Raw genomic sequence first — 288,358 nt, forward strand, 5'->3', positions numbered from 1 at the left:
TTTTTTTGTGTTGTTGTTTTTTTAAGTGATACAATTACCTTAACATTTTCGTTGACTATGAAGAGATTTCTATTCCCCTTTAGATGCTTTATTAGAATAAAAATGCTTTACTAACCCCTTTTGTTGCTATTGAAGTGATCATATGCTTTTTCCCACGTGTTAACTTACTAGCAACTTATTGTATACATTGAATTTCATGAGTAATGCAATACTTTCACTCCTGCAACAAATTGTAATTCTGGAACATTATTCTTTCCTTGACTAGCCGAATTCTAGGTAGGAAGACCCTTAACACTCGTTTCACCTGTGAATATGCAAGATTGGCTACTGTGAGTACTGTCATCAGGCTGCTGAGCAAACTCAAATCGGCCTCCAGCCCTTGGGAGTCCCCTACCAAGGGCTTTCCTTTCAATGTCCTTTATTTCCCAACGTGGCAACCCATCTCCTCCATCTCCAAGCCCCACGCAGCCCTGTTCCCAGGTAAGCCCGGCTCCTGGGGAGGTTCGTGTCCAACCTCCCCCAGGCCAGGCCCTCCGTAGGCGGCAGCCGGGTTCCCGAAGTGGTGGGGCGCGGAGGCACGCTCGGACCGAGCTGGGGTCCCCCGAGGCGAGGACGCGCCGGCCCACCACAGGGATGGCCCCTCCCGCGCCCCCGTCATTCGCGCCACCCCCAATCCAGCTCACCGTGCGCTGCGGAAAGGCCTGGCCACAGAACTCATGGGCTTTGGGGCATAAGGCAGGCAGGCCGGGACCCCCGCGGCTAGCGGCTAGCAGATAGCGGCGCCAGAACAATGACCGGACAGGAAGTGCCTCGGTGGACTTCCGGCTCCCTAAGTCGGATTGCCGGCCTCTCTAGGAATCTGGGAGGTGCTTTCCTCTCGATGGGTATCCTATTTTGCTGTGGATCTGGGATGGGAGCAAAAGCGCTTAGAAGTGGGGTGCAGGTAGACTGTGGCCCTGGGCTTCAGAGAGAGTGGGCATCCCCAGACTGGGCAGGGGCAATTAAACGAGGCGAGCACCCAGGAGCCCGAAACTACAAAGATTTAATCTGTAGAAAGCCCTGATAATTTTGCTCCAAATGTTTTATTTTGAAACTATCAAATGGGTACAGAAAAGTTGAAAGGTACAATACCTGTAGCTTCCATCTGGACTTAACAATCAACCTTTGCTACGTTTGCTTTGTACCATACATACTGAAAAACATTTTTTTGAAAGTGGTAAACATCAAAACACTTCATTCCAAATACTTCAATATTCATCCTTTCATAATAATAATATTCTCCAAACACCATCATTACAGGTAAGAAAACTAATAATTTCCTAATATCAACTAATATAGTTACATTCAAATTTTCCCAACTGTCCTAAAATACATATTTCATAATTTTGTTTTTCCAAATCAGTTTCTCACACTGCATCACACTCCTTAGTCTTTGTTTTTACTTTTTATTTTTAATTTAAAGATTCATAGGAAGTTGCAAAGATACTACTACCCTTCACCTAGTTTCCCCAAATAGGTATATCTTACATAATTATATAAAAATCAGAAATTCAACACTGGTACAATGTGTGTGTCTACTTCTGTCATTTTATCACGATATAGATTTGTATAATCAACACAATCAAGATACAACTGTTCCAACACTACGAAGATTTCCCTCCCTCTCCCTGCTCCCTCCCACCATTCCCAACTTCTGGCAACCACTAATCTGTTTTTCACTTACGAAGTTTTGTCGTTTTAGAAAATTATGTAAATGAATTATACTTTTTCACCTTTTGAGATTGGATTTTTGACTCAGCATAATTCACTTGAAATTCACTTGTCATTGCAGGTATCAATAGATGACTCAATTTTATTGCAGAGTAATAATTATTCCATCGTACAGGTGTAATAGTTTAACCACCTACTGAAGGACATTTGGGGTTACTTACAAATTTTGATTATGAAAAAAAATCTATGAACAGTCATGTACAAGTTTTCACCTGAACATTAGATTTCACTTCAGTGGGATAAATGCTCAGGAGAGCAAATACTGGGAAGAAACTGCCAAACTCTCTTCCAAAGTGGCTGTGCCATTTAACTTTCCTGGCATATATGAGATCCATTTTCTCCACATCCTTGCCAACATCTGATGTTAAGCCATTTGTCTGTTTCCAAAGCTATTCTGTGCAGTTATTTTTTTAAATATATATTTTATTGGTTTTTTACAGAGAGGAAGGGAGAGGGATAGAGTTAGAAACATCGATGAGAGAGAAACATTGATCATCTGCCTCCTTCACATCCTCCACTGGGGATGTGCCCACAACCAAGGTACATGCCCCTGACCGGAATCGAACCCGGGACCCTTCAGTCCACAGGCCGACGCTCCATCCACTGAGCCAAACCGGTTAGGGCTCTGTGCAGTTATTTTTAACTTGCATTTCCCTAATGATTAATGATGTCAAACAACTTTTCATTTGCTTATCTGCCATCTATACTTTGGTGAAATGTGTGACTTTTGCTCATTTTTAAATTACATCTATTTATTGAGTTTGGAGAATTCTGTATATAGTGTAAATATAAATCCTGTATGGATGTATGATTTGTAAACATTTCATCTTCTTAGGAGTCTTTTACTATTTTTTTTACTTTTAAACTGATTTCAGAGAGGGAGAGGGAGAGGGTGAGACAGAAATATCAATGATGAATCATTGATCTGCTGCCTCCTGTACACCCCTGGGCCATATGCCCTAACCCAGAATCAAACCATGACCTTCTGGTTCATAGGCAGATGCTCAACCACTGAGCCATGCTGGCCCCGGCCTATCAAGAGTCTTTTAAAGAGCAAGTAATCTTTTCCTCTTATAGAGCATGTTTTTTATAAAAATCTAAGAATTCTTTGCTTAGTTCCCAAATATTTATTTATTTAGCCTATGGACATCCAATTGTTCCAGCAGCATTTGCTAAAAAGTCCCTCCTCTGCTGAATTCCTTTCGTATCTTTGTCAAAAATCAATTTGGCATTTGTGTGAGTCTATATTCCTGCTTTAGCATCTTATTGATCTTTAGTATCTTTTAAAAATATATATTATTTTATTGATTTTAGAGAGAGGGAAATAGAAACATCAATGATGAGAATAATTGATCATCTGCCTCTTGCATACCCCCACAGTGGGGATCAAACCTACAACCCAGGCATGTGCCCTGACTAGGAATCGAACTGTGACCTCCTGCTTCATAGGTTGATGCTCAACCACTGAGCCATGCTTGCTGGATGATCTTTACTATCTTTTTTTTTTTTTAATATATTTTTATTGATTTTTTACAGAGAGGAAGGAAGAGTGATAGTCAGAAACATCGATGAGAGAGAAACATCGATCAGCTGCCTCCTGCACATCCCCTACTGAGGATGTGCCCACAACCAAGTTACATGCCCTTGACCGGAATCGAACCTGGGACCTTTCAGTCCGCAGGCCGACGCTCTATCCACTGAGCCAAACCGTTTTAGCGATCTTTACTATCTTTTAAACACAGCTTCCTAATTCACTTTTTATACCTTTTACTGTGTTAAATTTCATACATATCCTATTTAATAAAAGAGTAATATGCAAGTTAACCATCACTCCGCAACACCCACAAGCCACGCCCACCAGCCAATCAGGAGCGAGTATGCAAATTAACCCCAACCAAGATGGCTGTAGCTACTGAGGGAGGAGGAGGCTTGGGTTTTCCCAGCAATGGAAGAAGCCAAGCTTTCCACACACCCTGGTGGGCCCAGGCCTCCACTCAACGCTACAAAGTTTCAATTATAGAAGATAAATAAATCCCAACAAAAATGGCTGTGGCCATGAATCAAGCAGGAGGCTTGGCTCCGCTCCAGGCTACAAAGTTTCAATTATAGAAGATAAATTAATCCCAGATACCAGGGCCTCCACTTGGGTTGCTGGGGGGTGTGGCTGGCCTGCAAACCACAACAGGCCCCTTGCCCAGGCCGCCCCATGCCCCAAGGGAACCCCCACCCTGATCCGGGACACCCTTTAGGGCAAACCAGATGGCCCCCACCCGTGCACCAGGCTTCTAGCCTATCTAATAAAAGAGTAATATGTAAATTGACTGTCACTCCAACACACAAGATGACTGCCCCTATGTGGTCAAAGATCCTGCCCCCATGTGGATACAAGATGGCCACCACAAGATGGCCAGCAGGGGAGGGCAGTTGGGAGGGACCAGGCCTGCAAGGGAGGGCAGTTGGGGGCGATCAGGACAGCAGGGGAGGGCAGTTGGGAGGGACCAGGCCTGCAAGGGAGGGCAGTTGGGGGCAATCAAGCATGCAGGGGAGGGCAGTTAGGGGTGACCAGGCCGGCAGAGGAGGGAAGTTGGGGGTGACCGGGCCTCCAAGGAAGGGCAAGTTGGGGGAGAAGACCCAGGCCTGCAGGGGAGAGCAGTTGGGGGGGGGGGGACCAGGCCTGCAGGGGAGGGCAGTTAGGGGCCAACAGGCTGGCAGGGGAGCAGTTAGGCATCAATCAGGCTGGCAAGGGAGTGGTTAGGGAGTGATCAGGCTGGCAGGCAGAAGTGGTTAGGGGCTATCAGCAAGGCAGGCAGGCGAGCAATTGGGAGCCAGCAGTCCTAGATTGTGAGCCTAAATGGGCAGTCGGACATCCCTTGAGGGGTCCCAGATTGGAGAGGGTGCAGGCTGGGCTGAGGGACACACCCCCCCCATGCACTAATTTCGTGCACTGGGCCTCTAGTTGTATATAAAAGCAGAGAACAGTACAATGAACACTTAATACTCATCCAGCTTCAAAGATTATCACCTCTCCCCTTTTCATCATTGTCATTTTAAAGAATACAGTGCAGTGTTTTTGTACAATATCCCGCATCTGAATTTGTTTCTCCTGGTGTCATTTATCTTGTTCTTCTGCTTCCTGTAAACTGGCAATCTGGTCTAAGAAGCTTGATGAATTCAGGTTATACTTTTGGCTTATTGTATCCCATGAAGAGGCACATTATATGAGTTGTTTCAGCCTTAGTAATGTTGCATTTTAATTGGTTAAGAGGTAAATGCTAGTTTTCTCCATTCTTAAAGAACATTTACCTTTGTAATTATTACATAATCTGGGGTGATTCTTCTGCAGTATGGATATAATGCAACTTCATATTCATTACCTTGTAATAACTTCATGAGGTAGATATTCTTCCTCCTGCTTAACAGATGAGGAAATCACAGTTCCAAGAAATGAAGGCATTTGTCCAAGAAAACTTGCAGAATCTAACTCATAACCAGGTCTTAAGACTTTTAACCTTGGCCCATTCCAGTATTCACTTTTGGGTACCTTCATTCTAATGAGGAACCAGCCCTCAAGGAACTTTGGACTTTAATTAATAATTATTATAATCAACATACCACTTCACTACTACTAGTAATAAGGAAACACAATCCTGATAGTAATAGCCCAACTACAGAATTGGAGTTTGAGAATGACAGCATAAAATTATGAACTCAAGAATAGAATATAGGTTCAATTAAATTTACAAATGTACAAAAGGGAAAACTGAATGAATCGTTGCTTTACAGGGAATAATGGGCCTGACGGTCCAGAAATGGATCCTGAATTTGTTTAATTAGAGGTTGAAGGGCTTGGCTCTGTGTGAAAAATTTGTGTAGTTGAGTGCTGGGACAGAATGTTATTTCTTGAGTAAAAAGCTATCTCATGTCAACAATGATAAAGAAATTGAGGACAAAAAAAAAAAAAAAAAAAGAAATTGAGGACAACAGCAGGGATAATCAACTCATGGGTTGGGGTTAAGGACTTTTCCCTATGAATAAGGTAAGCAACATAGGACTGCCCTTCCATTCTGATGCCCTACATACATCAGGTTTCAAATTCGAAGGTTGAAAAGAAATTGTTTGCGTTGGTATCAATGTTAACGAGTGGCATATTATTTTTCCACAATAAGCCAGTATTATGTAAAAACAAACTAGGGTCTATTAACTCCCTTAAATATTTAAAAAAATAATTTTCCAGTTGTTCAACCAAACAACCTAAAATTCATTTTTTTACATTGATTTTAGAGCGAGACGGGAGGGAGGGAGGAAGAGAAACATCAATTGGTTGCCTCCCATATGCACCCCGACTGAGGATCAATCCTGCAATCTAGGTATGTGCACTGACCAGGAATTGAACAGGCAATCTTTTGGTGTATGGGATGCCACTTCAACTAACTGAGCCACCAGCCAGGGTTCCCTTAAACATTTTTGGGGGAGGAGTTAATCCTAACCTGAGGATATTTTTCCATTGATGTTTTTTAGGGAGAGTGGAAGAGAGAGAGAAAGACAGAAACATTGATATGAAAGAAACACATAGATCGGTTGCCTCCTGCATGAGCCTTGACCAGGGCCCAGGCGGGGAAGGAACCTGCAACTGTGCCCTTGACAGGAATCGAACCTGGGACCTTTTGGTCTGCAGGCCAATGCTCTATACACTGAGCCAAACCGGCTAGGGCCCTTTAAACATTTTTAAAGCTGTATTTTTTTAAGTCTTCTTAGACAGATAAATTCCAGTTACTTATCCACCACATTTTCATCTTATTATAAAAATGAATGCCTTTTGAGGTTTATAGAGTCTGAATATTAACTAATGAACAAACATTATATTATGCTGTGTTCTAGACTGTGACTATACCTCTTTTATCCAACTTTACTGGCAACTAAATTATTTCACAAAGTACTTTCACAAAGATTCTTTCACCTAATACTCTTAATAATCCTGTGAGGTAGGAATTACATTAATATTTGACTGACAGAGAAACTTGTGGCTTACATGCTGACGTAGTAACAACACATTGCTAGTAAGAGAAAGGGCCAGGACCTAAACCTAGGTCTTCTGATTCCAAATCCAGTGCTCTTCTTATATTATTCTCAAACAGCAGGCGCTTGCTCACCCAACTCCATGTCTGACATGTCTCAATCCTATTGTCCATATAGACTTTCTGCAGCAGTAATTCTATCTTTAAAATGTATAATATATACATTTTCAGAAACAACTTCCACTTTTTAATACAAAGATATTTTTGCTACCGCTTATAACATCATTACATCCCATAAATCCAATTTCTTCAGAGTCCTCAATTGCTCCAAGGTCTCTTTCTGGGTCACAATGAATTGTCTGGAACAGAGTATACTTCAACTAGAATTTGGTTTGTTTTTATATTCTTGAAAATCTGCAATAACCTTCTTTCACATGGAAATCACTTGAATATAATAGAGGCAATCATGAATTCTTTTCTTCTAAGAACCATATACTGCCATTTCTCCAACAGTTACTTAAATAAGCAGGCATTCTATTCCATTTTACATATGACACTCTATTTTCTGAATCTCTAACTTGGACTCAGCTCATTGGCATTTTGAAGCCAACAGAATTCTTCCATGGTATGGAATTTTTGTTGAAGATGAAGGTTTGAAGTTTGAGAGAATTCTTTTTCAGACTCATCACATTCATAGAGATTTTCAACTGTATGAACTTTCTGATGCACAGTAAGGTTTTTCCTTTGCCTAAAAACTTTGTTACAATCATTACACCCATATGGTTTCTCACCTGTGTGGATTCTCTGGTGGCCAACTAAATTCCTCTTAGAAGTAAAAGATTTTCTACACTTCTCACACTCATATGGTTTTTCCCCAGTGTGCATTCTCTGATGTACAACAAGGTTTTTATTCTGACTGAAGTCTTTTCCACACTCATTACATTTATAAGGTTTCTCTCCAGTGTGGATTCTCTGATGTACCATAAGATTTCTACTAGAGGTGAGGACTTTTCTACATATATGACATTCGTAGGTTTTTTCCCCACTGTGAATTCTTTGATGTTCAATAAGGTTTCTGTTGTAAGTAAAGCCTTTCCCACACTCATTACATGCATAGGGCTTCTCACCAGTGTGGATCCTCTGATGGGCTATAAGGTTTGAACGGTAACTGAAGACTTTCCCACAGTCACTGCATTTATAAGATTTTTCCCTTGTGTGAATCCTCTGATGTCCAATGAGGCTTTTCTTCAGAATGAAGCATTTGCCACACTCATTACACTCATAGGGTTTCTCACCACTATGGATTCTCTTATGTTCAATGAGATTTCTGTTAGAACTGAAAGCTCGTCCACATTCATGGCATTCAAAGGGTTTTTCCCCAGTGTGGATTCTCCGATGTACCAACAGGCTTGAATTGTAACTGAAAGCCTTCCCACAATCCTCACATTTGTAGGCTTTTTCCTGTGTATGAAGTTTCTGATGGACCATGAAACTCTTGCTCATAATGAAGGTTTTCCCACACTCTCGACATTCATAGGGTTTCTCCCCATTGTGGAGTCTCTCGTGGTCAATCAGGTTTCTGTTAGAACCAAAGACCTTGCCACAATCTTTACATTCATAGAGATTCTCTCCAGTATGGAACCTCTGATGCAAAATGAGGCTTTTCTTTAGAATGAAAACTTTCCCACATTCATTACATTCATAGGGCTTCTCCCCATTGTGTAGTCTCTGGTGGTCAAAAAGGTAAGCACTCTGAGTGAAGGCTTTCCCACATTCAGTACATTTATAAGGCTTCTCTCTGCTATGCATCCTCTTATGGTCAATGAGGTTTGACCTAGAATTGAAAATCTTCCCACATTTTTTACAACCAAAGGTCTTCTTTTCTGTGTGTACTCTCTGGTGTAAAAGGAGGCTTTTACTTCGAATGAAAACTTTTCCACATTCTTTACATTTGTATGGGTTCTCTGCACTGTGCAGTCGCTGGTGGTCAACAAGGTAAGTGGTCTGAGCAAATGTTTTTCCACATTCATCACATTTGTAGGGTTTTTCCCCAGAGTGGATTCTCTGGTGCAGAATAAGGCTCTTCTTCAGGATGAAAGCTTTCTGACACTTGTTACATTTATAAGGTTCTTCCCCTTTGTGGAGCCTCTGGTGGTCAATGAGGTAAGCATTCTGAGAGAAAACTTTTCCACATTCATTACATTTATAAGGTCTCTCCCCAGAGTGGCGCCTCAGATGTATAATAAGACCCGAGTGCCTATAGAAGCCCTTCCCACACTCCTTACATTTATAAGGTTTCTCCCCAGTGTGGATTCTCTGATGGTTTAGAAGGTAAGCACTTTGAGAGAAGGCTTTCCCGCATTCGTTACACTTATAAGGTTTCTCCCCAGAATGGTTCCGTAAATGCATTAGGAGGCTTGAACGCTGAATAAAGCCTTTTCCACACTCCTTACATTTATGAGGTTTCTCACCAGTGTGGATTCTCCGGTGGTTTATAAAATGGGAGATTTTACTAAAATGTTTACAACATATATCACATTTATAAAACTTCTTTCCTTCAGTACCCATTAAACTTTCAGAAAGAGCTGAACCTAGAGTCAAGCTTTCTCCAAATTCCTTCCACTTCTGGCCTCGTTTTTCTGGCGGAGTCCTTTTCTTCTTGTCTCTTTCATAGAGGGAACATTTCTTTGGTATATCTCTTTCACTTGTTTCATTTCCCCACTGACTTGCCGAAACTTGCCATGCACACTCTTTCTCAAAATCAAGGACCTGGGGAATACCTCCTTGAAGTCTTCTTAATGTTCCTTTCTGAGAATCTGCTCTATGAGATATGCTTGACTTTGCTGATACCTCCTCATTCTCAGTCATGGTCTCCCATTCTGGTAAAAAAAAATTAAAAATGCAAATGTTACCAAGTCTCTGTGTTAGTGAGAACAAATCTTCAAACAACTTTAACAAGCTAGAAGGATACACGTTTATATGCATACAAAAAGGAGAAACTTTTCATTAAACACAGGTTTAAAGCAGAATGCTATATTGACAGAATGTTATAAATGGATTAACAGAACTCACTCTCAGATGCACCTAATGCTTTGTCTTCAGGGAGCAGCTAAAAAAATATATTGATGTTGAAAACATAGATGCAAGGAAGAATGAGAGAGAATATGCGATTTTATATAGGTGGTTCAGACTTGAGGAACAGGAAGTTGGATGGAAAAAGAATCATTTGGCTTATAAAAAACTTTTTTTATTTTCTTCTTGGGAAGATGGGAACTCTAAAATATACATACATACATATATACATATATACACATATATATACATACATATATATATATATATATATATATATATATATATATATATATACACACACACACCTACCTAAGGATTCTGAAAGGCAATCTTAAATTTTGAAGAGTCAACTCCATAAACACTTTTTAATTACTTGAAAGTAATTAACCTGAGGGAAAAAAGTCCATTAATAAGCAACTAAAGCCCTGACCAGTGGATAGAGTGTCAGATTGCGGATTGAAGGGTCCCTGGTTCGATTCCAGTCAAGGGCATGTACCTTGGTTTTGGACACATCCCCAATAGGGGGTATGCAGAAGGCAGCTGATTGATGTTTCTCCCTCATTGATGTTTCTAACACTCTATTCCTCTCCATTCCTCTCTATAAAAAAAAAACAAAAAAAAAAACAAAAAAAAAAACAATAAAAAAATATATTTTTAAAAAGCGACTTAATGCTGCCAAGCTGGTGTGGCTCAGTTGGTTGAGCAGCATCCCATACACCAGGAAGTTAGAGTTCGATTCCGGGTCTGGGCATATGCCCAATTCAGGTTCAATCCCTAGTAGGGGGTGTGCAGGAGGCAGCCAATCAATGGTTCTCTCTCATCGATGTTTCTATATCTCTCTCCCTCTCCCTTCCTCTCTCTGAAATCAATAAAAAACTATTTTTAAAAAAATAACTTAATGTTCAGAATTCATCTATTAACTCCCACAATTCCTTTAAAATTAAGATGGAAAATTTAAAATATATTTCACAACATCAGGTCTGGGTTAGATTCCCTCAGACATAAAAGATAAGAGAATACAAAGTAAAAAAAAAAAAGGTATTTAAAAATATGAAAACATTGTTCTAGCTGGCATTGCTCAGTGGTTAGGGCCTCAGCCCATGCACCAAAGGGTCACAACCCTCCCAGATTGGGGTGCATGCAGGAGGTAACCAATTGATGCATCTCTCTTACACTGCTGTCTCTCTTTTTCTCTCTCTTTTTCCCTTTGATAGTAAAGAAACCTGGGACACAGTAGATGGATACTTTTTTTAAAAAAAGAAAAAGACAAGAAATACAAGAAATACAGAAAGAAGAGAAGAGGAGAGAAGAGGAGAGAAGAGGAGAGAAGAGGAGAGAAGAGGAGAGAAGAGAAGAGAGAAGAGAGAAGAGAGAAGAGAGAAGAGAGAAGAGAAGAGAAGAGAAGAGAAGAGAAGAGAAGAGAAGAGAAGAGAAGAGAAGAGAAGAGAAGAGAAGGAAGAAAGGAAGTTGCTTTTCAACTCTTTTATACACTACTACTAGGGGCCCAGTGCACGAATTCATGCACCTTAAAGGAACTGTGGGACAGGAGGCTGCAGTGAGCACAGGGGTGGGTCTCAGCCCATCCTCCACGCCCCCGCCTGGCCCCTCCCACCATGGCCCCCGGTCCCCGCTCTGCCGGCAGCCCAGCTCCTGCCGCCGCCACTCCCACGCACTGACAGCGCCAGCACCGCTGGCACCTACTAATGGCACAGAGCAATTGGGGCTGGCGCCAGCAGCAGCATTGGGTGTGAGCAGGCGGCTCCGGCGTCGGCAGCGGGTGCAAGAGGTGGCTCTGGCGCTGACAGCGGGTGCGAGCGGAGGCTCCAGCACCGGCAGTGGGTGCGAGTGAGGTCGGCGCTGGCAGCAGGTGTGAGCACTGGGTGGGACCATGGCATGCAGGAGCAAAGAATTTTCAGTAACCACCAGAGGCTCTACCTGATGACAGTGACCGGTAGGTGCCCTGCCTTGGTATGGCACCCCGGCTCACCTACTCCACTATCCTGCCGCAGCCTAAGCCCGCCATGTTCCACACACCCCCCTGGTGGTCAGCACACATCATAGTGACTGGTTGTTCGGTTGTTCCGCCGTACTATTTGCATATTAGGGTTTTATATATCTAGGTACCTAATAAGGTGGTTAAACTATCTGCACTTTTTCTATAGAAATCAGACTACACAGGGGACTATTAAGCATTAGGAAACATTGTAGAAAAATGTCAAAATGATAGCAGAAACTGGTTACTTTCTGAAGCCTGCGTGAAACAGATAGGTTTTCCTATCTCCTCTTCTAATCTATGTCTACTTCACTGCCAATTATCTTTCCAAAAGGTAAATTTGACCATGTCATTTACCTGCTCAAAATAAAGGACTGTTCATTGCCCACAGGATAAAGTTCAATAACCAGCAAAGCCCAAGAGAAACCTTCACCCACTGTTTAACTATTTTTCTGGTTTCACTTCTTTTCAGTATCCTTTATGCCCCTAGACCAGGGGTGGGCAAACTTTTTGACTCGAGGGCCACAATGGGTTCTTAAACTGGACCGGAGGGCCGGAACAAAAGCATGGATGGAGTGTTTGTGTGAACTAATATAAATTCAAAGTAAAGGAGCGGAGGGGAGAGCAAGAGAACCCTCCGCTCTTTTGGCTCCACGGGCTGGATAGGACAGCTGAACGGGCCAGATCCGGCCCGCGGGCCATAGTTTGCCCACAGCTGCCCTAGACTCTAGCCACAGAGAACTACATGCAGATGCCCAAATATATGTCATGTTTTTGTTTCCTTTCTATCACTGCCCATGCCCTTTTCTTTTCCTGCTCTTCCTCTTCCCAACTCACTACATGCCCTATACTTACACCCTTAAAATCTAAGGACAAAAGTCACCCCCTCTGGACATTAGCACTGACCATACAGAAATAAAAAGGACTATAAGGGAATACTATGAATGATTCCATGCCAATAAATTGGATAATTTAACACAATAAAAAGAGAAAATTTCCTAGAAAGACACAAATTACTAAAACTGGCTCAACAAGAAATAGAAGATCTGAATAGTTCTATATAAAGTAAAGAAACTAAATAATTGATTTAAAAAAACTATCCACAAGGAAAAATGCAGGCCCCGATTGCTTCATTGCTGAGTCTACCCAACATTAAACAAATACCAATTCCTCACAAACTCTTCCAATAAATAGAAGAGGTGGAAACATTTCCAAAATTATTTTATGAGGTCAGTATTATACTAATACCAAACCAGACATAGATATATTTTAAAAAAAGAGAAAACTATAAATATATCTTATGAATATATACATAAAAATCCTCAATAAAATACTAGCTAACTAAATCCAGCAAAACAGTATGGAGTTTCCTCAAAAAAACTGAAAATGGAACTCCCATTTGACCCAGTAATCCCACTCCTAGGAATATATCCTAAGAAACTAGAAACACCAATCAGAAAGGGTATATGCACCCCTATGTTCATAGCAGCACAATTTACAAGAGCTAAGATTTGGAAACAGCCTAGGTGCCCGTCAGCAGATGACTGGATCAGAAAACTATGGTACATCTACACAATGGAATACTATGCTGCCATAAAAAAGAATGAATTATTACCATTTGTAGGCACCTGGATGGAATTAGAGAACATTATGCTAAGTGAAATAAGCCAGTCAATGAAAGAAAAATACCACATGATCTCACTCATTTGGGTATAATGAAAAACATTATAAAGTGATGAACAAAAAGATAGATACAGAGGCAGTAAAGCATCAAACAGACTGTCAAATTACAGCGGGAAGGTTAGGGAGAGGTGGGGGACATAAGAGATCAACTGAAGGACTTATATGCATGCATATAAGAGTAACCAACGGATGCAAACATTGGGGGGTGAGGACATGTATGGGAGTGGGGTTGGGGGGTAATGGTAAGATATGTACACATATAATACCTTAATAAAAATAAATAAATAAATAAACATAAAGTTATTATTGATAAAAAAAATAAAAAATAAAAAAAAATCCAGCAAAACACACACACACACACACACACACACACACACACACACACACAAAATCATACATCATGACCATGTGGGATTTATAATGTAAATGTTAATATAACATCAGACAATTAATGTAATACACCATATCAATAGTATGAGGGATGAAAATCACATAATTACCTCAATAGAAGCAGAAAAAGCATTTGGCAAAGTATAACACCCTTCACAATAAAAATACTCAATAAAGCTGAAATAGAAGGGAACTTCCCCAATCTAATAAAAGACACCTACAAAAATTCCAAAGCTAGTATCATACTTACTGGTGAATGACTGAATGTTTTCCCTCTAAGATCAAGTAATGGATGTCTGGAGAGAAACCAAGATGGCGGCATAGGTGAACACCTAAACTGCTGCCTCGCAAAACAATTTCAAAACTACAGCTAAAAGACAGAATGGACATCATCCAGAACCACAGGAAAGCTGGCTGAGTGGAAGTTCTACAACTAGAAGGAAAGAGAGGGGCACACGGAGACTCAGAGGAGCTGCAAAAGGCTGAGGTATGGAGACATGCGCGCGGAGAGGATGGGCAGCTGAGTGCCTGGCTAGCTTTCTCTAGTGGGAGAGAGATGGAAGCTCCCGACTGCACTGAACCCCAGTTCTGGGCGAGACCCTGGGGTCCCAGACTTATACAGGGGGAGTCGGGACTGTCGGGAAAAGAGAGGAGCGCACGGAAACTCAGGGGAGCTGCGAAAGGCAGAGATCTGGAGGCGCACGCGCAAGTGCGCGCAGAGAGGACTGACTGCTGAGTGTGCCACTGGCTTTCTCTAGCGGGAGGAAGGTGGAAGCTCCCGACTGCGCTGAACTCCAGTTCCGGGCGAGAATCTGGGAATCCAGATTCATTGGGGGAGAAACTGGACTGTCTGGCAGTGGGCGAAACTCGAGGGTGGCTTTCTCTCAGAGGTGCTTGCAGCGATTACCGAGGGACACTGAGACCCAGGGGCCTCATAGGGTAGGGCTGACGGGAAGCCAAGGCTGTCTGCTCAGCCCTGAGACTCCGCCCCATCCAAGCTGAGCACAGAGGCTATTGCAATTTTGCAAGTCTTGTCTCATAAGAGTGTCTCCAGCACAGAAGTTCTCCCGGCGTAGACACAGCTGATCCTCACAGCCAATTGGCCTGGAGGTCAATTCCTCCCAGTAATACCAACAACAATCAAGACTTAACTACAACAAGGCTGTACACACAGTCCACAAAGGGGTGCACCAAGAGTATCCACCTCAGGTAACTGGGGAGGCTGAGCCACTGGGCCATATAGGACACCTAGCACACAAAGCTACTCTACCAACTCAGGGAAGCAGCGAAAATGCAGAGACAAAGAAAAAGATCACAAATGAAAGAAAGGGAGAAAAGCAAATGACTGGATATAGAGTTCAAAACCATGGTTATAAGGCTTTTCAAGAATTTCCTAGAAAAGGCCGATAAATTTAGCAAGACCCTTGAGGATATGAAAAAGGACCAACTAGAAATTAAGCATACACTGACTGAAATAAAAAATATTATACAGAGACCTAATAGCAGATTAGAAGAACACAAGAATCAAGTCAAAGATTTGAAATACAAAGAAGCAAAAAACACTCAACTGGAAAAGCAAAAAGAAAAAAGAATCCCAAAATTTGAAGATAGTGTAAGGAGCCTCTGGGACAACTTCAAGCATACCAACATCAGAATTATGGGGGTGCCAGAAGAAGAGAGAGAGCAAGATACTGAAAACCTATTTGAAGAAATAATGACCGAAAACTTCCTCCACCTGATGAAAGAAATAGACTTACAAGTCCAGGAAGCACACAGAACCCCAAACAAAACGAATCCAAAGAGGACCACACCAAAACATATCATAATTAAAATGCCAAGAGCAAAAGACAAAGAGAGAATATTAAGAGCAACAAGAGAAAAACAGTTAATTACCTACAAGGGAGCACCCATACGACTCTCAACTGATTTCTCAACAGAAACTATGCAGGCCAGACGGGAGTGGCAAGAAATATTCAAAGTGATGAATAGCAAGAACTTACAACCAAGATTATTCTACCCAGCAAAGCTATCATTCAGAATTGAAGGGCAGATAAAGAGCTTCACAGATAAGAAAAAGCTAAAGGAGTTCATCACCACGAAACCAGTATTATATGAAATGCTGAAAGGTATTCTTCAAGAAGAGGAAGAAGAAGAAAAAGGTAAAGACAAAAATTATGAACAACAAATACATGTCTATCAACAAGTGAATCTAAAAATCAAGTGAATAAAAAATCTGATGAACAGAATAAACTGGTGAATATAATAGAATCAGGGGCATAGAAAGGGAGTGGACTGACAATTCTCAGGGAGAAAGGGGTGTGGGAGGTGCGGGAAGAGATTGGACAAAAAGTGTACACCTATGGCTGAGGACAGTGTGGGGGAGGTAAGGGCAGAGGGTGGGTTGGGAACCGGGGGGAGGGGAGCTATGGGGGGAAAAAAGAGGAAGAACTGTAATAATCTGAACAATAAAGATTTATTAAATTTAAAAAAAAAAGAAATGGATGTCTGTTCTTGTCAATTCTAAGCAACAAGTACTGGAGGCCCTAGCCAGGACAATTAGGCAAGAGAAATAAATAAATCGTAACCAGATTAAAAAGGAAGTAAGACTCTATTTGCAGATGACAAGCTCTCATACGAAGAAATCCTAATAATCCATTAAAAAAATATTGGAATTGCCTGGCTGGCGTAGCTCACTGGTTGAGTGTCGACCTATGAACCAGAAGATCATGGTTCAATTCCCGGTCAGGGCACATGCCTGGGTTGCGGGCTCTACGAGCTTGATCTCCTGGGTGGGGCATGCAGGAGGCAGCAGATCAATGATTCTCTCTCATCATTGATGTTTCTATCGCATTCTTCCTCTCACTTCCTCTCTCAAATCAATAAAAATACATTTTTTAAAAATTAGGATTGAGTTCAGGTTGCAAGATACAAGGCAGATATACAAATATCAGTGATATTTCTATACACTACTACCAAAGAACCCCAAAAAAAGGCAATTAAGAAATAATAGCATCTCAGGAAGGCAGGGGAGGTTGGGGGGGCAGCAAGAGATCAACCGAAGGACTTGTACGCATGCATATAAGCATAACCAATGGATACAAGACACTGGGGGGGGGCAGGTAAAGGCATGTACTGGGGGGAAGGGGAGGCCGGGGGGAGGTCAATGGGGAAAAAAAAAGGAGACATATGTACTACTATTTGTAATACTTCAAACAATTAAAAAAAAAGAAATAATAGCATCAAAATAATAAAAGACTTAGGAATAAATATTTTAAATGTAAAACCTTTCCTCTGAAAACTACAAACATCACTGAAAGAAACTGAAGACTAAGAAAATAAAAAGAATCCCACAGAATGGGATAGATTCACAAATTGGAAGACTTATTGTTAAAATGGCAATACTCCTCACATTGATCTATAAGCTCAATGCAATCCCTACCAAAATCCCAGCTATGTCCTTCACAGAAATTGTCAAGCTGATCCGAAAATTCAAAGGGAAACTCGAGAAGCCTAGAATAGCTAAAACAATCTTGAAAAAGAACATGGAGGACTCACACTTCCTCATTTCAAAATATGCTTTGAAGCAACAGTAACAAGACAGGGTGCCACTGACATAAGGATAAACATATACTGAAAGGAACAGAACGGAGGCCTATATAATCAAAGGAATAGAATGAAAAGCCCAGAAATAAAACTTCATATTTATGGTTAACTTATTTTTGAAAGGGTGTCAAATCAATTCAATAGGGAAAGAATGGTGCTGAAATAACTGAAGAGCCACATGGATAAGAATGAAGTTGGACCCTTACCTTACACCATATACATATATAAATATTAACTTAAGATGGATCAAAGACCTCAATGTAAAAGCTAAAACTATAAAACTCTTAGAAGAAACAGACATAAATCATCATGACCTTGGATTAGGCAATGGTTTATTAGATGACACATGGAGCAAAAGAAAAAGTAAATTGGAATTCACCAAAATTAATCATTTTTGTGCTTCAAAGACTATCACCAAGAAAGTGAAAAGGCAACTGTCAGAATAGAGAAAATACGTGAAAGTCATATATTTTATAAGGTACCAGTATATAGAATATATAAAGAATATGAATAGACATTTCTTCAAAGACATACAAATAGCCAATAAGCACATGAAAAGTTGCTTAACATTATTAGCCATCAGGAAATCCAAATCATTTCAGACGGACTAGGATGACTGTAATCAGAAAGACAGATAATAACAAGTATTGTTGAAGATTTGGAGAAATTGAAACATATACAGTTGGTGAGAGCGTAAAATGGTGCAACAACTTTGGAAAAAGTTTGTCAGTTCTTCAAATGATTAAGAGTTGCCATATGACCCAGCAATTCCACTCCTAAGTATATATCCAAGAGAAATGAAAACATATGTATACACAAAAACTTGTACACAAATGTTCATAGCAGTGTTATTCATAATAGCCCAAAGGTGGAAGCAACCTAACGGTCCATCATCTGATGGATCAATAAAATGTTATATATCCATACAAACAATATTATATGCCCATAAAAAGGAATAAAGTATTAATATGCTGCAATGTGGAGGAACCTTGAAAACATTACACTGGGTAAAAGAATTCAGTCACAACAGACCACATATTGTATGATTCCATTTTATGAAACGTCCAGAATGGAACTGGTTGCAGTTGTCTCCATGTCAATCTCAAGAAGCTTATACCATTCTCATACCAATTATTCTACTTTGCCTTATTATTCATTCTGTGTTCATCTCCCAAACCATGGTAAGCTACTTAATGACAGAATCACATCATTTCCACAGTTGCCACCACACGATAGATATATAATGTGAAAGTACAAATACCTAATAAGTTTTTTAAAATACTCTTACTTTATTACTAATAAAAGAACTCCAGTTGGGAATATATAGATACTATAACTTTTAAAAATTATGTAAGCACCACAGCCAGTTGATTAGCGTGTCATCCCCATACGACAAGATTGTGGGTTTGATCTCCATTCAGGGAACATATAAGAATTAACCAATGAATGCATAAATAAGTGAAACAACAAATCTGCTCTTTCTCTCTCTGTCTTTCTTCCTCCCTCCTTCACTCCCTCCCTCCCTCTTTCCCAACCTCTCTATCTTTAAAATCAATCAATAGCCAAAACCGGTTTGGCTCAGTGGATAGAGCGTCGGCCTGCGGACTGGGAGGTCCCGGGTTCGATTCCGGTCAAGGGCATGTGACTTGGTTGCGGGCACATCCCCAGTAGGGGGTGTGCAGGAGGCAGCTGATCGATGTTTCTCTCTCATCGATGTTTCTGACTATCTATCCCTCTTCCTTCCTCTCTGTAAAAAAATCAATAAAATAGCCGAAACCGGTTTGGCTCAGTGGATAGAGCGTCGGCCTGCGGACTGAAGGGTCCCAGGTTCGATTCCGGTCAAGGGCACGTACCTTGGTTGCGGGCACATCCCCAGTAGGGGGTGTGCAGGAGGCAGCTGATCGATGTTTCTCTCTCATCGATGTTTCTAGCTCTCTCTCCCTCTCCTCTCTCTTCCTCTCTGTAAAAAATTAATAAAATATATATAAAAAAAAAATCAATAAAATATATAAAAAAAAAAAAATAAAAAAAAAATAAAATCAATCAATAATTTTTTTTAAATTGTATTTGCAACAATTTAAAAGAATGGGATTACTCAGCACCAGTGAAAGCGGAACAAAAGGAGCATTCTTCGGTACTGACAGTAAGAGTGGGATGACAGTGATCACTATGGAAAGCAATTTGGCAAGCAAGAGCCTTAAAACAACTCACACACTTAGTCCAAGTAATTCTACTTCCAAAAAATAATCCTATATAATAAAAGCCTAATATGCTAAGTGTCCAACTGTTCGACCAGTTGCTCTGACGCGCACTGAGCACCAGGGGGCAGACGCTCCGACCAGTAGGTTAGCTTGCTGCTGGGGTCCGGCTGATCAGGATTGGGTGAGACGGGCTGGACACACCCTGGAGCCCTCCCCGGCTGGCCAACCTGCCATGGTCTCTTCCCAGCCAGCCAGCCCAACCAGCCCTGATTGGCCCTGATCGGGACTGAGCAAGACGGGCCAGAAATGCCCTGGAGCCCTTCCATGGTCTCTCCCTGACCCCAATCCCCGCAAGCCAGGCCAAGAGACCCCACCAGTACACGAATCTGTGCACCAGGCCTCTAGTGAGTAAGAAAGGTCTTAAACATAGATGATTAATATAGTAATTATCTAAAATAAGAAAATGGCTAACTGAATTATGGCACAAATTATGTAACCAGTATAGATAATATTTGCAAACAATTTTTAATAATATGAGAATGCAAAAAAGGCAAGCTTTAAAACTGTACACACACAACACACACACACACACACATACACACACACATTCACACACTGATAACAATGTAAAAAAAACCTCAAATAGCCCTAGCTGGTTTGGCTCAGTGGATAGGGAGCTGGCCTGAGGACTGAAGGGTCCCGGGTTCGGTTCCAGCTCGGGGCACGTGCCTGGGTTGCAGGCTTGATCCCCAGTGGGGGATGTGCTGGAGGCAACCAATCAATGATTCTCATCATTGATGTTTCTCTCTCTCTCTCCTTCTCCCTTCCTCTCTGAAACCAATGAAGAAATATATTAAATAAAAAGAAAAAAAACCTCAAATACACAGAAAAAAGCAGAAATATATTAAAATTTTGGTAACTATCTAGAAGTAGTGGGTTTAAGGAAGATTTTTTCTTTTCTAACATTTTGTTTTCCAAAATAAGTATACACTATTTCCATAATCAGAAAATAAGCAAAAGCGATGATGAAGGTAAGAATCATGGGATGAAATGTCCTTACCTAGGGAGGTCACATTTCCATAATTCTCCAGCATCACATCCCAGTACAAGGCCCTCTGAATTGGGCCCAGGCATGCCCATTCCTCTGCAGTGAAGCATACTGATACCTCCTCAAACATCACCAACTCCTGAAATAACAGGTATGTGTGTGGTTATCCACGCCCAGGAGCTCCCCTACTGAAAGGTTCCTTTCACATTGTGAGGTCATGAGGTGGGCAAGGGATATCAGCGATATAGAAAGACCCCACATAAAGTCTGCCTTCTAATAGCATGGACCTTGATTTAGAGATGGGAACTGGATACTAAGCACTTGATGGTACAGTTAGGTGGTTCAGATAGATCCTTAGGAAGGAAAAAGTATGCAAACCTCACCTGGGGCTGGGCTGTTAGGAGCATGAGTGCCATCAATTGATTTCTTGGGTTCTCTTCCTGGGAAAGGGCAGAAGCTTCAGGGGCAGGAGAATCTGAGGAAGAAGGAAAAGCAGCATTGAGATTTCTGCTATCCCTGCCGACTACTCAAGTCCAGTATCTATACAGGTGAGGGGGCAGCACCAGGCCAAGTCGGGGTGCCAGGCGGGGCTTCCGGGGCTGCAGGGCTGCGAGGCTGGGGGCACGAGCTGGGGCCCGATCTCCACAGCCACCCCAAGGGACCCCACCGGTGCACAAATTCGTGCACCGGGCCTCTAGTCTATATATATATAAAAGCCTAAGAGACCAGCAGAACAGTAGCTATGACATGCACTGACCACCAGGGGGCAGATGCTCAACGCAGGAGCTGCCAAGCTATAGTGACTTGGCAGCTGCGGTTCCCAGGTGATGAGCCCAATTCTGGGGGGCATCACCCAAGAACTGCCCTCTCGCAATCCAGGACCTCTCAGGGGATGTTGGAGAGCCAGTTTTGGCCTGATCTCCGCAGGCCAGGCTGAGGGACCCACGCCGGGTCTCTAGTCTTCTACAAACAAGGAATTCAGAAAGACCCAGAACTCTCATGCCTAGGCAATGATAGCTATAAAGTGACCTACAAACCTTCCTTGTACAGGGCTGGAATAACACAAAGAGCATTAATAGGGATGGATGAAAGGTCAGAGATCCAGAAAAGGACATGAGGGAGAACAGAAAGAGCTTGTCACCATAAAGAATTCATACAAAGGATAGGAGAGGAAGCAACCACCTGGGAGTAGAGAGATAAGCCACAGTAAAAGTCCAAGAAAAGAAAGGAAATCCAAAGCCAGGGCTACTAAATTAGTACCATGGTGAGGATCCTGGAGATTGAACACAGCTGGATCAGTAAGAGGATTTGGGCAAATGTCAGCTGATACGTGGCTCCCTGGAGGTGCCTGAGGATGTGCTGTTCCTGGCATGCTCATGGCCTCCTGGTCCTGGACAAGGACTGGAACCTGGGAACAAACAAAACGAAATAAGCTGGCTCTTCTTGTACCTCCAGAAAACCAACTCACCTAACCACTGTGGACCTCTTTCTGCCCATAATCTAGAACTGTGAGACCAGAGACCCACCTCAAGTATGGAGCATCAGAACAGCAGAAAAACTTTGCCTTGAGAACAATGGAGCTGCCCTCTAGCCCCACTCATGGCACTGGTGACCTCTCCCAGAGGAGACTGAACAGAACAGTGGAAACAGAAGCCAGACCTGCGTGAGGGTTAGGGAGGGAATGGGAAGTAACAAGCAATAATTAAGAGCATGTGTTTTAGCTTCAGCCCTAGTTTTAGACACTCTTCTACTTATTTACCCCTTTACTTATCCCTTCCTGCTCCAATAGAAGGACCACCAGAGTAGGAGTCTAAACATGTGGTTTTGCTGCCAGCTGGATGTCTGGCCTAAGGCAATCCAGTGAACCCTTTTCTGCCTGTTTTCTTATCTCTCAAATGAGGAGGATGGATTAGTGATGTTTAATGAAATATATGGCTCCAAAATTCTTCATTTTTATGATTAAACAAGCCCATCTTTGGTGCCACTGCCAAGTTGAAATTCTGTTTCAGACTTCTAATAGAAATACTTCTAGCGGGCTACAGATTGACAGAGATCTCACATACACACACACTGGGAACTCTGTAAGATCCCAACTTAATAGTCAAGGATATAAAATCTTATCAGAAGCAAATATCTCAACCCAATCCTCTAGCTCACAGAAACCCAAGTAGGGGTACACATGGCAAAGTCTCGCCAGATCTAGAAAGCTTCATTCTTATTCTCTCACTGCCTTTTAACTTCAGGTTCACATCATCACTGCAAACAAAGAATACATAGGCTTCTGTTCAGGAGAACACTTAGCAACCTTATGTTCTTCAGGCTCTTGAACCAAACTCAGCATTAGCAAGCATCACCCAGGAGGACAGAGTGCAGTCAATGACTTTGTGCTGATTCTGAACTGGGCCCAAACACCCCGCTCATAAATTTATTTAACTGCAAAGATATCCTATGGTCTGAATAGCTCATGAACCTGTTTTGATTACCATTAGGGTTGCTAATATGCTATTGTTAATGAAAAAAATCACAGGCTTGCCCTCCAGTCCTGCCTCAATTTTCTCCTTCCTTCCATCCCAAACTCTTCCCCCTCACCCTTTCTCACTTTTAGCACTGGTCCATCGAGGTCTTTCTGCAGCTCTTCTACCAGGGCCACGGCCTCCTCACCACTTCCAGGGCGATGGATCTGCACCCAGGTCCGAATCTCCCCAGGCAAGATGCTCAGGAACTGTTCCAGCACCAGCAGCTCCAAGATCTGGGCCTTGGTGCGCGCTTCTGGCCTCAGCCAACGGCGACAGAGCTCCCGGAGCCGGCTCAGCGCCTCCTGGGGTCCAGCCGTCTCATGGTACCGTAACTGTCTAAAGTGCAGATGGGAGGTCTCCCAAACAGAGGAGCTGCTCCCTTGGAAGCTGGTTCCCCATTTCCAGGTATCATCCTTCCCTTTAACAAGACCCTCTTGTCTCAGAGCATTGTGGGCCCAACTTTCTCTTGTCATTGTCTTTAGTTAAGAAAGCCTCTTCTCCAGGCCCCCTCAATCCTTGCTTGACTTCTTCCTTTAGAGCTTGGAGAACATCATCTACAAAACTTCAAAAATATCATTGTTAAAGTTAGTGCAGTGAAACCACCAAGTTTTCCAGCCCTGTCAGCTCCCAGTGGTGAAGAGAAAATCCCTCAATGCAAGGTTCTAGGCTCGCAGCAGTGCCTCCTTTGACAAAGCCCCCTGCTCAAGGCGCTGGGGACCGACACAGGCAACCAGACCACTGCTGAAACCACAGACATGAAACTCCTTTGGTTTTGACTCACAGCCCGCCTTCCTTTATCCAGTGCTCCAACAATGGGAATCCTGGCTAGCCCTATGTGATTTTACTTTATTTTTTTTAATATATTTTTATTGATTTCAGAGAGGAAGGGAGAGGGAGAGAGAGACAGAAACATCAATGATGAGAGAGAATCACTGACTGGCTGCCTCCTGCATGCCCCACACGGGGATCAAGCCTGCAAATCGGGCATGTGCCCTTGTCCGGAATCGAACCCGGAACCCTTCAGTCCGCAGGCCAATGCTCTATCCACTGAGCCAAACTGGCCAGGGCGCCCTGTGTGATTTTAAACAAGTTACCTCACTTCTGAGTCTGTCTTTTAACCTGAAAAATAGGGGTAATAACAGTTCCTATTTTATACGCTTGTTGTAAGAATTTGATGTCTAAATACACTTTGTTTTTGAACAGTGCCTGGTATATAGATTCAAATGTTAGTTAACCTTCTGTAACTTGCATTCTTTCCTATGTTCTGTGGAGTCAACAAGTAACTATGGTCTTAATCCTGATACAATTTTCTTATTACAAAACAGAAAACTTGTAAAACCAGAAAACACACACGAAACTAGGAATAATCCCTGCTGTGTTCAGGACAGTGTTGTTCCAGTCCTTGCTCTCTGTACCAGTTTGGAGCACGAGACTGGACCCAACTGTACTGCTCTGGAACTGACTTCCCACACGTATTGTTGTGAACGTAATATTAAGTAGTCATCATTATTTTTAAGAGCACATGAGTCCATTCATACTTAAAGGGTCCCCTGTTATATTATACACTTAAATTGTTTATCATAATGACTATCCTTGCTAATAAATTTTTGGTTACAAATATGTTTCTCTCTTCAGGAAAAATTCCTAGAAAAAAAACTGTTGGGCCAAAAAAGGTATAGTTTAAATACCTTTTCAGCCCTAGCTGGTTTGGCTCAGTGGATAGAGCGTCGGCCTGCGGACTGAAAGGTCCCAGGTTTGATTCCGGTTAAGGGCATGTACCTTGGTTGTGGGCACATCCCCAGTAGGAGGTGTGCAGGAGGCAGCTGATCGATGTTTCTAACTCTCTATCCCTCTCCCTTCTTCTCTGTAAAAAATCAATAAAATATATATATTTTAAAATAAAATAAATACCTTTTCATATATCACTGATACATATGCATGTGTTATATCTGTATCAGTGATATAGGACAGCACCTTCATTAATTTTATTTAGCATGCTTATATGAGCAATGGAGGCAGAAATATAAATACAATTTCAATATAATGTGTAAGTATAATTAATAGGAGGGCAAACAAGCACAGAAAGAATTCATGGAAGTAATCTTGGAATGGGCTTTAAAGGAAAAATTTTAAAAAAACACTGGAATATTAGGAAAGCCATTCCAGGAAGAAACATAATTTCAAAATCAAGGGAGGGACATACAGCTCTGTTAGAAATATGCTTTTCAAGCCAAAAAAGGGAAGTAAGCTCTAGAGGTAAGGTTGCAGGAGCAGAGCAGAGAAATAAACAGAAGTCAAATTCTAAGGACTGTTGAGAGGCAGAACAAGGTGATCATGTACTGCACGTGGCAAACACCAGTAAAAAGGTTTTACATTTTTCTTTTTGTAATTCTCTTTTCTCACAAATGATAGAACACCATGAATCACGTTCTGCATCTTCTTTCCTCAATTAACAATGTATCTTATCGGATCTTCCTTGTTGGTACATAGCTCCTCCCACTTTTTTAATTTCTTTATTGATTAAGGTATTACATATGTGTCCTCCTCCCACTTTTTATGAATGCATTTACCCAACTCCAACACTGATCCAAAAATAAACAACTCATAAGCTGGATTTCATTAAAACAAAAAACTTCTGACCTGCAAAAGGCAATGTCAAGAGAATAACAGTCCTTTGTATGAAAGTCTTTAACTGGGAAAAAATATTTGCAAAAGACACTCATATCTGACAAAGGACTGTTATCCTTTGTATATTTCATACAAAAAACTCTTAAAACGCAACAATAAAACAACTCAATTAAAAAACGGCCCTAAGATTTTAACAAACATCTCATGAAAGAAGATATATAGATTCCAAATAAGTGCATGAGAAAATATGCTCCACATCATATGTCATCAGGGAAATGCAAATGAAAACAACAACGAGATGCCACTACACACCTACTAGAATGGCCAAAATCCAGAACACTTACAGCATTAAATGCTGGTGAGCATGTGGAGCAACAAGAACTCTCATTCATTGCTGGTGGGAATGCAGAATAGAATACGTGTTTTGGAAGACAATTTGGCAGTTTCTTACAAAACTAAACATACTCTTACCATATTACCTAGCACTTGTACCCCTTGATATTGGAAGGAGTTGAAAATATATATTCACACAAAAACCTGCACAGAGATGTTTACAGTAGTTTTATTCATAATTGCCAACACCTAGAAGCGACGCAGATGTCCTTCCGTAGGTGAATAAACTGTGGCACATCCAGACAATGGAATACTATTCAATACTAAAAACAAACAAAACAAGCTATTAATCCATGAAAAGACGCAGAGGAAACTTAAATGCATAATACTAAATGAAAACAGCTAATCTGAAAAGAAGACTATATACTGCACAATGCCAACTATATGGTATTTTTGAAAGGCAAAACTATGGAGACCATAAGAAGATCAGTGGTTGCCAGGGGAAGGGGGAAAGAGGAAAGACTAGGCAGAGCATAGAGGATTTTTAGAGCAGTGAATCTACTCTGTATGATACTATAGGGTGGGGCAAAAATAGGCTTACAGTTGTTCATATGGAAAATAAAACAATCTATAATAATGAAAACGTAATATGCGAATTAGACGGGACAACCTTCTGGACGAAGCCAGGACTACGAGGGAAGCCCGGGTCCCGGGTGCCAGAGGGAAGCTGGTGCTGGCAGCTGGGGAAAGGAAAACCTACTCTTGCACCAATTTCATGCATTGGTCCTCTAGTAATCCCATATAATAAAAGGCTAATATGTAAATCGACCAAACGGTGGAACAACTGGTCGCTATGACATGCACTGACCACCAGGGGGCAGACACTCAACTCAGGAGCTGCCCCCTGATGGTCAGTACGCTCCCACAGGGGGAGCACTGCTTAGCCAGAAGCCCAGCTGATGGCTGGTGAGCGCAGCAGTGGTGGTGGGAGCCTTTCCTGCTTCCGCAGCAGCACTAAGGATGTCCGACCACCGTTAGTCGGACATCCCCCGAGGGCTCCCGGACTGCAAGAGGGCGCAGGCTGGGCTGAGGGATCCCCCCACCCCTACCCCCAGTGCATGAATCTCATGCACCAGGCCTCTAGTTAAATAATAATACAAGAGAAAACTCTGTGTTTTTTTTTTGTTTTTTTTTTAATATATTTTATTGATTTTTTTACAGAGAGGAAGGGAGAGGGATAGAGAGTTAGAAACATCGATCAGCTGCCTCCTGCACACCCCCTCTACTGGGGACGTGCCCGCAACCAAGGTACATGCCCTTGACCGGAATCGAACCTGGGACCTTTCAGTCCGCAGGCTGACGCTCTATCCATTGAGCCAAACCGGTTTCAGCGAAAACTCTGTTTTTTTGTACTCACAACTGTAAACCTACTTTTGCTCCACCCTGTATAATGGTGGATACATGTCAATATACATTTATCAAAACCCTTAGAATGCTCTAGCTTGTTTGGGTCAGTGGATAGAGCATCGGCCTGTGGACCAAAAGGTCCCGGGTTTGATTCTGGTCAAGGACACATGCCCAGGTTGCGGGCTCAATCCCGAGTAGGGGGCGTGCAGGAGGCAGCTGATCAATGATTCTCTCTCATCATTGATGTTTCTATCTCTCCCTCTCCCTTCCTCTCTGAAATCAACAAAAATATATTAAACAAACAAACAAAAAGCCCCATAGAATATACAACACAAAGAGTGAACCCTAATGCAGTCTAAGGATTTTATATAATGCATAAGTTCTAACAAATGTACCACTTTGGTAGGGGATGTTAATATGGAAAAGGCTATGAATGAGTGGGGCCAGGGAGTACAGAGGAACTCTCTCTGTACCTTCTATTCAATTTTCCTGTGAACCTAAAGCTGCTCTAAAAAATAAAGCCTATTAAATACACACATACATTTAGTCTGAAAAAATGGGTTTCTAAATGATGTTCTACAGTAAATTACCAGAACTCTTATTTACTCTTACTTTGCAGATGCAAGTAACAAATATTTAAACATACATTCTGTTTGCTTCTAACAAAAGGTTTGTGAGCCATGGTTAAGAAGAACAAAAAAGGCTCAGCGTAGCTGATTCACTGAACAAGTTAAGCTGCATGAGTAAGTTCTGAATTCAGGGGCTCTAATTCCAAAAGTCCAAAATAATGCCAACTGAGACAAGACTTCTGAAACCCAAACTATTAGGAAGCAATGGTTTTCAAATGACCTTTCATTATTAAGTTTTAATTGGGCAAGCTGTAAAACGATAACAAAACCATAATGATATACACATAGTCACTGACATGTTAGCAACGACCTTTCTTGCAAAGGGCAACACTTATTTTGAGTTTTAGGGTTTCAGTAGTGTTAAATATAGGGTGTCCTAAAAAAATGTATACACACTTCATCAGCGCATAACGCACTTATTTCCACTCCTTTTCAGGTTTAACTGACTTGAAATCAGTTAAGCCAGACTAAGCTTTAAACAAAATTTATCCTCAAGTGCCACTAGATAGTTGTTGTTTTTTTTTTTTTATGGGGATACATAAGAGATAAAGTTTAAGGCACAAAACCAACAACCGTGGACGGACTGAGGGCGCACAAATACTGAACGAAATGATTCTTGATTCCATTGCTTCCTGTTATCAGCAGTGCCTGGGCCAGAATGGTTATGTTTGAAAACAGGCATTGGCAAAAAAAAGAATTCATTTCTGTAGCAGGGGTCCTCAAACTTTTTAAACAGGGGGCCAGTTCACTGTCCCTCAGACCGTTGGAGGGCCGGACTATAGTTCAAAAAAAAAACTATGAACAAATTCCTATGCGCACTGCGGCCCGGGACCAGTCGGCTGCTAAGCAGGACAGGCAGCGGCACCTGGCGGGCGGGATAAATGTCCTCGGCGGGCCGCATGTGGCCCGCGGGCCGTAGTTTGAGGACCCCTGCAAGGTGTTCTAAATTTTGAAAATGAACTGTATGTTAATAAACATTGACTTTATAATCACTCAAAGTGTGTATACTTTTGGGGGGCGGGAGGAGACACCCTGTATATTTTCTGAAGTAATGGTGGCACAGGTAGTCTAAGTTTGCTTTTTAAATACCATTATATTACAAAATTAAAGGATGGGACTTGGTCCATCCCTCAAGGAAGAGAAAAAAGTCCCCAGAAGTCCGGGAGCCTCTGCTCCAGGCACGTCTCCAGGTGTGTCTGGGCATCAGATTGGGGAAGAGCAGCCCGGCCTCGGCTGGGGACCCCGGCTGCCGGGCTGCGTCCTCCCAGGGGCAATACGTGCTATGGGGCTCGGGCACGGGGCCACACACAGGCTCCTCGGTGCTGTCCTCAAAACCTCCCAAGCCCGCAGCTGCCCAAGTCGAGGCCGCAGCGCCCACCTCCACTCCGAGCCGAGGAGGGACAGCACGGCGGTCAGCGGCGGCGAGGAGCGCGGGCGAGGACAGCGCCGCCCGGCGAGCTCCGACGCGCACCCGGGACGCCCTCCGCGCATGCCCACCCGCTCCCAGCCCACCCGCTCACCCGGGCATCCGCGGCGGCTCCGGCTTTGGGCGCCGTCGCCTGGGCGCCGGGACGCTGGGAGGTGACCTGAGAACTAGACGCGCCGGCAGCGGAGGCCCGGAATAATAGGGGGGGGGGGGGGGAGTCCCCGCGGGGCCCTCGACTTCCGGCTGCTCGCCACGCCCACCCCCCAACTGTCTAGGTCTAGGAAGCCACGTCTCTATGACTCCTCGCTTTCTCCAGAGGAGGCTCGAGTGGCTGAGCTTGGGGGCTCTTGGGTCTTGGTTCCTCCCAGCGAAGGAGTGGGAGGGCTGCTACGTTTCAGACATGAAGGATGCGGGAAGAAGCACGCGGCCCCTGCCCTCAGGACGCCTGTGGCCTCCAGAAGGAGTTGGACCTGTTTTAATTTGCATGTAAATGGAGGTTGTTTGGGAGTAATTTCTCATATTGACCTCCTGGGCACCTTTTCCTCTCTATTCTTGAACCTATGCATTTTTAAAAAAATATATTTTATTGATTTTTTACAGAAAAGAAGGGAGAGGGAGAAAGAGTTAGAAACATCGATGAGAGAGAAACATCAATCAGCCACCTCCTGCACACCTGCTACTGAGGATGTTGAAACCAAGGTACATGCCCTTGACCGGAATCGAACTTGGGACCCTTCAGTCTGCAGGCCAACACTCTATCCACTGAGCCAAACCGGCCAGGGCAAACCTATGCATTTCTTACCGTAAGTAATAACATGGCTAAAAATGACCCCCTCGTGAATTCATTTACTTGTAGGTGTATCTCTTGCCCAAGTGATGAGATAATGCACCACTTTACTTCTGAGAAGTAAGATCTACACAACTCCCATGTTTGTGGTTCTCCTGTCCTACTCTGTCTTAATTTGGCAGGAGGGCACAGGTATCTTCCTTTTTGGGGAGGTAAGAATTATACCAGATCCTTTGTCATAGATCAGTCACATACCAATTTGCATTAAAAGCAACCCTGGTAGAATGCAGTTTGTTTGTTTTGGTAATCCTCACCAGTAGATATTTTCCGTTTGAGTTTTAGAGAGGGAGGGAGGGAGGTGGGATGGGGGTGTGGTGGGGGTAGAACACATCGATTGGTTGCCTCCCCCACACACCCCTACCACAAGGCAGGATCGAACCTGCAATCAAGGTAGAGGTACCCTTGACCAGGAATTGAACCCGCAACCCTTAGGTGTCAGGCTGACCCTCTAACCACGGAGAAACACCAGCCCCATGAGTGGAGTTTTATAGAAAGTTGAGAAACACATTAACATTCAGACTGGGATTTCCATATTAGTTGATCAAGGTTCTGAGATCTTAGCCCCACCTTGAACTGTCTGCACTCTGCCTGCAGCCTCTTCTCAACTATCCTGATGATGTTTGTGCCCTTACACCAGCTAAACATAACTTTGTTTCCTCAGATAAGGTCCTATGGAAAATATCCGCAACAAAGAACAAATCTCAGTCACCTCCAAAGGGCATTTATTGGGTTGACATACTTATCAGGGGTTTTCAAAGAAACAGAACCAATAGGAGGAGATGGATGTAATGAATTGGCTCACACGATTATGGAGGCTGAGAAGTCCCAAGATCTTCAGTCCACAAGTTTGAGACCCAGGAGAGCCGAAGGTATAGTTTGAGTCCAAGTCTAAAGGCCTCAGAACAGGAAAGCTGATGGTGAAAATCCCAGACTGAGTCCAAAAGCAAGAGAAGACCAATGTCCCAGCTCAAAAACAGGCAGAAAGAGAACAAATCCTTCCACTACATTTTTGTTCTATTCAGGCTTCCAACAGATTGGATGAGGCCTAACCATATTAGGGAGGGCAATCAGCTTTACTCAGCCTACTAATTCAAATGCTAACCTCATCCAGAGACACCCTCATAGACACATCCAGAATAATTTTATATATATATATATATATATATATATATATATATATATATTTTATTGATATTTTACAGAGAGGAAGGGAGAGGGATAGAGAGTTAGAAACATCGATGAGAGAGAAACATCGATCAGCTGCCTCCTGCACACCTCCTACTGGGGATGTGCCCGCAACCAAGGTACATGCCCTTGACCGGAATCGAACCTGGGACCCTTCAGTCCGCAGGCTGACGCTCTATCCACTAAGCCAAACCGGTTTCGGCTCCAGAATAATTTTTAACCAAATATCTGGGCATTCTATAGTCAAGCTGGCCCATAAAATTAACCATCACACCTAGATTCCTCCAACTATAGTTTAGAGTATTAGTTACAGAATAGTTTATCTAGGCCCTGAAGGGCACCCATGGTGGATAGATTCTAGTCAGTGTCACTTAGAAGAACTCAGATTTGGATGTCTATCTTGGAGATAACCCCCACCCACATCCACACCACCACCCACCTTTACATCCTCAGGGATGAGTCTTGTAGGAATGAGGGAACTCATAATAAAGGGAAAGTTGAAAAAGGGGACAGGCCACCTGAGAAAAGCCAAACCATTTCTATTCTAATTGCATTATGATCACTGTAGAGGACATCAGTGCACTGTCTGGATTCCTCTAACTCAGTGGTCGGCAAACCACGGCTCGCGAGCCACATGCAGCTCTTTGGCCCCTTGAGTGTTCTAACGCCACTTCTTCAAAATAGACTCGCCCAGGCGGAAAACCAACTTCTGCGCATGGGCGATGAAGTTTCCATCACACTGTACGTGCGCGCCCGCACGTGGTATTTTGTGCAAGAGCCACACTCAAGGGACCAAAGAGCTGCATGTGGCTCGCAAGCCGCGGTTTGCCGACCACTGCTCTACCTGGTCCCTTTCTCTCCAACTCAGTGGAGGTGCAGGCAGAAAACTCTCAATTGCCTGCCCTCTCCAGGAACTACCTTAGTTCCAAACACAGTCAGCTGAAGAAGTCTACCTCACTCAAGATCATGCTTCCCCCTTCCTGGTAATGTGGTAGAGCTTGTATTCAATGACTTGTCAATGAAGGGATATAAAGGCCCAGGCTTCTCACCTCAAGTTTGGGCAATTTTGAAAGGTTTTCCCAGTCTAACTGAGGCTGAAGCCAACATAGGCACACGAGTAATTCTGTGACTGCAACACAGCTAACTTCTCCCACTACTAATCCCACTTTCTTCCTTCCCTACAGGTGTCAAGCCCAGTTACACTCTCCAGTAAATTTGCTGCATGTTATCCTGTCTTGAGTTTACCCCCGAGAAAGCTCAACAATTTGATAACTCAAATTTTTAAATCGTTACTTTTTAAAATAACTGTCCCATGTATACTTAGAAATGTACATGCCTAATTTCATGTTATTTTCACTGGGGTGTAGCCCTGTAAACATCTGGGCAGCTTCTAGAGATCTCAGTTCCAATTCTCCACCTCTTCAAAGCCCCAAAACTCAAATTCTGCCCTTGCAGCTGAGAAAATCTCAGTCCCTTGGACCAAGATCACCAAACTGCCTCATATCACGCAGGCATCATCACCCATTTCCTTTCTGGCCTCCACTTCATTTTATTTTATTTTTATATATTTTATTGATATTTTACAGAGAGGAAGGGAGAGGGATAGAGAGTTAGAAACATCAATGAGAGAGAAACATCGATCAGCTGCGCACACCTCCTACTAGGGATGTGCCCGCAACCAACGTACGTGCCCTTGACCGGAATCGAACCTGGGACCTTTCAGTCCGCAGGCTGACGCTCTATCCACTGAGCCAAACTGGTTTCAGCTCCACTTCATTTTAGTCTCTGAGGATTTATGTCACTTTCTTAAAAGTCCTTTTAAAGGATGTTTACGTTTTATCTAGTATTTCAGGTTGTTTTGTAGCCAACAGGCATTATGATTATCTGGCTTGCAATATTGTTATATTATATCTTTTAAAAACATGAATCTTGCCCAGCCAGTGTGACTCAGTGATTGAGCATCAACCTATGAACCAGGAGGTCATGGTTTGATTCCCAGTCAGGGCATGAAGGAGGCAGCCAATCAATGATTCTCTCTCATCATTGATGTTTCTGTCTCTCTCCCTCTCCCTCTCTCTGAAATAAAAAAAAAAAAAAAGTATTTTTTTTAAAAACCACCAGGAATCTCTGCTAAATTCTGTGGGTAAGCCAACACTGCAAATGTGACAGCATTTTCTTTCACACTCTGTAAACTGGTTGCAAATTTGTCATGATTATACAAACTTTGGTATATGTCTCAATAATTTTGTGATCCACAGGCTCTTCTGAGGAAAAATGAATAATTATTACAAAAACAGTCATGTGAGGAGAGAACGCTCCTAATGAAGTTTTTTCTTCAATCCCCATTGAGGAAGTTTTGTTTTATACAGATTTCTAGGCCCTGCTCCAGATGTGCTGATTTGGTGGGCACGGGAAATGTGTTTGAATGTGTGAAATTACCTCCTGTGATTTCCAGATTTGGGGTCCACTGGCCTTAGTTTCAAAGACTGCTTACAGCTTTTGCATGTCTGCAATCCACACAAACTGTGCCACGTGGACTTGAAATGGTCACTGGGAGGCGTGAGAACCAGTCAGGTCCTGTATCTACGTGTCAGAAAGGAGTCTGCCACCTCCTTTTTTGCCCCTCACAAACCTACCTTCTGACGTGAAAATGGACTCTGGGAACAAGGCAGGTTTCATACAGCCAAGGGAGGTCCACGTAATAGTACAGGTTTGAAACTCAGATGAGGCCAGAGAGGAGGTGGGATAAGTGGCTGTACAAGTCTTCAGAGAAACTAACAGAGGACACTATATAATGGCTCCTGAGCTTTCATTTACATATTACAAGTATGAAAACAAGCCTGCATTTGAATCAGAAACAAGCCAGAATCACTTCTTCATTCCAAAGATATCTGCTTAAAGAAAAGCAAATGGACCTGTATGCTTCCTATTCTGAACAAAGGAAGGAAGCGAAAAGAAAAAGAAAAATCGGTGATATTTATAACAAGTAAATAACAACAGATATTTATTGGCAAAATTATAACTACTTCCTGCAAAAACAATTTCATGACTCCAGTTTTATAACTTCAGAGGAGATTAAAAACAGTCTAGTTTCTAAAAACAATCTAATAATATGAGGATACTATTTTGTCTATATTCGATTGAAAAAAACACAATGAAGTCTGTGGCTGAGGATACAGAGTTAAAATTTAGTCTTCTGGGATTTAGATTCAACAGAATTACTCAGCTATTTAATGCTCCTTTCGGTTTCAGTTTTCTTCGCAGTTCCCAGTAAGACCTGACACAGTACACGCCATCAATGAACAGTACCTCTAAGCCTAGGGAGACACTCCCCTCTCTATGCAAGAATCTTTCTTTCATATTTCCCTTTAATCGAGGCTATATAAAATGAGACTTTCACACTTCTTCTCACAACTAAAAAGAAATATATGTGCCTGGCCAGTGTGGCACAGTCGTTGAGCACTGACCCATGAACCAGGAGGTTACAAGTTCGATTCCAGGTCAGGGCACATGCTTGGGTTGCTGGCTTAATCCCCGGTCAGAGGGGCGTGCAGGAAGCAGCCAATCAATGTTTCTCTCTCACTGATGTTTCTATCTCTATCCCTCTCCCTTCCTCTCTCTCTAAAAAAGAAACATATGTGTTTCTATTCTACACAAGAACAATTCTACACAACCAAGATGTCTGTGGCTAAAAATAATGCCTCTTCATATTCCCAAGGATTCTGTCCAATCCCCTGAATGCAGCAATCTGTTCCAGACCCTCTAAACCTTACTTTGAATAATTATGCAAGGAGGGACTATTATATAATAAAATTATGTGTAAGACACTATCTTATGAAAATATAACAAAGCCACCCCTAGCCGGTTTGGCTCAGTGGATAGAGCGTCGGCCTGCAGACCAAAAGGTCCTAGGTTCAATTCCGGTCAAAGGCACGTACTGGGCCCTGGTCAGGGCTTGTGTAAGAGGCAACCAATCGATGTGTCTCTCTCACATGGATGCTTCTCTCTGTCTTTCCCTCTCTCTTCCACTCTCTAAAAATCAACAGAAAAAATATCCTCAGGTGATGATTAAAAAAAAGAAAATAGGACAAAGCTAAATAAGTCCCCTTTTACACAAATATACCCTTCATACTTTCCATTTCCTCCTTTCCAGTAACAGCAAAGAATATATATATGTATATATATTCCCTAAAACTAAATTATAATCCACAAATCTAACTCAGAAAAGACCAATGGCATCTTCCTTATAAAACCATGATGAAATAATCACCTTTCACAGAAGTGGCTACTCAGAAGAATCCCAACTGGTCTCCCACTCACATATAAAACCACCAGGGTGGGCTGAGGCACTTTGGTATAAGGAAGAAAGCACGGACTTGAAAGTCAGATCTGAGTTCAAATCCTGACTCCAACCATTAATTAGCCCATCACCTAACCTCACTGAGACTCAATTTTCTTGTACAAAAGTTAAAAGGGTTAAACAAGAGAACACCTCCTCAAAAGTTTCTGAAACAATACATTACTATGTGCATAAGACAAATGGCATTAGACTTAGGGATTCACTACCTGCAAAGAAAGAGAAACGAATGGCCGAGTTAAGTACAGGGAGATTCTAAGTGTTCCCGGATGGATTTTGAGCTACGGACTTAAAAGTTTAAAATGCTGGTTGAAAATGGTCTAAGGCCTTCTCAGAGGGCTGGACATAAAGGCAGAGGAAGCTCGTGAGCACCTGCAGAAGTGACTGCTCAGCATCCCTTCCTCCTCCTGGGAAAGGCTTTCCTCACTGACAAAAGGAGAAAGGAACCAGATGAGAAAGTCTCAGCCCCTTTCCTCACGTCTTGAGTTTGAAGGAGTTGTGGGAAGAGCATGAAGCTGTGGCCATCATCCTGCAACCATGGGGCTGCAAAAAAAAAAAAGAAAAGAAAAAAAAAGAAAGCCACCGTGCTGAAAATTACGCAGTTAAGATGGAAGTTTGATAAACTGCTGAGTTGCCAAACAAAATTTGGAACTGTTTACCTCTAGACTTTCCCTTAAGTAAACAATGTTCTTAAGGTTTCGGTACTTGGCATCGTGTTCATTACACCTGAAAATATCCTAAATGCCACCTTAGGGAAAACTGTTCTGTAATGACTCTTGCTAAGTGTTTAGAAACACTGCTCCAACATCCTATACTTAAGCAATTATTATTTACCACATGCCAAGCTTGTCACACATGACATGCATTATGATCTCATTTAATACGACAACCCTATGAGGTAGGTAGTCAGTCCCTTTTTACAAATACATCTTAGCTAGGAGGAAACTGACAAGCTAGTGTGTCAATTTGGGAATAGAACACGTGTGTCTCTGACCCCAAAGTCTACACTGTTAGCTACTAAACTCTACGTAACATGTGGACGCATCTTCTCCTGCTTTTAGGTTATGCTATCTCTTGAAAGGTTATGGACCTGCAATTGTTTCAGTTTCATAAGGACACATCTTGCTGGTTTTGTAGACATATTGAGCAGATGGAGCCTTGGTGGATCTCTATTATCTGCGGATCCATCTACAACTGTGGGAGAGGAGGATATAGTAAATGTTTGCTGTATTCTAATAACCTAACAGTGTGTAAATGGACATACATTTTATTGACAACTATAAAGTCAGCTTGTCTTAAAGCTGAAAAAAGGCCAAGGACTGGTGTTTATGCTTTTACTAAACAGGAAACAGGCTCTAAAAGGAAGTGACTTGCTCATGGTTGCACTGCTACCACATGGCAGTGTGTGGATTTTAGAGTCTATGTTCCATGCACCTTGCCTAACACTGTTTAGTGAAAATGAGCATGTATTCATTGCATTTTTAAAATACCATACTTTCCCCTAAATATAAAACTAGTACATTCTCATTGTAGAAAATCTAAAAAATACAGGAAAGTATAAAGAAGAAAATAGAAATCATTTATAAGCCTATCACCCAGAGATAATCACTGTTAAGATTTTAGTTTGGCATTAATTTCCACTTTTTCCCTATGCATAGGTGTGTTTTGTTTTGTTTATAATTTAAATCATATTTCATTGTTTTTTCTTTTATCTTCCACTTTATCCAAATCATTTCCCCCATGGCATTAACTATTCTTTACAAATCTTTACAATGGCTGCAAAACCATTCTATGGATAGACTGTCATTCATTTAAACCCTGTACCATTAAAAACCTAGTGTTCTTCCTTCACTTATATACCTTGCTGGTATGAATTTCTCTTCTGCTAATCCATGTCTATTTCTGACTACTTTCCCTTTATGGATTTTCAGAAATAGAGTTAAGGTTGATGATACTGAAAAACTGCTTTTCTGAGAGGTAGCAATTAGTCCTCCTACCAACAATATATGTTACTTATGAGATTTCTGTCTCCTCAGTATGTTTTCTCTGGTGTTGAATAAGTTGTGAGCTATAACGATAGGCTTTCCCACACTCACTGCATTTATAAGGTTTCTCCTTAGTGTGGGTTCTCAAATGTAGAATAACTTGAGAAGTCTGCCTGAAGGTTTTTCCACATTCATTACATTTATAGGGTTTCTCTCCAGTGTGAACTCTCCGATGATCAATAAGGTTTCGATTAGAAGTAAAAGCTTTCCCACACTCATTACACTTGTAAGGTTTGTCTCTTCGATGAAGTCTCTGATGTTCATGAAGGGTCTTCCTTAAGATGAAAGCTTTTCCACACTCATCACATTCATAAGACTTCTCCCCTGTGTGAATTCTCTGATGGTCCATAATCTTTGTATTAGACACACATGTTTTCCCACACTCCTTGCATTTGTAGACTTTTTTCCCTTTGTGCATTCTCTCATGTTGAGTAAGGTTTGAGCTACGGCTAAAGGCTTTCCCGCACTGGATACACGTGTAGGGCTTCTCCCCAGTGTGAACTCTGTGATGTGAAATGAGACCTGAACTCCGACTAAAAGCTTTCCCACACTCCTTACATTCATAAGTCTTTTCCCCGCTGTGGGTTCCCTGGTGGCGAATGAGGTGTGACTTACCACTGAAAGATTTTCCACATTCACCGCACGTGTAGGGCTTCAGTCCAGTGTGGATTCGCCGATGGACAACAAGGTTGGAGCTGTGACTGAAGGCTTTTCCACATTCCTTACACTTATAGGGTTTCTCTCCTGTGTGGATTCGCTCATGCACTGTAAGGTTTGCACTCTGACTAAAGGCTCTCCCACACTCAGTACATACATACTGTCTCTTTTCAGCCTGAATTCTGTTGGTTGTTGCAGGCTCAGAGCACTGACTACCATCTTTTTCAGATTCTTGGTCACTCACTTCTGGAAGTGTCTTATTGTCTTTAACTGTCTTGTGTTTGAAGCTTCTCATCTTTCTCCTCATTTTCTCTTGCTTAGAGCATCCCAGTGGCCTTCTGAGTCTTCTCTTTCTGTTCAGTGGAGCTTTCTAGATTTTGACTTCCTTGGCAATATCTCTGTGGAGTTCTCTTGAATGTATGAAATTCTAATTTTTTCAGCAATGACACTTTGGAATCAATACCTCCTCAGTCCCAGTTTCACCATCTGACAAAAAGAAACAGAAATCCGACATGTCACCTGTTCTCCATACTAGTGGAAGGAGAACTGTCCAAGGATAACAAGATGTGGTAGACCATAGGATCTCGCATGGAAGAGTTAGTGTTCAAAGGTAAGGGGAACTGATTAAAAAAAAAAAAAAAAAAAAAAAAAGATGAGAAAATGAGGTTAGATATAGAGGCCTAGGTAAAGGCTTATGGACCAATAGGCCCAGCATCAGAATGAGCAATGAGTAGTATAAAATCCAACCTGGCTTCTTCCTAACTCCTAATCTAGTCCCAAGAGAAAACGAACTGAAATATTCTTAGTTCAAACAACTAATCTTCAGATCACTTTGGCTTTTAGTTAGTTCTTGTTGACCTATGCCCCTAGTACCAGTGATACAGTGGCTGGCACAAAATAATTAGTTTCTCAAGGATTCTGTCTTAGGGTGTGCCAAAGATTTCATTTTTGCTCTAGTCCTGATACTAGGCACCTGTCTATCTTGGGTTCTGTCTTGATAAGGAGTAACATAATTCTTGCAATATTGGAACCAAGTCACATCATGGCCTACTCTGCAGGCCTGGTCCATAACTGGATCCAGCTGTATGTGCTAATTCAGTCTGTCTACTTTGCTCCAAGCTATCACTCTGACAGACTGAGTCTTACTGGGTGAACCTGAGAGGCTAAACAGGATTAGTTAAAGCATAGCAGGGGGAAATCTCATAGGGCCTCCTTGCATGGCATTATGATAAAGTTTAGATGGCAAAAGGGTGAAAGTAGGGGATAGTACAATCAAGAGGGGCTGCTCATGAAACCAGGAATGATCAGGAATTTCCCTACATATTTTTGTTTTTCATTTTTATTGAATTTATTGGGGTGACATTGGTTAATAAAGTTATATAGGTTTCAGGTGTACAATTCTATAATACATCATCTGTATATTGTATTGTGTGTTCACCACCCCAAGTCAAGTCTCCTTCCATTACCATTTATCCCCCTTTGCCCTCTTCTACCTCCCTACAGGTTTGATGTGAAACTCTAAACATATATGTAACCCTAGCAGACCTCAAAGCTAGCGGAGGTTGGGTCATAAAAGAAAACTGAAAAATGACCTCATGATACTAACATGACTAATTTTCCTTTTACTGTGTTCCTTTCCAGACTTGTCTATATTCATATTTATATAGTTATAAGTATAGAGTAAATATAATTTTGCAACTTACTTCTTCCACTTAACTTTTTAAAGTATTTTTCCACATTGCTATTTAATCATCCCAGGTGTCTTGTTGATCCCAAGCTCCCCACTTAGCTAGTACAGAAACTATTCTATCCTTAAAGGCTGCTATGGAAAAGGTCAGTCTCCAGCCTTCTGGAGAGGGGCAGCCAGGGAAAATGTTAATAGCCAGATATTTACACAGTTCTGTCACAAAGCAATAAATACCATTATTGAATGCCCCCCCCCCAAAAGACTGTTAATCACTGAATGTGTTCCCCCAAATTCATATGTTGAAGCCCTAATCATAAGGTGATTATATTTGGAGAAGTGACCTCTAAGAAGGTAATTCAGGTTAAATGAGGTCATAAGGGTGGGACCCTAATCTGATAGGATTAGTGTATCTTTATAGGAAGACATATGAGCGCAATTTCACTTGCACTTCTACCCATCCCCGCAAATGCACAAAATGAGGAAAAGCATGTGAGCACACAGCAAGAAGTAGCCATCTGCAAGCCAGGAAGTCCCTACCAGAAACCAAATCAGCTGGTCACCTTGATCTTGGACCTCCAGCCTCCAATACTGTGAGAAAATAAATGTCTAGTGTTTAAGCCACCCAGGCTGTGGTATTTTGTTATGGCAGCCCGAGCAGAATAAAAAAATTATGAAATATATCTGTATTTAAGGAGCTTACAATGGAGTAAATGACAAAACAATAAGAGAGCAAATTATAAATCTACAAAGTCCCCAATCAGGAGACAAAGGGGGCCAGAGGAAGGAGTGATTACTGGGATGCTTAAAATGCATGGGAAAAGGTGCTTTTTCCCAAGGCTAAAAACTTTGGCTCTAGCAGGTTTGGCTCAGTGGATAGAGCAGCCGTGGGCAAACTACGGCCCGCGGGCCGGATCCGGCCCGTTCGGCTGTTCTATCCAGCCCGCGGAGCCGAAAGAGCGGAGGGTTCTCTTGCTCACCCCTCCACTCCTTTACTTTGAATTTATATTAGTTCACACAAACACTCCATCCATGCTTTTGTTCCGGCCCTCCGGTCCAGTTTAAGAACCCATTGTGGCCCTCGAGTCAAAAAGTTTGCCCACCCCTGGGATAGAGCATTGGCCTTCGGACTGAAGAGTCCCAGGTTCGATTCTGGTCGAGGGCATGTACCTTGGTTGCAGGCTCCTTCCCGGCTTGGGCCCTGGTCAGGGTGCATGCAGGAGAAACCAATCGATGTGTTTCTTTCACATCCAATATTTCTCAGTCTTTCCCTCTCTCTAAAAATCAATGGAAAAATATCCTTGGTTGAGGATTTAAAAAAATAAATAAATAAATAAAGGCTAAACTTTGGCTGAGCCCCAGAGGACAAGGAATTGTTTTCTTGAAAACAGGGACAGTGTAGTCAGAAATAAATGGGAGATTATACTATTACATGAAGCTTCATGAAGGCACGATTTCTGTTCATTTTGTTCACCAATGTATTCTTAGCACCTAGCAAGCACTGAAAATTTTTTGTTGTTGTTGAATGAATAAGTGAAAGAATCAAGTTGCCTGAAATGATACCAGCCAGAACACTGAAATTATGAGGGGAAAATTATGGCTATGATTTGATGGTCAATAGGAAACATATTCTGAACAGAGGAATGAAATCTACCTTTAATTTTCTTTCCCCACTCCACAAAAGTATCCCAGTTTGTACGATAAATTTTCTATCGTCCTACCCAAAAATGAAATTAGAAAAAGAATACTCTAGGAAGATTAGCCCAGATGGATTAAAGGTGAAAAAAAAGAAGGAAAGAGGAAAGGAAATGAGTTGGGAGGCAACCTTAGAATGCACTATGGGGGACCATTAGAGGCCTGCCACTTTCTGGGTGCCCAGTAAATGTTTGTTGAAAAAATGAACACACAAATGAGATAGTGAGGTCCTAGGCTAGGAAAATGACAGGATGAGAGAACAATGAAGTCCAGCCGTTACAGGAAAGCATATACACACATCAGAATCTAGAGGATGACTGAAGGAAAGAGTTCAAGGTCATCAGATCTAGGTCTGAATGGTAGTATCACTAAGAGAAACAGGGATGTGGGAAAACCTTTTTTATAAGAGGAGGAATATGTCAGGAATGCAAATTTGAGAATGATCAGACAAAAGCAGTCAAAAAAATGTATAAGCTTGCTAAGATGGAGGTCTTAGTTAGAAGGGCAGGTAGAAAGAAAGAGAAAATGCAACGTGCTATACTGAAGCCCATGGTGGTTCTGAGGGACCTAAGGAGGAAGCAAGACTTGTCAGGAGATGAGGGAGGACTATTCTGAGGAAGTTTCATCAAAAGGAAACCTATCTGCCCTCAACCCACTGCATGGGAAATGCCCTTAGGAACCCTGGAATTCCCAGGGACTAGGGAGGTGGGGTCTTAGCTGGAGAAGTAGAAGGAGGGGCAGATGAGGCCAGAGGGCCAGCAGGACATTAGGGGTATCCAGGCAGCTGTGCACACAAGCACAGTCTCAAGATAACCAGCAAATGGATTAGGACCAATGAGTCCCCACAAATCTCTGACCCACAACTCCCTGAGACTGAGGGGTGAGAGTTCTGATCTCAGGACCACCATTCATTTCAGGCTATAAGGAACCCACAATGGGCAGAATCCCAGCTCTGTGGATAGAGCGTTGTATTCTTTTACCTAGGGAGGTTGTATTCCTTCAATTCGTCAGGATAATCTTCCCGTTCAGGTCTCTCTGAGCAGTGGTCCTTGGTTATTGATTCACTGCAATAGAGTGAAGAATAAGAGGCAACACTTGAAAATAAATTCCAGAGAACCAGGTGAGTAAAATGTAAAAGTTAAAAGGAAGAAAGAAAAAAAGAAAAAGAAAACAAGTAACAGGGACTATTCACTCTTAGGGAAAGGCCTAAGCCTTAAGCATAAAACAAAGGCTGATGGCATAACAGCAAACGGATAGATCTGACCATATAAAAAATTCTGTACTTCAGAAAACACAACAAAACTAATATAAACTAGAGTTGCCTAATACTATCACTACTTGTGTGTACGTCTGTGTCCCTCCTGACATTCCTATGTGGCTCCCACCCAGAGCCTGGCATAAGGAGGGCTCTGTAAATGCTGTGTGATTTGAAATGTTCAGTTAAACAAGTTCAGGATCCTATCGAATTCTATCTAAGGTAGGAATGGTGAGATGTGCATCCTCCACATATGACCATCACCACCCCTTGTCTGCCTGGTTCATGCCTCTGGTGCTCCATACTGTTTGAACACCATGGCAGTGTATTTGCATTCTTGGCACTTCTGTCTCAACAGGGCCATCGAAGGGCCTAAATTCCCTAAGAGATTGACCTAGTCCAACTACTCAGAGATTCTCAGAATGTCAGAGCTGGAAGGAGCCTCCCAGGCCACCTAGTCTTATCTCAAAATGTAGATATGGGGAAACTGGAACTTAGAGTGGAGCTGGGACTCAAGTCCAAGTCTCCCGACAAATTGAGTTCTATTACATCACCCTTATTCCCATCCCCAAACTCTACTACTCAAGGTCCAGAGGGCCCTCCCTCCCCCATACAAGCACACTTCTCTCTCTCTCTCTCCTAGATAGACATCCAGATACGCTCCCTTTCAGCTCTGGTCCCCATATTTTCTAGCAGGCAAGATTCCTGTCCCCAGATGAACTAATTTCACAGTATAGGTCTCACTTGCCCAAGAGAGAAAGGCATCACTCATTCTCTCCTGTGCACAGTGGCCTCACTCCAGCGGATGTACCCAGCACAGATATTGCCTGATCTCTTCCTTAGGTTGGTGAGGAAGTTCCTATTGGGGTCCTGAATCACTGTAAACAGATAGAAATGAGTGAGTTCTCTGAGTGCTGTACTCCAAGTGGACACTCAGGGCAGTGTCCCCTCCCTGGGTACTCCCCTTCCTAGGAAGCAATGAGCAGTAAGGATGATCATTCCTATCCTACATAAAAGGCTAATATGCAAATGACCGAATGGTGGAATGACCCGTCACTATGATGTGCGCTGACCACCAGGGGGCAGACACTCAATGCAGGAGCTGCCCCCTGGTGGTCAGTGTGCTCCCACAGGGGGAGCGCAGCTCCGCCAGAAGCCAGGCTCACAGCTGGCGAGCACAGCGACAGTGGTGGGGTGGCAATGCTAAGGATGTCCAACCAACGGCTTAGGCCCACTAAGCCGTCAGGCGGACATCCTCCCAGGGCTCCCAGACTGTGAGAGGGCGCAGGCCAGGCTGAGGCCCCCCCTCTCCCTGCCAAGTGCATGAATTTCATGCACTGGGTCTTTAGTTTTAAAGATGCAGAAATGAAGCTCCCAGAGGTTGAATGATTTGTCCATGGTCACATGACTAGTGAGAGACAAGCCTTCTGTGTCCATCACACCATGGTCACTCCCTTTCAGCTGCTCCTTTTACATCCAAAAGTCTCCTCTAAGTGCAAAGTGCCTTCCACTGAGAAGTTCTCTGCACTTCAGCCTTCCAAGAAAAGTTTGCAGAAGGGAGAAGAGAGAGGATCTTTGCTGAGTCAATTGCCTTTAGAAACAGGAGCAATAATATGGCTTTAAAAGGATGCTAGAAGGAGATTTTTAAAATAACTACCCATCTCTTAGGATCACCAGGCCTCAACATGTGTTTTGTTTCCCGCTCCAGATTCCCAGACTCTGCTTCTAACTCCTCAAGCTTGTTCCATTTCTTCCCTACCAGAATGTAGCTCTCTCTGCCTTGTACACAATTGAAACCCAGGAGCTAGCATTCTTGGGTAGGTGCTAAGTATTTGTTAAATGGATGAATGAGTAGTAACCCTGGGCAAGACTCTGCCTTCCCCTCTGGGTCCGTTTCCTCACAGGAACACAGGGGGACGGACGGGTGACCTAAGTCAAACACTCAAGGTTCTGGCTCCTTTGGGAGCCTGGGCTGGTTAGACCGCTATTACCAAGGCGGCCCACTGGCCATGGGCGGGGATGACACAGTTCTGTCAGTACCTGCAGCCCGGTCCGAGCGGGCAACCTCGCCTAGCTGGGGACGAAACCCAAAACAAAGGGAAAGTGCCGAACGAGGGGAGAAGGAGGCTCACGACGACCCTTGAGCTGCCTCATCCCAGTCTCCGCAGCGGGCAGCGGTGGAGGAGGGGCTCCCGACCGGTGTCCCCCCCACAGTCCCAGAACCCCGCCCGGACCCCCACGCCAGGCTGCCACATACCCCTCGCCGAAAGCTCACATCATGGAACAAAGCGCAGAAAGAATTACGTCATCGACACCCCATTAACTTGCATCCCAACCCTCTGGCTTTTCTAGGCACCGGGAGGTCCCGCCTCTCAGTGCGGAGGAGGCTGGAGTCCTTTCGCCCCTTCGCCAGCTAGTCCGTACGCCTGCGCTCTGGCCCCGCCTCCCACCCGAGTTTTGCCCTACTATTGGCTGGGAGGACGAAGAACTTGGAGGGCTCAGCCAATAGAAGGAGGACCCTGGAAGGGGTGGAGCCTGAGAAAGAGATTTGGGTAGGGAGCGGAGGGGAGCCAAGCTCCTGGGCGGCCAGGTGGCGCGCCTGGAACTGAGGCTCCCTGAAGCCCCCGCCAGCTCTGCTCTGGCTGCTGAGCGGAAAAGTCATCTTTCTTTCTACAGATCCTGCGCCTTCCAGTCTCAAAGCTAGGAGACTGTTTGTCAGCAGCATATAAAAATTACTTTTGGGCCGAAGCCGGTTTGGCTCAGTGGCTAGAGCGTTGGCCTGCTGGCCTGCGGGCTGAAGGGTCCCAGGTTCGATTCCGGTCAAGGGCATGTACCTTGGTTGTGGGCACATCCCCAGTAGGGAGTGTGCAGGAGGCAGCTGATTGATGTTTCTCTCTCTCTCCCTTCTTCTCTGTAAAATATCAATAAAATATATTAAAAAAAATACTTTTGGGGGCCTACTATGTCAGTGTTCCAGGTTCTGTGGATACAGTACAGCAGGGAAGGAAATAAACTCGCTGCTCCACGGAGCTTACCTTCAAGTCAGGGGAGACAATAACCAATAAAGAAGTAGAACTTGGTAGCAAGTAAGGGGAGGAAGAGGGAGATGGCGGTGGAGCTATTACACATGAGCGGAAGTGAGCAATTGAGGCCTTTAGGTATCTGGGTCCAAGAGTGTTCCTGAAAGAAGGAACATCAAGAAGCAAAGGCCTTAAATCAGGAGGGGAGGGCACACATTTCAAACCATATGGGCTTTTGGATGTAACACACTTCTCTTGGGGAATTCATAATCTGTTTGAGGCTATATCTCTCAAGGTATAAGAAACGATGAGAAGATACTTCAAAAGTGTAAAAGTCCCTTAGCAGGTTTGACTCAGTGGATAGTGTGGGCTTGGGGACCTGGGTTCGCTTCCAATCAAGGAAGCGTACCTTGGTTACAGGCTCCTGCAGAAGGCAACCAATTGTTTCTCTCACATCGATGTTTCTCTGTCTTTCCCTCTCTCTTCTACTCTCCCTAAAAAATCAATGGGCTGAAACCTGTTTGGCTCAGTGGATAGAGCGTTGGCCTGCGGACTGAGGGGTCCCGGGTTCGATTCCGGTCTGGGGCATGTGCCTTGGTTGCGGGCACGTCCCCGGTGGAGGGTGTGCGGGAGGCAGCTGATCGGTGTTTCTCTCTCATCGATGTTTCTAGCTCTCTATCCCTCTCCCTTCCTCTCTGTAAAATATTAATAAAATATATTTTAAAAAAACATCAATGGGAAGAAATCCTTCGGTGAGGATTAAAAAAAAAAAAGTGTAAAAGTACATGGGACATACTACTACAATGTATATCGCTTTACAATTTATAGAATACTAGGTGAAATTTTATGCCATCATTTGACAGCCTGGTAAAATGACTTCCAGATATATATAACCAAAATTAACAAAGAGGTAGAAATCTAAACAGCGCAACCACTTAAGAAATCAAAATGTTGCTAAAGATTTGTCCCTCCCAATTCACTCCTCCCCAAGAATGGATCAGACCATTATTTTTACCCTTTAGAGTAATTCCCACATTATGCAAACTCTTCCAAAATACTTTGCAAAAGCCAACGAAATATTAATTTAATCTAGTTCTGTACTTTAAAAAATCACCACAAACAAATGGGTTTTATACCAAAAGTGCAAAGAAATTTCATTTATTTGGAAACTTGTCAAAAGTATTACAAAAATAAATGATATGACCCATAAAATTACACCAATAGATTTCTTTTAAAACGTGATAGAACTTAGCAGCCACTCTAATAAAAACAAAATACAGTAATTACTATAATGTGTACTATGTGCCAAGCACTGTTAAGTGCCTTACACTTATGAACTAATTTTATCCTAACATCACTATGAGGTCGCTTCCTTTTATACATGGAAGAACTGAGATACAAGGAAACCAACTGACTTGCTCAGGATCACACACCAAAGAAAGTGATGGATTCATGATTGAACCTAGAGTTCAAGGCACAAAATCTGAGTCCTTAACTACAATTCTACATTGCTTCTTCTAAAGACAGAAATAGAAGGAAACTTCATATACACTATAGAATATATATCAGAAACTAACAATGGAGTAACAGTAAGATTTCCAGGGGTACATGTAGAAGATATGAGGTCTTTGTATGTGATATTCTATGATGAGATGCCACTTCCATCTTGAAAAGCTTCTAGTCTGGTGGTGGAGAGGGGTAGGTAGATTGTGTCCAATTTAAAGATGGTTCAATTGGAGAGTAAGTTTTTAAAATATTATTTGTTAACTAGTGTATGAAAATTATTTTCTATATGCTAAAAGAAATATTTGCCATACCCAACCTCAAAGAACCTACAATAAACTGGCATGAATGTATACACATAAGGATTAAGTTGAGAATAATTTACAAGGCAATTTAACAACAGTTGCACATTAAAGCAGCAACTAATTTAAAGTACTGAGGTCAAATGAGTAAGAGGAATGAAGAAGCGTCTGAAGAAGTCTTTCACAGATGAGTTGGATCTGAAAGGATCTAGAAATGAGATTGATCTGGAAGATTATAAGGAACATAGATTAGCAAATGAGAAAAAGAAAAGGTTTTCTGAGTAGGGAATACTAGTGATGGGGTCTAGACTGGAGAAGTTTCAAAAGTAAACAAACAAAAAAAGTAAGGCCCTGGCCAGTTTGGCTCAGTGAATAGAGCACCAGCCCACGGACTGAAGGGTCCCATGTTAGACTCCGATCGAGGGCACATATCTCGGTTTCAGGCTTGATCCCCGGCCCTGGTCCAGGCACATGTAGGAACCAACCAATCACCGTGTCTCTCTCACATTAATGCTTACCTCTGTGTGTCTCCCCACCTCCCTTCCACTCTCTAAAAGTCAACAGAGCCCTAGCCGGTTTGGCTCAGTGAATAGAGCGTCGGCCTGCAGACTGAAGGGTCCCATCCCAGGTTCGATTCCAGTCAAGGGCACATGCCTGAGTTGTGGGCTCGATCCCCAGTGGGGGGTGTGCAGAAGGCAGCCGATCCATGATTCTCTCTCATCACTGATGTTTCTCTCTCTCCTGCTCCCTTCCTCTCTTAAATAAGTCAACAGAAAAATTTCCTCTGATGAGGATTAACAGAACAAAAAAAGTAGGTAAGGAGGTATACAGCCAAGACAAAGTAAAGAATGATCAGTCTTGGAGAATAACTTTATAAAATAGGAGAGGTAGAATAGAATAAGAAATATATAATCTCTGTTCTTGAAAAGCATAGTATGATCATGGTATGATCATACTGAAGAAATGAGATACATTTCTAAACAGTTGAAAGAAAAGAGAAAAAGAGAGAAGAGAGGGAGGAAGGAAAAAAGATAGGAGAGAGGGAAACAAGGAAGGAAGGAGGAAAGGAAAGGAGGGAGGGGAAAACCCAACAAGTACAAGAAACGTGTAGTCACACTTTCCCAATAGTGGAGAAGGACTGCATTGTTCCTCCCACCTCCACCTTCATGACCCAACAGACAGCGTTTAGGGAATGGCCCACTTTGATTAATGGTCCCAAGAGGGGATCAGGGTAAACATCCTTCTTATACAGAAAGCTTAATTCAAAGTTCCTTGCTCTGTGTCTTAGAAACTTACACCTAAGAACCTGATGAAGCCAGACCTCAGAGCTTCTCTCGAGTGTGAGTTCGATAGTGGTGATTAAGAGTAGAAAGCTGACTGAAGGCTTTTCCACACTCAATACATTCATAGGGTTTCTCCCCAGTGTGAATTCTCTGATGTGCAATGAGGTGTGACTTTCGACCGAAGGATCTGCCACACTCATTGCATTTATAGGGCTTTTCACCTGTGTGAAGTCTCTGATGTCGAATAAGATTACTATTCTGACGAAAGGCCTTGCCACAGTCATTGCACTCAAAAGGCTTTTCTCCAGTGTGAATTCTCTGATGGTCAATAAGATCTCTTTTAGAAGATAAACCTTTCCCACACTCGTTGCACTTGTAGGGTTTCTTACCAGTGTGAAGTGCTTGATGTCGGAGAAGATATGTATTCCGAGAAAAGGCTGCTCCACACTTAATGCATTCGTAAGGCTTCTCCCCAGTATGGGTTCTTAGGTGGTCATAGAGTTTGTAACTCACACTGTAAGCTTTTCCACATTCATTACATTTATACGGTTTCTCTCCATTATGGAATCTCTGGTGTTGAATGAGATTGGACATGTGCCGATAGGTCTTTTCACATTTGCTGCATTCATAGGGCTTTTCCCCTGTGTGGGTTCTAAGATGAGCCATGAGCTGAGACGTCTGCCTGAAGGCCTTGCCACACTCATTACATACAAATGGTTTCTCTCCAGTGTGGATTCTCTGATGGTTAGTGAGGTGTGTACTCCTATTGAAAGCTCTGCCACATTCATCACATTGATAGAATTTCTGTGCCTTCAAAACTTGATATTCTGTAGGACTACAGGACAGATTCTTACGTTCCCCAACATCCTTATACTCATCACATCCATCTTTTGTAGATTTATTTTTATCCTCACATGTTCTTTCCAAGAAATCACTTTCTAGTCTGCTCCCTTCCTCCTCTGAGGGTTGTGCTTCTAGCTTTATTAAAGCATCTTCACAGGCATTTCCAGCTTCTGGTCCCCCAGGAACCACCCCATACAGGCCTCCTGATGTCCCATCAGATGACTCTGTTCCTTTGGAAATTTCCTGCCTTGGAGGCAACTCTGAATTTTCCATCCGAGTCTCACCTGATCCCAAAAGAAAGAAGAAAAAAGCATTTCTTATCCTATTGAGGAAACAGAATCATCAGGAGTCTATTTACCTGAAAAAGCCTTCACATAAGGAATGAGGTAACAAATTGAGAACAAGAGAAAAAAATCAGAAATAGCTCAAATTTTTCTTCAAGGACAAAAGACAAAGAGGGGAAAGGTCAGTGGAGGAAGATGGATGAAGATCTATCAGGACAGAGAGATGCTAAGCTAGCACAGTCAAGTGAGGAGGAAAACTGAAAGGTCAGAGACCAAAGCTGAAATGATGCATGGAGAGAAGCCAAGCCATTAGGGGCCACAGCAACCAGAAAGCAATTGGGAACAAGGTCTAATTGAGAGGAGCCATGGGGGGAGAAAAGATTCAGAGTGAAAACAATGGGTAGCGGTGGGAGGAGATATGTAGGGAGCCAGCTGTGTTGTGTCCCTAATTCAACATAGTGTAAAACTCATTTCCTTTTGTTGCTGAGGCTCCCAGGCTCCTCAGTCTCAATGAGGCCCTGCTTTCCGAAGTCTGGTCTAGCTGGTCAGTTTGTACAGATTTCCTATCCCTTTAGCCTTATTGTAAGTAACATAACTCATCACTTACAATAACTTGAGTGCTCTCTAATCCTTATAAATACAAACTCTAACTAAACCACCCTAGCTCAATCCATTATGAGGTAAAGAGAATTTTGAAAACTGATAATGCTGGGTGATGGGCGCAGAGAGGTTCATTGTATTGTTCTGTTTTGTCTATGTTGTAATTTTTCGTAATAAAAGTTTAAAAAGAAAAAATGGAGTAAAGAAAATGTGAAGGATGCAGATGCTAAGTTACTGTGGCACAGAATCATTACCCAGTGAGGCCATGCTGCAGTTCGTTTCCAGCATGATGTTCTGGTACAGGGCTCTCTGACTCAGTGACGGATCTTCCAACTTCTGTTCAGTGTAGTCCACAGACAGGAACTTGTACATTGCAGACCCCTGCAATGACAAGCTTCTATTGCTCAACAGATATTCCCACCCTGAAGGTCGGAGTCATCAGAGATACCAAGAGCACAGGGTAAGGGCCCTGGTGGGCAAAGAGGTGGAGGAGGAAGAAGCTGGGATGACACATCTAAAAGGACAAGTACAGGGCCAGAGAGAGTCCATGAACTCAGTAGGTGGCACCAAGCTCCAAGGGAAGCAAGAAGGTTGGAAGCCAGAGGAGCAGTTTCAGAATGATCCAGTGCCCCTGAGATTAAGCTCTAGCTCAGTGGTTCCCAACCGTTTTTTGGCCAAGACCCACCTAAGCATCTCTAAAATCCTAATGCCCATCCTGTGACATATAATTCTTATTTTTTAAAAAATTAACTCTTATTCACGTGGAGAAAGCCTAAAAGGCCATTAACTTGGTCTAAACAAGCTTCCAAAGAACATGGCATCCATGAAAGAGAAAAATAAAATAAAAGAACAGCTGAAGTACTGAAGAAGAAATCACTAAGAAATTGTAAAAATAGTAATAATATGAAGAGATATGAAAAAAATAGCAATTAGCCAGTTTGGCTCAGTGGATAGAGCGGACTGTAGGGTCCTGGGTTCAATTCTGGTCAAGGACACGTGCCTCGGTTGCAGGTGCCTCCCTAACCTGGGCCCTAGTTGGAGTTCATGCAGGTGGCAACCAATCAATGTGTTTCTCTCACATTGTTATTTCTCTGTCCCTCTCTCTTCCAATCTCTCTAAAATCAATGGAAAATATCCTCAGGTGAGGATTTTTTAAAAAAAAGCAAATAAAGTTTTATAAAACATATATGAAAGAACTTCAATGCATAAATGTCACAACATATACTTATATACTGTATATAAAGTCCGTAGGACCGTAAGAAATGCAAAAAAATTCACTGTTAATAACTCATTCTCAAATTGTCCCCCCCTTAAAAATCAAATTGCCCCCTTGTGTCCCATGTTGGGAACCACTGCTCTAGCTACCAGTATTCTGTTCCAGACTCAGGAACTCACAAAAGATAGACAGAACCAAGCTCACCTGGGGCCTGACCATCTGAAGCACAGTTTCTGCTGCTTGGTCTCCTATGTTCCTCACTTGGGGAAGGGAAGACACTGGGGAAGCACAATGAGCTGAAGGAGGAAAGAAATCTATGAGTGGACAAGCCCTGCCCTTGGCTTTAATGAGGTCAGTATCCCACTGAGTGGATTCAAGAGGACCCAGGCAACTCCACAGTTTCTCATCCCTTGTCCATACAGGCGTTATCCTAAGTGTGCTGTGAATTTTCCAAGGAAAGTGAAGTAGCAGGACCCTGGTCAAATTGAAAACTGGTCTGCCAGTCCTCACTCTGTTCAACCTCTCATAAGGAAGCTATACTTCTGACGACTTCCTCTCCACATGGCTTCCCTAGCACCAGCCTCACCTGATTTCCCCCTTAGATCTCTGGCCCCGCCCCCCTCTTCCTTGTCTGCCCTCTCATTTGGACACTCCAGGAGCTCAGACAGTAGTGCTTTCCTTTCTCTCTGTCAGAGATCTCACCAACTCTCACTGTTCTAATTATGCTCTTAAGTTCTCAGTTCTTTCCTAGACCCCTTTTACAAGCTTCCAGTTGCTTGGACATTTCATTTGCTGCCCCAGAATTCTGAAGTTCAGTATCTCAAATGTGTGTTCTTAACATCTTCCTTTCCTAAGTTCTGTCAATGATTCCAGACATTGTCCAAAACCCTAATTCCTCCTCTTCTCCTATACCCCATGGATTTTTCCTTCACAATGCCTGTTGCATCTATCACTTTCCACTCCATTCAACCTCGTTCAGGCAATAATCACCTCACAGCTATTCTCCTACACTAGCCTCCTACTAAAGCTTCCAACCACTGGTCTACCCTTTGGATTAGTAATGCTCACATGTGCCAGAGTAACTGTCCTGAACTTCTTACTCTTAACTCTAAGGCCTTGTACAAACAGACCCTAGGCTCTCAAATGCAGTCCTCCTTGACCCTACCTCAACAGGGTCCAAGGATTTAACCACTTAAGTCTTTGTTTATATTCTCTACTAGGTGTCCTCCACCCTTAAAGTTTCTCCTTGAGCCCTAGCCAGTTTTGCTCAGTGGGTAGAGCATCGGCCTGTGCACTGAAGGGTCCAGGGTTCGATTCTGGCCAAGGGCACGTGCCCGGGTTGTGGGCTCAATCCCCAGTGTGGGGCATGCAGAAGGCAGCCAAGCAATGATTCTCTCTCATCATTGATGTTTTTATCTCTCTCTCCCTCGCCCTTCCTCTCTGAAATCAATAAAAATATATTAAAGAAAAAGTTTCTCCTTGATTTTTCACTATCCAACACCATGAAGTATCCATCCCTACCCACCCCAGCTCACCATTAACAAGGACCACATGATCTTGCTTACAATTAACAATGTCCACATTGCTCATTCGTGATGGCATCAAATGCCTGAGAATAGGTATCACTCATGTCTCTTATGAGATTGGCTCTTACACTATGACCGACTCTCTGCCTAGTAGGTAACTAAATGGCTCTTTGAAAGCACAGTGATGGTATACTATATACTGTTTCTGCTGCCAACAGTGCCTTTGCCACGACAAAAACTTGCTAAATACATTAATGATTAAAGAATAAGCAAAAGGGAACAGAAAAAGTCTCTACGGAAGGAAGACAGAGGGCAGGGCAATGAGGGATTCCAATAAGGTGGAGAAGTGGAGATGAAGGAAAAGTGATTCCAGAAGAGAGAAGAGAGGTGTGAGTAGACACCAGAGCCGGAGAGGCAAGTACCGGAGTGCCCATTGGGGAGGCAGTATGCCCCTGGGTCATGAGGAGGCTCCAGGTGGGCTCCACGGGCTGAACCGTTACTGAGGAGTGAGGTAGAAAGAGATTCCTCTGTTGCACTCAAGGCTGTCATCTCCTCCAAATGCATTTCCTGTTTCTGTGCTGGAGCTGAAACCTAGAGACAAGGAAATACAATTGGGTTCAAGAGACAATCCTTGAAGGTACAAAATCCAAAACCTCTAAGAAGCATCCCAGGCAAGAAAGCCAGGGAAAGGAAGAGCCAGAGTATCTTTCCAGCCCCACCAGTACAGCCTACTAGGGGAAGGAACTGTCTAAGTAGTATCTGCAGCTTGTAATCCTCATCCTTCTGTAGACCTTCCTGTTAGAAGCTTGAAGATCAGATTATATAACCTCTTTCCCTCTGTGTCAGTTCCTCAGACACAAATTGCTTTAAGAATCATCTAGAAAAAGGAGGCAGGAGAGCAATTCAGTACACTCCCTAGGACCTAAGCCTATAGAAGAGACCAAACAGAAGTACCAAAAAATTAAAGAATGATAGCTGTGTATATCTGTATGTGCACAAATAACGCTGAGGCTGAAGCAATATCCCAAAAACAGTGGCTGACAAACCTCAAAAGAGCTTCTCCAATTTCTCTCAGCAAAAGTGTCTCCTCTTCAGAGAAACCATCCCTGACCACACTGACAAAGCAAAGACAGTCACTCTTTCCAATTACCTGATTATATTTTCTACTGCATGTATTAATCTCTGTATTATCTTATTTACACCTTTATTGTATATGTCTCCCCAATGAAATATAAGCTTTTTCTCTTGACCACTAGCTCCTAGAACAATGCTGGGCCCAACATTGGTGCTCAATTAATAATAATATTTGCTGTCTGATTTCCTCTTGATATTTTGCTACAGGTTTTTAGGATTATCTGCAAACTCAGTTTTCAATAGGAACTACATCTCCTCAATAGTTTATAGTAGCCCTGACCGGTTTGGCTCAGTGGATAGAGCGTCGGCCTGCGGACTGAAGGGTCCCAGGTTCGATTCCAGTCGGGGGCATGTACCTTGGTTGCGGGCACATCCCCAGTGGGGGGTGTGCAGGGGGCAGCTGATCGATGTTTCTCTCTCGTCGATGTTTCTAACTCTCTATCATCCCTCTCCCTTCCTCTCTGTAAAAAATCAATAAAATATATTTTTTAAAAAAAAATAGTTTATAGTAAGAAGTCAAATAGAATCAGATAACATCAATTTTTAGAGACTTTGAGAATATCTCAAAGCACAGACCTTTTCTTTCTAACCGTTGCTGCTGCCATCAAACCAGCTCCTCACAATCTCATGATTACTATTTTTACCAGCATTTGGAACAGAAAATCTAAAATATCTAAATAAATCACATTTATAAGCTCATTCACTCTGCATATACATAGTACATCAGAAGGAGAAAATAACTGCTCCTTTGATAAACCATACTGGACTTGCCCAATTGGGTTACATCTGCTGATGGGAGGGAACTTGCTTCTTTACTGTATATGTCTCCAGTGTAGTGGTGGAACCAGGAGGCTCCCTGGGGTCTGTGGTGACCAGGTTCTGCACTGGGCAGATCTTATAAATGGGAGTTACAGTTCTCTTTTAAAAAACATGTTTTTATTGATTTTAGAGAGTGAGGAAGAGAGAGAAACATCGATGGGAGAGAATCAACAACGATTGGCTGCCTCCTGCATTCCCCCTACTGGGGATCGAGCCTGCAACCCAGCACATGCCCTTACCGGGAATCGAACTGGTGATCTCTTGGTACATGGGTCAAAGCTCAACCACTGAGCACAATAGCTGAGCGGGAGTTACAGTTCTTAAATAAAGCAGCTCTGGGAACTGGCAGAGGATGGACCTTAATTGCACTGTGACAACAAAACCTTGTAATTCACCAGCAATTAAACCCTGGCACACTTCCTGTTCATTATCTAGTACCCATAAATTTCCTTTCCTCACAGGCACGCAATCCCCATTCCAATTTTCATTCTACGATGGCATTCCACAGCAAGACACTAGGGGAAAGCTAGAGGCTTAGAACCTAGGGAGCTGGAAAAGTCTAGTTCCCACACTTGGTGGTAATCAGCAATAATCACATGTTGGCTAAGTCTCAGGGTCAAAGGGAACACCTACTAGCTCTTTCATCTTAGATGAGTCAATTAACCTCTCTGTGCTTATATCACTTGTCAAATGGAGGTAACGATTACTATTTTCATATTTTGTAAGCCTGCTAGAAGCTAAAATAGAAGGATATAGAAGCATTTTTCAAGTTGCATGATTCTGCAGCCCTTCAAGGATACCTTTTCAACCCTTTCCAGCCCCAATGTGCACACACGCACATGCTCCCTCCGGCTAAGCAGACTGACTCTGATCTGCCCTGACATTCCTTAACTGCCCCATGCCAAACTGCCATGAGAAAGCTTATTTATTCATTTAGCCATAAATACATATTATGAGCCTGTGCTAGGAGAGACAGCCCTGCTCTCATGTCCTTTTTTTTTTTTTTTTTGGTTAATCCTCATCTAAGGATTTTTAGATACAGTGAAAGAGAGGGAAAGGGAGACACATTGACCAGCTGCTTCCTACACACACCCCTATGGGGGTCAGGGATTGAACCTACAACCTAGGTACGTGCCCTTGCCTGGGAATCATTCCAAGACCCGTCAGTGTGTGGGCTGACACTCCAACCACTGAGCACACCACCCAGGGCGCTGCTCTCTTGTCTTTACATCAGAAAACTGACAATAGTGGCAGAGTAAAAAATGGAATCCAAAGACCCCACTCCTGGGTTCAGCTGCCCTATCAATGTTAGTCACTCTCTTGGGTTTGTGACTCGTCACTTTTTAAAAATACATATTTTTATTGATTTCAGAAAGGGAGAGGGAGACAGATAGAAGCATCAATAATGAGAATCATTGATCTGCTGCCTCCTGCACACCCCACACTGGGGATCAAGCCCGCAACCCAGGCATGTGCCCTGACCCGGAATCAAACCGTGAACTCCTGGTTCATTGGTCGACGCTCAACCACTGAGCCATGGCGGCTGGGCTGCAGTCTCTTTTTTCTGAGGCTCCCTCGGTAAAAAAGACTGAATTTTAATAGAGGGAGCATTTCCTTCTGCTTAAAGCAAAAGAAGTGAGGGAACAGGAAAATTTTCCTTCCACCCTCCTCACAAATGGCACTCTAAACAGTTCTTTAAGCCATTTGTCTTTGCCCATGGTTGGGCCTACTTGCTCTCTAGACCCCAATGATGGTTGATTTATTTCTGTGTGTTTGTTTACACAAGGAAATACTGTTGACAATGGATTTGATGATACCAAATGGGCATTGGCTAATACTCTTGGAAAAGATTTAGCCCTAGGACTCCCAATCAACTGGAAATGATTCCCTAGGCATAGATATGTAATCATTTTTTTAAAAGCACTGAGTAAAAAGTATGTGATGGTATTTGGGAAATTTTATTTATTAGTTTTTCCTGCTAAACTGCAAAGGAGTAAACATAGAGGAGACCCTAATTCACCCTGTTCAGTTACAAGGGAGCAATCTGAGACTCATCTGAAGGAACTGACTTATTCATGGTGTGATGGTTTTTTGATGTGTCAATTTAGCATTAACCTAGCTGTTGCTGTGAAGGTATTCTGTACATGAGATTAAAGTCCATAATCGGTTTACTTTAGTATCCTAGATAATTTGGATGGGCCTGACTTAATCAGCTGGAAGACCTAAAATTCAGAACTGATGGTTCCATTGTAGAAATTCTGCCTGGGACAGCAGCTTCCGCCTGTGCCTGAGAGTTTCAGCCAGCCCTTCCAGTTGGCCTGCCCTACAGATTTCAGACTTGCCTTGCTAGCTCCCATAATCACAAAAGCCACTTTCTGTCAATAATATAAATATGTATATAAATACATAAAATAATTTTCTACTGGTTTTACTTCTTTGGCTGAACCCTGGCTGATATAAATGGTCATTGAGAGAGTTAGCTCTGTGGTCCTAGAAGCCAGATTTCTCCCTGTTATCACAGTTTTGACTCTCCAGCTTTTCCTCTAATCTTAATTACCTTGGCTTTAAATTTGAGAGGTCCGAGGAAAAATTGAAATTAGAGGTAAAGAGGCAAAAAGACCCTAAGTGGTTTAGAAAGCTAAAAAAGGGAAAAATGTTTATGAAGCCCCAAATGTCACCTCTCATAAGGAACCTAAAGGGCAGGAAGAGAGAGAATTGACTCTGAGAAGACCGAAGAAGGGAGTAATGAGAACTTCTCAAATGAGGACCCATGTTATCAGCATACCTGAGGTTTATCTCTGCTCACTATGTTTCCACATTCTAACCAATGTGCAGATCCTCTACTGCCCGGAGTGCTGTGTGGATCTCCAGGCTGGAGCTGGGCTCACAAAACACTATTTCACAAAGTGATTCACAGCTTGGCTGCAATCTGCATTTCCGTTTATGGCTTGGAGCGTAAACAGAAGTGTATGACTGGCTCAGGAATCCTAAGAGCAAACCAGTCTAGGGCCTAAGGAAGGGAGAATGCCTATTCCCAAGCTAACCTAAGCATTAGAGAATGGTTCTAGATGCCAACTACTCACCTTTCCTGATCCACCACTGAGGTGTCTCTGGAAATCCTCCACCACGGCCACGGCTTCCTCGCCACTCTGGGGGTGATGCAGCTGCACCCAGGTCCGGAGCTGGCTAGGCAGGATGCTCAGGAACTGCTCCAGCACCAGCAGCTCCAGGATCTGCTCCTTGGTGTGCACCTCTGGCATCAGCCACCAGCGGCAGAGCTCCCGAAGCCGGCTCAGCGCCTCCTGGGGCCCAGACATCTCATGGTAATACAACTGCCTGAAGTGTAGCCGGAAAATTTCACAAACAGGAGGGTGGTTCTTTTGGAGACTGCAGCCTTGCCCCCAGGTCTGGCTCCCTGGCTCCTGCTTCTGGAGCACAGCACTCCCCGGGATGAGACCTAAAGTTTCCCTGCCTGGGGTGGCCATTGTGACCCCAAAGAGAAGCCTGTTCCAGCAGCAGTTTGTCTGATTTAAATGATGGTCTATAATTCAGGTCCCAGGAGCTGTTTTTCAAAGTTGGGATGTAGGGTGAGGGGAGTGGCACCTACAGAAACATAAGAGAGAAATCAAAGTCCTTGAAGTGTTCAGGCTGATAACAGACCCTCCACAAAGCTCCAGAAAAAAAGAGAGCAAGCGCACAACCAGGGCAGTCTAAGCATCTTTCCAAGTGACTTACCTTCTTAAACTTTCAGTGGCTCCCTAGAAGATAAAACCTAAATATCGATACCTAGCACTCTCGGCCCTTCACAACAGTCTTAGACCTCTGTCCTAGCCACACTCTCTCCCACTCTCCCCAGGTACCCAGCATAGAAAGATAACAATGATCTTCAATTGTGGGAAATGCAAGATGATTCAAAGGGCACATAAGAAAACACTAAGTTATTATTTAACTCATATTTAGTGCATGTTTTATAATATGCATTAAATTTGTAAAATAGCACATATCTTTAACTTACAAATAAACCTATGCTGGAAGTGTATGCTCAACACTCTTCTACTCTTTTATATTCAGCTAGAGATGCACAATAAAGTTGAGACTAAAGCTCTAGAGACACAGCTAAAATACTCTTTCCCTGTTTGGATTTTTCTTCCTTCTTTAGAGCTTTTAAAAAAAAATACGTTTTTATTGATTTCAGAGAGGAAGGGGAAGGGATAGAGAAAAACATCAATGAGAGAGAATCATCAACTGGCTGCCTCCTGCATGGCCTCTACTGGGGATCAAGGCCACAATCTGGACATGTGCCGTGACCGAGAATCGTAAGGTGAGCTCCTGACTCATGGGTTGCCACTCAGTTACTGGGCCACACTGGCTGGGCTTCCTTTCAACTTCTGACAAACTCCTATTCATTTGTCAAGACCCAAATGCCATTTTCTCTTGAAGGCTTTCCTGACTGCCTCATACAGGAAGAGGGCTGGCAGCCTCCTTCTCTGACCCTCTCACTAGAACACTGTACTTTATTTTTTTTTTAAATATATTTTAATTGATTTCAGAGAGGAAGGGAGAGGGAAAGAGAGAGAAACATCAATGATGAGACTCATGGATCGGCTGCCTTCCACACGCCCCCCCACCGGGGACAAGCCTGAAACCTGTGCCCTTGACTGGAATTGAACCTGGGACCCTTAAGTCCACAGGCTGACGCTCTATCCACTGAGCCAAATCAGCCAGGGCAACACTGTACTCTAACTAGTTTATATACAACTTGACACTCACACCCTGCAAACTGCTGGATGGCCACCAAAGGAAAAGAACCTGATGGAGTCAGACAATGTCAGACCTTTTCTGTCCTGGCGGGTGTGGCTCAGTTGGTTGGGCACTGTCCCGTGGACTGAGAGGTCGTGGGTATGATTCCTAGTCAGGCACATGACCGGGTTGTGGGATTCAAGTCCCGGAGGTGGTCATTCCATATGGCTGGTATGGGAGGCAACTGATTGATGTTTCTCTCTCACGTTGATGTTTCTTTCTCTAAAATCAATGAAAGAATATCATCTGGTGAGGATTGAAAAAAAAACACCGAAAAACATGCCCTAGGTGGTTTTGCTCAGTGGATAGAGCATCAGCCTGTGGACTGAAGGGTTTCGGGTTCAATTCCCAGTGGGGGCCGTGCAGGAGGCAGATCAATGATTCTCTCTCATCATTGATGTTTCTATCTCTCTCTCCCTTCCTCTCGGAAATCAATAAAAAATATATATATTGGAGAAACCAAGATGGCGGCATAGGTAAGCACCTAAACTGCTGCCTCGCACAATTTCAAAACTACAACTAAAAGACAGAACGGACACCATCCAGAACCACAGGAAAGCTGGCCGAGTGAAAATTCTACAACTAGAAGGAAAGAGAAAAGCTCACAGAGAATTGGAGGTACAGCAAAGGGTCTTTGTGTGCACAGAGAGGAAGGGCGGCTGAGAGCCTGGCTGACTTTCTCTGGCGGAAGGGGAAAGGAAGCCCCCGACCACAATGAACCCCAGTTCTGACTGCACGGAACCCCAGTACCGGGTGAAACCCTGTGGACCCAGGCTCATACAGGGGGAGTCTGGACTGTCAGGTAGCGAGAAAGGCACCCGGAGACTCGGAGACCCGGGGGAGATCCGGGGGAGCCCCGGCAGGCAGGGTTCTGGAGTCACGCGCGCCAGTGTGCACAAAGGCTGCGGAGGTTGCAACAGGCTTTCCCTAGCAGAAGGGAGTCCGAAGCTCCTGACTGCACTGAACCACAATTCTGACTGCACTGAACCCCACTTCCAAGCGAGCCCCTGGGGACCCACGCTCTTACGGGGGGGAATCTGGACTCTCGGGCAGAGACCCGGGAGCCGGGGAAGGCAGAGGTCTGCAGGCGCGTGCAAGCCAGTGCGCACAAAGGCTGCGGAGGTTGCCACAGGCTTTCCCTAGTGGAAGGGAGTCAGAAGCTCCTGACTGCACTGAGCCCCAGTTCTGACTGCAGTGAACCCCAGTTCCAGGCGAGCCCCTGGGGACCCACGCTCTTGTGGGGGGAATCTGGACTCTAGCGGAGACTCGGGAGCCGGGGAAGGCAGAGGTCTACAGGTGCGCACGTGCGCAAGGGCAAGGCTAACTGGAAGCCAAGACTGTCTGCTCCGCCCTGAGACTCCACCCCATCCAAGCTGAGCACAGAGGCTATTGCAATTTGGCAAGTCTAATCCTATAAGGCTGTCTCCAGCACCGAACTTCTCCCAGCATAGACACAGCTGATCCTTACAGCCAACTGGCCTGGAGGTCAATTCCTCCCAGTGATACCAACAACAATCAAGACTTAACTACAACAAGGCTGTACACACAGTCCACAAAGGGGTGCACCAAGAGTGTCCACCTCAGGTTAACTGGGGAGGCCAACCCACTGGGCCATATAGGAAACCTAGCACACAAATCTACCCTACCAACTCAGGGAAGCAGTGAAAATGCGGCGTCAAAGAAACAGATCACAAACGAAAGAAATGGAGGAAAACAAACGACTGGATATAGAATTCAAAACCACGGTTATAAGGCTTTTCAAGAATAGCCTAGAAAAGGCCGATAAATATAATGAGACCCTCGAAGATATGAAAAAGGACCAACTAGAAATTAAACATACACTGACTGAAATAAAAAATATTATACAGAGACCCAACAACAGACTAGAGGAACACAAGAATCAAGTCAAAGAATTGAAATACAAAGCAAAAAACACTCAACCGAAAAAGCAAAAAGAAAAAAAAATCCAAAAAGTTGAAGATAGTGTAAGAAGACTCTGGGACAACTTCAAGCGTACCAACATCAGAATTATGGGGGTGCCAGAAGAAGAGAGAGAGCAAGATACTGAAAACCTATTTGAAGAAATAATGACCGAAAACTTTCCCCACCTGGTGAAAGAAATAGACTTACAAGTCCAGGAAGCGCACAGAACCCCAAACAAAAGGAATCCAAAGAGGACCACACCAAGACACATCATAATTAAAATGCCAAGGGCAAAAGACAAAGGGAGAATATTAAAAGCAGCTAGAGAAAAACAGTTAATTACCTACAAGGGAGCACCCATACGACTGTCAACTGATTTCTCAACAGAAACTATGCAGGCCAGAAGGGAGTGGCAAGAAATATTCAAAGTGATGAATAGCAAGAACCTACAACCAAGATTACTCTACCCAGCAAAGCTATCATTCAGAATTGAAGGGCAGATAAAGAGCTTCACAGATAAGAAAAAGCTAAAGGAGTTCATCACCACCAAACCAGTATTATATGAAATGCTGAAAGGTATTCTTAAAGAAGAGGAAGAAGAAAAAAGTAAAGATAAAAATTATGAACAACAAATACATATCTTTCAACAAGTGAACCTAAAAATCAAGTGAATTAAAAACCTGAGGAACAGAATAATCTGGTGAATATAATAGAATCAGGGGCATAGAAAGGGAGTGGACTGATAATTCTCAGGGGGAAAGGGGTATGGGGGGGTTCAGGAAGAGACTGGACAAAAATCATACACCCATGGATGAGGACAGTGGGGGGGAGGTAAGGGCAGAAGGTGGGGTGGGAGCTGGGTGGAGGGGAGCTATGGGGGGAAAAAGGAGAAACAATTGTAATAATCTGAATAAAGATTTATTTTAAAATATATATATATATATATTAAAAACACACACACACAAAAAAAAACCCAGACCTTTTTCTCCTTAATCTACCTTCCCTAGAAAACCTTCCTGATCTTGATCTGCCCAGGCTTAAGTGTGGTTATTGCCTCAGTGAGGCCACAGTACCTTTTTCATTCAAACTTCTCCTAGAGCAGTACTGGTATTTTGGGGTTTACATGACTGTCTCCCCCACTTTCTGGGTGGACTCAGAGGGCAGGGCTGGTTTCTAGTCATCTTTGCATATGTGTGTACATGGCACACAGAAACACATTTGGTAAACAAATGAATGTGGTTCATTTAGCTAATACTGAAATAGGAGGAAAACTTTCATTCAGTTTATATTAGGGTAAAACTTTGAAAATCAGCACTTTAGTGGTAACTAGGGCATCTGTGCTCTGCTTCCAATTCCAATTCTGCAACTGGGTACCCTGGGTAAGCTACTTCTCTCTAGGTCTCAATTTCTTTATAAACGACGAAAATAACCTGTTAACTCCTGGAGCCCATACATAAAGCATGGCCATTTCCCACTTCCTTTACTGTTCCGAATGCTCAGCAGCTTATCTCATCTGGATTTTTGCGTGTCCAAGTCACACTCCACGTTTGAAATCCCCGCAGCGTCTGACCCACTTTTGAAGCTTCGCCTTGTGTCCCAGGGTAAAGCTGGCAAAACACCTATCTGCACTTTGCGCTCGACCAGGCGTCTGCGACGCCGCTCACCTGTCCACGTCTGCCTTGTTCATCGCTGCACCCGCAGGGGCCCGGCTCCGGGTCGGGCAGAGCTGGTCAGAGGAATGCGACCAAGAGAAGGCTGCTTCTGAGCGCCAGAGGGATGGTACCGCCGCCCGCTGGAGCGAAGCATGGGCCTGGCCAGCGTGGCCGACTTGGGCTGTGGGCGGCCGCGGCTCCAGTCTAACGACCCCGGGCCCGGCCGCCCCTCGTTCCCCTCCCCAGGTAGCCCCTCGTTCCCCTCCCCAGGTAGCCCCTCGTTCCCCTCCCCACGCAGCACCTCGTTCCCCGCCCCGCGTCCACTCACTAGGAGTACCGCTGCGGCGCCGCCTCGGCGCACAACACGGTGGTTGCCTGCAGAAGCAAAAAACAATGGCCGAGCCGGAAGCGAGAGAGGACTCACTTCCGGTCGCCCCAGGAACCCGGAAGTACCGGCATTGAAGGTGGGCTCGCGCGCGTCGCTGCAGCCGGGAGGGTGGTGGCTGCTCGGCTGCCGGGACTACTGGCTTCCAGGCCGTGCCAGCCTCCGCGAGGGGAGCGGAGCGGGGCCTCAGGCTGCATTTGCGGTACTCAGACCATTCAAGGTCATGGGGACCAGACGCACCCTAGCTCTGCCCCTTCCCCTCTGGGTGACCTTGGGAAAGATACCCAACCTGTGAGTCTTGATACCCAACAATCTAGAAAATGCAGAGCACAGTGTGCGCCACATGGGTCTATGAGCACTGAAACGGGTAACAACAGACACCACACGGCAAACGGCCTGGCACATCCGGAGCCTTCAGCCAGTTATTATTATACTGTAGGTCAGCAGTTTTCATCCGATGTGCCTCAAGAATTTTTAAAACATGCAATACTTGACTATTTAGTCAGGGACACTACCTCTTTTCCCTAAGATTGTCAAATAGTGAAATAACAACAGCTAACACAATGATAGCCAACAGCCGTCCAGTGTGAATGAATCATAATTATATCTATTTTTGTCGGATTGCAAAAAATATTTTTTTTGGTTGTGTGCCGCATACTTTTAGTAATAAAATGAAAAAGGTTGAAAATCACTGCTATATGTCATGATCAGGGCATTTTCACCTACTCTAAGTCTCAATGAAGTGAACAACAGGCATCTCCACCTTACTAATGAGGAAACAGGCTCCAAGACTGAGGTATCTTGGCCCATAGATGTGGTTAATCTTTCCTAAACAGCACCCAAATTCTGGTGGCCAAGGAACAGATAAGAGGTGGGACGGTATGGGGGCAACATAATCTAGATGCAGTTGTCTAGTCTAGTATCTAGGAGGCAGAAGCAGGATATAAACAGTTTCCTACTGCTAATATGACAGCAGTTCCCAGGGGCACCATTTCTGGGTGTATTGGCCATGGGTGAAGGGTAAAAGATAAGACGAGCCATTTTCCAATGGAGTTAACTATGTATTTTACGTATCTCATCGTAGCTCAGCAAGTAGGTCCTTACTGGGTCTGAAATATCAGTTTCCTGGGATGTTTGGGGATGAACAATACCCCAAGTGTTCTGGGCCACCTGACATGTGTCCCTCATGTGTCTGCACAAGTCAAGACAGAAACAACAGCATCAGAAGACCTGCTGCAGAGTTCTCAGAAAGTTAGAGCAGATTTCTTTCTTTTTTTTTTTTTTTTAATAAATCTTTATTGTTCAGATTATTACAGGTGTTCCTCTTTTTTCTTCCCCCATAGCTCCCCTCCACCTGATTCCCCACCCCACCCCATGCCCTTACCCCCCGCCACTGTCTTCAACCATAAGATTTTTGTCCAATCTCTTCCCACACCTCTCACACCCCCTTCCCCCTGAGAATTGTCAGTCCACTCCCTTTCTATGTCCCTGATTCTATTATATTCACCAGTCCATTCTGTTCTTCAAATTTCTTATTCACTTGATTTTTAGATTCACTTGTTGGTAGGTATGTATTTGATGTCATTTTGTTGTTCATAATTTTTATCTTTACCTTTTTCTTCTTCTTCCTCTTCTTAAAGAATACCCTTCAGCATTTCATGTAATCCAGGTTTGGTGGTGATGAACTCCTTTAGCTTTTTCTTGTCTGTGAAGCTCTTTATCTGACCTTCAACTCTGAATGATAGCTTTGCTGGGTAGAGTAATCTTGGTTGTCGGTTCTTGCTGTTCATCACTTTGAATATTTCTTGCCACTCCCTTCTGGCCTGCATAGTTTCTGTTGAGAAATCAGCTGACAGTCGTATGGGTACTCCCTTGTAGGTAACTAACCGTTTTTCTCTTGATGCTTTCAAGATTCTCTCTTTGTCTTTTGCCCTTGGCATTTTAATTATGATGTGTCTTGGTATGGTCCTCTTTGGATTCCTCTTGTATGGGGTTCTGTGCACTTCCTGAACTTGTAAGTCTATTTCTTTCACCAGGTAGGGAAAGTTTTCTGTCATTATTTCTTCTAATAGGTTTTCAATATTTTGCTCTCTCTCTTCTTCTGGCACCCCAAAAATTCGGATGTTGGTACACTTAAAGTTGTCCCAGAGGCTCCTTACACTATCTTCATATTTTTGGAATCTTTTTTCTTTTTGTTTTTTTGGTTGGGTGTTTTTTGTTTCCTCATATTTCAGATCTTTGGTTTGATTCTTGGGGTACGTTGATCTACAGTTGAGTTTCTGTATATTCTTTATTTTAGACAGTGTATGCTTAATTTCTCACTTGTCCTTTTCCATTTTTTTTTTTTTTGCATTCTCATTAAGCTCCTTAAAGGTCTCACTAAGTTTCTCAGAGGTTTTTAGAAGATTCTTGAGTAACCTTATAAATGTGGTTCTGAACTCTATGTCGTCCAGTAGTTTGCTTTCCTCCATTTCTTTCATTCATGACATGTTTCTTTGTCTCCGCATTTTGGCTGCTTCCCTGTATTGATGGAGGGGCTTTGTGTGGTAGGTGACCTATAGGGGCCAGTAGCTCAGCCTCCCCAATCACCTGAGGTGGACGCTCTTGGTACACCCCTTTGTGGGCTGAGTACAAAGTCTTGGTGTAGTTAAGCCTTGATTGCTGTTGGTACACTGGGAGGAATTGACCTCCAGGCCAATTGGCTGTGAGGACCTGCTGTGTCTATAATGGAAGAACTGCTGCACTGGAGACACGCTTATGGTGCAGGACTTGTTTCAGTGGGGCTTTGGTGCTCACTGAGTCTGCCTCTTAAATGTGTCACTTATGGATGTGAGGAGTTGAAATCTGGTGTCTCACACTGACCATTAGGTACACTGGCTTTTGGATCTCCAATGGGGTGCAGGTCAGCTACTGTCTGAGGCCACCCAGCAGGCGCTACAGCGAGAACTACAGTTTTCTCCTCTTTGCTTGGGGTTTGGAGGTTTTGGAGCTGTCTGACCCGGGCTGCAAGTTTGCTAGGTTAAGCTGTGATAGGGCATTCATATGCCAAAGCTGCTGCTTGGAGCTTGGGTGGGTTTGTAGGTTGTGCAGGGCGGGGTCTCAGGGCGTCACTAGGCTAGGGCGTGGCAAACAGCGATGGCTGCCAGTTAGCCGGTTCTGCGTCTCCGACCCCATCCCCGCGTCCCATGCCCCAGCGCAGTAAACAATTATTCCTGCTCGCAGCTCTGCAAGCAAGCCATCCTCACTTTCCAACCCGATGGCAGACAGTCCAGCTTCTCCCCGTAGGAGTTTGGGTGCCCTGTGTCTCCCTAGAAACTGGATTTCAGAGTAATCGGGGACTTGTCTCCCTTTGGGTTGAAAAAAGCAATGCCTGCCGCCAGCCCGGATCGCGCACCTCCGTACCTCAGCTTTTCAGCGCTTGTGCACGTCTCAATGCTCTTTTCTCTTTCTTTCTAGTTGTAGAACTTCCATTCAGCCAGCTTTCCTGTGGTTCTGGGTGATAGACGTTTTGTCTTTTAGTTGTAGTTTTGAAATTGTTGTGCGAGGCAGCAGTTTAGGTGTTTACCTACGCTGCCATCTTGGATCTTCATCTAGAGCAGGTTTCTTAGACTAGTCTTTGCCCACTTAGTCTAATAAGTGACCTTCTGATTTCAAGGTCACCCTCTACTTGGAAACCTCACAGGGAGATCTTAACTATCTGGTCCTAACTTCTGCCTGACATTGCCATTGGACGTGGCATGTTAATCCATTAAGGCCTCAGTGACTTAGGGTTCTTGAGCAGGAAATCTCTTGAGGCCACACACATAGAACCTGCTCAAGCTCTTCTGTGATGGGAAATTTTGTTTAAAATCCGATAAAACCCTGCCCGGCCATTGATGCTCAGTGGTTAAGCATTAATCCATGAACCAGCAAGTCACAATTTGATTCCCAGTGTAACTTGTCCACCCTGCGCTGCAGATAGCCAATTGCGGTGACACCAGGGTGTAGTGAAAGAAAGTGGCTTTTATTGTACAGCTCTACACAATGGAGAAAGGGACAGCTTATATTGGAAAAACCCAAACTCTCCAATCCAGGGTTTGGGCAGGTTATAAGGCTTTAGAGGACAGGTATGCAGAAACACTGGCGGGGCAAGATTTAATTGCAGGACTTTGGAGCTTGGACATATATAGCAAGATGTCAGCACCGGATCTTTCTTGACAACAGACTCCTCACTTCTGAAAGGGTTCTGATATTTAAGTTCCAGTGATGTCCCTGGAAAGGAACTTGGGGTTCAGATGTGTGGAGCAGAGCCTGAGAGATCAATCAGCAACATGCTGGCGCTGGCCACTAGGAAATATATCCGAGGGTCACAAAAGCAGCTACCTGGCCCTTCCACAGCAGCTTGTAGCACGCCTCTGCAATGGCAACACATGCTTTATGGCATTGGCTGCACTCCCTCCAGGGTCTCTGGTGCTGTTGGTAAAAGACATTTGCTCTGGCTTTAACCCGTTTGGCCCAGTGGATAGAATGTTGGCCTGCGGACTGAAGGGTCCCGAGTTTGATTCCAATCAAGGGCATGTACCTTAGCTGCGGGCACATCCCCAGTAGGGGTTGTGTAGGAGGCAGCTGATTGATGTTTTTCTCTCATTGATGTTTCTAACTATCCCCCTCCCTTCCTCTCTGTAAAAAAAATCAATAAATATATTAAAAAAAAAAAAAAAAAAAAGACATTTGCTCTGTCAGAGGCTGGGCAGCCCCCTGATGTTGCTTCAGCTCTTTTTCAAGCGGCCTATCCACCCACCAGCCTACTGCAGGATTCCACATACTGGCCAATAGCATCATGTTCACAACTACATGAGCCTGGTTAGAACTCACGCAACAGAGAAAACACTGGAGGCGTGGGAAGGTAAGTTTGTGTGTCTGTGGCTGGGAATAAGAAAGTACTTTCAGCCCCGGTTGTGGTGGTGATGGAGGAAGAAGAGGCTAGTCCTGGAAACTAGCATCTGGTTCCCCTCATTGAAGGGGGCCCCAGGGAGTAATGAGTGAGCTGTTAACAACTCCTTCCTGCCAGGACCCGTCAGCGGTCAGTTAAATTTAACTGGTCCATAGCTACTTTGACCCCTAGCTCTGGATTATATTCTTAGCTGGGGAGGGGGGGGGGTAAGGGGTGGGCGGGGAGGGAGGCCCCAAGGGCAGGGAGGAAGGCCCCTAGCTCTGGATTCTATTCTTAGCTGGGGGGGTAGGGGGTGGGTGGAGAGGGAGGCCCCAAGGGCAGCCCTGCACATACATTGGGAGGGGAGTGGGAACACAGGCCAAGGCTGATAGAGCTGTGGGGCCCGAATGGGCACAGGAGAGTGGAGGGCAGGCGTGTTGTGGGGGAGGTGGGGTGAGTTGGAGATGAGCCCTTAGAAACAGTGGCAGCCCAGCACTGCACTGGAACCGGGGAGAAGCCGAGACGTTGGCCCTCCCAGGTTCCTAGAGAGGCCACTGAGGGCTGGACGGTGACGCGTGCGTGATTTGATCCCGCAGCGAATCCCGCGCGCAGCGAGGGGTGGGGGCGCGCGGCGAGTGGCCAGGTGGGGGCGTCGGAAGCTGCTGTGCCGCGGGGTTGCGGGAGAGCGGCGAGAGCGCTTGCCTGACCTGCGGGGGTCGGCGGCGGCTGAGGCCGGGCCTGGAGGCTGCGCCCGGGGCCGGTTGACTGGTCCCGGATCCCGTGCCCGCATCGCTGAGGGCGGATCTGGGAGCGCTTCGCCGCCCGGGGCGCCCGGAGGAGACAATCTGGAGTCAATGGTTTCCGTGCTTTCTCTCCTCTCCTAATTGTGCAAACAAAGCGTGCTCATTACCGACGGCTAGGTGACGCGGGTGAGTGACAGAAAAGTAAAAGTAACTGCAATCTGGCAATGTTCTCGTCTGGAGGCTTCCTGGTATTTAAAATTTAACGCATTATTACACAAACTCATATACATATATTACAAAATGAGATCATACTATTGCTTTTAAAAACGGATTCTGTAAAACAATGCTGTGATGAAATATACATAGCATTTACCAAATGATACATAAATATTTACTATTTTAACCATTTTAAAGGTGTATAGTTCAGTGTCATTATGTACATTCTTACTGTTGCTTATAGGAAAGTTATAATATCTCCCATTTGTGGAATGCGTTTGTTCATATGCTGGTTAATTTTGGTGCTAGCATTATGATACTACTAAAACGTGTTTCCAAGAATAATAAAGAAAACATTTTGTTTGCTATTTATTTTCCCATAGTACACAGTGCATGAGGCTTAAATGCTGTATTTAGTGCCTGATATATAGTACTTGCTCATTAAATTTTGTTAAATTAATGAAAGAATGAATCCCAATCAGAATAAGAATGGTCAGAATTTAATGTCTTTGATTGCTGAGTTAATCCTAAATTCAGGGTGAGGCAAAAGTAGATTTACAGTTGTATGAGAAACAGTTTCTTCTTCTTTTTTTTTTTTTTTACCATACAACAAAACTTTTATGAACATTTTGAACAGATTCAGTCATTACGGAACTGTAATTTTTAAACTTAAGTTGGGGAAACAGTTTATTCTTGTATTATTTTTAATTATTACATTATTTTACATACAAGTATAAACCTACTTTTGTCCCACCCTGTGTTTAAGTTATAAATCAGAAAAAAACAGTAACAACTCAAACTTCTTCAGTTTGAAACCTTTAAATTTTGAGTAATTGGAGACCTACAGAAGGTTCCAGAACTATACAGAGTTCCCTTATCTTCTTTACCCAGTTTGCCTTCAGTTAATACCCTGCATAACCATACTACAACCAACAAAATTAAGAAATTCACAGTGGTGCAGTATGATTAATGAAACTGATTGCTTTAGTAGGTTCTGACTATTGACCCTTTGTGTTCCAGGATGCAGTCTAGAATCCCTCATGTAGTTGTCATGTCTACTTCTCCTTCAAACTGGCCGGTCCTCAGAAGTCTCCCAGTCATACCTTCTTGTTTTTTTCTGACATCAATATTTTGAAGTATTTTGTATTTGTACTTGAAAAATATATATATATTTTTATTGATTTCAGAGAGGAAGGAAGAAGGAGAGAGAGATAGAAACATCCATGATGAGAGAGAATCATGGATCAGTTGCCTCCTGAAAGTCCCCCACTGGGGATCGAGTCCACAAGGGAATGTGCCCTTGACCGGAATCGAACCGGGGACCTTTCAGTTCTCAGGCCCACACTCTATCCACTGAGCCAAACCAGCTAGGGCTTATATTTGTACTTTTAGAATGACATCAATTTGCTTTTGTTACATGTTTTCTTCTGTTTTGAGAATGATGTTGATGTGTCTTATTACTGGTGATATTAATCTAACCCTGTGGTATCTGCCAGGTTTTATGACTGTAAAGATAGTATCTTTCCCTTTGTAATTAGTATTTTGAGAAATATATACATACACATACACACACACACACACACACACACACACACACACACACACAACGAGGTCCGATGCACAAAAATTTGTGCAAGAGTAGGCCTTCCTTCCCCTGGCTGCCAGCACCGGCTTCCCTCCAGCACCTGGGATCCGGGCTGCTTTCCTCCAGCCACCTGCAGGCACCCAGGACCTGGGCTGGCTTCCCTCTGGCCCTGGCTTTGTCAGGAAGGATGTCCAGAGTGACATCCAGAATGACATTCAGTCTAATTAGCATATTACCCTTTTATTTTATATATGTGTATATATATATATATATATATATATATATATATATATATATATTTTTTTTTTTTGTTGTTGTTGTTAATTCTCAACCAAAGATATTTTTTCCCATTGATTTTTAGAGAAAGTGGAAGGAAGGGAGGTGGGGGGTGGGGGTGGGGGGAGAGAGAAACATTGATGTGAGAGAGACACATCAACTGGCCCCCTCCCTCACCTGCCTCATTGGCCCAGGATGGGGATCAGACCTGCAACCCAGGTGCGACCCTTGTGCACAGGCTGTTGCTCTAACCACTGAGCACACTGGCCAAGCCTAGGTGAAGATACTTTGAGACTTTGCATAGAAATATCCTCTTTGTCCCTGCCTTTCACCAGTCAATTAGCATTCTTTGGTGGATCTTGCCTGCAGTGATGATTTCTGTAATGGTTTAATGGTGACTTTGATTTCTGTTATTCCTTCTATATTTATTAACTGGAATTCTTTGTGAGGAAGGGTTGTGCCTTCATCCCCTTTTGTTTATTTGTTCAGTGAAGTTATATCATTGTGTGACATTAGATGTGTAATTTTTTCTTTGGCTTATAATGCAGCGCTGTTGTTCATTTTGTTTTTTAATCTGTTCCCGCTTTGGCCATTGAGAGCTCTTTCAAGTTGCCTTGTTTCTCCCCTGAGGTGTCCCCGTCCTTTTCTATGTCTGCCTGATTTTCTGGCATCACAAACTACTCAATTTGTATCTTCTCTACTGTGGCCTGGAATCAACCACTTACCCCCAAGGACTCTGGTTCTGTTTATTAGAGAAAGAATGCTCAAGTTTGGGGAAGTAGGTTTGAGCTTCTTTCTTCCTTTCTTTTTTTATTTTAAAATGTTTTTATTGGTTTTAGAGAATGAGGAGGTGAGATGGAGAGAGAGCAATAGAAACATCAATGATGAGAGAGAATCATTGATCGGCTGCTTCCTGCACACTTCCCACTAGGGATTGAGCCCACAACCCGGGCCTGTGCCCTGACCGGGAATCGAACCCTGACCTCTTGGTTCATAGGTCAACACTCTACCACTGAGCCACACTGGCCAGGCTTACTTAATTTTTATATACGTGCAGTATTAGTTCTTACCAGTCCAGTGCTCCTGGGTCTACAGGATTCCCGCTCCTAGAGCGTTGCTCTCCCCTTCGGACCTTTGCCCCGGCATTTCTGAACCCATGGCTTTTCAAAATCTTGTCGTTATCCTGTCATACCAGAATCGCTTCTTTTTGATACTTTTTTTCTAATCATACCCTCATAATGTAAATCTCCCTTCAACTCTCATGTTTGCCCGCACTATTTCTCATATTTGATTGGATGTATTTGCCCTCACTCTCTCTCCCCAACATCTTTGCTGAGAGTCATGGAATCATATAATGTCATGTTTGGAAAAGATCTTTAGACTTTATTTCCCATGGATACATAGCATCTGAGTGACCTCTGGAAGATCATACTTGCTTTACATCTGATCTCTTACCTTTTAATTGCTCTGCTCACTTAACTGTGCTGACTCAACATCTCTCTGCCCTGATGGCTTTTCATCTACCCTCCTCCACTGAACTTCTCCTTCTTTGTCTTTCTTTTCATGAAGAAAAATTTGAGGTATTTCTGATTTTCTCTCTTGTTCTCAATGTGTCACCTCATTCCTTGACCATATGTGAAGGCTTTTTCAGGTACATAGACTCCTGATGATTCTGTTTCCTCAATGGGATGAGAAATGAGTAAAAGCTTTCTTCTTCTTTTTTTTGGGATCAGGTGAGACTCGGATGGAAAATTCAGAGTTGCCTCCAAGGCAGGAAATTTCCAAAGGAACAGAGTCATCTGATGGGACATCAGGAGGCCTGTATGGGGTGGTTCCTGGGGGACCAGAAGCTGGAAATGCCTGTGAAGATGCTTTAATGAAGCTAGAAGCACAACCCTCAAAGGAGGAAGGGAGCAGACTAGAAAGTGATTTCTTGGAAAGAACATGTGAGGATAAAAACGAATCTACAAAAGATGGATGTGATGAGTATAAGGATCTTGGGGAACATAAGAATCTGTCCTGTAGTCCTACAGAACATCACGTTCTGAAGGCACAGAAATTATATCAATGTGATGAATGTGGCAAAGCTTTCAATTGGAGCTCACACCTCATTGGCCATCAGAGAATACACACTGGAGAGAAACCATTTGTATGTAATGAGTGTGGCAAGGCCTTCAGGCAGACGTCTCAGCTCATGGTTCATCTCAGAACGCACACAGGGGAAAAGCCCTATGAATGCAGCAAGTGTGGAAAGACTTATCGACACAGCTCCCATCTCATTCAACACCAGAGACTCCATGATGGAGAGAAACCATATAAATGTAATGAATGTGGAAAAGCTTTCAATGAGAGTTACAAACTCTATGACCACCAGAGAACCCATACTGGGGAGAAGCCTTATGAATGCAATGAATGTGGAGCAACCTTTACTCGGAATAAAAATCTTCTCCGACATCAGGTACTTCACACTGGTAAGAAACCCTTCAAGTGTAACGAGTGTGGGAAAGCTTTCTGTTCTAATAGAGATCTTATTGACCATCAGAGAATTCACACTGGCGAGAAGCCTTATGAGTGCAATGAGTGTGACAAGGCCTTCACTCGGAATAAAAGTCTGATTCGACATCAGCGGCTCCACACTGGAGAAAAACCATACAAATGCAGGGAGTGTGGGAAAGGCTTCAATCAGAACTCTCACCTTGCTGACCATGAGCGAATTCATACTGGAGAAAAACCTTTTGCATGTAATGAGTGTGGTAAGGCATTCAGCCTGAGTAAATGTCTTATTCGACATCAGAGACTTCACACAGGTGAAAAGCCCTATAAATGCAACGAGTGTGGAAAATCTTTCAATCAAAATTCATACCTCATTATACATCAGAGAATTCACACTGGGGAGAAACCTTATGAATGTAATAAATGTGGGAAGATCTTCAGTCATAATTCTAGCCTTATGGTACATCAAAGAACCCATACCGGGGAGAAACCCTATAAATGCGATGATTGTGGAAAAGCCTTTAGTGACAGCTCACAGCTCACTGTGCACCAGAGAGTTCACACTGGGGAGAAACCCTATGAATGTATTGAGTGTGGAAAAGCCTTCAGTCAGCGTTCCACTTTTAATCACCACCAGCGAACTCATACTAGAAAGAAGCTCTCAGGTCTGGCTCAGTTTCATAAGGTGTAAGTTTCCAAGATAGCAAGGAACATTGAATTAAGCTTTCTGTATAAGAAGGATGATTATCCTCATCTTTTCTTGAAACCACTAATCAAAGTGAACCATTCCCTAAATGCTGTCTGCTAGGTCATGAAGGTGGCGAGTGTGAGGAACAGTGCAGTCCTTCCCCACTATTGGGGAAGTACAGACTACATATTTACTGTACTTGCAGGGTTTTTATTTTATTTTATTTTATTTTATTTTATTTTATTTTATTTTCTGCTTAAAAATGGATGTCATTTTTTTTGACATGCATCCCGTAATCAGGTTGTGTACTTCTCAGGGACTGAGGTTAAATCTTCCTTATTCTATTCTACTTTCATTTCCCAATTTACATAAAGTCATTCTCCAAGACTGATTCACTCCTTTCTCTATTTCTAATTTTTGTAAGAGTTTATTTGAACCTGACATGATTGAAGTAAGATGCAAATGCCCCCCCCTTTTTTTTCCTCTTTGCTGTAGCCCTTTTAAAATTCATCACTTGTTAAAAAATAATTTTTAAAATCTCAACTCTGTAATTGCACCATTTTTAAAGTGGGTTTTCCTCCCAGCACTGGACCAAAATTTTATAGGATATCACACACAAAAAGCTCCTTTATGTGTTCTACATGTGCCCCTCTGTTTTTCAATTTCGTAAAAGTTCATTTGAGCTGGAATTTTGAGTACATGGTTGGAACTCCTGAGAGTGTTACTACTATTATCTCAGCCTCAAAGAGCTAATGGGTTTCTGCTTGAGTGTGCCGTGTGTGTGTGTGTGTGTGTGTGTGTGTGTGTGTGTGTGTGTATCTAGGTTTTGGAGTCTACCCATGTGTACTTTTTCCTGCACACTGACTCCAGTTCTGACCTACCTGGCTCCACCTGATGCCTAAATAAACAAGTTAAGAACTGCTTCAAAACTTACTGCAGGAAGACCTAACTTTCCAGGCTTTGGCAAAGATGATTCTAAATCCCAATTAGAAGCATTCTTGAAAGCTTGTAATTCATAGTGATCTAGTTTGTTGCAGATAATAGAGTTAAACGAATCTGATTTCCTCATCAACTAGTTCCATCTTTTGCAGCTGCCATCTAATTACAAGCTGAGAAGTGTTTCCTTAATTACTGTTATCTTCTGGACCATCTTTCATTCCCGAGGGCAAAAGAAACAGGAAATCTTTTCAGAGGATATTCTCTCCTTCTGTAGTCATATATAAGACATAACCTTGAGCAACTTTTTTCTTTCTGAGGGCAGGGCCCCAGTACTGGGGGACCTTTGCATTGGGTGTTCACCCCCTTCCTCTTAGCAGGAAAATAGGATTGACAGTGTGACAAAGGAGGAGAAGGAAGTTAGAGGTACAATGTTAGGTATGTAGCCTAGAGGGAAAAGGTTTTTGTGAGCTCTGATTTATGTCTCAGAGACAATGGAGAAGAAAGGGAAGAGAGTTGAGGCTCAAGAAAATAAGAATTAAATGTGATTCTGGGGGAGGTATCTCAGATAAGGTTAGAAAGAATATTTATTGGGGGCTTTAAAAAAAGAGAAATGTGAAACTAGCTTATTTGGCATGTTAAATTACATGGGAAGCATTGTCTAAAAAATGATAATAAGTCTTAAGTTATATGTCTATGGATAAATTACTAATATAGGTAATCTTTTAATTGAAGTTCATATAAATTTGTCAATATTGTCATTGTCTCGTTGTTAAATTATTGTATGCCACAAAATAAATGAAATTTTCGTATAAATGAACTCAGTTTTAAACATGTCCATTTTCTTTTCTTTTTTTTTGATTTTTTTAAAATATATTTTATTAATTTTTTACAGAGAGGAAGAGAGAGAGAGCTAGAAACATCGATCAGCTGCCTCCTGCACACCCCCCACTGGGGACGTGCCCGCAACCAAGGTACGTGCCCCTGACCGGAATCGAACCCGGGACCCTTCAGTCCGCAGGCTGACGCCCTATCCACTGAGCCAAACCGGTTTCGGCTAACCATGTCCATTTTCGAAAGTCTTATAGTCATTTACAATCAATTACTGTTTACTCTGGTTCTTTTGCAAAAGTGCTTAATCTTCAGAGAGATTAATGAAAAGGCCTCTGATAGTCTAGAATACAGGTTTCTGATTACTTTCAGGTCACATTAACTAAACTGGGTAAGAATTTCCAGAACTCTAATGGAAAAATCAGATTCAAGCAGAGTAAGAATAAAGAACATAAGATTAAATGAACTGATAAGAATGTTACTCTCTCACATCAATGTTTCTTTTTTAAAAAAAACATATTGATTTTTACAGAGAGGAAGGGAGAGGGATAGAGAGTTAGAAACATTGATGAGAGAGAAACATTGATCAACTGCATCCTGCACACCCCCCACTGGGGATGTGCCTGCAACCAAGGTACATGCCCTTGACCTGAATCAAACCTGGGACCCTTCAGTCCACAGGCCAACGCTCTATCCACTGAGCCAAACCGGTTAGGGTACATCAACGTTTCTTTCTCTCCCTCTCTATTCCTCTCTCTCTTAAATCAATTTAAAAACATTAAAAAAAATTTATGTTGCCCGGCTGGTGTATCTTAGTGGTTGAGCGTCGACCTATGAACCAGGAGGTCATGATTTGATTTCCTGTCGGGGCACATGCCCAGGTTGTAGGCTCGACTCCCAGTATGGGGCATGCAGGAAGCAGATGATCAATGATTCTCATCATTGATGTTTCTCTCACTCTTCCTCTTCCTTTATAAAAAATAATAAAACCTTCCAGTTTAATGAGTTTCACAATGAGATAAGAATAGCTTAAACGTTATGGTAACTAAGAGTGATACTAATACCGAGTTTTTGGTCACTCTCTGATGTATGAGAAGATAACATAAAGGGGAGAATTGTTAAAGTAATAACAGAGGTCATTAGACTGAGGTGGTGCTAATACTTTGGTGTCTTACCTAAGCAAATTGAAAGCTAAGCTAACGTCAATTCCTGTGAATGCCTCCAGGTTAATAAAATCAATCAGAACAGCCAACTGGGCTTTCCCAAATAATGTAACCATGCTCAGGCGACATGGCTCAGTGGATAAGCGTCCACTTATGAACCAGGAGGTCACAGTTTGATTCCCGGCCAGGGCACATGCGGGGTTGCTAACTCCACCCCCAGTAGGGGGCGTGCAGGAGGCAGTCGATCAATGATTCTCATCATCGATGTTTCTCTCCGTCTCCTTTCCTCTCTGAAATCAATAAAAAATAATGCAACCTACTTAACCTATAGCCAATCAAATAATTTGCCTTGCTTCCTCACCTCTATAAAAACCTTGTCCCTAGCTTCTGTTGATGGAGTGCTCCTAACCAATTCCTGTTTGGCACCACCTGACTTTGCTCAATTAAACGTATAAACTCGAAAAATTAAATGTGCCTCAATTGTTCTTTTAACAACACATAGTGTTGGTGATACATGGAAGCCATCATGTACTACTAGTAGAAATACACTTTGTATTTTAGCGAGAAATCTGGTACTTGGAGAATGGCATGAATACTCAATTTGGACATGTAAAGGTAAAAACCAGAATTGGTCCCTTCAGTCCAGGATCTCTCAAGTCATCAAAGCACATAAGGTCTATAAAAACATGCCTGGTACAGGATGATCATAAGAAGTGTCACATGTTCTCATATTCTCTGGGACTATGGTAGGTAAAGGGATAGCAAGTAAATGACCTTTTTGCTACTATTCTCTTACTTTCTGAAATTGCTGTCCTCAGAATCAAGGCTCATACCAAGTGGATTGAAACTGAGCATCAGGAAAATGCCTTGGCTGATTTTCATACACAGGCAGCAGCAGCAGAAACTATAAGGGTTGTGGCATATGTAAATGAAGTTCTTTCTGCTTTTGAAAAAATGACCCCTTTTTGTCCAACTTTGCCTTTTGTCACCCTGAGGTCCTTGCAACACAGCAACAGGCATCTCCTGAATCAGAGAAATCAACAGGCAAACTGGTTGTAAATTAGTCAGGGCTATGGGAAATTAAATATGGCCGCTTGGTTTTTCCAAGCTTTCCGGCAAACCCCGTTTACTGGTTTCTCCATTCATTAACTAACCCACAATGGTGCAGCTAAGATGTCTCAAGTAATAAATAAATATTCGTGTGTAGACTTCTATAAAATTGTGAAAAACGATGGCCCCCTTTCATATTCATAATCCAGAGCCTCAAACCTCCTCCCAGTGGACCATATGAGTACCTGCAACTGGACATCATTCCATCTGCCTCCCAGTATGGGTCACCAGTATATTCTTTATTTTTTCTGGATCTGTTGAAGCCTCCTTCTCTTGCCTCAAGGCTGACCCCCCACAGTGGCAAAGAAACTGTTGGAAAATGTGTTTCCACTTGGGGTTTACCGTCCACAATATCTAGTGACGGAAGCACCCACTTCACTGGGAGAATCATATGAGCTTTCACTAAAACCTTACAAAGTTCTTGTAATCATCCCTGCTCCTTATCACCCTCAATCATCAGGCAAGAACAAAGGGAATTCTTAAACTCAAAATCTCTAAACTCACTGAAACCACTGAACCTCCTTGGCCTAAGGTATTGTCTCTGGCCTTTCTGACTGTTAGAGAGCAAGATCTAAATTTTAGCCCGGCTGGCATGCGTCGGTGGTTGAGCGTCTACCTGTGAATCAGGAGGTTGCTGGTTGGATTCCTGGTCAGGGCACATGCCTGGGTTGCAGGATCGATCCCCAGTAGGGGGCATGTGGAAGCAGCCAATCAATGATTCTCTCTCATCATTGATGTTTCTGATATCAATAAAGTATATTTAAAACAACAATATTTAAATTTAAAAATTTGTGATTTATAAATTGGACAGCTTCCAGTCTAGCAGATAGGAGCTCTGAAACGTATGAGGCAAAGGATTCTATAGGCAGAAGGGAGCAGAACCAAGGAAGTTACTGTGGGGGCAGGAAGGGACTAGACCTCGGGGTCTAGAGTCAGAGTAAAAAAAAATTTAAAACAACCACTTGTTTTGACAAAGGTCACCCCCCCCCCCCCGCAGGCACTATAGAACTCCCCGTTCCATAAATAAAAGAAATAGTTTCTGCCTGACCACCACTCCCCTACCTGCCAGAGGCATTACAGAGCTGTCTCTGTAACAAACAACCCATATAGGGAAAGGTCCGGTGTAGAACTTCCTCACTGCGCGAGCGAACCATATTAGGAAAAGTCCAGGACAAAGGGGTCCCACATTCGCGGGTCATTCAAAGGGGCCAATCAGGGAATGCCAGGCCATCGGTTATAGAGGGAAGGGGTATAAAGGAAGGGACTGCCCCTTTCAATGGCGCTCTCGCCACGGCACTTGCCTGCTGCTGCTGCGTCAGCTACGGCGGGGCCCAGATTCGAATCTGCAATAAACTTTTTCCCTGTTTGATCCAATTGGTCTCGGTGGTCTATCTCCGGAGGACGCGCTCCGTTAGTTACACTAGGCAGAAAGGTGGAGTGATTAATGCGAGCTTCCTTTCCCATATCAGATGGATGGCAGCTATTTATCGGGCTGATTACCTAACTAATGCTGACCAGGGAATTCCTGATTGATTTACGATTTCCTTTTGGGGAGACCCAGAACTGTAAGTTAAGTTGAAAGACCCCCCTCTGTCTTCCTCGAGCGGTTAATGGAGGCGTTCAGGAGATATACCCCGTTTGACCCTGCATCGGAAGGACAGAGGGCTTCAGTGGCTATGGCTTTTATAGGTCAGTCCGTTCTAGACATAAAAAAGAAACTTCAGCGGATTGAAGGGTTACAGGATTACACCCTCCAGGACCTAGTTAAGGAGGCAGAAAAGGTTTATCATAAGAGGGAAACAGAAGAAGAGAAGGAACAGAGGAAAGAAAGAGAAAGGGAAGAGAGAGAGGATAAAAGGGAAAAGAGACAGGAGAAGAACTTAACACGTATCCTGGCCGCAGTGGTAGGAGAAAGCAGACCACTGACGAGAGAAAAGAGGAGGCAGTCAGGAAACCTGGGCAACAGACCGCCGTTGGATAAGGATCAGTGCGCCTACTGCAAAGAGAAGGGGCACTGGAAGCGGGAATGCCCTAAGAAACCAGATAAGGCAGCAAAGCAAGTACTGGCACTTCATGAGGACAGTGACTGAAGGGGACGGGGCTCGGAACCCCTCCCTGAGCCCAGGGTAACTATTCGAGTGGAGGGGAAACCAGTAGACTTCCTGGTAGATACTGGAGCTCAATATTCAGTTTTAAAGGGGCCGCTGGGGCCGATTTCTAAGAAGACATCCTGGGTAATCGGGGCCACCGGTAATAAGCAGTACCCTTGGACTACTACCCGGACTATAGACTTGGGGTCAGGGAAGGTCACCCACTCTTTCCTCGTGATACCTGAATGCCCTGCCCCCCTGTTGGGAAGAGACTTATTGACCAAAATGGGGGCCCAAATCACCTTCACTCCCCGAGGCCCTGTTGTAACCCAGGGCGAGACAGAAGCTGCCACCCTCTTGACTCTCCGCCTAGAGGACGAACACCGGCTCTTTGAAACAGGGTTACAAACAGGAGGGGTGGCAACTGAATGGCTTCATCAGTATCCAGGAGCATGGGCGGAGACAGCTGGAATGGGCCTAGCTGATAGACAGCCCCCAGTGGTAGTAGAGCTCAAGTCCTCCGCTACCCCGATAGCAGTAAAGCAATACCCCATGGCAAGGACAGCCTGGGAAGGGATTAAGCCCCATATCCAGCGCCTCCTAGAGTTGGGAGTCCTGGTCAAGTGCCGTTCACCATGGAACACCCCACTCCTCCCAGTGAAGAAACCAGGTACTAACGATTATCGACCAGTTCAGGATCTGAGGGAGGTCAATAAGAGGGTACTGGACATTCACCCTACAGTCCCCAACCCCTACAACCTCCTGAGTTCAATACCACCGTCCCATACCTGGTACACAGTCCTGGATTTGAAAGACGCTTTCTTCTGCCTCCTGTTACACCCTGCTAGCCAGGGTATCTTCGCATTCGAGTGGAGGGACCCAGGCACGGGGACCACAGGACAATTAACTTGGACTCGCCTCCCACAGGGGTTCAAAAATTCTCCCACCATTTTTGATGAGGCTCTTCACCAGGACTTGGCGCCCTTCCGTGCCAAGCACCCTCAGATCACCCTCCTCCAGTACGTGGATGACCTCCTCCTGGCCGGAGCCACGGAAGAAGACTGTCAAACAGGTACCGGGGCCCTACTCTCAGAACTCTCTCGCTTGGGATACCGGGCATCGGCAAAGAAAGCTCAGATCTGTCAGCGGAGGGTGACTTATCTAGGGTATGCCCTAGAAGGAGGACAGAGGTGGCTCACAGAGGCACGCAAGAGTACGGTCACCCAGATCCCAAGGCCTCAGACCCCCCGGCAAGTGCGCGAGTTCCTAGGGACCGCTGGGTTTTGCCGCCTCTGGATTCCTGGTTTCGCAACAATGGCCGAACCACTCCACCCCCTAACCAAACAGGGGAGTCCCTTTGAATGGGGAGAGGCCCAACAGAAGGCCTTTGACAGTATTAAAAGAGCCCTCCTCTCAGCCCCGGCCCTGGCCCTGCCGGACGTTTCCAAACCCTTCACCCTCTACATAGACGAGAGGAAAGGGATTGCCCGGGGGGTCCTGACTCAGGCTTTAGGGCCATGGAAGAGACTGGTAGCTTACTTATCAAAAAGACTAGACGCGGTGGCGAGGGGATGGCCAGTCTGCCTGAGGGCCATAGCGGCCACAGCTCTACTAGTGAAGGATGCAGACAAGCTCACCTTGGGGCAGAAGCTGACTATAGTGGCGCCTCACACCCTGGAGAGCATTATCCGACAACCACCAGACCGGTGGATGTCCAACGCAAGGATGGCCCACTACCAGAGCCTCCTCCTGAATGAAGATCGGGTCCTCTTTGGGGCACCAGTGACTCTAAATCCAGCGACTCTACTGCCTGAGATGAGCCCTGACGGGGAGGAAGTGCTCCACTCGTGTCACGAGATACTGGCAGAGGAAACTGGGCCCCGGAGGGACCTCCGGGATTCACCTTTACCCAGTGCCCAGCTCACCTGGTTCACGGACGGCAGCAGCTACATCCTCGAAGGTAAAAGGGTGGCGGGAGCAGCTGTGGTCAGTAAAGATCAGATAGTATGGGCTAGTAGCTTACCAGAACGGACCTCGGCCCAAAAGGCTGAATTGATAGCTCTAACTCAGGCCCTCAGACTGGCAGAAGGAAAAAGAATCAACATTTACACTGACAGCGGGTATGCTTTTGCCACTGCCCATATTCATGGGGCCATCTACCACCAGAGAGGCCTCCTTACCTCAGCAGGCAAGGAAATTAAGAATAAGCAAGAAATCCTTGCCCTTCTGGAGGCCATACACGCCCCCCAGGAAGTAGCTATTATCCACTGCCCTGGCCACCAAAGAGGGACCTCAGATGTAGCAGAAGGAAACCGGAGGGCGGATACAGAGGCTAAACGAGCGGCTCTAGGACTGAATATTCTAGCTCTAGCTGAGGCCCCAATGAGCCTGCCGGAACTTCCCAAATATTCCCAGGAAGAGGAGGAAGAACTGGTCAAAAGGCCAGAGAAATATATAAGGGACGAGCAAGGAATTTGGAGGACGGTAGAAGGGAAGATAGTAATACCTGAGGAAGCCGCCAGAGCCTATCTTAAGCAGCTACACCGGCTCACACATCTGGGAGCAAAGCACCTCCGCACTACCTGTCAGGCCTCCGGGTACTTCATCAGAGGACTCACTCGTCTCGCGGAAAGGGTGGTCAGCCGGTGCAAAGCGTGCCAACTGGTGAACTCACACCCTTCCCGACTCCCACCTGGGCAGAGACTCAGGGGCGACAGCCCAGGAAGCTACTGGGAAGTGGACTTCACAGAGGTAAAGGTGGCCCGATATGGCTATAAATACCTCCTAGTCTTTGTAGATACCTTTTCAGGCTGGGTAGAGGCCTTCCCCACTAAGAAGGAGACCGCAACCGTGGTGGCCAAGAAGATCTTAGAGGACATCTTCCCCCAGTTTGGAGTACCAAAGGTAATCGGGTCAGACAACGGACCAGCCTTCGTTGCCCAGGTAAGTCAGGGAATGGCCAGGATACTGGGGGCGGATTGGAAATTACATTGTTCGTACAGGCCCCAGAGCTCAGGTCAGGTAGAAAGGATGAATAGAACATTAAAAGAGGCCATGACAAAATTATCCATGGAGACTGGCATGGCAGACTGGACAGTCCTCCTTCCCTTTGCCCTTTTTCGCGTGCGAAACACTCCTGGCCCCCTAGGAATAACTCCGTTCGAGATCTTGTTTGGGGCCCCTCCGCCCCTGGCTGCAGACCCCTGGTCGGTTAAAACTGGTACTCATACCCCCCAATCCCTACTTGCCAGGTTGAAGGCGCTAGAGACTGTCCAGAAGGAAGTGTGGACCCCCTTGGCTGCCCTCTATCAACCAGGGGAGCTTCAGGTGCCACACCAGTTCCAGGTTGGGGACTTTGTCTACGTCCGACGCCACCGCGCTGCCAATCTCGAGCCAAGGTGGAAGGGACCCTACCTAGTACTGCTGACGACTCCAACAGCTGTTAAAGTAGACGGCATCGCCACCTGGATCCACGCTTCGCACGCTAAACGAGCGCCCCCGCAGAACCATGAGTGGACAGTGGAAAGGACTGACAACCCCCTCAAGATCCGTGTTTGCCGTCGTTCTCCTTCTCCTGCTGGGCCTGCCGATAAGTGGTAGTAGCAACCCCCATGCCCCGAAGAGACTAAACTGGCGAGTTATATCCTCCCAAACGCATCAAATAGTTTGGGAGACGACCAAGATAGCACCTCTCTGGACCTGGTGGCCGCAGCTAACCCCTGACATCTGTGCTCTGGCCGCCGGAGTCTGGGAATGGGATCTTCCCGACACCTCAGTAGAAGCCTCTAAAACGGGGTTAGAAATTAGAGAAAACATAAGTAGAAAGAAGGCTGGAGGTTCGGTACATTGCAGTTATTGGGAGGCGCGAGAAATGCTAAGAGGGACTCCTTTCTATGTTTGCCCTAAAGATAGGAGGGGACATAAAGGAAATTGTGGAAGTAGACGGGAATATTTCTGTGCTGAATGGGGATGCGAAACTACTGGAACCGGGAAATGGTTGGGTAATGGCCCCCCCCCGTATGGGACTACATCCAGGTACAAAGAAATGCCACTCAGCAGTCAGGTCACTGGGGATGGACCAACCCATTGAACATCTCTTTCACGCAAGCCGGGAGAAGGTACAAAGGTTGGCGAGCGGGACAAGAGTGGGGGCTCCGGTTGTACAAGGAGCAACATGATGATGGCCTTATTTTTAAATTAAGGTTAGACGTAGAGGAAATAGAGCGCCCAGCCCCCTAGGGCCTAATTCTGTCCTATCCGAACAGCGTGCTCCCGGGGTGAACTCTCCCCCGCAGAAGCACGAGCGCACCACCCCAAAGCCGTCAGAGGTGGGGTCGACGCGCCCCACACCCCCAACACTGAGTACTAGCCAAAGGCTCCTGGGGTTAGTACAAGGGGCCTTCAGTATCCTAAACTCCTCCAGTCCCAATTTAACTGACTCTTGTTGGCTATGCCTGGCCTTGGGACCCCCTTACTATGAGGGAATTGCTTTCTCAGGTGTCACCAACAACACTACCTCCCATACTACTTGCAGCTGGGGGACCCGTGGCAAACTGACCCTGACGGAAGTCTCCGGGCAGGGTACATGCCTGGGAAAGGTCCCGGAAGACCGAAAGCAGCTCTGCAACCAGACCCTAGAGAGTCCTCAGACCACTACTAACTTCTTCTTAACTCCCCCTCCAGGGGGATGGTGGGCCTGTAACACAGGGCTGACTCCCTGTATATCTACTTTGGTCTTCAACAGCTCTCAGGATTATTGTATACTAGTCCAACTGATTCCCAGAGTCTTGTACCACCAGGCTACCTCCTTCGAAGATGAGTTTGACTTACAGCCTCGCCGGTATAGAAGAGAACCGATCTCACTTACTCTGGCAGTATTGTTAGGTTTAGGGGTAGCAGCGGGGGTCGGGACAGGGGCAACAGCCCTCGTCCAAGCTCCTCGCTACACTGAGGAACTACGTATGGCCATAGATGAGGATCTCAAGGCTATAGAACAGTCCATCACCAAACTCGAAGAATCCCTGACTTCTCTATCTGAGGTAGTTTTACAAAATAGGAGGGGACTAGACCTCCTGTTCCTTAAGGACGGGGGACTCTGTGCCGCCTTGAGGGAACAGTGTTGTTTCTATGCAGACCATTCTGGGATTATAAAAGACTCTATGTCCAAACTTAGAGAGAGACTTGAGACCCGGCGGCGAGAACGGGAGGCTAGCCAGGGATGGTTTGAAGGCTGGTATAATCGTTCCCCCTGGCTCACCACCCTGATTTCCACCCTAATGGGGCCCCTAGTAATTCTTTTGATACTCCTGACTTTTGGCCCCTACATCCTTAACAGATTGGTAGCTTTTATCCGGGATAGAATAAGTGCAGCCCAGGTAATGGTACTCCAACAGAGATACCAACCGCTTTCCCAAAGTGAGGGTCTGTAGTCCCAGGATTGGAACTCCCCGAAAAGAAAAGGGGGGAATGAAAGAATGCACTCTCAGAGCAGGCGCCCCGGAGGCTGTTCTGGGAGGCTGTTCTGGGAGGCAGGAATAGTTAAGATAAAGCAGTCACAGCTCTGTTCCCAGAGAAGAGCATGCTGACCTCCCCCTCAGCGCTTATCAGTAAACGTCCTAGCTTCTGGTTTCTGTTAAAGTTCCTGTTTTCACAAAGTTTTCTGTTGAGATAAAACATACCATTCCCGTGAGAAAAAGTCATCATTCTATCTTGCCCCCGACCTGCGTGTGGTTTTTTTGCCTTTAAAAGCCTGTAACCAACCCTGGTTCAGGGCTCCAGTCAGCAGCCTCTTGTTATAAAGAAACTTTCTTTATTCGCCGCGCTTGAATAAAGAAACCTCTTGCTTTTGCATCGAGACTCGAGTTTGGCGTTTGATTTGGGGTCGTAGCTCTGCCAGAGGACCCACCGGGGGTCTTCACGGCCTTACACTTCCTGATTAGCATTAATTAGGTAATTAACCTCTGCTATCCCCTATAAGATTTAAAAAATTTACTCAGTTGAGTTTTGTTCTTTAACGGGAGAAAACAGCCGGAGGCGTGGGAAGGTAAGTTTTGCGTGCCTGTGGCTGGGAATAAGAAAGTACCCGCGCCCCCCGCCCCCCCGCTCCCCCCTACATTGTGGTGGTGATGGGGGAAGAAGAGACTAGTCCTGGAAACTAGTAGCAGGTTCCCCTCATTGAAGGGGGCCCCAGGGAGTAATGAGTGACCTCTTAACTCCTTCCTGTCAGCGGTCAGCTAGATCTCTCTGGTCCCTATTTTGACCCCTAGCTTTGGATCCTATTATTCCCGGGGGCGGGGTGGGGTGGGGTGGAGAGTAAGTCCCCAAGGGCAACCCTGCACACACATTGGGAGAGGAGTGGGAACACAGGCCAAGGCTGATAGAGCTGTGGGGCCCGAATGTGCATGGGAGAGTGGAGGGCACGCGTAGGGTGGGGGTAGTGGCGTGTGTTGGGGTTGAGCCCCCCATGACTTAGAGTCGACAGTGGCGGGCCAGCACTGTGCTGGAACCGAGGAGAAGCCGAGACGTTGGCCCTCCCAGGTTTCCTAGAGAGGCCGCCGAGGCCCAAGGCTGTGACGCGCTTGCGCGACCAGGTGGGTTGTGAGATCAGAACAGGGTGTGCGATGCGGCCGTAGGGCTGACTTTGCGGGCCGCGGGAGACGGTGAGTGACCGGGCGGGGCGCGTCGGGGGCTGCTGTGCCACGGGGTTGCGGGAGGACTGGCGGGGGCGCTTGCCTGACCTGCGGGGGTCGGCGGCGGCTGAGGCCGGGCCTGGAGGCTGCGCCCGGGGCCGGTTGGCTGGTCCCGGATCCCGTGCCCGCATCGCTGAGGGCGGATCTGGGAGCGCTTCGCCGCCCGGGGCGCCCGGAGGAGACAATCTGGAGTCAATGGTTTCCGTGCTTTCTCTCCTCTCCTAATTGTGCAAACAAAGCGTGCTCATTACCGACGACGAGGTGACGCGGGTGAGTGACAGAAAAGTAAAAGTAACTGCAATCTGGCAATGTTCTCGTCTGGAGGCTTCCTGGTATTTAAAATTTTACGCATTATTACACAAACTCATATACATATATTACAAAATGAGATCATACTATTGCTTTTAAAAACTGCGATCAAACAATGCTGTGATGAAATATACATAGCATTTACCAAATGATACATAAACATTTACTATTTTCACCATTTAAAAGTGTATAATCGGTGCCATTAAGTACATTCATACTATTGCTTATTGGAAAAATTGTATCTTCCATTGGGGTAATGCAGTTCATATACTGTTAATTTTGGTGCTAGCATTATGGTACCACTAAAACATGTTTCCAAGTATAATTAAAAGAAAACATTTTGTTTGTTTGTTTTTTCCCCCCATAGTACACAGTGCAGGAGGCTGTAAATAGAAACATTTTATTAGAATTGTTCTCAGAATGAAAGAGTTGTATGTAAAATGCCGTTTGTTAAGCAAGGGGTGCATCTCTAACCTAAGGCGGGGGTTCTGTCCTGACTTGCATAGGCCTAGGAAGTCAAGGTCTCCTTTCCTTCTAAGTTGAAAGGGGTGGCCAGGAAAGAACATCCTATTTCAAACTGTTTGTGATTCAAAAGTGAAGACTCAATATCAGTCGGTTACTTTTCAAGGAGTGTTTTTAGCTGCTTTTGATTAAGGATTTCAGGGAATTTCCATCTGTTAATACGCACAAGTACATCTGTGAGGGACTGACCATGAAGCTGCTCTCTCTTACATGTTATGTTGATGCTAAAGATAACAGACAAATTTTGGTTAAAAAAGTAATTCTTGCCTCTGCCAGGTGGCTGGTGCACCAAACTGGTTGTGGGTTCAGTTCCGGGCCAGGGTACAATCCTAGGTTAGGGGTTCTATCCCCAGTCAGGGGGCTGGTATGGGAGGCAGTTTATTGATGATTCTCTCTCAGGTCATGTCTCTCTCTCTCCTTTACTCTCTCTCTTCCTTCCTCTCTAGAGTGAATAATCATATCCTTGGGTGAGGATATTTTAAAAAAGTAATCCTTCCTGTAAGCTGAAAAGATGGGCATGTTTTGGAGATAAACTTTTATATGTACTTAAAAGGGAACTGGCAAAAGCGTAAGAAATACTAACTGTTCCACCTTTAAGTTTTCTGTGGCTCCTAATATCCAGGAGGTATTAGTGTATAAGCATTCTGTGATGTCAGAGAGTTGCTTGAGAGTAAAAATGCATAAAGTATAGAAACATAACCTACCGTATTTTGCACCCTCCAGTATTTTTATATCAGAAACGATCTGAAAGAGCTTCCTCTTTTTTATTATACAACACTAGAGGCCCGGTGCATGAAATTCATGCACGGGGGAGGGGGGTGTCCCTCAGCCCAGCCTGCACCCTCTCCAATCTGGGACCCCTCCAGGGATGTCCGACTGCCCGTTTAGGCCCGATCCCAACCGGGATCGGGCTTAAACGGGCAGTCGGACATCCCTCTCACAATCCAGGACTGCTGGCTCCCAACTGCTCGCCTGCCTGCCTTCCTGATTGCCCCTAACCGCTTCTGCCTGCCAGCCTGATCACCCCTAACCACTCCCCTGCCAGCCTGTTTACCCTTAACTGCCCTCCCCTGCAGGCCAGGGTCCCCCCCAACTGCCCTCCCCTGCAGGCCTGGTCACCCCTAACTGCCCTCCCCTGCAGGCCTGGTCCCCCTCAACTGCTCTCCCCTGCAGGCCTGGGTCCCTCCCAACTGCCTTTCCCTGCAGGCCTGGTTGCCCCCAACTTCCCTCTGCCCGCTTGGTCACCCCTAACTGCCCTCCCCTGCAGGCTTGATCGCCCCCAACTGCCCTCCCTTGCAGGCCTGGTCCCTCCCAACTGCCCTCCCCTGCTGGCCATCTTGTGGTGGCCATCTTTTGTCCACATGGGGGCAGGATCTTTGGCCACATGGGGGCAGCCATCTTGTGTGTTGGAGTGATAGTCAATCTGCATATTACTTTTATTAGATAGAATAGAGGCCTGGTGCATGGGTGGGGGCCAGCTGGTTTGCCCTGAAGGGTGTCCCAGATCAGGGTGGGGGTTCCCTTGGGGCGTGGGGTGGCCTGGGCGAGGGGCCTGTGGTGGTTTGCAGGCTGGCCACGCCCCCTAGCGACCCAAGTGGAGGCCCTGGTATCTGGGATTTATTTATCTTCTATAATTGAAACTTTGTAGCCTTAAACGGAGGCCTGGGTGGGCCAGGGTGTGGGAAAGCTTGGCTTCCTCCATCGCCACGGGCAACCCTAGCCTCCTGCTCTTTCCAGCGCCATGGCTGCCGCCATTTCTGTTTGGGTTTATGTATCTTCTATCATTGAAACTTTGTAGCCTTGAGTGGAGGCCTAGGCCGGCAAGGGCAGGTGGAAAGCTTGGCTTCCTCCATTGCCAGGGAAACCCATGCCTCCCTCCTGCTCTCTGTGGCCGTAGCCATCTTTGTTGGGTTTATTTGCATATTTTCTCCTGATTGGCTGGTGGGAGTGGCTTGTGGGTGTGGCTTGTGGGTGTAGCGAGTGATGGTTAATTTGGATATTACTCTTTTATTAGATAGGATAGGATAGCACCTGTCGCTGTCTAAGATACCATGTGCTTTATTAATTTCATTGTCTGTCTTCCCATAAGGTCCTCAGAGCAGTGCTTTTTGTCTGCTGTATTCACTGCTGTGACCTTAGTGCTTAATACATAGTAGTTGCTCATTAAATATTTGTTAAATTGAACAAATCCCTGTTGGAGATAAAAAATCACTGTATATTATGTCCCTTGATTGTTAAATTAACCCTAAATATCTAAGATAGAAATAAATCAGAAAAAAATGGTAACAACTCAGACATCTTCAATTTAAAACCTTTTAATTTTGAGTAATTGTAGACTTATAGAGGCTTACAGAACTGTACAGGAGTTCCCTTACTCTCTTTACCCAGGTTGCTTTAAGCTAATATTCTGCATAACCGTAGGACAATCATCAAACTTAAGAAATTTACAGTGGACAATCTGATTCATGAAACTGATGACTTTAATCAGAGTTCATCAGGTTCTGACTATTAACCCTTTGTTTCCCGGGATTTAGTCTAGAATCCCTCATTTATTTAGTAACCATGGCTCCTTATTCTTTTTAAATTTGTGGCAGTTTCTCAGTCTTTCCTTGCTTTTTATGATGTTGACACTTTTGAATATTTCGAAATTGTATTTTAAGAATGACCATCAGTATCGTTTTGTTCCACGTTTTCTCCTGTTTTGAGAATGATATTGATGTGTCTTATTACTGGTGATATTAATCTGATCCTTCTACATTTCTTAACTGAAATTTTTTGTGAGGAAGGTTTGTGCCTTCACCTCCTTTTGTTTATTTGTTCAATTAGTTATATCATTGTGTGATGTCGGAAGTGGAATTTCTTCTTTGGCTTGTAATGCAGTGTTGCTGTTCATTTTGTTGCTTAAGCTGTTCCCACTTTGGCCATGGAGAGCTCTCTCAGGTTGCGTGTTTCCCTTTGAGGTGCCCTGTCCTTTTCTGTGTCTTTGCCTGACTTTCTAGCATTACACCTAGCATCTTGTATCTCCTCTCCTCCAGCCTGGAATCAACCACTTCCCCAAGGACCCAGGTTCTGTTTATTAGAGAACGAACGGTATTTAGATGTCAAATTTTGGGCACTAGGTTTGAGGTTATTTCTTTTCTCTTTTTTAAAAAATATATTTTTATTGATTTCAGAGAGGAAGGGAGAGGGAGATAGAAACATCAATGATGAGAGAGAATCTCCGAGCCCACAACCTGGGCATGTGCCCTTGACTGGAATCGAACCTGGGACCCTTCCGTTCGCAGGCCAACGCTCTATCCATTGAGCCAAACCAGCCAGGGCGAGGTTATTTCTTTTTTAATCCTTGCCCGAAGATATGCTTTCATTTTTTTCCCCTCATTTTTTATAGAGAGAGAGATCCATTGGTTGCCTCCTGCACACACCCCAATCTGGAATGGAACAATGCTCCAACAGAGCCACTTAGCCAGGGCAAGCTTATTTCTTAATTGAGATATTTGTAAGAATATTTTAACATTTTAAATACGTTCCGGGAGGGAAAGCTTTCTTTAGTGGCGATTATTGAGAAACTTGTTTGCTTATTGTCCGAGTAGAGTGTATGGGGTGTTATCCAAGGCGTCCCTTGAGATAAATGTAACCGTGCAGGTGTTCAAACATTAAGTCGTTGCTAGCAAAGAGACTACTCGAAGCAAGCATGACCGAGGGTAGGCATCATCATCTGACCTTATATTAATACAATCCAGACTGCCGGAGGAATTACGCCACACAAATATATGCAGTTGCAAATCACACAGCACCTTATTACTCACACAAATTCCTGGTGCCGTGGGTACAGGCCTAAGGGGATCCCGGAGTGTGGCTTCCTCTGAAGGCAGCTGCGGCGCCGTCTGGTAGCTGGCAGTGTCGGGTCAGGAGACAGAGTTCACGGCTGTACCGCCCGAGATCTCGCGAAGTTTGGTCACGGCTAGATCCGGGGTAGCAGTCGTCTTCTGCCGTCTGGCACGGAGCAGGGGAGCTTCGGATCAAGTCGATCGATGTCCGAGGTTTGGGACCCGTTATTATAGCCAGATTGTTTACCTCACGGCAATCCAGGTACTTATAAATCAGGCACAGGGATTCAAGGTGTTAATCAATTACGTCAATGGTACAGGTGCATATCAGTCAGGGCAAGTGTTAATCAATCAGGGTACAAAACATTTTTCCAAATTACACTTTAAACCAAAGCAAGTTCCGGACTTTCTAGGGTGAGTCATGCTCGTATGTCATGTCTCTCCGACCAGTCCTTATCTATGGAGTGCACTCCTGCTCATGTGCTTTCCACCGCAAATCTTTATCTATAGGGTGCACGGCTGTCTAATTACTTTCCAAACATCATATTAAGTTTCACACAAGTATTTTTCTACATTTCCTATAACACTCTTTAATTATTTTCTATTGCTATAACATTGTAACACTCTCTACTTATTTCCCATCGTTATCACTATTACTATGACACTTATTGTCCATGTATAGAATAAACATATGTACTCTCATATGGGTAAGAAAAACTTGAGAGTAAGAGACTACTTAATCAGGATTTTTAAAGGAAAACAAACAAAATTACATTGCATACGAGTTGAAGGAGCAAAATGACAAAAAGAAGAAAATGTCCCTGAAAAATGGCCCGATGATTGCTTGGGGTTTTCCCTGTACTTTTCAAAGCCATTTATTTTCATTGTGGGAATGGTGTGGGTGAAGGTATAACTCTTGCCGAGAAGGGGCCTGATCCAGCTCAGCTTGCTTCCTAGGCCCTGGGGGCTCACATCTGTGGTAGAATTTTAACAAGTTGGTGAATGGAGCTTTTCTGCTGTCCTCAAAGGCTAGTTGGGACATGAGTCATCCTGTGGCATTAGGATACCTGAATGTCTGTGCTGGTTCAGTTCACTGGCCCCATAGCTTCCTGTGCTCTGGGTCTTTCATTCAGAGTTTGAAAGGCCCACTCCTGGGCCTTTTATCTTTAGTTTTATCCAAGTTCATGGTTGTGGAAGCTGCTTCCCCCTGCCCACCTCCCTCCCGCCCCCGCCCCACTCCCCTTTCTTTGAAGACCTGGAATCCTTTGCCATATTATCAAGCAGTCACCCTCACTTCCCTGTTTGTCAGTTTTCCCACCAGCTCTTTACAAATACTTCACTATCTCTTCGGACATTTCTGCACAGCTCCTTTAGAATATGCCAGCTTGGAGGCTTATTTTTGGTGCTAATTTCACTGTGGGTCTCAATTCCCTGAGTTAGGTCATTACCATGTATATTTCCTACTGGTTGCATTTCTTCAAAATATTTGTCTGGCCTCAAGTTCATTGTCTTTAGCCTCACTGCCAGGGTTCTCTTCACCCTCAGCCTCACTCTTGGTGTTTTCATTCTTCAGTTTTCTTGCTCTCTCCAGTCTGTTCTGCTAGTTTGGCTGGGAAAGCCACTCTCCTCCTCCTTTCTCTGACCTCCAGCATCCTCTGAGCAGTGTTTCTGCTTCCTGTTTGTGCTGCTGGAGCTCAGCAAGGCTGGAGCCTGCCCCCCTGGCTCCTGACGCGCCCTTTCCTCCCTGCCTTCCTTTGCTGTGGCGTCTTCAGGTCTCCTTTTCTTTTTCTTTTTCTTTTCTTTTTTATTTAATAAATCTTTATTGTTCAGATTACTACAATTGTTCCTCTTTTTTCCCCCAATAGCTCCCCTCCACCCGGTTCCCATCCCACCCTCTGCCCTCACCTCCCCCGAACTGTCCTCATCCATAGGTGTCCGCTTTTTGTCTTCAGGTCTCCTTTTCTAGGCCTTCAGTTATTAATGTTTTTCTCTTGTTTTCTCCAAATACTTCTTACCCTGTCCCATCCCTCTTTTTCCAAAGCAAGGCTTCATTTTATCTCCGCTGAAACTTTAGCAGCCTCTACAGCACGCATGACCCTTGACGTAGTTCTTTACCTGAATCCTGCCCTGGAGCAGGGCTGGAATTTCTTCTAGTAGCTGGATGATGGCATGCTTTCTGGGTGAGTGTTTTTCCTGTCTCAGTTACAGTAATTTCTTGTGGATCTAGCAGTGTTACAGTGGAAATTTGGTCAGCTGGGAAGAGACAAACGGCACACACTTGGAGGATCAGAAAAGTCTGCTGTATTCCATGTCAGTGCTGGCCCAGTGGAGTCACCTCCAGAGGCTGAGCACTGCCTTCAGGTTCTGCCCGTTTTTTATACATACTCAGCTCCCGGGTAATTTGGGGACTTCCCATACCTGTTGCGGATTGGGCGGTTGGCTGGTTCAAGAAGCAAGCTAGATCACAGAAGCCAAGGCATGGTTATGGTGGTGCAAGCAGGAAGAGGGTTTATCTGCTAGATTTGCCTTCTCAGCAGCACTTGCTGAGTCCAGGAGATGGTGAACAGGTATCTATAATAATAAAGGATAATATGCTAATTAGACCGGGCGTCTTCTGGACGTCATTCCAGACATCCTTCCTGATGAAGCCAGGGCCGGAGGGAAGCCAGCCCGGGTCCTGGGTGCCTGCGGGTGGCCCAAGGGAAGACAGCCAGGGTCCCAGGTGCTTGCGGGTGGCCAGAGGAGGGAAGCAGCCTGGATCCCGGGTGCCCAAAGGCGGCCAGAGGAGGGAAGCAGCCCAGGTCCTGGGTGCTGGAGGGACCCAGGCTGCCGGAGGGAAGCTGGTGCTGGCAGCCGGGGGAAAGAAGGCCTACTCTTGCACGAATTTTCGTGCATCAGGCCTCTTAGTTATTTTATAATGAATGTAGGAGAGGAAGGCTTTTGTTTTAGTATCATGGGTGAAAGTAGTGGTTTCTTTCTTTCTGTTAGGGAAAAAATGGGGGGGGGGGCACGGAAAACAACAGTAATTTTCATAATTCACAGAAGTTAGCCTGGAAGAGAAGGCTGCGTCCTTGCCACGGGCTGCTGTGGGTAGTGGTTTCTTTAAATTTGCTAACTGTGGTAAGGGATGGAGGGTGCCACAGTTTCAGGGGAGACGACCATCACCTGAGACTTGGTGCACCTTGCTCCTGGTGCCAAGGCCTGCTGCCCACCACTAACTTCTTTGTAGATTTTTGTTTTAACTCCTTTCTTAACAAATTTCATGTGTATTGAGGTAGCATTGGTTTATAACACTGTTTCAGGTGTGCAGCATTATAAAATGACAGCTGTATGTAGTGCATCATGCTCACCACCGAAATCTAGTTTCTGTCTGTCACCAAGGATTGACGGGCCTTTCTTGTTCCCCCTCCTCCTCTCTGGTGACCGCCAGTCTGTTATCTGCCTAAGCTTGTTGGTTCTTTTGCTTGTTGGGTTTGGGGGCAGCATGTTGCTTTTTTTTTTCTCTGCCTCACTTCCTGGTTTTTGTCTTACATTGTTCTCTTTGTTCAGCCAGCCTTCTCTGATATGGTTGCTGACTGAGTGGCTAAAACAGAGCTAAGGTCACCTGGATTTTTTTCTCTTTTTCCAATCGCCTGAGCACAGCCACTGTTTGCACACAAGTTCCCTTCAAGAACGCGCTACCCCTTTTCCCCGGGGCCTTCTCTTCAGTCCGGGAAGGTATTACTTGGTTGCTTTGTTTTTCAAGCAGAATTATTATTGATTATAATTATCGATCACTACTCATTATAAGAGTAATGCCTAACAACTCAGGAGAAAAACGAACAGGAGGGAAGAGCCCTCTCATCCCACCTGCCTGAGGAGATAATGGCTGAGGACTCTTTGGTTCGGAGGCTTAGGAACTTCTTTGCAAACTGCTTTAGTTTTATTCATCTCGTGACTAAATGAGATCATAACTATAATTTCTAAAACTTGACTTTTAACTTAATTTGTATTTTAGGAAATTGGGAAATGACAAAACTCTAAAGAAAATGATGATATCTATAATAATAAAAGTGTAATATGCTAATTAGACCAGATGTCCTTCCAGACGACCTTCCGGATGAAGCTGGGGCTGTGAGGGAAGCCCAGGGGTGCCAGAGAGAAGCTGGTGCTGGCAGCCGGGTCGGGGCCTGGGGGCGGGATGGGGGGAAGGAAGGCTAACTTTTGCGCGGATTTCATGCATCGGGCCTCTAGTAAAAATACAAAATACAAAGAAAAGTAACACACAGGGGTAACTACGTCTAACATTTTGGTGTATTTGCACTTATCATTTTCTTTGTGTATTTCAACAAAAAAAAAGTAACAAGAGATCTAGTACATAAATTTCGTGTTAAAAAAATCAAATTACTACAAATAAAGTAAAATTTCCTTTAACTACTATTCCCAATCTCCACCCCACAATCAGGGTTTTTGTGAATCCTTCCAGGCCATTTTAAATTCCTTTGAGAACTAATGCATACTTTTACACATATACACACTTATATGTGATTTTCGTTTTTTTTTCTGCCATTATATCTAGGATGTTCTTTTTAACTTAGCATATGTTTTTGTTACTGTTGGGAGGGGCAGTCAGGTGCAGCTTCTCTCTTTTTCTATTTTATTTTTTTAAAAATATATTTTATTGATTTTCTACAGATAGGAAGGGAGAGGCATAGAGAGCTAGAAACATCCATGAGACAGAAACATCGATCAGCCACCTCTTGCACACCCCCCACTGGGGTACATGCCCTTGACTGGAATCGAACCTGGGACCCCCCAGTCCGCAGGCCAACGCTCTATCTACTGAGCCAAACTGACCAGGGCATCTTTTTCTTTTTTTAAATATATTTTTATTGGTGTCATAGAGGGAGAGGGATAGAGAGATAGAAACATCAATGATGAGAATCATCGATCGGCTGCCTCCTGCACTCTCCCCACTGGGGATCGAGCCCACAACCCAGGCATGTACCCTTGGCCGGAATTGAACCTGGGGCCCTTCAGTCCGCATGCCAACGCTCTATCCACTAAACCAAACCGGCTAGGGCTGCAGCTTCCCTCCTGGCCCAATTCAGTTTGGCTCAGTGGATAGAGCTTCGACCTGTGGTCCAAACGGTTCCAGGTTCGATTCTAGTCAAGGGCACGTACCTTGGTTGCAGGCTCCTCTCCAGCCCAGGGCCCTGATCTGGGCATGTGCAGGAGGCAACCAATCAATGTGTTTCTCTCACATTGATGTTTCTGTCTTTCCCTCTTCCACTCTCTCTAAAAGATCAATAGAAAAATATCCTCTGGTGAGGATTAACTAATTAAAATAAAATAAACAATAGAATAAAATAAATAAAATAAAATAAATAGTAATAAAAATATATCACTTCTTTAAAAAAAAAAAAAAAAAGAGTGAGTGACCTGGAGCAGGGAACATTTCCTTGCAAAGAGATGAAGAGCCCCACGGCCTTGCTGGGCTCATGCCTTGTGAGGACTGTCTTTCCCTGTTCAGTGCTTCCGGTAACCCCTGTGTCACTGGCCCTGAGGCCCACCCCTGCTTTCCGTGTTTCAGACCCCAGCTGCAAGTGTGCTGCTGGTGTCCACACGGCCCGCACACATTGGCTGTGAAGGGGATCCACTCACAGGGGATCATATGCGACCAGTGGACTTAAGTCTCGTGTGTGCTCGCTCTCTTTCTTGCTGTAAGTAAACACTTACCCCTCGTGCCTGGTGTTTGTTTTCTGTTCTCAACCACTTAGTATCATTGTCTGGTCTCCTATGGGTGACACTTGCCTGCTTTTTAACCTTGGACGCACAGCCTGACCATCTAGGAAAGAGAAAACAATTATGTTGATGTTTAAGGGTCTTGTAGGATCTTTTTAACTGTTGTAGAATGAATTGGGTGAAGAATTGATATTGTTTTTCTTTAAATATTTGGTAGACTTCAGCAGTGATGCCTTCTGGGCCTTGGCTTTTCTGTGTGGGGAGTTTTTGACTACCAGTTCAGTCTCTTCACTTCTTATAGATCTAGTCAAAATTTCTGTTTCTTTTTGAGTCAATTTTATAAGTTTGTGTTTTATACTAGTTTGTCAATTTCATCTAAAATATTTGTTTGCAAAAATACCATTTTAAAGTCTTTTTATTTTTGTTAAGTCAGTAATATGTTTCCTCTTTCATTTCTGATTTAAGTAATTTGAGTCTTCTCTTTTTATTTGTCACGCTAGCTTATGCTTTATCAATTTTGTTGATCTTTTCAATGAACCAACTTTTTTTTTTTTTAAATATATATTTTATTGATTTTTTACAGAGAGGAAGGGAGAGGGACAGAGAGTTAGAAACATCGATGAGAGAGAAACATCAATGAGAGAGAAACATCGATCAGCTGCCTCTTGCACACCCCCCACTGGGGATGTGCCCGCAACCAAAGGTACATGCCCTTGACTGGAATCGAACCTGGGACCCTTCAGTCCACAGGCAGACGCTCTATCCACTGAGCCAAACCAGTCAGGGCCCAACTTTTTTTTTAAAATATATTTTATTGATTTTTTACAGAAAGGAAGGGAGAGGGACAGAGAGTTAGAAACATTGATGAGAGAGAAACATCAATCAGCTGCCTCCCACACACCCCCCACTGGGGATGCGCCCGCAACCAGGGTACATGCCCTTGACTGGAATCGAGCCCAGGACCCTTCAGTCCGCAGGCCGATGCTCTATCCACTGAGCCAAACCGGCCAGGGCTCAATGAACCAACTTTTAATTTGATTGATTTTTCTCTTTTCCTAATCTTTGTTTTATTAATTTCCGCTCTATTCTTGGATTATTTCGTTTCTTCTGCTTGCTTTAGGTTTAGTTTGTTCTTTTTCCAGTGTCTTAAGGTGGAAAATTAGGTTATTGAGTTGAGATCTTTCTTAATGTGTGTATCCTATCTAATAAAAGAGCAATATGCAAATGAACCAACACTTCGCTACACCCACAAGCCACGCCCACTAGCCAATCAGGAGCAAATATGCAAATAAACCCAACCAATATGGCTATAGCCGCAGAGAGCAGGAGGGAGGCTTGGGTTTCCCTGGCAATGGAGGAAGCCAAGCTTTCCACCTGCCCTTGCCTGCCTAGGCCTCCACTCAAGGCTACAAAGTTTCAATGATAGAAGATACATAAATCCAAACAGAAATGGCGGCAGCCACGGAGCTAGAAAGAGCAGGAGGCTAGGGTTGCCCCCGGAGATGGAAGAAGCTAAGCTTTCCACACACCCTGGCCGGCTCAGGCCTCGCTTAAGGCTACAAAGTTTCAATTATAGAAGATACATAAATCCAAAAAAAAATGGCTGCCGCCACGGAGCAAGCAGAAGGCTTGACTCTGCTCCAGGCTACAAAGTTTCAATTGTAGAAGATAAATAAACCCCAGATACCAGGGCCTCTGCTCGGGTGGCCAGGGGCGTGGCTGGCCTGCAAACCACCACAGGCCCCTCGCCCAGGCCGCCTCATGCCCCAAGGGAACCCCCACCCTGATCCGGGACACCCTTCAGGGGCAAACCAGCTGGCCTCCACCCATGCACCAGGCCTCTCTCCTATCTAATAAAAGAGTAATATGCAGACTGACCATCACTCCAACACACAAGATGGCTGCCCCCATGTGGTCAAAGATCCTGCCCCCATGTGGACACAAGATGGCCACCACAAGATGGCCAGCAGGGGAGGGCAGTTGGGAGGGACCAGGCCTGCAAGGGAGGGCAGTTGTGGGCGATCAGGCCAGCAGGGGAGGGAAGTTGGGGGCGACCAGGCCTGCAGGGAAAGGCAGTTGGGAGGGACCCAGGTCTGCAGGGGAGGGAAGCTAGGGGTGACCAAGCAGGCAGAGGAGAGAAGTTGGGGGGGACCCAGGCCTGCAGGGGAGAGCAGTTGGGGTGACCAGGCCTGCAGGGGAGGGCTGTTAGGGGCAAACAGGCTGGCAGGGGAGCAGTTAGGCATCAATCAGGCTGGCAGGGGAGTGGTTAGGGGTGATCAGGCTGGCAGGCAGAAGCAGTTAGAGACAATCAGGAAGGCAGGCAGGCGAGCAGTTGGGAGCCAGTAGTCCTGGATTGTGAGAGGGATCCCAGATTGGAGAGGGTGCAGGCTGGGCTGAGGGACACCCCCCTCCCCCGTGCATGAATTTCGTGCACCGGGCCTCTAGTATATGATAAGGCCCTGTACATATTTTACCGTATTCTGGGATATTTTCTCAATTTACCCCAAAGTGTGACAATCTAGCTGTACTTGACACTTGCAGGCACCACTGCGCAGATGCTCACATGCCCTCTTCTCACATCCAAGATGATCCGAACAAACAGGATCAAGCTCCGCCATCCTTCTCACATTCCTCCTGGACACTAATACTAGTTATTTCAGTCTCTTGCCAGTGACGTCTGATGTCCCAGCAAATGGCATTGTCTACTACGGTGCTGAAAAGATACTCCCAACGTCCCAGCAGCAGCACGGCTAACATAGGCTTGGTTTGCACTCTGCTGTGGACACCTAAGCAGGAGTGATGCCTCCAGGCAGGTGGTATGCTGTCCATCCAGCACAGGCCCAGGCTTCAAGGGAGCGAGAACGCCTTCAGCTGGTGAAGAAGGAAGAAGAGGATGAAGGCTACACTGCAGTGCAGGCTCCTAGGCCCCAGACACTCAACCTTCCCGGCCAGGAGCTGTTCCGCCAGCTCTTCAGACAGCTTCGCTACCACGAGTCTTCTGGGCCCCTTGAGACTCTGAGCCGGCTCCGGGAGCTCTGCCGCTGGTGGCTGAGGCCCGATGTTCTCTCCAAGGCCCAGATCCTGGAGCTGCTGGTGCTGGAGCAGTTCCTGAGCATCCTGCCCAGTGAGCTCCGGACCTGGGTGCAGCTGCACCACCCTGAGAGTGGCGGGAAGGCTGCGGCCCTGCTGGAAGAGCTGCAGAGAGACCTCAATGGGGCGCCATGGACGGTGAGTTGAGCAAGTGTGCAGTGCCCAGTGAACTCTGCCTGCCAGTGAGCCAGCTTGTTTGGGGGTAGGGCTGGCCTCTGAACCTTCAGCCTTGAGGAATGCAGGGGAAGTCTTCCCTTCTCATTTCCGTGGCACGTGAGCAGCTGAGAACTATACCCTAAGCCAGTGGTCGGCAAACTCATTAGTCAACAGAGCCCAATATCAACAGTACGACGATTGAAATTTCTTTTGAGAGCCAAATTTTTTATACTTAAACTTCTTCTAACGCCACTTCTTCAAAATAGACTCACTCAGGCTGTGGTATTTTGTGGAAGAGCCACACTCAAGGGGCCAAAGAGTTGCATGTGGCTCGCGAGCCGCAGTTTGCCAACCACGGCCCTAAGCCAAGGACCTTATAGCAGGCAGCCCTTCCCGCCTTCCCAGAGGACGATCAGCTGCAGGAAGAGTATCCATAAAACAGTAACTTATTTTTGGACACAGTGACTTAGTATACAGAGTCCATCTCCACCTACTGTCTAACTGGTCTTGATGCTGACCTGTTAAGTGGGGGTGATGTCTCTTGCTTGTAAGGAAAGGAGTAGAGTCTGGACTTGTGGCCTCTGAGAACATGTTAAGACTAGAAGAGCAGCCTGCATGTGCCATGCTGTTCTTTGCGCAATAAGCCTTTGAGGGTTGGTTCTGTGCAGGGAGGAGGCATCCCACAACCTCAGTGTTCTTGCCCACATTGTTGTTCCTTTCAGAGCTCCAGTTTATTGAAAAGGAAATGCAAAACTGATCTAACAGTGAGAAATTGCTCGGTATGTATTTTTTAAAAAATATATTTTATTGATTTTTACAGAGAGGAAGGGAGAGGGAAAGAGAGTTAGAAACATCGATGAGAGGGAAACATCGATCAGCTGCCTCTTGCACTCCCCCTACTGGGGATGTGCCTGCAACCAAGGTACATGCCCTTGACCGGAATCAAACCTGGGACCATTCAGTCTGCAGGCCGATGCTCTGTCCACTGAGCCAAACCGGTTAGGGCCCCTTTTTATATCTTTATTGTTGAGAGTACTGCAGCTATCCCCCCCCCTTAATTCCCCCCAACCTGCTGCTTTCTGGCTCCACCTTCACCCCCTGGCCCACATAGAGCCCAGGGAGGCTGAGGGGTGAGGGGCCCTCCCTGGGCTTCTCCTCCTCTCCCTCGGCCTGTAGGTAGTAAGGGCCCAGCTCACCCTTCTCTGGCCTCTGAGATTGGCCGAGTGGCTTCCTCTCTGAGTGGCTTTCTAATTCCCACGGGGATCCTCTCCCCTTTTCTTCTTGCCAGGACCCAGCCCCTGCGCAGAGCCCAGATGTACAATGGATGGGTACAGGAGCCCTGCGAGCTGCACAGAAATGGCCCTCGGCTTCACCTCCCAGGAGCGGCTCTGCTCTGGGGGACCACCTGGAGGCTCCCTATGAAATAGGCGTGTGTGACTTCCTGGCTGGGCAATCCGGTACTCACTGCCTGGCACTAAGACCCCACCTAGCCTGAAGCCACACTTCCCACATTTCCTGTAGTGTCGTCTTTTCACCATCTGTCCTCTCATGACATTCCCTTTCGGTCCTGGCCCTTAGCTCTGTGTCTTTTCTCTTTTTCTCTCTTTTTTCTTCTTTGTTTTATTGTTGTTGTTTTGTTTGTTTCTTATTCATTAGCTCTGTGTCTTTTCTACCTCTCCTGTGATCCCTGTTAGCCCGGCTCCTCCTCCCATTGTATGCCCTGCCCTCACTTCTCATTCCCTGGCCTCCTGCAAACACTGGGGAAGGTGAAATGGGTTACAACAGTCCATGCCTGCTCGTGGGGGGAAGGGCGGGCTGCCCTGTCTCATGGCTCTTTCTCCTTCAGATCCTCCTGCTGCCCAGGTGCCTGCCCTTCCCCAGGAAGAGGGCTGTCCAGGAGATCAGGCGACAGCCCAGCCTCAGGTGAGCCACAGGACCGGCTGTCCTTCGTGACGTCCCAGTGTTGATGCCTGACAGAGTAGCTGCGGCTCCCCCTTGTCCTGCGTCTCTGTCCAGTGACTGCACATCCAGAGACCCACGTCCCAGAGACCAGACTCTCCCCCTCGAGCCCAGGGCTCTTCTGCTGGGTGATGGTCTTCTCTTTCACCCTGACCAGTCCATCCTGTTCTCACTCAGCGCCAGCCCGTCCCCCTGCCTCGCCCTCAAAGCCGGGCTCTGCGGCCTGGCTCTGAGGTACAATTTTGTTTCTTAGGAGGCTCTGACTTTCAAGGACGTGGAGGTGACCTTCTCCCAGGATGAGTGGGGATGGCTGAGCCCTGCTCAGAGGAACCTCTACAGGGATGTGATGCTGGAGAACTATGGGAACTTGGCTTCTCTGGGTAAGGCATTGCTGTCCCCATGCTCGGCCCACCTTTACTGCTGCCTTCTTCATTTTCATTATGGTGCATTCGAAGGGGCCTGACCTGGGTGTACATTCCAGCTCTGTAACTGCTAACCAAGTCACTGAATCTGTCATCCAGTCTTTCCTCTGGAAAAACAGGATAAGAATGCCTGGTATGCTGGGTTATTGTAAAGATTAAAGATATGTGACAAGTTCCTAATCCATGTAGGCATCTGAAATATGTTAGCTGATTTAACTGATCGAATTGACCTGTGGTTCCCACCTCCAGAGAATCCTAGTGATCCTTTTGGCTGTGATTTCTCTCAGCCTCTCTTGTCTCTGCTCAGGGCTGCTAGAGATGGCTGTCTGGGTCTCCTACCTTAGCTTCCTCCACCTGCCTCTCTGGCCTCTCCCTCCTCCCTCCCACAACACCAGGCCTGCGAGGGTCCTTGAGACCAGTTCTGTGTGACTCATCTACCTTCCATCTCGTCTCCTCCCCTTCTCCTCTGCAGTGGGGCCACTCACCAAACCTGCTCTGATCTCTTGGTTGGAGGCAAGGGAGCCGTGGGGCCTGAATGTCCAGAGAGCCCAGCCTAAGGCGAAGCCAGGTGCTGCCCCGGCAGGTGAGTTCCAGAGAACCTACCAGATCCTGCTTCTCCAGCATCTGTCCTCTTTCTTAGGATCTTTCACACCAGTCAGTCATGGGGAACTTACTCCATTGTTTGCTAGAAGGAAAATCCTTGGTACTGTTGCTAAGGGGTGCCGGGCCCTGGGCTTCTTCCCTCCAGACTGGCCTATTAGACATTCATTTCTGGCCGTGCCCCTTTCCCAGAAGCCCTTTCAGTATCCAGTACCCAGGGCTCTTCTGCTGGGTGATGGTCTTCTCTTTCGCCCTGACCAGAGGGTTATTGCCCACCGGAGGGTTTCACCATTCCCTCTCGTTTCCGTTCATTGACGCTGCACTCCCGTTGAATCCCAGTGCCTGCCCCTTCCTGCTCTGAGGAGCCCTCGTTCCACTCCTGCTCCTCCTCTCTGCTCCGTCCTCCCCTGTGGTAGGCTTGCTCTCCAGACCTTTTAGCCGGCTCTCCTCTGAGCCCCACCCTCGGCTCTGTCCTGTGCTGCGGGTCCTCTCCTCTCTCTTGCCATTAGCACCTGCCTCTCAACCCTTCCCTTTTTAACTGGATGTGAGTTCTGCACATGTCTAGCTCCTGTGCGCATCTTGCTTCTCCTCCCTTCCCTGCCATCGGGGATGCCCTTCCACTTGGCCTTGCTGTGACTGTTTTGTAGACGTATTGGCAGTCAGGCACCAGCCACACCACCCGAGTCTGTGGCACCTTTTTGTCGCTTTGTGCTTTTCCAAGTATGGGAGAAGAGTGCATTCTCTTGTGCTTTATTTTGTGTCAGGAGGGGAGCTCCAGATTAAATCAAGCAAGCTCATCTTAAATTCCAAACCTTTGGAAGAAGCTCAGGCCCTAGCTGTGTCATCAGGATGTCGTGTGATGAGTGTTTCTGAGGAAACAGGGCCCAGAGAACCTGTGGAACAGAAGAGCCCGTTACAGGAGGGAAGTGGAAATCCCACACCAGTGAGTGCTAAGAAAAGAGAGGCCGGTCTCAGTCGCAGGACAGGGAAGGAATCAGAAGACTCAGGAGGCGGCAATAGTGTCGGTCTCAGACATGTTGTTTATTTCCGAGTTCCCCGAAGGAAAAAGAAGCATGGCTGTGGCCGACACTTCAGAGGGAGCTCATACCACTATGACTACAAGGAGTACGGGAAAGGCCTCAGGCTCATGATCAGCGGGTTTAACCTACATCAGAGAATTCACGCTGGACTGAAAGCCCCCTCGAAGGATGCGCACGGGAAAGACTTCAGCCTCAGCTCGCATCACCAGCGGAATCTTCACATGGTGGGGACTTTCTATAAGTGCGCTGAGTGTGGGAGGAACTTCAGTCGTAGCTCCTACCTCGAATACCATCAGAGACTTCACACTCAGGAGAGGCCGTTTAAATGCCGAGTGTGTGGGAGAGCCTTCAGGTGGAGCTCAAACCGTGCACGACACGAGAGAATTCACACTGGACTGAAACCTTATAAATGCAATTTATGTGGCAAAGCTTTCCAACGCCTGTATGCCTACCACCTGCACCAGGAGTCCCATGCCAATAAGCTATATCGAAAAATTAAGCGGTGTCAGGAAGCGCTCGCCTGTGGACCCTGGTTGGATCATCATTTGCAAGACCGAAGCGGGGAGAAGCTCTTTGACTGCAGCCAGTGCAGGAAATCCTTCCACTGTAAATCGTATATCCTCCAACATCAAAGGATCCACACCCAGGAGAAGCCCTATAAATGTACCAAATGCAGGAAAACCTTTCGGTGGAGGTCCAACTTCTCTCGGCACCAAAGAATGCACCAGGAAGAAAAGTTCTATGACGCAGACAGGTGTAGCGAAGACTCGAGGGAGGCCCCCGGCTGCAGTCAGCCCCAGAGTGACCCCCCCGCGGAGGAAGCTTTCCTGTGCCAGCAGTGTGGGAAGACTTTCTCCGGGAAGAAAGCTCTCCTGAACCATCAGAGAACCCACACAGGCGAGGAACTGTACGGATGCGGTGAAGGTGTGAAGGAGTTCACGCACAGGTCGAAATTGATGGTGCGTAGGAAGCAGCGTGCCCTGAACAGAAGCCCTGAGGACCCGCCCTCTCGCAGCCAGGACAGAGTGCTCCAGGTTCCTCAGAGCAGCCAGGCCACCGAGAAGCCCTTTACATGCAGCCAGTGTGGGAAAGGCTTCCAGAACCACTCCTTCCTCCTCATCCATCAGCGGGTTCACACCAGAGAGAAGCCGTATCAGTGCAGGGATTGTGGGAAAGCTTTCCGGTGGAGTTCCAACCTCTCGCGACACCAGAGGAGCCACTCGTTGGGAAAACAGTTCATGTACCACGAGAGTGGGGACATTTCAGATGCGCAGTCCCAAATCCTCGAGGGCGAGAAGAAAGCTTTCTGGTGCCAAGAATGTGGGAAGAGCTTTACGCGTAAAAGAAGCCTTTTAGATCATAAGGGGATCCACAGTGGAGAGAAGCGCTACAAATGTAACCAGTGTGAGAAGTCTTATGATCGAAAGTACCGCCTTGTGAATCACCAGAGAACCCACACGAAAGAGAAGCCTTTCAAATGTCAGTGGTGTGGGAAAGACTTCATCGCAAAGCACACCCTCTGCATCCATCAGAGAAAACACACCCGCGTGGCGCTGTCGGAAAGCGGCCTGGCCGGGTCGTCTTCCTCTCAGGACAGAGGGGTGAGTGTGCAGGAATTAAAACGGAGTGGGGAGAAGCCCATGGAGGGCGGTGAGCAGGGCTCCAGGCCCAGCGGACCTCAGGACTTACCCGTGGCGAAAAAGTGTCACAAATGTAGCATCTGTGGCAAAGCGTTCAGCAAGACCTCGCAGCTCATCAGCCACAGGAGATTCCACACTCGCGAGAGGCCCTTCAAGTGCACGAAGTGTGGGAAGACCTTCCGGTGGGCTTCCAATTTGGCTCGGCATATGAAAGGGCACCTTGGTGATTAGCGTGGGGCCTGACGGAGGGAAGAGATGGTTCCTGGAGGACCTTAAAGGGAGGTGCTGCGGGACAGTGTTCCCAGAAGGCCCAGCCCTTTTTATTTTGGAAGCTGGTCGCAGAGAATCCCGAGGATTAAGAAACTCAGATGCCCTTCGTTTTACCTGCTGGGAAATGAGATGCTCTTCGGGGACCTTCCGGAGACTCAGGCCCTCAGGAGTGGCCTTTGTGCCATGGAGCTCCCCAGCCATGTTTTTTTCCCATAACTAAAGGGAGACGCAGGCCAGTGCCCTTCTGGTTTGGCGAGGTGGGCTGTGGCTGCTGGGAAGGGGCCCGCTGAATCTGAGGTTTTCCTCCGAGTTTGATCTGTTCTGGTCCCTATTCTGTTTGACCTTTTAAGCAACAGCAGCTGCAGGAACTCCTCCGAGTTGCCCCATATGCCTCCTGGGGAGCTCTGGCTGCGGCTTCAGCCTTCACAGCTGGCTTGGATCTCTGCTGTGGGCGCCAAGTGGAGGAGAGCAGGTGCCGGGTCCCTCATTGGAGCATGGAGCACTCCCGTGCCGTGGCTGTCCCCGTCCCATCTCCACCCCCATCCCCATCCCCATCCCCATCCCCATCCCCATCCCCATCCCCATCCCCATCCCCATCCCCATCCCCAGGTATGCAGCTCCATCTGTTAAACAAATGTGCTGAGCTCCTCCCACATGCCAGACACTGTTGGGTATGCCAGAAACAGCAGTGATCCAAACAGTGCCGTCTTGGATCTTTACAGATAAACATACCAGATCCATAAACACCTGGGTTGGTGTGTGTGTGGTGGGCAACATGCATCGGAGAAGAGTCAGAAGGCATGCCGGGTTGGGAGGTGGGTTGTGGTTTTAAACAGGCTGGTCATGAAGGGCCTCAGCTGAGAAGGTGAAATTTGAGCAAAGACCTAAAGGAGTCAGGAGTGGGCCCTATCGGTCTCTAGAGCCACGCACAGGAGGTGGGCTCTTGTGTCTCAGGGAGTGACAGGAGTGGAGTGAGCCAGAGGAAGAGGTGGTGGGCAAGCTGCATCAGGGGCCTCACGGCCTGGACGATTTAAAAACAAACATATATATAGATTGATTTTAGAGAGAGAAGAAGGGAGAGGGAGAGAGAGAAACATCGATGAGAGAAAAACATCATCGGCTGCCTCCTGCATGCCCCCCACCGGGGATCAAGCTGCAACCTAGGCGTGTGCCCTGACAGGGAATCAGTGACCTCTTGGTGCATGGGACAGCGCTCAACCGCTGAGCCACACCTGCTGAGTGCTTTTGGATGATTTGAGTTTAGAAGTGATGTGGTCTGAATGTGAATTACATTTTACAAGAGTTAACCACAGACCCAAGGCCTCAGTAAAATGTGGGAGCTGAAAATGTTATCCTTGCTGCCTGTTTCTGTGAGTGGACACCCCCCTCCCTACCTGCCCCCATTCTATAAGACCAGCAGCTCTCAGCCCGTGTAAGCCCGTGCTTGCAGCTCTGACCTCTGCACGCTGCCGTGTGTTGTCTCTCTTCACCTTCAGCGCCACACCCGTCCATGCTGGCTCAGGACCTCACCCTTCCAGGCCCAGCTTTCCCTGACCCTCGTCCCTTGAAGCCCTCTCCCCTGCCCCGCCTCTCCTGGTCTCTATATCGTGCTGTGTTAGGTGTTGTCTGGATTTTCAGAAGTTAGGCCCACCACCACAGCCAGTCTGAGGCCAGGGCTGAGTGCTGATCTGTTTGCCAAGCAGAGATTTTGCACAAAGTTGCCTCTGTTGAGGAAGATAGAGCTGAATTTAGTTTAGCTGAGTCATGATTGGAGTTTTGGAAAGGGTCCTTGAGTGAAACGTTGACTGGAGGCCACCCACAAGTGCACTCGTGTAATTAGGAGCCCGGCTCTGCGTGGTTCCGAGCCACAGGCACCAGTGAGCAGTTTCCGACCACCCCAGCCACAGTACCCATTTTGCACCCCACTCTGGCCTGGAGGACACACCCCTTTTCCAACCCTGCTCCGCCTTCTCTCACTCCCCAAGAACTGACGTTGGGGCTGAAGAGAGCCAGGTGGGCATCAGAAGGTCTTTCTGTCAGCTGTTTGGTGTCAGCCCAGCCTTGCTGACTGAGACCGTCAGCCCCCAGAGTCACATACAGAGAAGAAAGCACAGGAAATGTGAATGAATACGGACCATCTCACACTTACCAAGTTGGCAAATTTTTAATGTGGGTGTGTGAGCCCCTGGGCACTCACTGCTGTGGGTGTGGAAACTGATGACTGTTGTGAGAAGCAGTTTGCAAAAGCTTGTAAAGTTGTGTGTACTCGGTCACCTAGTAAATCTGCTCCTGGCCCTAACTGGTTTGGCTCAGTGGATAGAGCGTCAGCCTGCGGACTCAAGGGTCCCAGGTTCGATTCCGGTCAAGGGCATGTACCTTGGTTGCGGGCACATCCCCAGTAGGAGGTGTGCAGGAGGCAGCTGATTGATGTTTCTCTCTCATCGATGTTTCTGACTCTCTATCCCTCTCCCTTCCTCTCTGTAAAAAAATCAGTAAAATATATTAAAAAAAAAATCTGCTCCTGGATAAATCACAGAACGACTCCTTGTGACAAAGGAGATGCGTGTAAGACTGCATTGCAGTAGTGTTCGTTGCAGTATTGTTGAGATAACAAGATTGGGAAAGGCCTACGTTCCCATCAGCAGAAGAATAGAAATAAGGGGTTGTTTTGGTACTTGGGGAAGTGAATATGAAAGAGCTGGAGTTGCATCTTTCACAGATAAATAAAACATGACACTGAGAAACTGGTCAAAGTACAGACAAGTACCGTTTCTGTAAAGTTCAACACTGTATCTGTGGGTCCGTTACTTAAACGTCTTTGTGTTTCACTTTTTCTGTAAAATGAAATATTTGTGCCAACCTCACAGGGTGACGGGTTGGGGGTGACTAATGAAATGATGTAAGTAAAGTGATTAGAACAGCGGCTGGTGTGTGAGCATTGCTGGCATATAGTAAACCGTGTTGTTACTGTTTTGCACAATGTATTTCCTGTGGATGCAAATTATATGAAACCAGAGTATAAAATCATGGATTTGGAACGGGGTGTGAAAGTCCTGCTCTGCCCTCCCAGGGCAGGAGTTGCTGATGAAGTTGGTACCTGGAGGCTTCACTTGCGTTTTCTTTCTTTTTAAAACCGATGTCGATGTGGTCAGCATGTGGATTTAATAGCATAGTGCTGTGGGTTCTTTTTTAACTGTCTGCTTAAAATCCTTAAAAATAAAAAGTTTTTAAGCATGGGCTCTGACGTTTTCTGATTTACAGAAATCCCGGCTCTGCCCTTAATGGGGTAGTACTTAGAATGCATCACTTAATCGCTCCGGGTTTCAGGTTCCTCACCTGCAAAATCGAGAGCAACACAGACGGCCCTAGGAAAGGAGTGGTTAACAGCTCTGCTCCTCGGGATGGAACGCCCAGCAACAGCTACAGGTGAGGCTGTTCTCCACGTGTTGACGCGTGATCTCCAAGACGTGCGGTTTACAGGAAATTATAGGCTCCATTTCCTTTAGCTCCTCCTTGCCCAGTAAGAACAAGTCAAGTCAGAAGCTGTAGACTCAAGTTTAAAGATGAAATGGGATCTGTGGACGGAGGTGCTTAGTCATTCATCCCACTTTTTAGGTAGGTGAGGACGGTCATAAGCGCTCACATACCAGCCACCACAGCTTTTTAAGTTCATGCTGACCCTGCCAAGAGGAAAGGTTTTGGCATCAGCCAGGTTCTAGTCAGGGGCCAGAAACGATGCCAATTGTTTTAACAAGAACTTTATAAAGAATTGTTCACTAGCCCTGGCCGGTTTGGCTCAGTGGATAGAACGTCAGCCTGCTGACTGAAGGGTCCTGGGTTCATTTCTGGTCAAGGGCCTGAACCTCGGTTACAGGTTCCTCCCTGGCCCAGGCCCTGGTCAGGGCGCCTGCAGGAGGCAACCAGTTGAGGTGTTTCTTTCACATCGATGTTTCTGTCTTTCCTGCTGTCTTCCACTCTCTCTAAAAATAAATGGAAAAATAGCCTCAGGTGAGGATTTAAAATAAATTTATATTATTAAAGAAAATTGTACACTAGGTATATCTAAGTAAAAAGGCAGAAAGAAAATGGGGAGGTATCATGGAGGTGGTAAGTGAGGAGCAGCTAACTCCCCACCTCACCACACCCCTTGCAGGACTGCGTGAGCTGTAATAAGAGGCTGACCCCCTTTTAGACGTTTGATCACTGATAACCTGAACTTTCAAATCTGAGCAGGCAGATCTGAAAGCCCAAACACTCCTCAGCTCCAGAGAGGAAACAGGCATTTTTCATTGCACTGGAACCCTCACCCCTATCTATATATAGAAAAGCTTAAGCGACCGTTCGACCGGTAGCTGTAATGCGCACTGACACCAGGGGGCAGATGCTCAACGCACAGGCATGGAAACGTGGGACAGACTGATGAATCTCAGAGGGAAGGGGGGGAGGGCGGGAAGAGATTAACCAAAGATCTTATATGCATACTAGAGGCCCATGCACGGATTTGTGCACCTGTGGGGTCCGTCAGCCTGGCCTGTGGGGATCGGGCTGAAACCGGCAGTCTGATGTTTCCCAAGGGGTCCTGGATTGTGAGAGGGTGCAGACCAGGCCGAGGGACCCCACCGGTGCATGAATCCATGCACCTGGCCTCTAGTCCACAATAAAAACAGAGTGGCTCACCCCTCCTTTCTATCAAGGCAAACCTGCTGGCATAAGTGTCTGTCCTCTCCTCAGGGAGCCTCATTACGTGAGGAATACACTTTTCTGTAACCTGTTGATGTGTGTGATGTCATTAGTCTGGACATCTGAGCCAGTTTGGGTGGTGATACAGTAGCAGTCCCACCTCTACAGTGCAAGCTACAAAGCAGGAACAAAGAGGAGTGGTTAGAACTGTTCAAAGGTGAGACATTGGAAGAGAACCCCTGCAATTTAAATGTTAATCTCATCCAAAAGCACCCTCACAGAAAAACCCAGAATGACGTTAGATCAAATAACTGGGCACCCCATGCGTTAGGACACGCAGAGCCAGGGAAAGGCCCTGAGACTGGAAATCTGTCTGTAAGTAGCGGGTGGGGAGAGACCAAAGCAAGGGGCAAGGCCCTCCAGGGTAACAACCGGTAAAGGTTTATTATTATGGGAAACGGATTTGAAGCATTTCTCGGGCAGTTGCAAGATGGAACGAGTTCCCGCACTGCTCAGTTGGCACCAGGGAACTATATGGAGCAAAAATAAGCGGGGAGGGGGGGGGGGCAGGGGGTGCAGCAGGGAATAGTCACATGAACGGATATGTGACTGTTTCCAGGTGCAGGAAATTGCCTTACATGCTTGACCAGGTCAGGACAACTGGAATGTTTTCTAGACACAGCACATTCCAGGAGGCAGGGGAGGGGTGCTGGTTAATGTCAAGCAGACATCAGGCAGACTCTGGGGGCGGGGAGGGGGCTGGGATGCAAACAAACCTCTTGATGGCCAGGGTCCAGCAGCTCTCAGTCTCTCTCTACACCCTGGCCAGGCAAGTTGACACACGAAATTGATCAGTCCACTGCTCCAGCACTGCCGCCTCCTTCTTAACCTCTCTGATGGCCAGGGAACCAGCTGGCAAAGCAGAGGTGTGGATCAGAGAGTTCCACCCCTGGGCATCTGTAGAAGGATGGATGTGAAACAGATCAGTTAATAAACTGGCACCACTTTCCTGAATCATTTTATTTAAAAAATTCCTAGGATGTTTGACTTAAAACTTTGAGACCAATAATATATATTCAGGGAATCGTGTGTTAAATTATGGACAACTGGTCACGTAAAGGTGTAAGTTCTGTCAGAAGCAGTTGATTTTACCCATTGACCTGGTAATGCATAGCTGTGGAATGTGACCTTATTTTGCTGCAATGAACTTAGACTTAAAAGCCCCAAGAAGAGTCTGAGAATTACCTAAGACTCTAGGTAGCCACTTGGGAAAATATTCTGGCAGTCCTCCAAATGTTAAACAGAGTTACCATATGAGCCAACAAATCTCATGTAAATGTCGCATGGCCCTTTAAAACTTACAGAACGTAAATATCGGAAACACAATGGAATTTTGGAAAACCCGGTTCACCCTGGACGCGTTGAGCCGAGGGCATTTCCCACACTCTGGCATGTTACGTGGCTAACCCCCATGTTTAGAGCTGGCGCTACTTCTTCTACAGTGGGCAGAATCTAGGCTGGGATAGGCTGGGAAGCGCTTGACACAATAATGATCAGGTTGCTAGGAGCCCCCAGTCTTCTAAGGCTCCCCCTCCTCTCTGAAGCTCCCTCCAATGAATCCTCCACTCCAGACCTTTCAGACAGGTGAGCTTCAAACTCCTCATATCTTTCCAGTCCCCCAAGTCCTGGTCATCTGTTGAGCCCACTGTGCCCTTCCTATCAGCCACCGGATTCCGGGCATCCCGGAAGGATATGCTGACCTGCCCATGGCCTTGGGGACCATCAGGGGAGAGTGGGCAGACCCTCTCTGCCTGGGGCAAATCGGAGCTTCTCGTGGGATGCAGGTGTCAGGACCTTGAAGACTGGTGGTCCTAGTCGATCGTCTAGGTCCGTGGTCGGCAAACTGCGGCTCACGAGCCACATGCGGCTCTTTGGCCCCTTGAGTGTGGCTCTTACACAAAATACCACAGCCGGGGTGAGTCTGTTTTGAAGAAGTGGCGTTAGAAGAAGTTTAAGTTTAAAAAATTTGGCTCTCCAAAGAAATTTCAATCGTTGTACTGTTGATACTAGGCTCTGTTGACTAATGAGTTTGCCGACCACTGGTCTAGGTAGTGTGCCTTGACATTTCTCAGGGGGGACAGTCACTGTCTGTTCTAAAGAAGGTGAAGTACCAAGCATGACAGAGAGTAGGACGAGTCCCCCAGACCTACCATTCGGCCCACACAAAGGTGGGCTTCCCCTGAGCTCAGGAAGCTGCAGCCTTGCAGCCCTGTCTGGCACTGGTCCTGGGAAAGTGTCCCTGTGCTGGGTGAGTTTCCTGTTGCTGCTGTGACTCAGGACCACAAATGCAGCTGCTTGGAACAAGAGCCACTTACCTCCCAGAGTTGTAGGTCCTGAGTCTCTCGAGCGAGGTGTGGGACTCTGCTTAGGGTCTCACACGTCAAGCTAGCATTTTGTCCGCCCTGAGCTCTTATCCGGAGGCTCTGGGGGAAAACCCAGTCCCAGCCAGGCTCATTGGTTTTGTTGACAGAATTTTCCTTCTCATGGCTTACACTTGGCCTCTGCCATCACCGAGCCAGCAATAGCAGGCGAGGCCTCCTCACCCTTAGAATCCTCTCAGTCCTTGGGCTGTGTCTCTCGGACCCCAGCCAGAGAAAGCTCTGTTTCCCAGGGCTCAAGTGGTTAGATTGGGGCACCTGGATAATACAGAGTAATGTCCCTCGTGTAAGATCTGTGGTTTTAATTATATCTGCAAAGTCCCTTTGTCATGTAATGAAACACGTTTACAGGTTCCAAGGATTAGGGCACGGCCACTTTTGGGGAACCATTCTGCAGACCACACATGATTATGTTTTTGTAAAATTTACGCGTGATTTTTTTTTTTTTGTAAGATGATCCAGCATTCTCCATTCTCCTCTTAATCTAAGAAAGGTTTTCTGTTTTGTTTTTTTCCCCAGCTATAGTTCATTAATCATTGTCGCTTCCTTTACAAAATGAGTTTAAGGAGTGGCGACCAGCTTTTTCTTAAGGGATACACAGTCGAATTGCATTGCATGGAAAATCGCATAGAGAATGTTGCACATAATCATTTATGTTCCATGAAATTGCTAGTGCACACGCACGCACATGCATCTGAACTAGGTCCAGATGTACAGTGTACGTCTTAAGTATACTTGGTTGATTTAAAAAGACATTAAGATCCTAGAATTCATCTAGAGCCTCCAGTTAGGCGTGCTCCTGGATGGTCCTGGGAAATTTCTGGAGCCCCTGGGAGGGTCTCCCTGACAGGCCGAGCACAGGGTGTTCACAGAAGCCCAGGGGGAGGCTCCCTGCCCTGAGTTGTGTGGGTGGAGCCCTCCCGCACTGTGGACCACTGAAGGCGCACCTGTGTTGTCCCGCTCTCCCCTGTAGCTATGTCTACGAGTCACTTTGAACAGAGGAAGAAACCTCTCGATACGTTTTTCTGGGTAAACGAGATAACCGGAGAAGTCACCTACCCCCCACTGAAGACGGATGTGCCTGCAGCTCCTCTTGAGAAGTCCCAGGAGACCCCCGAGTGCCAGCGAGGGAGCGCGCAGGGGGCTCCTCCCGGTGCCCAGGGCCGGGCCAGCTCGCCTGCGTGGAAGGCGGACTCTCCATCCCCTCCTATGGCTTCACTCAGATACAGAGGCTCTAGATACACCCTGCCATCTACACTGACCCACCAACTGGTAAAAGCTGGAGCCAGGAGCCCCTCGAGGTTCTCAGCGACTCCCCTCTTACCACCAGGAGGCGCTCCGCCACTATTCCACCTTGGGCCAGCCCCTCCTCCACCAGCCTCTACCTTTCCTTCCTGCCCTTCTGTCCTCTGGGCCTACACCTGCAAGCTGAAAAATGTCCTTACTGGCAATAACCGATTTTCCTTTTGAACTTGTTGTTTGCCTGGCCACGCCCCTTAAGCACCTTACTGAGCCGTCCGTGGCCAGAGTAGCCTGCCACCTACCTACACACCTGCAAGCACTGGGAGGACCCCTGGCCTCCCCTAGAGGCAGGCACACAGGACTCACCAAATTCTTATGCGAATGTGCCAAATACTTTCAAACTCCATATAAATTGAACTGCGATTTTGACACACAACGTTTTCTAGACTTCCTTTACCTCCCAAGCCAATTTGGTGTTTTACTCTGAACTCTTTGGGGTTCAACAATTTGGTTCTGATTTGGTGTCACAGCAATATGTTTAGTTCCCAGCTGGAGCCGGAAGGAGGCCTCCTTGGCTGAGATTGGAACAGGCCCAAAGCCCAGGCTGTTCCCTGTGCTTCTGACCCCCCCCCCCCCCCCCGCCCCAAACAGGTCAGAGGTTCCCAGGCCGCCTCCTTGGGTTCGATTCATTTGCTAGAACGGCTCACAGAACTCAGAAATCTTTCGCTTAGATCACTGGTTTGTATAAAAGGATGTGACTCTGGCAGGAGCAACCAGGTGAACAGGTGCTCAGGGGCAGGTAAGGGGGAAGAAAGAAAGAGCTCGGGCTTCCGTGTGAGCACTCCACTGGCACCACCCCATTCACCAACCCGGAGGCTCTGTTTTGGGTTCCTATGGGAGTTCATGAGATCATTGACCATTGGCGATTATTTCAACCTCCATCCAGCCCCTCTCTGGTCCCCTGGGGTCTGGGATGGGAGTTCCAACTCTCTAATCCAGCCGTGGGCAAACTACGGCCCGCGGGCCGGATCCAGCCCATTCGGCTGTTCTATCCGGCCCGTGGAGCCGAAAGAGCGGAGGGTTCTCTTGCTCTCCCCTCCGCTCCTTTACTTTGAATTTATATTAGTTCACACAAACACTCCATCCATGCTTTTGTTCCGGCCCTCTGGTCCAGTTTAAGAACCCTTGAGTCAAAAAGTTTGCCCACCCCTGCTAATCACATGGTTGGGTCCTCGGTCAACCAGCCCCCATTCTTAGGAGGGGGTCCCAAAAGTCACCTCACTAACATGACAGAAGATACCGTCTAAGGCTCCCATTACCTAGGAAATTCCAAGGATTTTAGGTCAGTCACTATAAGATGTAATAAAACTACATGGCACTCTAGGGCTGGGGGGAAGCCCCCAAGGAAGAAAAGGCTTGGAAGGGGGTCCCCTCTCCAGTCCTCATTGGAAAAAGTGTGGCTGTGGCCCCTGGATGGCAGTGAAGTTGGTTGGATTGTGGGCCCTGGATCTCCAGTCACTGGGTAAGCAGGAAGCAACCCTCTGGGGCACCAGCCGGGTACAGGCAGCTGATGGACAAGCAGAGGTCAAGGTGTCAATGTGAACAGAAGGCCCAAGCTCGCAGCGGGTCGAGGGCATGCATTCTGAGCCCACAGCTGGGGCAGGTTTCCACCGAGGCTACCTATCACCCCATGCTTCTGACCAACAGAGCAGCTCCCCTCTAGCGCCCTCTACTGAGAAAGCGTACCATCTCGCTCACTCTAGGAATCGGTTCATGGGTCAGAGCCCTCTGAAGGGTGGGGTGGAGCTCAGGTCTCCCCGGATCCTCTTTCTGACCTGAGGCTTTGCAGTGAGAGCGTCTGATTCTGTGCCAGTCCTCAGAGCTGGGACAGAATTTTCTCTTCATTACACTGGGAGGAAATCAAACAGGCATGCACAGGCCATCAATTTCTTCTACTTTCCTATTATGGTGAAGTAGTTATACAACTATTAATAACTGAATAAAAAAAGAAAACAATGGTCTGGTTAATATATATTTATTATGTAACAATTTCAAGACAAAGTCCAATTCAAAACATATTACTGATTTTACAAAAGGTATAATCCAAACCCATTTTTCCAATAAATTTCCTTATGTAACCTCCCATCATTTGGCTCTGGAAACATTTGTTACATTAGAAAAAAATGTCAGTACAGCTCTTAGGCACAGGTTAAAAGGGATGACACACACACACCATGGAATAATTACAAAACAGTATTTCTTTTGAATACACATTTGAGTTTTAAGTTTAAATAACCAGTGTTTTAGATTAATTTAAATCATACTTCAAGAATGGTTTTAAACACCTTTTCCTTGTAATGCACTGTGGGAAAAAAATTCCTCTCATTTCTTCTGCAGTAAGAGTCACAAAAATGGTGTCCCAAATAGGGTTCACTTTGTCCTCTTGAGAAACAATGAAGAGGTTTTGGAACTGGTTAAAAATATCCTAAGAGAAGTAGCTGCAGAGAGAGAAGCCCTGTGTCTAGAGTGGCCACACCATGCCCCTTGGGGCGGGGCTGGTTGTAACCACGGGGACGTCCACACAGCCGTGGACCAGGGGTGGCTCCGAACACTGGTGGGAACAGCAAGGGGTAACAGAATCCTGCCTGACTGGGACCATGTTACCCTTGACCCTACCTGCTGGGAATCTTTGGGAAACAAGTATTTTTCTGGGTAGTGTTTTCCACGGCCACGAATGAGTCACCTCATTAAATGATTCAGAAAAATTCAGTCTGTTGTTGGCTTCATGCTACAATTACACTATTTCAATGGGAAGGAAAACTTACAGGTTTAAAACTAAATTCTCTCTCACTGAAGATGTTCAATACCATATATTCATTCAATGGCTTTCCCCCTTCCATTCTTTCTGTTTGGCAAAGTTTCATTATATAGCTTTTGCTACCCATCAATCTTGTGTTTTGGACATCAACTGTCCACACTGGTTGCAAAATACATGTGTGTACTGATACATGGGATGTGACTGTGAAGATGCATGTTGAATTGGGTTACGTATTTACCCACATTCACTCATATAAAAATATGTATCTTTAACACTTACATACCACAAATATGTTCTTTCATCCCAACAGCTTTTTACCTAGTCTTGCCAATCAGATAAGAAACACCATAAAATGGGGAGTGAAAACCTTTTTACATACAAGTTTCCCAGCAGAAATTAATTTTTAAAAATAAGTCTACGTTCAAAGCAGCATTCAGAAACTTTGTTCTTGTAGTAGGTAAATAATACTGTTATAGCAAATTGTGGACTTAAATAAGTTTAATTTAACAGCTTCCTTCTTAGTTCTTTAAAAAATAATACAGATTGTGTCACTTAATGGCGTCTCCATTTTTCCAATTCCAAGGAATACAGAGGTCTCCGTCTTGCATAACGGAGTAAAAATGTGAAACGCAGAGGTGCATCCCTTGTAGGTAAGGCAGCGACTGCCCCAGAAGTCTCTTACAGCAATCCACCATCTGCTTACTAGAAACGCTGGGCTCCTTATAGAACTTTTCCAGGGAAAATTTCTTTGTTGAAGCCCGTATCAATTCATCTTCAATAACCTTTAACCTGTTACATAAAATATAAGAATATTGCCACAAGCAAATAAAAGAACATAAAATATAAATACATTTTCAGATACGGGGCTATACCTTTCTACTCAAAACGCTGAAAATGGTGTCCGCCAAAGCCAAATTACATGCTTAGAATATACACGTGTCTGTCAGGCAATACCTGTTATTTCCACACGTATCTCTAAAAGTATCTGTTAACCTTTGTAGCAGGAATGGGGAAAAAGTAATACATACCTTAGAAAGCTCTTATCCTGCCTCACCCAGAACTAGTAGCAACTGAAGAAAGCAGAAAGCTGAGCGTGTAGACACCTTGGGTTTGACCCTTGGGTGGTAAGCAATGATTTCTAAAGATTCCCAAATAAAAAGCAGACTCAGGGCGGTGAGGGGTAAAGGGGGAATAAAGGGGATGTATGTGATAGTTTCAACAATGAATTTTTTTTAAAAAAGCAAGCTCACAACAATGGCAGGCACCTGAGCCATGCCCTCTCCCCTCTCACTCTTCTAGGCCAGCACCCCCTCCCCTTTGCCTGAGGCCACAATGTGTCTTACTTCAAGGGCTTGAGTTAAGATCTAGAAAGTAAACAGCTCAAGGCAGAAAGAGCTCAATGTCTTCGGTCCTTCCTCCCACAGGTGGCAAGGGTTTATGGACCAGATGTATAAGAGATTCAATCCCCAAAAGGTCACGGCTTCCCGGGTGAGCATCACTTGGGAAGCCCACGGGAGAAGATGAGGAGAGCCACACGGCTGTGGTCAGGGCTCCGGAACTCGTCTAAGTAAAGTACCGTGCTAGTTCCAAACACTAAATATCCTCTTCTACCCAAGCTTCAACCGCACAAAGGGAAGCGCAAGTAGGTAAAGCACCCATAAACTAGGAGAGTCTTGGAAACGAAAGTGGCTGCTGTAGTAGGTCTGCAGTTAGTTGGTGGTCTGTCCTGACTGAATCCCTTTCTGCAACAACATCCAGGGTCCCTTCCCACGTGCTGTTTGTTTTCTCTGTGAGGTTCCTCCTCCTAGACCAGGCTGCTTAGAGAGGCAAGAAGTGGGCAGGTTAGGGTTGAGGATTCCTACTCTGCGCAGGACTGGAAGGAGGAACTCTCAGGTACCATCGATAGCAGGGGATGACAAACTTCTTCTGTAAAGGGCTTTTCTCACTTGCTCTAAAAAAGACATTTGAACAGTCTGGCTTGGAAGTGAAAAGCCGTGCAGTATGGCCGAGGTGCTGTTTCAACAACACCCCTGCACACATTTAGGCAGGCCCTGCATTCCCACTGCTCCCACCCCAGGTCGCCCTGATCCTGGGGCCACACCTTGGTGATGAGGAGGGCCCATCAGTCTCGAGGGTACAGTCTTGGAGGGGCATCAAGCCTGAGGGCAGCCCTTGCTGAGGTTTCTCTAGGGCTGTGCTGGTGGCTCTACTGTCTGTAGCAAATTAACTCCAAATTATTTAAAAAAATTGTTTTTTGCCCCCCCCCCCCCCGTAATTTCTTTGCTTGGTTATACTCACACCTAAAGAAAAAAGGAGGAAAAAGGGAGGCACAGTACCAACAGGGAAGCCCCGTGACATGGTGTGTGTGGCTGGTGGGGTGTTCTCTCTCTTCTAACACTAAGAAATGGGCTCAACATTTCCCAGGGCAATGACCCTTCTCTCTGACAAAAATTGTGTCTATTTTTTTTTTTTTTTAACACAAGGTTTAACCTTTCTGCCTCTGACATCTGAATGTGATGCCACAGGTGTATCTGTCTATTTTCTCCGTACCCTGCTAGGGACTTTAACAGTGCCCGCCGGGCACCAAGGTCCTCAACAATGTTAGTTGAATAAATGAACATTCTTTTAAATGGTTGTTTCTACTGTATGCAAGTACAGAGATTACTTAACTATTCTTTTATTGTTGTACATTTATATCGTGATGGTAACGTAATCTAGGTTATTAGAAAACAGCCACAGCCAATCCCTGGCAGAACAAGACAGGAAGAAATAAATACGGAACATCCTCCAATCAGTCAACTCCTAAGTTAAGCACAGGCTGAATGTCCCTCGCTTGTGCGTTCTGAATACCTGAATTTTCAGGTTAGACTGAGCGATAAGACCTTGCAGGGGCTGACAGTACTCACTCGTCTTTCCTCTTCATGTTCTCTCTCGCCTGCTGGGCTCTGGTGAGAATGAACCACTGCAGGTTGGCTGGGTCGCAGAGCGTGGGGATGTTAAAATGCCCGAGTTCATGCAAACTTGGAGCGTATCTGTCACTGTAATGACACACATGAAAGCAAAAACATCGATCCCCTCCATCCCCCACTCCACCCCGAAGAAAACATTTTATGAGTCTGATTAACAGAAAAGGAATTCATCAAGGAAATCCACCCTGAAAGTATATCCCACTTGACTTCAAGTTCTGCTGTGTCCCAAGAGGCTCACTATCAGGATGACCACACACTTCCTGGCCCTGGGACCTTCCCCATCTGTAAAATGGGGATAGTAACCATTTCATGGTGAAAAGCTAATGCCTTTAAGCTCCAAGCACAGTGCATGGAAAACAGTATATGTAGTATATGCACAAGAAATGTTGGCTACTGACTTAACATTAGTTTAATCCTGCAAGTTTTCCGTAGGACTGATTGCACCGTCAGTGGCACTGGTTACAGAGCGTGTAGAGGTTCAACCCTTCAGTTCTCTCACACTGGCTTTTTCAGGTGTAAAGAGTGTTGCTAGCAGATGCAGAACCACACACTGAGATACAAAACAATCTGTGCGAATAAAAAAGGGTCGTTCTTGTTTTAGGTGTTTACCTGTTGAGGATCATCTGTAAGCCACGCAGACTTTGCGGGTGGAAAGGAACTCTTTTTTTCAACAGCCTCTTATAGAACACGTCGAGAAGAGAGTAATACTCGTCCAGCGTCAGCACTGGCTGGAGCTCTTCAATATAAACCACCTGGATGTCCCCCAGAAGGTGGCTTATTTGGTCTTCTAGGAGCATTAGCCTCCTCTGAAGGTCAAAGTAACTTGGTAACCTTTCAAAAAGCTACAGGATTTTTAAAAAGGGAAAGAAATAGTCCTAAGTACTAATAGTGAGATATTTAGGTAAGAATCTTGACTTAGTTTAGAATGATTAAATGGTAAAGAAGGGTTTTAGAAATAAAGTATGTGTACATATTCCAAGTCTAACAGAATTTACTTTAATTCATCTACATTAAACTAAATGCAATAAACACTTCCCTCCCATGTACTTAAGCACTACACTGGGCCCCTGGAGTGAACGGATTACAAGAATTTGTCCCTCTTGGCCACGGCCCACAGTCAGGGTGCAGGAGCAGAGGCTGAAGAGATGGGCGGGGCCAGGTCAGGTGTGCTACATTAAGGAGGTAGGTAATTGTGACTCATAGATCATTCACCCAGTTTCCAATGGTAACATCCTGGAGAGCCAGAGTGTACTGTCACAACCAGGATACTGAGATTCACCCAATCCACAACCTGATGAGATTTCATCAGTTTTACTCGCGCTCACTGTGTGTATTTAACTGTGTGCGATTTGGTCACATGTGTAGATTCATGTGACACAACCACAGCCAAGAGTCCTGCAAAAGGACCCGCTGCTCCCCTCCTCAAACTTGGTGACCACTAACCTGTTCTTTCTGTAACCTTATTACTTTAGGGATGTTACAGAAGTGAGTCATACAGTATGCAATCTTCTGAGGTGGACTTCTCTCACTCAGCACAACGCCCTTGAGACCCACCACGCTGCTGCAGGCATGGGCAGCTCATTCCCCCTCCTTGCAGAGTGGTGCTCTGTGGCACGGATGAGCCACCCTTTGTTTAACCACTCAGACACTGAAGGGCATTAGGGTTTTTCTAGTTTTGGGCTATTATGAACATTTGTGTATAGATTTCTATGGGAACATACTTTTTCATTTCTCTAGCATAAATGGCCAGGAGTGCCACTGCTGGATCACATGCTGAATGCTATAAGGAACTTCCCTACTCTTTTCCAGGCCTGCACCATTTTACAGCAAAGAATGAGAGATCAGTTTTCTGCATCTTCGCCAGTACTTGATGGTGCCACTATTTTTCACATCGAGAAGAGAGTAATACTCGTCCAGCGTCAGCACTGGCTTGAGTTCTTTGACATAAACAACCTGGATATCCATTATGATAGTTATGTAGTGATATCTCATTGTAGTTTTAATTTGAGTTTTGCTAGGGCTAATCACGTGGAACATCTTTGTGGTTATTTGTCATCTGTATATGTGCTTGTGACATGTCTGTTCATGTCTTTTGCCCATCATCTAGTTGGATTATTTGTATTTTTTACTGATAGGTTTGAGAGTTCTTTATATATTTAGATATAAAGACTGTTAGATATGTGGTTTGCACCCTGACCGGTTTGGCTCAGTGGATAGAGCGTCGGCCTACAGACTGAAGGGTCCCAGGTTCGATTCCGGTCAAGGGCATGTACCTTGGTTGCAGGCACATCCCCAGTATGTGTAGGAGGCAGCTGATCGATGTTTCTCTTTCATTGATGTTTCTAACTCTCTATCCCTCTCCCTTCCTCTCTGTAAAAAAATCAATAAAAATATATTAAAAAAATATATATGTGGTTTGCAAATATTTTCTACCAAATATTGACTTGAACCAATACGTCACCAATGAAGATATGTGGATGGCAAATAAACACATGAAAAAGATGCGAAATGCAAATTAAACCTACTACAAGCTATACTGCACACTTATTAGAAAACCACAGCAAGTCTTAAAAAAATAAATGCCCTAACATATTCAGCTATCCACTTTTAGGTATTTTACTCAAGAGAAAAGGAAATATGTGTCCATAAAAACATTTGTAGATAATGTTTATAGAAGCTTCATTTCTAATAGCCAAAAATTGATAACACAATGTCTGTCAATAGGTGAGTGGATAAAAGAGCTGTGGTATACCCATAGGATGAAATAGTACACGGCAACAAAAAGGAATAATTTCCTTGATACATACAACAGCATGGATGAATCTCAAAATAGTTAAGTGAAAGAAATCAGATACCCCTCCCACGCCCAAAAGTATGTACTCTGTGATTCCAATTTATAAAACTCTAGAAATATAAACTAATCTATAACAGTAACTGGCTGGGAGGGGGTGCTGGGATGGAGGAGAGGGTTGACAAAGGGACATACTTTTGTGGGTGACAACTATGTTCTCTATCTTGAATGTGGTAATGGATTCACGGGTATTCAAATATATCAATTCTCAGCAGATTATACACACTAAATATACAGTTTGTTTTATGTCAATTATGCCAGTAAATCTGTTAAAGTTAAAACAAAACAGAATATAAGCCTTTAGGCAATACTTCAGAAAAGACTAAAATTTCCAAATAAAATCTGAATTAAAAATCAGTTTTCTAAATATTTTAAACTACATGACGTTAAACATCTGATCTGAAAAGAGCTGTAACTACAATTAAATTTTTTAAAGTTTATTGACATAATAGCATAGTTTGAAACAAAATTATGTTGATGACAAATCAGAGATTTTTTTTGCACTTCAGCTTTTTCTTACCTTCGTCCAGTGATGATGGACATCCATTGTTCCCAGCATCACGTGGCCCACTGCACTGATCCCGGAACGGTCTGTAAATATTACTGTACATCCTGATGACAAAACAAACCCTCTGGTCACTGTACAGAGATGCTTCATCCTTTCAGCACTGTGCAAATAATTACTTAAATTTAGTGTATAAATTCAGGATTAAATGCAGAAGTGTAAAGGCTAATTTTATGTCTCTGATTTACTCAAAAGAACAGATTTGAAAATTCAGCTATGATAAAATCACATCTGCAAAGAGTTTTAACACTTTTCTTCTACACTTTACAGATATGGATAGCAGTAAGTAATATTTTAAAAGAACATGGAAATTATTTACCTTTTGCATTTTTAAGTGTTTCCAAGTTCTGCTGTGCTAAGCGGCCTAAACTATGCAGCTGGCTACAGCGATGGGCGAGGCCCCAGCTCCGCTGCCACCTGGTCCAACAGAGAGCACAGGCACATTAACACCGGCATCCCCGGAGGAGGAGACATGCACCCAACATGTTTCTAAACTAGCTCATTTTTCAAGAAGCAACCAAAGGGAAAATAAATTGTTGACCAGAGGGTAAAAACATTACTACTAATGTTCAGGTATCCAAAGATTTAAAACTAGCAAAAACACTGTTATTTCTATTTTAAAATTAGAGGATGAAATAACCCACCTTTGAATTCTAATTCTGGGATTTACTACCTCTGTGACCTTGAACAAGCTGCTTCTGGCCTTTCTAAGGTTTCTCTTTCACACATGCAGAGTGCGGGCCTTTCCTACTGCCTGGCAGTCTAAATCAAAGGAGAATATATGAAAAGCTATGGGAAACCTTAGGTTCTTCCTTCATCTATCTGAACACTGATTCTGATGAATGCCATTTCTGATAAAATGAAATTGGCTTAAAAATTGTTCCCTTTAATCCACAATTGAAAAACTGAGATACAATTTTAAAGAATTAACTGTGATCAAGCTACTAAATGCTGTTCTTTATGAATAAACTAAAGGCCCGGTGCATGAAAATTCGTGCACTCGGGGGGCGGGGGGTTCCCTCAGCCTGGCCTGCACCCTCTCGCAGTCCAGGACCCCTCGGGGGATGTCCACCTTCCGGCTTAGGCCCGCTCCCTGGGGGACCAGGCCTAAGCTGTTAGTCAGACATCCCTCTGGCAGCCTGTGAGCCCTCCCGCCACTGCCGTTGTGCTCGCAGCCATCAGCCTGGCTTCTGGCTGAGTGGAGCTCCCCCTGTGGGAGCGCTGCATTGAGTGTCTGCCCCCTAGTGGTCAGTGTGCATCATAGCGACAGGTCATTCCCAGTCATTTGGCCGTTAGGGTCAATTTGCATATTTCCCTTTTATTATATAGGATAGTCTTTTATAGGCTGTTTAGAATCAGTCACAATGTTTCCACTTGTTGAAAGCAGTCATGTCCATGCCCCCTGAACCCTGTTGCACTCTCAAACACTGAGAGCCCCAGAGAGCCTTTGTTCATATGGGTTACACCTATTGACATTTACAATAGTAAGAATTAAAGCTGAGGGATTTCTCCACAATACTGTAAAATCAAGCTTATTTCCTTTTTTACTAATGCCATTCTGCTTTGACAGATCTTTTAAAGCTTATACTAGAAAAGGTTATCTTCATGTACATAGAACCAAGACATCCATTTTCTCTTTTCCTCTTTTTAAATTCGAATACCAACCTTATATGAAGGAATGATTATTTTTTATATATTATGTGTATATGAAAAGGATATTTTTCTTATAAACTCACTATGTAAAAAAGTTCAACTAGCTACAGATAGATCACTATGTAAACCTTATTTCACTATGTATGAATGATTTAGAGAGAGTAACATCAATCGTTTGCCTCCTGCAACCTCAGTATGTGCCCTGACCCGGTTCGATTCCTGCCACCATTTGGTGTACAGGATGATGCTCCAAATAACTGAGCTACTTGGTTAGGACCTTATTCCATTATTTTAAACAAGAAATTATAGTTTTCTTAAGCAAATGAACATTTGATTACTTTCATAAAAAGATAATTGAAGAATAATTAAAGTAAAAGATGCAAATATTTAACTGCTGGAAAACTTTACCAATTGGTAATCCATATTTATTCTAATCTCCAGATTAGGTTCTCTTTTATTACCTGATATCTGAGAGCTGCAACTGATGAGACAGTTCATCTTTTAAACGATCTAGTTCTTTTCTAAGTGGCAAACTATTCTCCAGCTTTTTAATAGCACGTTTTCCATTATTATCTAACCAGGATCTAGAAAGAAAAAGACATACACATTCTAACTACTACACAAACATGCCTACTATTAAAACACATATACATTGCTTTATAGTAATGCCAATGTTAAAAATTCCAATTAAACCTTGACCAAATTATAAAAAATAAAGGTGGGGAGGTGAGTGTAGACTGAAGTAGTTGAGATGAGACTTCAACAGGGCACTTGGTTGGCGGGAAGCATGGGACTGGAAAGGAGCACCGGAACATTAAACATGACACAGCATGTCCAAAAATGTAGATCGGAATCTAATTACTAGATATAATGGGAAGATAGATTAAATGGAGCTTTATGACGCAATAGCTCTTCTATTTTGTGTTTGATAAAACCCAACTGATTTTCATTTTTTTGTGTGTTTTATTTCACAATAGTAAGAAACTATTTCAGCCTGTACTTCTCAATAAAAACAAAATTATTTTCAAAATTAAAAGCCTACCTAAATAATACTGTTGTTATATTTTCTCTTGTTATGCCCTGAAATAATAGAAATAACTTAACATGCTTTTCAAGAATAAATTCTGATCAGGTGAATGAAATTTATTTTAAAAATTATTATTATTATTATTTTTAATCCTCACCCAAGGATATTTTTCCATTGATTTTTAGAGCTTGGAAGAGAGGGCAAGACAGAGAGAAACATTGGTGTGATAGAAACACATCAAGTGGTTGCCCCCTGCACGAGCCCTGACCAGGGCCCAGGCTGGGGAGGAGCCTGCAACCAAGGTACTTGCCCTTGACCAGAATCGAACCCGGGACCCTTCGATTTGAAGGCCGACACTCTATCCACTGAGCAAACCCAGCCAGGGCTTAAAAAATATTTTTATTGATTTCAGAGAGGAAGGAAGAGGGAGGGAGGGAGGAGGGAAAGGGGAAGAGGGAGAGGGAACGGGAGAAGGAGAGAGAGAGAGAGAGAGAGAGAGAGAGAGAGAGAGAGAGAGAGAGAGAGAGAGATTAATGATGAGAGAGATTCTTTGTGTGGCTGCCTCCTGCATGCCCCCTACTGGGGACTGAGCCTGCAATCCAGGCATGTGCCCTGACCGAGAATCAAACTGTGACCTCCTGATTCACAGGTTGATATTCAACCACTGAGCCACACTAGCCAGCCCTCATGACATTTTTAAACATTGTCTCCATGTATTCTTATTATGTATGGGTCACTACATTAAAGGACTTACTACTGACCTCTCCAGAGAAACTGAAAATGCAGAACACATGATGCATATTTAAAAAAAAAAATAGATTTAGATATATCCTTTCTTCAGATACCAGGGGTAACTTGAAGAGAATTTTAAAAACTTAAATAATTTCCTGTATGTGTCTGGGATGAAAAGGTAAAAAATTTAATACAGTTGGAAGTATTCTGGCAACTAAGAAACATGAAATATCTTTTTCATAATGGTTATTGAGTTAACTGTACTGATAGGATTTCTTTTCCTAGAAAATTAGATTTTAATTTTAAAGGCAAACTACAATAAAGTTTAGTTAAATAGAAACTTTTACGTACGTTAGGGTTGTTTCCATTTTCGAGACATGCTCGAGGTCTTCATCTGGGTCTCTGAATCCAGTAAAGGAGTAGTAAGACTTGTCCCATTTGATGGGCCTGTCAGACATCCTCTTTGCCTCTTTGGGAGGCTGGGGACGCACATTGCTATTCAAGCTTTGGACATGTTCAACTGATAAACTGCAGGAGTTGAGAATATATAATACTGTGCTTAGCAGATCTCTGGTGTGCAAAGTAAATTTGACTGCTCGAAATCCTAGAGAATATAATCCCCCCAAACAATAAAGACAGGTGATTATTTGCTTCATTTAAAATTTTGTCATACAGAATTTATAAAATAAAAATCTTTTAAAAGAGCCCATTACTGATTAAAATTCACCCTATTGGCAAATCATCTCTCAATAGCACACCACTATCTTTCTCCAAATCTATACCAATACTGTCTACCGTCAAGAATTCCTCTAATTGTCAGTTCCTTTTCTAGTTTGGCACCAGTGACCAAACCCACCCAGCCCAAGAAGGGGACTCAGAATATATATATATATATATATTTTTTTTTTGTTAATCCTCACCAGAGATATTTTCTCACTGATTTTTAGAGAGCGTGGAAGGGAGGAGGAGAGACACAGAGAGAGAAACATCCATGTGAGAGAGACACATGGATTGGTTGCCTCCCACATGGGCCCTGACCAGGGCCAGGAATTGAGCCTACAATTGAGGTATCAAACCCGGGACTCTTCAGTCAGCAGACCAACCCTCTATCCACTGAGCCAAACTGGCTAGGGCTCAGAATATTTTCAATGCTGCCCATAAATTCGGTCTCTACAGTCTAAGAGATGGTAAAGCTTTCCTATGAGCAAGTGTCCACCAAAGGTGGTTTCAAAGATGAAGGGGGAAATATGAGGGGGGCTGCCCTGTGACAGTGGTTCAGAAGAGGAGCCAGACAATCTAGTCTCAGTGGTGACAGAAACTCATCTAGAATTTTCTCTGTGATTGAAAGAGACTGTCCTGTCCTCATAGTTGCCCAAACTAGCTAGTAACTCAGTATTTTCAGAACTGATTTAAAATTTCTAATTGCTTAATTATGCTTGACAATCTCATTTTGATACTGGGTAGTCATTGGGCTAAGGTTTGTAATCTAACTTGTTAAGTCATCAATAAAAAAATCCACTGTTTGTTTTTTTTAGCTCCTTTACTGGGTGGTTCTTAGTTAAATTACATAACTTTCCAACCAACACTCCCACCAAATGTGCCATTATTATCTCTCCTTTCAAATAGGAACAAAGACTCAATCCAAAGGTATTCTGGCAATGCCAGACTGAATGAACCTATTTAACATGAAGGTTGCAAAAAGACCAACTAGAAATAAGAAAACGTACCTAAAGTACTAAAGGGTTCCTGGCCATCAGAGGAATTCTGGTCTGTTTCTCTTACATAAAAGGTGAGCTGAGTTGGTTTCAAAGACTTGGAGCCTGGTTTCTGAAGGTTTTCTAAATAGACACTTAATCTCTGAAGAGAGTTTTCATTGACTTCCTGGAAAAAATATTAAGTGGCATTTACACACAAATTAGAAAAAGGGAGTAACAGAAATTATATCCTCACCTTTTTAACACATTTGAGAGTATTAAATACTGCATTATTAAAAAATGTTGGCATTTCATAACATTGGTAGAGGAGGGAAAACATTTATCTACTATTAGGCTTAATTTTCCATACATGTTAGATTTTAAAACTTTAAATTAGTAAATATTTAATTACATCCCAATAATCAATAGGTCTTTTCAAAGTAAAATTTTTCTGTTGATTCAATTTACTAATTACAAAAAAAATCCCACAAAGAACAACACACAAAAAAAGGGTACATAAAACACCATTACTAATACTCTGAAGAGTCTACATGCTAGCTTTATTGCCTGCATAAAAAATGTCAGATTTCATAAAAAACAACATATTTTCCAATTGCAGTATCTATATTTCAAATTAGTTCAAAGCATTGATTATATCACAATGACAGAACAATATGAATGTAGAGAACTCTGTATTATCCTGTAACTACGGCAAATAAACTAAACAGGAACATAGACTAAGATTTAAAAAATAATAAACATTTACCCTTTCTCTGGGGTGCTGTCCAAAGAAATCTGGATGCACCGCAAAATAGAACGGCCTCAAGGCATTGACTGCTTCAGCCCCTGAGAATGCTCTTGAGCAGAAAAACCAGCGTGGAGACACCTTCTCCAGACATAACCTTTTAACAAGATGTGAATTTATTATTTGTTGAGGCCGATGTCCACACAAATCCCCAGTGTATAAAGTGATGGCAACATTGAAATTACTATGTATGAAAAAAATATGTATGGAAAATGCCATAGGACAAGAAAGAAACCAAAATACAAAATTTTGTGGTTTTCAGAAATCTAGCAAGTTTTAACAAGCAGTGAGTATCATACAGTTTATAAAACCACATGATGTAAGTTCTGATACAATATGAAAAATAATATTAAATACTAATGATACAACTTCCCCTCAAAAAACCCACTTGGAAATGTTAACTGGCTTCACTGCAAATGATGATGATTTTTTGTATCAAATGTCATCTTTTTATACTGAAAAATATTCTGAGAATTATAATGCTTAAAAAGAAGATTCAGACATCTCCGTTCATTTCCTCATTGATGGCGTGCTAATATTATTTTGAGAGTGTTTCTTTTCTTTTTTTTTTTTTTTAAATATATTTTATTGATTTTTTACAGAGAGGAAGGGAGAGGGATAGAGAGCTAGAAACATCGATGAGAGAGAGACATCGATCAGCTGCCTCCTGCACACCTCCCACTGGAGATGTGCCTGCAACCAAGGTACATGCCCCCGACCGGAATCGAACCCGGGACCCCTCAGTCCGCAGGCCGACGCTCTATCCACTGAGCCAAACCGGTTTCGGCGAGAGTGTTTCTTTAATGTACAGTTTTAAATCTAAATGAAATTTGCAATTTTGGGGAAGTACCTCTCTGACAACTATTTTTGTATGTTGTAATTTACCTTTTCCATTTATATAAAGAAGTCTCTAAATATTGGGCATATTTTTGTCTCATACATTTTGTATACTGAGTCTTTTGAGAAGTTTTCTAGTTTTAAAATGGTAGGACTATACAGTCATTTCTGCAGATTATTTTTAACAATCTGGAGACCACCAACATATTTTCAGATTACCTTTTGTGTTTTTTGCATGTATTCTAACCTTTTATAAATTCAATATACAGGCTGCGTATTAGGGATATAACGGGAGTTGGAACAATGAAGGAAATAGTGAGGTAGGTGTGAAGTCCTCAATACGAGGCAGCGTAAGGAAATGTGACAACTCCATTTTTTCCCCATCTGAATGTTGGCTCTTATTTCCAAATGTCTGACAGACTCTTAGCTCTCCTGCCAGCCACTCAAATTTTACAAGTCTAAAAAAAGGAGTAGAGGTCATTATTGTCCTTCTAAACTCAGCCTGGAAACAGAAGGTAAGGCAGCAGTTAGTTCAATCCAGGATTATTTCTCAGTGCTGCCAAACCACAAAAACTCAGATTCACTTCTGCCCAAACTAGCTTACCATACCACCCCGTTTTAAGTTAGTCTTGTTTCTTCTCACTTTTATAATACCCCTTGAAATCATCCATTCTTCCGTTTTCCTGCTACCAATTATCACCACAAAATTGTATTGCAGAGCCTCATAATCAGTCTACTTTTCCCTAACCATACTGTATATAGGTTAATTTTCCTAAAGTCCCACTATCACTGTATTCCCTAGTAAAACACCTCTCATGGTCTTTCAACTCCTGCAGAATAAAATCCACTCCTTAGTCTAATATATAAATTTCTCTATAATAATTTCCAACCTATCTTTCAAACTTGATCTCCAGCCACTCCTTTCAGAGACCCTCAGACCCAGCGTCCATTGATCATCCTCTTCTCCACGAACTCTAAACTCTAAAACATCCTCCCTGTCTCTCACTTCCATCTATTTAATTGTACTCACTAAACAATTACCTACTATGTGCATACCTACTATATTCCAGGAGGCACTGTACCATTTCCCCCAGAACCTTCCCTTTTGAATCCTCATTATAAACAGTCATTCCCTTTTGTAAATTCAAAACAAACAAACAAACAAACAAACACCCCAACTATTTGGAACATAATACCATAATGTGTAAATGACATATTTTCATTTGTTCTTCTTTCCTTCCACCTACCCACCCTCAACTATCACTGTATTCTTGAAGGCAGTAACTATGTTTTATGTATATGTTGTTTGCTGTTAGTTTGGGTCTGCTGAAAGCAGAGGTCAAGACAGGATTATATGTGCAAGAGAATTACTGGGAAAGGAAGGAGAAGATAGGGAGAGCTTTCAGACCATGATTCAGGTCTGACACCTGCAGGAGGAGGAGGAGGAGGAGGAGGAAAGGAGTGTTGAGTAGGAAGTCTGGGGCTGCAGCACAGCTCCAAGAAGGGCTCAGTCATGCCAAGGGGGAGTCCTTGAGCCAAAGTCACCCAGTGGAGGAATCCTGTGTCTTGGTGGAATGATTCCACTCAGGATTTATAGTATACACACATAAACAGCAAATATAGCAGTCACATGACCGTAGTACACAATTTTAATGCAAAGAGTGGTTTTCTATAAGACAATAGTAGAATTGAGGGCAACATGATAAAATGTGTGCTAAGGACAAACTTTGTATTTTTTCCTCTTAAGCTTTTCACACTGAACTATTCTGAAAGATGGTATTTTTTTTTTTAAATATATTTTATTGATTTTTTACAGAGAGGAAGGAAGAGGGATAGAGAGTTAGAAACATCGATCAGCTGCCTCCTGCACACCTCCCACTGGGGATGTGCCCACAACCAAGTTACGTGCCCTTGACCGGAATCGAACCTGGGACCCTTCAGTCCGCAGGCTGACGCTCTATCCACCGAGCCAAACTGGTTTTGGCAAAGATGGTATTCTTTTTACCTCCTGCTCTGAATGGGCTCTTGCAGGACCTGGCTGTTCATATGAATTTTCATTTTCTTTTTTTTTGGTTCTTGCCCTCCACCATAATATAAAATAACATTAGAGTTTGAAAAATAACAGCCCCCTCATACTAATTATAGATTGGACCATGAAGCTTACCTCCTCACAGGTCTCAGGAAGCAAAACATTTCTGTGCTTGATCTTAGCCAAAAGGCCGAGAAGCGATATAACATTTCTGAATATATATGTATGTCAACTTCCAGGCATCCATTAACTGCTAAAAAGTGACAAAGGATATTAAACACAAGCATAGACTAGCAAAACTTCAGTTCTCATGATTAAGATGGCTTTTAAAAAAAATCAAGTACCTGATTAATAACATAATATATAACCATTTCAATAATTTATAGAACTTTTGTTTCCTGGGCAAAAACAGCAAAGACTTTTTCCTTTTAACAACTAGAAAAGGACTCAACAAATTCTGCATTAGCTTACATTAGATTCACTTATCTAATTAAATTTATTTACTTAGTTAAATTTATTAATCAGGAGAGCTCATGCTGGGCCTTCCATTTTGTGAAGACCAACAGAATTCATCAGCTTTATGCTGATACCAAAATGAGGTTTTTATTCTCTTAACTTTTTTTTTTTTTGTCCTAGGGTATGATCAACAAACAATACTAATTGGATTTCTGCTATCTTGTCTCCCTGAGTAGACTGATATAAGGTATTTACCTTCTGGCTAGGGAGGAAAACTGCAAATCATTTACTCCTAAGTGTCCTTGGTTAGGGAAGATAGGATTTACAGATGGCTCCAAACTGCTGTTTAACTCTCTGTTTCCCAATTCCACTAGTGCTGGCTTACTGGCCTGTGTCATTTTATAGAATTTCCTTTCAACATTTTTCTTAAAATACCTAGATACTTAATAATTTTTACTACTTAACCCAGTAGAACTCTAAAGTTTAAGTTACCAAAGACTTTACTATTTTTAAAAATATATTTTTTATTGATTTCAGAGAGGAAGGGAGAGGGAGAGATAGAAACATGGACGATGAGAGAGAATCATTGATCGGCTGCCTCCTGCACGCCCACAACTGGGGATTGAGCCCGCAGACCGGGCATTATGCCCTGACCGGGAGGCGAACGGAGACCTCCTGTTTCACAGGTTGACACTCAACTACTGAGCCAGGCTGGCTGGGCACTATTTTTTTTCTACAAAGCGGGACTGGCACCTGCCTGAGGCCTCTTCTGCAGCTCCGGCCCTCCTAGGAGAAAATCTGGGGCGGGGAGGGGGGTTTATAAGGTTTATTTCTCATATTTTTCTTTCTGAGGAGACTGTGTAACAAGAAATCTTGCATATAAGAAGAGATCTTAAAAACGGAAACAAAAAACAAGTCCCAAAGTAAATAAATGAGTACTCTCGGAAACCAAGATGGCGGCATAGGTAAACACCTAAACTGCTGCCTCGCACAACAATTTCAAAACTACAACTAAAAGACAGAACGGACACCATCCAGAACCACAGGAAAGCTGACTGAGTGAAAATTCTACAACTAGAAGGAAAGAGAAAACCTCACAGAGAATTGGAGGTACGGCAAAGGGGCTTTGTGCGCGCAGAGAGGAAGGGCGGCTGAGAGCCTGGCTGACTTTCTCTGGCGGAAGGGGGAAGAAAGCCTCCGACCGCACTGAACCCCAGTTCTGACTGCAGTGAACCCCAGTTCCGGGCGAACCCCTGGGGACCCACGCTCTTGTGGGGGGAGTCTGGACTCTCGGGTGGAGACTCGAGCTGGGAAAGGCAGAAGTCTGAAGGCGCACGCGGGCCAGTGCGCACAAAGGCTGCGGAGGTTGCCACAGGCTTTCCCTAGTGGAAGGGAGTCAGAGGATCCTGACTGCACTGAGCCCCAGTTCTGACTGCAGTGAACCTCAGTTCCAGGCGAGCCCCTGGGGACCCAAGCTCTTGTGGGGGGAGTCTGGACTCTCGGGCGGAGACTCGGGAGCCGGGGAAGGCGGAGGACTGAAAGGGCGCACGCGCGCGCGTGCCAGTGCGCACAAAGGCTGCGGAGGTTGCCACAGGCTTTCCCTAGTGGAAGGGAGTCAGAGGCTCCTGACTGCACTGAGCCCCAGTTCTGACTGCAGTGAACCCCAGTTCCAGGCGAGCCCCTGGGGACCCACGCTCTTGTGGGGGGAGTCTGGACTCTCAGGCGGAGACTCGAGCTGGGGAAGGCGGAGGACTGAAAGCGCACATGCGCGCAAGGGCAAGGCTGACAGGAAGCCAAGACTGAGGCTCCACCCCATCCAAGCTGAGCACAGAGGCTATTGCAATTTGGCAAGTCTAATCCTATAAGGCTGTCTCCAGCACCGAACTTCTCCCAGCATAGACACAGCTGATCCTTACAGCCAACTGGCCCGGAGGTCAATTCTTCCCAGTGATACCAACAACAATAAAGACTTAATTACAACAAGGCTGTACACACAGTCCACAAAGGGGTGCACCAAGAGTGTCCACCTCAGGTTAACTGGGGAAGCAGACCCACTGGGCCATATTGGAAACCTATCACAAATATCTACCTTACCAACTCAGGGAATCAGTGAAAATGCGGGGTCAAAGAATCAGATCACAAACGAAAGAAATGGAGGAAAACAAACGACTGGATATAGAATTCAAAACCACGGTTATAAGACTTTTTAAGAATATCCTAGAAAAGGCCGATAAATATAACGAGACCCTCGAAGATATGAAAAAGGACCAACTAGAAATTAAACATACACTGACTGAAATAAAAAATATTATACAGAGACCCAGAAACAGAATAGAGGAACACAAGAATCAAGTCAAAGAATTGAAATACAAAGAAGCAAAAAACACTCAACCGAAAAAGCAAAAAGCAAAAAAAAAAAATCCAAAAAGTTGAAGATAATGTAAGAAGACTCTGGGACAACTTCAAGCGTACCAACATCAGAATTATGGGGGTGCCAGAAGAAGAGAGAGAGCAAGATACTGAAAACCTATTTGAAGAAATAATGACCGAAAACTTCCCCCACCTGGTGAAAGAAATAGACTTACAAGTCCAGGAAGCCCACAGAACCCCAAACAAAAGGAATCCAAAGAGGACCACACCAAGACACATCATAATTAAAATGCCAAGAGCAAAAGACAAAGAGAGAATATTAAAAGCAGCAAGAGAAAAACAGTTAATTACCTACAAGGGAGCACCCATACGACTGTCAGCTGACTTCTCAACAGAAACTATGCAGGCCAGACGGGAGTGGCAAGAAATTTTCAATGTGATGAATAGCAAGAACCTACAACCAAGAGTACTCTACCCAGCAAAGCTATCATTCAGAATTGAAGGGCAGATAAAGAGCTTCACAGATAAGAAAAAGCTGAAGGAGTTCATCACCACCAAACCAGTATTATATGAAATGCTGAAAGGTATTCTTAAAGAAGAGGAAGAATAAAAAGGTAAAGAGAAAAATTATGAACAACAAATACATATCTATCAACAAGCGAACCTAAAAATCAAGTGAATTAAAAACCTGAGGAACAGAATAATCTGGTGAATATAATAGAATCAGGGGCATAGAAAGGGAGTGGACTGATAATTCTCAGGGGGAAAGGTGTATGGGGGGTTCATGAAGAGAATGGACAAAAATCATACACCTATGGATGAGGACAGTGGGGGGGAGGTAAGGGCAGAAGGTGGGGTGGGAAATGGGTGGAGGGGAGCTATGGGGGGAAAAAGGAGAAATAATTGTAATAATCTGAATAAAGATTTATTTAAAAAAAAATAAAAAAAAAATAAAAAAAAGTTTTATTTTCAAAAAAAAAAAAAAAAAATGAGTACTCTCAAAAGGATGGACTGGGACATTAGCCTTAGAATCTTATCTCACACTAACCCAGCAGAGCAAAGGACCTTCAGATCTGAGTGGTGCGAAGCCCGAACAGCAGAGACAGAGAATTCCCTGTGTTTATAAAAGGGCAAGAGTAAAAGAAGTCCCCAGAAGATAAGAAAGCAAGCAAAGAACATCAATAACCAAAGTTATATTACAGACAGACAAGAACTCTCACTAGCTAAGCATTTTGGGTGGCAGATGTCTTGAGAGGGAGAGCTGGGAGGGTCCCCAAGATTAAGAAATCTTGTTAGCTGCTGGAAAGTCCCTGAAATCCCTGCCATGGGTTCAGCCTGCCACAAACAGCTGGGGGCCCCCAGCAAAGTGGGATATGCCCCAACTTTAAACAAATTAAATCAAACAACAAAGAGACACAAAACAATAATCAACAGACTCTTATATACAATATTTACAGGCCCACAAAACCCAGACAAGAGCTTCACACCCTGCTTTCCCAAACACTAACCTCTCACCCCCAATTAAAAGATTATTTAAGAGTGCCTCCATATTGGCCCAGTTGGGGTTATGAGTGGTGAATATGGAAATAATCAAATCTGTGATCTTAGCAGGTTCATCCCGGGTAGGAGGGAATGTTTTCAATTTAGCAAATCCAAGGTGGAGAACCAAGTATGGGCCCAATAATATCCTGCTGGGTGCCCATTCTCAGTGGCTCCCACTGGTATATGGCAGACAGGGAATTGCCCCCATAGGGAAGTAGCTCTATTCCTCCAAATTCAGTTCCCTGCCTCATTCTAATGTAGAGGGAATGGGGGTGACGGTCTCAAGCTCATCTTCAGCGCCCAGCAGTCCAGATTAAGGAGTGAGCTCCCAGCTCCTGGAGCACTTGGTAGACGTCTCCTAACTACAGACCCCCAAGGCAGCCTCTCCTCCCTCTTCTCCTGTTCTTCACCTTTTTGCATTACAGGTACCACATCTTTTCTCTGAACCATTAATTTATCCCTTTCCTGATTTTCTTTTGAGTCAGAATTATGCAAAAACATAAAGCCTCGAACATTTCCCCAACCTCTGATAAAACAATTCTAACTGTAATACAGTATAATAGTTTAGAGATCATTTAATGGCCACCTTTCCCCAAAATCTAGAGCATACATAGGCCAAGCAGTATTGCAGTAAAACACCCTTTTCCTTTTATTCACTGGTGGGTAAGTGTAAGTAGCCCAACCCCCCAAGATCCATCCCAATGGAGTAACTTTGGGAATAGAGCCACCAGCACCCATCCTTGAACAATTTAAGCAAGATTACAGACAAAGTTACACCAGGTAAAACCAGCCCAATATACAGAGAACTGTGTGTATTGACCAGGCAAGGACCTTAAGGCAACCAGGAGCTGGCCAGGCTCACTCCAGAGAGAGAGAGAGAGAGAGAGAGAGAGAGAGAGAGAGAGAGAGAGAGAGAGAGAGAGAGAGTGTGTGTGTGTGTGTGTGTGTGTGTGTGTGTGTGTGTGTGAATAAGAGTCCAGGTTTCAGCCCTGGGAACCCCCAGTCCGGGCTGCAAGCAAGATCCCCGGTACTCACCCAAGAGGACTCTCCTGCTTGTGTCCTAGCAGAGTTGCCAGAATATGTAACCTGACAAGCAAGAGCTGGACTGCCTGTCACTACTTGAGCCAGTTAAGCAGAGACAGAGTTGAATCACGTACGAGCGTTTATTCCAATACTGCTGGCAGTACGGGAGGACAGCAGGTCACCCATGAAAATCTCTGCAGCCCCGTAAACCAGCTGCGTATATAGGATAGGACAAAGATTACATAGGGAAGTAGAGATTACAGGCCTGGGGAAGTGGGGAAGTAGGCAAGGTGGGCTGGGGGTGGGACTCCATTGTTTGGGCAACAGGGTTGTTAATCTTTCCAAGGTTGTTAATAGGCAGTTCTTGAATGAGAATGGACCTGATCCCCAGGTCCAAGGTTGACTGTCAGGTCCTGGGGGCAGAGTGGGGGTGGGAGGGCGCGCATACAACTCCCAGCCAGGTTACAATGTCCTTTCTTTAGTCAGAACAAGGCAAACACGGTTAACAAAGCATGATTAATATTTCTTATAACTATAGCTAGTCCCCAATATTCAATTTTGCCCCTAATACCAGTAATAAACAAGTTACAAACATTACCATTTGCATTAGCACTCACCAAAATGAAATACTTAGCTATAAAGCTAACAAAATATGTACAAGATGTATATAAGGAAAATAAAACTCCGATGAAAGAAGTAAAAAAAGAACCAGGTGCTTTTCCTCCAGGGAGCAGGCACGTGTCTCAGGTGTGTCACCTTTACCTTTCTCACTTCCATGAGGAAGGGCCCTTTCTTTGCCTCTATAACTTGTTTCCTAAGCCCATTTCTTCTACAAATTATTTCTTCTACCTCTGTGATTTTCCAAATAAATGTTCTCATAAAACAAAACAAAACACTAAATGGAAAGATTCCTTGTTCATGGATAGGAAAAGTCAATATTGTCAAGATGTCAGTTCTTCCCAACTTGATCTATAGATTCAATGCAATTCCAATAAGAATCCCAGCAACTTATTTTAAGGGTATTGACGAACTCATACTAAAGTTTATATGGAAAGGCAAACAACACAGAATAGCCAACTCAATACTAAAGAAGAACAAAGTTGGGGGACTGACATTACCCAACATCAAGACTTACTATAAAGCTACAGGAATCAAGACAGCATGATACTGGTGAAAGAACTGATAAACTGAACTTCATTAAAACTAAAAACGTGTGCTCTCTGAACGACAATGTAGAGAGGATGAGGAAAAAAGCCACAGATTGGGAGAAAATACTTGTAAAAGACATACATATCTGAAAAAGGACCGTTACCCAAAATATACAAAAAAATCTTCAAAAAAGCAAATCCAGACTAACTTAAGACAGCCCAAAGCTTGCAAAGAAGAGGATATACATATGCAATCTACAGCTAGCTGTCTCTAGTTAGCTAGTGGTAGGATATTAAGTGCTTTAATTTTTCTTATTTCCTAGTTTATTAACAAAGAACATGTGACATGTCCTTAAGTTAAAAAAAATGCTTTAGCATATAAATTAAAGAAAATGAATATAGCAAAAATGAGCATTATTCATTTAGTATTTAAGACCGGCCTCTAGGCCCTGGCTGGTGTGGCTCAGTTGGTTGGATATCGTCCCTGCACTGAAAGGTTGCAGGCTCTGTTGCCGATCAGGGCACATGCCCAGGTTGAGGGCTTGATTCACATAAATGTTTCTCTCCATCTCTCCTTTCCTGTCCGCCTGTCTTTTCATGTGGCACAGATCTTGGGTCAGTCCTCAACTTTGCAAGACCAAGAAGCCAATTTTATCACTTCCACCAGAAATAAACAGGTCCTGGGAAAATAAAACCATAAGGGACCTATCTGATAATTACAATGACAACTTTTAAATTTACTATGAGAAATAGAATTGCTAAGAAGACTAGAAGATTCAGATTTGTGATTTTTTTTTTCCCCCTTAAAGGTTTAGCCACACAGAAAATAAAATTCTGTTGGCAGACTGAATATACACTGCTTCAGAGTAAAGCTGGGTGCTCTCATTTGCTAGTGAGAAATAGTCTGAAAGCCTAGGGCACCCAGGGTTCTTGTCTTCAGACAAATGATTACATGGATGGTTTCTGTATGTATTCCATGGGGCCCACTCTCCTCCCACTGGGAAAAGCCTCAAGCATGCTACAAAATAACTGAGGTTACACTATCTTATCAGACTTGGAAGGTGCTCTGGGTACCTTAATTCGCCCAATTCATCTACAGGCATTTACCAAACCCTTAGGTGCCAGGTTCTGTGCAAACTATTGGGAATAGAAAAACATTAAGACAATGCCACCTCTCCGAAGAGGGAGGGTGTGGAAACAGACACAAGCAGATGATTATAAAGCAATGCAGTAAATGAAAGAATAACAGCCATGCACAGAGTATTATGGGAAACTCTCAAGTGCTACATGTGGAATGGGGGCTATGGAAGGTCTTTTCCAAGGAGATGGTACCCTCTCTGGATGGAGGGTGGATGGTGGGGAAGGACAAAAGTCATTTAGAAAACAATGTACATGTCTGCTATAATTCACTTAATACTAATATTAGCTTCTAGTTCATAAAATGAACACTTCTGATTTTAACCTAAATTCTTGCTGTGAAGTGAGGCAAATATTTTGTTCAGTTTGAAATCAAATTTGATAGAGATACCTAAGTTTGTGGAAAGGTTTAATTTGGGTAGTTTTTTTTTAAAAAAAACAACTGTTTCATTTTGCTTAAATTACTTTTAATCCTCACTGGAGGGTATGTTTTTATTGATTTGGGGGAGGAAGGGAGAGGGAAAGGGAGAGAAAGAGAGAAACATAATGCGCTTGCCAAATTGAGATCCTAAGATTGTTCTTTGTCCATTTGGCAAAATTTTTATTTGACAGTAAGTTATTTTTCCTCAGGCTGCTTTCGGTTAAACTGTGACTTCCTTTGGCAATTACCTTGTGCGGTTTTTAAAAGCAGTTTGTTCCATCAAGGAGGGATAAAAGCGGGCAATTTTTCATTGCTTTTCAGTTGAACGTTTCTCAGGGAAGGGGAAAAAAAAAGCAAAGTAAAAGCAGTAAGTCCTACTAGATAAATGAATCAATTGTAGCAAGGGCAAAGTATCTAGACTCTAGATTCTAGAGTCTTTAGCTTCCTTTTCTAAATCTTTTGCTATGAGCTTTGAATCATCACAATTTCCTATAAGTCAAAGACTGGAGAAATAGTATAGTCGAAAATAATGAAGTCTTAAATAAATCGTCTTTGGTTTCTCATTGCAAAAACAAGGTAAAACAGATGCGATGCGGACACTCAGTTCAAAAGTTGGCACGTCGAGCTAAGGTGACTGCGCGCTGCCCACCGCGACCCCCCTTTTCTGCCCCGAGCAGCCAAAAGGCACACTCGGAGCCCCTCCCCTCCTCCTCCTTACAGTTCCGGCAAGTGTCAGCCCCGAGGGCTCTCTCCAACCTGTTCCATCTTCGACCTGTTTCACCTCCCACCTCGCACCAGTGGGCAGTGCGGGGGCGCGCGCGCGGCTGGGCCCGGGCGCATGCGCACCGGGGCTCCGGCCCGGTCCACGAGCGCGCGCCGCAGGGCCCGGTGCTCCCGCGTGCCCTCGCCCCACTAGACCACAGCTCTGACAGGCTCCTACCCGCAGTACTCTCCGAGCCCCCGCCCCTAAAATCTCAGCGGGGAGCGCTCTGCTCGCTTCGGCCATCGGGCGCCTGCCGCGGCGGGCCCCAGGAGGTGAGACGCCGCGAGGGACGGGCCGCAGACCGCGCTCTCATTGGCTGAGGCGTGCCAGGCCTTCTTCCCTGGAGCGCGTGCGCGCAGCCCGGGCCGAAGGTTGAAACCTCGGCGGTACCCAGCCCCGCGCTGACGTCAGCGCCCAGGTGACCACCCCGCCTCCTCCGCCGCTTTGAACCCCCCGCCCATCCTCCTTCCTACCGTGCGGCCCGCGGGAGCTCCGCGCGCTCCTCCAAAAGCTTTAGGACGCTCCAGCGAGCACTCCGAAATCTGAAGGACGGGGCCGGAGGGAGTCGGAACTGATTGGGCGGCAGGTGGCGGGGCCTGCCCCGAGGGTAGGGGGAGCGACTGAGCACGCGCTGGAGGGCGGGAGGGAGCGAGCGCTAGAGGGCGCGCGCATGCGCCCCCCCAGGCCCCAACCTCCCCAACCGCCAACCTCCGACGCCCTAAGAAGGGCCGAGGCTGCCTCCGCAGGGCTTTCGGAGCTGAGGCTAATTTTTAAAAATTTCTCTTCTCCGGTTTGCATTTTCCTTTGGACTTTGGCCCTTCAGGATCTTTCAAACCTTAAGCACTCTCCACCATCAACTTGGGTTTTTGCTATTAGCTATACGTCGCCCCTAGGACTTTGATTAGCCCTAGAAATGGCCACAGATGAAATGAGCCGTCTTTCCCCCTTTCTATCTTTTGGCATTGTTGACTGAGGCCAAAAAAATAAAAATGCCTCCTCATTAGAAACAATCTGGTCACTTGTGATCCATTCCAACCAATCTCATTTTCCCAAAGAGCTTCAGTTATCAACTCTCGCGTCTTCATCTTTTCAAACGATTCTTTGCTGTCAGCACCTAATCAGTCTCCTGTTTCTCTAATTCCTTTCTTTGGGTTTCAGTTCTCTCCTATAGAAAAGACCGGTTTATAACTGCCCGTTTACCATTCTTCATTGTCCTCAAATGTACCTCAAACTGATGGTAGTTATATCCAAACCTCTTTCCTAGGGGCTGCATTTAAATAATGACAGTTACAGTCATGCAGTTTATGCTTGCTAGAGAACTGGCCATCCTTGTGACGTCTCCCATCTCACTTCCCATATCTCATCCATAATAGTATTCATGGCACACTTATCATGGCAAGTCAAAGTGCTAGGATTTACCTTTTTTAGTCTTGTGAGGTTACAGACTTATTCCAAGGATGCTGCTATTACCATATTTTGGGAGCTCCTTTAAGAAATACTTTCAGCCCCTGTAGTCACGACTTTTTTTTTTATTATTCACCTTATTCAGACTTTTTCTCCAAATGATTATGGTTTAAAGTAGCAAATCTAAAGTATTAAATTAAGGACTGAAGATGACCACCTTAGAGAATGACTGGTAAATCCTGAAGATTACTTCAGAAAAGGAGTTTTAACTTCCTAAGGTGGTTTGTATGGGATAATCCTTGCTTGGATATTTAAGTGCTGGTATATTTGTCTAAAATAACTTTTCTTCAGAGGGAAGGATACTGGAACAGACTGACAGCTGTGAGAGGGAAGGGAGGAGGGCCGGATGAAAGAAGGTGAAGGGATTAGCCAAAGAACATACATGCATGACACATAGACACAGACAAGTGTGGGGAAGGCCAGAAAGAAGGGGGGTGGAGTGGAGGCTGGTTGGAGGTGGGCAAAGGGTGGGGGAAAATGGGGACATCTTCAAGAGTGTCAACAAAAGTTTTTTTAGTCATACCTAATGTATTTTTAAAATACATATTGAAAGATCAGAGGCCGAAAACCAGGATTACAGGCTTTATTAGAGGAGAAGGACCTGCCGGGCTGTCTCGCAAGGGGAGAACAGCAACACGTGCAGAGGTGAACGCGCCTTTTGAGGGGAGGAATGGGAAGGAATGGGGGCTTAGTGTACTCGGCAAGCGCTGATTGGTGGCTTAATGTATGGTCCATATAAGGTACATAGTCACTCAGGTACTTAGGGACAAGGGCTTAGGGTATTTGGCAGGTGCTGATTGGTGGTTCAATGTATAGTCCATATAAGGTGCCTGGTTAGGTGCTCAGGTATGTCCAGGCCACAGGTGCAGGTTATGTCATACTCCGCCCACCAGTTGGGGGAAGGGAGGATCTATCACATAAAGCATTCTAAAATACACTAAAGGAAAACTATTCACAGGGTAACTTGAAAAAGTTTGGTATAACTCAAAAGTTATTCTGGAATTTGTGTTTGAGTCACTTTTCAACATTACTTGACTATTCTATATTACAGATGTGGAATAGGCTTTAGGAACTGGACTGAGTATACACTCAACCTATTTCACACCCCTAAAGGTTTTTCTGAATACTTGGTTACCGGCCTGCTTGCACATTTCTCCTTTTATGTCTTCCTCTCATTAAATGCTGCACAATATTCATTCAGTTTGTGATTTTTCAATGTTTGAATTTCCAAAATAAATAGGTATTTTCTTAGGTTTACCTAACTTAAAAAGAAGTAAAGTAATTTGAAAATTCACTTCAGTGGGGGGTAAAACTATTATAAATTGCTTACATCAATCACAACTTTTAGTGTTTGAAGTCTACTAACTTACTGTAAATCAATAAAGGGCAAAAGCTGAATATAGTGAGAACTGTATTTTTATTGCCTTTTATTTTCAACAATGATTACTTGAACTTAAAAAATAAAGTATTAACTAATGGTTATTGAAAAGCCAAACCTTTCCAGCCCACTTCATGTTATCTTTCAACCATTTCAGGGCAGAACAATGTTCCAAACTATAAACCTGCTCCTTATTAACATTGACCGTCATGTGCTTAATGAAAAGCTTTGGGTCTGATAAACGAGCAGCCATCATTAATCTTTCCACTGCAGCTTGATAATCATCCTTGCTCCGAGACTTGTTTTCTTCACATCTATAAAGCAAAGACCTCACAGAGTCAGAAACTTGAAAGGAAGCTAGATAGTTTCTTCAAGATATTTACATTTATTATTACTAGTTATGGCAGACTTTTTACTACATTCTTCTACTAGTGGCTTTCAAAGTTTTTTGACCAGACGATGACATAATAAGAAAGATGTTTTGTGTTGGGACCCAGTAGACATTCTTATACATAAAAATGGAAAAGTTTCAGCAAACAAGAAGCATCCTTATGACAATGTGCTCTATTTTCTATTGTCTCAATTTTAATTATGTGGTTGCAACCCTCTAAACTGATTGCACCACACAAATGGGCTACTACCGTGGTCTGAAAAACACTGATCTAGAACACTGCTAATAACCTCAATCTTCAAAGTTAAAAATTGCATAATTTTCATTATAATTCATAGAATAATATTGAATTTAATCAGGTTTGGAGTTACTGACATGTTTTACCTTGACACTGCCTATTTTTGACTATAAACATACTATGTAGCTAACATTTGGTAACAGAAATTATAGTGTTCCTTTATTAAAATTCTGGTTATTTTTCTTCAGCCCTGATTTAAGGTACTTCACAAAATGCTAAAATTTACTTTTCTAAAAACTTTTCTACTAGTCTCCACATTTCATAAAATTCGTATCCAATGGCTTTTTCCCCTATGGGATGGGGAGTGGGAAGTATTTAAAATAGAGATGTGGTTGTTATATTAAAGCATCACTTTTTCTTTGTGTATGCTGCATCCTGCTCTTGGCATCTATAGGGTCCAGCAGCAAGGCTCAAGAATGAGCCTACCTGCATTAACAGCACAGTGTGGTCCACAGAGTGGTGGGAGTGAGGAACAGGAACCCCAAGGGTCACAGAGAGGAAAGATTGGTCAAGAGCTTTCTAGTACCTTCTGGCTTAGGAATTAGTGCCTAGAACCTGGTAGACTGGGCATGTGCCAACTGTGTGCAGTTTTTGAAACACTTAAGGATGAATAAAATTCTTTCTCATAGAGGTTTGTAACAAGATGGGGCTCAGTATGATAATAAGAGAATATTGGCTTGGACAAAATCAAAGATGGGTCACAAATACCCCTAAAATCCAACAATGAGTACAGAGGCTGCATATATGTGGAGAATGAGAAGCTATGAGAAAACTATATCCTCCTTAGGATGATGGGGAGCCCAATGCCTCAGCCACTGCAGTGCACAGGGTAAATAAGGAAGCCCTCAGAAAAGAACAGAGCTAAAACGAAGAAAAAAAAAGCCAATTTTAGTTGGTTTAAAAAAGAAGATGGCCCTAGCCCTAATCAACTGTTGAACAAAACAGAAACAGAGGTATGGGTACATGGAACAGAATGGCAGCTGTCAGAGGGGAGAGGGGCACTGGATGAAAGAAGGTGAAGGGATTAGCCACAACATACATGCATGACACACAGACACAATGACAGTGTGGTGATGGCCATAGGGGAAGGGGCGTGGGGCTGAGTGGAGGTGGGCTAAGGCGGGGAGGGGGATGGGAACATCTGTTAATAGTGCCAACAACAAAAAAAATGGCCCTAAAATTATTTCCTAATTTGTTTTACGTATGGGCGAGATGAAATGCCTGATTTACCACAAATGGAATAAAGCAGACATGACATTGTACAACTCTGGACATAGGTTGTTAAATAACAATTCTCCACGGGTCCCTTGCATTTCCGGAAGTTTTGAGAGCAGAAACACTGACTCCCCTTCTTCTAGATTTCAATGATGGTTATATAATGAACAAGCTTGGAAAAAAAAGTTTCTCCTTCTGGAGCAAAGGGCAGGTTTGTTACAGCCTTTCAAGATGGAGACAGTGTTTCCCTGCAGAGCAGAGAAGCGGCATGCTTATTACCCATGATTTGGGTTTTCTAAGTTCAGGATTCCTCTGCTGTAATAAAACCTACTGCATGTGCAGGTAGCCTCTGGGCCCATCTGTGGGACTGGGGGACAAGAGAAAGAGATACAAATATGCAGATAATCATGCTGCTTGCTGTACTAGAAGTAATAAAAGTCCTGTGTTTCCAACCCAGGAGTCTGGTGTCATGCTAGAGTCCATGAAGCAGCTTGTAGCCTGCAAATAGGGTAAAATCTCAGAGCCTTCAGAGTTCTTGACATAGATCATAGAAAACACAGCTTCTTCCTTGCTTTTTCTCTCCTGGATTGCTCACTCTGAGAGCAGTTAGCTGTTATGTCATGAAGACACTCAAGGGACTTACGGAAGGGCCTATGTGGCAAGGAACTGAGGCTTCCTGCCAACAGCCTCATGAGTGAGCCATCTAGGGAACGGATGCTCTAGCCCCAGTCAAGCCATCAGGTAGGTGATTGCAGCTCCTGACCACATCCTGACTCCGTGACAGACCCAGAGCCAGAACCATCCTGCTTAAGCTACTCCAAAATTCTTGACCCATAGAAACTAAAATAATATTTGCTGTTTTAGCCACTAAGTTTTGGGATAATTTATATACAGTAGTAGATAGCTGAAAGAATATTCAATCTGAGGATCTGGTTTGTAACACCAATAAACTGAAGCAAAATTCTTGTCAGCTCTAAAAGAGGAGTCCCGTGAGATACTTATATTACAAGTATCCTGGGTAAGACCGACAAGAAATGGTATAAGCCTAAATTCTGGGACTTTGAACAAAATTATTTGAAGGAATACTAGTCTGGTTCAACAGTTACACTATACTATTTATGCATTTATAACAATATTTTAAAATACAGAAACTAGGCTAATTGAACCTAATAAACTATCACATATTTCCCTTTTAGATCTTTGTGTTGACCAAAAAGATAAATAACTTTCAGATATCCATCTAAAAACTACAAGTACATGAAAAAGGTTGATACCTAAAGAGGTCTCATCTCTTGAACCATTTACAGCATCTCTGCAGTTGTTGAAGTTTTTATTGAATGCTTTGGTTTTAAGTCTCAAATAGGTCACATTCTTAATTTAAATGTTACCAAAGTTTGTAAATATACACTACACAATTATATAAATATATAAATCGTCTACATCCTAGGAAATGTGTAGGGAGTCATGATCTGCTTTCAGGATGCAACTATAAGTTATATCAACCAACCTTTTCAAGACTATCTGCAGCGTCTGGGTAGGAGTACCAGGACTCTGAATACTACTAGCATTGGATACCAGGAAGATTTCAATAGTTAAAAGCATTTCAACCTCAGATAAATAAGAAGGAATCCGTAGAAGTTTTCGGTATAAATTTCCCTCTAATGGTGGATAGCAACTCAATGAAAGAGCACCTGAAAATCAAATAATAGATCAAACTTTACTATAGGTAAAGTAATTATAAGTGATAATTACTTACAGTATAGAATAACTTCACATTAGAAGCAGATTTATCTCACAAATTATATGGTAGTGATCTTATCCTGGTACATTTAAAATTATTCTTTGTACAGTGTTTTCAAACATTAAATATGAAGTGAGAAATGTTTAAAAAACTCTGAAAAATGACTTTTGAGGCTCATCATGACAACCATATATTTGAAGCTATAGTCAACACAACATAATTTCAGAATAACTAAAAAACCAGAATAGCTACTTGGACCACTGTCTTTGAATGTGTATCAACTGCTATTTGTACATATTTGAATGTCTGGTAGTAAATATTGTATAAGGATTCAAGGTTAGAAAATCAAAATCAAAACCAATATATCAAAAAATTGTTTAAAAATGCAACTTACTTTTGTAGTGGGTTCTGGCTTTGAGCCATAAACAACTCCTTCCTAAAGAAGTAATTAATCTTCTAAGAGAGGAAAAATCAATAGGAATGCTCTTTGAAATCATGAATTCTGCTACGGAGGATGAAATACCAAGACTATTGCTTTCTACACAGGCATCTAGAAGTTTATTAAAAAGAAGGCTATATTCCGAGACCTCCACAACTTCTGAAAAGAAAAAAAAAAGATAGAATGAAATTGGTCTATTTTAGCCTCTCAAACTTCTCTCTCTCACTACTTTCCTTTTCCCTTTGCTCCTCTTGGCATTTTAGGAGCCACAGTCACTCAAAGCAATCATCTTACACATTCTCTAAGTAACAAAAAAGCATTCAACCAAAGCAAACTGTTCATTCCTTTTCCATTGAAGACTATGAAAGGAAGCGTGACAATGATTTCAGAAGCTGCCTGAACACCTCTATGACCCCCACCTGTGACCGCATCAGCAGTGTCTCGGATGGATGACTACATGGTTTGCATTCTCTCTACAGTTTAGATCTCAGACATATATTTATCATGAGTAAAAATAAATCATCCCCTCAGAAATACTCACTTTCAAATAAAAGAAAATCCTTTGTTGGATAATTCTATTCCTTTTTATTCTTCACTTAGAAGAAAGTAAAGTCACTTTGGAGATTTCCAAGTCTTTTATTCCCTATATTCAGTTAGTTCAATCTATAACCTAGATTCTAGGTCTTCAATCACTTTAGGATCTTTTAGTGTCCAGGCCTCACCAGAAAATTAATATCGTTACCTTTAGTCTCTTCCTAAACATTACCACCAGAGGAGCTTTCCTAAAACACCAACTTTGATTGATGAAGCACTAAGGGGAGGCCCTCAGGTTAACGTTTCATTAAATGCTAACCGTCACTCTGAACCCACCACTCAAAGCCTTTGCTCGTTTCCCTCATGGACTCCCTCTTCCCGTGCATGCATGATCTGAGCTTTAGAATTCAAGAGCACCACCTGCCACTGCCCACATTAGTACTCTCTTTCTTTGAACTTGTCATCTGTTTAATTTCTCTACTTATTCCATGTTTACCTATGTTATAAGGTAATGGAAATCAAGTTCTATATTTGTTGAGTAATAAAAGGTAATCATTATTCCAATGCAATGAATTATTTTAAGATAAAAAGCTTGCTGGGGACACTTGACATTGTTTGCTGATGACTTGACAGAGGTAGGGAAAGGGGAATGATGAACTGCTAACAACTCAGAGATAAGCATTTCTGCTATTCTTTTTAAAAAATATATTTTATTGATTTTTTTTTAACAGAGAGGGAGGGAGAGGGATAGAAAGTTAGTAACATCGATGAGAGAGAAACATCGATCAGCTGCCTCCTGTACACCTCATACTGGGGATGTGCCCGCAACTGAGGTACATGCCCTTGACTGGAATCGAACCTGGGACCCTTCAGTCCGCAGGCTGATGCTCTAGCTACTGAGCCAAACTCGTTAGAGCTGCTTTTCTTTTTTAAAACCATCAGGAAAGCATATTCAATTTGCAGAAAACAGATTTTACACAAAACAACTTCATTAAAAATATATGCTGGAATATAAAACTTAACGAAGACAGGTGGAGAACTATTATTAACAGTTAAATATCAGATGGGCAAGAGATAATTAAGCTAGACTTTTAAAAAACATACCTTGAGAATTTTGAAAACCTGGTAGATTTCGCAAAACTTCAAATGTCTGTCTGTAAAGGCTCTTGGCTAAGATTTCATGTGCAATTGTACAGAGCAGATTGTGTCGATTGAGTACATCCAGTCTATCACAAGGCCATTGTGGTGTATCGATTATCCAGTCTGACTCTTTAAAAAAGAAAAAAGTACTAACACTTTATTTACACTATGAAAACTACACTAAGTATAATTACAACTAATGTTTTTACCTTTTGGGAAGTGACAAAACTAAAATATGTGTACTCAAAAAAGATAACCGTGACTCAAATTTATTAGAAACACGTATACAGTGATGATCATAATACCTTATGTTTTAATTCTTTATTTTCTTAATATACTAATCAGTTACTGATTCAGAAGTTAATGCTTATTTTTTATAGGACAAAAATGTTCACATTATAACATACTTGTAATAATGTAAAATAATATTTGTGTGAACAACTTCAACAATTTTATAATAAAGAATACATAATTAGTTTTGCTATTCTTGGGAAACAGCTTTTCCTCCTAATTTTAAAGATATTTTTTATCATAAAATATTTGATATGTATAGAAGAATGTCTAACATATGTAAGTTAAATAAATTGAACTCTTATGTGCCCATCACACAGCTTAAAAAAAGAGATTATCACCTATAATGCTGAAGTTCCTTATTTTTTCTTAGATCTGATGGATAGATGACACAAAAAATATACTGTGGTCTTTTTTTTCATAAAAATTGCATTGTTCCTTTATTTAGTACTCATTGTTTATTGTTAAGGTAGAATAATGCATTTTTGAAAGACTAATATATTTTAGGAGATTCATTTTGAAATCTTACCAAATTGTGTAGCTATATAAAAAAATCTGAATCAGTTGATTATTTTATAGCAAAGTTAAATGAAACCAATAGTTGGACAGTCATTTGGAAATTAATAAGCTTAATTCAATCAGTTCACAACTTTATCAACATAAATACTTTTATGCGAATCTTATAAGAACACTTACAACAATACATTCTCAAGAATAAAAGCTCGTTTATGGTGTACTTAATACTAGTTTTATGGTGATGGAAGTTCTTACTGCATTAATCCTCATGATTTCCTCTGTTCCATAGTTGGGAAATATTTCCTTTTGTCTAAAAATCTGAGTCAAAAGGCAATCCAATTTTCTATAATAGATACTCTTGATCCACTTACCTTCCAACATATGCATATTCAGTCAATACCATGAAGATTTTGAATGTAGGCACTGAGAATGAAAGACTAAAGACAGTCTGCATTGAATGAATTTCCAGGTTAGTCCGTGAGACAAGCAAATAACTATCCTTTACTATGGTGAATACTGTGATTGGGGGATGGGAGGGGAGAGATATCCAAACATATCCATTCTTGCCCTAGCTGGTTTGGCTCAGTGAATAGAGCGTCAGCCTGCAGACTGAAGAGTTTGATTCTATCAAGGGCACATGCCTAGGCTGTGGGCTTGATCCCCAGTAGGGGGCATGCAGGAGGCAGCCGATCAATGATTCTCTCTCATCATTGATGTTTCTATCTCTCCTTCTCCTTTCCTCTCTGAAATTAATAAAAATATAAAAAAACACCCCAAAACAATAAAACATATCTATTCTCCTCTAAATTTAATATAATCCTGACCAAATTTTCAACAGAACTGACTCAATACATCCCAAAGGATAAACAGTTGAGAATAGTAAAAAATAGTATGGAAAAGATAAATATTATCACCTACTAGAGGCCTGGTGCATGAAATTCGTGCACTTGGGGGGGTGGGGGGAGCGAGGGGTTCCTCAGCCCAGCCTGCCCTCTCTCACAGTCCGGGAGCCCTCAGGGGATATCTGACTGATGGCTTAGGCCCGCTCCCCGCCACTGCCACTGCGCTTGCCAGCCATGAGCCTGGCTTCTGGCTGAGCAGCGCTCCCCCTGTGGGAGCTCACTGACCACCAGGGGGCAGCTCCTGTGCTGAGCACCTGCCTCCTGGTGGTCAGTGCATATCAAAGCAACTGGTCGTTTCACAGTTCGACTTGCATATTAGCCTTTTATTATATAGGATTCTAAAGCTATATTAACTAAAAAGAATATGGTGCTAGCACAGAAAACGAGATCTCTGGGAGAGAAGTATAGAAACTGACCCAAGCAGATATAAGATTCTAATCTATAATAATCAAAGCATAATATGCTAATTAGACTGGGCAGCCGAACGACTGGTTGATCGGTGGCTATGATACATTCTGATTATTAGGGGGCAGACACTCAATGCAGGACCTGCTCCCTGGTGGTCAGTGTGCTCCCACAGCCAACCTCCCATGGCCTCTCCCCGCAGCCAACCTCCCGTGGCCCGGATTAGCCCCTATCGCTGGCCAGGCCAAGGGACCCCACCAGTGCATGAATTTGTGCACCAGGCTTCTAGTATATGATAAAAGTGGCATTTCAAATAAGTGAGTAAAGAATGAGTTGGAACATTTGGAGAAAAGAGATAAAGTTAGGTTCCCACCTCATATCAAAATTTAAAAGTAACAATTAATAAAAAAAAATTGAAAACCATATGGGTGAATATATAATTTTGAGATAGCCAAGAACTGCCTAAAGCATGATATAAAAATTATTAAAGATTTAAAAAGCAGTTTATGTTAAATAGAAAATGTCAGTTGGGCAAAAGAAAACAAAAATGCAAAAAAAATCATAACTTTTCCTAAGTGTGATATATACATCATTGATGGCACCTGAACTAATTTTAGATGTTACACTGTAAGTTTAATAATTTATTTGTGTATTATACAAATTCTAAAAATAAAAGGATCACATTCAATATAAAAATCAAATTAAACCTGTGATTTCATATATATTATTACTTATGATGAGAACATGTTGGCTGATTTACTTTTAAAATAATGTTTACTTTAAAATATAAACTATCCCTATATGCATTTTCAATTTTGACGGATACTTTGCCAGAAAGCTCCTTAACAATGCATGTGAATGCCCGTTTCTTATATGCACTCACAAAAAGCAAATCATCAAACTCTGCTCTTTGCTAGACTGACAGGTGTTCTGCTATTTTAATGTATACTTCTAAGTCTCACTACAAGTGAGATTCAGCCATTTGTATTTCTTGAGAATGGCCTGTTCCCTGCAGAACCCTTTCAAGACAAAAAAATTCTGGGGAGAACTTAGCATACTTCTAGGGGCCCTTCTTTTGAAGCAAGAATATTCTACATATGAAAATGACTTGCAATTAAAATGCTCATTGCAAAAGAAAATCTTGTACTTAAACTTATAAAAAATTTAAAGATAATCTCAAAATTGAAACATCAAAGTAAAAATTTTAAATCTCCTCAGACCACTCCACATCTCTACCACAAACTTCCCCTCATTCTCTAGTTTGAGAAAAACTAGTTGTGCCAGAAACTTTCAGGCAGAAATTTCCTTTCATGGAATGACCCAAACCCATTTTTATCAACTATTTTAATCTTTCCATTTCTTGCCACATTTCTAACAGAGTTTGTAAGCTCTTGCATTTCTCTAATTTCTATTTTTATAACTTACTCTTCCCCACTTAGCAAACCTCATTGGCTAGGTTTGTTAAGCTGAAGAAAACCTTTCCAACAAGCTCTTGATCATGAAGTCTACTCATGATGTCTGTATTCCATGATGTCTGTATTCCACTCTCGGCACTGAACAACCACCAATATGAATATGTATATGTGCCAGTATGTGTTTGTGGGTTAGTGTAAAGGTTATCTATTTGCTTTACTTGTGCATATATTCATCTTCCCACCTGAATTCTCAAGGTCTCTTCATTATTATTATTATTTTTTTTACATTTTTAAATACTCAACCAAGGATATTTTCCCATTGATTTTAGAGTGGAAGAGAAAGAGAGAGAAACATGTGAGAGAAGCATATCGATTAGTTGCCTCTTGCCTGTGCCCTGACCAGGGCCCAGGCCGGGAAGGAGCCTGCAACCAAGGTACATGCCCTTGACTGGAATCGAACCCGGGTCCCTTTAGTCCGCAGGCTGATGCTCTATCCACTGAGCCAAACCAGCTAGGCCATCCTTATCCCATTTTATCAAAATCTACTGGATGGTCAGGCGTCCTCAAACTACGGCCTGCGGGCCACATGAGGTCCGCCGAGGACATTTATCCCGCCCGCCGGGTGCCACTGCCTGTCCTGCTTAGCAGCCGACTCGTCCCGGGCCCGCAGTACGCATAGGAATTTGTTCATAGATTTTTTTTTAAAACTATAGTCCGGCCCTCCAACAGTCTGAGGGACAGTGAACTGGCCCCCTGTTTAAAAAGTTTGAGGACCCCTGGGCCAGAGTTACCATTAGAAACCATGCTGTGCTACTACTACCAAACAAACCTTAGTTGCTTTTGTTGGCTGAATTTTACTTTCTGCTGGGTGGATTAATTTACCAGGGAAAGTAAGCTCTGCTTATCTTCATTGGAAGTAATGTTTGCTTGTACATGCAAATATAGAATTTATGCAGATTGCAGGCTCTAAACCTGGATTGTCTGGGTTTGAATCTGGCCTCTACTCTTTACTTATGTCATTTGGGATAAATTGCTTCATGTCTCTGACAACATTTTTTTAAAAAATATCTTTATTGATTTCAGAGAGGAAGGGAGAGAGAGAAACAATGATGAGAGAGAATCACTGATCATCTGCCTCCGCACGTCCCCTACTGGGGATCAAGCCCGCAACCCAGGTATGTTCCCTTGGCCAGAATCGAACCTGGGATCCTTCAGTCCACAGGCTGACGCTCTATCCACTGAGCTAAACCAGCTAGGGCTCTGACAACCTTTTTTTATTCCATTAAATGGTAATTGTAATAATCCCAAACTCATAGGGCTTCTGTGAAGATTAACTGAGATAATCAAGGTAAAGAATTTAGTATGGTGCCTACAAGAATGTAAGAACTAGCTTTTCAACTAAGTTTCATACAATTTCTTCTTTAAAGCTAGGTTAACTTTCTCCTTTCATCTTATACAACTACCTTTCCTACCCACATGACCACTAGGGTTTAGACCAAATTATCACCCACAATTCAATACCAACTAAAGGCAGTGATTTTCAATCGGTGTGCCTCAAAAATTTTAAAAACATGCAATACCTGACTATTTAGTCAGGGGTACTGACCTTTTCCCCCTTACATTGTCAAATAAAAAATGACAACAGCCAACACAACAATAGCCATCTGGTGTGAATGAATTAAAATTATACCTATTTTTTGTAAGATCAGCAAAAAATATATTTTTTGGTGTGCTACAAAATTTTAGTAATTAGTTTGTGTGCCATGAGATGAAAAAGGTTGAAAATCGCTGACTTAAGGTAATTCATTACGTAGACAAGAATTTATATAACACAAATTATTTAATGTTTGCATATATCAGAACTTACCTCTTAATACCCACATGGCACCATCTATGCTTCCACTTTTTAGAAAAATTTCTACTGCAATATTTACAATTTGACATCTTGGTGCTAACTTCTCAGGCCCTGTAAGTCCTTTTAAACTTGTAAAATGTATTTTCAATTCATATAGCATATCTAAGACCTTCCTTCCCTAGAGTGAAAATAAAGAGCACCGAGTATCAATCATTTAGCGTCTTACAGAAATACAAAGCCACACTAATTATAGAGAAACCCATTATCCAATTTGAATCATCATTCTAGACCAGCTGTGGGCTAACTACGGCCCGTGGGCTGGATCCGGCTGTTCTATCCGGTTCTCTTGCTCTCCCCTCCGCTCCTTTACTTTGAATTTATATTAGTTCACACAAACACTCCATCCATGCTTTTGTTCTGGCCCTCCGGTCCAGTTTAAGAACCCATTGTGGCCCTCGAGTCAAAAAGTTTGCCCATCCCTGTGACGGACAGTTCTCAAACTGCTCCAAGACTCTACTTAAGTCCCTTCCTGCTCAGCCACAATGGTGGAAGGGGAAGGGAAGCAAGCAGGTCTTCGTCCTGTTACCCCTCACCCACCCTGGGGCCCCTTTCTGCAGTTCTCCCTTCATGTGTCTTATACATGGTGCTTCCCCTAAAGATTTTATTCGGCACAAGGATTTCATGCCTTGCTGTGGAAAATTACAATTATAAATTTTTGCACTTTTTTCTGTTGATCATCCTGAGGTCCAGGAGGGAGGCAAAGAGAAAATGAAGACAATTTATTATCCAATTCAGATAAAGAAAGATAGTGAAAAAAAGGCTAAGATTATTGGCTGAAAACTGTTTCTTTGACTGAACAGATTACTTCACGTAGACGACATAAAGATTATCTCTAGTCTGCACATCAGAAATTGGACATATATTATTTTATATTAGGGGTCAGCAAACTTTTTCTACAGTCAGATAGTAAATAATTTAGGCTTTGCAGGTCACATCTGATCAGCTGTGCATTTTCTTTGGTTATTGTTTTTAATGTCTAACTCTTTAAAAATTTAAAAAACACTCTTAGCTCTCAAGATGTACAAAAACAGGCTGTGGGCCAGACTTGGCCCTTAGTTTGCAGACCCTTGTTTTATGTTACACTGTTTTGAGTCAGATGCATATTATAATGTTAAGGTATTTTCAATTTGACAATATAAATAGTGCACTTTTAAGAGCTGCTTCAGTTTAATTTCAATGATTTTACTTTTATGTTCAAAAAGCTAGGTTTCATTAAAAAAACTAAGCTAGAATATCTGTTCTAAATAAGATAGTGAAAAATTTTAATTAAAATAGAAACTCACCAGCCTCTTAAGAATAATAGCCTATTAAAATTAAAATCTGAGCAAAATCAATCTGTGTTTTTAAAAACTGTCTTTTTGTTAGGTAGTCCTTAATTTCTTAAGCATTAAATGCCCAAGTTATTAATGCTAAGATCAAGCTTAAACTAGGTTGTGAGGCCTGGGACAAGGTACATTCTGCCCATCCCAGGCCTACTATACAAAGAGTACTAAGCCTCCTTTTTAATTATTTTTAATATGGAATGCTTCACAAATTTGCATGTCATCCTTGCATAGGGGCCGTGCTAATCTTCTCTGTATCGTTCCAATTTTAGTATATGTGCTGCAGAAGTAAGCACAGTACTAAACTTCTTGGATACTTCAGAGGCTGAGGACCTTCAACAATGATTCTGCTGTTGTTTTTAATTTTAAAAAGTTCATGACTTTTGTATGTGTATAAGTGACCATGTACTTAAATGTCATTGAACTCATTCAACTTTGAAATAACCATTTTACAAGAAGAAAGTAACAAAAAATACATATTAATAGTTGATGCAATAGTGAGCATACTCTCAACTGTCCCACTCTCTATATGTTACTCCATCCCTCAGCACTTACTCCCAATTTTGGATTTTCTTATCTTCTACTTAAGTTTACTAAATCTATAATCCTACCCACCATTTCTCAGGGAAATCTAAAGAATGGTAGTATAACATGGTCTGGAATCACTGGACCACTTTTATGGTGAGCTAAACCTCAAAGGCAGACATCAAGATATACAGTATATAGTATTCCAGAGCATTCTAGGAGGTGATTTTTAAGGAGTTCTATTAATTGCGAGTATCCTGGGTTTATCTTTAAAAAGATGTCTTGAACTCTTGCAAAATTACAATGTTACTCAGGAGCTGAGAAAATAAATTCTGAATTGAAAGTTGCTTCAAATAAATATATTTAGCACAGCTTCCTAAGTGTTTCCTACATTGAAATTCTTCCTAGTAGTCAGTCTGATGCCATCTCCTTTCCACATCTGCCTAATATAGCACCTAATAATTCACTTACTGGTCTGGGAGTCATTTAGTCACTTGTGATGATTATTAGCAAATTCCTAACTTAACTTATATTCTGTTCAAAAATTTGAAACTAACACTTTTAATACCAAGCCAAAATAAAAATTTAAGAAGTACCTTGGACCACTGCAACAGCTTGTGATAGAAGTATATAGCACTGATTCCGATTCTTCCCAGCAAAGTTTTATCTACTTCACTATTTTGCGGATCTTTGCTAACTGAAACACAAAGTAGGCATATGGAAGAAAGTGAAATAGTCACTTAAAAAATGGAAAAGGCAAGTTAATATGAAATTAATGAAATGAACACAAACACCAGGTGTTGGCAAACTATAGCCACAGGCCAAATCTGGCCTGTGGCCTGTTTTCAGATATAGCCTGTGAACCAAAAATTCTTTAATTTTTAAAAGGTTTTTATGAAAAGAAAAAAAAGTGACATAGATCATATGTGATGTGTGCAAAGCCTGAAATATTTACTATCTGGTTCTTTACAGAAAAAGTTTGCCGGCCCCTGATAAAGAATATAGCAGTGAAGAGTTCATGTAAAAATAAAATTTCAGCCGAAACCGGTTTGGCTCAGTGGATAGAGCGTTGGCCTGTGGACTGAAGGGTCCCGGGTTCGATTCCGGTCAGGGGCATGTGCCTTGGTTGTGGGCACAGCCCCAGTGGGAGGTGTGCAGGAGGCAGCTGATCGATGTTTCTCTCTCATCGATGTTTCTGGCTCTCTATCCCTCTCCCTTCCTCTCTGTAAAATATCAATAAAATATATTTAAAAAAAATAAAAAAATTTTCAAAAATATATGAATTTTGGTGACTTGTAATAGTGAAGACTGTTAACAATTTTATGATTCAAAAATTCAGGTGCTCCAATATAATTTGCAAACAACAGTTTTACCAATCTGAATAAAAAGAAAAATAAGAACATGAAACATCTAATATTAAGACACCAATTTTTAACCTTATATCATTAACCTAGCTTAACAATACATAGATGGAAAAATTTATAAACAGGAAAAGTATCTGAAATCTGCAATATTAACTTATCCTCAACATGGAAAATATTAAGAGTTTTACAATCCTATTAAGAATATTACATTACCCTAACACAAAAGACTCATACCAAAACAGTGACATTTTACCTGTTTGAGCAAATTCACAAAATGGAACATTTGGTCTCTCTTCTTTATAGCCTTTTGTTAGTGTTTCAGCAACACAAGTACAAAATCTCTGGAAATCTATAAATTTTTCACAGTCCATTTTTACCTTAAGGTACAAATTTCCCAATTTGGTCCAGTCACCTTTTTCCTTACAATACTATTAGAATTATTAAAAACACAACAGAAAAAGAAAGCTGTTATTTATGCAAACATATTATGCAGTAGGCATATACAGGCATTAAATGTACAGAAATTAGTAAGACTTAACCTCTGCAAATCTTAGAAACTTACTGACAAGTGTTACAGTATCAATAACATGCTATTGTATAGCTTTCCTGACTATTGCAGAGCCTTTATAAATTCTAGATGGAAATGTAAATTTGTTTTAATTATCTAGTTCCTAATGTATTTAATGGTATCACCCTTAAAATTGAACTAGACAGCCCTGACCGGTTTGGCTCAGTGGATAGAGCGTCAGCCTGTGGACTGAAGGGTCCCAGGTTCAATTCCGGTCAAGGGCATGTACCTTGGTTGTGGGCACATCCCCAATGGGGGGTGTGCAAGAGGCAGCTGATCGATGTTTCTCTCTCATTGATGTTTCTAACACTTTGTCCCTCTCCCTTCCTCTCTGTAAAAAATCAATAAAATGTATTTAAAAAAAAATTGAACTAGACAGTGGTGATAGATTTTATGGAATTTCTTCTACAAAAGCGGGCTCCAAAGTAAATTTTAGTAAACTTACTATCTTACTATTATTTTCTATTAAAAACTAAAATAGTTTTCCACACCAACAAAAAATTATTTCAAGTATATAAATACTAATTAAGACTAGACTAATAAGTACTAGATGAGTACAAAAATTATCTTAAAAAGGAAAATCAGCCGAAACCGGTTTGGCTCAGTGGATAGAGCGTCAGCCTGTGGACTGCAAGGTCCCAGGTTCGATTCCAGTCAAGGGCATGTACCTTGGTTGTGGGCACATCCCCAGTAGGAGGTGTGCAGGAGGCAGCTGATCGATGTTTCTCTCTCATCGATGTTTCTAACTCTCTCTCTCTCTCCCTTCCTCTCTGTAAAAAAATCAATTAAAAAAAAAAAAAAGTAAAACCATCCTGAAAGCCCTCTATTTCTTATACTCTAAACTAGCAGCTCGGTGCAGGGAGTGGGCCTAAGCCGTCAGTTGAACATCCTTAGTGCTGCTGTGGAGGCACGCTCGCCAGCTGTGACCTTGGCTTCTGGCTGAGCTGCGCTCTCCCTGTGGGAGCGCTCTGACCACCAGGGGGCAGCTCCTGCATTGATCATATGCCCTCTGGTGGTCAGTGTGCATCATAGGGACCAGTCATTCCACTGTTCGGTAGATTTACATATTAGCCTTTTATGCCGAAACTGGCTCTTTGACATCCCCAGAGGGGTCCTGGATTGTGAGAAGGTGTAGGCTAGGCCAAGGGATCCCACTGGTGCACGATTGGGGCCAGGGAGGGACATGGGAGGTTGGCCAGCCACGGAGGGGCTGTGGAAGGGGTATAGGGCATGTCCAGCCCATCTTGCTCAGGCCTGATTGGCCGGACCCCAGCAGCAAGCTAACCTACTGGTTGGAGCATCTGCTCCCTGGTGGTCAGTGCATGTCATAGTGACTGGTCAACCGGTCGACTGTCTGCCCCTGGTGGTCAGTGCACATCATAGCGAGTGGTTGAATGGTCTTAGCATATCATTAGCATATTATGCCTTGATTGTTTGAGCGGATGACCGGACAACTGGACACTTAGCATATTAGGCTTTTATTATATAGGATGCTAGGTGAGCGCATGCTGATCTGGGCTTTCCTGTCATTTCACATACTGTAGCCATCCATGGATCATGACAAGTAAGCCAACTTGCTTGTGCATTGAATGAGTCTGCCAGTGATAAGAATTAAAGGCTAAGCATTAAGCCCTGGTCAGGTAGCTCAGTTGGTTAGAGAATCGTCCTGATAAACCATGGTTGCAGGTTCGATCTCCAGTCAGGGCACATATAAAAATCAACCAACAAATGCTGGAAGATAGCTCAGTTGGTTAGAGCAGTGGTCGGCAAACTCATTAGTCAACAGAGCAGCAAACCGTGGCTCGCGAGCTGCAGTTTGCTGACCACTGGGTTAGAGCATTGTCCCATATATCAAAAGGTGGGGTTAGATTCCTGTCAGGGCACATACCTTGGTTGGGGGCTCAGTCCCCGGTCGGGGTGTGTATGGGAGGCAACCAATCAATATTTCTCCTTCACATCAATGTTTCTCTCTCTCTCTCTCCCCACCCCTCTCTTTTCCCATCCCCCTCTCTCTAAAAGTCAGTAAATCTTATCTTTGAGTGAGGATTAAAAAAAAAAAGAACCAATGAATGCATAAATAAGTGAAACAACAAGCCAATGTTTTTTCTTTCCTCTTTCTCTATAAATAAAAAAATAAAAAATAAATAAAATAAAGGCTAAACTCTAGATTATTACACCTTAACATGAGTTAATTTTGAAACTAATTATTTCCAGAATTCCTTTTTGGATAGTCTACAATTCTAGAAATTATGTTTGCCTTTCAAAGTCTTAAAAAAAATTAAACTTTCTTCCCCTTGATCATTTTTCTCTGTATAACAGCCACATTTCTAAAACATTTTCTAAAATGTGTTTACTATTCACAGTTTCTGAGCAATGATCCCAGCAATTTATTTAGAAAATAAGTGTCATACCTTTATTTCATTCAAGGCTAAATCTAAATCACAGGTCCAGTTCTTTTTAAATTGCCTCATTTGTAACCTTGAACAATAGAGGAAAGTCTTAATTAAAGTGTCATTTGTCCCCCAAAAGTCACTATTGCTCCTAATTCATTTATTTTACAGTTTATACCTAAGAGGCTGAAGGGAAAAGAATGCATTAATATACTCTAAAAATTCTTTAGAGCTAAAAAAATGTCTACTGCATAAACATCTACATCACACTATTTCCTCCTCAAACCATGGGCAACAATAAGGACAAAGGAAATCCCACATAAAACCATACCTTAAGCCTAACTTGGAAGTCAGAATGCCAAAGCTTCAAAATAATTGTGAATTAAAAAAAAAATTAAATCAGCCGAAACTGGTTTGGCTCAGTGGATGGAGCGTCAGCCTGTGGACTGGGGGGTCCCAGGTTCGATTCCGGTCAGGGGCATGTACCTTGGTTGCGGGCACGTCCCTGGTGGGGGGTGTGCAGGAGGCAGCTGATCGATGTTTCTCTCTCATCGATGTTTCTAGCTCTCTATCCCTCTCCCTTCTTCTCTGTAAAGAATCAATAAAATATATTAAAAAAAAATTAAATCACAGCACTTGATGCCCTTGATCTCCACTTTTCACTGCTCCACAAGCAAAGTCAGACCAAAACAAAAACAATGCAAAAAAACCCAAAATCAAAACCAAAACCAACAACAAACCTGTGGGGAGAATAAAAAATGGAAATACCAGAGGGATCTAACATTGATTTGAAAAAAAAAAATACCACTACAGCCCGGCTGGTATGGCTCAGTGGTTTAGTGTCCACCCCTGAGCCAAAAGGTCACTGGTTCGATCCCCAGTCAGGGCACTGCCCCAATTGTGGGCTCAGTCACCAGTGGGGGGCATGTGTGAGGCAGACAATCAATGTTTCTCTCTCATTGATGCTTCTATCTCTCTATCGCTCTTCCCTTCCTATCTCTCTAAAAGTCAATTAACAATATTAAAAAAACAAACCACTACAAAGACTAAGTCCACACTAAGTTTAAAAATGTTGAAAAAAAAAAAGTGTATGGGTAAGTAGAACACAGACCACACAGAAGGAACTTAAAAAGTTTATATGATTTAAAGAAGGCAATTTGAAATGCATAGCTTTTGGGGAAGGACAAAAAGCCAAAAATGAAAAGGAGAAGCACCCTTTGGCAACTGCAAAGAGGAAAAGAAGAAAAAAGGGAAAGAAAAAGGTACCATTAAACTAAGTGTTGCAATAGACCTATAAAAAATGCTCAATGTCACTAAACATCAGAGAGAATGGCTACCATCAATAAATCAACATGTGCTATTTTTATTGCAACAAATTGGAGAGAACTGAAATACCCATTACTTATCATACATCCACACAATTGAGTACTTAGCATTTATAAACAGTGATGAATTTCTCTATGAATTGATTGATTGATTTCCAAGATACACTGTTTGAGTGAAAAAAGCAAAGTTGTAAAGAATACTTTTTGTATGCTATATTTTATGTGAGAAAGAAGTGAATATAAAAAAATATATACATACTTGCTCAGAATAAGAAGGATTAACCAGAAACGAAAAGACTGGTTACTTCCAACGTGTAGGTAAAAAAAGAAGTAGAAGGAAGGAGGGAATGGAAATGGGAAGTAGGGATAAGGAGGAGCAACTCTTCTCACTGAATACTTTTTAGCACAGCTTTGACTCTTACAAGAAACAGTAATGTTTTATATATACCTTACTAAATAAAACCAACTAGGATGTAGAAGAAGTCCAAAACATAGTACAAACAATAACAAATAAACCTAAATATTACACAATAACCATACTGAATGAGAGTGGGGAAAAAAAGAACTACCTTAAGTTAAGGAATAGTATTTTGGCTGAATACTGTAAGGCAAAAGAAAAAAATAGCTTTTACTAATACTGAACTCCAGATAGTAATTCCCCTCCCCAGGGGTATAAGTTAGCAGTTCTGAGATTACTTTATGTGGACAGATAGTAGGATTGAATAAATGAATAAACATATTGTAGATAATGAGAATCAGATTTCTCACTGTCAGAAAAAAAATCTATACTAATAAAAGGGTAATATGCAAATTGGTCAGGACACCCTCACAGTAATGACCGAACAGCAGGCTGCGTGGGGCGACCAGGCCAGCAGGGGGGTGAGGGACGACCAAATGACTGAACAGCAGGCTGTGTGGGGTGACCAGGTTGGCAGGGGGACAGTGAGGGGCGACCAGGCCGGCAGGGGGGGCAGTTGGGGGTGACCAGGCCAGCAGGGGGGGCAGTTAAGGGCTACCAGGCTGGCGGGGGGTGGGGGCTATTGGGGCAACCAGGCTGGCAGGGGGGGCAGTTAGGGGCGATCAGGCCGGCAGGCAGAGGCAGTTAGGGGTGGTCAGGCTGACAGGGGGGTAGTTAGGGGCGATCAGGCAGGCAGGCAGGTGAGCAGTTAGGAGCCAGCGGTCCCGGATTGTGAGAGGGATGTGTGACTGCCGGTTTAGGCCCGATCCCTGGGATCGGGCCTAAACCAGCAGTCGGACATCTCCTAAGGGGTCCTGGATTGGAGACGGTGCAGACTGGGCTGAGGGAACCCCCCCACCCCCGTGCACGAATTTTGTGCACCGGGCCTCTAGTTTACAAATAAGAAAAGTCAAGGCTAAAATAAATCCATGGTGTTGGATTAGAATCAAGCTATCAGTATGAACTGTTTTTTAATATGCATAAAAATAGAGAAATATTTTATTATGTGTTTTATATACACATATTTCCTATACATATATTTACATATTTTCATATGCATATATAATACATATATTTCCTAGCCCTGTCCACTGACAAGACCTGGCTGCAATGACACTCCAACAGCAATGAGCCTCTAGCTCAGGGGTAGAATAACATAATTGGGAGGCTATTCTCTATGTATGTACAGTTTAATAATTTTTTTTAAAAAAAACTAATGGCCTTTCTTTTACTCAATACAGATATATTATGGTACAACTCTTATAATTATCATTATAAGTTTTTTTAAAGGGCTTTGGAAGGCCATAAGTTGAACAGAAAAAGCAGGCAGTGAGAAAAAGAATGGAAGAGAGGCATTAAAATATTTTACTTAGCTTACATGACAAGAGTGAAAGAGAAAAAAGAATTAAGGTAATTTATATACATATATGAGAGCGCAATAAGTGGAATGAAGTTGTGAACCAGAGGATAAGAGAGATTCCTTTTACACTTAATGTAGCAGGCACTGAGATGAAATCAGGTACTGAGAACGATCTGGTGAGGTTGGCCAGGAGAGTTGGCTAGAGGCAGCTTGACTAATGACAATGTAACGAAGACATGAACAAGAGATGGGAGAAAGGCTTAAGGCGTACACTGGGCAACTAGATGTTTGCACATGTAAACAGTGATAAGTGCTTTGCCTTCATCCTTTATAAGTCCCCACCAACACACACACACACACACACACACACACACACACACACACACACACGCCTTAATTATAATGATTTTTCTTACCTAGATTTCATTTCTAGAACTGCAGTTATTTCTTGTTTGGGAGCTTGTACTTGGTGTAAGAGTTTAACAATATAGCTAAAGTGTTCTGGGTCAAGCAACATCCCAGCTTCAACAAGCTGAAGAAGAGAGGAAAAAAAAATATTTTTATCTTTACCATAGTCATTTTATAAAAAAATGAAAGCGTTGAAAATCAAAAGTGTGTGAAACAACTAGGAGAGTGATGGGAAAAGTGAAACACAGACAAGTAGGATTAACACTCCTTAAAAAATTTAAACCATACTTTCTTCAAATACTTGGGAACCATAATAAGACACCCGACTTCAAGAATTTAAAGCAAAAAGAAAACTGACTTGAACTTTAAATTTGAATATTCTCTTGTTCTCCAAGTTATCTCAACTATTTTGTCACTTTACCCCTTATTTGGTGCGCATTCCACCTGCAGTAAAGCACTGATGTACACCTTATCCCTGATTGTAAACTTCCTGAGAAGTATCATACTGAGGTTTTCTACAACTCCTAGAGGTGATTAGTAATTTCTGATTAAAACATTTTCCAGGCAAGTAATTCTGTCAAGTTTTGTAATGTGGAACTAGAGGTATTCATTGAAATATTTGTTCATCTGCTAGAGTAGTTCCAATGCTTCCCAAAGAAAATGAGGGGTTTTCTGGCTATTAGGCCTATTCAGAAATGGATGGCAGGGCAGTACCAAATACAAGGAAGTATTCAACAAAAGTAAAAATTTTAATATATTTTTAGAGAGCCATAATTTTTTTGTTTATGCCAAATATAAAATTAATTCCTAGCCACCATTTTCTATTTACTTTCTTTGTTTTGGTCATGATTTTCTATTTGTATATTTACTTATACATTTATTTTTATTAGAAATGACCTCAAAGTTTTTGTAAGAGGAAATTTTTTTATAATCATCCTTAAGGTGTAGATATGAGGATAGTTTATGAGTCAGAAAGAAGTCACCTGAAGTGCTGGGAACTACTTATTTAAAGGGAAGGCCTGTCAGTCACTGGAGTCTGTTTATAAACCCTATTTTGGGAGAAAAGAAACATTTCTAAAAACAGAATTGTTCGGTATTAAAAATGTGAATAAAAGGCAGTTTAAGAGTGTAAGTAGAAATCATTATTTTTTTTTAAAAAAATCATTGTTTCTTTCTAAATCATTTTCTTTTAATTGATTAATCACTATCAGAGAATAAAAGAGACAATAAAATCATACCTTGCAAAAGATACCAATTAAAGCAGGTACAGCACTCCTTAATTTCATAGTTGCCACATACTCAAATATTTCTAATAATATTTTCAGAGCAGGCTGGATAAAACAAAAAAAATTACATTCATGTTCATGTCTTCTTTCAGTACATTTAAAGTGTCTCAATTTATGCTGAGAAACACAAGTGTTTTCTAGGAAGTATTCAACAAACGTGGAAATTATAACTGTTAAATTATATAAACAAGAATTATAATAGAGAAATTAAGTTATTAAAAATTAAATATTTTCAGGTTACTTACCAGCATGTTAACCATTATGCTGAGGTTCAATACCTGAAATACTTCTTTCAATAAGCAATGCTTGAGTAAAGAATTCAGGAGGTCATTTAGCACTTGTAAATCAAAGTGTATACCAGGAGGAAACTTTCTGTAGTACTCCGTAAACATGTTTACTGAAAATGAAAAAATATATTAAAGTCATTTGCTACTTTTAAGATATTCAGCTTTCCTAAATTGGACAATTTTTATATTTTTAAAAATTGAGTAGTAGAAATTCATTTTCTTAAAAGGTACATTTCCAGTATCAGAAATATTTGATGAAAATACAGTCAAACCTCGATTCTTCAATGTCCCCCATCTCAAACAGTTCGCTTCTCAACCTGACATCCCTTTCATGCTGATGCCTGAAGGATTAGTCATGCATCTCTCAGGGGACAAACAAAGGAGAGAATGGGTGAGTATGGGTCAGTTTACCACTATTAAAATCTCAGAATATTGTGCTGTGAATATTTTCGTGTTTTTTTGGCTTTTGTTGCCGTTTCATTTTTAACATTTCCTTTCTTTTTGTTAAAATTTCATTTATATTTCATGTCCTTTTTGTTTTTAAAGTGTTTATTTATAGATTAAACAGTACACTACACATGTACTGTATATACGAAAGGATAAAACAGGGAACCATTTGGGAGTTTGGAATGGATTAATTCAATTTACATTATTTCTAATGGGAAAAATAAGTCAGTTTTCCAATAGCTTTCTGGAATGAATTAAGTTAAAAAAATGAGGTTCCACTGTAATTTAAAGCAAAAGTTAATGGCAATGACATTTAAAGTCAACCAGGTATGTCAGGAACTAGACGGAAAACTAACTCATGTGCTATCCACAAAAATAGGTCCAAACTGTCTCATACATCATGGTTTCAATATGAACTCCTAGGAAGTCTCACTCCTAGGGAGTCTTTAGGCAATGGCCTGGTCATGTATGAGAAACTATATAATTTGGGGATGGATGCAGACTATATTTTGACATATACCCCTTCTTGTTGTTTTAACCCCACCAACATGTTGACCCTGAGGATATTTTTTATTTCAGCTTATGATTATGAACATTGTACTAAAATGTACTAATACATTGTACTAATACATTATGATAATACTAGAGGCCCGTTGCACGAAGATTCGTGCAGTAGGTCTTCCTTCCCCTGGCTGCCGGCACCAGTTTTTCTCCGGCACCCAGGACCCTGGCCTTTGCTCTGGCCGCAGCGGAGAAGCCAAGCCTCTTCAGTCTTCAGTTGTCTTCAGTCTTTGCTTGGGCCGGAGCCTTGTCTTCGCTCCACACCTGCATATGCAAATTAACCCACCATCTTTGTTGGGTTAATTTGCATACCCACTCCTGATTGGCTGGTGGGCATTGTGGAGGTACGGTCAATTTGCATATTTCTCTTTTATTAGTGTAGATTCAGCTTTATTCCAAAGTTTCTTTACATACTACAATTTTTTTCCTGGCACATATAGAAAAATTCTGGCTATTCACTTTGCAGTATCTGTATAGTTGCCTATATAAGAAGCAGATTACAGATAATATGGGAAATTCAATGTCTGCTACTGTAACTTAATAAAACTGAACCTGCAGATATTTAAAAAGGAAGGTATACTAGTAGTTGCAAAGAATTTGTTAGCTAGTGTTGTAGTCCACTAATTGACATGCATCCCTCCTTTTTTGACATTACTTTAAAATTTAAATTATTAAAATGTTAATATAGTTTCTCCTTTTATTTTTAAACTAGAGGCCTGGTGCATGAAATTAGTGCATGGTGCAGCCCCTTGGCCTGGCTGGTGATCTAAGTGTGAGTGTCTGGTGTGAAAGGGCAGGTCCTAGCTGACCTCTGGGCCCTGGGCAGCCATGGGCCCCTGGGTCCCCACGCCCCTTTCCACCTGAGTCATGGCACCTGAGTCCCCACATGGAGATGCAGTAAGTGCGGCTGGACGCCACGGTCTGGAGCACAGCATGGGCCTCTGGCTTCCCAATGGCACTGCACAGAAGCCGGGTGGGCAGCACACTCTCTCCCAGCTGGCCTCTCAGACTGGCTTCTGCTCGAACCCAGGGGGAGCCTGACTGGCCCCTGTGGTCCTGGTGGCTGCAGCCCAGCTCACCTGGAAGACACTGCTTGGGTGCAGGGTGGGCTCCTCATGGGTGCCCAGCACCTGAGCGCAGGGACTTCCCCAGTGTGCGAGCCCTGGCGTCCTGGTGGAGGGTAGCAGGGGGAAGTGAGAGTGAGCTCGGTGGATACCCCCCACATTCTCACTGCATCTCCATCCCCGTCACCCCTGCCCCCAGGTAGCCGGTGAGAGGTCATAGCGTGTTGCCGACACCCGCCATGTTCCACTTCGTCCCCTGGTGGTCAGCGCACGTCATAGTGAGCAGTCAAACTCCCAGTCTCCTGGTCGAACTCCCGGTCAAACGACCACCAGAGGGGACAATTTGCATATTAGGCTTTTATTACTAGTATATAGGAAAGATAGGATTCTCACTCAAGGATATATTTTTAGAGAAGAAGGGCGAGACAGAGAGAAACATCTATATGAGAGAGAAACATCGATTGGTTGCTTCCCTTGTACATGCCCCGACTGGGGATCAAAACCACAACCTAGATATGTGCCCTGACTGGGAATCGAACCTGCAACCTTTTGGTGTACAGGATAATGCTCCAACAACTGAACCACCCAGCCAGGGCACTTATTTTTAATTCTTTCTAAGACCAACAGAACTATTCTAAGGCATTTGGTTTTCATACTTAAAAGTACTAAACTACTTTCAAACTATAAGATACAACAGCACATTGTTTGAAATACATTAATGCATTTACAGTAATCATTCTATTGTCTCATACCTGCACGTTGTAGCAAACACAGCTCATTGATGCTTATATATTTTTTAAACACATCCATGCAAACCTGTAAGTCATGAAAAATGTAAAATTACCTTTTGATACTTCATAAAAACTATACAAATTTCAATCCTATCTTTATGCTTATTCCATTTGTTTAAAGTGAATTTAAAGCAATGGAATAAAGAAGCTGACGTTAGGTTAATTCAGATCTGAAATACCTGCTGAATTAATTACAAAAACAGTAATTAGAGAATCTCTGTCAAAGAAAGAGTCAAGGAAACAGAGTCAAAATTATAAGCAACTACAGAAGGGAGGAAAATCCTTGAACATTATAATAAGCCTTATTTAGGTCATTTAAAAATTAACCATTTATTCACTCAAAGATAAAACATTGACCAGATTTTACATACTTTACCTTTTCATCCCCTTGCTCAGGCACGTGAGCAAACTTGCACTGTGATCGCTCACAGCCACGTAACGTGTTAAAATGAAATTTGCAATATCTATTGGGTATCATCAACCCTAGGGACTTCTGAAACACCTAGAAAATAAAACAAATTCCCTTTCTGTATTAAATATAAAATACTATAGTCAAGTGAGAAAACATTTGAAGCAATCAGAAATATATACCCAAAACAGTATGAAGACAAATTGCTTGCTGACTTGATAAAAAATAAAGTTTCAAACAATTTACATTTCAAAAATTATGAAAAATCAACTAGAGTGAGTTGTCTGAATTTTTGCAATTTCCTTTAGTGTAAAATATTGATCAAAGTTAGTGCTCTACTTTGTATCTCTTAAAAAGCTTATGTATTCCCTCTTCCTTCTTGTGTACCTTGCCCCTTTGGCTTTCAGAAAAAGTTAATTCTATTATAATATGCATCATTTTTCAAATGTATTTATTAGAACCAAAATTTTCCTTAGCTTTTCAGATGAACAGAAAAAGCCAAATGACAGTCAAATCTTTCTACGACAAACTTCTATAAATTGCTCTATATCACTCTTCCCTTTCATCACAGGGAATATTTATCCTGTATTTTTTTGTTTTGGATATCCACCCCCTCTTCTGCTTTCAACCTCTTATGCTATTTGTGAATATCTTCTGAATCATGACAAATTTTCTGCCTCTTACCACCACCCCAATTCAAAATCCATACAATGTCCGGAACTGGTTAAAAAATGATAGGGAAATACAACCAGAAAGGCCCAAAGTATGTGCTTTATAGGATTATTATTTTTTAATTATTTTTAACCTTCACTGAGGACATGTTTAGAGAGACGGGAGGGAGGGAGCGAGTGAGAGACACACATACACATCAATGTGAGAGAGAAACATCGATCAGTTGCCTCTGTACGCTCCCCGACGGGATCAAACAGGAAACTCAGGTATGTGCCCTGATCCGTAATGGAACCAGCAACCTTTAGGTGCACGGGTTGACACTTAAGCAACTGAACCACTCCAGCTGGGCAGATTACTTTTTTAAAATGTGCGACTTACCCTTACAATCTTTTCCCTCTTAAATATTTCACAGGTGTCAGGATTTTGCAACTTTAGGACACAATGTTGTCCTGAAAATCTGAAATCTAAAAATGATTAAGAATGACATTATACACCAATATGTTACAATTTATTTCTTTTATACAATAAAACAGATGACCACTACTATCTGCTTTTAAAGTTTTACTTGGGACTATTCATGCTCAATTCACAGACTGTGCTGCCATGGGTGCTCTGTGAAATACAGAATGATTTACAGATTAGCTGCTCTTTAAATATTTTCAGACCTAAATTTAAAATTTATTATAAGCTAAAGATACTTTCTTTTTTATTTTTGAAGATACTTAAAAGCCTTACACAGCATCACTGAGCACTGCATTCAAATGATTATCTCTAAATTAAACAGACAAGTATTACATACAATAAATTTTTAAAAATTATTGTTGAAAGTATTACGTATGTCCCCTTTTTTCCTCCATTGACCCCCTACAGCCCGCCCCCTGCGTCCCGGCCCCCCTCAGGCCTTCACCACCCTATTGTCTGTGTCCATGGGTTATGCATATATGCATATAAGGTCTCTGGATGCACAATAAACTTTTTTAAGGAAAGAAAGCCACTGACATCCCAGGTGCTTCTGACTGAACTGTGAACCCCCTCAAATTCATATGTTCAAGTCCTAACCTCCACTGTGACTTCATTTGGAGACAGGGCTTTTTACAGAAATATTAAGGTTTAAATGGGGTCAAAGGGGTGAGGCCCTGGTCTGATAGAATTAGTGTCTTTATAAGAAGAGACACCAGAGAGTTTACTCTCTCTACGCACATGTACCAAAGGAAAGGACTTAGCAAGAAAGCAGCCATCAGTAAGCCAGGAAGAGAGCCAGGAACTGAACCCTGCTAGAACCTTGATCTTGGACTTCTAGCCTCCAGAACCATGCAAAATAATTTCTGTTGTTTAAGCCACCTAGTCTGTGGTATTCAGTTATTGCAGCCTGAGCTGATGAATATACCAGGCATCATATTCCTTAATGTTGGTCTTTTTAAATAAGAGCATCTTAAAATTTTTTTTCTACAGATAAAAATTTTTAAAATTTTAAATAATTTCCTTCAACAACTTCCTCCTCCTCCTCCATCCTCTTCCTCCTCCTCTTCTTTTTTTTTTTTTTTTACTTTGGCAGCATCCAGATATAATTTGGAACGAGCTAAAACTTTTGCTGCATAGCTTTGCAGTGATTTTCATTATGAAATCTGTAGGCTTTTCAAGATACAACACGTGACCATCATGGCCTTGTTGCTATAGTATATAATAGGTTGCATGATGTCAGTAGTGTGAAGGTACAGAAGAGTTAGGTGTGAGCCGCACAAAAACATTTTATTGTTTCTAAATTCATTTCTCAATCTAGCTTATTTTTATCAAAGCATTAGAACTGACATACCTAAAATATATTCTAAATGATTAACTAAAGTATGAAATTTTAGGTATAACCTATAATTTACTTGTATTACCAATATCACATAAATATACATATTCAGAAATTATTCCATCAAAAGTACTAAATGTACACATCCTTTAATTTTAATATATTCTATCTTGATTTTTTTTTACTTTTTTTTAGTAGAAAATCTATATAGTTTCTATATTATCAAAAGCCAACATAATTTTATTGAGAAAATAGTACCATTCATCCATGGCTTTAGTAGTGTGTCTTCTTGAAAAGCACTTAGATTCAAAGGTGGCAGCGATAAGCACAGAGGTTTTGGGCCCAGTGTTGCTAATTGACATTCACCAACCATAATCTCTGCATTTTGAGAATCTTTGCTGTGTGAGCAAAAAAACAAAATCACAATTTAAATTTATTCCAAATACAAAGCAATGAGAATAAAATTAAGTAGGAACACAACCTAATGCTATATATTCCTATATACTATTATTATACTATGATTATCTGGTATTTATTTATAGATTATTAGCTTAAGAGAGGAAGGGGGGAGATTGAGACATTTGTTGTTCCACTTTATGTATTCATTGATTATTTTAAAAAACATGTTTTTATTGATTTCAGAGAAAGGAAGGGAGAAGAAGAGAGAGAAACATCAATGCTGAGAATCATTGATCAGCTGCCTCCTAAACACCCCCTACTAGGGATTGAGCCTGAAACCCAGCATGTGCCCTGACCAGGAATCCATCCGATACCTTCTGGTTCATGGGTCGACACTCAACCACTGAGCCACACTGGCCATGCCACTGGCTGATTCTTGTATATGCCTTGACCAGGGATCAAACTCACAACCAGCATATTATGAAGACGCCCTAACCAAGATACCTGGCCAGGGCCAATTATTCAGTATTTTTAACAGGTTGTTTCTACCTTCTTAGCTAGAAAACCAAAGCTTGTTAAATGACTGGGGTAGGGGTAGGAATTAGGTGGTGGAATTAAAACTAAAGAAAAATATTTTTTATCATGCCAGACAAAGTTTTGAGGAAGGACTGGCCTAGTGTTCCAATCCAGAAAAGATAATTCAATTACTTTATTGAGAGTGCAATAAAATAAATTATAAATTATTCTTCAGGACAAGTATATATAATAAATTTATACATGTATTAGTATTTGAGAGCTTCCTTTGGGAAGAAGTTTAAAAAATATGTTTTTCTTGGTTGCTCATTTAAACAGCTTTGACTATACTCTAATATGTGAGATTCTATATAACCAATTTTAGAAAAACTTAACCTGGAAGTCACTTATCTAGAAAAATAACATAAAACAAAGAAATAGGAATTATGGAATTTTATAGATGGAAAAGGTTCTCCAGTAAAATTCTTTTATTTTTGATTGGATAACTGAAGCACAGGTTAATGACTTGCTCAGTATCACACTCCTGGTCATTATGGCAGAGCCAAAGTGATGATACGACTCTGCAGGTTGCAATGACACTTTTTAGTTTGTAAGCAGAATGCTTTCAACAGAAAAGTTAACCCTGTTAGTGTTTTTTTTTAAGATCTCCAAATAATCATAAATCAAAAGGGCTTCTGTGCCAATCTAATTTTTACCTAGGCTTTTCCTTAATACAATGGTTTCCAAACTTCAGCATGAATCTGGATCAGCTGATGGCCTTACTGAACAGATTCATGGGCCCCATCTCCAGAGTTTGGGAGGTCAGGAATGGGACCCAATAATTTGCATTTCTGACAAGTTCTCACATGATGCTGCTCCAAGAATCACACTTTGAAAACTACTAGCTGCCCTAGCTGGTTTGCTCAGTGGATAGAGCATGGGCCTGTGGACTGAAGAGTCCCAGGTTCGATTCCAGGCAACGGCACATGCCGGGGTTGCAGGCTCGATCCCCAGTTATGGGCATGTAGGAGGCAGCCAATCACTGATTTTCTCTCATCATTGATGTTTCTATCTCTCTCTCTCCCTCTCCTTTCCTCTCTGAAATCAATAAAAATATACGTAAAAAAAAAGAAAACCACTAGCTTAACATAAAAGACTTGAACGTATTCATCACCTGATCTGAGTGTGCTCTGGCCACAACAGCGAAATGGGGGTGGAGGATGGGACCAGATGGTCTCAAGGTATCCACCAACTCTAAACTTGGTACCTATATGTGTTCTAGTAAGTGTACTATAACTCTCAGTACTAATTACTGCAGTCATGTAAATAGCTGCAAACTGCAATGTTTGTCTGATTTCTGTCACTCTTACCATCTTAAAAGTCACATACATATTCTTTATTCTTTTATCATTATTTCTTATGCCTTTCTCAAAAAATATTTTAAGGGCTCAAAAACCTTAGTGACAGTTTTAAGGTAACTTACAATATCCCTGACATCTAGGTATAACTGACATATTAATTAAATAATGCCCATGTGTGGCTTATGGCATAGTAGTCCAAGCACATACAGCAGAGAATGAAAAACATACTCAAGATGCAAATCATATGAATAACTGTTTTAAAGTTACAGATTTAAAAATTGTTACAGACCTTTTGCAAACTTCATGCATATTTTCTTTTTCTTCAACAGTCACTTTGTCTGAAAATTTACACTGTGAAGATATGGTTAAAAAGTTCAAGTTTAAATATCTGTATTCCATATTAAGCTATGAGGCTTACCAGATTTATTAGAATGTATTAGATGTTAATTCAACAACTGGTTTATCGCCAACCTAGAAAACAATTCTACTCTACATTATTTAAAATACCGAAAATTGACTTCAGAATTTCCACTGCTGCTTAAGAGAAAAATATGAATCAATTTATTTTCTCAGCTTTTGCTATCACCTTTTACAAGCCAACATTTCAAATTATTATGAACAATTAAAATCATGCAAAAAAAAGTCACGCTTCTTTTCAATATATTGATTTTAGAGAGAGGGAGGGAGGGGAAAAAGGGAAGGAGAGAACCATCGATTTTTGTTGTTCCACTTGTTTTTTGCATTCATTGGTTTATTCTTTGATATTCCTGTATGTGCCCTGACTGGGGATCAAACCACAACCTTGGCTTATTGGGATGATGCTCTAACCAACTGAGCTACCTGGCCAGGGTTATGTTTCATTAAGAAAAAAGGCTTTGAGTAATTTTTATTTTTAGGTGGTATTTATGAACATACATTTATTTTTCATTAGAAATATTTATATGCCCGGCTGGTGTGGCCCAGTGGTTGAACATCAACCTATGAACCAGGAGGTCACCGTTTGATTCCCGGTCAGGGCATATGCCCAGGTTGTGGGCTCAATCCACAGTGTGGGGTATGCAGGAGGCAGCCAATCAATGATTCTCTTTCATCATTGATGTTTCTCTCTCTCTCTCTCCCTTCCTCTCTCAAGTCAATAAAAATATATTAAAAAAAGAGAAATATATGTATTTAGGTCTCAATTCTATTTGGAATATGGATACCAAATTTAGAGTTGGAGGATACCTTGGGGACCACCTGATCCCATCCTCCACTCTCTTTTTGCTGTTGTGGTCAGACTGAGGCATCTTTGCTGAGGGTCACACTGAACTGCGAGTGGCTTCAGGGGCATCTTTAGGAGTCAGCAACATGGCAGAAGACATCAAGATCAAAATCAAGAACTACCACACTACCCCTTTTGACAGCTGCTTCCCCAACCAGAACTAGACCAGAAACTGTTGGCAGAAATACCTGGACTTCCACCCCATGGGAAGGCAATGACTGCTAAAGGGGTTGATGTCTCCATGTGCGAATGGTACTGGTGTGTGCTCAAGTCCCTTTGCCCCATATCCTGGGTGTTGACCTGGGATGACCGCCAGGCAAAAGGCGTATTTCTTGGGAAGATCTGAACTGGCTCTGTACCCCACCTGTCTCTGTCCTCCACTCTTCTCCCAGGGAGGTGAAGAGAGACCTAGGTACATCCCACCCTAGGATCCTGAATCATGGCTTAAGTAATAATACTTGTTGGAAAAGTATAAAATTGTATATGTGTAAAAGATCTGGATGACTGGGCAAGATGCTGGGTTGGAAATTCTACCTGGACCAGTAAGAGGGGCTTCAGAGCGAGTATTTTTTATTTATTTTTAAAATATATTTTTATTGATTTCAGAGAGGAAGAGAGAGGGAGAGATAGAAACATCAATGATGAGAATCATTGATCGGCTGCCTCCTGCACACCCCCTACTAGGGATCGAGCCTGCAACCCGGGCATGTGCCCTTGACCAGAATAGAATCTGGGACCCTTCAAGTCCACAGGCAGACATTCTATTCACTGAGCCAAACTGGCTAGGGCCAGAGTGAGTATTTTTAAATTCTGTTTTGAATTTTTATTTTATCAAATTTGACCACTTCCTCTATGCCAGACAATAGAGTGAATGATAATATGAAATAGCCGCAAGTCCCTGTATGTGCTAAAATTTATCTGTATTTTCCCTTAGTTATCTGTATAATTTAAAAAACTTTTCTTAATTTTCGAGCCAAATGAAAATAATAACAACATGTAAAAAAGGGAAAAAGAAATATTTAGGTGTATTTAAAACATTGTTGTACTTAAAACATTTCACAATTAGTGTTTTTGGAATTGTGATTTTCTAATTACTATAAGAAAGTTATACATGCTCAAATATTAAACTTTTGAAAAAACAGTCACCAAGAAAGTAATCCCTCAAATCACCCATTATTTTAGTAGTCAGAGATAATACCTTATATCTTTTAAAAATCTTTTAAATTTTGTTTTTTTCTAAAATTTTCCAGTTTTATTGAGAAATAATTGACATTGTCACTCTAGAAATTTAAGCCATATAGCATCATGGTTTGATTTATATACTGGGGTTGGCCAAAGCATGTTTTGAGAAATTAGAAATTAGAGTAATGCAAAAACCCGAACACAAATGTTTATAGCAGTTTTATTTGTAATAGCCCCAAATTAGAAACAACCCAGATATCCTTCAAAGAGTGTATAGCTAAATAAACTGGTAAGTCATACCATGGAGTGTTATTAAGCAATGAAAGTAAATGAACTATTGATACATGCAACTAACTTGATGAATACCTAGAGCATTATACTGGCTGAAAAAACCCATCTGAAGAGGTTCCAAACTGTATGATTCCATTTATATAACATTCTTGAAATGACAAAACTATAGAAATGGAGAACAGATTAGTGGCTGTCAAAGGTTAAGGAGGGATTAGGGGTAGGAGGGAAGAAAGTAGGCATGGCAATAAAAGGGCAACATGAGGGATCCTTGTGATGACGGAAATGTTTTGTATCATCATAGATATAATAATGCCAATATTCTGATTGTACTCTAGTTTTGCAATGTCATTGGGGGAAATTGGGTAAAGGGTATATGAGAACACTATGTTATTTTTTTCACAACTGCATGTGAATCTGCCATTATCTCAAAATTTAAAAAAAATGTGGGATGCTGCTAAACCACAATTTATGGATAAAATCATAGCACTAGATGCCTCTTTTAGAAAATAAGAGGTTTCAAATCAATGATTCAGTTGCAACCTTAAGAAAGTGCAAAAAGAAGAGCAAATTAAACCCAAAGTAAGCAGAAGGAGAAAAGGATCAGAGCAGTGAAATAGGAAACAACAAAGCAATAGAAAAAAAATCAATAAAACCCAAAGTGAGTTCTTTTGGAATAGTAATAAAATTAATAACCTTCTAGCCAACCTCCAATGAATCTACCTTTATTGCAAAATACCAAAATTACAGAGATGGAAAACATTAATGGTTGCTAAGGTTAGGGATGTTAGAGGTAGTGAGGAAGGTGTGACTAAACATAGGGAAATCTTTGTAGTGATGGAATAATTATCTTGATTGCAGTGGTGGCTACAAAAAATTTGCACACTTGATAAAATACACGGAACTATATACACTCATTGTACTAGCAAATTCTTATTTCTGGTATTGTACCTTAAGATTTAATCATGGGAAAACTACATGAAGGGTACACAGATCCTCTTTACTACTTTTGCAACTTCCTGTGAATCTATAATTATTTAAAAATGAAAAGTTAAAAATATAAAGTACACTAGTATTTTAATTATATGGGGCTCAAAATTAGAATCATTAAGCAATTACTACCATGGTAAACCTAAAAATTGTTACATACAAATTTAGATTGTAACTGATACATAGAAGAAAGGAAAAACAAGGTCTCTGGAAAAAACAGCATGTATGTATAATGTACACACATATAGATATATAAATGCAACATACTAGAGGCCTGGTGCATGAGATTCGTGCACAGCGGAGCGGGTGGTCCCTCAGCCCGGCCTGCACCCTCTTGCAGTCTGGAAGCCCTTGGGGGATGTCCAACTGCCTGCTTAGGCCCGCTCCCAGCCCTAAGCAGGCAGTCAGACATCCTTAGCACTGCTGCGGAGGAGGGAGAGGCTCCACACTGCTGCTGTACTCGCCGGCCGTGAACCAGGCTTCTGGGCTTCTGGCTTAGTGGCGCTCCCCCTGTGGGAGTGCACTGACCACCAGGGGGCAGCTCCTGCATTGAGCGTCTACCCCCTGGTGGTCAGTGCACATCATAGTGACCGGTGGTTCTGCTGTTTGGTCTATTTGCATATTAGCCTTTTATTATATAGGATTATTATATAGGATATACATACCTAAGTATAAAATTGGTTAATAAAACACTTCTAAAAATTCACACACAAAAAAATATATATAAAAGTAGAAAGGTAGTATGTTAGGCATATGTCCTATAAATCAACTTATTTACCCTCTAAAGTTCCTAAAATTGTTATTGTGCTTATGCAAAACATTAAGCAATATATCCAATGACCAGAAGAGTATTATTCTTTTAGTTAATAAAAAGGAGCTACACTTGTTCATCTGATGACACTGTTCAGAAGAATTTTTGTATTACCCCTATTCACACCAAAAAATAAGAAAATGCAAAAGATTCCCTAGTACCTTTTCATCCAAGTCTGAACTTTTTATGTGTTCATTGAAGTCTCCCAGTTTTTCATTTTGAGAGGTCCTATTAGTAACTTCTCCTAAGGAAATGTTTGCATCTTTAAAATCATATTTTATCTCACTTGCTGAAAAGAAATAATATTTAACTGTAGAAACTACAAAGGACAAAATAAACAAGATTATCCTAAAAATAAGTTAGAATTCAGAGAGTTTTTTAAAGTCCAATATAACAAATTTAAAGTTTTCAGCAAATTATACAATTATTCCTCTTTATCAAATAACTCCATTATATGGTATAAAAAGAAATGGCAGTAAGATAAAATTGAAACAAATCAAGATACTTTTAAGAATCTTTCTTGATCATGTCTAGCTATTTCCAACGTAATTTGAAACTTGAAAGTCAAAGTAAAATTAACTTTCAAATTAAGTTATTTCCTGTAAAGACCTAGGTATTTAAACCTATAACTAGATATAAAATTTTTTTAAAAGAACTCAGATGCAAAATGTGATAAAGCTTAAATATATATTTCAATTTCAAAATAAGACTACAAGAATTACTAAGGTCAATCATCTATCTTTTGTAGATAAAGCCTAACAAAGTTATTTATGAAATAATAAAATAAAAAAAATTTCAAAATCTGATCTACCAACCAGGCCATTGCAACTTGAGAAAACTAACAAATGAAAGAAAAGCTTTCTATTTTAATGAACTTATTTTGACTATGCTTGGAGATATGAAAAGATACCTCAATATTGCATATTCTGAAAATGTCAAATTTTACCTGCTGGCAAGGAAGTACAGATCTCTGACTTCAATCCAGGATCCAGTACAGGAAATTCTCTATTATAAAACAAACAGAGCTTAAACATTATAACATATTCTATGCAGAACTATCTACTTCTCTAAACATTATACAATACTAGCTTTAGCAGCTGGTGAACATCAGCTTAGGTCCTCCAAGGACAGAGAATTATACTGGGACTCAGAACCTAGCGCACCCAAGCAGATTCCTCATTTGGTTCTTCAAGTCCATGTACTTCAATTGTTAAGGATGCTACCATTCAAACTTTGTTACTCAAAGAGAACTACACCAATACAAGATAATGTTTAACTTCGACTCTCAAAGTATGTGTATGTATGTCTTATTGCTAATATAAAAGGAAGATGGTTTGAGAGCAGCTTGAGGTGTTTTTTTTTTTTTTTTTTTTGGTGGTCTCTGAAAATAACAGAGTTCAAAGATTAAAGCTATGAAGATCATAGTTAGTCCAACTTGGGTTTAAATATTGTTCTGCCACTTTGTGTTAACTGTGGCAAAAATATTTAACTTCTTTGAGTCTAATCCTATCTGTAAAATGAGAATATCACCTACCCATGAGGTTATGTAAAGATTTAATGAGATAAAAATTTCTTAAAGCCAATAGCATAGGCTCCAACAAATGAAAATTACATCTATAACTCGAAAACAAAAGGCTAAACACTATTCCATTTTTTTAAAATTTAGATAAAAATATACAAAAGTACATAGAATAAAACCCCATAATCCCACCATTTATTAATTTAATAAATGAGTTTTAAACTTATCCTAAATAGCCAAGAAAAAGGGAAACTGAACAAAATATTTTATATACACCATTCTTTTTGTTTTGTTAATCTTCACAAGAGGATATATTTTCATTGATTTTTAGAGTGGAAGGGGTGGGGGGAGAGAGAGAAAGAAAGAGATACATTGATGTGAGAGGGACATTATTTCTGTTATTCAGTTGTGACATGTTCTTCCCTGTGGGCTTTCATATAGGCTATTCTTTCTATGACAAAATTCTACTCACTTTTCTTCACCTCTTGGTGAATTCCTAATCATCCTTTAGTGTTTATCTTAACTGTCACTTTGATCAGGACACCTTTAGTATCTTGCACTTTATCATATTTTATGGTACTTGCTTAATATTTGCCTCCCTTGATAGACTAAAAGTGCTGTGAAAACAAGGCCCACATGTGTATAGTTACTCTCATATACCCAGCCCTTAACATCCTCCTGGCCAGACATGAAGGAGACCCAAATGAAGATGCCTCTCTCCTGTCTAGAAACTCCCAGTATAGGAGGAGACTTACATACAAGCAGACATAATATACTGACATATATGCCAAGAGAACTATTGGAACAAATCCCTAGAAAAATATCTCAGATGTGATTTGAAGGATAACTGAATGAAAATAAAGGGACTTTCAGATAAACATATGCAAAAGGATTCAAGTACATGACAGAATATGGAAACAGTGAGCGCCTTGCGTTGCTTATCTTTTATTAGCCTTTCACCGCACCCCCCCTCCGCTTTCCTAACCTCTACCACACAGTTGTCAAAGAGAAAATGGATGCAGATCTACTAAAGAACCTTAAAGAGCCATGCCAAGCAATTTAGCCTCTATCCTCAAGTGGCTGAAAGCTAGTGAAGCACTGTAAGCAGTCACTGACAGATCAATTTCTATTTCATAATAACACTATGGAGAGGATATACTAAGAGAGTTCAGGAAGATTAATCAGGAGCTTATTACAATAATCTAAGGGAAAGATGAATAAGATACCAGCAGTGTAAATTGAGAGGAAGAAAAATTGTGAGATAATAGCATGAATAGTATTAAGTGACTCAACAGAGAAGTGAGGGATGTTTCTGTGGTTTCTAATTATCTTGAAAGTTACATTCATAATAGGTTATTAGCTTAAGACATACAGGAAGTTATTCCTGACTAAAACAAAATAAAGAAAATAAACAGTATAGCAAGTATACTGCTTAATTTCAAAGTAGTAAGGTTGTATTTTAATATTGCTGATATAGTTCATAAGTGTGAGACACTTTTTACTATAGTTTACAAGGAAGGTAAAACTGTACATGCCACTTTCGTTACAAGTAATTTAGTTTTGTTTCAAATTTGAGAGACACAGAGATTAAATTCACCCAAGTTAAAAAAAAAATAAAGTAAGCAAAATTGCAATCCACATAAACATTTTACAGTTTTGCATTTGTGGAGTGGAAAGTTACACTTCCGCCTTGATAGAGCAAAAAGGGAAACAAATGAAGGGTAGAAGGAGCAAAAGAGAAATAAAGAGAGATGGTTGAGGCTACAGAAGTATAGAAAAGCAAAAGAGATGATTTGAGCAAAAAGGAGAGAACAAGAGAAACTTCTGAAAAACTACACAGAGTACATCAAGTTTATCCTCCAAAGAATTTTTCAAGGGGGTGATAAAATTTAAGGAGTTCCAGCCAACATTTTAAAAAATAAAACAGACTAAAGTACAAAATATGTTATACCATTTGTAGTAAGGAAAATTCTATTTTTGTAAATCTATTATTTCACATATTCATAAGTATACACTGACTGGATTGTAATGTAAAATATGTCTTGACTATGGGTAATTGACAAAAAATTTTGAAGATGACTGCTTGAGGATAATTACTAGCAGAACAAGTTCAAAAATAAAATAAATAATATATAAAGCTCTTAGTCCTTCATTTGACACAGAGAAAGTACTTTATGTGATTATAGATTACAAATTCTTGTAACACTAAGAACATCAAGAAGAATATGGCATTACAAAAGTAACTAAAATCTTATCTAATAAAGAGGGAATATGCTAATTGACCATCACTCCATCACAAAGATGGCTGCACCCACAGCTGAAGCCAAGTTCCCATAAGGAGCCTTAACAAGCAATCAGCAGGGACCTGAGGCTACACCCTCCCCCGACCCCGTAGGGCTTGACAGGGGATCTCAGGCCACACCCTCCGCCCCAGCATTGGGCCAGAGGACCTGAGGCTGCACCCCCCTGCCTGGCTGGGCTTGACAGGGGACCTCAGGTCATGCTCCCCACCCAGCGGGGCTTGACAGAGGACCTCAAGGTGCACCCCCAGTGCTGGGTCGGGGGAACTCTGGCCGTGACCCCCACCCAGCACCAGGCTGGGGAACCTCAGACTGCACCCCCAGCCCGGCAGGGCTTGATGGGGGACCTGAGGCTGCGCCCCCCTTCCTGGCTGGGCTTGACAGGGGACCTCAGACTGCACCCCCCACCTGGCGGGGCTTAACAGGGGACCTCAGGCTGCGCCTCCCACCTTGGTACCAGGCTGGGGGACCTCAGGCCATGCCCCCCACCTGGCAGGGCTTGATGGGGACCTCAGGCCTCACCCCCTGCCCCAGCGCCAGGCCGGGGGACCTCAGGCCACAACCCCCGCCCTGGTGCACCAGGCCGGGGGACCTCAGGCTGCACCCCCCGCCCCAGCACTGGGCCGAGGCTGTGCCCCCTTGCCTGGTGGGGCTTGACAGGGGACCTAAAGGTGCACCCCCAGTGCTGGGTCGGGGGAACTCAGGCTGCTCCCCCTGCCCAGCAGGGCTTGATGGGGGACCTGAGGCTGCACCCCCCTGCTGGTGGGGCTTGACGGGGGACCTGAGGCTGTGCCTCCCTCCCAGTACTGGGCTGGGGGATCTGAGGCTGCGCCCCCCCGACTGGCGGGGCTTGATGGGGGACCTCAGGCCATGCCCCCCACCCAGCGGGGCTTGACAGGGGATCTCAGGCCATGTCCCCCACCTGGCAGGGCTTGACAGGGGACCTCAAGGCACACCCCCCGCCCTGGTCTGGGCTGGGGGACCTCAGGCCATGTCCCCCACCCAGCAGGGCTTGACAGGGGATCTCAGGCCATGTCCCCCACCTGGCAGGGCTTGACAGGGGACCTCAAGGCACGCCCCCCGCCCGGGTCTGGGCTGGGGGACCTCAGGCCACCCCCTGTCCTGCTGTCGGGCCAGGGGACCTGAGGCTATGTCCCCTGCCAGGCAGGGCTTGACAAGGGTGGGACTGGCCAGGTCTGGATGTAGCCCAATGGGGGCGGGGGCTGGCTGGGTCTGAGTCTCATGCGATTTTGAGGCGCATGTGGGTGGGCAGGGACTTGACTCTGGGTCCCATGGTGCGCCCCAAACTCTGACAGGAGGAAGGTTTTCATATACATTTTACTAATTTTCTTTCATCTCTGACACTTCTATTATAGAGAAAGGGCAAATAGCAATATTAAATTATTTCCTCTAATTAATCCCCTTTTAATGTGCATGAATTTCGTGCACCAGGCTACTAGTGTATAAATACCAGATAAATTTAAGTCATGTACCACTTTCTTAGTGGAAATTATTTTCATGTTTCCTTTTGAGTTTGTTCACAGACCATTACAATATTCAAGTATTGCAACATACAAATATAAATCAGAGCTTGAAGAATTATAAAAGTTTAGTAAAATATGACATACTATTTAAGAATATTTGAGCCAACCCAGAATAGCTCAAGTTCCAAAGCACAAAGGTTACTACTTGGCTCCATTTAAAGTTGCAACAGGCAAACTTGTCCTCATTGGGGGCTAAATCATCATTTAAAACCATGACCTTAAAAGCACAACAAATTTCTTTTCTTTTCTTCTGAAAATTAGTTTAACTTCTGATTCTACTTTCAAGTCCTCATTACATCAAATAAACTTTTCCAAGACTTCTCTGTTCCTCAAAAATGAATATTTTATTTAATAAAAAGTCACAGCCCAGCTGGCATGGCTTGGTGGTTGAGCGTCAACCTATGAACCAGGAGATTACCATTTGATTCCCAGTCAGGGCACATGCCTGGGTTGTGGGCCTGATCCCCAGTGTGGGGTGTGTAGGAGGCAGTGGATCAATGATTCTCATCATTGATGTTTCTATCTCTCTCTCCTTCTCCTTTCCTCTCTGAAATCAATAAAACTATTTAAAAAAAATTTACAGAAAGTGGGTTAAAACATAAGTAACTTGGCTGAAATAAAAGCATATCTGTATATTGATAATAATTAAAGACCATATGAAAATAAATTTAATTGACTTTGAAAGAAGCAATCTCAATAATTTAAAAAGCCATTTCCTAATCATTTTATTTTGGATCATCTGCTCCATTATAATTTCCAACATATATATGTATATACATATGTGTATATACATACTGTTTTATTTCAATTGTAAGTTTTAGCATAATGACATTTCCATGTCTCAGCAATAATATGCTATATTATATTTAATAACAGGGTTAAAAATGGAGCTTCAATGATCATTGAGTAAATTAGTGACACCTAAGAGTAGAAAGTGCTTTTGAAACCCCCAATAATGTGTACCAAAAGGCATACTTGAACATGCATACCTCATTTTATCACTTGGTTCTTTTTTTTCAGGAAGTTCCATGTGCTTGGAGTCTGTTGATTGCTGCTCTTCAGCAACATTGGGTTCCTGGTTTACCATGGAGACCTCTGAAGTAAATGAGAGCTCGCCTTCATTGGAGACTCCAAAGAGGTCTGGGTCATCTTGAATTACATCAATTAAGAGGACATCATCTTCATATGCTTTAAGAATATCTGGGATAATTTTAATGTCTGAAAAGTTCTTAGTTGTTTTTCTACCACTAACTTCAGAGGAAACTTGTTTGAATGTTTCTTGTTCATCAGAGCAGACGGCAGGACTTTTCTCTATACACCCAGGATCACAAAAAAAGGTATTCTTTTCAACTGTGAGAGAAACAGCTTTCTTATTAGAAACAATATTGCCTGGTTCAGAGATATAGTTAGATGGTTTATTATTACCTTGCTTTAAAAAACTTGAAGAAATACTATAGAAATTCTTATTGCAGTATAAGTCAGAACTAGATTGCACTGGAGCGACACTGTTTTGTATGTTCAAAGACTGAAGTCCTGAAATTACTGTGGAGATGTTTTCTTTATTCCTATTCTGTCTTATCTCTGTTCCAGATACACTGTCAAGAAGCTCTAGGGGACTATATGCTTCTCTCTCTGATGACTTGGCATTTATTTCTTTTCTTTTTTCTGTTTTATTCTTAAGTAAAGGAATTTTAAAATTAGTCAGCCGTCCTGTGTTCAATATTTTAACCAAGTCTGGAACCACAACTGTTGGCTTAGCAACACATGTTTTTCGGTGAATAGTTTTGCCTGTAGAGTTGTTAGCTTCCTGGCCATGCTGGGAAGCCAGTGTCAAATTAAGTTTTGTTAAAGTCCCTCTATCTTTTCTTTTATTTCCTGTTACGTTTTGAGTCACATTAGTTAACCGAGTATCTTCAGTCGCATTAGAAACTACCTCTGACCCACTTCTGCTCGGTTCCTCGTACTTCATCTTTTCATCATCATTGATTACAGGTTCCTTTATAACCATTAAAGTGGGTTCTATAGCAGAAACTACTTCAGAGACTGCAGACAGACAATTTATATTGGAATCCAATTTTTCTTTACTTGAAGATTCACTGTTTGTTTCTTTTATGGAACTTTGTAATGGTAATTTGGAGTCAGTTAAGTGAGTCTGATTTGCTTGGTGTTTAAGAAAATCATCTTGACTAACACTTTCCCCAGACCCAGGAAGAGAGTAATTTGATTTTGGCAAGGAAGACCTTTTCCAACAATAGGCAGTTACTCTAGCACATGAATAACACGGCCAAGTTCTTTTACCTGTCATTGGTATTGTTCTGTGACAGCTGAACTTGGATTCTTCTGCTTCATTTCTTAAGTCTTCCTGTGATCTCTTTTCAATAGGATGGAAATCACTAGGTGATTTCACTGTTGAGCTTTTCACTGCCTTAAAATATTTTTCTGGCTCGGTGCTTTTACATCTTAAGGGCTCTGAAGCATTCTTGGTTTCTTCTTTCAAAAGTGGCGCTAGGGTTTTCTGAAACATAGTATTTACCAGATGCTCAGGACTTGTCTTTTTTTCTACTGTTTCTGGAAGACTTGATAAGTGATCTATTGGAGAAAGTGTATTATGGTTTACTTTTCTCAAAATTTTCAAAGTTTTTGCTTCTTTACTTTCAGCACCCATATGGTTTTCTTGTAACAGCAACTCAGACTTGTTAGGCACATTAGAGAAGTTCATTTTGATAACCATTTCATCTCCTTTTTCAGACAACTTCATCCTTTTCCTGGGTTTTCTCCCAACAGTGCTCTCCTCTACTGAGTATTTATTTTTTTCATTTTGATGGCAGGGAAGCAAGCCATTATTTTTGCTTTGGTATAAATCAGTTTCTTCAGGCAATAATTTATTTACTTCCATTAAGTTTTCTTCAGTGTTTGATAGGTGAGGAATATTATTTGTGTCACTTTTATCTGAAAGACTCCTAAGGTTTTCTTTCTTTAACTCTGAGGAATTTTCTGATACATGGATACATCCACCATCAGGTTTATATGTAAGGCTGTTTTCATCATTACAATCCTTGGAATGGGGGAAACAACTGCAATCATGTAATTTTAAAATGGAATTATTTTCTACTCCAGGTGACAAGCTGTTACAAGAATATTTTGGAGTATTCTTGTACAGTTCATCTTGAAATTCAACCTTTATATTTTGTGTAGCTTTATTTTCAGTTTTTTTGAAGAGTGGACTTGCTAAGTTTTCAAGTGTTTTAATTCGACTTCTTCTCTTAATACCGTCTACCAAAACTTCCTTACCCAAAGACTGCAAGAGAGTTGTACTTTGAAATTCACTGCACTCCACTGTTTGGAAAGATTCCGAACTGGCTAATGATTCCTTTCTTACCAGGTCAGTCCCTGGCTGTGGATCATCACTTGAGGCTCCAGTAACTTTTCTTTTTTCCTTGGCTGATCAAAATGACAAAAATATACCAGAAAATATTTTATATTGAGGAGGAAAAAGCAACACCAGTTAAAAAAAAATAAAGTGATGCCATCCATTTTCATTTTCCTAATTTCTGTTAAGGAGCCACATACAAACCTTTATAAGTTCTAAGACAGCTGAATAACCATCAGCATCATGGTCATTTCACACTAGCCAAAATGGATCACTAGTAGGAATTCCTTTTATAGTAATTCTGACCAAGAACTCCTAACTGGGCAAATACCTCTTAAGAGAATTCCTGTTTCTTCCCTCTCTCCCGGTCATCAGTAAAGCCCACGCTGGTTCAAATTAAACGCTAGTGGTAAAACAAAGATGGAGCAGGCTGAGGTACAAAGGCTAGAGAGGGAGTGGCTCCTGGACGCTTTCTTACTGTGTCTTCCCGACTGCAAGAGGACCTCGCCTCCTTCTCTGCTTCTAAGCCCTGCTGGTCCCACAGGTGTGAAGGGCCTACCTGCCCCGACCCGCCACGGGCCACCTCGCCTCGGCCTTCCCAGCCCCCGATGCCTCACCGGACTTGTCACTGTCCACCTCTTCTCTCTCAGACGCCCGGCCCACCATTCTCCTCTTTCTCCTGCTCTCCTCAGGCCCGTGGGCTTCAGGGCCGCAGGCTCCCGCCTCGCCTGGCTCCTGCGGCCGCCGGCCTCGCTTCCTCAGGCTTCGGGCAGGGCCCTCAGGCCCACAGGAGATCGTGGGGCGCGAGGGCGGCTGCCGCCTCATCTGCCCCGCACCGCCTGCCCTACTCGCTGAGGAGCCTGCGGGAGGCGCCAAGGATGCTCCCACCGCCGCCGCCAGGGATCTGAGGCCGGTCTTCCCGTCCCTCATCTGGACCCCCTATGGTCGACCGGAAGCGGAAGTGGGCAGCGAGGCCGGCTGGGCCGGCGCGTGAGGCAGCAACGTGCGTGCGGAAGAGCGGCAGCACCCTGTCAGGCTTCTCTCGAAGTCTCCGCGGAGCCTTCCTGTAGGCCCCAACCTTTCGGAACCCCTCTCCCGCCTGGCAGCTCACAGAGACCACTGTCCGCCAGTGACTTCTAACGCCACCTTAAGTCTCTGGACGCGCAAAACGGGCATCTTTCCTCACAGCTTGCTTCTCGAGTGTTGATAAGCGCGCCACCACCCACCCAGCTGTCTACGCCAGAAGCCCAGAAGCTAGAGACACCCTTCTCTCCACGTCATCCCGCACGCACGTAAGCTGTGTCTGATCCTACTTTCTGTGTTTGTCAGCCACCGTTCCCCTCTGCAATGGCTCCGGCTCTCGGCTGACAGACTGCATCAGCCTCCCAAGTTGTATTTGTGCCTCCATGCTTGTGTTATTTCAGTCAAGCTTCCACCTGCTGCCAGGCCATGCCCCCCAAAGAAAGGAGATCCTGGCACTGCCCAGCTTGACCCTCAAGAGCCTCCTTTGCCCAAACGCTAAAACTGACCAAGTCCGAACTCTTTAGTGCGGTGTTTGCAGCTCTTTGTGATGTGGTACCTGAGGATTTAATGTTGTCTTACTGCCGTTTTAGGGGAAAAGTTGGGCTTCAGTGGAAAACTATGCGCAGGAGCCGCCCTTTTTGCATGATATGATTCTGAGTCGATGGGACCTGCTTTGCAACTATGTAAGTTGTAAGTGGTAACAATGCAAAATAATGATCTCTAGACACGCAAATTTTGTCCTATAGAAGTTCAGTTGACTTCCCACTCCCACTGTGGAAGAAGCCAGCTTTGCAACCATATGCACATCATTTCAATATTCCTGAGTTATTATAAATGTATCGTTCTTTGGACTTAACCTTTTAACCAGTGGTTATAAAATCTGCCTGATGAGAGAAAAATCTCTAACACTTGTTCATGTTTAGATCTATATGAGAATCATAATTTTATCTTTTTTTTGGGGGGAAGGTTGCTATCTTTTAACACCACATACCCTGCCTTTAAACCACACGGGATTACTACTTGGAGTCCCCCAGATTTCATATGTTCTGTCATGCATTTGCCTCTCTACATGCTAGTCCTGGAAATTCTTTATTTGTGTATCTGTCTGGTGAACTACATATCCCTACCCCTTCAAGATTCACTGCACTGATCATCCTCAAGGAAGCTTTTATGTTACTGTTCTCCTTCTGTTTGGAGAGGGCTCAGCTGTTCATGCCTGCCTGCTAACACATTGCTTTCAGCTGCTTTCTTGTGTGTGTCCTTCAGGGTAGATACCGTCTGTTAACCTTTGCGTTTTGTGTGTTTAAAGCGGAACTTGTTGATTTTGAACACAACGTTATGTTATTCATTAAAGGATGGTAGTATGATGCAGAGAGAGTGTTGCAGTTTGGATGAGTAGTTTAAATGGAGTATCCTGCCCTGACCGGTTTGGCTCAGTGGATGTCGGCCTGCGGACTCAAGGGTCCCAGGTTCGATTCCAGTCAAGGGCATGTACCTTGGTTGCGGGCACATCCCCAGTGGGGGGTGTGCAGGAGGCAGCTGATGGATGTTTCTCTCTCATCAATGTTTCTAACTCTCTCTTACTCTCTGTAAAAACATCAATAAAATATATTAGAAAAAATAAATGGCGTGTCCTTAGGAGCTTTTATAAAAAGGGGGAATAGGAGGAGGTAGAAGAGAGTAAAGGGGGGGAGTAAATGGTGACGGAAGGAGACTTGGGGTGGCGAACACCCAATACAATATACAGATGATGTATCATAGAATTGTATGTCTGGAACTATATAATTTTATTAATCAATGCCACTCCAATTAATTCAATAAAAAAGTAAGCACATGTAAAGCATCTTAAACTTTGTTTCTTTCTGTTTGTAAATACTCCCAGTAAAGGGAAATGAGAATAGGAGAATTTAGAAAAAAATTAGTTTACAGATTTCAGGCTACATATTCATTCCAAGTTCACTTTGTGCCTCAGTTTCCTCCTTTTTAAAATGAAATGAGTGTTTCCTTAAGGAAACCAGAGTATGTAATCCCCAAATATGCCTCTTTAACAGAAAAATCATTTTGAGCTGAAGTCTTTCTCTGGTTGATCATAAATTGGAAGTAGAGACAAAAATGAGGGAAGTTGTCAGATATTAATTAATTCCTGGTCATTTGGGTCTGATTGTTACAGAAGTTGTCGGTTAGCTTTTGGAATTGTTACTAGAGTAGCAGTCTGACTTCTCACAAGTTTGACTTATAGCAGGCTGGCTTCCTGGGCCACTTACATTGTATATTAGAGGGTTAGTTTCCTGGACAGGTTGCTGCAGGTTGTGGGGCAGAGTTCTATTTTTATATATAATCTGGCTACAGTCTGTTTGCATATTTAATCTCTCCTTTTCTCCTGCCCCAGAGAACGAACCTTCCTCCATTTGTCCAAGGCTGACCCTTATACTGATGATCACACAGCCCCACTTGCCAAACTCTCCCATACCTTTCTTCTTTTTACCTGCCAGATGCCTCTGAGTCTCCCTACTTCTACTTTTGCCCCTTAGTTTCTTGAAAAGTGGTTTCCTTTCCCGATACATAAATTAAATTTCACTATCAGATGAGATTACAGGTTTAAAACGCTGACAACTCAAACGTTGCAAAATCCATAAAACTAACTTAACATCCTGCAGACACAACCACAACTCTCTTCAGGTGTGCTCACAATGAGGGCGGTAGGGCATACTTCAGAGAGCTAGGTCTTTGTTAAAACTGAAGTCCTCTACCTTTTATGAAATCAGTGGTTTCAGGCAATATAATTGTGTTTGTAGACACTAAAATTTAGGAAGATCTTACTTGCTTGCAGCCCTACCTAAGGCACTACTTAAACTACTGCCCTCTCCTATGCATAGTATCTCTGCTAGTGAGAAACATCCTTGACCAATAAGACCAGCCTCAACTGGGAACTTGTTAGAAATGCAAATTCTTGGACGCTGCTCCAGACCTCCTGAGTCAGAAACTCTGGGTGGGACCCCACAATCAATGTTTTAACAGCCCTGCAGTGAATTCTGGGGTGGGCTCTAGTTTAAGAACCATGGTCTAGGCCAGTGGTTGGCAAACCGCGGCTCGCGAGCCACACGCGGCTCTTTGGCCCATTGAGTGTGGCCCTTCCACAAATACCACAGCCTGGGCGAGTCTATTTTGAAGAAGTGGTGTTAGAAGAAGTTTAAGTTTAAAAAATTTGGCTCTCAAAAGAAATTTCAATCGTTGTGCTGTTGATATTTGGCTCTGTTGACTAATGAGTTTGCCAACCACTGGTCTAGGCTCTGGGGATCAATCACTTCCTTCATGTTGTGTGAGACTGAGGTAAGGTTCTGTAGGGTGCTTGGCATCCACATGCTCCCGAAGCATTTTTTCACTTCCTTGCATAGAGAGAGTTTTTAGTTTACTGCACCATCATTGTGACAAGCTACATTCACAGTTTGTGAGTCTAGTTTTCCCCAAGATTGGCTTGAACCCGTCACCGCTGCTGGCTGCCCTATAATTCACCTTGAAGTCAGCTGGAGCAGTCAGCTGGAGCCACGACGACAGAAAAGTACAAACCAGCCCTAAATCCTTTAGCAGTTGCTCCTCTTTGTGTGGTTTAATCACCCAGGTAGGAGAGTCCCTCCTAAGCACTGTGGCTGGTTTCCCCCGCAGCCATGCAGCCACAGTTACAGCTCTCCATGACTCTCTGCCATCTGCATAGCTGCCCCCAAACCCCCACATAACATGCCCATGCCTCTGGCTTCAAGAGCCTTCCAAATTTGGGGCGGGTGGGGGGAGGGAGGGGGACACTGGGCCCGCTTAATTCCTGCCAGGGAGGCCAGTGCAGTGGGAATCCAGCAGAGGGCACCTGGTCTCATTGCTCCTCAAGCCCTATTCAATGAGCTACATTAGGTACAGTCCCAGAGCTCGCCAGCTGTGCCTCCTTGACGACCAATTTTTCTTCTGGGTTCCTGCAAGTGGGAAGCAATTCCAAGGTTGTCATAAAACTGTTTGTGGGAATTTTTGAGCACTCCGGAGAGGCCGTGGACTATGCCCCAGATAGGGTTGTCAGTGCTGACACCAGGCCAGGCCTTGAGATATGGTGTCAGGGCCCCTTTCCCCTTGCACCTCACAAAATAGCCTTGCAAGATAGAATATTGTCAGCTTTCTTAATTTTTTTTAAAATATATTTTATTGATATTTTACAGAGAGGAAGAGAGAGGGATAGAGAGCTAGAAACATCGATGAGAGAGAAACATCGATCAGCTGCCTCTTGCACACCTCCCACTGGGGATGTGCCCGCAACCAAGGTACATGCCCTTGACCGGAATCAAACCCGGGACCCTTCAATCCACAGGCCGACGCTCTATCCACTGAGCCAAACCGGTTTCGGCGAAACTGTCAGCTTTCTAAAGAACAGGATAACCCTGTAAATAACATGGTCGTCAATAGCATGGCCCTGACATTATTTGGGAAAAACTGTTTTGTCTTGGGTTACTTACTGTGCAAAAACAGGATGTAGTTAATGTGCTTAAAAGTGGTCTTGCACAAAGGGTCGGGGCTGCTCTCTGACCTCCCCCAGGAGAGAGGGCAGTCGCCCGCCGGCAATAAAGGCTCCCTAAATTTTAATTTGGTCTGGACTCCAGTGGTCTTTACTCGTTTTTGCTCCACAACAAAAATGTGTCCTTTTCTTCCTATCTTCTGTCACGCTCAGTTATCCTAAAGTTATTCTTATTGCCCCCTTCACTTAAAATGAGAGAATAGCAGGGATTCAGGGAGAGGTAGAGACACACAGGCAGCTGGGAAGTTGTGACATAAAGGCATCAGGCTTTAAGTACATGTTCCTGAAAGTAAATGTTAATTCCTCCATCCCAGCCCTTCAGCCTATCCTGCTCTTTGTCCCGTGCTCAGAGATCTGCCTTCTCCCAGTCACCTCATTCTTCATTAACATCTCCAAGGGAATGAAGAGTTGGGGTTCCAACTGGAATAATTTTGAGGTTGTCAATGAAAAGAACCTGATACTCTGAAAATATTAGAAAGATTTTTTATTTGGGCCTGAGGATAGTAGCCCACAGGTAGAGCTTAATGAAACCTTGAAATAGAGCTCTAACTTTGGAGAGGGGGGCATAGGCAGAGAGGTAAGCGAAAAGTACATTTAATGCATTAGAAATTTCAATCAGGTCACACATAGTTTAATAATGAACAGTTTTACATCAAATGGAAGGAAAGTTAAGGATGGATCATTGTGCCCCTGGCATCAGGGAATCTGGGGATAGGGTCTGGGCAGAATTAAATCTTTAAAACTCCTTTAAAATTTTTTTTTCTAAAAGTTGATTTCAGAGAAGAAGGGAGAGGGAGAGAGAGATAGAAACATCAATGATGAGAGACAATTACTGATCGGCCACCTCCTGCATGCCTCCCCCCTCCCCCCTCCCCCCCATTGGGTATCGAGTCTGCAACCCAGGCATATGCACTGACTGGGAATCAGTCTTGGTTCACTGCCTCCACCTGTCAATCTGCCATCCCTCCAGCCCACAGGTCCCCAACTGCTAGATTTCTTTTACAAATATATTTATTGGTTTCAGAGAGGAATGGAGAGGGAGAGAGAAACATCAATGATGAGAGAGAATCATTGATTGGCTGCCTCCTGCATGCCCCACACTGGGGATCGAGCCCGCAACCTGGGCATATGTCCTGACTGGGAATCGAACTGTGATCTCCTCTTTCACAGGTTGACACTCAACCATTGAGCACACCATCTGGGTCAGATTTGTTAGTTAACCTCCAATTCAGCACAGCTCAGAGTTGGACATTTCAGGCAGCCCCTTGCTTCTTTCTCCATGGAAATCCCCAAGCCAAGACAGACATCTCCTCCCCAAGAATCACCTTTTTCCTCTTAGGAAAAGGAAATACAAGTTCTGACCTTTGGTTCCTTTGAACAAGATTTTGTGAAGGAAACTTTTGGGGAAGAAATCTGGTTTTCAATATTAGATGTTATGATTTTTTTAAGTGTGGCAAGTCTTGCTTCCAATATTCCAGCAAGTCTCTAAAGAAAGCAGCTGGGTATTGTGAGCTTTGATTGAAGCGACTAAGAATTAAGGGGTGGGGATGCTGTATTTAATCACCCTCAAACAGCCTTCTCCTCCAGCTAGATTTTACCTTAGTAAGGCAGCAGCCCCTTCCCCGTGCAGACACTGCAGAGTCTCCCTACCTCTGGACTCAAGCTTCATTTCCCTCTCCTAGGCCTGACATTGCTACCCGAATCTGCTCAGATAATTCTTCTTGGAAGCTCCACCCACCTATGCTTACCGACCTTCCGACTGGGCGCTGTGGCTCAGCCTTGCTCTTATACTACCCTCCTGCTTGTTCGCTGAAGAGAGTTCAGCTGAGGATGTGGCAGCAAGAAGCCTGCTGATAATCTGGTGCTAGGTGAGTTCAGAGCTCATCTTTCTACCTCTCTCCTTCCTTCGGGGTTGATACCCATAAAATCGAATTGTGTTCCATAGTTTAATATTGAAATTCTCATCAAGGCATGACTGATTTCTACTTGTTATAAATTATTTCATGTCAACACCTAAAAATAAATCTTAGCAAATAGTTTAGAACACAAAGGAGAAACAAATCTGTATTTAAAAAAACACATGTTAGAGTTATGATTTTAATTGTGAAATATAGCATTCAGAGATAAAATGAATATTTTCATACATAATCATAAAGCAGATACCTCTGTGACCACCACTGGGGGCCAACAAAGGGAACATTGCCCAATTATCAGAAACTTCCCCTACTTCCATCCTTTCTTACCTCTTGTGATAACCATTTCTTATTTCTTTTGTAGTTTTACTCCCTATACATCTATTCTTAACTGAGCTACTGAAGTTTTAGCTCTTTTTGAATTTTATGTAAGTTGGTCATACTGTATGAATTTTTTGTCTTTCCCCATTTTATGTTGCCAGTATTCATCCGTTTTGCTGCTCCAGTTTGTTTTTCATTGCTGCATAATATTTCATGTACTAATGTACCCCAGCTTAACCATTTTTATTGTTGATGGTTTTGAACAGGTCCTTGGGAAGCACAAATAGGGAAAACAGCAGTCATTGAGCAGTTCTAAAAAGTTCCAAGAGTGTGATTAGTTGTTTTGTCCATCAGTTGTAGCCCTCGCCACACACTGCTAACAAACTTACTGCTCTATCATGGGGGGAACAGGTTGTATTTTCTGTCCTTTGAATGCATGGGTCATGTGTGCTGTTCCTGAAATCTGAATTTGCATGAAGAAATAACCACCTGAAATAGTTCCTATTAGTTGTTTTCCTTTGTGCTTAACTTGGTTAAGTGTTTAACTTGATGTAAATTCTGGACTTTAACCTCAGGATGGATAACCTGGAATTCTTCTCAAGTATTGAGGTCTACCTTGGCTTAAGAGGATGGACCTAGTTTGTACCTGATTTTCATTGGAGATGATGATGATGATGGTTATTTTACTTTAGCAGCAACTCTGAAGAGTAAGGAATTTTGATCATAAAAACAATAATAAAAAAGATAAAAACTCAGCAATAACATTTTCATATTTTGAATCTAAATAATTGTAAATGCACATGCAGTGCTTAGTATGTAGAAAGCTCTGTTCTAAGTCATTACATAGAATAATCCACTTAATCCTCACAACAACCATATAAAGTTAGTAGTATTATACCTACTTAACCTGAGGCTCAGAGATTATAGGAAAATGACCAAACCAGGTTAAAAAACCAGATGATGAGCTCCAGAATCAAGTTTCTAGCCACTAAATTATGCTGTTTAATTATGATTTATTTAGAAATATTGAATTATGGCATTCATCAGGATAAGAGGAAAGCCATAATCTGGTGGCCAACACATTGGAGTGAATCCATCCAAAATTCATTCAAAGTAAAATCTGGAATGTACAATAAAATGATAATAATTAAAACACTTTAATAATAGCAAAGTATGAATTTTCTAAAGTTCTTAATATATATTAACTCATTTAATCCTCACAAAACTTAATGAAAAGGGTGCCCACTTTACAAATGGATAAGCTGAGGCCCAGAGAGGTAAAATAATTAGCCTAAGGATACGCAGCTGAAAGTGCATTATTGTGTTTCCCTAATTCTATCTAGCTAAAAACCACTTGTTCTTTATAAACATTCAAGGTTCTTTTTCACATGTATCATCTCATTTTATTCTCAAAATAACAGTGTGCCAAACTGTTCAGTCAATTTTCTTTAGCAGTTAAAGTGTAAGCTGAAATGGTGTGAAGCAAAGAAGCAATCACCTTGGGACACATCTTGCTAACGAATGCACAAAATAAATTGATGTAAAGCATAGGTGCTCACAGACACAGTTCAAAGTTATAGTGGCTTGATTCTGAGATGCTGAGCTGAGTGTAATTCCCAGGAAGGAGTTTGGCTGGGCCATTCTCACTGCTTAGGGTGAGCTCTGCCTGTATAATGGCTGCTGCAAAACAAATGCTGGCCCTAACTGGTTTGGCTCAGTGGATAGAGTGGTCGGCCTGCGGACTGAAGGGTCCCAGGTTCGATTCCCGTCAAGGGCATGTACCTTGGTTGCAGGTACATCCCCAGTAGGGGGTGTGCAGGAGGCAGCTGATGGATGTTTCTCTCTCATCAATGTTTCTAACTATCCCTCTCCCTTCCTCTCTGAAAAAAAACAACCAATAAAATATATTCAAAAAACAAAAAACAAAAAACCAAACAAATGCTGAACACTATTTTTGTTTTTCACTCCCCTTCACCCCTTCTTTTGTAAAAGCAAAAATCCTCTTCGGATTTCTTTCAGTTAGCAAAAACAGGTACTAATGTAAAAGCAAAGTGGTATAAAGTGACCGAACATTCAAAAAGCGGGGGATACCTGCTTCAGCACTCCAAGGTAACACTCCAAATCATTTTGCTGAAATGAAATCATGTCAGTCCATTGTGAGCAAGAATCACAACCTAAGGTTGCAGGGCTCAGTAGGAAATAGATAATGTTCCCAAGTGGACAGTACAGACTCAGGAAGTAAATAGAAGCCCTTCAAACCCAGCCAGGTGGAAGGCTGGGGTTTCACATCCATTCTGTTCTTGACTCTGGCCTTCTTTTCCCTGCCATGCATTTCAAAGGGATTGTTTAGGGAATTTAGGTGAGTTGGGGTCTTTGGAGTTGGGGAGAATGAGTGGAAATGAAAAATTAGCACTATTTGATGACACAAAGAAGGGTCAAGGGCACAAGTCAGCTCAACTCTTCCAGGCTGGAAAGCACACGACCTGAAATGGCATTCTTCTTGGGAAGGCTGCTACTTACAGCGGAGTATGTTGTTGAGTATACAACTTGTCCAGTCATACACAGTGGCCCTGCTGGTAACAGATGCACTTGGAAGAATTTTTTAATGAATGGATCTGGTTATAAACAAATCCACCAAAAATGATTTTCAAAATATGGAATAATTTTGTTCCCTTGTATTTTTTTGGTCAGTTTTATTGCACTGGATTTAAAAAAAAAAAAGGGCATGAGTGTGGGGATGGGGGGACAAGGGGGGATAAGGACATTTGTAATACCTTAATCAATAAAGGGGAAAAAATAAGAAAAAAAGAAAAACTTTATTTAGATATAGTTCACAACAATTAACCCATTTAAAGTGTTCAGTTCAATGACTTTTATCATATTCAGAGTTGTGCAACCATCACCACTATTGATTTTAGAACATTTCATCTTGCCCAAAGGAAACCCCATATTCATTAGCAGTTGTTCTTGATTTCCTCCCAACTACTTCAGCCCTAGGCAACTACCAATCTGTTTTCTGTTTCTATGAATTTGTCTATTTTGAACATTTCATATTAATGGAATCATGCAATATGTGATCTGTTTTTGTCTGGCTTCTTTCACTTAGCACTTTTTCAAGATTCATCCATGTTGTAGCATGCATTAGTATTTTATTCTTTTTTATCGCTGGCAATATTCCATTGCATGGATATACTGTCTACTTTTATTAATTGGTGGACAATTGAGTTGTATGTACTTTGGGGTTACTATGAATAATGCTGCTTTGAGCATTTATGAACAAGTTTTTGTGTAGATATGCTTTCTTTTCTCTTGGGTATATACCTAGAAGTGGGATTGATCGGTTATATTGTATTTAACCTTTTGGAACTGCCAGACTGCTTTACACAGCAGCTATGCCATTTTGCATTCCTACCACCAGTGTATGAGGGTTCCAATTTTTCCATATCCTGGCCAACACTTGCTATCTGTCATTTTTAATTCCAGTCATATTATTGGTGTGAAGTGATATCTCATTATGATTTTGATTTCATTGTATCAAGTTGAACATTGCATATCTTCTTTGGAGAAATGTCTATTCAGATGCTTTGCCCATTGAAATTTTGGTTTATTTTTTAAATTTTACTATTGAGGTGTAGGAGTTTTTAAGATATTCTAGATATAAGTCTCTTATCAGATATATAATTCATACAACTTTTCTTTCATTTTGTGGGTTGTCTTTTAATTTTAAAAAAAATATATTTAATTGATTTTTTTACAGAGAGGAAGGGAGAGGGAGAGAGAGTTAGAAACATCGATGAGAGAGAAACATCGATCAGCTGCCTCCTGCACACCCCCTACTGGGGATGTGCCTGCAACCAAGGTACATGCCCTTGACCGGAATCGAACCTGGGACTCTTGAGTCTGCAGGCTGACGCTTTATCCACTGAGCCACACCAGTCAGGGCGTCTTTTAATTTTTTGATGGTGTTCTTTGAAGCATAAAATTTTAATTGTGGTAAAGTCCAATTTTTCTTTGGTTGCTTGTGCTTTTTGTAACATAGCTAAATCTGGGTCATGAAGACTTATACTTGTGTTTTCTTCTGAGTTTCATAGCTCTTACACTTAGGTCTTTGATGCCTGCAGTGTGACTGATAGCCTGTGCAACCCTGTGTGGCAGGTCTGACTTGGAGACCCTGGTATTACATTAGATCTAAACATTCTGTGATGAGTCTTATAACATGAAAGGCACTGTGCTTATCTGTAGGCATTAGGGCAAGGTTTAGGGGATGTGCAGGTGCAGCAATTGATTTTTTTAAATGTGCCTCAGGCATGAAACAGCCCTGGCCACCAATACAGGCATCAAGCTAGGATGAACTAAGGACTGTATGTCTGCTTTGCCCCTGATTGATATAAGAGCAACACCACCAAACATGTGTCTCCTTGCGCAGTGCCAGGGGGTAGCAATTGATTTTAATAACTAGTTGTTGAGCATCTACTTCTGGGACACTAAGACAAATCCTTGCCTCCCAGTGAGCTCAGAATCCAGTGTGAGATGGACAAATAGACACTTATAACTACTGTGTAATTCAGCCATCTTTATGGGCTACTGCTATTTCAACAATGAAGTCAAGGTCCTTTGCCAAACAACCAACATCAGTCCCTTCCCATGCTGCTTCAAATGATCTAAGCTCAAGCAGTGTCCCCAGGTCCCTGTGTCTAGCACTCCTAATCCTGGCCGTATGGAGAGGTTCTGGAGCCACTTCTGTTCATGACTGATATAGGCTCAGAGTTAGTTTGAATATTTGATGGTGTCTCAGACAAATCATGGAGCAGACACCCTGTGTTGTGGAGTCATCGGAAGGACTCCTAAGAGTGTAAGTCAGGGCTTGGCCTGGACTGTGGGTTTGCATGCTGCTCTTTAGGTGTGTGGGCCATGGAACACTAACATTGTTACTAGCAGGGTGCTTGATACAAATGTAGAATCACAGGCCACTGACTCAGAATCTCTCCGGGTGAGACCCAGCAACTTGCATCTTACTAAGCTCCTCTGGTGTGACCCCTGTACAATGAGGCCTGTGGACCACGTACTTCACCCATGCTTCCAAGTGCTGATTGGGCAGTAGTTTCTCCCCATGGCACATTAAACTCTGGGGAATGACTGTTTACTTCCAGAAAAATACAGCCACTTTAGTTTTCTTAAGAACCCACCTAGCATATTCCTTGAAATCATCGAAGTGTTGACTGCTTATTAGAAACAATGCACTGTTTGATAAAGAAGCTATGATACATCTATACCGTATAATACTATGCAGTAGTAAAAAAAGAAGAATCTCTTACCCTTTGAGACAGCATGGAGGGACCTGGGAAGTATCAAGTTATGTGAAATAAGTCAATCAGAGAAAGACAAGTATCACATGATCTCACTCATGTGGAATCTAAATAACAAAATAAACTGATGAACGAAGTGGATCCAGAGACATGTGGAAGCATAGAACAGAGTGGGCAATCTTGGAGGAAAGGCAGGGGAGGGTGAGTGGATGGGAGGTGATCAACCAAAGACCTTGTATGCACAATGCATAACCCATGGACACAAATAATAGGGTGGTGAAGGCCCGGGGAAGGGGTGAGGGTTAATGGGGGAAAAAGGGTACATATTTAATACTTTCAACAATAAAGAATTAAAAAAAAAAAGAAATAGTGCCCTGTTGCTCAAATGAAGGCTCCCTCATGTGAAGCAGCTGAGTAGAATTGTGGATTCTTCTCCTCAGGTTTTCCTGAGCAAAAAATCTAGTCAGAGGTTATAAAAGCTCTCTCTGAACCAGCAGCCTCTGCCTTCAAGGGTGGTGGAGGAATCCAGCCTGTGCCTGGAGTCTTTTTTGAAACCTGTTCTAGTAGCTGTGACCAGAGCTTTATGACCTCTGGAAGGTAAGCCCAGGATAAACAGAGCATTTGTGGAAAAATCTGAGTTCCTACAGCATGGAGGGACCTGGAAAGAGCTAAGGTCAGCTGTGTGTCTCCCTGTCGCCATAGAAATGAATTCCCCTGTGCATTTAATATGCTCTCTGGAGAATACGGTCTCCAGCCACTGCTCCATTTTTGCTCTGAAGAACCATGGTGTCTTATGTCGTTCTGTGGGGGAAGAGAAGATTCCTAAGTCAACTGGTGTTGTTTCCATGGGGTGTTTGAGGAGCCCCTCAGGTCTTTGGTAAATTGCAGTTGCCTCAGTGAAGTAATATTTGATTCCAAGCGTTCCAAGCTATTCTTTTGTGTTTTAGTTTTATGCTTTTCTAAAATTACTAAGAGGTTGAATTTTAGCTTTGTTTTTAAGTCCTAAATAGGGGTAACTCTGCATCTAACTTTAGAATCATTCCTAGAAGGGCACAAGGCCTGGGGTTATTTAAGCCATGCTGCCTGCCCAGGATAATGGCATTTGAAAGGAGTTTGGGCTGTTAGTATACTTCATGGGTCCTTGAGGCTTTGGTTAGAAACAAGTTTAAAATTGAATTGTAATGATCAGAATACAGAGGTAAAATGCAGTATTATGGGCTCATGGGACCTTGTCACTCTACCCAAGGGAACAGGCCTGTCTACAATGGTAGTAACTAAATCACCATAGCAACACCGCCCAGTCATTTTAATTTTGGTCGTGGCTATGAAGGGGCCAGATGGTTGCTATTTTAGCTGATAGTAAACTCCTGGGTTTTTGTTTTCAACTCAGTTCAGGTGCTGGGTTTTGATTCCATTTCAAGGCTGTAATGTATCTGGATTCAAGCCAGGAATGAGTCCTGTCAAATGTGAGCATCCTGTATAATAAAGAGCTAATATGCAAATGGTCGTCATGCCCTGCGTCCTCCCGCCAGGGCCAGGGCACCTGATGCCGTTCTCCCCCACCTCGGCGGGGCTTGACAGGGGACCTGAGGCTGCGCCCCCACCCAGCGCTGCCCTGCCCTGCGGGGCTTGACGGGGGTGGGGCCGGCTGGGTCTGGGTCTTGTGTGATTTCGAGGTGGGCGGGGACTTGACTCTGAGTCCCGTGGCACGCCCCAGACTCTGACAGGAGGGAGATTTTCATATACATTTTACTAATTTTCTTTCATCTCTGACACTTCTATTATAAAGAAAGGGCAAATAGCAATATTAAAATATTTCCTCTGATTAATTCCCTTTTAATGTTCAGGAATTTCACACACCAGGCCACTAGTTGCTAAATAAAAGGTAGTGCTTCTTTGGGCACCTGGTCTGGTTTGTTAGCTCTGGCTTAAAGTCACTTCCTACTGGCCACTCTGCCTGGATTATCAGTGCAGCCTGCCAAAGCACCCAAACCAAAATGATACAGTGCCTAGTTTTAAGTCCTATCTGACAGCTCCATCTACACATCAGAACCTCACTGGCTGTTCCTCTTTCCCTTCCATGGTAGGCCACTGCTGCTCTAAAGACAATTTTCAATGAGAGAACACCATTGACTTTAAACCTGGGGATGTCCTTGTACTTCTTCCCTAGTATGGGGTTGGCTTATGAGGCTGGTTTATTTCTCTACACTATCTCTCCTCTTTCAGAGGTAGTCATTTCCTCCTGGCCACTCTCCAGCTGTGGCCCCACCTACCTCTCTTGTCTTCACTTGGCACAGGTTCAGAACACCCTGAAAGACTCCTTCGTGATCCCAAAGACTATGTTGGTTCAGGAGCCCACTCGTTCTGCCCTTCCATGTTGATTAAATTATATTTGTTTTTTGGCAGAAAGCATTTGACTACACTCTTGGCATAGGTCCCCAGGAGCCAGTTGGCACACTGAAAGCTAGAACATTGAGTGGCACCTCCATGGGGAGCTGCAATCTACCTCCATCACCTTTTAATTATAACCTTATGAATTATGCATATATGAAGATGGCAGGCACTATGTGTGAGATGTATGATTTTTCTCCATCTAATTTCCTGTAACATAGAACTGCTAATGACCCCCACCCTTCCTTTTTCTACTAGATTGATTTTGGGGGCATTTGTTTCTAGATGTCTGAAGGCTATTCTGAATAGCAGGAGTAATAAGACTACCTGGAGCAGTTTGTGGAAGGGAACTCTTTGTATAGTACCTACTTTCTGTCAGGACTGTGCTAGACTAACACATTGTCTTTACAACCTGGTCTGAAGTGTCTTCTCAATTAAGGCTCAGAGAGGTTTAAATCACCCAGAGTCACATTCTTTTCATGGCAGCCCTTTGTTTTTCTAAATAATATATTTACATGTTTGTCTATATTTAGTATTGCATTTCTGAAACCCATTATGGGGAAATGTTGAGTTATTACCATAGCATTAAAATAGAAACCAAAATTTCCATTTATGTCCTTTCTTTTTACTCAAGAGGTATACTGTTAGGGCTGCTGGTCTTAAAGTTGAGTTTACTGGAGATCTGTCCTAAGAGCTGGACTTAAAATCCTTGGCTATGCTCAGCCGGTGTGTCTCAGTGGTTGAGCATTTGACCTATGAACCAGGAGGTCACAGTTCAATTCCCAGTCAGGGCACATGCCTGGGTTGTGGCTCAGCCCCTAGTGAGGGGTGTTCAGGAGGCAACTCATCAATGATTCTCTCATCATTGATGTTTCTATCTCCCTTCTCTCTGAAATCAATAAAAATATATTAAAAAAATAAAATCCTTGGCTATGGCTATATTGGTCCTGCCATGAAGTTTTAGGTTCTATGTTCCATTAAGGTCAAAATTGTAAACTGAGTGAACTTTGAGGCTGGTCACCTGGTCAAAACTAGAATCATCCATTTAGGGAGTGGGAGCCACTAGGAATTATAGCAAACTGTTGAGTTACTGATCCAATTCATTATGCACTAGTTGGCTCCTTTATTCAAGCATGTACTGAGCATATACAGGGTGGGGCAAAAGTAGGTTTACTTTTAAGTACATGAAACAGTTTATTCTTTTTTTAAAATTTATTATTTTTAACTTTTATTTATTTATTTAAAACATATTTTATTGCTTCTCCACAAAGAGGAAGGGAGAGGGATAGAGAGTCAGAAACATCGATCAGCTGCCTCCCGCACACCCCCCACCAGGGATGTGCCTGCAACCAAGGCACATGCCCCTGACCAGAATCGAACCTGGGACCCCTCAGTCCGCAAGCCGACGCTCCATCCACTGAGCCAAACCGGTTAGGGCTAACTTTTATTTTTTTTATTGTTTAAAGTATTACATATAGTAGTACATATATCTCCCTTTTTTTCCCCATTGACTTTCCCCCAGCCTTTCCTACCCCCTGTCTCATGCCCTCATCCCACCCCCCACCAGTGTCTTGTGTCCAGGTTGTGCTTATATGCATGCATACAAGTCCTTTGGTTGATCTCTTCCCCCCCCTCCCCAACACTCCCCAGCCTTCCCGCTGTAATTTGACAGTCTGTTCGGTGCTTTATTGCCTCTGTATCTATCTTTTTGTTCATCAGGCTATAATGTTCTTTATTTTCCATAAATGAGTGAGATCATGTGGTATTTTTCTTTCATTGCCTGGCTTATTTCACTTAACATAATGCTCTCCAGGTCCATCCATGCTGCTGCAAATGGTAAGAATTCCGTCTTTTTTATAGCAGCGTAGTATTCCATTGTGTAGATGTACCATAGTTTTCTAATCTACTCATCTGCTGATGGGCATTTAGGCTGTTTCCAAATCTTAGCTATGGTGAATTCTGCTGCTATGAACATAAGGGTGCATATATCCTTTCTGATTGGTGTTTCTAGTTTCTTGGGATATATTCCTAGAAGTGGGATTACTGGGTCAAATGGGAGTTCCATTTTTAGTTTTTTGAGGAAACTCCATACCGTTGTCCACAGTGGCTGCACCAGTCTGCATTCCCACCAGCAGTGCACGAGGGTTCCTTTTTCTCCGAATCCTCGCCAGCACTTGTCATTTGTTGATTTGTTAATGATTGCCATTCTGACAGGTGTGAGATGGTACCGCATTATCATTTTGATTTGCATCTCTCGGATAATTAGTGACTTTGAGCATGTTTTCATATGTCTCTTGGCCTTCCTTCTGTCTTCTTTTGAAAAGATTCTATTTAGGTCTGTTGCCCATTTTTTTTATTGATCATTTATCTTCCTTTTATTAAGTTGTATAAGTTCCCTGTAGATGTTGGAGATTAAACCTTTATCAGTGATAACATTTGCAAATATGTTCTCCCATACAGTGGGCTTTCTTGTTGTTTTGTTGATGGTTTCTTTTGCTGTGCAAAAGCTTTTTATTTTGATGTAGTCCCATTTGTTTATTTTCTCTTTAGTTTCTATTGCACTAGGAGCAGTATCGGTGAAGAAATTGCTTCGGCATATGTCTGAGATTTCTCTGCCTGTGGATTCCTCTAGTATTTTTATGGTTTCCCATCTCATGTTTAAATCCTTGATCCATTTTGAGTTTATTTTTGTGTATGGTGTAAGTTGGTGATATAGTTTCATTTTTTTGTATGTATCTGTCCAATGTTCCCAACACCATTTATTGAAGAGACTGTCTTGACTCCATTGTATGTTCATGCCTCCTTTGTCAAATATTGAGCATAGTGGTTTGGGTCGATATCTGGGTTCTCTATTCTATTCCATTGGCCTATATGTCTGTTCTTGTGCCAGTACCAGGCTGTTTTGAGAACAGTGGTCTTGTAATACAGCTTGAAATCTGGTATTGAGATCCCACCTACTTTGTTCTTCTTTCTCAGGATTGCTGTGGCTATTCAGGGTCTTTTTTTATTCCAGATAAATTTTTGGAGAGTTCTTTCTAGGTCTGTGAAATATGCCGTTGGTATTTTAATGGGGAGTGCATTGAATCTATAGATTGCTTCGGGTAGTATGGACTTTTAATGATGTTGATTCTACCAATCCATGAACATGGTATGTTCTTCCATCTGTTTACATCTTCCTCTATCTCTTTTTTCACTGTCCTGTAGTTTTCTGCGTATAATCTTTTACCTCCTTGGTTAAGTTTATTCCTAGGTATCTTAATTTTTTTGGTGAGATGGTACATGGGATTGCTTTTTTAGTCTCTCTGTTAGTTCACTATTGGTGTTTAGAAATGCCATAGATTTCTTGGTGTTAATTTTGTATCCTGCTACATTGCCAAATTCATTTATTAAGTCTAATAGTTTTTTGATGGAGTCTTTTGGGTTTTTTATGTACAATATCATGTCATCTGCAAATAAGGACAGCTTTACTTCTTCTTTCCCAATTTGGATGCCTTTTATTTCTTCTTCTAATTGCAATGGCTAATACTTCCAGTACTATGTTGAACAGGAGTGGTGAGAGTGGGCATCCCTGTCTTGTTCCTGTTCTTAGGGGAAATGGTTTTAGTTTTTGCCCATTGAGTATGATGTTGGCTGTGGATTTATCATATATGGCTTTTATTATGTTGAGGTATGATCCTTCTATTCCCACCTTGCTGAGAGTTTTTATCAAGAAAGGGTGTTGGATTTGGTCAAATGCTTTTTCTGCATCAATTGATATGACTATGTGATTTTTATCTCTCAATTTGTTTATGTCATGTATCACGTTTATTGATTTGTGGATATTGTACCATCCTAGCATCCCTGGGATAAATCCTACTTGGTCACGGTGTATGATCTTTCTGCTGTACTGCTGCATCCGATTTGCTAGAATTTTGTTGGGGATTTTGGCATCTATGTTCATGAGGGATATTGGCCTGTAATTCTCTTTCATTGTGTTGTCTTTATCTGGTTTTGGTATTAGGGTGATGCTGGCTTCATAGAATGAGCTTGGAAGCGTTCCTTCCTCTTGAATTTTTTGGAATAGTCTGAGGAGGATAGGTTTTAGTTCTTCTTTGAATGTTTGGTAAAACTCCCCTGTGAAGCTGTCTGGCCCTGGGCTTTTGTTTGCTGGAAGCTTTTTTTTTTTTAATTTAATAAGTCTTTATTGTTCAGATTATTACAATTGTTCCTCTTTTTCCCCCCATAGCTCCCCTCCCCCCGGTTCCCACCCCACCCTCTGCCCTTACCTCTCCCCCACTGTCCTCATCCATAGGTGTACGCTTTTTGTCCAGTCTCTTCCCGCACCTCCCACACCCCCTCCCCCCCGAGAATTGTCAGTCCACTCCCTTTCTATGCCCCTGGTTCTATTATATTCACCAGTTTATTCTGTTCATCAGATTTTTTATTCACTTGATTTTTAGATTCACTTGTTGATAGACATGTACTTGTTGTACATAATTTTTATCTTTACCTTTCTCTTCTTCTTCCTCTTCTTAAAGAATACCTTTCAGCATTTCATATAATACTGGTTTGGTGGTGATGAACTCCTTTAGCTTTTTCTTATCTGTGAAGCTCTTTATCTGAATGATAGCTTTGCTGGGTAGAGTAATCTTGGTTGTAGGTTCTTGCTATTCATCACTTTGAATATTTCAATTCTAAATGATAGCTTTGCTGGGTAGAGTAATCTTGGTTGTAGGTTCTTGCTATTCATCACTTTGAATATTTCTTGCCACTCCCATCTGGCCTGCATAGTTTCTGTTGAGAAATCAGCTGACAGTCGTATGGGTGCTCCCTTGTAGGTAACCAACTGTTTTTCTCTTGCTGCTTTTAATATTCTCTCTTTGTCTTTTGCTCTTGGCTTTTTAATTATATGTGTCTTGGTGTGGTCCTCTTTGGATTTCTTTTGTTTGAGGTTCTGTGCGCTTCCTGGACTTGTAAGTCTATTTCTTTCACCAGGTGGGGGAAGTTTTCAGTCATTATTTCTTCAAATAGGTTTTCAGTATCTTGCTCTCTCTCTTTTTCTGGCACCCCCGTAATTCGGATGTTGGTACGCTTGAGGTTGTCCCAAAGGCTCCTTACACTATCTTCAAATTTTTGGATTCTTTTTGCTTTTCCGGCTGAGTGTTTTTTGCTTCTTTGTATTTCAACTCTTTGACTTGATTCTTGTGGTCCTCTAGTCTGCTGTTAGGTCTCTGTATAATATTTTTTATTTCAGTCAGTGTATGTTTAATTTCTAGTTGGCCCTTTTTCATATCCTCGAGGGTCTCGCTAAATTTATTGGCCTTTTCTAGGATATTCTTGAAAAACCTTATAACTGTGGTTTTGAACTCTATATCCAGTCATTTGTTTTCCTCTATTTCTTTCATTTTTGATCTGTTTCTTTGTCTCTGCATTTTTGCTGCTTCCCTGAGTTGGTAGAGTAGCTTTGTGTGGTAGGTGTTCTCTAGGGCACAGCAGCTCAGCCTCCCCAGTTACCTGAGGTGGACACTCTTGGTGCACCCCTTTGTGGACTGTGTGCTCAGCCTTGTTGTAGTTAAGTCTTGATTGTTGTTGGTATCACTGGGAGGAATTGACCTCCAGGCCAATTGGCTGTGAGGATCAGCTGTGTCTACGCTGGGAATACTTCTGTGCTGGAGACACTCTTATGCAGGTGTCCTCAAACTACGGCCCACGGGCCACATGCGGCCCACCAAGGACATTTATCCGGCCCGCTGGGTGCTGCTGCCTGTCCTGCTTAGCAGCCAACTCGTCCTGTGCCCGCAGTGCGCATAGGAATTCGTTCGTAGTTTTTTTTTTTAAACTATAGTCCAGCCCTCCAATGGTCTGAGGGACAGTGAACTGGCCCCCTGTTTAAAAAGTTTGAGGACCCCTGCTCTTATGAGACAAGACTTGCAAAATTGCAAAAGCCTCTGTGCTCAGCTTGGATGGGGCAGAGTTTCAGGGCAGAGCAGACAGCCTTGGCTTCCTGTCAGCCCTGGCCTATGAGGCCCCTGGGTTTCAGTGTCCCTCGGTAATCGCTGCAAGCACCTCTGAGAGAAAGCCATCCTCGAGTTTCGCCCACTGCCAGTCCAGTTTCTTCCCGAATTAGTCGGGGTTCCCAGAAACTTGCCCGGAACTGGAGTTCAGCACAGTCGGGAGCTTCTGTCTCCCTCCTGCTTTAGAAAGCCAGCCACGCACTTAGCCTCTCGTGCATTTAGCAGTCAGTCCTCTCTGCACGTGCGTGCCTCCGGACCTCTGCCTTCTGCAGCTCCTGAGTCTCAGTGTGCTTTCTCTTTTCCTGACAGTCCAGATTCCCCCTGAATGAGTCTGGTTTCCCAGTGTCTCTCCTGGGACTGGAGTTCAGTGCAGTCGGGAGCTTCTGTCTCCCTCCTGCTTTAGAAAGCCAGCCGCGCACTCAGCCGCTCGTGCACACAGCTGCCCATCCTCTCCGCATGCGAGTCTCCGTACCTCAGCCTTTTGCAGCTCCTCTGAGTCTCAATGTGCTTTCTTCTTTTCTTCTAGTTGTAGAATTTCCACTCAGCCAGCTTTCCTGTGGTTCTGGATGGTGTCCGTTTTGTCTTTTAGTTATAGTTTTTTTTTTTTTTTAAATTTTTTTTTAAAATATATTTTATTGATATTTTACAGAGAGGAAGGGAGAGGGATAGAGAGCTAGAAACATCGATGAGAGAGAAACATCGATCAGCTGCCTCCTGCACACCTCCCACTGGGGATGTGCCCGCAACCAAGGTACATGCCCTTGACCGGAATCGAACCCGGGACCCTTGAGTCCGCAGGCCGACGCTCTATCCACTGAGCCAAACCGGTTTCGGCTAGTTATAGTTTTGATATTGTTGTGCGAGGCAGCAGTTTAGGTGTTTACCTATGCCTCCATCTTGGTTTCTCTGTTGGGAGCTTTTTGATGACTGCTTCAATTTCTTCCATAGTTATTGGCCTGTTGAGATGTTTAGATTCTTCCTGATTGAGTTTTGGAAGGTTGTATTTTTCTAGGAATATGTCCATTTCCTCCAGGTTGTCCAGTTTGTTGGAATAGAGTTGTTCATAGTATTTTTTAACAATCCTTTGTATTTTGGTGGGGTCTGTTGTTATTTATCCTCTTTCATTTCTGATTTTGTTTATTTCGGTCCTCTCTCTTTGCTTCTTGGTGAGCCTGGCTAGAGGTTCATCAATCTTGTTTATCCTTTCAAAGAACCAGCTCTTGGTTTTGTTGATCTTTTGTATTGTTTTTGTTTTTTTTTTTTTGGTCTCTATGTCGTTTATCTCCACTCTGATCTTTATTATTTCCTTCCTTCTGCTCGCACTGGGCTTTTCTTGTTGCTCTCTTTCTAACTCTTTGAGTTGTAGGGTTAGGTAATTTATTACCATTGTTTCTTGTTTTTTTTTGCAGTAGACTTGTAGAGCTATCAACTTCCCTCTCAAGACTGCTTTCGCTGTGTCCCATAGATTTTGGATTGTTGTGTTTTCATTGTCGTTTGTTGCCATGATGTTTTTTATTTCGTCTTTGATTTCTCTGGTAACCCAGTCACTGTTTAATAGCATGGTATTTAGTCTCCATGTGTTTGATTTTTTTGGATTGTTTTTATTGTAGTTGATTTCCAGTTTTATGCCACTGTGATCTGAGATGATGCTTGATATGATTTCTATCTTCTTGAATTTGAAGAGACTTTGCCTGTGACCCAACATATGGTCTATCTTTGAAAATGACCCATGTGTACTTGAGAAGAATGTATATTCTGTGGCTTTGGGGTGAAATGTTCTGAAGATGTCAATTCCATCTGGTTTAGTGAGTCATTTAGGATTGATGTTTCTTTGCTGATTTTTTGTTTAGAGGATTTGTCCAATGGTGATAGTGGGATATTATAGTCTCCTACTATGATTGTATTGCTGTCAATCTCTCCCTTGATATCCTCCAGGAGTTTTTTTTATGTATTTGGGTGCTCCTGTATTGGGTGCGTATATGTTTACCAGAGTTATTTCTTCTAGTTGGATTGCTCCCTTTAGTATTATGAAGTGGCCTTCCTTATCTCTTTTTATGTCCTTCACTTTGAGATCTAATTTTTCAGATATAAGTATTGCTACCCCCGCTTTTTTTCCATTTCCATTCGCCTGAAAAACCTTTTTCCATCCTTTCACCCTCAGTCTGTGTGCGTCTTTTTTTCTGCTGGTCGCAATATGTGACAGCGCCAAGTGAAGAGATGAAAGACGACTACTGGAAGTGAAGGGAAAGAACGACTGCAGACAGAAGGCGGGGAGGAGAGAGGGAGGCGCATCAAGCCCTAGGCCTGGTGTCACATTCTCCCCAGCCCACCAGTGGCCACGACTTGGCCTGGGAGCTGAGGGTAGATAGTCGCATTGGTGGGGCCGGGAATGCAGTGCTGGAAGGAGGCAGCCAAACCTAGAGAGCCGAAACAGTTTATTCTTATATTACTGTTTATTAATTATTATATTATTTTCTATATGAATAACTGTAAACCTGCTTTTGCCCCACCCTATATTTTGTGGCAGAGCCTGAAACTGTGAAATTCAGAGTATATTGCCCCTAAGATTCTCGTAGCCTGATGGGAGATGGATTTGTAACCAAGCACATCCCAGAAGTAGGTGTGTATTTACTTCTCCTCTTTCTTTGTTCTTTCTCTCACTAGTACCCACACCATTTTTTTGGCATCCAGTAAACCTCCAAGATGAAGTCATTTGCTGTGTGGAAATGCTCACATACTTTCTGTTACTGCCTCCTGTAGGAAACCCACACTGAGGTCTGGTAGCTGATGCCAGAGAGTAGGAAGTGTCCTTCCTTTTTCCTGTCCAGTGGGCAGGCTGTTGAGTCACAACTTGCCAGCAATCCAGTCACCTCATCCACTGTTTGTGACTTCCTTAAATCTCATCACATGTCTTAGAAAATGAGGCTAAATTTTTGGAGAATCCAGAAGGTACTTGGGAATCTATCAATAATTGGAATTTTATGTCAACAATATCAGATTGTTCCTATGCACTTCGAATTTTTGGATTTTCTCAGTGTTCTTAAGTCAAAATACCAATCACTCCTTCAGCAAATGGAGTGTGTAGGTATTTATTTTCTGCACTCTGCTGACCACCTATCCACTCAATTTCTCCAATATGAGGAGCTAATCTAAGGAGACAGATTAGAATAAGCATCCTTGTATCTCGTCTCCTGTCTCTGTTCTTTGTTCTATAACCCATGGAGACCAGCCCTGGGGCCATGGTGGGATGGCCAAGTTCTCATTTTTCTAGATTAAAAATATATTTTTACTACATTTAGGAAATTATGGTGTTTGTTTTCTTTTCTAAATTATAGCTGAGGCCTTTTATTCAAGGTTTTGTTTAGTCATCTAGAGCCAAATCTAGTGCATCTAGGAGTTAAACATGTAGCAAATATGGGAAGGAGGCTTTCCTTAAGAATAGTAGGTGATTCGTTTCAAATCCAGATGAACAACCCTAGAGAAGTAAGAAGCAAGAATGGACTCTGGGAACTTACAAAACAATTGAGAACCCCTGGGGGAGGCGGCCCCATCTTTCAAATGTGAGGTGGCTGGGGATGGTTATAAGAAGACATGTTTTTGATTCTGTTCATGCTTTTCCTCTACATTGCTTGGGCACAATCACTGCCTGCTTCTTCCCCTGTTGGAACTGGGAGCAGTAACCCAGCCCCCAGTGAAGGCCAGATAACATCAGGGCAGCAAACGGACAAAAATCCCTGCTGGTATGAGGAGTAGAGGAAGTAAGGGAAGGGCTGACCAGCCGCCTGTCAGCCTTGTGTATGCTCTTCCTCATCTAAACCCAGGGGTGGTACCCTGTAGCTCTTTCCTAAGACCATGTCTTTCTAAGAGTTTAAAGGTGGGAATTGTCTGGTGAGGTCAGAGGTGGTTCTGTGGTGCTTGGCATTCCTTCCCTGCTCATCCTAAGCTCACAAGGACCAGAGGAGAACCTGCCTCTCAGCCCTCCCCAGGACTCATTATAAGCAGGGTAGCAGACATCCTCAAGGAAGTAGCCCCACAGTCTCCATGACTAGACACTTGAAGACCACAAACTGAATAACACAAACCCTTTGAAACAGAACTATTGGAACAGATGGTCAAGGACTTGCAATAGGAATGCTTCGTGAACAGTGTTAGCAAGAGCAAGTGAGTCAAGAGCAAGACATCAAAGGACCAAGTAGAAACATGAGAAAAGTGCAGATAAAGAACAAATCTATAGATGAGCATTAGTAGATATAGCCAAAGAATGAACTAATGAAAGAGCAGATGAAAAGAACAAAGTATAAAGAGATCATAAAAGAAAACATCAGATATGAAAGATGGCTCTGATGCCTGGGAGACAAAAGGGAAAGGTGGGGACTGTGGCTGACTAAAGACATGAATACAATTAGTGTGGCATGATGCTCACAGAGGCATTGTTTGGCTTGCACATAGTTTAGGAAAATTGAGACCAAAAAATTAAAATAGAACTTTAGCAACTCTTGGGGGGAAAAGAAAATCCAAAGACCTCCACTAAAACCACTTTTCTTCTTCCTGCTTCCTGCTACAGTCCATTGGGTATGTGATCTATTTGACCTGGGAAGGACAGAATGTTTGTGCACACCCCCCATCCAGGCCAGATAATGTCTTTCTAAAATGATTGAACTATATATAAAACTATATTTAATGACATCCCTAAAATCACAGTGAGCCATGTACAGCTTTTCAGTTTGGAGAAGGTATGCTGCGATCTGGCAGCTACTATGGTCCAGGAGTGAATGATGATGGGTTGGGGAAAGCCCTGTGACTTCTGATGGGTGACAGCTCTGGTCACCTTTATTTAGTCACTTCTTTAATAGAGGGTGTGGCTTTTATGAAGATACTAGAGGCCTGCTGCATGAAATTTGTGCAAGGGGCTCGGCCCTTGCAGCACTGGCTGCCGCCACCCTCTGTGGGGCGATCGATTACAGAGCTGCTCCCTCCACCATTGATTGCCCTGCAGAGGGTGGCGGCAGCTGGGGCTGCGAGGGCCAAGGCAGCCGGGGCCTCAGGCCTAAGCCGTCAGTCGGACATCCTTAGTGCTGCTGCGGAGGTGGGAGAGGCTCCCGCCACCACCGCTGGGCTTACCAGCTGTGAGCCGGGCTTCTGGCTGAGCAGTGCTCTCCCTGTGGGAGCGCACTAACCACCAGGGGGCAGCTCCTGCATCGAGCGTCTGCCCCCTGGTGGTCAGTGCACATCATAGCGACAGGTCGTTCAGCCATTCGGTCGATTTGCATGTTAGTCTTTTATTATATAGTAGTAGGATGGGTAGCCAGGCCTGCGGACAATTGCTCACGTTATTGTTTAAAATCCAAAATTACTTGACAGATGGCTGGGGTCTTAATGTCACTGTGTTTCATAGGCCTTCTATCCTGGCTTCTAGCTGTCATACTGCCCACGGGCAGCTCCCAGGCATCATTTCCTGGTCTGGAAGAAGGAGAGAGTAAAGCTTGACAAAATACCTAAATGGCTACAGCAGCTTAAAGGCTACCTGCCAGCTTTTCCCCAGTGAGTGAGTGGCAAGCCCATTTACTTCAGGGCAGAGAACACATAGGGGCAAGTCCTGTATTAAAAAGGGGCAGAGGGAAAGTCCCCCTTCACCTGTTTCCATACAACACTGTAGTCTCTAAATGAGGCACTTTTAACCTTAGGGTCCATGGGAATAAGCTTTGGGGGTCAGTGAACCATTCAAAACCGTCAAATGTAAGATTGTGTGTGCATTTTTCTGGTGAACCCATGTTTTACCTCCCAGAGGTGTTTGTGCAACCAAAAATGGTTAAAGTCATAATTCTGTTTGGAGGTCACAGAAAGAATCATGATTTCAAGAATAGGGGAAAGAATGGGAGCTTTTTCTTCATGGACTTCTTGCCCTTGCTCAGTGGAAGCACTGCCTCTGCCTGCCCACCGCTTTGCCGCCTATGTTTGTGGGTGGTTGTAGTGGTCAGCTGACAAGCCTGGATGGCCGGGTTTAGCATAATGAGTGGTGAGTTGGGTTTTTAAGTGTAGGAATGTCATTGGCTATATACCACTGGTTGTTGGCAAAGATATTTGAGAGCTTCCCCTGCACAGGCATGGTCACAAGCATGTGTGAGACATTTTTATCCTCACAACAAACTTAGGGATAGTTACTATTATCCTCACCTGAGATAATGGAAGGCAGCATGATCATTCAAATGAGGGCAGTCTACTCTGCCATTATTAAATTCCAACGAAGTGCCCCCTCTTCAGAGAGGGCCAAGAATGCAAAGAAAACAGGTTCCCAGGTGCATAAATTCCCCCTCCAGTGAGTTCAAAGGAAAAAAAAAAAAATTGAACTTTTTGGGTTCTTCCTGATTGCCACTAGATGGTGGTGTGCCAAAGGCTATTTTATACCAGGATGTTTGCTGCCAAGGAAAGCACATAAGTTTGCCCTGGAGTGTAAAAATGTACCTAATAAGTTTGAAAGAAGAGTTCCAGGAGTGAGCTGGGGACCTCTCCTAACCTCCTGCTCCCACCCCTAGCTCCTTACCTTAGAACAATTCAAAGTGAATGTTTTACACTTTGGTTAAATGTGTTACGTGTGTAATACATCCTGCCTGCCTTTGTCCCCTGGCATAATTCTGGGTTTTTATCTGCAGGACATCTTCACTGGGTGTGACAGGTGTGATGACTACATCTGCAGCAAGCTGAGACAGTTCCCCAAGATAAAGGTAAGTCACTTTATCTTGACATCTTTACAAAGTTCTTATGGTGCACAGATTCCAATGCATTGAAGTCTCAAGATACACAATAGTGCTGAGCTTGCGAGTGTGTGTTGAAACCTTTTATTACTGAAATTGAAATTAGACAAGAATATTATGACTCTTCACCTTTTCCTCTATCATATACTTTGTCCTCTTAAAAGAAATCCTGTTTGGGTATTCCCTGCTGTTACCAGTAACTTTCAGAACCTCCTCAACTGTAGGCAAACAATCAAAGTGTATTTTATATCACTAGGAGTTGCCCTTCCCAAACTACATACATGTGAGTACTGTAGTGAGATCAAAGCAGTCTAATTCAATTATGAGTTTTTCTTTAAGTAGTAGTACAATTTTAATGGCTGTTGCTATTTCCATGGGGGCCTTAAATGTATTTTTATTGTACCCGGTCTAGCAGTTAGATGCTGAGATGAGTCTCTAGTTTAAAGAGTCTAATCTAAAGTCATATATAATTCACATACTAAAAGGCTAAACTGGAACCATGTCTCTTCTATGCTACATAGGAATTTAAAACAATTGGGCTATTAAGTGGTTAGATCTTCTTCCTTCTCATATTTGCCTGATAAAAATGTCCTACAGTCTTGAGCTGTTTGTTTCTAGAAGAGAACTGGAGGCCAAGTATGAATCATTACATGTGATCTGAGTTCAGGACTCTGCAGTTCCTTTACATATCTCTAGCAGAGTTTTTGGGTAAATGGAAGATAGTCTCAATGCTAATTTTCTTCTTCTTCTTCTTTTTTTTTTTTTTTTTTTGAGGCTCCCATTAATAGCACTTGGGTTATTAGATTACTATTTCCTACAAACTTTCTTTTGAAATACGTAGAAAAGCACTATTGTGCCTTATGCTACTTTTGCATCTACTACAATAAATATCAAAGTGCTTTCTTTAAGAATACTTGAACTTATTTCTGCAAAGCAAATTGGACTTCCCATTAAACAGTCCTTAACACTGTCCGTGTATGCTGATCACACAGGCTCCTAATAGCATCTACCTTCAGTCTCCCCATCTTCCAGCATGTTGTCTCTTTGTGTTGTCACCTGGCAGTTGCTGGGAGTATAATTTCATAGCCACATGTTTTTTTCCTTTGATCCTAAAACCCACTCCCATTCCACCCCAGTCTTTCTAATGCACTTAATACATATGTCCTTATATATGTATGATTCCTTCAATGTACAGTGGAATGTATTCTAACTGACATAGGTGTTCCACATATGGATCCCAGTCTTTCTCTACTCAGTGCTTGTTTAAGACGTATGCACAGCTATGTGGATATGTCTTATTGTCAGCATCTAATTGCAGCATGGTGCTCTAGAGTGTTCCCCTACCACACTTGTTTTATCTGATCCACTTGTGATGGTTGCTAAGTTAATTATGGTAATACTAGAGGTCTGGTGCATGAAATTCGTTCATGGGTGTGGTCTCTAGGCCTGGCCGGCAATGGAAGTGTGAGCTTCTGGCATGGAAGGGCAGGTCTCAGCTGACCTCTGGGTCCTGGGCAGCACCTGAGCCCCCGTGCACTCCCTCCGCCTGAGTCATCGGCCCCGGGCAGCAGCCCGCCCACCATCACTGCTGCTGCCGCCATCTGCAGGGCCATCAGCAGGGCGATCAAGCCCCACCTGGCTCACTCAGTTCCTGGGAGCCAGGCAGTGGCCTCACCCCCCACCACTGCCACTGATTGCCTCAAACCCACCTTGGCCTGGCACCACCCACTCACCTACTCCACCATCCCGTCACGGTCCTGCTCTCCTAGGGGCCCATTGGGGCTGGCAGCGCCTCCACTGCCACCTGCTGCCAGTGCCATGTCGCCGACACCTGCCATGTTCCGTGCCGCTCCCTGGTGGTCAACGCACATCATAGTGAGCAGTCGAACTCCCGGTTGAGGGGACAATTTGCATATTAGGCTTTTATTATATAGGATTAGCTAATGGATAAAACATGATAATTTATTATTAGGAGTATCAAAACAGTTATTCCTGACAGCATAGATCTCTCTTTTAAAGCAGAGACCCAGGCACCTATCTTGTAGCTTTGTCATCTTGAAGGTTTTCAAGGCTGCCAAGATTTCTAGTAATGCTAAAAAAGGGGAGAGAGGACTGAGCATTGCATCTGGGAGGATTATCAGGACTATTCCTAGAAGGGTGCAGAACACCTCTAGTCACATTCCATTGACCACAGGTTGGTCACAGGCCACACTTAGTGCTAGGGAGGTTGGAAAGTTATTGCAAATAATATTGCTTTTTAAATTTCAATTTTTATATTGGTTTTAGATATACAATTAATTTTTTCCAATGTTGACCTTGTGGTCTGTGATCAATGTTCATAATGTTTCTTACTTGTTCTACTAATTGACATATAGATTTTTTAAACTTTTCTACATAAACACTCATGTTATCTGTGAAGTTTGACCTCTTCCTATCTGATCATTATGGCTTTTCTTTTTGCAGTAGCTATAATTTTTAGTACAGTGTTGAATAGGAATGGTGAGCATGGATATCTTTGCTTTATCACTGATTATAGGAGGAAAGCATTCAGCATTTCATCCTTGAGTGTGATGTTAGCTATATTCTTGTGTTTTGTTGATGCCTTTTATCAGATTGAGAAAATTCCCTTCTATTCCTAGTATGTTGCGTTTTTTTAAAAAAATTATAAATTGGTGTAGAATTTTGGTAAATGTTTTTTCTGCATGTATTGAACTAATCATGTGATTGCCCCCTTTATTATATTAACTAGTGGCCCAATGCATGAAATTCGTGCACATTAAAAGGGAATTAATTAGAGGAAATATTTTAATATTGCTATTTGCCCTTTCTCTATAATAGAAGTGTCAGAGATGAAAGAAAATTAGTAAAATGTATATGAAAATCTCCATCCTGTCAGAGTCTGGGGTGCGCCATGGGTCCTAGAGTCAAGTCCCCGCCCACCACCCGCACGTGCTTCGAAAACGCCGGAAACCCAGACCTGGCTGGCCCCACCCACATTGGGTGAGACCCAGGCCCAGCCGGCCCCACCCCTGTCAAGCCCCTCTGGGCAGGGGGCACAGCCTCAGGTCCCCCAGCCCAGCACCAGGGCAGGGGGTGCAGCCTGAGGTCCCCGTCTAGCCCTGTGCAGCGGGGGGCATGGCCTGAGGTCCCTCACCCTGGCCAGGTGCCATGCAGCCTCAGGTCCTTGCTGTTCAGTCATGACATTACAACGTGCCAGCTACTTTGCATATTCCTCTATTATATAGATAGATATGGAAAATTTTATTATTTTTCAAATCTTAAACCAACTTTGCATTCTGGGCATAGACCTCATTTGTTCACAATGTATTGATTTATTAATATTTTGTTAAGGATTTTTTCATGAGAGAAATTGTTGTCTGCAGTATTCTTTTCTTGCATTGTCTTTCTCTAGTGTTGGTATTAGGGAAATGCTGGCCATAAAATAAGTTGGGAAGTGTTTCCTGCTCCTCTTTTTTTCTGAAAGAGTTTGTGTAAGACTGGTGTTTTTTCCTTGAATGATAGCTAGAACATGCTAATGAAACCATCTGGGCCCGGAGTCTTGTTTGTGAGAAGGACTTTGATATTATATACTTTACAAAATCTTCCTTCCAATATTTTTAGTACCCATCTGCACCATACATAATTATCACGATATTATTGACTATATTCCCTATGCTATATTTTATATCTTCCTGACTATTTTGTGACTACAAATTTATACTTCTTAATCCCTTCATCTTTTCATCTCCTCCCCTCTGGCAATCAATTCTCTCTCTGTGACTGAGTCTATTTCAGTTTTGTTTGTTTGTTTATTTTGTTCTTTAGATTCCACATATAAGTGAAATCATGTGGTATTTGTTTTTCTCTGGCTGACTTTTTTAAAAAAATATTTTTATTGATTTTAGAGAGGAAGGGAGAGGGAGAGATAGAAACATCATGATGAGAATTGATTGTCTGCCTCCTGCATACCTCCTACTGGGAATTGAGCCTACAACCTGGGCATGTGCCCTGACCAGGAATCAAACCATGACCTCCCAGTTCATAGGTCAATGCTAACACTGTCCAGGCTGATTGACTTATTTCACTTAGCATAATACCCTCTAAGTCCATTAATGCTTTCACACATGGTAAGATTGCATTCTTTTTTATGGCAATGTAATACTCCATTGTATATATGTACCACAGCTTTTTTTTTTATCTACGTGGCTATTGATGGATATTTGGGTTGCTTCCAAATAGCTCTTGGTTATCTATATATATATATATAAAAGGCTAATATGCTAAGTGTCTGACTGTCTGACCAGTAGCTATGATGCACACTGACCACCAGGGGGGAGATGCTCAACACAGGAGCTGCCGAGCTGCAGTGACTTGGCAGCAGTGGTTCTCGGGTGATGCAACCTGAAACCAGAGAGGAGGGAGCCTGACTCCTCGTGGGGCTGGGCGATTCCACTTTCACCCATGAGTTATGTTGTTGCTGGGGAACTGTTGGCCCTGAATCTGGTTTACTGCACTCTTGCGTTTGTGTTCCACGCCCTGTACGACAGCAACTTTGCAGAGTGCCCTCTCGCACTCTAGGACCCCTCGGGGGATGTCGGAGAGCTGGTTTTGGCCTGATCCCCACAGGCCAGGCCAAGGGACCCTGCTCACTCTGCAGACGCCCTTTGAGCCATGGTGCCACCCCAGGTGTGGCCGGCCAGGGAGGGACTGCAGGAGTTTGGCTCCAGGGCATGTCTGGCCTGTCTTGCCCATTCTTGCCCTGCCATCCACCTTCTAATTAATTTCCTTTCAGTGTGCATGAATCCGTGCACTGGGTCACTAGTTGTAATCAGCCGTGGGCAAACTACGGCCTGTGGGCCGGATCTGGCTGTTCTATCCAGTTCTCTTGCTCTCCCCTCCGCTCCTTTACTTTGAATTTATATTAGTTCACACAAACACTCTATCCATGCTTTTGTTCCGGCCCTCCGGTCCAGTTTAAGAACCCATTGTGGCCCTTGAGTCAAAAAGTTTGCCCACCCCTGTTGTAAATAGTACTGCAGTGAATAGGGGTGCATATATTCTTTTGAATTAGTGTTTTGGGTTTCTTTGGATATATTCCTGGAAGTGGAATCACTGGGTCATAAGGCAGTCCATTTTTAATTTTTTGGGGAAACTCCATACTGTTTTCCACAGGGGTTGCACCAATGAGCATTCCCACCAACAGTGTATGAGGGTTCCCTTTTCTCCACACCCTTGTCAACATTTGTGGATTTATTGATGATAGCCATTGTGACAGATGTGAAGTGATATCTTATTGTGGTTTTAATTTGCATTTCTCTGACAATTGGTGATGTTGAGCATCTTTTCATATGTTTAATGATCATCTGTATGTCTTCTTTGGAGAAGTGTCTATTCCGGTCCTCTGCCCATTTTTTTAACTGGAGTGTTTGTTTTAGGACTTTGATAATATATATTTTTAAATAGATATAGGCATTCATATTTCTTATTTCTTCTTGTATAAGTTTTAAAAAATATATTTTTATTGATTTCAGAGAGGAAGTGGGAGAGAGAGAGAGAGAGAAAGAGATAGAAACATCAATGATAAGAAAGGATCATTGATCACCTGCCTCCTGCACGCCCCCCACTGGGGACCGAGCCCACAACATGGGCATGTGCCCTTGACCGAAATCGAACCTGGGACCCTTCAGTCCCCAGGCCGATACTCTCTCCAATGAGCCAAACCAGATAGGGCTTCTTGTATAAGTTTTATTAAATTTGTATTTTTCATGGAATTTGTCCATTTTATCTCAATTGTCACAAAGTTGTTCAGAATTTTCGTTTATCAGTGTATGAGGGTTTCCTTTTCTCAATATCCTTGCCAACTCTAGTAATTTCTTGTCTTTTTTGTGATAGCCATTCTAACAGGTATGAGGTACAGCACTTTTAAAGATGTCATTACACCGACTTTTTGCCTCCATTTTTTCTGACGAGAACCCAACCATAGTTCTTAATTTTGCTCCCCTATGTGTATGTTTCCTTTTGTCTGTCTTCTTTCAAGACTTTCTCTTTATCTTTGGTTTTCAGCAGTTGACTATGATATGCCTAGGTGTAGTTTGTTTGTATTTCTCCTGCTTAGGACTCACTAAGCTTCTTCAATATCTAAATTGACATTTCTCGCCAAATTTGGAAATTGGAACCGTTATTTCTTCATATATTTTACATCCTGTCTATCTTTCCTCTTTCCCTCCAGATATACCTATGTTAGACCTTTTGATATTTAATCACAGGTCATCTTTTTTCCTCTGTCATCTCAAATATGCGGTTAAGCCCACCTCATGAAATTCTGAACCCTTGGGATAGCCAAATCCTCCGAAAATACTGCTTTTACTCTGTAGGTCTTGTAAGAATCTACAGCATGCATTTTATTACATACAAATCACACCTCAAGAGAAAGTACTACAGTGGTTTCCTATCGCCTACTAAATGTAGACCAAATGCCTTATCTTGGCACTCAGAGATTTAAAAAAATAATTATGTATATTGTATATGCAAAAAATGGCTGTCTAGATAACTTTGGTTTCACTTTGGGATGGGAATTAGGGGGTTGCGAAACAGGCATGGGAAGGAAATGTTTCAACATTTACTTTAGAAATTAGAATGTATTTATTCCAAAAACTACAATACCTTGCCATAAACAATTCTGTCCTCATCTGATCAGTTACTTCTGCCATTCCTGGGCAGCACATTGGTTCCTTTAGTCTGATCATTGCCCTCCCCCTGCCCACCCCATGCTCTTTTTCCTTAACACACACCCAAGGGATTAACCTGTTTCAAGACCCTTCACCTCTCAGCCAGCCCCTTCAGACCATGGCTCTTCTGTTTATGCCAGAGCACCTCCTCCAGGCAGGTGCCTATCCTTGAGACAGTTGTCACGGCTCAAACTGAAGGAGCAGCATACCAAATGTGTACCGTAAGCTGCTGGAAATGGAGGGGACCAAACAGGGGGAAAGGGTACAATAGATAGATGCATCATTCTGTTGGGGAGCCATTTGAGTCTTTTTGTGGGAAGTAACTTTTCTTTTTTTGCCTATCTTTTGGAGGTGTTGAAGTCAGGATTTTGTTTGCAAGTATTGACTCTGGATAACTTAAGCAGAAAAGAAAGTAATTTGCAAGGAAATATGAAAAAGACAGATTTGGAGGCTGCACAGTCAGGAAAAATGCCCAAAATAACGTTATAAAACTGGTCTCCTGAAAGACACACAAGTGCCATTGTGCACAATCACTTTTCCAGACCCTGAATGGTGCAGCCACTTAAACCACTACCACGCTACCATCATCAGAGTAGAGTTCCATGCTGGCAACTCCCGTGGTGCTTAGGGGTACCCTAGCAGAGTTATAGAGCCCCTGTAATAAACTATCATTCTACCAAAACAGACCAGGCAGCAGCCTGGGCAGCAAAGTGAAGGGGACTCATTTGGCTACATTCAAAGATACCATTAGGTATCCAGCTAGGTTTGGTGAGTCTCCAGATGCCATGTCCTCACATTTAATCAAAAGTTCACTTTCACCCATTCTGTAAATTGGGACTCTTGTAACTTTGTCTTTAGAATAAGTTTAGAAATCACTGCCTGTCAAAAAAAGCATCTTTAAATGTCAGGAGTCCTTGGAAGGAATATATATAGGAGGCTCCCAAAACATCTTTCCAGGCGTGTGGTCTGACCAGGGAGACCCCTCTGGACACATCCCCTGACATGTTCCTACTGAGAGTAATAAGATGGCCTTGGCCTCTGCTGACAGCTTGCTAACCCAGCCACCTCCCGCTCTCTGAAATGGACATGATAATGTTAAAAAGCAGTTTGCAGATGTCACACCAGGGAACTGAAGGAAATGGACTGTCTGTTGCCTCACAACCCTACACTTACTCTGGTGACATGAAACCTTTCTACTTGTCTTCAAGCACAGGACAGAAATGAAAGTTTCTCAGATTTTTTGCAGTGATTCTAATTCTGAGTGGAGCAGGTTTTGACAAGGCCGATGTGTTCAACCACAGATTGGATTCCAAGGGAACAGATGGAGTTAGGGATGCAAATGGTTTCAGGAATTCCCTTCCTTGAGGGACTAGAGCCGTGCTCAGCTCTGCTGAGAATGACCTTCTCCAACAGCTGTGTCCCACTCTGTCCTCTGGTCCCTGAGCAGCTCTTCCTGTGTCCTGGCTGCCATTAAGCTTCTCATGAACTACTCATATTGGCCCTTACACCCCTCCCCACAGGTGCTCAGATCCTTTCACGGGGCAGCTGTCTCCATGACACCCCTAGTCCCTGCCCTGGTTGCTTTCTCTACACTCCTCCTTTATCTGCCCAGATCTCCTCTTCCTACAGGTAGAAAACAAACCATGGCCTCTGTTGACAGCAGAGGTCACACCAGGGAACTGAAGGAAATGGACTGTCTGTTGCCTCACGACTGCTGACATGTAGCCCCTACACATCAATGGATGCAAAGAGAGACTGAAGGCAGCACAGAGACTCTGCTGTGGCCATCAGCCCATCCAAACACCCAGGATAAAGGCCACTGGCCATTCATTTTGACCTTTTCTTAACACTTGACAGAGGCCGCTCATTCAGTTGCCCTTCCCCAGATACCACAAGCTCACATTCAGTACTTATCTGCTTTCCAGCTTCCAGACAAGAGAGTTTAAAATCAAACCCAGTTTTCTGTGAATGGATGCCTTGTCTCAAGGTTAAAATGAAGGCTTATTGAGTGAAGGTGATGTTAAGGCACCTTCTTGAGAGAAAGCCTGTGCTAATTTAGAGAAGTCCTTTATGTCTCAGGATCCAAAGTGAATCTGTTCAAGATCATAAACTCTTCTAGTGGAATAGTGAGCAGTGGTGGAGTTACCTACAATCCATGCTTCAGGGAAGTCACTGGTGCTGTTCCGGGAGCACCCTCCTGTGGGATGTCTTCCAAGACAGAAGGGTGCCTATGGGTAAAAACAGGTACCGAAAGTCTCTGCAGAGAGGGGTGCATTCCAGCCCCGCTTCTCCAGCTTCTCTTCTGAGTTCTAGGGTCTCCAGTTTGCACCCAGTGGCTTCATAGACCATGGAGAACAAATATCAGGCATATTGGGAGATGAAGAAGTATTGGGTTAACCATTTAGTGCTCTGGTTATAACCACTTCTGGCTTGTTATTGGCCTCAGTGTGGAGCTAAGTGATTAATGGCTACTTGGAAGATCAGCAAGTGCCATAATACTCAATTCCCAAATGATAAGGGGGCAGATGCGAAGTCTCTAGGCAATAAAAAACAGCAAATGTTCCCCCTTCTGTGTAAAAAATGTGTGGGAGAAAAGAGAAGTGACTTGCAAAGATTTGCTGCTCTTAAAAATTAGTCTTTACCTTAAATCACCCAATGCAAGTTCCTGTGCTGCCCAGCCTGTGGGGCTTTGGCTTGAAGCTGCCAGAAAGAGAGAAGAAAGAGGGAGGGAGAGAGGAAGAGAGGAGGGGGAGAGAGTGAGAGGGAAAGATTGAGAGATTGAGAGGGAGGGAGTGAGAAGGAGAGGGAAGGAGAGATTGAGTGGGAGAGGGAGACAGTGAGAGAGGGGGAGAGAGGGAAAGGGGATGAGAAAGGGAGAGGGAGGGAGAGATTGAGAGATTAAGAGGGAGCACCAGACTCGAATTCCCATGGAATAAACTTGGCCAGGGTTGAGCAGCAGCTGCCCATTTCAGGTGGGTCCTGCTCGCCATTGTCTGTACCTGCCCACTTCACTCTTCCTCATCACCTGCTAGACCTGTGTATGTGGCTCCTGCTCTGGATTCCTGTGTGGTTACCTCACCTCTCTCATAGGCCAATGGTTCTGGCTGCTCTTCTAATCCATTTAATGATTGCTTAGCACAGTGGGCTGAACTGGATGCACCAGAAGAAAGTTAAAAAGCTATGTCATCGACTTATTAAAAGTTAGGAAGGGCCTTGCTAAATAATTGGCCAGGTCAATTTATTTTACCCAGAATCCAAGGACTGAGTAAGCAAAGTCTTCTGTGTGGTTGACAGATTCTTAATTTAGAATTGGCTTATAACTAATAATCCCAAGCTGCAATTTCCCTTCTTAGTTTGTCTGATATATGGTAGTCTTCCCTTATCCATGGGGATATGTTCCAGGACCTCCAGTGGATGCCTGAAACCGAGGATAGTATGAAACCTTATATATACTATGTTTTTCCCCCATATGTACATATCTATCATGTTTAAATTATAAATTTGGCAAAGTAAGAAATTAACAACAATAACAAATAATAAAATAGAACAATTATAACAATATTAGAGGCCCGGTACACGGATTTGTGCAATGGTGGGGTCCCTCGGCCTGGCATGTGCCCTTTTGCAATTCAGAACCCCTCAGGGGATGTCGGACTGCTGGTTTCGGCCTGATCCCCACAGGCCAGGCCTCTAGTATACATATAAGATCTTTGGTTAATCTCTTCCCACCCTCCCCCTTCCCCTCTTCCTCTGAGATTCATCAGTCTGTTCCATGTTTCCATGCCTGTGCATTGAGCATCTTCTCCCTGGTGGTCAGTGCACATCATAGCTACTGGTCGAACAGTCAAACAGTTGAATGGTCGTTTAGGCTTTTATATATAGACTAGAGGCCTGATGCACGAAATTCTTGCAAGAGTAGGTCCTCATAGCCCTGGCTGCCTCTCGGACCTGCACCCCGCCCGTTGGTCATTCCAGAAGGTCGTTCTGGAAGGTTGTTCTGTCGTCTGGTCTAATTAGCATATTAGCTCTTTATTATATAGGATTATATAGGATAGATACTTAATAAAAGCTATGTGAATGGCTTTGGGGCCATTATTAAGTAAAATAAGCATTAATTGAACACAAATATTGCAATACTGTCGTAGTCGATCTGATAATCGTGGCTATTAAGTGACTAAGGGGAGGACACACTGCAGCATGGACACACTGGACAAGTGGCTGATCCACGCTGCGGGCAGGATGGAGCAGGATGGTATGAGATTTCATCACATTACTTACAATGGTATGCAATTTAAAACCTATGAATTGTTTATTTCTGGAGCTTTTCACTTAATATTTTTGGACCATGATTGACTGAGGGTAATTGAAACCATGGAAAGTGAAAAAGTGAATAAGGGGGGGATTATTGTATGCACTTTTATAATTCATTTGCAATAGGGGCTAAAGAGATCCTTATTAAATGGAAATGCGTATTCTTTCTATGAATTTAGTTTACTCTCCAATATAGGTCTCATTTAAGGAAGAAAGTGCAAAGGCCCTGGGGCAAGAATGTGTGTATGGGGGACAAAGTGGAGAAAGGCAGTAGGAGATGGGGCCAGAGACCCCATAGGAAGCCCAGGTGTGACTGCAGATGACAGGAAGTGGTCAGACTTTGGGGTTGCCAAAGGTTGGCACTTGCATTGGCTCAATCTGTATGAGCTGAACAGGACTCTGGAAGCTCACCTTTGAGAACACTCCCAGGAGAAGATGTAAACACACCTTTCATTTTCTGTGTTTTCCTGTCACCCTCTTGCAGAGCTTATGACCTGAGACCACAGGAAGTTCAGCAACTTGCCCAAGGTCATAGTTAGCAGTGCTCAGCTCTGGGCCTTCCCATCCCAAACAGAGAACTTCTGCACTCTCTTAGGACGCCAGTGGCCCCATAGGCTGCCCAGCCTTGTTAGAGGAATGTGGAGCCTCTGGGAGTCAAGGGGTTGTTTCCCTGTCCCTTGCTGGCTAGTCAAAGCAAGCTGGCAATTGCACAATAACCCATCTTCTTGATTCACAATCCACGCTCTTTCCCTGCCTTCTTCTGGTTTCTGCTGTTACACCCCTTTGTCTAGAATGACTCCAGTACAGAGCTGTTTTGACTTTGGAGGCAGTTTTGCAAAATTAAGAGCCTGCTTTGATATAGCTTCAAGGAACACCCCACAAACCACAGCAGTTGCTTCATTCAATCCTGCAAAACAACAAATGCCCCTAATAGGGCCACGAATGCCTAGCGTTGCACAGCCACCCAGCAAGTGGCCATTTAATCTCAATTGCCCCCCACAGCGTGGGCCAATTAAAGAGGAAGCCAGCAGGGCAAGGATCACTTGGTGAATCTTTTGAGGGAAGGAGACCCCAGGGCTGCCTTGCCAAAGGCTCTCTCCCTCCATTCACACACTGTGTGGGAATGAACACCATGGGCTGCAAGAGGGATGGAGGGCTGCCCCAGAAATGGGAGCCAAGATGCAGTCCAGATGGCAGAGAGTGTGGCAGCGACAGAATAATATCTCCAGGCCGTGAAACTTCCAAAATGAGATTTACAGTTCTGGCCCTCCCTCGTTCGAGAGGAAACACCTGCTCCAGCAACTCCAGAACAGCCTCTGATTATCAGCTTCTGTGCCGGGATCAGAGTTTTTGCAGCTAACTAGTGCCTGGTGTGAAATAAAAGTTATTTTGAGGTGGGAGGAGTTCTCAACCATTTCCTCTTTGCATTTTGCGTCCTGATTAATTTCTCTTTCATCCTTTATTCTTAAGTCTCCTTTCTCACACAATTCTTCCTTCTTTAGCTTCCTTTCTACCCTATTCTCTTCTCTAAATATTTACAGCCTGTGAATTGGAGAACAACCCAGAGCTTACCAAGGGTTCCCATCCCTGTCTGGCCATCAGTCACCTGAGGCCCCAAAATAGTTGTGCCTGGGCCACTTTCCAGACTAAGTCAGAATCTCTAGGGGTAGGGCCCTGACATAGAAATGTAAATTCCCCAGCTGATTCTTTTTTTTTTCATATTTATTTATTTATTTATTTATTTATTTATTTATTTAATTTAATAAATCTTTATTGTTCAGATTATTACAATTGTTTCTCCTTTTTCCCCCCATAGCTCCCCCACCCGGTTCCCACCCCACTCTCTGCCCTTACCACCCCCCCACTGTCCTCATCCATAGGTGTACGCTTTTTGTCCAGTCTCTTCCTGCACCCCCCATACCCTTTCCCCCTGAGAATTATCCCTTTCTATGCCCCTAATTCTATTATATTCACCAGTTTATTTTGTTCCTCAGATTTTTAACTCACTTGATTTTTAGGTTCACTGGTTGATAGATATGTATTTGTTGTTCATAATTTTTATCTTTACTTTTTCTTCTTCTTCTTAAAGAATACCTTTCAGCATTTCATGTAATACTGGTTTGGTGGTGATGAACTCCTTTAGCTTTTTCTTATCTGTGAAGCTCTTTATCTGACCTTCCATTCTGAATGATAACTTTGCTGCGTAGAGTAATCTTGGTTGCAGGTTCTTGCTATTCATCACATTGAAAATTTCTTGCCACTCCCTTCTGGCCTGCATAGTTTCTGTTGAGAAATCAGCTGACAATCGTATGGGTTCTCCCTTGTAGGTAACTAACTGTTTTTGTCTTGCTGCTTTTAATATTCTCTCTTTGTCTTTTGCTCTTGGCATTTTAATTATGATGTGTCTTGGTGTGGTCCTCTTTGGATTCCTCTTGTTTGGGGTTCTGTGTGCTTCCTGGACTTGTAAGTCTATTTATTTCACCAGCTAGGGGAAGTTTTCAGTCATTATTTCTTCAAATATGTTTTCAGTATCTTGCTCTCTCTCTTCTTCTGGCACCCCCATAATTCTGATGTTGGTACGCTTGAAGTTGTCCCAGAGGCTCCTTACACTATCTTCAAGTTTTTGTATTCTTCTTTCTTTTCCAGTTGAGTGTTTTTTGCTTCTTTGTTTTTCAAATCTTTGACTTGATTCTTGCGTTCCTCTAGTCTGCTGTGGGGTCTCTGTATGATATTTTTTATTTCAGTCAGTGTATGTTTAATTTCTAGTTGGCCCTTTTTCATATCCTTGAGGGTCTCGCTAAATTTATCGGCCTTTTCTAGGATATTCTTGAAAAGCCTTATAACCGTGGTTTTGAATTCTGTATCCAGTCGATTGTTTTCTTCCATTTCTTTCGTTTGTGATCTGTTTCTTTGCCTCCGCATTTTCATTGCTTCCTTGAGTTGGTAGGGTAGCTTTGTGTGCTAGGTTTCCTATATGGCCCAGTGGGTCGGCCTCCCCAGTTAACCTGAGGTGGACACTCTTGGTGCACCCCTTTGTGGACTGTGTGTACAGCCTTGTTGTAGTTAAGTCTTGATTGTTGTTGGTATCACTGGGAGGAATAGACCTCCAGGCCAGTTGGCTGTGAGGATCAGCTGTGTCTACATTGGGAGAAGTTCGGTGCTGGAGACAGCCTTATAAGACCAGACTTGCAAAATTGCAAAAGCCTCTGTGCTCAGCTTGGATGGGGTGGAGTCTCAGGGCAGAGCAGACAGTCTTAGCTTCCCATCAGCCCTGCCCTTGCACGCGCCTCCAGACCTCTGCCTTCCGTGACTCCCCTGAGTTTCTGCCTGACAGTCCAGATTCCCCCTGTAAGAGCGTGGGTCCCCAGGGGCTCGCCCGGAACTGGGGTTCAGTGCAGTCGGAACTAGGGTTCAGTGCAGTCAGGAGCTTCCGACTCCCTTCTGCTAGGGAATGCGTGAGCACTCGCGTGCATGCATGCGCGTGCTCCTCCAGACCCGCTGCAGCTCCCCCGGGTCTCCGAGTCTTCGTGTGCCTTTCTCTCTACCTGACAGTCCAGACTTTCCCTGTATGAGCCTGGGTCCATGGGGTTTTGCCTGGAACTGGATTTCAGTGCAGTCGGAACTGGGGTTCAGTGCAGTCGGGGGCTTCCTTCCCTCTCCCGCCAGAGAAAGTCAGCCAGGCACTCAGTCGCCCTTCCTCTCTGAGCCCTTCCTCTCTGAACCTCAGCCCTTTGCCGCTCCTCTGATTCTCCGTGAGCTTTCCTCTTTCCTTCTAGTTGTAGAATTTCCACTCAGCCAGCCTTCCTGTGGTTCTGGATGATGTCCGTTCTGTCTTTTAGTTGTAGTTTTGAAATTGTTGTGCGAGGCAGCAGTTTAGGTGCTTACCTATGCCGCCATCTTGGTTTCTCCTATTTTGTTTTTTAAGTTAAATGTATTGGAGTGACATTTGTTAATAGGATCAGGTAGGTTTCAAGTGTACATTTTTATGATACAAAGTCTGTATAGTGTGCACTGTGTGCCCACCATCCAAAGTCAAATCATCTTCTGCCAGCTAATTCTAATGTGCAGCCAAGGTTGAGAATGGCTGGCTACAGAAATAAGGTAGATTTGACTGTCCTGATCCCCTGAGGTTGTTTTAATGCCCACATATGAGTTTCTAGAAGCAGGATTTAGTCCCAAAGATGAGCTATAAGGAATCAGATTATTTTTTTATAGTTGTTCTATTATCCAAATGATACATATTCATTGAAGAAGATTTAGAAAATGGAGACAAAAGACTTTATTATCGCCCTAACCGGTTTGGCTCAGTGGATAGAGCGTCGGCCTGCGGACTCAAGGGTCCCAGGTTCGATTCCGGTCAAGGGCATGTACCTTGGTTGCGGGCACATACCCGGTGGGGAGTGTGCAGGAGGCAGCTGATTGATGTTTCTCTCTCATCGATGTTTCTAACTCTCTATCCCTCTCCCTTCCTCTCTGTAAAAAATGAATAAAATATATTAAAAAAAAAGACTTTATTATCTAGCCACTCATAACCACCATTAATATTTTTGTGTTTGTTTCTTTTACTCTTATTTTTATGTACATATACAGAGTTTTTTTAAAAAATAAAAGTGGGCTAACACTATATAACTCTTTTAATACCATGAACCTCTTACCATATAAGCAAATACGAGATAGAACACAATTTCAATTGATGTCATGATTTTATTTAATCACTCTCCTATTAATGGATTTTGGGCTACTATTTTATTCTCAGGATAAACACCATGATGCTCACTATTGTAGGTAGATCTTCCCCACAGCTGTAGTATTGGTCTGATATTTCCCCTATGCTCATTCACTGTGTCCTCTTGTCTAGTCCCATGCCTTCAGTTAGGCCAGATAGGAACCCTTCAACATTTACGTGCACGTCAGGTCACTCTTATTCATAAAGAGCTCCTATGATGCCCTGCTGGTTGCCCACACCTCATTTCCTATCTGCCTGCCTCTTGTATATTTGTTTTTCCTTCAAGCCGAGAATCTAGACCAGGGGTGGGCAAACTTTTTGACTTGAGGGCCACAATGGGTTCTTAAACTGGACCAGAGGGCCGGAACAAAAGCATGGATGGAGTGTTTGTGTGAACTAATATAAATTCAAAGTAAAGTAGCGGAGGGGGGAGCAAGAGAACCCTCCGCTCTTTCGGCTCCACGGGCCGTAGTTTGCCCACGGCTGATCTAGACATTACCTTCAATTTGTTCTTCACCTCTAGCATGGAGCCTCTTCCCACCAATCCATATACCAGACGTTTTGTTCAAGCTCCATATTGTCTTGAATCTACTTACATCTTTCCATCTTCCTATTATCTTTCAATCAAACTGTCTTCATCTCTCATTTGAACTAAACTTTTCACTCTTGACCTTCTTCTATCTTTTCTCCACATTGCAGCCAGTATGGTCTCCTTCAGGCATCAATCACATTATAAAGTATTTCCTACTTCAAAGAGTTGCACAGCTCCGTATCTTCAGGAATAAAATTAAGAACTTACCATGATCCACAAGCCTGCAAATATGGGTCCTGCTTATCCTGCTAGTCTCTTCATTCTAATTCTCCTCCTATTGACTAGGCTCCAGACACACGTGTAACCTTTCTGTTCTTAGACATACTAATGCCTTTCCCACCTTGGGACTTTCCCACCTTGGGATCGGCCTCCATCTGGTGCAAAGGGAATTATGCAAACACTAGAGGCCCAGTGCACGAAATTCGTGCACGGGGGTGTGTGTGTCCCTCAGCCCAGCCTGCACCCTCTCCAATCTGGGACCCCTTGAGGGATGGCCAGCTGCCCATTTAGGCCCAATCCCAGGAGGATCGGGCCTAAACGGGCAGTCAGACATCCCTCTCATAATCCAGGACTGCTGGCTCCCAACTGCTCGCCTGCCTGCCTTCCTGATTGCCCCTAACCGCTTCTGCCTGCCAGCCTGATCACCCCCTAACCACTCCCCTGCCAGCCTGACTGATGCCTAACTGCTCCCCTGCCAGCCTGTTTGCCCCTAACTGCCCTCCCCTGCAGGCCTGGTCTCCCCCAATTTCCCTCCTCTGCCGGTCTGGTCACCCCTAACTGCCCTCCCCTGCAGGCTTGATCACCCCCAACTGCCCTCCCTTGCAGGCCTGGTCCCTCCCAACTGCCCTCCCCTGCTGGCCATCTTGTGGTGGCCATCTTGTGTCCACATGGGGGCAGCCATCTTTGACCACATGGGGGCAGCCATCTTGTGTGTTGGAGTGAGGTCAATTTGCATATTACTCTTTTATTAGATAGGATGTAGCTTATGCTTCTTGTTCCATGAGTAATAAGGTCCCTTGATCCAAGAGTCTTGTATCTTCCACCATGAAACAGTAGCAGGTTAATTTGTTAGCTTGCAAGTAGGGTAAAATCTCAGACCTTTTGCAGTTCTTGGCACTCTCCATTCCAGTGTGCTTGGGAAGAAACCCTACCTCAGGGGAGATCAAATGTGCTTGTCCACTTAATAGATACACTGCTACTGAGCATGCCTGGCAAGCATATACTATATTTTCCCCTCCTCATCATATACACTTTAAACAGAACATTAAACAGCATTGCCTCATGAAAAGGCACTAAGGAATTTCAGCTTTAAGAAAATAAGTAGAAGAAGCAGGAATGATAATCGTTTCGCTCTTCTAATTGTTGTCTTTGACCTATGGGTAAAACAGGCAGCTCCCAGAGACTGAATATTGGCTATCATGGCTTTTCACCAAACCAGACACAGTGGAAACTGTTTGGGAAGTCCAACAGGCTGAAATTAGCTAATGCTTGCTTTCCTGTATGAATACTGGAGAGAAGTCAGGCACAGTTTGTTTTCTTAGGGAAAGAACGCAGCATGCATTCACAGTCTTCCCACGTGGGTACCTGAAGTTTCCAGTACCTGCTCACAAGTGGATCAGAGAAGATTTGGATTTGATTGCCCTTAAAATTTTGTCAATTGTTTTTTAAACTGATATTATTTATGATGGCCTCCTTTTCAGTAGTAGCAGAGAATTCCAGTAGCACATATGACCAGCTAAAGATAGTCAATTCACCTGGCTGAAATGCAGGGCCCAATTAGTTTAATTCTTGGGAATCACTTGGGCCAAGACCATGGAGACAAGAGGCAGTTGCTCAGGATACTATTTCAAATTCTTGGAATTTATGCTTTGTTCTAAAGCAGTGGTTCTCAACCTTCCTAATGCCGCAACCCTTTAATACAGTTCCTCATGTTGTGGTGACCCCCAACCATAAAATTATTTTTGTTGCTACTTCATAACTGTAATTTTGCTACTGTTATGAATTGTAATGTAAATATCTGTGTTTTCCGATGGTCTTAGGCGACCCTGCTAGCGGTTCTCAACCTGTGGGTCACGTAGATTGAGAGCCGCTGCTGTAGAGCCTAAGACCATTGGAAAACACAGATATTTACATTACAATTCATAACAGTAGCAAAATTACAGTTATGAAGTAGCAACAAAAATAATTTTATGGTTGGTGGTTACCGCAACATGAGGAACTGTATTAAAGGGTTGCGGCATTAGGAAGGTTGAGAACCACGGTTCTAAAGGCAGCAAGTGCTGGACAGTGACTTCATCTAATGAGCCAGGACTGACTCTAAAGGCTGCCCAGCTGCCTGCTGGTATAGGTCGCTCATCCTTTGCTTTCCTCTTCCTCCTCCTCCTCCTTCCTGGGAATGAATGAAAGGGAAAGTGAGGGCAAGTCATCTTGCTGTCTGTCCTATGGGTGGGCAGTATGGCTGAATCTAGGGATTCAGATTCATTATCTGATTTGAGACAGGTAATGAATGGACAAAGGGGGAAATTGGAGCACACAAACAGAGAATGATGCTGGGGAAAGATAATGTTGTATTTTCCCATATTTAAGCAAGACACTCTTAGATGTTTGTGGTGCCAAAGCATGGCAGACACTGGAAGAAACCTCTAGATTTGGACCAAAGCCAGAATACATGATATATTTTAGAATTCTACTTGGTTGATTTAGGAAAATGACATCACTTAGTACATATGCCCCAATGACCAAACCGAAGAACAGCAGGCTGGATTGGGTGGTTGCTTTATTTTGTTTGTATATTTGGGTTATATTTGTGATATTGGTTCTTTTTTTAGCTTTGGGATATATCCTGTCTTTGAACTGGGTTGAACACGTTGTCTTATTGTGCCTGGCAGCGGACGTGTTATATGGTTGTGAGCCAGGATGGCATCGTGTTAAGGGAATACCAGTAAAAGGAGCTGCATCTTGCTACTCATATAGTATCCCAGAATCTGCTTTGCCTTTTGACAGTGCCAGATACTGTGGATAAGAACTATACAACAGCATTTATGGAGTCAGAATGGTGTCCAAGAGAATGAATATAGGTGTGATACGGTGTCCACAACTGTTGAATCCCTTGGAGTCAGATTGGTGGTGCTGTACAGTGAAACCTGGAAGCCTGGGTTTGTGAAAAATTGTTTCCTGGTGGCTGGAATATGGCCAAGCCCCAAACCAGACTGGACTCAGAGTTTAGAGCAGCCTCTAGTGACCACCTGGGTTAAGGAAATAAATGGTATATGCGAAAAAGGGTGTTTTTGCTTGGAAAGTTGGGAAAAATGATACCATAATATTAACTAATGTATGTCTTACACATTACTTTGACCTCTGCCATAGTTATAGAGTATAATAAAAAAGATTCTTAGCTTCACATAAAGAGCTCAGTGAAAACCAAACCACTGTAGAAGATGATCTTGGGAAGTTGACTTAAGATCCCTCAATTGAATTCTCATAGGAATTTGCTAGAGGACACTATGGAGTTGAATGCTTCTATCAACACCTATAAAAAGGGCAAACAATGGAGGGAGGAGGGAGATATGTAGCAATTGGTAAAGGAATATATATCAGAAAACTTGTGATTGGGACAGAGTCTTGTTAATTTGTTTTGAAGAGAGACTTCCAAAGCCTCATTGAGGAATACAGGTTTTGGTGATTGTCTATATCTTAATATATTTTTTTTGTACAACAAATATTGTAGAAATTGCTGTACTAAGAAAGTGCCTCAGATATGCATCAAAAAGGTTTTAATGGGGATCAGGAGGTGAACTGAAAGGAAGGGGTTACAGCTGGTTTTGTGGTCCTTCCTCTAGCCTCAGGGATATCTGAGGATTTGACTCCTGTTCTTTTCTTTTTGCAACATTAATAATTGTTGTCATGATATGCTATTGAATAAGTAGAACCTGGGTGGGGATTATGTATAGGTGCTTCGTCTGTACATATATATTGTCAAAATTGGTTATTGAGTAATTGACATTGATGAGATGCAGCTGCCCTGAAGAGTAAGGGGGTATTCATATGCCTGAGGGGCTACTTGGCCAGATGGCATAAAGCTGAAGGGGGGCTCAGAGTTGATGGCTTCTGAGCTGAGGTTATCTGCATGCATTCTTGTCTCTTGTGTGCATACATGTTCCATGTTCACCTTGCCTGGGAGTCACAGGACCTCTGCTGTGCCATTGCTTTGCTTGCCAGGTTATTGCATGTCCTCTATCTTTTAGTAAAGCCAAGTAAACTTGGTGTTGGGTGGGGCCCACTATGTCCTGTGAATTTGGTGGTCTATCTGAACCCAAGTCCACTATAGAGCAGACTTGGGTTCAGATAGTAGAGCAGAGTGGACATTGCAATTACCTTAATCATTATGTATTTTAAATTGCTTTATTCTTAGTCATAGTATTTAATTCACAGCCATAAGAACATTTGATGGAAGATAGGAAACATGAAGAACATTTATGATGAAATATATGTGTTTTTTAAAAAAATATATTTTATTGATTTTTTACAGAGAGGAAGGGAGAGGGATAGAGAGTTAGAAACATCGATGAGAGAGAAACATCGACCAGCTGCCTCCTGCACACCCCCCACTGGGGATATGCCCGCAACCAAGGTACATGCCCCTGACCGGAATCGAACCCGGGACCTCTCAGTCCTCAGGCCGACGCTTTATCCACTGAGCCAAACCAGTCAGGGCTGAAATATATGTTTAAGAAGACAAATGATAATTCCTCAAATTTGCCTCAAGATGTTCTCAGATCTGTAAGTTGCATTTATTTGCGCAAGGTCTTTATATAGTGGATCATGTCTCTCTTACTTAAGCTATAGAGAAAATGTGGTAAAAATTACTCCAATTTGGCTTTCTACTTATTGGGAATAAGTACTACCCACATCTGTACTGTGTTATTTGCAGAGAAGTGCTTACAAATAGCAGCCTAAAACTTGCTCTCTAAATTTGTCACTTAAAAAAAAAAAATCAGGGAGATAATTAAAAAAGCTAGTTGATTTTATCTCAAAACACAAGAATTCTAACCAGCTAATATATTGACTTCTATTTCTGCCCATTAGTCTCTAATCAAGACTATGCAAAGGCACTTGAAGGATTGAACATAAGTTATGAAACATTTTGAGATAGCAAAAGCAATTTCATTCAAATCAAAACTTAATTGTCACCTCTTCAGGGGTCTGCCTGAACTACTCTATCTAATGTCTTACCCTGGCTCCTTCCCTTGGGGTGTTTTCCACCCTACGAATCAGGGTTTTCCATCTCACTACTGTACTGTTTCATTTTGTACCCTACTGCGTTCCCCTCTAGAATGTAAGCTCCATGTGGGCTGAGTCTGTCTGTCTTGTTTTACCACTGTGTCCTCCCAGTGCCTAAGAACATTGTTTGGGAAATAATAGTCATTTGATTTGAACACATGATTTTTCCTGGGGTATAAAAGATAGTTACTTTGTGACAATTGACAAAATGGAGAATAGGATGCATTTTTCCTTGACAAATGCACAATACCAAGTACTTATACAGTCAGAGAGTATATACCATGCTTTGAATTTAGAGACCATTGGTGGTTCTGCTCTAGTGATTTAAATATATGTTGGATTTTAAAACCAAAGGTGGAAATGCGCTATTCAGAACTCTTGCCAAGGAGAACATAGCTGACTGACAGCTCTAGCTGTTGCTTCTCTGATTCACCAAGGTGTTTGACCTGAAATTATGCTTCCTCTGGGCTATTCCTGGCAGATGACCAAGCATGGTGGGCATCCTAGTGAGATGTGAGACTCCTCTGACAGCTTTGCTTGAGGACTTCCCCATTGGTTGGGTTGGCACTTTCTTGGTTCTACACTACAGTATTAAACTTTTCTTCCCCAATCCTCCTTCCTTCCTTTTGAGGTCCAGTCAATGGGAGGCAAGGGCAGAAGATTGGAGAATGGGAGGAGGGGAAAACTTGGGTCCTTTTCCTTCACTCTGCTTTCTGTGGCTCCTTAAGCAACATGTGTCTGTGTCATCTCCATGTCTTCATCTCCCTCCATATAATATATCCCCTTCTTCTGTGGTGTGGTCTTCTCTGGGCTGCCCCACTAGCCCCATCCAGTAGCCACTGTAATAAAATGATTTCTGTTGGCTTAGCGATTGGCAAATTCACAAGTTCTCTCTATTCCAGGAGAGAATTCCAAAAGAGATCCTCATTCTATAAAAATTAGTATTTCAAAGAGTTCATAGGTTTATAATAGATTGTATAATAAACTAGAGGCCCGGTGCACGAAATTCATGAACTGGGGGCGGGGGGTGTCCTTCAGCCCAGCCTGCACCCTCTCCAATCTGGGACCCCTGGACTGCTGGCTCCCAACTGCTCGCCTGCCTGCCTTCCTGATTGCCCCTAACCGCTTCTGCCTGCCAGCCTGATCACCCCCTAACCACTCCCCTGCCAGCCTGATTGATGCCTAACTGCTCCCCTGCCAGCCTGTTTGCCCCTAACTGCCCTCCCCTGGTGGCCTGGTCACCCCTAACTGCCCTCCCCTGCAGGCCTGGTCACCCCTAACTGCTCTCCCCTGCAGGCCTGGGTCCCTCCCAACTGCCTTTCCCTACAGGCCTGGTTGCCCCCAACTTCCTCTGCCGGCTTGGTCACCCCTAACTGCCCTCCCCTGCAGGCCTGATCACCCACAACTGCCCTCCCTTGCAGGCCTGGTTCCTACCAACTGCCCTCCCCTGCTGGCCATCTTGTGGTGGCCATTTTGTGTCCACATGGGGGCAGCCATCTTGTGTGTTGGAGTGATGGTAAATCTGCATATTACTCTTTTATTAGATAGGATAGAGGCCTGGTGCACGGGTGGGGGCCATCTGGTTTGCCCTGAAGAATGTCCAGGATCAGGGTGGGCATGGGGCGGCCTGGGTGAGGGGCCTGTGGTGGTTTGCAGGCCGGCTACACCCCCCAGTGACCCAAGCGGAGGCCCTGGTATCTGGGGTTTATTTATCTTCTACAATTGAAACTTGGTAGCCTGGAGCAGAGCCAAGCCTTCTGCTTTCTCCGTGGTGGCAGCCATTTTTTTTTTTTTTGATTTATGTATCTTCTATAATTGAAACTTTGTAGCCTTAAGTGGAGGCCTGGGCCGGCCAGGGTGTGTGGAAAGCTTGGCTTCCTCCATCGCCCGGGGCAACCCTAGCCTCCTGCTCTTTCCAGCTCCGTGGCTGCCGCCATTTCTGTTTGGGTTTATGTATCTTCTATCATTGAAACTTTGTATCCTTGAGTGGAGGCCTAGGCCGGCAAGGGCAGGCGGAAAGCTTGGCTTCCTGCATTGCCAGGGAAACCCAAGCCTCCCTCCTGCTCTCTGTGGCCTTAGCCATCTTGGTTGGGTTTATTTGCATATTCACTCCTGATTGGCTGGTGGGCGTGGCTGGTGGGTGTAGTGGAGTGATGGTTAATTTGCATATTACTATTTTATTAGATAGGATGGTGCTTATATTAGAAAAAGTATGTAGACTTTAGCATGGCAATATACTGTCAAAGTTAATAGACAAGAGAAAGCTTGAGAAAATGTTTGTAGTGAAGATAAGGTTAAATCCTATAATATAAAGAGCTCATAAAATATGACACGAAATAGACAAGCTGTTAGATATGCAAAGGATATTGAATCAAAAGGACTTCTGTTTGACTGCTGGTGACTGACCCACCTGTAGTGGCTCAAAGACTTGAGTTGGTTTGCTTTTGTAACAGGTCCAGAGTGGGAGGCTCTTTGGGACTAGCTCCTCCCTTCGGGTCTGGGTTCTGCTCTTGGGGGCTAAGCTCCGCCCTTCGAGACTGGCTACAGCTGTTTGGGTGTGGAATTGGTTTGGGGCTGAAGTGTCTCCATTTGCTTGGCCTTTCTCTTGTGGTGACAGATTTGTTGTTAGAGCTTCAGACAAGACATGCACATTCTCAGTCTCAGGAAGAGATAGCAGGGAAAGGACAAAAAAGGTTTTGTCATTGGTTTTAGCCAATGACTTCTATTTCTATCATACCCAAAAGCTACTAGAAACAAGAATAGCCCTAGCCAGTTTGGCTCAGTGGATAAAGTGTCAGCCTTCAGACTGAAAGGTCCCGGGTTCAATTCCAGTCAAGGGCACATGCCTCGGGTTGTGGGCTTGATTTCCAGTAGGGGGCATGCAAGGGACAGCCAATCAATGATTCTCATTATTGATGTTTTTATCTCTCTCTTCCTCTCTCTTCCTCTCTGAAATCAATAAAAAATATATTAAAAAAATAAATAAACAAGATTACTCATTGTATCAGATAGGATGATTTTTGGTCTAAACCACAGAAGATCCAATTGAAAGAAAATTTTAAAAAATGAGGAAAGTTTTTACATACAAGTCCTGAGGCAGGAAAGTTCCAGAATTAATTCAATGGTTCAGTATTATTAGATATCCAGATTATTTCCTTTTTTTTTTTACTTTGGGATATGCATGTTTTCCTACTGGGGAGTGTGAAAATCTCAGCTTCACAACATAGTGAATGATTGGGGTATGGCACCAGCATCTCAAAAAGTGCATTGTAGGATTTGAAGATGTTTTGAATCTTTTTGGCTAGGCCAGGATCTTCAGGACTAGGCTCTGCCCTTTGGAACTGGCTTCAGCTATTGGGGTCAGGGCTTGGCCCTTGGGGGCTCTGCCCTTTGGGTCTTGGCCCCCTCTTTGGGTCTCGGGTTTGGCTCTTCGGGTTTGTGCTGGGCTCTTCGGGACTAGGTTGGGGTTTAAGGGCCAAGGCTGGGCGCTTCAGAACTAGTGTCAACCCTTTGGGATTAGATTCACCTCTTAGACCTTGGCTGGGCTATTCAGGTTAGGTCCATTAAAACTGACCTGTGCCATGGGAAGGCCCTGGTCTCCACAAGATTGCCTTACAGGGAAGGACCCTTCAGTAAACATAACTGGCCTAGGAGCCAGAGGTTGAAAGGGTTGGTGATTCTCAAGGGAGAGGTGCCTGTGGAAATCACTCTGACACACTGAGGCTGGCTTCCTTGGGCCTGCTGGAAGAATAGGTGTTGCTTAGGGGTAGGCTTGGCTCTTCCGGGCTTGGCTGCGCTATTTCGGGCGAGGTTCTACCCTCCTGGTTAGGGCTTGTCTGTTTGGGTCTCTGTTCGGCTCTACAGGGCTAGGCTCTGCCCTTGGGGTCCTGGCTTTGGCTCTTTGTAGGGGTTTGGCTCTTAGGGACTAGGCTCCTCCCTCCAGACTGGCTTTGGCTAGTTGGGACTTGGTTGGGGTTTTAGGGGCTAGGCTTGTGGAAAAAAAAAGATGATTTGAAAATGCCTATTGGAAAGGAGAAAACAGCATTCATTATTCCAGGAAATTGGGAGTCATCATTTTTTTCATCCCCAAATTCTCAGCTGTGTGTTACTTTGTATCTGTACTATGTGATCTTTCCCATGGAACCAACCTCGTTTGTTCTCAGCTGCAAGTGTGCCAGGATCCATGGGGTGAGACAAACTGAGCAGGAAGTGCTTGGCTCTGGATGGATTTAGCTGGCAGGTGTAGTGAAGGAAGCTCCCTTGAGGGAATTCCACTTTCTTCCCATGAGACAACTTAGTTTGTGCAAATGGAGGCCAGCTAAAACCCTCAGTACTACATGAAAGTCATTAGACTCCAAGGCAGTTAACATCATATGAGAAACTGTAAAGAAAATGAAGATCATGTACACAAAGCTATTAAAAAACTCATGAAAATGAAGTGCTTAAAAAGTTTGAAGGAGAGATATATCTAATATATTATGATCTTTCAAAAATTCCCATTTGGGACTTCAGTGTAGATCAAGACAAGGTGGCTGGAAATTGATGCTCCTGGAATATTGATAGAACCATTTATTCCCGCCCTACACATTTTAGATTATTTAGTTTGCAGCATACTCTGCCTGTGTTTGAGATGCAATAATTTAAGTAGCAATAACATAAATTATCCACCCCATTGACAAGGTTCAGTCTTGACATTACTCAGTGCTGCTGCTCACATGCTTTGCATCATAAATGCCTCTGAAAATATTGGAAAACGTGACTTCTCATCTACAGGAAAATCAAAATGCCAGGCTAGCATTTCATCCTTTTCCTGAGTTATAGATTGTCTTCTGAACCCAGATATGTGATCATGGAAACCCCACTTTCTACAGTATAATTACTGAAAGCCAGTCAAGTTGTTTTGTGTTTTTCTGGTTCACGCCAAAAAGATATTATGCCAAATGTTAAAAATTACAAAGGGAAAGATCAGTCTGTTTATTGGTTGCTACTTTTATGGCTTGATGATTCCCTACGCAGACTTCTCTAGGACGATGGAGAGAGAAAAGTTTGCTAGTCATTTAATCAGACCAACAGCCCTATGGGTGGGTAGTAGTCAATCCATTAATGTATATAAAAAGGCAGCTACCCTAATGGCCATAACGACCTAACAACTGGTTGCTATGACACCCACTGTGGCTAGTGAACCAGCCCAATCAGGCTTGCCCCTGATCAGACTCTCCCACCCCGATCAAGAGCAGGGCCTGCCGGCCAAACGCCCCCTCCCTTCCCCCAGGCCAGCTGGGCCCCCATCAGCCAGCCCCACCATGATAGGCTCGCAGCCTCCTCCTGGCCAGCCCACCCCTGATGGCATCCCCCCATCTCAATAGGGGGCGGGGCTGGGCAGCCAACCTCCTGCAGCCCCTCCCCCTGGCCGGCCAGGCCCCCATGGGCCCCCACCACCCTGATCAGCCCGCAGCCCATCCCCCTGGTCAGCCCCACCCCTGATCACCACCCCACCTTAATTGGGGGCTGGCTGGCTGGCCAATATCCTTCAGCTCCTCCCCCTACCTGGCCCCACCCCAGATTGGCCCCCCCACCCCGATCAGGGGCAGGGTCAGCCAGCCAACAACCCATGGCCCCTCCCCTGGGCCACTGGCCCCTGATTAGCACCCCCCACCCACCCCATTTGGGGGAGGGGCCCGCTGGCCCACCGCCCACAGCCCCTCCCCATGGCTGGCCCACCCCCAATTGGCCCCCAACCCCAATCGGGGGCGGGGCCCGCAGGCCAATCACCCTCGGCCCCTTCCCCCAGCCTGCCCGGCCCTGATCAGGGGCCCTGATTGGGCCCCAATCCAGGTGGGCTGACTGGCCAACCTCCCGCAATCTCTTCCTCCTGACAGGCTCAGCCATGATCCGCCCTGATTGGGGCTAGGCTGGCCGGACCCCACCTGTGCATGAATTCGTGCACTGGGCCTCTAGTTTTATAATAAGACAGTTTCTTAGAAGTTAAATATCTTGCCTAAAATCACTCAGCAATTAACCAAGAAAGGCAGGATTCAAACCCAGAACTTTATGACAAAAATTCATGAATTTTTCACTCCATACCTGTGCTGTCTCACTGTGTGAGCACATTTGCACTTCAATGCAAAGATGTAGGAGCTGGGAGGTGTTGCTGTGGTTTAACTCTGAGCAAATGACAAATTTGGTAATCTATAGCTTGGCTCGATTAACTAAAGACTACTGTCTAAAACAGAAAATGCACTTGAAATAGACACTGTGGAATAGAGATGAAAGTCCTCCATCTTGTATATCATGTTTTCAAGTGTGTTTTGAAGGAATTATGGATCTCTGGGAAGGCCTCATGTTTTGAGGCAGGACTGGTCTAAAGAGAACTTGCATGCCACTTTCTTCAGTTGGAATAAAAAAGCCCATTGGGTGGTAGGGAGAATCCAGAAGCTACTGCAGGTGCTGTGGCTGCCAGCCTGGCATTCACTCTATTGCCTCCTGCACACTCTTCTTCTATTCCCAAATACCTCCTAATGTGCATACATCCTGGGTTTCAGAGGAGGCTGACTCACTCTGTCCCCAGAGGTGGGTTTGATTGGTGTCATCAGAGAATTCCTATTCCCTTGCAGGTAATTGGATTAGGCAAGGGTAGGGTAACACAGTGAATATGAGAAATAGGCAGCTGGGTTCTTTCTTGAATGATAGCTTCATTTGTTAGTTGTAAGAAAGAGGTAGAACCCTTTCTGCCTCTGGCCATTTGCCTGCATGTGATGCTTGAAATGGCCATGGCAACTGCAGGATGAGCATCAGAGTTAGATGCAATAAGCTGGAATGACTGAAAAGGCAGACCATGATCCCACCATCTTTGAGGCTACCCAGGAACTGCCCTGCTTGTTTTGGATTCTTCTATGTGAAATAATTTCCTTGAAGTTGAAGCAAGTGAATTGGTTTTCTGTTATCTATGCTTTTAGGTGTATACTTGGGAGGGTAGGTGAGGTTGAATCTCTGGCATTTTGGAAGGGCCTTGGAGCAACTTCAAAACTTTTTTTTTTTTAAATATATTTTATTGATTTTTTACAGAGAGGAAGGGGAGGGATAGAGAGTTAGAAACATCGATGAGAGAGAAACATCGATCAGCTGCCTCCTGCACACTCCCCACTGGGGATGTGCTTGCAACCAAGGTACATGCCCTTGACCGGAATCGAACCTGGGACCCTTCAGTCCGCAGGCTGACGCTCTATCCACTGAGCCAAACCGGTTAGGGCTCAACTTCAAAACTTTAAAATGTAGCCCGGCCAGCATAGCTCAGCCGTTGAGCATCGATCTATGAACTAGGAGGTCACGGTTCGATTCTCGGTTGGGGCACATGCCTGGATTGCTGGCTCGATCCTCTGTGTGCAGTGTGCAGGAGGCAGCTGATAGATTTGCTCTCATCACTGATGTTTCTCTCTCTCTCTCTACCTTCCACTCTGAAATCAATAAAAATATATTTAAAGACAGCAACAACTTTAAAATGCAGAGTACAATTCAGCTGAAAAATACTCCCATACAAAACTAGTGCATTCCACAGTTGATCTTCAGGAGATATTGGGACCTTGCAGGTCAGTTTAGGGGTGTTCTCTTTGATGGTCCAAAAGTACCTTCAGTTCTGAGAGGGCATTGTCTGCCAAGCACTTACCATTTATTGGTCGTTTGTGTTTTCTGATTGCACAAGCTTTATTTATTTATTTAAAAAATATATATTTTTTGATTTCAGAGAGGAAGTGAGAGGCAGAGATTGAAACATCAATGATGAGGGAGATTCATTGATCAGCTGCCTCTTTCACGCCCCCTACTGGGGATCGAGTCCGCAACCCAGGCATGTACCCTTGACAGGAATCAAACCTGGGACCCTTCAGTCCACAGGAGGACTCTCTATCCACTGAGCACACTAGGGCTGATTGCACAAGCTATACATGTTAATGTTAGAGAATAACAAAAAGGTTACAAAAAAATCACTCGTAATCTTAGCATTCAACTATTTTGGTATATATTCTGGATTTGTGTGTGTGTTTCTGATTCATATTTTCCCCTTTCAAAAATATGCTTGTCGCATTATATAGGTAGTTTTATGTCCCAATATTTAAACTCAAAGCTGTATGCCCAGCCGATGTGTCTCAGTGGTTGAGCACTAAGAGGTCACTGGTTCGATTCCCAGTCAGGGCACATGCCCGGGTTGTGGGCTTAATCCCCAGTGAGGGACAATGCAGGAGGCAGCCAATTGATGTTTCTCTCTTATTGATATCTCTCTCTCTCTCTCTCTTCCTCTCCCTTCTTTTCTCTCTAAAATAAATAAAAACATATTTTAAAAAAATTGTAACATGACATTATTTTCCATATATCATTCAATATATTTTAAAACTTGCTTAATGATTGTACATTATTACATGAGTATGTAATAAATTATAAATGGGATATATTTTACACGAAGGATGCATAATTCAAGCTTTACATAATTCAGGACACTCTTTTTCATAAACAGGGATACTCAAGTGGTTTTTCTCTGTATTAATACCAGATACCACTAATAGCCCACCAGCTTTGGACCATGAATCTTTTTTAAAAAAATTCTTTATTGTTTAAAGTATTACATAAGTCTCCTTTTTCCCCCATTGACTTCTCCCCAGCCGTCCCCACCCCCCAGCACATGCCCTCACCCCACTACTGTCTGTGTCCATTGGTTATGCTCATATGCATGTATACAAGTCCTTTAGTTTTTATCTTACCCTCTCATCCCCCACCTTCCCTCATAGGCTGGACAGTCTGTTCGATGCTTCTATGACTCTGGTTCTATTTTTGTTTATCAGTTTATGTTGTTCATTATATTCCACAAATGAGAGAGATCATGTGATATTTCTCTTTCTCTGACTGGCTTATTTCATTTAGCATAATGCTCTCCAGTTCCATCCATGCTGTTGCAAATGGTAAGAATTCCTTTTTTTTTTTACAGCAGCATAGTATTCCATTGTGTTCTGTAGATGTACCACAGTTTTTCAATCCACTCATCTGCTGATGGGCACTTAGGCTGTTTTCAAATCTTAGCTATGGTAAATTGTGCTGCTATGAACATAGGGGTGCATATATCCTTTCTGATTAGTGTTTCTGTTTTCTTGGGATATATTCCTAGAAGTGGGATTACTGGGTCAAATGGAAGTTGCATTTTTTAATTTTTTGAGGAAACTCCATACTGTCTTTCACAGTGGCTGCACCAATCTGCATTCCCACCGACAGTGCAAGAGGGTTCCTTTTTCTCCACATCCTCACCAGCACTTGTCGTTTGTTGATTTGTTGATGATAGCCATTCTGACAGTTGTGAGATGGTACCTCATTGTCGTTTTGATTTGCATCTCTCGGATGATTAGTGACTTTGAGCATGTTTTCATATGTCTCTTGGCCTTCTGTATGTTCTTTTTGAAAAGTGTCTATTTAGGTCCTTTGTCCATTTTTTGATTGGATTGTTTATCTTCCTTTTGTTAAGTTGTATGAGTTCCCTATAAATTTTGGAGGTTAAACCCTTATTGGAGATAACATTGGCAAATATGTTCTCCCATGCAGTGGGCTTTCTTGTTGTTTTGTTGTTTCTTTTGCTGTGCAGATGCTTTTTATTTTGATGTAGTCCCATTTGTTTATTTTCTCCTTAGTTTCCATTGCCCTAGGAAAAGGGCATGTATCGGTAAAGATATTGCTACAACAAATGTCTGCCAGTTTGCTGCCTATAGCTTCTTTTAAGATTTTTATTGTTTCCCGTCTTACATTTAAGTCCTTTATCCATTTTGAGTTTATTTTTGTGTATGGTGTAAGTTGGTGGTCTAGTTTAATTTTTTTGCATATATCTCTCCAATTTTCCCAACACCACTTGTTGAAGAGACTGTCTTGACTCCATTGTATGCTCTTGCCTTCTTTGTCAAATATTAATTGAGCATAATGGCTTAGGATAATTTCTGGGTTCTCTGTTCTATTCCATTGGTCTATATGTCTGTTCTTTTGCCAGTACCAGGCAGTTTTGAGAACAGGAATCTTGGACTAGGAATCTTGAAGAACTTAAAATTTAAAGATGATTTACCTTATTTCAGAATTTGTCCACAAATTTACCTCTTAGTGCTGGTCTCATGCCTAGGCTTTTGGATGAAGGGTACATGAGATTTCTTGTTGTTTTATTTTTGTTTTGCAACTTTCTGGGAATCAGTAATTATTTCAAAATGAAAAATTAACAAACAATAATATAAAATATAGATAGGGTTATAACACTTCTGTTTATAACCCCTTCAGTTACTCTCAAGAATAATTTCTCACAAGGCCTGCATGATCTAGCCCTTGTTAACTTCTCCTCCTTGCTTACTACTCTCCTATCACACAAGCCATTTGTCAAATCTAGACCACGCCAACAGCTCTTTCCAGTCACAGGACCTTGCTTTTCCAGTCCCCTTTGCATATACATCCTTTACAAGGTTTTCTCCACTTTTTTTTTTTTTATAGATTGCAATTTAAACATCATCTCCTCAGAGAGGTCTTATCTGACCATAGTATTTCTTATGGCACCATGATGTAAACTATGTGTATTATCATCTGGATTATTTATCTTTTCATTGACTTTTTATCTGCTAACTAGAGTGCAAGTTCATCAGGAGCTGGAGACTTCCTTGTCTTGTTCTCTGTAGTACTCCAGCATCTGGCACTCCACTAGCACACGGGCCTAGTTGAATGAATAAATCTGTGAATGAGTGGCAGAGTCGGCATAAACACACTGGTCAGCTATCTCTTACTTCAGCACACCTTCTACAGCCTCCTCTGCTTTACTCTCCACCAAGCAAAAACATTTGCAGCAGCAGTCAGCTCCACAAACGTAGTGACTTAAAACACAAATTTATTATCTTATATTTGTGGAGGTCAGCAACCCAAAATGGATGTAGTGGGCTAAAATCAAGGTGTCATCAGGACTGTGTCCCTTCTTCAAGGCTCTAGGGGAGAATCCACTTTATTTCTTTTTCCAGTTTCTAGAGGCTGCCTGCATTTCCTTGCTCATGGCCTCTCTTATCTGTAAAGTCAGTAATGGCTAGTCAGATCTTTCACATTGCATCACTCTGATACTCATTCTTCTGACTCCCTCATCCACATGACCTTGGTCCATGATCATCAGGACCCCTGAGGACGCCATTATTCTGCCTATTACACCACTAGAATCTACCTTTCATAAAGAAAGTGACTCCTTTGACCCTAGTTGAAACTCCAGGGTCTGGCATCTAATATCACTTACCATGTATATTGTTGCAACAAACTTAACCCATGAACAACATGATGTCTAGCATGTGGCAGACATTCTTATCTTTACCCACCCAAGACCCTTCTTCTCATCCCATCTCCACCCAACGAAGTTAGTATGTTCCTCAAGGCTTTGCTTAAAACCACTTATTACATGAAGCCTCCACTAAATGTGAACCAAATTCTTCTTTCTCATCGCTAGGGACACGGTTGACACAGGTTTTATTAGCCAGTTTCCTTTACTAGGCTTTAAACGGGATAGTTTCTGAGCTCTTCACAGTTTCTAGCACATGAGGAGTCCTCAGGGGTCCTCAAACTTTTTAAACAAGGGGCCAGTTCACTGTCCCTCAGACTGTTGGAGGGCCGGACTATAGTTTAAAAAAAAAAACTATGAACAAATTCCTATGTGCACTGCAGGCCCGGGACGAGTCGGCTGCTAAGCAGGACAGGCAGTGGCACTCGGCGGGCCGGATAAATGTCCTCGGCGGGCCGCAGTTTGAGGATGCCTGCAAGAGAAAGAGGATAAAACACAGGAAAGATCACAACAAGAGAGGAGGTGGGGAGTGTGAGAGTCAAGGAGAAATCTCTCTTCCATTTCCTCTCCCTGAAGAAGAATCTCCATTGCAAGGTGGCCAGAGTGTTAACACTGGTGAACACACTTGCAGTAAAAGGTTAGAATCAGATTCTCTCTCCCTCATCCCCTTGTGGGAACATTCAGTTTCCATGAATGCCGTTCATCCCAGAACCTGCAGCCCACCTGACGTCTACCTCTTTGCTGACGGTGGAAGCAGCCCTTTTCTGTTTTGATCCCACGGTGTAGGCTCTGCCTCCTGATCTGACCATGTACTTTGTGGTGTCGCCAATGTTTTGGGGCATCTATCATTCTCCCTTTCTGCCTTGTTGCCTCCACCACCTACTTGGTGCTGCCGCTTGCCTGTTTTGAAAGTCAGGCCTGGAAGCCTACACCTTGGCCAATAGTTTTTCTTTTCCAGAAAGTGCAGAAGGTGACTCCCATGAAGTTTTAAAAAGTGGGTATGCTTCTCTTTTTTCTTCAAAGACACTTTAAACTCTTTGGTCAACACTTTTCATCATTTCCCTTTCAGATACCCAAGGTCAAGTACTATTTTTAGCCATTGTTCTCCCCAATGGGGTTCTCCTCAGAGCATCCTGGCTACTGGGGCTGTACTTTTATAAGCCTCTTCAAGGGATAATACACAGGTAGCCACATATAATTTCTTCCCTTTCAAGTAGGTTAAATCTTCCACAGATCATTTGCTTGTTGCATGTCTAGTTATCCTTAAATAAGAATAACTTGAATAAGAATAACTGACTGGGGGGATAAGAAGAAAGAGACATAACTGTGGTTGCTTTGAGAGAATATATTATTTACCAAATGTTCTCTTGGGGTGAGCCTTGATGTGTTTGAAAGAAGTACTTTGTTAAGCTATTGGAAAGCAAATGAGACCCTAAAGGGCCTGGGAGAGAACAGAATGGCCTGTGAAGGAAAAAGAAGGGATTTATGGGTTAGTTTGGGTTGGAGAAGGGGAAAGTGGAGATGAATGGGAGAAAGAAAGAAGGAAGGAATAGCCAGCAAGGTGGCTGAAGGCTGGGTGTTCCAAGATGTGACCCTTTCACATGGTCCTTCATATCCTGTGAGAAGTGCAGTTAAATCACAAAATACTTGATGTGAGTAGATTCCTGTGTGAACTGGTGAAGCCAGGCTGATACAGTGCAAATGGGTTGACTTATGCGGCGAGGTTGAAAGCTGTGAGAAATAGGAGGATGGATGTAAGCCACAGGACCTCACAGAAACTGGAAAGGGCAAAATTAAAACAGAAGCAGAACTTCCCCAGCTGGTGCCAAGTCCATGAATGAGAAGCACTGTCTGGGCTGGTTTGCTGCCTCAGTTGTGCAGCAGTGGCTGACCTGTACCACCTCCAACTGAGATCTCACTTCAAGACCCAGCTCTGCTCCCCCAACCCCACTCTACAAAAAGCCTTCTCTCCTACAACTCATGTTCTCAGTGGTGTCCCTGTCCTCTAAAATTGTACTGCCTTTATCATCTTTGGTACATAATTTAGTGCTTAAAGTTAATATCTTATGATTAGTAAAAAGAAAGTAAAAAGCACAAAGCCTCAGTGCCTTGTGGAATGTTATAGACACAATGGGTCAGACCAGTGGGAGGAGCAGAGAGTTGTCTTTGGTGATAGTGGCAGAGGCAGAAAGATAAATGTTCTGGTGATCAGAGTCCAGTGCAATTCTGTGTCTATAGCTGGACAGTGTTGCTTTGGGATGGACATTGGTGGCTTGAATTGGAGCATTTTTCTGGGTAACCTAACCTTAGGCTAGTTTCTCATCCTCCTTGGCATTTTTGAAGCCACCAGATAGCTCTTTAAAAGTGTATTTTTATGCTTAAATCTGCCAGATTTAAGTTAAAACAGCCAGATTTTGTGGCTTCCAAAGAATAACACAGGGTATACATAACTGTCATAAACACTGCTGTGATGCAAATCCTTGAATTCATATTCTCGGCACACAGCTTTGACGAATCTCCTAACATAAATTCCTAAACCTGGTTTTCAGGTTCTGGGTAAGGGAATAAGCACAATGCCTATCACTCGCATGGCATATAAAACCTGGACAGAGTACAAGGAGTAGGTATTCGAGGGCTTTGAAAAGTTATTAGCAGGCAGATTGGGGGAGAACACCAGAAGCCAAAGTATCATCAACCTGGCAGGGACTTGACCTTCTTTTTTCCTGTAATATCTCCCAGTGTAACTTCATGCAGCCAGAAACTCCGAGGTGAGCACTGTGGCACAGAGAGGCTCCAGGAGAATCCCTCAGTCCTTCTGGCTTGAGGAATTAGAAAGTGAACTCCTAACACACACACACACACACACACACACACACACACACACACACACACACAGAGAGAGAGAGAGAGAGAGAGAGAGAGAGAGAGAGAGAGAGAGAGAGAGAGAATTTTCCTAGACGTAATCTCTCTTCTCTGTTCTCTCAAACCCCAGTCCCAGAGTCCCAGGCAATCCTGTAGAATGGTGGGGTCAACCCTATTGATTTTTTTCACCTCTTCCCACCACTTGGCCCGAATCCAAACCCAATCATGAAAGCGTGTGGCAGAATGGGATAACTACAGTCCCAAATTTCTGGCCAGAAGGCTTAAAAGGGGATAGCTAAGAAGTCAGGATGCACCAGGGAGACTACAGAGAAGGACCAGTTAAGAACTGCTCAGGGAAGAACTTAATGTTTACGAACTGTTGTCTGTGAGTTCCAGGGCTCACTCCTCACTAACCACAAATCTGATCTTTTTTTTTATGAGCTTAGTGGGGTTTTTGTTTTGTTTTTAGATTCACATATAAATGAGATCATACGGTATTTGTCTTTTTTCTGTATTATTTCACTCAGCATAATGCCTTCAAGGTTTGTTGTTGCAAATGATAGGGTTTCCTTATTTTTATGGCTGAATAATGTGTGTGTGTGTGTGTGTGTGTGTGTGTGTGTGTGTTCTTATCTATTCATTCATCGATGGACAGTTAGGCTGTTTCCATGTCTTGGCTATTGTAAATAATGCCATGAATGTGAGAGTGCAGATATCTTTTTAAGTTAGTGTTTTCATTTCCTTTGGATATATTCCCAGAAATGGAATCGCTGGATCATATGGTAGTTCTATTTTTAATTTTTTGAGGATCCTCCATAGTGTTTTCCATAGTGGCTGTATCAATTTACAATCCCACCAACACAGCACAAGGGTTCCCTTTATTTTACATCCATGCCAGCATTTATTATTGCTTGTCTTTTCAATAATGGCCATTCTAACAGGTGTGTGGTAATATCTCATTGTGGTTTTAATTTGAGTTTCCCTAATGACTAGTGATGATAGGCTTCTTTTCGAGTACCTATTGGCCATTTGTTTATCTTCTTTGGAAAAATGTTTATTCAGGTATTTTGCTCATTTTTAAATTGGATTATTATTTTGCTATTGAGTTGTATGAGTTCTTTATATATTATGGATATTAATCCTTTATCAGAATATGGAATTCTATTATTTAGGATATTGGTTTGATTACTCTAACAGGAACCCAGAATGACTTGTCTTACATGAATAGATGTTTTTTTTTTCCGTTCATGAAGCAGTATGGGCAACTCTGTGATGCTGGGAACTAGGATCCTTCTACTGTTTTTCCTCCACTCCTCAGGTGTGGCCTTCAGGGTTGTGATGGCTTCCCAACATGTCCACACAGGCAATGGGGAAAGGGAGGCATGCCTCAGAAGTTGTACAAATCGCTTATGTTCACCCCCCATTGGCTGCAACTTAGCTACATGGCCACATCTGGCTGGAGTTGGAGGTTGGCTGGGTAGACATGTGTCCTGTTTATAACTGGGGCTCCATGGTTGGAAGGGAGAAGGGAGAATAGACCCTGAGATAGCTATGTCATGGGCATTCTTGTGCGTTATCCATAGCTCTGGGGAGAGGAAAGATGAGTACCTGATTGGGTCATATTCTTTGTCTGGTTCTAGCTTATTTTCTTTTGCCCCATCCCTATGCCAACCCAGGTGGCAGATAATGAGATCACCTGTGGAATAGTTGATTTTCAAGTAAGTAGGTCCTTTCTAGAAGTCTAGAAGATTTACCTTAGATTCACTCTTCACCTTAAAGTATAACTTACACCTTCTATACCGAGATCTCAAAACCTTGGGTATGATGGTCTTAGATGTGATAACCCAGAAGTGATTTTTTTTAAAAGGATGAGTCCCCAGGATAAATCAGTAAGGGAGTGGGGGAGAGAGTTGATAAATAAGAAGCAGAGCTCAGAAAAAGGCAATTTCAGGCAAAGTCACAGCTTTGACCTGATTCCACACAGGTGCTGGGGGGATGGGGACAAATTATGTTTGGATTGGAGGCAAGGGAGCTGAGCTTCAATGCTTTTGCCCTGACTCAGGGTTGCCTCAGGGGCAAACTCCCAGTGTCTGCAGGCAAGCTGCAATTGTAGCCCAGCACAATCTTTCCAAGAGAGCAATGCATACAGGGGCTGAGGAGTTCAGGGAGGGGCACACAGAGCCAGTGAAAGTGATCTGAGGTGATCTGGGAGGAGCTCTGCTGCGGGAACAGTGTTTGTTACAGGTGAGGTTTACCAGGAGCCCAGGAGCTGCTTTCCTGGCACTGCCTTCTTGGAAGGGGTGCCCTTCCAGCATCATGAGGATGGGGCTCAAGCTTTGTGGCAGCTCCTAGATAGTTGTTCTGGACCCAGATCAGGGTGTTCCCCTCTGGGGCCCTTTTGCTTACTTGGAAAAAGTAAACTGGGATGAATTCATGAAAACTAGAGCCCCACAGATTACAGGGAATGGATGACTTCATTCTTTACTCACAGGGGTGAAGCAAATGTCATGACATTGGGGCTCCCAACCCAGGCATCTTCCATCAAATGAAGCGGGTGGCTGTTTCTAGATACATCTTTTAAAATTGGTTGTGCTTAAATTAGCAGCGCCTTACTTTTAATATTCCTCTCTCAAAGCAGCTAGCACAGTTTCAATCAGGAGCCTGATTAATATGTAAAAAATGATTTGTTTTGATTTCGGTTTAGTGGGGTTATTTATTTATTTTTGCCAGGCAACTCCTTTATCAAATTCCTCTGCTTTCAAGGGATGAGAAGAAATGTATCTCCTTAAAGTCACAGTTTCCTTGAAATTGGAGATGGGAGGCTTCTGTGGGAACTGGTCTGAAATTTAACAGTATTATATTTTTTTCCAGTGGCAAAGCCTGTCTTTATAATTTTCAGTCTACCTCAGGTATTCACAGCTCCCTGACTGCCAGGTGAAGTCTTGTCCATTGGAAATCACATCAATATATTCATTCCATCAAAATGTTTAATGTTTTGCTGCTCATTATGTGACTTCAGGCAAGCTACTTAACGTCTCTAAATTCGTTTTGTTATTCTTTTTTTTTAAAAAATATATATTTTATTAATTTTTTACGGAGAGAAAGGGAGAGGGTTAGAGAGAGTTAGAAACATCAAAGAGAGAGAAAGATCTATTAGCTGCCTCCTGCACACTCCCTACTGGGTATGTGCCCACAACCAAGGTACATGCCCTTGACCAGAATTGAACCTGGGACTCTTGAGTCCACAGGCGGACGCTCTATCCACTGAGCCAAACCGGTTAGGGCTTGTTTTGTTATTCTTAAAATGAAGATAACACCTACCCTTTGGGATTTCATGCAGTGTAATCCTTTATCCAAAATCCTTGATGTATTTCTAAATTCAGGATTTTTTTTAGGAAAGTAAATTAGCATAAATATATTATTTAGCAACTCCAGTGAATCTTGGGGAAGTACCCCTTAATCAAACACATTAGTATATCTGCAGCCAAACCTGTGAATATTCACACCAAGTAGCATAAAGGCTATAAATAGCCTCTCATCAGTCCAGAGCAGGTCTGTGAGTTACAAATAAATCTTTTGGTTTTCAGAGCTGTTTGGATTTGGAGGTTGGGGACCAGAGACTATGGTCCTGTGATGGGACAATCTCTGTGTTCATCCGTCCATTTCCCAAATGATTCCAGAAAGGACTGAAGACAGTGCAGTGAGGCGTGTGGAAAGCCTGGCTCCCCGAATGTTTGTTCTCCTCCCTGCTTGTGATGTGGGTGGGCTCTTGCGCATTTTCCTTTCCTCTTTGACATTTTCTCATCCCGATTTACTTCTCCCTGGGGTATGATTTCAGGTAGAGCTCTACCCTTTTGACATGAATAGAAGAAGACACGCTTAAAAAAAGGGGGGTGGGAACAATAATGCAGATACTTAATTGGTAGGCTCATTAAGCAATAAATCAAGGTGTCTAAAAATTGGTAGGAAGTTCTAAGAAATTCTTCAGGGGGTGAGTTTCAGGAAGTTTAGAACTCCATATACAGCAGGAGTTTGTCAATAAACACAAAGGATTGGAAGGCTGAGGCAAGCCCCTCAAACTACCATGGTCCCCCTTTGCTCCTCACAACCTCAGGAGCGTTGGCATACCTGTGCTGTGACAATGTTTAGTTTTCACTATGTCAAAATAATAATTTGTAATACTTATCATAAATCTAACAAAATAAATCTACAAAATTTATTTTCACCATTTATACTCTTAAAATTTTCTTGTGCAAATTTAAGTTGGGGTAAAGTTTGCCAAAAGGATATTGAATTAGTGGCCTTGACCAGTTTTGGGGGGTGTTTTCTTCTTTCACAACATTTATCTTCATCTCAGTAGAAAATAATAATAGTTTGTATTTATTAAGCAGTTGCAGTATGCTAGGAACTGTTATTAATACCTATATTTATAGCCCATAATTCCTAATTCAAGTCCCTGACTGGTGTGGGACTTACACCTTGTTGACAAAATCCAAGCTTAGTACACTCTCTATGTCACCACCTCCACAGGCCAAGACACCTGACCCCACATGAGATAGTGCCATCTGATGGCATTAAAGGGTACACTGCTTTCCATCCCAGGAATCACCTGTGGGTCCTTTGCCTCATTCATATTATCGTATGCTCGCTTTGCAGTCTGCACTGTGAAGGCTGAAAGTGTGGAGTTACATTTTTAGTTAATCTTGCCATTTGGGTTCCTGTCAGGCTTTGCCATTGTAAGGCCTTTGCAGGAGGCTGGGAAGCAGGAGGGGTAGAAGCCATGGGTGCTGCTCCTGGCTCTGGAGCTGCAAACAACTGCAGATTTTAGCAGCATTCATGTCTCTAGGTGCAGCACTCATGCAAACTAATGTGTGGTGGTGTGGCAATCTCCTCATCTCTCCCCTTCCCATGGCATTTAAATAAGTCATTTGAAAGAACCATCTACTTCCCCTGGCTAAGGAGACCCAAGGGAATCTGCTACACATTTAATGGTTACCCAATCAGGGAGGGAGAAGACAGATATATTTTGTTCCTGTATTACATATCCTTAGCCTGCTTCTGATTATTTCATCACCACAGTGGTGGACAGCTCCAACCAATGGATGGTCTCTTACAAGAAGCTTTGTGTCATTTCAGGTGCCTCTAGAGCAGTGTTTCTCAACCTTCCTAAAGCCGCGACCCCTTTAATGCAGTTCCTCATGTTGTGGTGACCCCCAACCATAAAATTATTTTCATTGCTACTTCATAACTGTAATTTTGCTACTGTTATGAGTTGTAATGTAAATATCTGTGTTTTCCGATGGTCTTAGGCAACCCTGCTAGCGATTCTCAACCTGTATAGAGCCTAAGACCATCAGAAAACACAGATATTTACATTATGATTCATTAACAGTAGCAAAATTACAGTTATGAAGTAGCAACGAAAATAATTTTATGGATGGGTTCACCACAACATGAGGAACTGCATTAAAGGGTCGCGGCATTAGAAAGGTTGAGAACCCCTGCTCTAGAGGCAGAAGCTAATGCAGCATTAGGTGAGCAAGAGGTTTATAAGGGGAAACTCCTGTGAAGGATAAAGATGAGGAAGGAAAAGTAGGCATGGAAAGCTTCAAACCACAGTGCAGTTCTGCAAAATATGCCGTTAGTATTTTAATAGGAATTGAGTTGAATCTATAGATTGCTTTGGGTAGTATGGACATTTTAATGATGTTAATTTTTTCAATCCATGAGCACGGTATATTCTTCTAATTGTTTGCATCTTCCTCCATTTCTTTTTTTTTTTTTTTAATGTCCTGTAGTTTTCCAAATATAAGTCTTTTACCTTCATGGTTAAGTTTATTCCAAGGTATCTTATTTTTGTTGTTGTTGAAATGGTAAATGGGATTGCATTTTTAGTTTCTCTTTTTGAGAGTCAGTTCATTATTGGTGCCTCATCTTTTTAAATCACAAGGTGGCTCTCATCCACTTCCCCAGGCCCCTAGTCACATAGTATGTATTTAGCCTGTTGGCCTTGCTCATGCTGACAGTGTTTCCGACCTTGTGAAACGCACGCTGCTTGGTCATCACCAAACTGCTCAGGATCTGCTGCCTGTCCTAAGAGCCTGTTGCATAAGGCTCATCAACTTGGAGATCACTGCTCTGTTTTCTGTGTATGGCAAACAGCGAGATCTCCCTACACTTTTCTTTCTATATTTGTATTCTATACAAGTATTTCACTTTAGCCCTATTTTGAAATTATATTACAGTGTTTTCATATCAGTTGTCTTCTCTTGGAGATCACTCTTCCCCTTTCTTCATCTTAGAATCTTCCTGTATTTTTATCTTGAGATTTGCTACATTAGAAATACAATGGTGAGAGTGAATTTTTCTCCCCTTCACTCCTTTTCTTCCTTCCCTCCCCTTAGTCTCACTACCAATAGGAAGTGGTCTTTAATAAGACAGAACAAAGGCAGAAAATTCTATTAGCCCAAGAATCTATAGTCCCTCTGCGGAAGCTCACATAACTTATCCTTACCACCTTGCCATCATACTTCCATGTATCTGAATGTTGTCGCCTGAGGGCTTATTTTGGCAACAGAATACATTTTTTCCTAACCACGAGTAGGCCTAAAGCTCCAAGGAATTAACAGCTCCTGGAAATAAATGTGAACTAACAAATACTCCAGTTCTTTGAGGTGTTCTCCATTAGCTCCCAGAGTACCCCTGTGGGGTGGCATTAAGCTCCAGTGGCCCCCAGAAGTAACTAGCTGGATAAATAATTCTTCCCTGTTCCACTTTCTCATTCACCTAACAGTGTTTCGTAGGGTCACTTCCCAAGTAAAATTTCTTGCACTCAAATTCTTATCCCAGGATCTGCTTCTGACAGAACTAAAAATAAGGATAACTAACTCATCCAAGCTCTACTCTGAAGGAGTTTAGTAGTCAAAGGGAAAGTTTTTTTGAATGCTACACAGAACCAGAACTTCCTCCAGGAAAGCCATGCAACCTCTCCAGGTAGAGCAGGACCCTGACAGGAAGGAAGAGATAGGGCTTGGAACAGCAATGGTGGGGGAAGGAAGCTGGTGGAAACAGGTGGTCCTCCTGGACACCCATCGGACTTGACACTGATGGAGGCGTGATGGAGAGGTAGGATGATGTGCTCAAACCTGATGATTGATATGACTCCTTCCTGAAAATGGGCTGGGACCATGACTGTGTGTAGGTCTATGGATCCCTCAATATCTTTGACAGATTGGGATGGGAACATATTAGATATTTCTCTTTAACTGGAATTTCAGGGCTTCCTGTCTCCAGGCCCTTCCCTTCCTGTTGGTAAAATCTGCAACATAGTCTAAGACAAGTGGCCAGAACAGAAGGCTCCTTCCTGTCCCCTAGTCTCTCCTGTGATCCAGTGTGAAGGAGCAAGCTTTTGCGTAGATTCCTGTTGGGAGCTGGTGGAGTGGCCTCTCAATGATGGTGCTGGGCTGGCTCAGGCTGAAAGGTGATGACTGCATCACTATGTGTCTGTCTATCTAGTAAATCTTAAGGAAAATTTTATTTTATCATTAGCTATTTTGATGTTGGTATCCTTAATTTTTCCAAATCTTGATCCAAATGGGGCGATTATGTATGAAACAAGAAGCCTGGGGGGTGTGTCAGTGGAATAGTTCTGAGCAGAAATAACCACAAATATTGGACCAAGGTGGAGATAGTCCCTTTCAGATGTCAGGAAACCCCCAAGGAATTCTATTTGCATAACACCTACCTGCCCGGTCCATGCCATACACCTGCAAGGGGCAACCTGTGTGTTTCTTCTGTTACTATTTGATGTAATACATATTCTCTTTGGGGAGTGTGCATTATAGCTAGTTCAGAGTCCTGGAAGAGCTATGAATAATAATGAATTATAAAAAAATCATATTCATGCAATAGAATGGAATAGAAATGAACAACCTGGTTCATTTGTGGGCTTTTAATCCTCAAGGTACAGGATTCTTTGTGAAGCATCAGATTTCAAGCTGTCCTAGCCCTTGACAGGCAAAGCAGCAGCTTTCTCTGATCTGCTCCAGTATCTCTGGGAGCTTAGGGCGGTGGTGGACACAGGGGTGTTCTGGGGGCACCTCTTGTAGAGAAATGCCCATTTAAAGGAACCAAGTGAGAATCCAGAGATGACCTTTATTGGAATGACTGGCATCCCAGCTTGAAAGAGAATCTCAAAGCCTAAAATCAGCCTTCTGGACTGGAATTGAGGAGCTGCCTGTAAAACTTCCCCATGACTCTCATCTATACTAACGTGTGAGTTTCTGCTCAAAATAGGAGAGGGGGCTGTGGGTGGAGGAGGCAAGTCTCTCTTTAATTTTCTAATTCAAATATTCTGTCACATGTCTCCTGATTTCTTTTTTTCTTTTCGGAAAGTGCACAAAGCAGACTGTAGGATTAGAGTACACAGAAACCAACAGATTAAACAAAATCAGGGGGTTCCTATTAGAGGTCAGGAAATGTGACTCACATTCAACGTGTTGGTGGGCATGTGGCCCAGTTCTATTTTTCTAAGATAGGGACACATTAATACATTATGGAGCAGAATTCAAAACATATATGAAAGTTTAAGCTGAAACAGGATATTTAACAGAAACGTTAAGCCTGGTGGAAGTGTGAGTGGGAAGGGATGACCTGCTTCCAGTTATTTCCCCAGATAGCCAAGGTGCATGCTCCCTCTGGTCCTCAATTTGAAATCTCTACTGTGGTGGGGAACATCAGTCACACCTTAGTACAAATCTGTTTAGTTTTGGGAGCTGAGATAAGTGGGATTTATTGAGTATGGGGGCTCTCTGGTGCGGGGGTGGCTCACTCTTCGGGCAGCAGGAAGGCACCATGAACCTGAGGGTGAGAGGAAGAGGGCACTGACCGAATGATTTTGTCTGAGGCTTTACCTGCTCCCCACCATCTTTCTTATGGGCTACAGGGGAATTTGATCTAGAAGGTAGTCCTTCTCAGTGGTCCATGTGAAGATCAGGAATTTAGTGGATGATCATCCATGGCCAAATGAAATACCATATTAGAAGCTTCCCAGCTCAGGGAATATAGAGCCCCCAAATGTAGAATAATCCCACAGGCAAGCCCCACTCCACCCTCAACTATGTATTCTCTATGACAGGAGAGATTAAATGTCATTAAAGTGTTCACTGTGCCGAGAGCTTGACGTGTATCCTCTTGCAATCTTCCCCACACCATACGAGGTGGTGTTTTGGGTTGGGTTCTCTCCAAAGCAGACCCTGAGACAAAGACCCAGGTGGCTGACTTGGGAGGTGATCCCAAGAACCATGGTGATGTTGAAGGAAAGTGATACAGAGATTGGAGGAAAACAAATACAGGTGTATGGCTTTGCAGGTTATACAGTACACACCCAGGGCTCCAGCTGATGGGGGGCCCTTTGAAAGAACTTGTGGAGTACTCCTCAGAATCATCTCACCCTGGGGCAAGGAAGCTGGAGTATTTCTCCACCAACTCCCAACCTCAGTGGTTGAGGCTGGTTTTGGAGTGTTAACTCTTGGGCACTTGTGACCTTCCCGACACATGCTGTTGAGCTTGCTGGCTGTGGCCAGAGGAAGCTATGGACTTCGTAAAACTGTCTCTAGGCAACCTCCTGAGGATGCCAAGTGGCTATGAGTGAGACTCTGACAGCACCTGGTACACATCACTTCCATTTAGATGAGAAAACAGATTAAGGAACTCCCCAAATCAAAGAACTCAGATCTGTTGGTCTAAGCAGGACAGATATCTTGGCTGACTCAAAATATAGTAGCATGACCTTGGCCGGGTGACACAGTTGGAGCGTTGTCCAGTACACCAAAAGGTTTTGGGTTTGATTCCCAGTCAGGGCACATACCTCGGTTATGGTTTTGGTCTCCAGTCAGGACCTGAATTGGAGGCAACCAATCAATGTCTGTCTGTCTGTCTATCTGTCTCTCCTCTTCCCCTTCTCTCCCTCCTTTCCACTTTCTCTAAAATCAATTACAAAACATTCTCAGGTGAGGATAAAATATTTTAAAAAATATATATATATAGTAGCACATTCTCAACTATACCTTCATTCCTCTCTTCTCCAGGTCTCAAAACATTGATAGTCAGGAGTGGTCATTATAGCTGCGAAACCAGGCCATGGGGTGGGATGAAGAGACAATAACAAGAGCAGGCAAAGATCTGAGACTAACAGACAAGCAGCCAGCCCTTAATACCCTCCAGCCCTATCGTCACCCACAAAGCCAGAGCTGGCCGTCCCTGTTTCCATAGACATCTCCCTCTGCTCTTTTGTCCCTGTCCTCCTGGGCAAGGCAGTCCCAGCTGATCACTTTCATAGCATGATGTCTAAGAGCACACATTCAGGGGCTAGACAGGTCTGGGTACAGGTCACAGTTCCATGGCATGCCTGCTGCTTGTGCAGGTCACCTACCCTAGGTGAGGGGAAACTGCAGTCTCATTTGTAGACCAAGCATGACACGGGCCCCTGTGGGATATTGTGAGGATCAAATGACTCAGGTGCCCACATATATTGTGTTCAATAATGTGAGCTGCTGTTATTATAATTATTGTTGCTGAATTCCCTGGGGGAGAGGAAAGGTGTGGTGTGATTTGTCCAGTTGGGGTCCTCAAGGGTGGTCCACACTCCCCAGTAATGTTAGCCATTACTAATTAATTACTAATTATGCTGAACTAGCACAGCCACATGACCTCTGTCCAAGTCCCCCATAGGTCTTGTGGGGACAGTCAGAGGGTCCTCTGAGGACCTTAGATGTCAACATTACCAGCCCTGGGCTTTATGCTGATGGGGAAGTAAGGAAACCGGTAAAGCTATGCACAGACTGAGATCGGTCCCAGGGCTGGGGAGGGCTTGCAAGGTGGAAGCTGCTATAGAATATGCTCTCCTTCTGCTTCTTAAAAGCCAGCTCCTTTTCCTTGTTATTTTTGCTGCTCCTCCGGGGGTGCTCTCCAGGTGGGTTGGTCTGGCCAAGCCCTCGCTGTGCCTGGTTCCTCTGCTGGAGGGCTGAGGGATGAGGCCTGTGCCAGGACCCCATGACCTCCCTGCATCCTCAGCGTGCTATGAAAAGTTGAGCAGGACTGGGAGCAGGTCCTCCCGCCGGCTCACCAGCCTGTGTCTGGGACCAAGCTCTTAGCACCCATCTTAGTCACTCCAGGGGAATCTTCTGGCTTCCAGGAGCAGCTAAGCTCACAAGGCCACATGGGGCAGAAATCGCAGCCCTCCCCACAGGCCTTTAATCCTCTTTATTGACTGCAAAGTGAAATCCCTGTTAGACTCAGCAGGAGCTCAGGCACAGGGTGGGTGTGCCTTGTTTCCCAGGCGCTGCCCTTGCTGTTTGACCCCCAGGGCTGCACTGCACACTCATGGGCTTCTCTCTCTCCCTTCCCAAGGGTATTTTCTTTGTGACTTAGAATAAGTATTGGGTCATGTGGATGTTACTATGGCAACTGGTATTTTAAATAAAAATAGGCCTACACCCCCGGTAGCCTGTCAGTGTGAAATGTGCCTATAGGCAGTGAAAGGCTGTTGGCATCTGCATCCCTTGGATTCCCAGCAGCAGCCTCCTGGCACCCCCCAGGCACCCGGGACAAACCTGAAGCTCTGTGCACAGGGCGGGGCTCCTCCATCCTTTAAGGAAGCAGGCAGGGAGCTGGCATAGGTTTCCCCAGCTAGCCAGGGGGTTCTGCCTGGTGCCTCCTTCCCGCTGTAGAGGGGTGATGCTGTTCTCAAAGTCTTTCTGGAGAAAAACTTTACCTGACTGAAGATGGGCTTTGTCTTCGAGTCTACTTCTGGGGGAACACATAGTGAGTCAAGGACTTATGTGCAAGTAATTTATTTTGGAGTGATCCAAGAAACACCAGTAGAGTAGGGAAGTGAGGCAGGGAAGGGAAGGCAGCCAGTTAGGGTGTTTTCACTGCTGTAGATGGGCGGGGCGGGCGGGGGGAGCTCTGGGAGACCATGCTATCGCTCCAAGGGGCAAGGAAGCTGGTGGATTTATCTAGCAAATTATCCTCTGTCTTTGGGTGAGGGCTCCTCCCAGGGGCATTAAATCCCTACACTCCCAGCTTGTGCATAATCAGAAAACAAACAAAAACCCCACAAAAGTCCATAGGCAGAGTCACAGGTGTTGGCAGGCAGCAGTCTTCCTTCAGCATTTGAAGGTGAATGCCTACCTAGAGGATATGGGCAGGGTACCACATCACCTGCTGTGGGCCTCCTGGTTGAGCTGTCAGCCTTCTGCATGTTAATGAATTTCCCCAACTATCAGAAGTGCTTTAGAGTTGGAATAAGGAGCTTAATTTGAGAAGTTAAAGGAATGAGAAATAGCCTTTAAAGATGTTGAAAGGTTGCCAACATTTCAAAGCCTGGTGATGAAATTGGTACTATTAGGGCCCATTGTTCTCCATCACAGTGGAGAGTGCAGGCAGGGTTGGATGAGGGAGGGGAGGAGAGAATGGAGGCAGTTTACTACCTGCCAAACAAGTGATTTTGAGTATGTCCTTCTTGACTCAGTATCTGATACTTGGGGAGATGAGAAATATTAAGATTAGGCACAATGATATTGAACCCAAGCAACTCAAATTGTGCACTTAGGGAAGGAATGGGTGGTGACTTAGGAAGGAGCAGACAGGCAGAAATGCATTGGAGATACATTGCTTTGAGCTCTTGGCACAGACTGGGGCAAGGTGGGCATTGGGCATTTTTCCATCTGGCAGATCCATGCACTTCTAATGACAGGCACCTGGGTCTTGCTTTGGATGCAGACTGATGGTTCTGTCTAACAATGGAAGAAGAGTTGCTTCCCAGAGTGCCCCACCACCTGCTGGGCCAATCTGACACATTCTTCCTGGAATTTGAACCCTGAGTGGGATGTTACAGGACTAAAATTTTGAGTTATTGATGTTAACAGTGGTGTCCTGAACAAAACAAAACAAAACAGCTCACTAATCCCAGGAATTTGGGAGCTTTTGGGTCCCTGTCCTTCAGGAGCCTGGTTCTTCAGCTTTTCCTGAAATTCTCTGAGTATGCCATAGCATGCCAATAAGTTCTAGCTCGTTTTCCTCTAAATAAACTACAGTCTATTTCTGTTGCTTGCAATGGAAAAGCCCTGACTGATCCTGATTCCTTTGGAGGGATCCCACTGGGACTAAAAGCCTAGAGATTCTCAAACGAAGCCCTATGGAAACCTCTCTCTGGGGCTGCCATTTCCTGCAGTAGGTCTATTCAGAAATAGGAGAAAGGAAAAGGGTGTCTTAGCATCATGGTTTCAGGGGACCCAAGTGAGAGGGAGGTGGAAGTGAAAGAGGTCTATTTTGGGAAAAGTGGAAGGTTGGGATGCCTGTGAACAGTAAAAAGGGGAGGAGGCAGGACTGGGCAGGAGCACCTGGCTGGCCACGTGGGTGTGAAGAGGTCTCAGTTGGTCCAGTGGGGAGCTCCTGAGCTGGGGGCTGCCTGCAAAGCACGTGGTCTCTGCTCTAAAGCTGAGGCCCAGCTGAGAAAGCTGCACTGGAGGCTGTCAGCAGGCTGCACTCCTTGCTGCTAAACATCAAGTTCTTTCTCAAGATCTGAGCAGCAGAGCTCCACCCGTTTTCCCACAGAAAGGGCGGCTGCCTTCTGCAGAGTGCACACTGTGGGCATCTTGCTCAAGCCTTTCACCATTCCTGTGAGGTCGGTGTTATTTCCATTCCCACAGTGGATGGAGTCCTAGCAAGTTTTTTATCCACTGAGATTGCCCTGCTAGTGAGTGGCAGAACTGGGATTTGAACCCGATCTGTCTGGCTGGACCGCTTCTGCTCCGATGTTCTGTGACAGTGGCCATCATCCCTACAATAAGGCCTTGGGCTCTGCAGCTTTAGTGGCTGCTCCCTGTCCCCAGAGCACATTCTCTGTCTGGGTAGTGTATATGCATCAGCCCCTGAGTTTGTTTGTCTTGGGTTCAGAGCACAGCTCGCTCCCCACATTTCCCTGCCCCATGCCTTTAAAGGCAGATGCTGGAACAAGTAGTTTATTTGAGAGGAGATCCCAGGAAGCAGAAGTTGGGGTAGAGGAGTCAGTGAGAGGAGGAATATGAGCCAATCAAGGGGCATCAGGGAGCTGGTCAACATGGGCAAGGGAGGCTCGAACCTGCTGAGGACCATCTGAGGAACTGCACAGGTTAGAACAGTTTTGACTTCCATTCCTCCTTGGTGGAAGGCAGCCCCATGTGTACTGGCTTCCCTGCACTTCTGGGCAGATGTGCACAGATGCTGAGCAGCAGGAAGAGCGTTAGGTGCAGAGCTGAGAGGGGATGCAGTCAGCATGCAGGGAACTGTCCATCAGGGCCATGGGCAACCAGAGGTGGCTTGGATGATGGGTGTCCACAGCATCTGCCACTCAAGTATTCAAGGCTTGTGGAAATGATCTGCCTCCAGTTGAGAGTACCGGGTGCTTGTGGCTCAGGATGCAGAAACAGCAGTGGCCCCCACAGCTGCTAGGGCATCACATTGGCCAGCTCAAGCTGCCATAGTAAAATACACAGAAGTGTTATGTTTTTATAATTCTGGAGGCTGAAAGTCCAAGATCAAGGTGATGGCAGGTTTCATTTCTTCTGAGGCCTTTTTAGCTGCCCAACAGATGGCTGCTTTCTCGCGGTATCCTCACCTGGTCTTTCCTTTGTGTGCTTTATCAGATTAGGCCTCCCCACCCCCTGTATGACCTCATTTAACACAGTTGCCTCCTTCAAGGTACTATCTCTGAATATAGTCACATTCCAAGGCGATGGAGGTTAAGACTTCAACATAATGGATTTTAGAGGGGGACACAATTCACTTCATAACAGGCATGAATGGTTGGTTAGAGGACTTGGATCTGAGCCATATTTATTCATTTCACTGGTCCCAGAGACAGAAAATGGAGAAGTATAGGGTCCCACAGGTTGAGTGGCAGTGAAGTGCTGAGTCAGAAGCAAATCTGTCTGCTAGGGTGACTCCCACACCTGGGACTGCCCACACCCACGACCCAAGGTCTCCTGGGATTAGCCCTTGCTTCTTGGGAACCCCTGACACTGTTCCTGCCTTCTGAGGCCCCCACACTTTCCTGCTTCCTGGGGCTTCTCTCTACCCTATTGGTGTTCCAGTAGGTGGCAGGACACAGTGTCGAGGGGCCCAGCCAGGGCTTCTGTCCCCTCATCTGGGAAATAAGGGGCTGGGTTGGCTACCATTCCTGTTCCCCAGTCTATCTTTTATTCAGCGTTGGTGAAAAATTCTTTTTGGGAATGGGCACGGGTACCCACTGAAAGGATTGAACATGGGCACGGTCCATCTGGGAAGACAGTTTGGTAGGATATTTACAAAGCTCTAAAGAATGTGCATATCCAAGATTATCTCCTTATGATACATTCCGAGAGGGAAACAGATGGGCCAAAGGCTTAGCTGGAGGAGTCAATAGTATTGAGTTCTCACATACTATTCTAATAAACATCAAAACATCCAACACAAATAAACAATCAACAAATCATGGAATCTTATTCAGTGAAACACACACACATCAAATGTGATTCTGTAAAGAACATTTAATGATTTTCTTTTTACCATATCAAGTGAAAGGCTAATTACACAGCAACCTATAGTATGGTTTCATTCATGCTGAAAATACAAAGATCTGAAAAGATAATAAACCAGGAATTAACAGGGGTGACACCTGTGAAGGGATTAGATTTTTAAATCCTTATTTTCTAAAGGAACAATGTAGATTTATTGTTTTTGTAGTTAGAAAACCCACAAAAAACAGTTACATTAAACAACTTACATAGTTTTGGCAGATGCTCTGGCTAATTCTATAGCTATAACTTCCCCATTCCTCTCTCGCTGCATCAACTTTCCACTCTCTATGGTTGAATCCTCACCTTTCTAGCTTCACTGACTACCAGGGTGGAGCTCTAGCCACTGAGATGCAAGTAGAAGTCTGCTGGGTGGAGGTGGAGGTTTCTGGAAAAGTGATGTCTCCTGATAAAAGAAGGGAATCCTAGGGCCTCCCTTTCTTCTTCCTGGAAAGTGGAGGTGAGGCGTTGAACACCAGCAGCCCTCGTGTGACCATGAGTTCATAAGGGTGGTGGGTGGAAAGGTAAAGCCTGTTTTTGTGTTTTGTTGGTTTTTTTTTAATGGCATTCTTAAATCATTGCATCAATCCTGGAATCCCCACTGCCAGGCCTCTTGTTATGGGTGATATTTCAGATATAATTCTGGTGAGACTAGTTATCAAGGCTTTTGGCTGCAAGTAGCAGAGTCTAGGTCTCTCTTCTAGATTTCAGATCACTCCTGCCACTCCACAATGACCTCCTGGATAGAAAGAGGGTCACCTTCACCAAGATGCTCTCTTCCCAAGCTAGTGGTACTATTTGGTGTTAGTCTCCGAATTTGTTCGGTGGCCCTGGGAGGAGAGGGGCACCGAGTTTTTTGTAGGACAGGGGATGTGTTTAGGATCACTGTGTGCTAGAACAGAGCTCTGCATGAGACGGCGAGTCAGCTCTCCCTCAAAACAACTATGTGTCAGGCATTGTGCCAGGTGCTGGGGAGGCCAAAGAGCAAAACAGACCCTAACCCTGTGCTTCTGAGGTTTACTGCTTCAGGCAGAAATAGGATACTGCAGGCATAGTTAATTCTTTGCTTAATTATGAGTGTGCAGTGTTTTGAAATACAGGGCAGCATACAAGTGATGGGGAGTCTGACCTGGTCTGGAGTTCAGGGAAGGCAGTCTAGAAGCTCTTTTCTGTGCCTTAAGCACAGCAAGACACGTCCAAAATACCCGGGCTTGTCTGTGCCAGCTTCCGGTCACAATGCTCTATGGAAGCATCTCCCCTTTGGCAAAAACTCTGGTCTGGGGGCTTTATTGTCTATATCAGTAAAAGAGGAGACTGGGACTTGAACTTTTAGCTTCCCAGAGCTTAAATGACACATGAACACAGCTGAGAGGAAGCCACCCCTGGGAACATGGGGATGCAGGCGGGGGTGGCGAAGCTGGGGGCTGTCAGGAGAGGGGCTGTTTACTGCCCAGCCTTGGCAAAGAGGACTCCCTCATGTGATCATTCAACAAACACGTAATGAACACCAACACTATCCTGGGTATGGGGATACATCAATGATCAGAGCAGACAGTGATCCCTGCCCTTGGAGGCCATGGTCTGATGGGAGGAGACTGGATCACAGGTACATTATGTAGCAGTCTGCGGGTGGTGCATGCTGTGAAGTCAAGGCCAAGCAGGGTAGCGGGATGGGAGGGAGTCGAGCCGACACCTGGGGAGGAGAAGCATATGCAGGGGACAGAGTGTGGAGGCAGCTGGGCAGGCACTGTGACAAACAGCAGGGGGTAAAGGGGGCAGGGTCGGGTCCCCCGTGGCCATGGCCAATAGAGGTCAGAGCCCTATGGTCCGATTTGTGTTTCAAAGAGACTGCAGGTCAGCCCTTGCCTGTTCTGTTTAATCCAAGTCAAAAATTGGAGGGAGGGCATGTCAGGGGTAGGGAGGCCTGGTAACCCGAATGGTGAGCTGCATCAATGGGTATGGTCTTAGACCCTGTGCCTGCCAAGGAAATGTTTATTTCCTTTCAATTTGTTCTGATGAATCTTTAAATGTGTATGGTTTTTGTAAGCACGAAAAGTATGCAAATCATTAAAGAATGGTTATTGCTGGGATAGGATAACAAGGGACTTTGACATTCTTTCTTATACATCTGTACTCCTCATTTTGAACGGTTTGGTCCTTGAACAGTGTATTTTTTTTTTTTCTGTTACTTGTTTTGTGCCTCTACACATCATAGGTATTCCTCTAGGCCAGTGGTCAGCAAACTGCGGCTTACGAGCCACATGCGGCTCTTTGGCCCCTTGAGTCTGGCTCTTCCACAAAATACCACGGCCTGGGCAAGTCTATTTTGAAGAAGTGGCATTAGAAGAAGTTTAAATTTAAAAAATTTGGCTCTCAAAAGAAATTTCAATCGTTCTACTGTTGATATTTGGCTCTGTTGACTAATGAGTTTGCTGACCCATGCTCTAGGCAATGTACCAGTAGTACAGGCAAAGGCAGAGGAGAATGAACTGAGTTTCACAGTCATAAAGTCAATTACATACAGACCTGCACACCCACCCACCCACCCTGACTCTCACATTCACACACCCTCTTCCACTTAAGTCAGGCCCCAAGGGAACAAACTTGGAGGTTTATTCCATGATGGAATGGCTCCCCCCTCCCTTTCCCACTTCCAGTGTTTTTTTCCCCCAGTGTTTCAAGCTGAAGGCAGGTGTCACCTGTTGGTGGGTGCGGGGAGAGCTGTCCCGGAAATAGGGAGGATGAAGCTCCTCAGCAAGTTCGAAGATGTCTTTGGAGCCTGACAGCCTACTCACTGGCTGAGACCTCGAGTCAGTTTCGTGACCTTTGAGCTTGTCCCTCACCTGCAAATGGGAATGACTACACTGCTTCCCTTCCCAGGGCTGCTCTGTACCTACAGGAAATGACACAGGCCAAGTGCCTGGTGCTTGGTAAATGCCAGCAGAGGAGTGGGGTCACTGTCTTCATCCTGGAGCACACAAACCTATGGCTCTGGAAATAGAAGGGCAAGGCTGTGTGGCCTAAGGCAGGTTACTTGACCTCTCTGAGCCTCGGCTTCAACTGTAAATGGAGTTGTAATAGGGCAAGGCCAGGGGTAAGCATTTTCATAGCAGGCCACAGTAGCTGTCACAGCCATGACAGCAGCTTCCCTATCCCCAGTGGCTCCCACCTTTCCATTCACCTGAAACCATGATGGACAGCTGGCAGGCCTCCAGCCGTGGGCTCCTGTGCCCGGACCTGCTCTTGTCCCCCCTTTTGCCCCTCCCCCATCTTTTTTAGTAGTTCTCAAAGTTGAGGCACTTCAGAGGACTTGTTAGCACACAGGTGACTGGGTCTCACCCCAGAGTTTCTGATTCAGGGTTGGGGGTGACCTGGAGGATTTGCATCTCCATTGTATTCTCCAGTGATGCTGATGGTCCAGAGACCACACTTTGAGAAACACTGCTTTATTTGATATTAAATATTTACTCAGGAAACTTCCTTTGCAAACCCAGCTTTCCCCAGAGATGCTGACCTAGGTCAGCTGATGACCAGTTTGAGAAGATAAGATGGAGGAGGTGACAGTGTGTCTGACAAGCTCCCTGCAGCACCCTGGCTTCTGGTTGTCTGCACTGGGGCTTCTTGAGAGAACCCTGTAATTTGGAAGGTGAATGGAAAGGTGGGAGCCACTGGGGATAGGGAAGCTGGCCGCAAATGTAGGACCCCAAGGTAGTTTATACTATAAGATTCTGAATATAGAGTTCAGAATCTTCCCTAAATCTAGGTTTTTGAAGAGGGTGGGGTGGACACTCTTAAGTTTTTCTCTGGCCAGGTAGCATCGAGCCTATCTAACTGGGGGATCTGGAATGTTCTGGAGGAGGGCAGGCTGCTCTCAGTGAGACAGGATACTGTTTGGAAAAGCAGCCACACTGTGGGCAGAGATGCGTGGACCAGGCATGGGGTAAGAGTTGGGAAGGCAGGCCCGGGTTGTGCTCGCTCAGGCTGGTTCTCAGCAGTGCACGGTCCTGGGGGTGAAAGGGACATACGTTTGCCTTTGCAGCCTCCAACCTCTGTGAAAATCTCCAGTGAATTCACCAGCTTAACAACAAAATTAAGTAGAATTTCCTCTGATTCGTAAACAGTTCTCTCTTTCATTCTCTCTCTGGAGTTGACCCCATTTAAAATTTTTATTAGGTTTTTAATCAGGTTCTATGATTAAAAGCTTTAAACAAGGTTAGAATCTAGCCTTTTACAAAGCACAAACAGGGAGAATACAATAGCCTCCCCTTATTCACGGGGGATACATTTCAAGACCCCTCCCCAGAGAATACTCGAAACTGTTGATAGCACTGAACCCTGAATATATCATCTTTTCTTATATATAAGTACTTATAAAATTTAATTTACAAATTAGATACAGTAAGAGGTTACCAGTAATAATAATGAGAACAATTATATACTATAAATTACATATAAATATGGTCTCTCTCTCTCTCTCTCTCAAAATACCTCACTGTATTGTACTCACTCTTCTTCTTGTGATGAGATGATACAATGCCTGTGTGATGAGATGAAAGGAGGCGAGTGACACAGTGTTAAAACGAGGGTTACTTCAACACCAGCACTGCGACATTTGATCTGATTAATAAGTGGCCAGTGGGTGGGCAGAATGTACATTATGGATGATACTTGGACAAAGGGACAGAGTGGGACAGCATGAGATTTCATCATGCTATTCAGACTGGTGTGCAATTTAAGACTTATACACAGTTTCTGGAATTTTCTACATATTTTTGGACTGTGGGTAACAGGAAGTAAAATTGTGGATAAGGGGGAGAATGCTGAATGGCCTGGTCCACCAGGTTTAGGAACGGAGAGGGCTGTGCTGGGTCCCTAGGAGCAGGCCCTGGGGACTTCCACATTGAGCTTTGTTCTGGCTCTTGAGTTGCAGGGAGCAGTGGCTCAGGGTGGGGACCAAGAGGTGGCTGGGGAGTGTGGGGCAACTCCTCCTGTGGCAGGCAGGGGGAAGTCACCTCTTTAAGCAGTTTTAAGGCAGAAGGTGGAGAGATTCACATGATGTTGGCATGCATTTAGAAAAGAACATCCTGGCTATTGCATGCAGAAGAGATGAAGCTGAAATGGAAGCAGGAGAGGAAGTGGGGAGACCCACAGGGGAGTGCAATTCTGAAGAACCCCCTGAGTCCCTCAGTCCCTCCCCATGTGGCCCGTGTGCGGTGGGCCGAGATCCTGCCTTTCCAACATGCTGATGCTGCCACCTCAGGCCACACTGAGGGGCACTTGCCCCGACTCCACTGGTGGCAGGGGAGCTGGTGAGTGGATGGGCTCTCAGTGCATCTTGTACATTTTGAGAAGGCAGGGAGACCTTTCTGAAAAACTGGGACATTCTTTAGCCTGAAAAGACTTGTCTGCAAGCATAACTCGTTACAAATCTCAGAGATGCCTTGGCGATGTGGGGGTGCGGTGAGGGGTGGAGCTTCACAGCAGCAGCACACTCACTGGGAACACCAAAGTGACACAGCCTGGGGTGCGCTGATGAACCCAGGCTCTGGCCTGGGACCTTGATGTTGTGCAGGGTCTGCCCGGCACTTGTTTCGTCCATCCCTCTGTTTTTCTATAGGACAGCAGCACAGCACTGAGGTGACACAGAACCTGGGCTATCAGAGTGGCCCTGCGTCTCTCTGTCCATAGAAAGCCAGACAGACAGATGGACATCCTTCTTTTTCTTAAGTGTTCCAAAAGGGCCACTAATCAATCCAGCCACCCAGTCTTTAAACTCCACCCTCGGCTCTGAACTAGGGTGGTGTCACACATAAGATTTAAGTCAGGCATAAAAACATTCAGACTCTGGAGAGCCCCAGGTCTGCCAGGTCCCTGGCTGGGAGGCCTCGGGGAAGGAAGCCCACCTGTCAGCCTGGGAGTGTCTGACAGATGGATGTCCTAGGCAGGGTCCTCTTGGCTCTCATCCAGCGGGACACCTGCCTGGTAGGGAGCCGTGGAGCTCCCACTCAGAGAAAGGCCTTTGCTCTTAGGGCACCAGGAAACGGATGTGTTCCCTGTCTAGGGGGCTACAAAAGGCTGTCCCTCCTCTCTCTAGGACCGATTGCCCCCCACCTGGCCACCGTACTGTAACTAGGGCCTCCCTTCCCTCCAGTTTGCTCTATCAGAAGTGCCACCACTCCTCCAAGCAGAGGCCGCGGGTCACTGCTGTGGATTCCCAGCACCTCCGAGGAAACTTTCAGTTTAGTGGCGCTTCACCCTCCTGAGAGCCCCTAACACCCTTTTGCTGGTGGCACCAGTTTCCCTGTAGGAAGTTAATGCTTCCAGGAGCGGCTTTTCCCTTAAAAGGGAGGCTGTGTTGGGGGATCCACAGCCTCAGGGCCCTGTGTGGAGCTCATACTGCAGGACAAACCTCGTGCTGGGGTTCTGCAGGGTCTGGCGGTGTCCAGCAATGAGGAGCCACTGTGGGGGGCTTGGTTGGGGCTGGAGCCTGGAGTGCTGCCCGTGGTGGGGTGTGACCCTGGTGTTGTGAAGTAGCCGTTCTCTGATTGGCAACGGCCTGATTCACAACACCAGCTGCCCCACCGCACCGTGCTTGGGAGGTCTTGGGGCGGCCGGTGGTCGTGGGGTCCCCTCCTCGGAGCTGCTTCTGGATGTGGAGAGGGAAGAAAGAGCGGCATGGGTTACAACCAGAATGCAAGCAGATCCCACACTTCATCTATTTCCATCCCATCGGCTTCGCTTTTTGGTTGTGTCCTTTGTCAGCCTTCCTATCCCTGGGGTCACAGGTGGGTATCAGTGGCTCCAAGGAGCCCTGGACCCACTTATCTACACATTGGCACTTCTCTGGGGAGGGTCTATTACCCTCAACAAATCTTCAGCGGGGAATACAAGCCTCACCAGTCACTCTGCCCAGGCCCCTTCCCTCTCAAGGTGTGTGCCTCTCCAGGGTCCCCAGACATGAAAGGCCTGTGAAGTAGCTCCCACATCTACTAAGGACAACCGGAGTCTGAGGACAGAGAGTAGCTCCCTAGCCCAGTCCTCCAAAGGCTGGAAACATGGTCCCATCACAAAATAAGGCCGATCACTGAGGATCTGGGCAGTCACACAAACCAACAAAAACCGAGACCAGCTGAAAAGAATCCAGGCAGTCAGTGTGAAAACCATCACCCTTCCCTGCCTGCCTTCCAGCAGGTGCCGCCGGGCTGGTCCTCCGGGCTTCAGCTGGGAGGGGCTGTGTGTGCTGGAGGAACTCAGCAGTAAAATGACTCTCCTTTTGGTATCTGCCTGGCTTTTATCACTACTATGAAATAATGTAACAAAAACTGACATGAAAATAGCATTTGAAGTTGAATCCCCATTTCCAGGTGTCAGTAAACACTTTTAAATGAGCAGCTCTTTGGCCCCGAATAGCTCCTGCCTGCTATGTTGTTCTTAGTTACCCAATCAAGAAAAATGACATTTTCCACTTTCTGCTGCCTATCTTGGAACACGCTTTATTTTAAGGACGCGAAGTTGGCAAGTTCCTAGTACTGGATGCGGCACAGAAGTTCTGCCAAAGTTCTTGCTGGAGTCGGGGGAGCAGAAACTTTGAGTAATTCATCAATCACAGCTTAACACCTGGCCATGTGGCTTTGGAGTTCAGAAATGTCTGGTTTTTCATGTCTACAATCTCTGCGGGGACATTAGGTCACAGTCTGCACTGGGGCCTCCGCAGTCCATCGCTGCCACCTGTGGGTGGCTCCAGGCAGGCCCTGGACCAGCTGTGCACTCGCTGCGGACGTTCAGGCCAGCCGCTGTTCTAGGCTCTTCACACCCGTGGAGTCATGATCTATCACTGTGCCCACGTGGTTAGTGATGGGAGGCTCAGTGGGAGGAGCCAGGGTGGAAAGGGCACCGGCTCCAGTTCAGCTGCCAACTTCCACGGGCAGACACAACTGCGTCTCAGTGCCTCTCCTATTCAGATTCCGCATCGTTGAAGCGGGGCCCGCAGCTCCGCAGGCTGGGAGCCTGTTCTGTGGAATGCAGTGTGGACTAGAGGGTGGCTGTGTGGCACTGTGGTTGAGCACTGGGACTTCAGAAGCAGGGAGAACTAAGTGTCATTCAGCCACTTGGAGTGGCCCTGCAAGAACATACCCAGTTCCCCCCCACCTCAGGGATTTTTTAGCTGCTGTTGCCTCCCTCAGACCATAGCTGTCTTTCTAAGGACCGCAGCTATCCCAGGGTCATTGTATCCCAGCTATCCCCAAATTCTGCACCAATTTTAACCAAAGCTTTTCATCTCTTTATTTTTCAGTTTGCCCTGCTTATGTTAGTCCTTCTTCACTACTCGTTTGATAGGGTCAAGCCAGCTAATTGTGTGTGTGTGTGTTTTTGTAAATGTCACATAATGATCACTTGGTGTAGGCAATCCCAAGGACATGGCATTTATCTAAGCTTTGTAACAGGTCTCAAATCAACAAACCGTTTTTCTGCCGGTTACTTCTGGAAAAAATGATGGCAACAGAAACACAGGTTGGTTTCCTTGCTGGCAGCCTCCAGGTTGACCATGGGTCAATGCAGATTCCGGTTGGTACTTGACATCAGCCCCATTCTGGCAGGCTGGGGATTGGGGGACAGGGAGGAGAGGGTTTCAGATTTTACCCCAACTTGAAGGCTGCTCCTGCTTCAGTCGGTTTGGAAGTGAAGCCAGGAACCACCCCAGGGACTCTGATTGGGAATGGCTGCTCTAAATCTAGGCTTTGTTAAAAACCCATGTTCTTAAGGAGCCTCACGCAGTGGGAGTCTGATATGGCTTCAACATCTTCAGAAGAAAATCAGATCTTACCTACATGGCAGACACTGTTCCGTGCACAGGTTAACCTCAGCCTGGAGCTTCCTTGGACCAGGAACGGGAGCAGGAGTGTGGTCAGGTTGCACACGAGTGGCTGTGGGTTAGCATCCTGGAGTTGGTGGGCAAATAAATACCCCTCTCTTGCCACACAAGCTTGCAGAGGTCCCCACCTGCTCACAGCAGTGACCTGATGGATAACACCATCTCTACAGTGCTTTCTGGACCCAGGTCCCAACCCCCAGCTGTGCATCAGTGTCTGTGCTAAGTGTATTTAAGTGCACCCATGCTTTGGATGGGTAGGTCTTAAGTTGTTCCCACAGTCATTCTCAGCAGCGACTGGGGGAACCTGGGTAAGGGGAGGGAGGCACTCACTCTCAGATGTTGACCCTGCTTTTGCACCTGCAGGACTCTGAGCACCTCATGCAATTTTGCATCCTGGACTGTCTTGCTTGCTCACCCTGAGCTCATCCTGACTTTCCAGGCATTGGGATGTAAAAATCAGGCAAAACAGCCCACTGATTGCAAGGAGTTTTTTTTTTTAATTGAATTCTTGATTGTTTAATGGGAGGTATTTTCTAAAGTGTGTTGTACCTAGGTTTCCTCATTGTTTTTTTCACAGACAATATCCCTCCAAATGGAAGACCTTTTGGCACCAGAACTGAGGTATTGGGCTCATTCTGCATGGTCAGTAAGTCACACATGCTGTCTCAGGCCTTTAAGACAGCATGTCTACTCTAGGACCGTGGCAAAAGCAAACCCAAAGGCAACCTGTGAAGCCTGCTTGCTTTAACCCATCTTGGCTGGTACCTTCTAGGTAGGCTTTCAAATAAAAACTCCTGGTTCAGAGAGGATGCCTGGCTTGGCAGCCTCAGCCCAGAGTTTATTAGCACAGTTAATATCGCATGCAAATAGATTTCCCCGCTCCGGTCATGCCAGTCCATTAATTCAGCCCCTTGTCTGCTACATCTTTATCCTTGGCAGGTTAATCCTGCCAAATGCCTTTGCTGTAGCACATGTCACGCTGTGCCTATGTCCAACAATGCCGTTTTGCTAATCCTGTTGGATCAGCTTTGTGGCCCTGTCTGGTCAATCCAGTGGTGGAAAAGTGCACATATGGTTTTTGCCAAGACCTTCCTCCTACTCTGGTACCCATGCCTAAAAAAAAAGGTTTCAATTAAATGGTTTGAAAGTCAGCCACAGTGTTTGGACAGCTGCCAATGCCAATGTCTTTCAGAACAGAATGTCAAGGCTCTCAGCAGGCCTCCAAATTCTTTCCAACAGCCTCAGCCAGCCGCCAGCCGAATATGCTTAAATAGGAGGGGTTAAAACAGGAAAACCCACCAAACTTCTCTTGTTCTTAGGCTCTCCACACATCGAAGGCTTGAAGATGATGGAATGTATGGCATATGGATCATCCCTTATCTTTGATGCCAACCTCTTTCCAGTTTAGTAAAATCATTAACACGAGTTATCGGAAGAGGTGTGTCCCTTCCAGCAGTCACCTTGGCCAGGTATACAGCTAACATAGGGTGGAAAAGTGTCTCCAGGACCCACGGTGTACTGCTCCTCTAGTCCAGGGGTCCTCAAACTGTGGCCGGCCGAGGACATTTAAATGGCCGGGTGCCGCTGCCTGTCCTGCTTAGCAGCCGACTTGTCCCGGGCCTGCAGTGCGCATAGGAATTTGTTCATAGTTTTTTTTTTAAACTATAGTCCGGCCCTCCAACAGTCTGAGGGACAGTGAACTGGCCCCCTGTTTAAAAAGTTTGAGGACCCCTGCTCTAGTCTGTTGACTGGCAGGGTTAAAAGCATGAGCTTTGTAACCAGATTCCAATCTCAGCCAGATCATTTTCTTCCTCTGTGACCTCAGGCAAGTTGCTTTAGCTCTCTGGCCTTGCTTTCCTTGTCTGTAAAATGGGCATAACCACAGCACCTGCCACATGGGACTGCTGCGAGGATTCAGGGAGTTAACACATTATCACTCAGAACGGTGCTGGTACACATATAGCAGGCAATCGGTAAATGTAAGCTGATATTAGCACAGATTGTGAAACTGGTTAAGACTCTGTCATTTGCGTCAAAGTTATAGAAAAATGGCACATGAGCATGTCTTTTTGGGTAAACTTCACTTTCTTGCCTGCTAATTAGAGAAATGTGGCTATGAAGTTAGCCACATAATTAACCCTATAGGAGTTAGCCCTGGCAGCCTTCCATGGATGTGAGAAGCATTCCAGGGTGGGACTTATTCCCTAGGACTGACTCTTGGGCCTTTTCTACCCAACTCCAGGAAGGTACTTCACCTCTAAGACTCGTACAATCCCATCAGAAATGGGACTTGGTTCTACATTGCTGAGTCAATGTGAGGAGCTTGGCACGCTGCTGACAGCACAGTAATTGCTCGGTAAATAAGGGCCATTATGGCTCTGGAGTCTCCTGCAAGAAGATACCGGGGCTTCCCTCTTCAATCCTCCATCCATCTGCCTCCTAATCTCACCACAGCTTGAATGGAGCGGGTGAGAGTTATGTGGGTTCATGTAGGGAAAGCCGTCGGCACAGGGCCTGGCTTCCAACACAGGCTCGGGAGATGGAGCCGTGCTCACTGCTGTTAAGCCATAGTTCATTCACCTGGCTCGTTTCTTACCCCAAATGTCCTCAGTGCCATACAGTCTCTTTTGCATTAGTCTGAGCACCTGCCTCTAGTTTGAGCCTGGCGAAAACCTGTGAGTGGTCTTTAAATGAGGATGGGCATGTGTTAGTGTGAATTCGCCCACATTTGAATTTGAGCTGAGTGTACATTCTGACCTGAGCACTGATGAAAACCGAGGGCAGAGGATTCAATGTATTTGGTATTGGATATGTCAGGACAGGATTTTTGCCTTTGATGTGGGGAGAGTATTTTGTTACTGGGAAGAGCTGTATGCTTCCCCTGGCAACCCACCCACCCAACACCACCTACTTCTCCTGGATCCCGCTAGATCTGTTCTTTTTTTAAAAAATTTCAATTACTGTTCACATACAATATTATATTAGTTTCAGGTGTACAACATAGTGATTAGGCATTTATATAACTTATGATCACCCCAATAAGTCTAGTACCCATAGGACACTGTACTTAGTTACTGCAATATTATTGACAATATTCCTTATGCTGTAGTTTACATCCCCATGACTGTTTTTATAACTGGCAATTTGTACTTCTTAATCCCTTCACCTCTTTCATCCATCCCCAATACCTCTCACATCTGGCAAACATCAGTTTGTTCTGAGTCTATGAATTTGTCTGTTTTGTTAGTTTATTTTGATTTTTAGATTCCAATATTAAGTGAAATCATATCGTATTTGTCTTTTTCTATCTGACTTAATGTATGTACTACATCTTCTTTATCCATTTGTCTATTGATGGAAACTTGGGTGGCTATTAATAATGCTGCAATGAACATAGGGGTGCATATATCTTTTCAAATTAGTGTTTTTGATTTATTTGGATAAATATGCCGAAGTAGAATCTTGGGATCATATGGTAATTGTATATTTAATACTTAGGGGAACCTTCATACTGTTTTCCATAGTGGCTGCACCAATTTACAATCCCACCAACAGTGCAAGAAGGTTCCCTTTTCTCCACATCCTTGCCAACACTTGTTTGTTGGTTTACTGGTGATAGCCATTCTGACAGGTGTGAGGTGATAGCTCACTGTGGTTTTAATTTGCATTTCCTTGATGACTAGTGATACTAAGCATCTTTTCATATCTGTTGGCCATTTGTATGTCCTCTTTGGAGAAATGTCTTTCCAGGTCCTCTGTCCATTTATTTATCAGATTTTTTGGGGTGTTAAATTGTATGAATTCCTTATATATTTTGGATATTAATCCCTTATTGGATGTACTATTGGCAACTATCTTCTCCAATTCAGTAGGTTGTCTTTTCATTTTGTTGATGGTTTCCTTTGCTGTCTAAAATCTTTTTAGTTTGATGTAGTCCCATTTATGTTTTTTTTCTTTTGTTTCCCCTGCCAAAGAAGACATATCCAAGAAAATATTACTAAAAGCAATGTCAGAGTTTATTGCTTATGATTTCTTCTAGAAGTTTTATGGTTTTGGGTTTTACATTTAAGTGCTCCAGGGGTGTGTGCCCTCCTGTTGTATTAGAGTCTTGACTGCTGTTGGCATAACAGTGGGTGGGTTTGACCCTCAGGTTGGCTGGTTGTGACTACACCAGAGGAGCTATTGTGCAGGGACTGACTCCACAGAGCAGGAGTTGCCTTTCCAAGGCTCTGATGCCAACCGAGTCTGCCCTTCAAGTATATTGTTTATAGAGCTGTTTGGGTGGTGCTCTGGTGTGGTCTGAAGCTGGCCACCAGGTCTATTGCATAGATCTTAACCCAGTTTTCGTTTACCAGTCTCTTGAATAAAATGGGTTTGTAATACTTAATGCTAATTAAAACATGAGGAAATCAAGCTATTTGCAAAATGAGCAGTTCTGACTCTCTGGCCTCGGTGGCTCAGGTGGGTCCACTGAGGCACACCTGTGTGCTGCCTTGGCGAGAATTCCTGCTGAGAGGGCAGTCCATCTAGGTTAGGTCTTGAGAGAGCCATGCTTACCTAGCAGAATGCAAACATCTCCAAACTTTGCTTTCTGGATAAAAGGCAGCATTAGCCTCCCATTGCATGTCCTCCGGCAGGATCAATCTCACATCCCAGCCTGACACTTGGCCCTGCTCGTAATTAATCTCGCAGAGGTGAAGCTCTGCCTTGTGATGGGTTTCGGGATCCAAGCACAGCCTTCTGGGGGGAGGGAAAGAAAGGCTGGGAGCAGAATAATAAGCATGGAGGTTTGAGAAGCCTGTTCTGTGCCATGTGTTGCAGGAAGCTTTATTTAGTGGTTCACTGTCAGAAAATTATCTTTTGCCATGAATGCTACTGGAGCATTATTGAGGGAATGTATAATTTTGTTTTTTTCTTTTTTTTTAAATTTCATTTTTCTTCGGTGTGAATTTGGTGCTTCAGTTGTGTATTGCTGTTTCCCCCTCCCCTTCTTTTCAATCAAATCAAAGTAGGCTAAATCCGGCCTCTTTGGTGGTTCTGGGGATGTGCTTAGCACTTGTGTCCCTCTACTCAAAAGGATCTGACAGTTTCATTCAACTGAAAGAGACCTGCTTCTGATTATTCATGGAATTTGAAAATGCTTGAAGGTTGTTGAATTTTCTTTTTTCTTTTACTGTGGTCATCTCTGTTACTAGGCTTGATGAAGGTATGTGTGTGTGGGAGGGGTGATTACAGGGAAGTGAAAATCCCACGTGCTCATCAGAGGTGGCTAAGGCTGAGGTGCTAAGAGCTTTTAAACGGTTGTCAGCTCCTTGCCGTTCCTGAATAATTCTGTTACTATTTAAAGAACCAAACCAGGTGCAGGCAAACCTTGCTTTAAAGAAACAATATATGGGAACCTCTATTTATACAAACTAAGGAGTGACTTCAAGAGTTCTAGTTCAAAAAAAAAAGAGTTTGCTTGATACCTTGACTATCACATGAGACGCACTTCATTTTGGGGATGTGCCCATTGTATAGAGGCCCATCTGCATAGCTCTCTGAAAAGGGAGTTCTTTTGAAAAAGTCCCTCCCTACCCCCAAACTCCTGATATTGATAATAGGATTATTGCCTAACCTGGTGTGTGACAAGTGTCTAGTATTAATAGACAGTCCTGTCTTCATTTGCCTCTCAAACACAAAGCCCCACTGACCAGACCTGAGGTGTCCATAAGGTGACAGACCTTTCCTTTCCCGCTGCCTGCTCAGGACCCAGGAGAGACCCTCTGGATAAGCTTCTTAGCCCAGACCCAGGTGGCCCTGGAGGGGGCCCAGAGCTCCACCACCAGGACAGCCATCATTGTTATTGATGGCTCACCAGTAGGTGCCCCAAATACCACAGTGGGGTGTCCCTACAGCTGGCTCTGCCTTGGGGAGCCCTGGGCTCAGAAAAAGGTCTGAGAAGACCCTCTGCAAAGCTTGTCTTCTTAGCCAAAGATACAGCCTCACTCTCCAGTCTGCAATAAATTTTCAGAAAACAGTCACACTCATTCTATCTTCAGACCCTGAAAAGGTAATGTTGGGACTCTGGTGAATTTCATGGCAGCCATTCTGGTCCAAAGAAGGTGCAGCTTATCAAGAACCTGCTATCTTAACTCTGGGCTGAAAATCTTCAGTGGGTAGGGTGGGCCGGTTGGGTGGGTTGTCCCTTGCAACTTGTGTATTTTTTTAAGACAAAGTGACAGGACACAGCTGACATTATCACAGCACCCTTAAGTGCCTCTTAGCTCTCGTTTGATGCAATGCTTCTAGTAACATACCAGTACTTTGATGCGTCTTAAACACAGGTAACAAGAGGATGAAGAGTTTCCTGTTTTAGGGACGGATGCAATACTCTTAAGACAAAGTACTAAGCCTGCATACTGAGCCTGCAACCTTAGCTGATGTTATTCCTTTGTCCCCTCACTCCCAGAGGCAATAGCTTCAGACTCGGGGGTGGGGGGGGGGGGGTCAGGAGAAGGGGTGAAATGAGAAGACCCTCTGCAAAGCTTGTCTTCTTAGCCGAAGATACACCTGACCTCTGTGCCCCTTGTCCTTGACAGGCACTAAAATGGGCCGTGAGAAGATGGGGAATGGGCCATGGCTTTGTCCCCATTTTGCAGATGGGGAAAACTGAGGCAGGGGGGCTTTGAGCAAACTTCTGGAGTCACCTATTAACCTTTATGAAAGTCACAGGTTGGTAGGGGCCATACATATTTTGTAAAGGTCTTTAATGTTTTAAATTTTTGTTTCATAGTTAATTAATATTGTTTATTTTCTTTATTCCTTTAATGGGTTCAGACCAGCAAAGTGATGAAGAGGTGGTAAAGGACAAGGCAACTGGCCCACAACGTTTCTTTAGACTGAGTTGGTGGGAAGCTCTGGTGAGTAGGCTGCACAGCCACAGGACTGGGAGGGAGCGTTCACCACAGCAGTGCCCACTTCTGAACTGAACCTCTACTGCCTTTTTCAGTTTGAGTCACCTGCTAACAGGGCAGCTATGGAAGTTACATGAGATCATGGCCTGGCTTCTTCATGAGGAGCCCTGGAGGCAGGTGAGAGATACTGTCACTCAGCCCGTGTGACCCCGCGCCACCACTCGTCTACCCCAACCTTCAGCTGTGTCACATAGGACAGGGAACTGGATTATTGTTACTGAACAAGACCCTATGTCCACGTAAGGCTTTGTCACTTGCAAAGTGTTCTCCCCACTCCCGCCAAGCACATGTAACTATAAAAGACTGCTCACCTTTCGTGGCTGCTTCCGAGTGTCTGAGCACCTAGTACTCATCAGAGCGAGTCGGTGGGAAGTTCTGTGTGAAGAAGGTCTGAGAGGACTCCCATAGAGACACCGGCACCTGGGGTGGAAGGGTAAAGGTCGGTGAGACAGACTGCCAATGATTAGCTGACAGTTTTCTCATCTGTAAAATGGGGACAATACCACTGATTCTCCTTGGGCTTAATAAATATTCACAGCGATCACTGCCATCAGTGGCTCACCAGTAGGTGCCCCAATACCACAGTGGGGTATCCCTGTAGCTGCCTCTGCCTTGGGGAGCCCTGGAGGAGTGGCCCACACTTGGAGCATTCCTTCTAAGTAACGCTTCTGGGCTCTGACTTCATTATGCCAAAGGATGGCATGTTAGTTGAACCCACTATGTTCTTGGAAGTGATTTACTCCAATATCAGAGATTAGGAAGAAAAATAAAAAGGATCAAAGTAGAGGATTGGTGATTCACAGTCAATACAGGCTACACAGTGTTTAGGTATGCACAGTGAAAGTAATGGAGAAAGGAAACATTATATAGGTCAGTTGGTAGGAGAGCTGGACAGCAATCCTGAGAAAACATCTTGATGCACTCTGGGTAACTGCCCACCTTGTCCCTGGGCTCTGCCATGCAGTGACCCCAGCATCCCCCCAGCTTGCCCAGCCTACAGAGTTCAGCCACTTACAGAGCTCTAAATGGCGGCTGGCACCCCCTCCCTAACTTAATTCTCGGGGTCTTAGCAGGGAGTGTCCTCTAAGCCTGCTCTGAGGACAGGGTGAGGATGTGGTGTGCAGGGCATACGTGATAAATCCACTCCAACACCCGGGCCTTCCTAAGCCTTGATTCCTTCCTTGTACATCATGCAGGGAAATCCTAGAACCTCAATGAATGTAGAACCATTGAGCCCAATTTTCAGCCAACCAGCAAAGCAATCTCTTATAGCCCCTTCCAGCTGCTTGAGCTAATAACATGTTAAGTTGAGAATCTATTTCATCCTCCTCAGTCTACTATCCTTAAAGCCATTCTTACTTGCATTCATTAGGCTTTCACCAATATAAATTTGCAAAACGTTACGATCTTTCCAGAGGAATGCCACGCTGTCTACCCAAGGGGCAGGGTCTTGGTTGGGGCAGGGCTCCTGGGCCCCAAATTGTTGCTCTCCTCGTTTCCACCGGTGGTGATTCCACCGGTGGAAACAGTTCTTTGGGAAGCGAGAGATTTGCTGACAGAGATGCTCAGCTCTGTTTTGGTGTTGTGCAGAGATTTCACTTGGGTTGTGAGATGGAAGAATCCTGACCATGAAAGGGTCCCAGTGGAACAAGCCTGAGGAAACACCCTGGAGTCCAACAGAGCTGCTTTCCAAGCTACTCTCAAATCATCTTTGCAGGCAGGGATGCGGTCGCCAGCCAGAACCTGTATGCTCGCTCCAAATGCCAGAAGATTGTGAGCTGTTATCAACCACAGACTGTGAGGTCGGGCCTGCTGAGGAGGGACAGAGATGTCTGGACCAGCTGGCAGCTTCTGGAATGCCTCTGCTGCAGTGACCACCTTTCACCAAGCCTGACTATGCACGGTGGCCCAGGTGCCCCCACACCTTCTCTCCAAGTCTCACGGTGAGGTGGGTATCACTGCCCCCTTCACTGGTGAGGAAATGGAGACTTGGCCTTACCTATGTGCCCACAGTGGGAGTGATGACAAGACAGGGAGGTTGGTTTGGTTTCCCCCTGAAGAGGAGATAAAGTTGCCTCTGGATCAAGGAGTGGGTGGTGAGGTGAGGCGGGAATGTGGGTTCCAGGTGGGTCATGAGGGACAGGACTTGGGCTCTGCCCATGGTCCGCCAGCTCCGGGCATCGTCAGGAAGCCTCACCCTTCCTTTCCTCCCAGGTTGGCAGGCTAGGCTCCTACTCCATTGCTTTTCCAAATGCCCTGGTTGCTCCGTTTCCTCCTGCTTTAGAAGCACTCCTTAAACTTTGGTTTCCAAAAGCCGGGAATTGGCAGCAAAGTGGACATTTCAGGTTATCTAAGATTTAAATACTTAGGTTGCTTCTGAAATGTGCACGAGTGCACGAGAAAGCGTAGGATTCCTAAATGCAAAACTGGGACATGGGGTTAAAAAGATAGGGTCTTGGGAAAGCCCTGTGAGCTCAGTCTCCTCCTGGCAAAGGGGGACGGTTATCCGCCCCTGAGGGTCGTTGTGGGGATCAAACCAGATGAGCATGGGTACAGATGCTATTAACTAATAGTGAGGACAGCTGAGCTTGACACACCTCTGTTTCAGTCTCCTTGCCCTTGAAACTCTCATTCTAGTCGCATGAAGAGACTTTTCTCATTTCTGAAGCATTCCGGCAGGAATTTCTTTCTGCTTCAACATCTGAGGAAAGTGAGTCAGACACGACAAAGTTGGGTAACCAGTGATCAAGAAACAAACAACAAACACATAAGCACCAAAGTCAAGTTAAAAGGCTGGTCCTGGCTACCCTGAAGAGAAGACTAATTTAAGTGACGAGACTTTAAACAAGGAGACTTCCTTCCCAATGATTGCTGCTAACTGCTGCCTACTCGACTATACCATTAGCCAGCAACTTCAATAAAAGAATAGTGAAAACTACATCCTCCCAACCAAGCTTATATAGGCTGAGCAAATCAGGACACAGCACGTGCAAGTCATGAGAAGGTGAGGATTTAAATCTTTGGGGAC

At 43.6% G+C, this 288,358-nt stretch overlaps 7 protein-coding genes across 24 annotated transcripts; 2 read left to right on the forward strand and 5 right to left on the reverse strand.

Annotated features, from left to right (window-relative positions):
• Positions 1-1,107: 1,107 nt before the first annotated feature.
• On the reverse strand, positions 1,108-29,901 carry ZNF197 (zinc finger protein 197). Its single transcript, XM_080672138.1, has 6 exons — positions 29,812-29,901; positions 23,378-23,856; positions 22,039-22,186; positions 21,162-21,253; positions 20,791-20,917; positions 1,108-9,664 (listed from the first exon to the last, which is right to left on the reverse strand). The coding sequence occupies exons 2-6, from the start codon at positions 23,765-23,767 to the stop codon at positions 7,359-7,361; spliced, it is 3,063 nt and encodes a 1,020-aa protein (XP_080528264.1). The 5' UTR covers positions 23,768-23,856; positions 29,812-29,901; the 3' UTR covers positions 1,108-7,358.
• A 7,659-nt stretch (positions 29,902-37,560) lies between these two features.
• ZNF660 (zinc finger protein 660) lies at positions 37,561-45,872 on the reverse strand. Its single transcript, XM_080672143.1, has 3 exons — positions 45,700-45,872; positions 43,168-43,251; positions 37,561-39,294 (listed from the first exon to the last, which is right to left on the reverse strand). The coding sequence occupies exon 3, from the start codon at positions 39,113-39,115 to the stop codon at positions 38,120-38,122; it is 996 nt and encodes a 331-aa protein (XP_080528269.1). The 5' UTR covers positions 39,116-39,294; positions 43,168-43,251; positions 45,700-45,872; the 3' UTR covers positions 37,561-38,119.
• Positions 45,873-47,593: 1,721 nt separating this feature from the next.
• LOC308249969 (zinc finger protein with KRAB and SCAN domains 7-like) lies at positions 47,594-64,737 on the reverse strand. 4 transcript variants are annotated; one of them, XM_080672142.1, is made up of 7 exons: positions 64,360-64,535; positions 59,056-59,575; positions 54,442-54,610; positions 52,698-52,789; positions 51,532-51,658; positions 49,940-50,677; positions 47,594-48,492 (listed from the first exon to the last, which is right to left on the reverse strand). In XM_080672142.1, exons 2-7 carry the CDS (start codon positions 59,455-59,457, stop codon positions 48,476-48,478), a joined length of 1,545 nt encoding a protein of 514 aa, XP_080528268.1. In that variant the 5' UTR covers positions 59,458-59,575; positions 64,360-64,535; the 3' UTR covers positions 47,594-48,475. The 4 variants fall into 4 exon arrangements, with proteins under 4 accessions (XP_080528268.1, XP_080528266.1, XP_080528265.1 ...); XM_080672140.1 differs by lacking the exon at positions 64,360-64,535 and adding an exon at positions 64,676-64,737 and having other exon boundaries at positions 47,594-50,677; XM_080672139.1 differs by having other exon boundaries at positions 47,594-50,677.
• Positions 64,738-70,318: 5,581 nt separating this feature from the next.
• On the forward strand, positions 70,319-77,398 carry LOC308252442 (uncharacterized protein). The gene is made up of 2 exons (XM_080677089.1): positions 70,319-70,573; positions 74,198-77,398. The coding sequence occupies exon 2, from the start codon at positions 74,209-74,211 to the stop codon at positions 75,646-75,648; it is 1,440 nt and encodes a 479-aa protein (XP_080533215.1). The 5' UTR covers positions 70,319-70,573; positions 74,198-74,208; the 3' UTR covers positions 75,649-77,398.
• A 10,974-nt stretch (positions 77,399-88,372) lies between these two features.
• On the forward strand, positions 88,373-109,055 carry ZNF445 (zinc finger protein 445). 2 transcript variants are annotated; one of them, XM_080675276.1, is made up of 8 exons: positions 88,373-88,434; positions 101,507-102,074; positions 102,815-102,871; positions 103,381-103,549; positions 103,939-104,015; positions 104,305-104,431; positions 104,946-105,056; positions 105,838-108,121. In XM_080675276.1, the coding sequence occupies exons 2-8, from the start codon at positions 101,646-101,648 to the stop codon at positions 107,982-107,984; spliced, it is 3,117 nt and encodes a 1,038-aa protein (XP_080531402.1). In that variant the 5' UTR covers positions 88,373-88,434; positions 101,507-101,645; the 3' UTR covers positions 107,985-108,121. The 2 variants fall into 2 exon arrangements, with proteins under 2 accessions (XP_080531402.1, XP_080531403.1); XM_080675277.1 differs by lacking the exon at positions 102,815-102,871 and having other exon boundaries at positions 105,838-109,055.
• A 9,347-nt stretch (positions 109,056-118,402) lies between these two features.
• TCAIM (T cell activation inhibitor, mitochondrial) lies at positions 118,403-143,816 on the reverse strand. 14 transcript variants are annotated; one of them, XM_080675289.1, is made up of 12 exons: positions 143,401-143,534; positions 139,767-139,967; positions 134,499-134,616; positions 131,459-131,594; positions 130,726-130,879; positions 129,350-129,602; positions 127,701-127,823; positions 125,906-126,003; positions 125,542-125,633; positions 122,780-123,012; positions 122,108-122,239; positions 118,403-119,990 (listed from the first exon to the last, which is right to left on the reverse strand). In XM_080675289.1, the coding sequence occupies exons 3-12, from the start codon at positions 134,570-134,572 to the stop codon at positions 119,750-119,752; spliced, it is 1,536 nt and encodes a 511-aa protein (XP_080531415.1). In that variant the 5' UTR covers positions 134,573-134,616; positions 139,767-139,967; positions 143,401-143,534; the 3' UTR covers positions 118,403-119,749. The 14 variants fall into 14 exon arrangements, with proteins under 14 accessions (XP_080531415.1, XP_080531411.1, XP_080531413.1 ...); XM_080675285.1 differs by lacking the exons at positions 139,767-139,967; positions 143,401-143,534 and adding exons at positions 142,709-142,791; positions 143,179-143,259; XM_080675287.1 differs by lacking the exon at positions 143,401-143,534 and adding an exon at positions 143,179-143,256.
• Positions 143,817-146,159: 2,343 nt separating this feature from the next.
• TOPAZ1 (testis and ovary specific TOPAZ 1) lies at positions 146,160-190,769 on the reverse strand (the record flags this gene model as incomplete). The annotated part of the gene is made up of 20 exons (XM_080675541.1): positions 146,160-146,379; positions 149,477-149,660; positions 150,105-150,308; positions 151,788-151,952; positions 157,220-157,385; positions 159,711-159,811; positions 160,732-160,906; positions 163,458-163,524; positions 166,995-167,110; positions 168,225-168,317; positions 168,518-168,669; positions 171,384-171,447; positions 171,799-171,924; positions 172,882-172,967; positions 174,560-174,699; positions 176,864-176,925; positions 181,268-181,395; positions 182,053-182,111; positions 187,459-189,910; positions 190,457-190,769. The coding sequence occupies 20 exons, from the start codon at positions 190,767-190,769 to the stop codon at positions 146,160-146,162; spliced, it is 5,073 nt and encodes a 1,690-aa protein (XP_080531667.1).
• Between the last annotated feature and the right edge of the window lie 97,589 nt (positions 190,770-288,358).

This window comes from Plecotus auritus, assembly GCF_963455305.1.
Source record: "Plecotus auritus genome assembly, chromosome: 6".
Classification (NCBI taxonomy): Eukaryota; Metazoa; Chordata; class Mammalia; order Chiroptera; family Vespertilionidae; genus Plecotus; species Plecotus auritus.

Bases quoted from the DNA above. Each gene is read 5' to 3' on its own strand.
- ZNF660 (XM_080672143.1), bottom strand. From the start codon at position 39,115: ATGAGGAGAAAGATGAGAAGCTTCAAACACAAGACAGTTAAAGACAAT.
- TCAIM (XM_080675286.1), bottom strand. From the start codon at position 134,572: ATGTTATATCGCTTCTCGGCCTTTTGGCTAAGATCAAGCACAGAAATG. The intron at 126,004-127,700 runs GTAATAAAAGAG...CTGTTGGACCAG, and splicing joins TTGCAGCTCTCAGATATCAG to GTGGCAGCGGAGCTGGGGCC. The intron at 119,991-122,107 runs GTGAGTACTGTC...TTTATGTAACAG, and splicing joins AACATGAAGAGGAAAGACGA to GTTAAAGGTTATTGAAGATG.
- ZNF197 (XM_080672138.1), bottom strand. From the start codon at position 23,767: ATGACAAGAGAAAGTTGGGCCCACAATGCTCTGAGACAAGAGGGTCTT. The intron at 20,918-21,161 runs GTGAGGTTTGCA...CTGTTATTTCAG, and splicing joins TCCTAACAGCCCAGCCCCAG to GAGTTGGTGATGTTTGAGGA. The intron at 9,665-20,790 runs GTAAGGACATTT...TTTTTTTACCAG, and splicing joins TGGAAATGTGACCTCCCTAG to AATGGGAGACCATGACTGAG.
- LOC308249969 (XM_080672140.1), bottom strand. From the start codon at position 59,457: ATGGCCACCCCAGGCAGGGAAACTTTAGGTCTCATCCCGGGGAGTGCT. The intron at 51,659-52,697 runs GTGAGCTTGGTT...TTGTCATTGCAG, and splicing joins TTCAGATGGTCAGGCCCCAG to GGGTCTGCAATGTACAAGTT. The intron at 50,678-51,531 runs GTAATGATTCTG...TTTTGGGATCAG, and splicing joins CTGCAGCATGGCCTCACTGG to GTGAGACTCGGATGGAAAAT.
- ZNF445 (XM_080675276.1), top strand. From the start codon at position 101,646: ATGCCTCCAGGCAGGTGGTATGCTGTCCATCCAGCACAGGCCCAGGCT. The intron at 104,432-104,945 runs GTAAGGCATTGC...TCTCCTCTGCAG, and splicing joins TGGGAACTTGGCTTCTCTGG to TGGGGCCACTCACCAAACCT. The intron at 105,057-105,837 runs GTGAGTTCCAGA...ATTTTGTGTCAG, and splicing joins GCCAGGTGCTGCCCCGGCAG to GAGGGGAGCTCCAGATTAAA.
- LOC308252442 (XM_080677089.1), top strand. From the start codon at position 74,209: ATGGAAAATTCAGAGTTGCCTCCAAGGCAGGAAATTTCCAAAGGAACA.